We start from the raw sequence: 249,836 nt of genomic DNA, 5'->3' as shown, positions 1-249,836 counted from the left end.
TCCACTGGCTCATGGCAATTAGTATATTATAAGCTTAATTATGTTATTGTTTTTACAATTCTATTAACGTTTTAATTAAATATTTATAATTTGAAAATAGGTTTAATAATGTAAAATATTTTACAAAGTCGTATAATTACATCCATTCTTTTAGATAATTATTTACGCAATTAATATGAAAAATAGTTACTAATGTATCGTTACATAATTGAATATACGTGTAAAACTATTTTACACTAATAATATATTAAAATTAACAAATGAGCTATAGCTCAAATGGTATAATCTCCCCATACTTATCTAAGAAGTCACAGATTCGAATCTCTTTATTTTTGGTAAAAAAAAAATAGTATATTAAAATTAAAATATGTTTTCTTTAATATTATATAGTTGTCCTAAATTGAACTCGATTATATATATGTCTCTTGTAAATCATTTCTATCTATAATGATTTAACAATAGGTGTGCACACTATAGCTTAAAAAAAAAAAACATAAATCATTCTAACCCAAAATAATTTAAGATAACCGATGCTTATATAAATTGTTCTAAGGCACACTCCTGCATAAATAATAAAAACTACAAATAACACAAAAAAAAAAAAATTATTATAAGCACTTTTATAAATTTAAAAGATTTTTACTATGTTTATACAAGTTACATCAAGTACAAGTAAAATAATGAGTACAACTAAAAATTTTATAATCATTATAATTGAGCTTGATAAAATTTCAAAATTTTTATTATATGTATTTGTTTAATTATTATAAACACTTTGCAAAATTTAAAATTTTTTATTATATAAATAAAATAACATGATTTAATTAACATAGTTTTTAACTCTCATCTCTAAATCCTAAACTATTTAATAACAAATATAGGCATATAAATAACATATTATATTTTTATAAAGTTTAAAACATTTATTTTGCATATGGGAACTAAAAAATTTAGATATAAAAATGAGATACGTGATATATTTTAACATTGTAATTTTTAGTATTTTATAAAATTATAAAAGATACACAAATAGGACCCTCCGATTTGTGTTAAAAAAATAAAAAATTTTGAGGTACACAAATTGGAGGGTCTAATTTCTGTTTAACACAAATGAGATGATGTCTCCGTCCGATTTATATACCTCTATAAATCAGATAGTCCGATTTTTATACTCTAATTAAACGATTCCAACAATTTTTAAAAAAATACCATTACCACTCCAATATCAAAAACAAAAAATTGGTAATTTGTTCTCCTATATAAAGATTTAAAGTTGGGTCCTATGAAAATCTTTTCAAGTTTAGCTGCTCATAATTTTACAGTAAATAAGTCAAAAAAAAAAATATTAGAAAAAGAACACAAATGAGGATTATTACGTACTGTTGAGATTGATGATATGAAAGTGTTAGTCGAAAAATATTTTCGACTAGAATAAGCCAATTCGAGATATTGAAGGGATATTAGGGTGAGAACAAAGGTCAGAATAATGCACGTACATGTATTTATTAGAAGTTATTTTACATAGACTCGGCTTAGCCATTTTTGGGAATCGAATAGGAGGTTGAAAGGGAAATCGGACGGTTACACTAAAAGGAGAAGTTGAAGACTTTCACCATGTGAGGAAATTATGGGTAAAATTTATTAGCAAACGAGCGGGAACGGTTATCTGGAAGTGTGCATACAAGACAACATCATGAAATTAATGATCGGTTATAGGAATAGATTATAAATATTAGAAAGTTTTGGGAAATAAGGGTTGGAATTTACTTCAGAAATTACTGACGCACACTCACATCCCAGTGACTTTCTGAGTCTGCTTCGAGTCAATTTTCTATAGAATTCCTTCCACTCGTCTTTAATTTTTCATTTACATTTTCTGTAAAACTTTACTTTTCCTGCAAATCTATCTTTTCAGCACCATTTATTTTCCTTGTCAGATTTATATTCCAACACCTTTAATTCAATCGAAGGCACTTTATTGCTTGGTTTCAATTCAATGTAAAACATTTCGATTTCAATCAATTTATTTTTCGAATCTCTTCTTTTTCACTTTTTTTTTATATTTTTTTGGCATTTTTTTAATTTATTTCTTGTTTTGATACTCATCTAATCCAAGAACCTTTTGATGTACTTATAGAACTGATACTTATAAAAGAGAAGTAGATTTTGCTCCTAGACTATTAGAATCAAACCACCATCGATTTGCTAAAAATTAACAAAACAGAAAAAAAAAAAAAACTAAAATACAAAACCCAACCAACCTAGACTGACCCCATCCGCTCATCCCGATGAACTTTTCCCCATCACATATGAGAATGCTTAGGTGCTCGAAATGCAAATTATAATGTTTGTACTAATTTACTAATTGTATGGTAAATTATTAATTGATATTTATAATAAAAATATTTTAATGTATAATATACAAATTAATTAAAAAGAATGAACTTTTTATTTATTCTGAAAACACTTCAGAATGACTCTTTAATCATTAGTCACAAACTGCCACACCCTTCCTTCTTTTTAATTTAATTCTTATTTTTTAGACTATATTATAAAGTTCATACTTTTTAAAAATATAGACAAAAAAAAATGTATAGGTTCACTTAGTTTTAATATAGTATATTAATATAGTATTATTTGTTAGATCACCCACTCAACCTAATTTTATTCACTTGGGAACAATATCTAAAAAAAATAAAAAATTCATAAATAACACTTAATTGAGAGCATGATAAGTATCTTCAAAGTTAAAAGTAATCACTCCAATTCATGGACTTATCAAGTGATCATGAAAAAAAATTAACTACTAATGTCAATCATGACGAAATAGGTATACTTTTGTAACCAAAAGAAAAAAAAGAAACCATGACTATAAGTTTTAGATAAACAAAATAAATAAGTACATTTAACATGATTCTTTAATTAACGCAATTAGATAAAGGATATGAAGGAAAGAAAAATGTTTAATGCAATTTATATATGCTATAAACAATAAAATATTCTTAACATTTTCAAGAAGACGGTAAAAAAGAAAAAAGAAAGTTAAATTAAAATAAAGCAAATAATTTTTTTTTAAAAAGTGTTATTTGCAGTAATGATAAAAAAATAATCTAAATTTATTTTATTCAATTTAATATTTAATAATTATAAATTAATTATATCTAAAATTTTTTAATTATTTTAACAATAATTAAAAGATATAAAATAATTTTTAATCTTTTCTGGTCGTTATTATTTTATTATTACTTACTATTTTTGTAAAAAGCAAATTGCGTTTGAAGGGGAAGCGCGAATGTGATGTGATCTATCTTTGTCGTATTGCTAATAACTGAATGAATGCCGATTGAGAAGCGAGTAACAAGGGCAGGTATCTGGTCTAGAGCATCTGTTGCAGAAAGAACAGGGCGACTCATCCGATAGAATTCATTACTTTTTCCCAGTTCTACTTTCTTGCTGCCAAATAGGAATACCATAGCTAATACTACTATTCTTCCTTTATGCTATTCATTGCACAAGCACTAGTGTGGAAATGCTCTGCTCTGCTCCACTCAGTATTACTGTTATGATTTCTATTGCTATTAGTTATTAGTTAATGATAATAATAATTGAATTAAAAGAGCGAGCTCATACTTTTTAGCATCTGAGCTCATACTGTTACTATCGTGTTCTTAATCTGTCTACATGGTTACATACATTTATACATCATCCCCTTAGCATTAACCCCATCCCGAATTGGTTTCTGATATTGATCCATCAACCTAGTTATCTATTACTATTATTTTGATCTGCTGTTTCTGTTAGTTCCCTTGAGAAGCTGATCGATTAATTACCAAATAAAGTGAAAAAATGAGTGGAGCTGTTCTTGTTGCCATAGCTGCTGCTATCGGTAACATGCTACAAGGATGGGATAATGCTACCATTGCAGGTGAGCTCAATTCAACTTGTCTTTCCCTTCTTGCAATAATAATAATAATAATAATGAAAAATTGAAACGCGGATTGGATTGATGCATGTAGGATCCCTTTTGTACATAAAGAAGGAGTTCAAATTGGAAAGTGAGCCGACGGTAGAAGGTCTAATCGTGGCCATGTCACTGATTGGAGCGACACTGGTGACCACATGCTCTGGAGCTGTGTCGGATATGTTGGGCCGCCGTCCTATGTTGATAATCTCCTCTCTCTTTTATTTTTTGAGCTCTCTCGTTATGTTGTGGTCTCCAAATGTCTACATTCTCCTCTTTGCAAGGCTCATAGATGGCCTGGGCATTGGTTTGGCTGTCACCCTGGTCCCTCTCTACATATCCGAGACTGCTCCACCAGAGATTCGTGGACTACTCAACACGCTTCCCCAGTTCACTGGCTCCAGCGGAATGTTCCTCTCCTATTGTATGGTCTTTGCCATGTCACTTACCAAGGCGCCAAGCTGGAGACTCATGCTCGGTGTTCTTTGGATTCCCTCTCTCATTTATTTTATGCTCACACTCTTCTTCTTGCCCGAATCTCCAAGATGGCTTGTCACCAAAGGCCGGATGTTTGAGGCCAAGAAGGTTCTGCAGCGGCTTCGTGGCAGGGATGATGTTGCCGGTTGGTTGTTGCTTTTCTTTCTCTCTCTCTCTCTCTCTCTTTTTTTAAAAAAAAAATTCTTTTATGAATTATTTCTGAAATCACCCTTACGTCTCCTTCCTCCTTCTAAGCCAAGTAGGATGTTTTATAGTCACTTAAACTCTACATTCATCCCGGCCGACGCTGGACGTTCAGTTGTTATATTTCCAGAGTAGTATTATTTAGGGTTATTTATATGCACGATTTTGGTGGTAACTTCCTTGTCCTTTTCCATGACCAGGTGAGATGGCTTTATTGGTTGAGGGTCTTGGAGTGGGGGGTGATACGACTATAGAGGAATACGTAATTGGTCCAGTCAATGAATTCAGTGATGTGGAGGATCCTTCAGCCGGAAAAGAGCATATCAAATTGTATGGGCCAGATCGAGCTCCATCCATGATTGCGAAACTCGCATCTGGACAAAGTTCCATTGGCCTTGCATCTCGAAAGGGAAGCATAGTAAATCAGAGTGCTCTAGTAGATCCTCTAGTGAAGCTCTTTGGTAGTGTCCATGAAAACATCCCAGAAACAGGAAACACCCTTTTTTCCAACTTTGGAAGTATGTTTAATGTTGGAGGAAATCAACCTAGGAACGAAGATTGGGATGTAGAAGAAAGCCTTGCCAGAGACGGTGATGATGTGTCCAATGCTGCTGCTGGTGATGCCGACGACTCTTTGCACAGTCCACTCATCTCACGTCAACCAACAAGTGGTATGGATAAGGACGCACCTGCTCCTGCCCATGGTAGCCAATTAAGCATGAGGCAAGGCAGTAATTTGCAGGGGAATGCTGGAGAACCCCTTGGTGGTAGTACAGCCATTGGTGGTGGTTGGCAGCTGGCATGGAAGTATTCTGAAAGAGAAGGGCCAGATGGGTCAAAACAGGGTGGTTTTCAGAGAGTCTATTTACACCAAGACGGGACCCTTGGATCCAAGCGCGAGTCTCACCTTTCACTTGTAGGTGGTGCTGATGGGCTGACAGATGGCGAGGTTGTTCATGCGTCTGCTCTGGTCAGTCAGCAAGCCCTTTACAACAAAGAGCTTATGAATCAGCAGCCAGTAGGACCAGCTATGATTCATCCATCTGAAACAGGTGCAAATGGGCCTAGTTGGAGTGATCTTTGCGAACCTGGAGTGAAGCAGGCGTTGATTGTGGGTGTGGGGCTTCAAATTCTTCAGCAGGTGATGACATCATTTTGGTGCTCACTGCCGTTATTTACTTATTTATATTTTTCAATTGCCTTGATACGACAGCATTACACATTACATTGTTTTGTAGCCAAATCACGCTTACTGATGCTTCAACAGCGCAGTTTGACGCTCCTTGAACATGCATGGCTAACCAGTTATACTGTGTGTTTGTAATGAAAAGTGAAAAGCATCTAACTACTCTTTGAACATTGCAGTTCTCTGGTATAAATGGGGTTCTCTACTACACACCTCAGATTCTTGAGCAGGCAGGAGTTGGTTATCTTCTTGCAAGCTTGGGCCTTAGTTCCACTTCTGCGTCGTTTCTTATTAGCACTGTGATAACCTTGTTGATGCTACCTTGTATAGCTGTTGCCATGAGGCTCATGGATATATCGGGAAGAAGGTATATCGACATGGTATTCTTATGGTTTGTCCATTTTTGTTTTGCTTAAATTAAATGATAAGGTTACTGTTGAATATTGGTTTAGGGCTTTGCTGTTGAGCACAATCCCGGTCTTGATAGCATCTCTTCTGATATTAGTGCTAGCGAGTTTTGTGGATTTGGGGAGTGCCGTGAATGCAGGAATCTCAACAGCAAGCGTGGTTGTGTACTTCTGCAGCTTTGTGATGGGATTTGGACCGATTCCAAATATCCTCTGCGCGGAGATCTTCCCCACGCGAGTTCGGGGTCTCTGCATTGCCATATGCGCTCTTACCTTCTGGATTTGTGATATCATCGTCACCTACTCTCTCCCAGTTATGCTCAACTCCTTAGGCCTTGTAGGTGTTTTTGGTATCTATGCGGTTGTGTGCACTATAGCCTGGGTATTTGTCTTCTTGAAAGTCCCAGAAACCAAGGGCATGCCACTAGAAGTCATCATAGAGTTCTTCTCTGTCGGGGCAAAGCAGGCACAAGCTGCCAATAATATCTGACTTCCCATCACCGCATATTCATATTTTCTTTCTTCCCTTTTTTTGCGGACGCTGGAAAGTGGAAAGAGAAGGACTTCCCCCAATTTTCCATGAGTTGATCAGATTCACAAAGGAGAAAGTATGTTCATCTTCAAAGCGTTCATTTTATTTTTCTGGCCTTGTAGGCATCAACATACTAGCTCAACAAAGAATTTTAACGAGATTTGAATACAACTTTTAGTTCCCGAAATTGTGATTTTGTTTGCCAAAAGAAATTAATTTACCTCCAAAAACAAAAATTTGATAGGTTCCTATCTCATTATCCTATATTAAATTAATGTTTGATTTATTATTTTTTTTAATTTATATTAATTTCTTTATAATAGTAGTAGTACTGTAGTAGTACTAGTTTGATATTTTCTTGGACATGGTAATTTGATCATCTTAAAACTAAATTGTTATAAGAATTCAAACTGACTAGTTTTTAATTTCTCATATCAACCAAAAATAAACGTCACATCTTAAAAAATCCACAACATGTCTAAAACCCAAAAACAAAATGAAAAAGAAATTTCTTGATCGACCAACCAGGGAAAGCGCAATGGGTATCGTAATGTTTCGGAAGCCTTCACATATTTTAGCCAAGAACAAGCGGTGGATGGGAATGAACTATTTGTATCGGAGATAACCTATAATTTCATTGATTGATACAAGGAATAATTTGATCTATAATGCTTGCACAGTTAAACCACCGTAAAAAATTACTCAATAGTCAATAACGTCATGTTTACAAATTACAAATCTTAATGTTTTCGGTAACTAAATCGGTCATTATATAGAATACATATAAAAATAAATTAAAAATACATATTTATATATAAATATATAATAATTAATTTGATGACTAATTAATTGACTTGGAAACAAGTTGAAAAGACAAAAAATTCTATAAAAATTATAGTTAAGAGTAAAGACTCCAAATATATGTATTTTATATATAGACTCTTTGTGTCTCATCAAACAAATGACCACGTTGTGCATGTCACCACTAGACAAACGCTATCCATGTTACCTATACACACCCAAAGTCCTTCCCTAAGTATTAGATCAAGTAAGACCTATGCAAATTTATCAACCACAAAGTTTTAGTTATAGAAAATCTCTCTAGTGGAAACAAATAAAAGCTTTGCTAGATTGACCTAAAATATAAAGGAAGCTAAAGAGAACATTGTTCTACCTTCTAAGAGTAGGTTCTTGGTAAATAAGTACATGGAAGATTGGAAGTTAAGTGAAGGGAAAAGATAAAATAGGAAAAATATGAAGAATAGACATTACTTGGGTGCACTTTAAGATTAAAATTAGTATACAACCCCTGCCAGTCTGCTACCCTGCTGCGATGTCTCACAGTAATATAATTCTACATAAGAAATCGAGAAAAGAGGAGCAAGAAACACACAATGACATCCATTATCTATTCTACTTGATTGCTTGATCGGTGGAACCTGAGTAGCCGGCATTTGGTCCTGACTGTTGAGAAGTGCCTATGTGTATGTGTAATTTCTTGGGCATGGCCATGGTCCTTAAACGGCTGATTCTGGTTCTGGATCTGGAAGATGAGATATCCTCAAGTTTCCTTTTTAACTTGCCGCTGCTGCTGCTGTTGCGTGATGTGTCTTCCTTTTCATCAACGAAGCTTAGAAATGTCTGTATGCGTGCAGAACGTGAGGTGCTGGAATGACCAAAAGGATGATTGCCTCTCTCTCTTTCCGGGGAGTTCTGACTGAATTGGTATGCCACCGAGGGCAAGTAGATAAGGAGCGCCGCCAAACACGCTATCCCGCAGATCAGGAATAGGCCCCGGAAACTGTTGAATTGAAGCTGCTCATCCTGTGCACCGCGAAAACCACAGGCCTTCTTTGAAAGCCACTTATCATGGATCTTGCTAAGTTCACCGTTCTCGGATAGACTCAGAATGGCAGTTGACATGTCAATGGCTAAAGGAGAGTCCCTCCGGAATGCCTGCCACCCAATAGCAGCTCTCATCACAATTTTTAAATCCAAGGGAATAACAAGAGAGATAGAGATAGATACTCACAAATCCCCATCCACTTTTGGTGAACTCTTGGCCCCTAATTGAGAATTGGCAGTGTTCTGACAGGAAGAGTTCAACATATGGGCGTTCATCTACCACAGCGGCAACAGTTCCCTTCTCAAGGGCAGAAGCATATTCTTCTGGCGAGCCAAGGGGAACAAGCCTATGTTTTGGGATGTTGAGTTCCTGAGTGAGATAATTCTCAGCAAATGACCCTACCTGGAATCCTATGGGCTTGTTGCTTGTTATCAAGGTGTCAATGCCCGTTATGGGTGAGGACAGCTGCTGCACAGTTAGAATTGACGTCAAGCTTGCCGTGTAACTTGAATTGATTATTAGAACCACAAAAAGCCATATTATCAGCACAACACGACCAAGTGGGCTAACTGTGTTCTCTCCTGAAACAATATGCAAGCTAGCTGGTTTGTTTCTATAGTTTAATTACAGACTCATGCACTATATATATCTTGGATATGATTCATCAAGTGGACTTACTGTGCGCAAAGAACATAGTTGAGAAACTAAACCTGCAACAACATACAAAGATATGGTGAGGAGGAGTTACATGAGTTATGTTGACAAACTGAACCGACTAGTACAAGGAGGAAGGAATGTATGACTAATAATTTAAAAGCCAAGCGTGCTTGCCAAAGAACAGTGACTATTTGCGTCTTTGGAGGCCCTCGGAACTCATCGTTGGTCCGGTGTTCAAGAATCCAGATCACTGCTCCAACAAGAAGGAAAAAAAGTGCAGTGACACCCCACATGGGTGCAGTAAATGGTCTCAAGAAAGCCCAAGAACTTGACTTCAATCTTTGAACCGGAGCAACCACAACTAGACCTGACTCTATATATGGTTGAGTAAAATCCACGATCTTTGTTCGGTCAGTGACAATTGCAATGTCACCTATAGCAGCATCAAACACCTGATCAAGGACGCAAGCACAATACTATCAATAAAGAGCAGGATATTTAAATTATGACAACTTCTATGCCGGAAAAAAAAAAGCAGCGTTGCTCACATCCGAAGCAATCATGTTGACAAGATCATAGTAGCTTGGATTCTTATGTCCTTCTCCAAACAGAATGAACCTATATTGAATTGGATATGGAAGCAATTTGATGGCAGCGAGGAATATGTCTATGCAGTATCCTTGAACTACATGGGTGCCATTTATTTGTGAGACGATGCCTTGATAACTGGCTCTGTTGGGGACCCCGATTCTGAGTTGCCTCCCACTATGGGGGAAAACCCATCCACGAGGCCTTTCCCTTGTATTTCCAGGCCACGTCACATTGTATAGATGCTGGTTTGAAACAGAGCGGATGGATGTCTTTCTGTGAAGTTTCTCGGGAGTTGTGACAGAGAGGCCAGAGTAATTGGACCAGTATCCAATAGTCCTGTAGCCAGTGGCATGTACATTAAGGATGTCATAGGATGGATGCAGGGGGGATCTGTTTGAGCCAACAAATTGAATCGGCCCTGTCAATCCAGTCGTGTTTATGCGAAGTATGTTATCCAGTAACTGGTTCCCACCATCAAAGATGCTCAAGGAAGCAAGACCAGCCATACCACCAAAATTTGTATTATTGGAGAAAGAGATGGTCCCATTATCAGCAAAGAATAGCTTCAATGCGTGGGCAATGGTCCAAACAGCATCATAAGCGTAGAGTCCGTATGGGTTTAACCCAACAGAGCCATTACTAATGTGCTTCCACCTTGAGATGAATGCCTGTTTTGGTCTTGACAAAGGGGTGTGAGGGCGAAGCGTGAGAACTCCCCGGATATCCAGAGAGTTGGAGGTGTTTGAAGTTGAATCTAAGACAGTTGAAAGCCAAGTAGTAGCTATCCAAACATAGCCTTGCCTCATCATCCCTAGTCTTTGAGCCACATCAAAAACCAAGAGACCTGTTTGGGCAAAGGTGTGCACTACAACCACTCGAGCTTCCATGCTTTGAATCTTGGCCAGCTCAGAGGATACATCGCTTGCGCTGGCTGTTGGATCAGGGGGCAGTGCTGCTTTATAAGACAACTTACAGCGTTTCTCTGCAAGCTTATCCCCCAACACAGTTATGCCATTTCGGCTCTGATCATCGTCGCTGAACACCGCAATGACCTCTCTCCAACCATAATAGCTAATCATGTCTGCCACCGCAGTCATCTGGAACTGATCGCTGGGTGCAGTTTGAACGAAATAAGGGTACTGAAGAGGCGACAGAGTGGGATCAAGAGCCGTAAAGGAGAGTAGAGGGACGTGGAGCTCATTTGCAAGATGCGAAAGCACATGGGCCATCCCCGAATTTTGCGGACCAATTATTGCTACAGTGTCCGTCACCAACAACTTGAGGGCTGTCATATATTTTACACAATTACCCAACTGTGAATGATGCATGAATCATGAATCATGATGATGAGTGCTAGCTAGTAGTAGTGAAGAAAAATAAAGATGCAAGAGATTGGTGGTACGGTACCCCCAATGAAGCTAAGAAAGCCACTGAAGTTGGAGTCATGGACGGTGATAGACAATTTACGTCCACCCAGGATGCGAGGATCTGCATTGACGTCCCTCTCAGCAGCTTGGATCGCAATTTTGGAAACTCTCCCGTTTATGGTTTTCAATGTGAAGATGGCACCGATTTTGACGACTTCACTCTCACTGCTGGATGCTCCGTCTCCATGCAATAATAGAAGCAGTAGTAATGTTGTTAATGCATGGCATTGTGGCAGATGATTATTCATCGATGATATATGAAGGCGGCACTGTTTCCGATGGAAATTAGTGATGATTATATTATAGCTAGAAGGAGGCAGGGGTTCGGTTTGTGATAGCCGGATAGGTCATAGTGAATTTAAGTATTTAACAACACCTGACCTTTCAAAAGGAAAGACAGAAAAGAGAAGATAATAGTCTACACTACTCTACTACTCAATAGTGCTCACTAGAGGACCACCTATCCACCAGGACCTACTCTGCTCGTGCACTCCACCACCACTACAGTAAGTGAGGCACTGGCAAGTCGCACTTGGAGATGGAGTGGACCGCACCACTTGGAACTATGTTTTCTAGTCTCTCACTAGGTAGGAGCAATATATGAATGAATAAAATCCAATACATGCGCGTTGGATAGTGGGTCATGTTTTCATTTCATTTTTCACGATTTCCACGTGGGAGTGCTGTTTGTATCTACAAATTAAATACCTATGTGACTGCCATGGACGATTGGACGTCGGATTCTATGCTTTTCATCCACAATGCTATAGAGACCACCGTTCATATAACAACATTATTGGATAAAATAGATGAAATTCATTTTATTATTTTTTTTATTCTCGTTATCAACAGTAATTTTTTAATTTGACTACTGGTATATCATAGGAGTAGATTTTCTTAATTTTTTTTCTCGGTAAAATATAATCTTTTATCATTAAATATCTTCTTATATATTTTTTCTTAGTCCTATTCAAAGAATGTAAAATAAAAAATCACACTTTCTAAAATAATTGAAAAAAAATTTGAAAAAAATCCATTCTTGTATATCATTTATTGCTAAAATTTTTCAAAAACAAAAAAAAAAAGAAAATTTCTCAATTTTATTCAAAAAAATGCAAAAATGCAAATAGATCGATATGGGCATGATGGCTCGGAAGATATAGCTCCTGAAATTGACAAGAGGAAGGAGCTATATTTCTCGGAGCGATATCCAGACGAATATGAAGCGCATGGAGAGTAAGAAAATATAACCGTGTTTGGAAAAAGTTAGATTCAATTAGATGGATTTGAGTTCAAATTATATTTAGCAGTATGAAATAAAACGCAATCTTTTTTTTTTTTTTTTGGGTAAACAAATAAAACGCAATCTATTACCCCAAAAAAGCCGAAAACAAAGAATCACAATGAAACTTCCCTCACCAGACAACAATCCGATAGTCATCGGGACCACAATCCTCTTCAAGTGGACAAAGGTACCCTACGGAAAAATTACGAACCAACATGGCAAAATTATAAACAGGTTCAGAATAACAAGGAATACACAGGATTAATACAATGAATACAAATGCCAGGTTCCCAACAATGTGACAGACAACCCATTCCATCAGAGGCAACACCGCAAATAGGAAAAGAACCACAAAACTAAAAAGCACTCCACTTATCAGAACCTCTTCTGTGAGCTTCGTTTTCTGATGAAGTCCTAAATGGCCCAGAGCCAAAGGGATCTGAGTCATCAAATGCCGGAAAGCCTTGAAGATGATCAAAGTCCATATCTCTGCGGACTGAATCAAACCGCGTTGGTGTCTCCCGAGTAGATAAAGTGCCACTATCCTCTGAACGGAAAGAATCAAATCTAGAGAAGTTGTCAAAAGAACTGTCCAACCACTCTTTGGGCCTTTGTGGAGAGCTGCTGGAGCTGAAAAGTGGTGTGTTTGGAACAGAATCATCAAAACTGAATCCGCCACTCTTCAGGAAGGGATCACCACCCTGTGGTGAACCTGTTTTAATCGAGCCAAGGCCCAGATCCCCAGAACCAAAGAAATAGTCATCTCCAGCTCCCTTAAGATCTCTCTCCTGTAAACAAAAACACAGTGTAATCAGCACTCAGCAGACTGCTAGAGGAAAAATCTCCATTGCTCAAACATGTGGCAGCAAATGGAAATCTTAAATATAAGAAATAACAAGTAGACATAGAGATGACGGGAATTCAGCAGAATAGAAGGTAATTATCATATCCAAGTTGAAACCACGTGTTGCACGGCTAATGAAAATTTGAAAAGGAAAGAATTTTGCTGTGACAATAAATAAGTTGAGAATTTTCATACCTCGTTTGTGGTGCTACTGGCATTGAATCCCCAAACTGAGTCAATATCATCATTAGCGTCAAAGGTTCCCCAATTTGGTTCGTCAAAAATTTTCTCACCAGAAAAGACAGACTTGACTCCACTATGATCACTGCACATGCAACATTATATAAGCAATTATTCTACAAGATCATAACATTGTATCAACTGAAACAAAGAAAAAATGAAATAACCCATATAAGTATCCGTTTGAAAAATAATATTGTTGGATTTAAAGTCCATAACGCACAAAATGTTAATAAAATTCACAGCAATTAGCAATGTTGTAAGAGGTGGAATGCAAATTGAAATAGCCTGAAAAACTGCAAGGCTAAAAAGTGAAGGTTTTACGCCAAAAGAATACTTTCATGACCTAGTTGTTAATTGGAGTCCATGGAGCTAACAATAATGTACACGATTTTGCTGCTACATAGTGATGATGAGGATGATGATGGTAGTAGTAATTGTCTATATAGCAATTACCAAGAACTTCAAAGGCATAAAACCATCACAATCATCGAAATTAAGGATACATCCACTAATATTACAACCCAATCACCAATCACAAACTGACCAACATACGGAAAACTAGGATGCAAAACCATACCTTTGGGTTCCTTGTATGATATCTTGATCACGGGGTGAACGATCTTCGCCAGCAGCAATCATCCCCATGCCAGAGTCAGCAAAGTCTCTCTGGGGACTTCCAATAGAACTCCTAGAAAATGGACTGTTAGGAACACTTTTTGCAGACCCATCTTCACTTTTATTATGAATATTGCCAACTTCTTGCTCATCTGTGTTCTGGGGATTTTCAGACTTTTTATCACTCTTAGGTGAAGCTGCAATTCTGGAACTATCAATTTCTGAATCTTTCTGTTTCGAAGCCAATGGCAATTTTTGTTTCAGAGGTGCGATGATGTTTTGCACATCAAGTGTGAGTTCTTTGACAAAGGCGAATTCTGCAATGAAGAAATACAGTAATAGCCGTTAAACCATAATTCTATTTGCAGTCACTTGAACTGTATAACTGCTTAAAATTAATCCCACCGAACACCCCTCAGAGAAAATAACAATCAGCAATGACCTTTAATAACGTTATGTAAAGAATTCTCAAAAGTTTAATGGAAGGTGTTATACGTTATAGACAGCAATATATATAGGGTCATTGTGGATACCTTTATCTTCAAGCTTATCCCAATCTTCATCCCAGTCAGCAGCTCCTTCTTGGATACCAGGCTGCCAGCCTTAAGGGATAAAATTGCATGAGGCCAGAGAATATAAGAATGACATAACATGAACGCAATGCAATTGGTTTTTCGATATAAAAAATCTAGTTGAAGAAAGCACACGGAACTCCTGGCAACCACAAAGCGAGGAGAAATAACAGGACGCAAACAAAAGGAGATTAATACTATCTATGTATCAATAGGCCAACAATAATTAAGTAAGACAGCAAAAACTTAGCAACTTTTTTCAACATGGACGGAATCAGTTTTCTACTCTTATTTAATATAGCAAAAGAGAAATGCAACTGCAAAGATTCAGAGAAATACAAAGGATGAGCAGGACACGACTTTACACGTGAAAAAGTAGGAAAACACTGAAAAAAATTGGTACAAGTGAGAAAGTCAGTGCAACAAAGCTTCAAACTCAATCAGCATCTGTTAAATAAACCCTTTATAAAAGGTCATGAGCTTTGCACCAAATAGAGGGTCACTATGCTACTTTTAGTTTGTGTTTTGATGCTTTTTTAAGAGAAATAAATACAAGGTGTGTAGCTTATCTTGCATGTTGTCCCAGCAAAGTTAGTGGGTTACAAGTTGCCCTTCTTTTCATATAATGAATGCATTTATCCAACATTTGACAACAATTACAGCCGCAACTACAACAAAGAACCACAAAAGTGGCAACACATCATATTTCTTGTTTAAAAAACAACCAAAACACAAGAAAACATTTTTGTTTACAACAAATGAGAGTTTAATGAGATTATATTGTAATCTGTCCATGCATATCAATGACAACAATATTGATAAAGGATACACAAGAAGAGCTGAAAAAATATATGCTAAATACCACTTGATTGGGAAACCTATTTAAGTCTCAATGATTTATGTGATACTCATGCTGAACCAAAAACAGTATTCAACAACTAAAACCATTTCTAATATTGATACAACAACAAAAGAACAAAATAAAAGCAGCAATTCCAAATAACAAAGCTATAGGCATCCAAAAGACTAGGGATTCCTGAAACGAAATAATAACATATAAATTAAAAATTACCAAAGGGTAGTTCCACAAGTGTTGTTGGCTTTGCACGTAATCCATACTTCTTACACCGGTTGTTTAGAGATTTTACCAGTTCATCAAGGTCTGATTGGATACAATCAGCATGAGCCTGAAAATTGTGGATGACTTTATTAGATATGATTAGAATTTCTCAGGATGGATATAAATGCTTGATAACGTCAAACCTACCAGTAAAGAATCATCTACATTTCCATCTTGTTCCATCTTGGCAATTGCTTGATACACTTCAATTTTTTTCTCCTGCAAATCAAATAAATATATAATTTGAGAGTACTTAAGAACAGGCTGGAAATAACAACCTTTTAACATATGCACCTGTATGTCACGAAATGTGGCTTCCTCAGTAGTTAACTTGGATGATACATCTCCAACTTGTTTATATTTATCATCGTACTTTTTTGTGAGGATCTCAACCTATGAATGATAAATTGAGAAAATGATAAATATGGTTTGGAGGCAAAAAGAACACAGGTAATTCTAAAGTAAGATACCTCACGCTTGTCAGCTGATGTCCTTTCTATGATCTCATTAAGACGATTGTCACATCTGCTCTTGTACAGAACCTTAGCCAGAAAAAGAACAAGAAATCTTTTCAAAAAGGGAAACAAAAGCAAAAAAGAAAAATTAAGATTTCATTTATCTTAAATTCTAAACCACAAATAGAATGTGAAAGTGGAAGAAGGAGTTTTCACAAATTCTTCTGTTCTTAGTATCCAAATTTTTCAAATAGACACAAAGGAGAGCAACCTGACATTCACACCATTCTTGTCATCTGATATTTTGAGGAAGCAAATGATACGTAATATCCGTCATCTCCACAATCCAAATATAACATATCAATGAAACATTTGGGATTAAATTTCCAGTTTTACCATTCATAATATTCCAAACACACCAACAATCAAGAAATGTAGAGAGATATTAATAGAATGAATTAATAAGCTGAAAACTGAACAAGGATCTTTTAGGAAGAATATTTCATAATCATACATTGGTTTTGGGTTATTGGTCCCTATGCATGTGGCTAAAGTTACAGATGAAAAGGATGGAGGGAGATTTTTTTATTTTTGGCCAGTAGTTATCTAGAGAAGTAACCAAAGGCTGACATAAGGGGGAGTCACACCTATTAATGAGAAACGTAATACTAAAATCATCACAATGAGTAAAATATCCTTCTTAGCAAGATCCCTTCTTTAAGTGATTAAGAAACCATGGTATCAAAAGAATTTCCTACCAAATTAGATTTTAGATAAAATGGTATATAGCTCAGCCTCAAATGGAATGAACAGTCAAATCTAGAAAGGAGACAAGTAAATATTAAAAGGTACAAACTACGGAGTTTTAATAAGAGATAAAGGTAAGCCAAGAAAATACTCACAAGTTCCTGCATTTTTGCATGGCAGAATTCTATTTTCTCTCTGGACTCCACAATTTCTTTCTCAAGTGCTTCCACCTGCAGTTAACAAAGGAATACAGACATAATAATTAACTGTCTTCAATTTGGAACACAATTGAGTATAATCAGGTATACACAGGCAGGAACGGATCCAGAAATACTATTTTGGAGGGGCCAATAACATATATAATATTAAAAAATTATACAAAAAATTATATAATGTAAAATGTATTACAAAAATATATCGATAGAGAATATATTTTAAAGTACAAAAAATATGTATGTATTTTTTATTAACGAAGTGGTCGATTTTTCGTATCATAAAATGTATCGATAATAGAATTTGTGTCAAATTTTTCAGCAATTTTCTTTTCAATATAATTAAAAGACAATTAGTAAGAAATTAACCTTTTATTTTGTTTATGAGTTATTCTTCACAATAATTCATCGCTAAAAAAGATCTCTCAGTTGTAATAGTTAAAACAGAGAGAATTAATAGCAAATGAATCAAGAAGGACGCTCACAAGAAGAAAAAAAAATATACTTTATGGGATTTGAAAAATTTTATTTAATTAAAAAATATTAGTAATAATATCTTTTCAGATTTTTAATATTGTTACTTACTTTTTTAGTTATTAGAAATCATTAATATTTAGGTTAGGCTAGACTTTTATTTATATTAGACTAAATACTAAATAAATTTTTAAAAAATTAAATTATACTTAATAACTTATTACTATTAATCTTTTTTTTAAAAAAGTTGGGGGGGCCGAGGCCTCCACTCGCCCCCCCTTAGGTCCGTCAACAGGCTGACATAATGATATGCATTCAACGAATGACTATTTAGAATATGAACTTTCCATTCTGCCTTCAGAGATACTACTGACACCCAATAATTTTCATATTACAACCAGTATCAGCATAATAGATTAAGGGAATAAGCATTCATTTTGAAATTATAATACAACTCACATTGTCATTTCACCACATCCCAAAATAAGTTGGTTTTATTTATGACCATGGACAATCAGAAAGAGTTACCTTTTACGAAACTAAAATTAATCTTTAAACAATGGTAGTCGGATAATAGACAGGCAAAATACAGCTGGCAATAGGTTACTTGTGCTAACTTTTCCATAAAAGCAACAAAGAATCCGCAGCGGCATTAATGGAATACAAAATTCAAAAGTAGAGCTATCAAAATACAAAAATACCAGTCAAAAAGCTGTAGTTCAACTGCCAATGTCACTGTTCAAGATCATGCACTTCCAAATATGCTCAAACAAATGCAAATTATCGTACAACAATATTAAGCACAGAAACAAAAAGTGAATGGTTACCTTCTTATCAGCTTCTGATGCTTCTTGAAACTTTGAATTAATTGAATTTTGCTCATCTGAACTCAACTGATTAATGACGTGCTTCTCCAACACTGGAACTTGGGACTTTTGCTGTTTTTGAAGTCCTTCATCAGACAGAAAAACAGAAGCTGGCCTTGGTGGCCGGCCTGTAGTTGGGTTCACTCGTTGAGCACCAGGGTCACTCATCCCTTCCTCTTGTTGAAAACCTTCCAAAAATAGAGGGTATAGAGAAAAATACTAGTTTAAATATTTTCCATATATACAAATGATTGTGCGGACGTGTGTGTGTGAGAGTGAGAGGAAAAGGGGGAGGGGGAGAACCAGTAATTCTTGGACACCAACCTGATGGATTTCCCCAAGTTACAGAACTGTACTGAGTGGCAGGTAGGCCAGAAGGTGGTAAAGCAAGGAGAATGTTACTTGGAAGTACTCCTGGAAGAGCACGTCCTTCCCTGTGTTGTTCCATTAGGTACAGTGCAATACAAAACTCCCTGAGAGAAAGCATGCTATCATTATCTTGATCAGATAAGTCCCAAACCTGCTTTAAAACCTCTGGAAAATATAATCATATGTAGAACTCATGATCAGGGAATAAGCTAGCCATTGAAAAATTATAAACATGGAACATGTGAAAAATAGGATGATAGAACAGGCATTGCCTGAAACAAATCCAGAAATAAAAAGGACAAGATACCCCATGCAAATCAATCATTCTTAAGCTGACAGCCCATGAAATGGAGAAGAAGAAAACATAAAGAAAGCATTTAAAGCCTCCTGTCGAAGCAAGAACAGAAGTATAAGAAAAATATACCCCGTGGTAATCTCCAGCTAAGGAACAAGTTCCGGGCTTGTTCCCCAGTGATTTTCCCATCCCTATCTGTATCTACTGCAACAAATACTTTTGTATACTTCTGAATATCAGTTGAAGTCATCCTTGGCCATGGAGATTGAGGCTGACTAGAAGCAGAATCCTGCAACCTCACTGGATGTCCAGGTGGATTTGGCATATTATGTGTTTGGACCAAGGCATGCTGATTCTGTTTCCCCACTGGTTGGACCTGTGGAAGCTGTGCACCAACAGGCTGGGATGCAATTGGGCTCTGCAAAGATTCAGTCAAGCTAGTCCTAATAGACTGCTGGTTCCCTCCAGATACAGGAACAGTAGCTGATGAAAGTGGTGAACTTCCAGAAGAAAATCCTAGTGTAGAAGAATCTTTCTTGGGCTGAAACGAGCTTGCAGAGAACATATCCCCTCCAAAGGCTATATCAGAAGCAACACCATTCCCAGAAGTATCCGCTGACTTAGAATCCTTAGCCGCTTGATCAGATGACTTAGTGCCAGAGGCAGGATATTGTCCCACTGCCAGTCTAACATTTGATCCAGATGTTGCAAGCCCAGACACCTCCTGAGTAGATGTGGGACTACTTCCTCTAGGTGCTATTAGAGAGGATGTTACCGCTGGAACACCAACCATCTGGGGAGTGGACCCATCACTTTGTATGCCATGAGTTTCAGCATGAGGTCCTCCACCAGCCATCACTCCACGGATTCCCTGATTGGCAATACCAGGTGCTAGATTAGAAGCACTATCAGGGATATTTTGTGTTGGCTTCACTAATGGGCTTCCCGGGTAAGGAAGATTTTGCTGGTTTCCACTTAAACTTGGGAGTGGCCCTCTTAGTCCAACATTTTGATGGGGCATAGAATTAATATTACTCTGTGATGCAGATGCAGATGCAGATGTAGATGCAGGTGCAGATGCAGGTGTAGCTGTGGTGGTGGGCATAGGTGAAGGCGTAGGTGCAGAAGAATTCAGTTGGGGTGCAACTGTGGCACTAAAATTGATTTGAGGTGCAGGTATTTTAGATGTAGCTGGACCATATAATGCTGCTTTTACTATTTCAGGAGTAAGCTCCCGTTTACTTTGCGCTACAGTGACAAGCTTAAGGGCATTGTAAAACTCTGCCCGACCAAGGAATCCACTCTGGCTTTGGTTTGCAAAAGCCCAAATCTGCAGAAGAAGGCCAGCAAGTGAGTGTTAAGTCAGTAACTGCACTCACAAGTAGGCATAAGAGGACTAACTCAAGTTCAGAGAAAAGCAAACAGGATACTCTAAACCAATAAGATTAAAGCGCAGCTACCAAAGCACAAATAGAGGCAGACGACGAATTAAGAAATAAATGAATGAAAGAATGAATCATTTAACAATAATATATGGCTGGTGGGGCTGTAGGTTCTCTTACCTGAGCGAGGACCTGCTTGGGCAAACCAGAGCCTTGGAAGAAGGAGACAGCTTCGGTGCCACTGATGCGGCCGTCGTGGTCCAAATCAGCATGCCGAAAATAAGCATCAAAGAGATCGACATTAGAAGCTCTAGATGCCATTGCTCCACAGACCGCAATCAACAATCAACACAAAGCTGCACCAGAATTTTGTGCTCAAATGAATTCACAGATTGTGCCATACACTATTGGGGTGTGCATGGTTTGGATTTCAAAAACTTTTGAAGAAATCCAAAGCCAATCCAAATTGAAACCAATTATATGGTTCTAAATCCAAACCATAACTGGTTTTATAGACTAAACTGGTTTCAATCAGTTTGAAAAAATAAACATGTTTAAAACTGGTTCTGAATTTTCAAACTGGTTTTTGTTGTCAACCAGTTTTAAATCCAGTTTTTGCTGCAAATCTGGTTTTGACTGAAAATCCAATAATAAATCTGGTTTTTAAATCTTTTTTCTAATTGCAAATCCAATTTTTGTTACAGTCTTATATTCTGTTTTTAAAACCAATTAACAACCAATCTATACGGAACTATATGTCTAAATGTTCGTTACAACATCAAAAATTAAATCTAAGAAACAAAGATTAATCTATATAACCTTTAGTCTTCATCAAGATGAATGAAAAAGTAATAATGATAGTATGATACTCACTAATCAAGCTCAGAAGTAAGAACCGAATGTTGTATAAATCTGGTTCACAAATCTCAGTACCTAACACAGTGCAGCAGTGAAAGATTCATGGTCATTCGTGTATTAGTAGGAAATGTCAAAGCATGCACTCAAAATCTTAGTGCTTAGAGGCAGCTCTTGCATCTTCTAAAATACATCATTTTACTCCCAAAAGAGACTACCAGAATGCCAAAAAATTCCACTCCCACAGCTAATACAAAGGAGCTAACAGGCAAAAGAATAACTTGGAAAACATTTTTAAGAACCAATATTCAAGAGCACAACTTTCTCAAAACACAATTCATTTGATGATTTGGTCAATGCAAAGCCTGGACCATAACAATCTTAAAACTGAAGAAAAGCCTATCTATTTTACATATGTAGTGCTAAAAGAAAAAGGTAAAATCCTTTCAGTTAATCAATTCAAGAACCCCAAAACTGTTTAAAATAACGTATAATCCAATTATCAATAACAATACTCCGTTTCATTGAATTATCATGCGGATATCATTATGTGTAAAGAAAATTCTATGAATAAAACACACTAGAATTAAGAAGAGAACTATGCACAATGGTAAGATTTCATGATATTTATAATCAAATTCATTATACCCAAAAGAAAAAAAAAAGAAAGAAAAATTGTGTTTCACTAAAAATTGCTATTCAAGTTCCAGTGTGAATAGAAGAGCTGACAGGACAAGAAACATTAATAAAGTTAAGTTGCACAAAGCTCAAGAAATTTTGCTTAAACCAAATGTAAAAGTTACTCAAATAGACGTATTAATGGTTCTTCAAGTTCTTCCAGAGGGGGTATGATCAAGCTTGTTGTTATTCAAAGATACACTAGGGAAGCTGCAAAATTTGGAAAGGAATCCAGCTACCCTTGCCCATGCGGCTACTGTAAGAGTGGCAGAGAAGAACAGTTCGTACTAGAAAAAGGTTATTAAGGTACAGTTGAAATCAATAAAGAATTTCTATGCAAAAGAATATAACTATTGTACCTCATAGAATCATAACTTGGTAGTTAAAGCTAATAGGTTCATACGGTTTCACACTGGTTCAAGAACATGCCAAATAATCTAACACATTGTTTTGCTCCAAAAAGACACTAGCATTATGCCAGTAAATGAACTCTCCCCCCCCCCCCCCCCGGGCCACCGGCGGCGGGGAGCGCGGAGGGAAACCATAATGTCAATTCTATAAGCTCTATTCACATCTTTGCCTAAGCACACTACACGTATACATATAGGAACACAGAACAACAGCAATTTGGTTCTACTAACATAGATTGGAATCAGTTTGTCTTCTACTACCTTGCTCAATCTATTTTTCAAAAACTTAAAATCAGTTTGTCATTTGATATTTTTGGAGTTCCAACCACCCCCAACAAAAACCCACATCAGAAGTGTCCAAAATCAAAGGAAGAACAGCACAGGATGTTAGATCCACCACCCCAAAACAGAGAGACATCAATCAGCAACACGAATTTGGCGGGTGAAAAAAATAAATAAAGCGAAGCATAAAAACCTTGGATCCCGAAACCAGTCTCATTAGATCAATCCACTTTCCACCTGCGATCTTGATTCCCTCGATTCCAATGGCAAAAACATTCCATTTGAGCTTACGGACAATTTTAATCCTTTTTACGTTTCCATTTTTTCAAAAATACCACTGCCTGTTAATTGTATTTTACTATTTCCACTACTATTTTCATTTTTCCCTTTTTCTTTAACTAAAATAAGACCGGACAATGGATAGTAAATTAACGATAGTATATAATAAATAGTAAAAATAGTTATATTTTATAAAATTAAATTAAATATATATAAATTAAAATTAAATTTAAAAGATATTTTATTTAAAATAATTTGTAATAAAAAAAATTAGATGTTGAAATTGTATAAAATTATATTCTTATTTAGTAGTTTAATTTTTATATTTGTTTTAGTTGATAAATTTAATCTTTTTATGTGACACTCGTTTTTTTTATTTGTTGTTGTTAGAGTTATTGTTTTCTTCTTTCTGTCGTAGGTTCTTGTGAAGACATGTATGTGATCTTCATATGATGATATTAATATTGGCGAAATTAGTTTCTATAATCAATGAATAATTTAAATTATAAATAAAAATGATGTCTTGAATAAGTGATTTTTTTGGAGTATTACATGTTTTTATTTGTTGTAGTGGGTGTTAAGAATCAGTATTTTTGTTGGAACAAATGTCTTAGTAACTGTGTATTGTTGAGAATCTTCTTTAAGATTAAAATTATTTATTTTGACTTTAAATATAAGTGAGGTTGCAGAAATTTTTCAATTGAGGTGATGCTTTAATGTCATTATTTTACTGGAGTGTCATTAGATTTGAATTAGTTGGGCCTAACAATATTTTTGCTTCGCCATTAAATAGTACAAAAATTGTTGTAGCACATTGAACCTAAAATAAGTATTGAGTTAGTAACTAATAATTTGATAAATGAGATTAAGAAAAGCATATAAACAGGGCGGAGCTTAGTTAAGACAAGAGGGCATGGCCCCCAAATTTTTGGTAAAAAAATTAGTAATACTTCTTTAAAAAATAAAAAATTAGTTCAATTGGCTCAAATACTTTGCTATGACTTAAAATACCAAAATTCAATCTTCATCTTTTGTTTTTATTGCACAATAATTTTTAGTTTTAAATATTCAAAACATGTTAGATTTGGACTTAACTAAGTGTATTCGTATTTTGCACTTCTCTATTCAATAAGCAATACTTTCTCTACCTTTGAGTTCAAATATAAAAAATTAGGTATTTTTTATTTATGTAATTTAGTATTATTTTACATTTTACTGTTTATCTAATTTAATTTTTTATATCATAAAAAATATTAGAATATTTAATAAGTATTGATATTATTGTAATTTAAATTGATAAAAAATTCAATAAATATTATAAATTTTAATATTTATCATTCTAACTTCTTTTTTACATATTTTACAGGATATATATTCAAATTTTTATATAAAATAATCATGAAAAATCAAAGAATTGATACATTTTTTAAGAGGAAGGCTAATATTTAAGAAGGAGAACATATAACTTTTACAATATCAATATCTGTAGATAGTTTTTCTACTTTAATGAATCACGAAAAAAGTGAGATACAACCTCCAAAAGTTCAAAGAGTTGCATCTGATGAGTTTGACCTTAATTCTTTGGAACAAGACCCTGGAAAATGGCTTTAAATTTGGCAATATCACCCAAATCAGAGAGATGAGGTTAGACGAGCTTATCTTAAACGGAGTCCATATCAAAAGCATCTTGATAATTATCTTCTATCTGTCCCCCCCCCCCCCAAAATTTTGTTTCAAGTTCCGCCACTGCATATAGAGTTATCTTATTGTTGAATATTGTGGTGTTTGATTATATGTGTTACAAATGTAGTTGTCTCTTTTTTATATGCTTTCTTTTGACTCTTTTCACATTCAACATAGTTCCATCCAAATTTGTCATCAATTTCGTTTATAGTTGCTAAAATTGTGAAGCTATTTTTCTATTCCAATATTCAATTTATGTTATCAAGTATGAATGTATGATGCATGTTGTGAGTTTTTTTTTGTCATATATGATCATCCGATTCAGTGGCGGATCCAGAAATCTTATAAAGAGGGACCAGAAATAAAAAAACTAAAAGTGCCATATTAAAACTAAAATTTTTAATAAAAAAAAAATAATTGTATATTTTAATATTATTTTAAACTAAAATTAATTTTAAAAAAATTATTTATATCAAAGTTTTTTTTTCATAAAATTTTAAATTTTATCCTTTTTATAAAAGATATAACATAAATAATATAAATTTGTTTCTCTAATACTTTTAATATATGTATTTAAAATAAATTACTAAATATAATATATAAGATATATTCATATTAATAAATAATTTATTTAATATATTTTGATTTTAATATTATAAAAAATAAAATTTAATCTAATTTATTTTTATGTATATATTTTTTATTACATTCAATTAGAAATTATTATAAAGACTAAAATATTTTTATATAATAATAGATGGAAAAATTACAAAAAAATTGAATTTTTATTCTTATTATAAAAGATATAACATAAATAATATAAATTTATTTTTTTAAATATTTTTAATATATGTATTTAAAATAAATTAATGAATATAATATATAAGATATATTTATATTAATAAATGATTCACTTAATATATTTTAATTTTAATATTATATAAAATAAAATTTAATCTAATTTATTTTTATGTATATATTTTCTTATTACATTCAATTAAAAATTAATATAAAAACCAAAGTATTTTTAGAACAAAAGAAAATAAATTTTAAATGCATGACATGAGACTTGAACCTATATTTTGAAGTATATAATGCCTTCCTTTAACCACTGAATTAGAAAATATATTTGTCAAACTTTTAAACATCATATGTAATATATTTTACGTTTTGAAAATTTAGGGGGCATGACCCATGCGGTCCTCCCTAAATTCGTCTCTGAAATTCTCATTGTATAGCCATTAGATCTTAGATACTTATTCAATTTCTAATCATTCTACTCTGAAGATTTGTGTTGGCATTATCTTGACTTGGTATCTCCATTACTTCTTCATGTTGATCAGTCCTGTTTAAGATTTTTTTATATTTATTAAATTAAATAATTAAATAAATGAATTAATTTTTGAGAGAGTTATTAGTTATGAAATATCCATAGGTCAACTACACCCTTATTATTACCCTTCAATTCAGACAATAAAGTAGGAAGGTAGCCGACCTTTGTACTCTCACTTATAAAAGGTATGATCTTCTATCCTAAAGACACATTGAATTCTCAATACTAACTTAAGCTTTGGAGTGTCTTTGCAGGTACAATCCCCCTTGTTTCTTGTTCACACTCTGCACGATTGGACATTTCTCCATACGTGAAGTTCGGACTTTCTCTAAGCTCATAGATCGGTACCGAAAGATAACAACTCGGCGCCGACTCTAGAAGCCGAGCTCCCCTCCAGGTATCCATATAGGAACAGGTATATGATAGTGTTTTTTAATATATAATGTATAAGATTTGCTGTTTTTTTCATATGGATATCACAAATATGATCTTTTTATTTGTGAAGTTTATTTTTTTTTACTTTTTAAAACATAAAATCTATCCTCCAATTTGTGGAGTGATACAAAATGTCAAAATCTATTCTCCTATTTGTGAACTCATACAAAATCTACACTCCGATTTGTGAACTACTTTTGATTTGTGAATTTTAATTTTTTTAAATTTTTAAAACGCAAAACCTATCATCTGATTTATATTTCAGTATTAAAAAATTTTTAAATGTGCAAATTAAACCCTTTAATTTATTATTACCTCCATACTAAATTAAAATATACCACTTTTTATAAAAAAAATAATACAACAATAATTTTCATATAAAAAAAACAACCGAATTTTGTATGTAAAATATTTACGTAGTGGTCAAATTAGTAATCACATTAATTTTTTGAACATGATTCATATAGATAATATAAAAAATATTTATTTTATTTCTATTTTTTAAGATATATTTAAAAAAAGTAAAAAAAATATATTTAAAATTAATAAATTATATAATTATTAAATTTTGTATATATTTACATAATATTAATCACTCTTCTTTTTAAAAAAATTTGGTCCAACAAAAAGACCCGTTTTGTCCCATAAAAATTTGGCAAATTTTAAATTTTAGCTCGATTTATTTTTTGGTGGGTTTAAAGGGTCGGTCTGATAAGTTTGCATGGTTGCATTTATGATACGAAATACTTAAATAGTTAATAGTATGAATATTTTATTATGAAATTGGTCTAGTAGTTAATTTATTAGTCTGTTTAAATAAATATTAGAAATTAAAATTTTATTTTATATATGTAGTAATTTATTGACTAACAAGAGGTTGCGCCCTTCTTCTTTACAGAATTCGCTGTCAATTCTGGACTGCCTTGGCAACACCAGCAAGCAGCAAATCAGCAAATTGGAAGGGTTGTCAGTGGAGGGACACAGACAAACCGGACAACAACCGGATAAGGACAAGCAAGTCTCAGGGGGATATGATGGTGGATCTTCATCATCTTGTTAAGGACTTCGGCTGAAGTTAGTCCTTTTTACAGTACAATTTTTTATGGATTATTTAGATTTAATCTTTCTATTTTGAAATATTAGAGGGGTCTCTAATAAATTGGCCCGGGTTCATAGTAAGGAGTTAGTGAATAAATTTTTTCATTCTGTTTGAAACTTGTATTGCTTTCGAGAGGATGAAATCATTTTGGAATAATCTAGGTTACCAGGGTGTTGGTATTGTTGAGGCTAATAGTCATAGTGGGGTATCTGGGTTCTATGTTCTAATTCAAATATTTCTGTGAGAGTATTGGATGTAGTTGATCAATGTATCAGTTTTGAAATCACTATGGACAATATATCTAGTTACTGCAGTGCGGTGTATGCTAATCCGCATATACATCAGCGTAAAGAACTGTGGGGTGAGTTGACAAGGATTGCTAATATGATCCACGGACCTTGGATTGTGTTAAGGGACTTTAATGATGTTCTGTTGCAGAGTGAAGTTAGAGGGGGGCAGTTTAGACTTGCCAGAACAGAACAATTTGCGAAAATATTGGAGGATTGTGGGCTGTTTGATATGGGGGTTATTGGGAGAAGATTCACTTGGTACAGGAAGGTGAAAGGTGGGGTGCAGGTGGCTAAGAAGCTTGATAGAGCAGTCATCAACCAGGACTGGCGACTAATGTTTCCAGAGGCTTATACTGAGGTGCTAGCGCGCCTTCACTCTGATCATCACCCATTGTTCACTAGGTGCAAGATGGCAGAGAGGGCTACCAAGGGCCATCGTCCGTTCAGATTCCAAGCTGCATTGATGACTCATCCTCTTTTTAGGAATGTTGTTCATACAGCTTGGAATAAAGGAGCTCCGTATGTAGTCAAATATTTGTTAGAGGTTCAAAAAGATGCAACTAGCTTCAATAAAAAGGTTTTTGGCAATATTTTTGTTAAGAAAAGGGAGTTGGAGAGGCTTTTGAATGATGTTCAGATTACTCTAGAGAGTCGGGAGGATCAACAACTTAGGATCAAAGAGCAAGTTTTGCATCAGGAACTGAATGCTGTCCTTCTTCAAGAAGAGCTGTTGTGGTATCAAAAATCTAGAGAACAATGGGTGAGATGTGGAGACAGAAATACAAAATTTTTTCATTTGCAGACAGTTATTAGGAGAAAGAGGAACAAAATTCATGGGTTGTTTTTAGAGGATGGGTCTTGGGCCACGGAGACTACGACTCTAGAAATGGCGGAAAATTCTTTCTTTCAAAAACTCTTTTATACAAGGGAGGATATTGACCTAGATGCCATAAGGCCTTTTTCTTGCCCGTCTCTTAATATTGAGGCTTGTCAAAAGCTAGTGGAACCAGTGACGTCTGAAAAGATTAAAAGAGCTGTGATGACCATGAGTTCGTTTAAAGCCACAGGGCCAGATGGATTTCAAGCAATTTTCTACAAAGAGTTATGGGACTCTCTTAGCAATGATGTGTGTGGACTGGTCAAGCGAGCTTTTGAGGGTGAGCCAATGAATGCGGCTATTTTCAATACTCTCGTTGTTCTAATTCCTAAAGTGGAAGTTCCCTCTTCCTTACGGGAGTTTCGGCCTATTAACTTATGTAATGTAATTTATAAAATTGTCACAAAGGTTCTAGTTAACAGGTTCAGACCTTTCCTGTCGGAGATCATTGGTTATTTGCAAGAAGGGATCATTCCAGGAAGAGGAACCACAGAGAATATTACCATTGCTCAGGAGATTATGCACTTTATGAGGAACACCAAGTCTCAAAAAGGGACCATGGCGTTCAAGATTGATTTGGAAAAATCTTATGACAGGGTAGACTGGCGTTTTTTAGAAGCTACTTTGGTCCGGTTTGGATTTCCAAAGGCTACCATTAATCTTATATTGAATTGTGTGACTTCCTCTTCGTTAGCAGTTTTGTGGAATGGGAACAGGCTCCAAAATTTCAATCCAAAGAGAGGGTTGAGGCAAGGAGATCACATGTCTCCTTATCTATTTGTACTCTGTATGGAAATGCTTGCCTGCTTTATCTCTCATAGAGTTTCCCAAGGTTTGTGAAACCCGGTAGCGATTTTTAGGAACGGACCACGACTCTCTCATTTCATGTTTGTAGATGATCTTTTACTTTTCTGGAAGGCATCGAAAGCTCAAGTAATAGAGGTTATGCATTGCCTGGACTTGTTTTCTAGAGCGTCAGGTTTAAAGGTAAATCTTCATAAGTCAAAGGCCCAACATTTCAAGAGGGTGTCGGAGAGAAGAAAAGAGGTTATCTCAGGGGTCTCTAACATCCGGTTCTACAATGATTTGGGTAAATACTTGGGAATTAACATCGGTCATGCCAGAGCTTACAGGAAGACGACTTAAGAGGTTATTAAAAATTTTCGAGGAAGCTCTCCAGTTGAAAAGGATGCCTGCTGAATAAGGCAGGGAGGCTTTGTCTTGTTAAATCGATTATGGCCTCTATCACAGTTTATGAAATGCAAATTTATCTTCTCTCGAAGTATGCATGTAATAAAATTGATTCCTTGATGAGACCGTTCTTGTGGAAATGGCAAGTGACCGGCAAAGGGCTGCCTCTGGTCAGGTGGGGGGTCGCCATAACTCCTAAAAGGGCAGGAGGATTGGGTATTAGGGATACTTCCTGTGCTAACATGGCGCTTCTGAAAAAGTTGGTATGAGATTGTCTATATAATAGTGAGAAGTTGTGGGTGCAGGTTCTGAAGCATAAATATCTCAGGAATCAATCTAGTATGAGTTTTCTTCATCGGCTACCTGGAAGGACATTGTTAGTACCTATGAGTATCTAAAGGAAATGCTTCATTGGAATATTGGAGATGTCCACAAATCAGTTTAGTATGATGAGTGGACTCTTTTTGGTAAGCTTTGAAACCTTGTTCCTTATGTACAGATTTCTGAATCAGATTTCATAATGGCTGACTTGTGGAAAGGGGTGTCTTGGGAGGTTGATAGTCTTATCACGCCTATTCCGCATGAGATTAAGCAGTTTATTTGTGGTCTGAGATATCCTAGTTCGACTGAGTTGGAGCCACAGTGGGAGTGGTGGCCTGCAGCAACAAAAAAGTATAGTGCAAGAGAGGGTTATAGATAATTATTAGAGAAAACATTAAATTGGAATGCCAATAGTAACTGGAACTGGTTGTGGAATACAAATATTCTGGAGAAGTTCAAATTTACTATGTGGCTTGACTTACATGATGCTCTACCAACTGAGACCTTTCGATTCAAGCGGCATTTAGCTTCTTTAGATATGTGTAAGAGATGTAACAAGGCACAGGAGACTATGGAGCATTGCCTTGAGACTGTGAACGATCAAAGGCAATTTGGCATATGTTGGATCCTAGTATCCTGGACTCGACGGCTGGTACTGCTCTTGAAGAGTGGTTTCGAAAGGCCTTGGCTAACAATGAGGCGTCCTTTGGTGCAGGGCTTTGGTGGGTATGGAGACATAGATGTAATGACATATTCAATACTGACACCTCTTGGACAGACCACAAGGTTGTTGCCTTGGCCAGAATTACCGCCAAGGACTTACAGGTTTACAAGAATCGAAACAATGCCTTTAGGTCTCTCCAAAATTGCCTGTTTTGGGAACCACCGGTAGGCAACAGTTTTAAAGTTAATTGTGATACAAGCTTATATATGGATTCAAATTTAGCGGGATTTGGGTGTATTATTAGAGATTCTAAGGGAGATTGGATATCGGGCTGCTCTGAAAATATTTTCCTCTGGTCTATCATTAGATGTGAACTATTTGCTGCTTTGAGGGGTTGGTTTTAGCTTGTGATTGCGGTTTGAGGGATATTATATATGAAACGGATTGTCTTGACATTCTGCCCATCATGCATGACCTTACAAGTGGGTCTGAAGTAACAGATTTAGTTCACAAGATTCAGGAACTTTTATCTCGTCCTTGACTTGTTCACGTTGAGTGGGTGTCCCGAGAAGCAAATAGAACTGCAGATTGGATGGCTAGAAATGGTGTCAAGAGTAACTCTAATAACGTTATTTGGTCTGAGTCTTGTGTTGATCTCTAGTAAATCATCCGTTCGAATATAGAATAGTGTTTGCTTTGTTTTTTTTCATGTTTAAACACATAAAAAAATAAATAAAATTCAATATTACAGTAAATTAATCAATAACTTACCAAATTAAAAAATAGCATAAAAAAAGAAATGTGAATGTTTACCCAAAAAAAAGTGTGTGAGTGATCTTATTTGTGGATGTGTTTTTTCTCGTTTTCCTTTCCGATTTATTTGAATGGGGTTGTTTGTTGATTCTTCTGTTTGACTTGACTAACCAATCCCATCGACACGGAAGTTGACTTTAGAATAATAGCATTAATTATATTATTATTATTATTATTATTATTATTAACCATTGACGGGTAGCAATTAACCGGGAAACTCCCGTAAGGCCGTAACAGTTAGGACCGAGTCCGCTGTCCGCTGTTCGCGTATCGCGTGGCTGATTGTATGGCCAGTCTACCATACTGATATAAAATTATAATAAAATTTATTAAGTAGACAAAAATTTTTGTAAACAATGTAATGAGTTTTAGAGTTGACATAATAAAATAAAAAAATATTTTATCTTCAAATTATCTTATAAATTTTAATATTAGAATAATTATTTGTACATCTAATGAATTAAACATTCAGCCATTGTTAATTATACATGAATAAATTAAATCAAAAGAAATAACTATTTAATTAAAAATAATAAATATAATCATTTGCATACCTATTAAATTGAACATTCGACATATCTATTGTTCACATTATTTAGTATTTTCATTGTCTACTTATAATTTTTTTATTATAATTTATTTTTTTAGTTATTAAATAACTATTAATATTTCAAAATATAAATTAAAATATATTATTAAATTATTAAATTAAAAATTTTATTTAAAAATAATTACTAAAAATAATAAATTTTGATTATTTTTAATTTTTTTTAGTATAGTTTATATAAATTTTGATAAGAGAAAACATTAAAATAGATATAATATTTCAATTCGAAAATAAATAAAATTTTATTAATAAAAAATGCAAAAATATTTTTTATTTTTTAAATATAAAATATTTAAGTTTTTTAAGAGACTTATTCATCTCTATATATTTAGAATAAAAAGTTTAGAAGTTTCATATTTTAAAAAATGAATATTTTTATATTTTTATTTATTAAAAAATTTATTTATTATGAATTAAATAATTAAATATTTATTTGTTTTTTTATTTTAATAATTATAATATATAATAATAGAAACATCAATTAAATTAGAATACATGTTAAAAATAGGACAATTCACATAAAAAATAAAATGAAATAAAAAATTATATAGTTCTAAAATAAAAGGCGTTAGGTAGTTGTTTTAATTTTATGTAAATCGAATGAAGTTATATCAATTTACCTTAAGATAATATAAATCGAAACAACCCAATTTGAGCTACTACCTTTTTAATATAATCGAATGAACCCAAATTGATATGTTTAATAAAGTAAATCCATGCAATTCAAAACATATTGCGTCGATTTAAAAAGAAAGACGTTCATGCATGCAATTTGAACAAAAATGATTCGATTTATAAGGTTAGGGGTACATATATAATTTAAAGCACCGAAATTCAATTTATTATAGATATACTTTATACCACTAGTAAATCAACTCAGCCTCATTTGATTTATTATTGACTTTCATAAATCGTATAATCTAATTCGATGAATTTACATAAAGTTGTGTTTAAGGTTTTTATGTAAATCTTATTGTCATTTCGTTTCTTTAGGTCATTTTAGGGATGACAAAATTTCCCAAAATGCGGAGATTTCTGTGGGAACTGTCCCGAATGGGGATCCGATTGTGGGGAATTTTTTCCGTGGGAATGGGATGGGGGACAAAATTTTTCCGAAGCAGGCGCGGAGGACCCGAGCGGGGATCTCCGCCCCGTCCCCGCTATTCCCCGAAATTTATGAATTCTTTGAATTATCCTTAATAGTTTATTTCTCATATATGTTTTTTAGTCATTTCTCACACACACATATATATACAGAAACCCAAAACTCCTAATCTTTATTTGCATAACCCTTCTTCAATTCAGAAATCCCTAAGGCTGTTCATACTCCATCCAACCTCTCTACAGCCATCCCTTCGTTACTCTTCTCACTGCATCGTTACACATCACCATGCCATCACCCTTACCGCGTCGTAATTTCTATTTGCGGCGTTCCTTTTCATAACTCAGCCGTCGTGTCCATTCTCCTCTCTATTGCCGCATCTCCCACCTCGTCTACTGTTTTTCCTTTTGGCTCGTCGTTGCGTCCTCCCATTGCGTTATTTCGAAAGAATTCACCATCGTGTCATTTAGACTTTTTGTATAAAATCTTGCAGTTTTTGTATAAGATAGATACTTGCAACTCTATTCATATGGAAATTAATAATTAGTTAAAATTATTATGTAGATGGGGAATGGGATCCCCGCGGGGAATATGACCCTATGGAAAATGGGGATGGAGAGCAATATTCCCCTATGACAGAGAATGGGACAAGAATGGAGAGCAAATTTGAGGGCGGAGATGGAGAGCAGGGAGACATCCTCCGCCCCCGCCCTGCCCCATTAACATCCTAGGTCATTTGTCCTTCAAAATAAGTTAAATTAGATATAATAATAAATTATATTAAATATAGATGAAAATCAATACTAAAAAATCAAATACTAAAATAAAATATATATTAAAATAAAAATATAAAATATATATTAAAAATAAATTAAATTATAGATTTTGATATAAATTAATTTTAATAATTAATTTTAACGTGTACAAATAATATTTTTGTATAATAATATATATTAATATAATAGAAAAGAAGAGAGAGAAAAAGATACAAAAGAGAAAACGGGGGTGGGTGGGTGAGTTTGACGACAGTTATCACTGGAGCCTGGAGGTCAGCTGTATTGTGGTGAGAGCTGAAAGAGGGGAGGAATTAATAAGGGAACAGGGAAAGTACCGTCTTGTCATCAGATCAGGCTCAAACTCAAGGGTTCTGGATTATTACAAATGGGAACTTGCTGGGGTTCTCCAAAATTACCACCCCATAACTCCAACCCAACTACCACCACCACCACCACCACCGGTAACCTCAGCGGAGGTACGTAGGATTCATTACTTTTCCTTGGTGTGCTGCTGTTTTGTTTAATCTTCTGTCAGAATAATTAATTTATGCATGCAGGTACGGCATCAACGTCAACGTCAACGTCAACGTCAACGTTAACGTTAACCTCAACGGGGACATCCCGCGTCACGAGCAGCAGCTGCAGCTACACGACTTCGTCGGGAAGTGGGAACATCAGCTCCGTAAGCAAGTTCTCCGATGATCATTATCCCGACGGCCAGATCCTACCTGCCGCAAATCTCAGGATCTTCACCTTCGCAGAGTTGAAGGCTGCCACTAGGAATTTCAGACTTGACACCGTGCTTGGCGAGGGAGGTTTCGGCAAGGTCTACAAGGGGTGGCTCGAAGACAAGCCATCCTCCAAGAATGCAAATGGAACCGTCATTGCCGTCAAAAAATTGAACTCCGAAAGCTTACAGGGGCTTGAGGAGTGGAAGGTAATCCATCCTAAATCCTACAACTACAACACCTTGCAGGACCAACAAACTTAATTGAGAATTTGCTGATACACATATACATTTGATAATTCATTTATGTGGATCGAACGGTGCAGTCAGAAGTAAATTTTCTGGGACGCCTCTCTCATCCTAACCTTGTTAAGTTGTTGGGATACTGCTTGGAGGAAGCAGAACTTCTTCTCATCTATGAATTTATGCAGAAAGGCAGTTTGGAAAACCACCTATTCGGAAGTGAGTGCTCTGTTGAATTAAGCTATTGGAGTACTCTGTCGAGAAGTGTGACTGAAGCTAAATTATTTTAATTTTTTGCACAGGGGGCTCTGCTGTTCAACCACTTCCATGGGATATTAGGCTTAAGATTGCAATCGGAGCAGCTCGTGGCCTGGCCTTCTTGCATACATCCGAGAAAGTAATTTACAGAGACTTCAAGGCCTCCAATATATTGCTCGATGGGGTGAGTAACGTCGTTGAGTTATATATATAATAACATGAAGATGAACTCATACAATACAAATTGTTATTAGCAAAAATGGTGGATAGTTGAGCCATATAATTTGGGGAATTATTGTCACGATGAGTTGTCTATTAGTATTTTTTGTGATGAACATCAAAATACATCTTTTACTTTAGGATGCACTATATATTGGGTGTATAACTTAAATTCTTGTTATGCTGCAGGCCTATAATGCAAAGATATCAGACTTTGGCTTGGCAAAACTGGGTCCTTCAGCTAGTCGCTCCCATGTGACAACTAGGGTGATGGGCACATATGGTTATGCAGCTCCTGAATATGTTGCTACAGGTGAGGTGATCTACTTGGAGGAGGTTTTGGAAACTGAATCAAGTTGATTAATGTAGAGCCTTGACATGTTATTACTATTGTACAGGGCATCTGTATGTGAAGAGTGACGTGTATGCATTTGGAGTAGTTTTGGTGGAGATGCTAACAGGGCTACGAGCACTTGACCCAAACCGCCCAAGTGGGCAACATAATCTAACAGATTGGATCAAACCATACCTGCATGATAGAAGAAAGCTGAAAAGCATTATGGATTTTCGGTTGGAAGGAAAATATCCATCCAAAGTTGCATTTCGTATAGCTCAGCTTGCGCTGAGATGTCTTGAAACTGAGCCCAAACAGCGGCCGTCAATGAAGGAAGTTTTGGAGAGCTTGGAGCGATTTCATGCTGCCAATGAGAAACCTATGGAGCCAAAATCTGGTTCTAATCATACTCATAGCCGTCGAGGTCAGCAAGCTGTGCACCATCGTTCTCCACTCCATCCATAGTGTAGCAGGACGCAGGTTACTAGTTGTTGTTGGTCCTTCCAAAACTCATTCCACTGAATTGCAGGGTCGGTGGTCAGACTGTCAGAGGCCATTGGCCAATCGATGTTAGGCTGTGTCATGGGTCTATTCATTGAAGGATTTGCCACTTGTTTCATTTTTCTATTTCCTGCTCTCTAGTCCGAAACTGAGTAGCAAAGACACTTTGCTGGTAAATCATATATATATATATATATATATAGTTGATGTTGTAAAGTGTAAATGACAGTGTGTTGTAATCGAAGTAACATTTTAAGTTGCTTCGCTGAGTTATGATTTTTGCTGAATAGGTGAATAGGTAGTCCCTCTGGAGTTAAACTTGTTCGCCGCCTGGTTAATGTTGTATAAGGGGCTTGTTCATTACTACATTTCTTTTGTATCGAGTATTTGTGGCAACTAGAACCCACCCATAATAAGGATGCTCCAGAGACCAGTATTATTCAAGCTCTGTCTGTTGTAAGCGCGTCAATGTACAAGAAAATCTCCTCTTCGAGAGAGACTAAGGTTACTAGTTAAGTCATAAGTTCTTTCGTGGACTAGAAAAACATAATCAAAATCTTCTTAACATTTTTTTTCTTTAGGAAAATGTTTGGTAACCAAAAAATATTAGCCAAAAACAGTCATAACTTTCCTTATTTAGCTTTCATTAATTGTCGCAACAATTAATAAAAGCTAAATAAGGAAAGTTCCGGCTATTTTTTTTGTCTACACCCTTTTCTTTAATTTCCTTTTCGTATAAAAATTCAAATCATAACAATCAATCGTCAATGCTCTAAAATCAAAGGAAAATTTTTTATACTAGTGATTGTTGGTGATTTGATTTTACTTACATACTGAAATCGGCTTTTCAATATGCAAATTGTTTGTAGATGAATGCTAGGGGACTAGCAAGTTTTGTAATTTATAGCCATCAATTAGTTTATCATTAATGTTTCTAATAGTATGAAATTACATCTAATGGTGTGAAATTATTCATTTTTTTTACTGGTTAATTGTTGGCCAAATTTTAATAAAAGTATTTATTCCTAAGCTTTCTCTTGTTTGTGTTAAATTTAATGGTAACATAACTTTGAATCCGTTTCAAAATTTTTTTGATTGAAATAGAATATTTGAAAGTTTTTGAAATTAAAATATAACGTTTGAAATCAAATTAGGATTCGGCTCAAACATTTGGAACCAAAATATGAAAATAATACTTTGTTCAAAATATAATTATAAAAATTTAATTGTGATAATAAAAAAAAAAGTTATATTTTTGTTAAGTGTTTTTTTGTTTTTTCTAATAAAAAATATAAAATATACTACTCTAGTATTTTAAGATATAATATATCTATTAATATCTCACATGTTAAATACAATTTTATGTCTTTGTATTTATATTTTAATATTTTTTTTTTGTGAACAAAGACACCCTTTGTATCCTCTAACTCATTGATATACAGACGATACTTTTATAGTTTTACTGTGTGGTGTATTAAGTTCTGATAATTTAAGTTATTCAATGCAATTTAATCATTTAAACTATGTTGGGGTGCATGAAGGTAGTATTATGTATTACTAAAAGTAAGAACTAACAAGTTATAGAAAAATAGATAAATAACTTATAACTAACTTTTGCCAATTAAGGGTATTTCCATATTTTGGAATACTAATTTAGCATTATATAGTGCTTACTTCTTTGCATCATTTTTGTTAGTAGCATGGAATCATCCTCTTTTGTTAAAAACTATATGTATAGATCAATATAAAAGGGATTGAGATCTTTTAAAATAAAAAAGTTGATAAAATGATAAAAGTAAAAAGTATTATGTATTACTAAAAGTAAGAACTAACAAGTTATAGAAAAATAGATAAATAACTTATAACTAACTTTTGCCAATTAAGGGTATTTCCATATTTTGGAATACTAATTTAGCATTATATAGTGCTTACTTCTTTGCATCATTTTTGTTAGTAGCATGGAATCATCCTCTTTTGTTAAAAACTATATGTATAGATCAATATAAAAGGGATTGAGATCTTTTAAAATAAAAAAGTTGATAAAATGATAAAAGTAAAAAATTAATTGCTCTTAAATTAAAATAGTGAATATATATTTCATGGAAATTATAAATTAATAATGATTTATTCTTCATTTTATCATTTTATTATTTTTATTATTTGAGAGAATCTAAATTTAGATAAAAAAAAAAAAAACCAATGAAATAATGTCCAACACTCATAAAAAACGTTTTAAACTTTTGGAAATAACTAAATTAATTTTAAAATTTATAAATTATACATCTGTATTTGTTTTTAATTCAACTATTATTAAAAAGCATTGAAATATAGTATTTAATGCCAGTGTGATATCTCTAATTGGTCTTTTAATATGATCAAACAAATATTATAAATTTGTTAATTAAACTTATTTTGGTTAACTAATTTTGGATGATAATTCACATGCAGTTGTCTTTATGTGAAGATATTAATTAAAAATTGTTAGATAATTTGATATATTTGACCAAATTATTATCTAATGTCTTTAAACGGTGAACTTCACATTAAAACAATAATACATAAGCATTCACTTTAATTTTATATTAAGAGTAAAATATTATTTTTGTTCCTAATGTTTAGGATAAATTCTATTTATATCTCTAACGTTTAAATCGTTTTATTTATATCTATAATGTTTATAAAAGTAATTCAATGTGCCGTCAATTATAATAACAGATCAGATTGTATTTTTCAATTATTTTCACTTGGATGTATTTATTTTCAATTAGGTCTCACTTGGATGTATTCGATTTTAATATTGTATCTACTATTTATGTTAGGTTCAATTATGTCCCTAAAAAAGTTAATTATGTAAATGCTGCAAGAATTAATTCAACTTTTGATGAGCTATTATTTGGAGTAGATCATCGTTCTGTTATAGATATTTGTATTCTAACTTCAAAAAGAGATTTTTCATAACTCTAATTAAAGTTTATAATGTGTAATTGACGGCATCATAACAATGAATTATTTTTACAAATGTTAAAAATACAAATAGAACGATTTAAACGTTAAAGACACAAATAAAACTTACCCAAAATATTAGGAACAAAAACAATATTTTACTCAAAATACAATTAATTAATAAGTCTTAGCCATATCTTTTTAGTACTGTCATATTAGTACTATAAGTCTATAACTTTACGGGGAATGCTCCCATAAAGATGCGTAAAACGTCTTTCTATAAAGATATTTATATGTCGTATTATTATTGAACGTATTAATGAATCGGTTATTTTTGAATTTCTTAACAAATTAGAATAAAATTGATATTTTTTTATAACAATAACAATAAACCCAATTTTTTAGGGATTTAATTGTATTTTTAAATTTTTAGGAATTTAAATGTCCGAAAAACAAAAAGTCAGGGATATAATTGTCTTTTTATCAAAAAATTTAAAGATATTCGTTTTAGATGGTATAATTCGATCAGATCAAATCGAGTCTAATAATTATAATGCAGACAATTGGGTTTATTATTATTGCTATAATAAACCAATTTTGTTCTAGTTTATAATAATAAAAAATAAATTATTAACCAATTTAATAAGGATGTCCAATAATAACATGACATGTGTGAACGTCTTTAAAAAAAGACATTTTTAGTGTCTTTATTAAAGTCGTCTCCTAACTTTATATGTCAACACTTTATTAATAACAGTTAAATCAAATTATGAATGAATAAAGATTTATGATTTATAAATTTAAAAATTAATTTAATTATTTAAAAATCAAGGACTACCTTAAATAAAGATCAATGGATACTCAAATATAGTTTTATTAAAAACAAAGAACCTACATACAAAATAATAAATTTAATTTCTTTTTAGATGGGATTTCAGATTTTCAGTATCGTTAGAAATAAGAGACTAAAATGGAGAAAATATTTGTGTGTTATTGAATGTATTCAAGTTGTTTAAAATGATACAATATATCAGGGTATTTATAGGTGTTAAGAGAATTGTAATAATAAAGACGTAATATCCTATAATAAATATTCAAATATGCTAAATAATGTTAATTGATCCTAATTATATTCTAAAAAGATCACTTATTTTTTAAATTAGTTCTCAACAAAATTTTTTAATCAAATTTTCTTTTCAAAGATTTTAAATTAAACGCATGAATCCTTCTGTCATTTTCTTTATTGATGGTACCAAATTTTGTTAATATGATACTATAACACATATAAGAGTTTTAATTGATTATTAGTATGATAAATTTATGAAATTAGATCAAATCAAAACCTAATTGTGACAAAAATTTGAGGCATTGAAATTCCTTAATTTAAAGTTAATTTGATCTAATTTTATAAATTTACTATGTTGGCCGTCAATTAAAAATACTAAATATTTGTTGTAATGAACGTGTTACATCAATAAATGTTGACACTATTAATAACATAAATGAAAAGACTAAGATGACTTAAAATTAATTAAAAAATTGCAGAAACTAATTTTGAGAACGAGCTACTAATTTAATTATGAGTAAAGTGATAACTACATCCTCAAACTCAAGATGTTGACTTTGGGATTAATTAACTCTCAAAGAAAAAAAAATACCAATTAAATATTTTAAGATAATAAACGTTGGACATGTATATATTTTTGTCAATAAATAGTGCGACACAAAACATAATTATTCATGTATTTTATTATTTATTTATAATGGTGTATATTTCGTTACTATCACATAAATACGAATATGGAATAGTTTTGGACAGTAAAACATTTATTATTTTTTGAGTTTTCATATACTTTTATCAACTACTCTCTATTTATCACAAATTCTATCAAAATAAATAAAATTTAATTCTAAAAATTATTATCTACGTGACTATCTTTTATAAATAAACACGTTAAAATAATTAACAATATATATAAACATTTTTAGTTAATAAATTAATAAAAAAACATCATATATCCCTCATTTACTGTGCTAACAAACTAAATTATATATTTTTTTAAGAATTAACTAGTCTAGGATTTGTTTGTACGCTATTTTAAAAAAAAAAACTTTTTTAAATGATATTTTTTAAAAGATTTTACATTTATAAAAGTGATTTTATATTTTGATATCTCATGTAAACAGATATTTTTATTATTTTTTTTGAAAGAAAGAGCTCAACACTCGAAGTGGAGCATACAAATATTGAAATAAAAATAATAGAATCACCAACTCCTATGTCATCTCCGGCATAGCTATCAACAACATGAGCTAGTTACCACACCATTCCTTAGCACAAAGTAATGATTGAGTCGCACAGTCTACAACGCCTACTGTCTTGTTCCGGAAGATTACATCGTTCCTCCGTAGCCAAACATTCCATATAACTGAGAAGAACCCACCTAAACAGTACTTACGTACCTCCTTTCTCATAGGCATGGATCTCCAACTCTCAAAGTGATCTTTCAAGGTACCCGGAGCTGTCCACACCTGAACAAATTCCGTGATGCCAAGAGAACTCACAAGCAACCAACAGGTGATAAACACTTTCAACTGCTTTTTTACACAGCACACACATATTATCATTTGGTTCCAGAATTCCCAACCTACTGAGCCGGTCCCTTGTGTTGACCCGACCGATCAGAGCAAACCAAGTGAACAACTCGATTCGCGGCGGCACTAAGCCTCTCCAAATTCTTTTTTGTGAATCTGTAACTCATAATCTCCTCGTCCAGAGTTGCTTCCTGCAAAACCTGCATAAATGAGTTAGTATTATAAACACATTTCTTTTCAAATTTTCACACCACTCTATCTTGCACTTCTGCTATCAGTCTAACAGATTGAAAGGCCTGAAGCAACTGATCCAAGATTTCTGTTTCCCATTGGCGGAGCTCCCGTTTCCACTGAAAATGCCAAACCCACTCTAACCCATCCCAAAATCCACTCTAACAGATATTTTTATTTATCAATTATGTTTGGATAAAATAAAATAAAAATACTTTTTTATTAATTTATTATGTAAAAAATATTTTTTTTTAAAAATCTTTAAAAAAATATAAATAATAACTTCTCAAAATAAATATTTTTTTATTTTTTTAATATTTTTATTTTTACTATTTAAAATTTATCAAATACACTAAAAAAATATTTTTTTTTAATCGATCTAATGCCCCCACAAACGAACACAAATCTTCTTAATACTAATTATCGTTTATCGTATAAAAGATCAAATGAGATTTACAATTTGATGCATTTGAAAAATGAGAAAGTGTCCGACGTGAGAATGGTATCGAAGAACTCGTTGGTTTGATGTTTGGTATGTGAAGGACGAAACGAAAGGAGGTTGCGTTTGAGTTGAGCTTGTTTGACCAAAACAGCAATAGCAATGGCAAGAGCAAGGACATAAATCAAAACAAAAGCAACATAAAACTACTCAAAAACTGCGATTCCTAGTTGCAAATTTCAATAAGCAGCATCCAGCACAAAGAGAAGAGGATGGGTATCGACAATATCATCACCGCCTCTTTTGCTTCTGTGTTCCAGGTCAGAGTGAATTCGATCTCCTCGAATTGCTAATTAATTCAAGTTGGCTCTTCCTCCATTTCTGAACACTGAACAACAATCTCATCTGAACTAACTAACTAACTACCAATTAGCTGACTAACATGCGATGCGATGTGATGCAGATAATTTTACTCTCTTCCTCTTTGCTTCTTACCGTAGCCCTACAGTCTACTTATGGTTATGGGTAATCCTACTACCTTTCTTCCCTTTGCTCTCAGATCACTAATTAGTTACTTGATTCTGAGAATTAAATTGTGCTCCTTGTGTTTAGGGCTATGCACTCTGAGGAATACTGCGCAATGTATGATATATGCGGTGAAAGTAGCGATGGCAAAGTTCTGAATTGCCCCTATGGTTCCCCTTCTGTAAAACCTGATGATCTGCTGTCTGCCAAAATTCAAAGCTTGTGTCCCACCATCACCGGAAATGTTTGCTGTACGGAGCAACAGTTTGACACACTAAGAGTTCAGGTTCAACAGGCTGTACCAATTCTAGTGGGCTGTCCAGCGTGCTTGAGGAACTTCCTTAATCTTTTCTGTGAACTTTCGTGCTCCCCTAATCAGAGTCTATTCATCAACGTCACTTCTATTTCTGAGGTCTGCAATTGGCTTTGGTCAACTTGTTTTCAAATTTTTGTTTGGATGAGCTTGTTTAAAAAATAAAATAAAATAAAATAAAAATGAAAAAAAATTTAATATGTATCTGTCTGTAATATATAATGATATGATATGATATGATGTTGATCATTATTGTATGTTCTTTTTAGGTTAATGGTAATAAGACTGTGGATGGCATTGATTTTTATGTAACTGAAACATTTGGAGAAGGTCTATATGATTCATGTAAGGATGTAAAGTTTGGAACAATGAATACAAGGGCCATAGATTTTGTTGGGGCAGGAGCTAACAGCTATAAAGGTAATGAGCACTTACCGTGCAGGATTACCCCCTTTGGCAATTATTTATGCACATTTTCTTGCATATTTTGTGTTTTTTATGTTTATATTTCATTTTTCCTTTATCTGCTCGGATTTGTACATGCTACTCATGTGGTGATCTTTTTTTTCCTTTTTGTTTCCATTTTTTTTACCCAGAGTGGTTTGCATTTCTTGGAGCAAAAGTGCCTCCTGGTTTTCCTGGTTCACCTTATTCTATAAATTTTAAGATAACCATTCCTGACTCATCCCCTATGGAACTTATGAATGCATCTGTCTATTCATGTAATGACACCTCACTCGGCTGCTCTTGTGGTGATTGTCCTTCGTCTCCTGTTTGCTCTCATCCAGAACCTTCTCCTCCCAGAAAGGATCCCTGCTCAATTAGAATTGGGTCTCTGAAGGTTGACCAATAGAAATTGATTCTTTTTGTATGCTAAAAATTTTTATTCTCCATCTGACTAGAATGGCTAGATAAATTTAATGCTGTGTTCTTTCTTTGTTAGTATTAAAAGTAAAAGTTTCGTGATTAGTAGAATATTTAGTGGCCTACTGAAATCTCTGTTAATTGCTTTCTATCTCATATTATCTAACTGGATTTGTTTGATGATACCTGCAGGTCAGATGTGTGGAATTGTCAATGGCTGTCTTGTATGTTGTATTAATTTTCATGTTCTTTGGATGGGTATTGCTGCAAAGGAGAAGAGAAAGGAGGAGACTTGGATATGATGCGGAACCTTTGTTGAATGATATGAGCGACGAAGGAAGTACCTTAATTAGCAACCAAAAGGAAGGAACACATCCTGAAGAGGTATATTCTATTTATTTTGTAAAAATTGTCTGGCAACTTATGCATCTTTGGGATTCAGAAAGAAGAATCCAATATGCTTGTTTCTTTGGGTGGAAAAATTATCTCCTAGCAACTTACCTCAAAAGCAAGGGCATGCCACAAGTCCTAAGATGGGCTCAAAGTGATCCTTTCAGACTCCATTCAATTGGTGGATTGCTGGTTGTGTGAATCAAACCCAAACTGTTTTAGTGAAATGATTTTGAATATTGATCATTTCCTGCTAAAACATCACCTATTGGCAGAATCCAATAAGGCGTAACTTTTTATTGTTGGTGCCATAATTTTTTTTATCAAGGATGTTTTTCTTGTCTTATCCATATTTTTAGCTGCAACTTCAAAATTATTTGGCATTTTCCTTTTGCTTTAAATAGTGCCAAAATGCCATTTCTTTTCCAGCCATTATGCATCTTTTATATTGGGGTTTTTCCACAAGTAATAATGATACTATGGTTGTTGGATGTGAATTATGACTTGAGAGGGGCGGTTTTCATTAACCTAATAATCTAATAGTCAACACCTTTGAGTAAGTCATGAATTTAAGGCTGTTTTCCTTCACACGTGCATTATGGGTCATATCTTTAATTTCCAGTAAACTATCATCTCTTCTTTGTTTGACAATTTTGTTTGCTCCTGTTGAGGAGGACAGAGAACCTTTTATCCTTCCTTCTTGTATTATTCTTCTCTCCAGCTTATTGATGTTCTTTTATAGGTGCAATTTTCTTTTGTTCAAGGATGCTTATCCAGGTTTTACAGGTTTGTAGCTGTGTTCTTGCTAGGTTTTACGGTTACTTAGTCCATTCATTAATAATTTTGTTGTTGCATTCAGGACTTATGGAAGATGGATCGCCAGAAGGCCTACAATTGTGCTTTGTTCGTCAGTAGCAATGGTTCTTTTGCTTTGTTTGGGGCTGCTCCGTTTTGAGGTGGAGACCCGGCCTGAGAAGGTATCATCTTTAGCCTGCCCTCTAACTTCTCTAAAATATGCATTTTGGATGTGCTTATGGAATATTTACAGGTTGAAAGTGAATTTGGTCCGAATAGCTTCCGTCATTTTGGGTTATGGTCCTTATAATACATTTCATTCGGGGTTTTAGTTCTCTCATAAATTGAGTGGGCTTAGCTCAACTACAAAAGCTGACTCACATGGGAAGGGATGCCCAAGTGTTTATAAAGACTAACCCTCCTTGTTTTTTGCATTGTTGAAGGACCTTGTGTAACCAGAGTTGAAATAGTCTTGTAACCCTCGTTATTTTTATATTTTTGTTATCTCCGATTTTTAATTTTGTCCTCTTTAAACTTGCTGGTCTTCTTTGTATTGCAGTTATGGGTAGGTCCTGGGAGTAAGGCAGCCGAAGAGAAAGAATTCTTTGATAGCCACCTTGCCCCATTCTACAGAATTGAACAGGTTTCAGCAAAGCTATTTTTATTTTTTTGGCTTTTCTTTTAGTCCTTTGTTTTTCTACGCATGTAATCTTGTTACGGAATCGAATCCTTCTTGTTTGATGGCTTTGCTGTTTTTCCTTCTCGGTTCCATGCTATAATTATATCTGGAATGAATCTCATTTACACTATTTTTTGCATATGTTTCAGCTCATAATAGCGACAATCCCTGAATCTGAGCATGAGAAGCCCCCGAGTATCATCACAGAGGATAATATTGAATTGCTTTTTGAAATACAGCAAAAGGTACTCTGAGTTCTTCTTTCTGTGCTTTCCACTTGTTACAGTTTAATTAAGTTGTCATTTATTTAGTGGGACCTTCCTTATTACCAAATGTTTTTTCTGTTTCACTGTTTTAACAGGTAGATGGGATTCGTGCAAATTATTCTACTTCATTGGTAACCCTAAGTGACATATGCTTGAAGCCTTTAGGCGAGGACTGTGCCACTCAAAGTATTTTGCAGGTCCAAACCCACCTTTCAAAAGATCAATGAATTACATTCTGGTTTACATTTGTAATTACATGTATTCTATTTTTGTGTCAACCAACTGATTTTTCTTATTCACTTCCATTTTAACTTACTACTCTTTTGGGCGTAAATCAGATTCCTTCGTTTGATATATGTTTTTTATCTTCTAATTTTTGTTCCAACAGTATTTTCAAATGGATCCTGACAATTATGACAACTATGGAGGTGTTGAACATGCTGAGTATTGTTTTCAGGTGAACAAATTCTTATTTACTCCATGAAGGAAATCTTTTTCCTCCTCCGCACTATTCATCTACCTTTTATTCTCATCTCTCTTCTTTTCTCTCTCTCTTACGTTATCAAATTTAATGGATAAGATCACTCCATGTAGTAAGAATTTCTTACTCCATGTAATATAGAAGAATGTCTCCTTCACTAATATAATTAGGGATTATCATACGTTAGTTAGTTCAGATACGGGTTTAATTTAAAGCTGTTTCCTTTATTTAACTGACAAAAGTAATGAACAAAAACATTAAACATCAAATGTGTTGGATACCCTAAATTTGAAGAATATACTAAATATGAGCTAAATACAATTTTATATGCATGTATTGAAGCCCTGCTTTCCAAGCATTTTATTTATTTATTTATTATTTAAAGATGGTGCTTATGCGTATTATTTCCTCTATAAGCATGTGGTGCTTGTGCATGCGAAGTGCTCTTTAGCAATTAATTACTTCTTAACAGTTTACTGAGTTCATCTCATAGATGCTTTCTGGAAGATATCAGTTATTACTTTCAAGTATCTGTTATATGTTGACACTGTTTATTATGATCTATTATTTTCAGCATTACACATCTGCAGAAACATGCTTTAGTGCATTTAAGGCTCCCCTTGAGCCAACTACTGCCTTGGGAGGGTTTTTTGGAGACAATTATTCCGAGGTATGATTTTGGTTTTTGGTTTAGATACATGTTTATTTGATAGACCTGTGGTATTAAGATGTACATGAGGAAGGGTAAAAAGGAAGCCAGTGGATATGCCCAAGTGGCAATGGGTATAAGTAACGGCAGGTTAGGGATTATTCAAGATAATGATCTGTAGGATGACAGACTTGCCAACAGGCAGTGTAATTTGGTTACGGGGAGTGTTATCTGAGCTGTGATGAATGTAAAGAGAACTAAGCAATTACTAAGGAGCAGATTGCTGAAAGAGTCTGCACTGTTCCTATAGTTTTCTTGCTCTTTCTATTTTCCATTACTTTGAGTGTGAGTGAGGGAGGCCCTCTTTCATTATTTAAATGGAATTACTCTCGCATTCTATAATAAAATATTCAGTTCCTAACATTATGTAATATTGCTGTGCTGATTGCCCTATTATAGGCTTCTGCATTTATTATCACATACCCTGTCAATAATGCAATGACAAAAGTTGGAGATGAGAATGGGAAAGCGATCGCATGGGAAAAGGCTTTTATTGAACTGGCTAAGGTTTGACTTTTCAATATATTGATTATATTCATTCTTTGCTTATTAGTTGTTGTCTAGCTTACATGTACAGAATTGACGTCTTATTAGTTACTCTATATGTTCTTAAAGTCTCTATAAATTAGTATGTTCTCACTATCTTCTTAATTAATGGAAGAAAATAGTTTATAAACTTAGCTACCAATATCTCACCTATACTCTGTCATCGTTATCAAATAATGAGGAATATTATATGCACTATTTTTGTGTATACCTTCCATTTTTAATATTTAAAATGAGAGTTAAGAAGAGAGAGAATACAAAAAGTTTGTCTTCTAATATAAAAAAGGAAGGTCTACACTTGAGGTGTACCAAAAAATGGTACAAGCATCATTTTTCACTCTATATATATCAGAATTCTCCAGCAGGAGAAAACACAGTTTTAACTACAGAATTTCAAGGTTCTAACAGATGTGACACCCTCACATGGTGTTTTGTGCTTAGTCTATTTGTTGGTGTTCCTTTAGATAATATACAAATGAACTGGCATTCTTTGTTGCATATTTATCCTTACATGGACTTAGTTAATTTTCTATCTTCGTGAGGATGTATTATCATATTCTTTTCTTCTCTTCTAATATTTTTAATTTTCCCTATCAAAAGATTAATATAGGCAATGTGTAAAGCTTTGATCTTTCAGATACTTGATTATTTGTAGGTTTCAGTTATATATGTAAAAAAATCATGTGTGGAGTGTCATCTTTGATTATTTGTAGGTTTCAGTTATATATGTAAAAAAATCATGTGTGGAGTGCCATCTTTCTTTCTTTCTTTATTATTGTTGTTGTTGTTACTTTCTATTGTGCCACGTCAACTATTTTGAATAGGTGGCAATCACTAAAAAAACTCTCTTGCCATTGGACCATGTCACTCATTTTGAATAGGTGGCATTATAAATTTTATTTTTTTTTACAAAAAATATTCCATTAATCAACATCCTTAATTATTTGAATTTACTACGAATCATTAAGCATTTTAATTATAAAGTAATGGTTGAATGCAATTAATATCTATATAATAATAATAATAATAATAATAATAATAATAATAATAATAATAATAATTTTTGGTTATAAATATTCAAATTGCATATTGTCATGGTCTACTTATATATATAATTAACAACATTCTTATTACTATTACAATATTATTTCATCCATCTCATAATTTCTCACATGAATTGCCAACCTCCTCTTCAACCACTTTTAACTTCGGCACAAGATCAAAATTATAATATAGAGCATCATTCAACAAACAGGCAATTTGTATTTGCTTTAAAAGTTTGTTTAATGCTATATGTATAAGATAATCAAATACAATAATACTAAAAAAATAGCTAAACAAATTACATGAGTCATATGACGAACTTTGTTATTATGTGATTGTGCAAAAAAAAACGTATCTAAAAAATTATGAATAAAAAATTTATAATATTAGTTTTCGCGCGGTCTAAATCTAGTTACAAAAAATGGGAGTAGCATTATCATTTCCCGTATATATATATATATAAACTGTGTGTGTGTGATATAGCAGATTTGCTAGCTCAATGCTGTCATATTTTTTTGTTCATGATAAAGAAGAACATCACTAAGGCGGAGAAAAGAAAAATACAAGGGAAAAAAAGGATAAGCGATCCTCCTTACCAGAGCAAAAAAAAAAAAAAAAAGCAATGGAAAAAATTATCCATCAAGAATTGCATTTTAGTTATCCATATTGTTTTCTCATCCTTGCTCACATGATGTTTTGAACCAATTATATATTTGACAGGAGGAATTGTTGCCAATGGTGCAGTCTCGCAATCTTACTTTGTCATTTTCAACAGAAAGTTCAATAGAGGAAGAATTAAAGAGAGAAAGCACAGCAGATGTCATAACAATACTTGTAAGTAATTTTCATTTCCTTCAACTGAATGTGAAAAACTGATTTGTTTGTGGTATGCTTAAGCTCATGAATTAATCATTGTGGTTGTGGCTTAAATAATATAATGTGCTTCATTGGATTTTCATACACTAAACTTCGTCTCCATTTTCTTGTTAGGTGAGCTATATCGTAATGTTTGGTTATATATCAGTGACATTGGGAGACACTCCATCTCATCAATCTTCTTTCTACCTCTCATCCAAGGTATGATTTTAAATAATTTCCTTTTATGTTGGTTTCATTATCAAACGCATGCTTATAGGAGTGTTGTACTTTTGATGTGCGGTTAATTTTGGTTTTGATGTGAATACTCTTGAACTACTGCTAATAATAAGGGTTCTATGGTTGCTATTATTGAGTGCCACGTGTTATAAATCCATTTATGTGCTTTCTCCTCATAATATCTTATGCTTTTAAGTGAGTTGGTCTTTGACTGCATTAGAGCCAAGATGAAAACAGATAAAACAGGAGGTGAAAATAGAAAACAAAATTTTATTGATTTCACTTTTTCTCTTTTTTCTTCACAAAATCCTGAAAAAGAAAATACTGAAAATAAAAATAAAAACAGGAAATGAAAAACACAAACCAGACACACCCTTAAGTTTTGGACAAAATAACTCTTCAAAGAAATACATATACATCATAGTCCCCTAAAGATTTACTCTCTTATGACAAAATGCATCATTTTTTTAATAAGTGCCAAAATGGCTCGTGCATTTGATCCAATTTTTTGGTGGGAACATTAGGATAATTATTTAGAAGTGCATGCAAAAGCTTGGGGCAAAATTTGATCTTTATCTATTTTGTTTTTGTTTTATTTTTTGAATTTTTCGGCAATTTGCGTATGGAAAGGAAATGTCTAAAAAATAAATATCTCCCTTTTCAAAATATGCTTCCAAAATAAAAAAAAAAAATCATATAAACGAAGTTTTTTCAACTTTTTTGTGGTGTGGTTCATGACAGTGCTATAGTTGAAGTTTAAGTGCCATGTGTAAGTTCTTCAATTAATGCTGTATGATTATTTACCACTACTCATTCTTTAACTTTTATGTTATTCAGGTATTGCTTGGCCTTTCGGGGGTTTTGCTTGTTGTGCTTTCTGTCCTTGGATCCGTTGGATTTTTCAGTTTGATTGGAGTGAAATCTACATTAATCATCATGGAAGTCATACCTTTTCTTGTTTTAGCTGTAAGTCTTTCTGTTCTTATCATTCTCAATTATCTTTTATAAAATGTTATCAGAGGTACTATCTCTGTCTTATCTGAGCACGTTGCAATTGCATTGCCTAAAATTATTATAATTTCGAACTTTTTTGCTGTCCAATCTTTATCTTTCCCCATTTGTTTTTAATAGTTTCATTCTTTGACCAGGTTGGTGTAGATAACATGTGTATAATTGTAGATGCTGTCAAACGGCAACCCTCAGACTTACCTATAGAAGAACAAATAAGTAATGCAATGGGGGCAGTTGGACCATCGATAACATTGGCCAGCTTATCAGAGATTCTAGCATTTGCCGTAGGATCGTTCATTTCTATGCCAGCATGCCGTGTTTTCTCAATGATTGCAGGTTAAACAATCAGTGGGGGAAAAAGTTTTGTTTTTTTGTTTTTTTTTTTTTGAAGGGGGGGGGGGGGGATTTGATGATGGAAAAATCCAACTCCTTTATAAGGTTACTTAACGATTTATTTTCCTTCATATTTCTTAACCCGTGTTTGTTTGTGTTATAGCTTTGGCGGTTCTACTGGATTTCCTTCTACAGATTACTGCTTTTGTAGCTTTGGTTACATTAGACTTTTTGAGAGCCAAGGATAGCAGGATTGATTGCTTCCCATGCATAAAGGTGAATTCATCCTCTGCGGAGGAGAGTGAAGGTACACGAGGAAACTGTTTCCTATACCTATGTTCATTTGCTTATGTTTTTGGTATATTTGGTTTTTCGACATGATATGGGAGTCTCTATGTCCCTGTTCTCTTATATTGAATTACAGTACAATTTACCTTGTCCAATCTTCAAGCTCTAGAGGCGTTTCAAGAAAGGTCCACTTTGAGGCATAAATCATACATGCACCTCTATCTAATAACTTAATCGTTAAACTTATCGGATATGTTGGTGTTAGATGTGATATCAGCGGCTTCCCATTTTTTTCCATCTAATCATTTGAACACAAGTTATGTAAGTGATTTTCTCGGTCCATTGTGGAGTTTCAAATGACTTTCAGGCAAGGAAGAATCAACCGTTGCAGTGATTGTTGATATTGTCAGACAGTTAGACACTATGATATTACAATAAATCTTATGTTGACTGCATAGAAAGTAGGGTAGTATAGATAATAGGATTCGTAGGAAAAGGTTAATCTCATTTATTGTAGTATTTTGCCATTAAGTATATATACTGCATAGATTAGATCTGTTAGTCTATAACGATTAACAACATATTCTATCGACATTACTCGGTTTATTATTCTCTTCGCTGTAATTCTGTATTTCCACGATGAATTCTAATAGATATTATGGGTGTTAGCTCACAAAGGAGAACTGGAAAGGGTAAAGGACATTATAGTGATATATGACATGTTGTTCTTCGATACAAAAATGTAAAATTATTGCTAATCCCTACATAATAATGTTAGACTTCTAATGGTAATTAAACAAGGAAAAAAGACAAAGAAATATTGAAAAATTAGAAAATATTCTTAAGAGATAATCTAAGGTACTATATTCAAAGATATGAGAATTTATAAATGAGATCTTTCATATACATTTAGTCATGGGGTTAGGCTCTGCTCAATAATGATTTATATCTCGTATTTTGCATTCAAGCATAATTGTGAAGTATTCTCAGGTTGATATTTAGCATTTCAAAATTCTCTCCTTGTGTATATTTTTGTTCTAACCATATAATAAATTGAAATGTAGGCATTAGGGAGGAAAGAGGTGGATTGCTTACACGATATATGAAGGTAGGGTGATATTTAATTCATGCATTAATTTTGTGTAAATAAGAAAAAATTATGGTATTTTGCTACCCACCTTTTATGAGTTCAATTCGGGTTGTATTCTTTTTCTAATTTTTGTCGACATGCAAAATTCTTCAAGTTAACAACATAGAGTTTGTTACTTTACTTTTCAAAATTAACTCTCCTGTATCATTGTGAAATTATAGGAGGTTCATGCACCATTTCTTGGACTATGGGGAGTTAAAATCTTGGTCATTGCTGTATTTATTGCGTTCACCTTAGCAAGCATTGTAAGTTGCATGGGAATGAACAAATGTTGACTTCCTTTTTCTATAGTGCGTTTTGGATACTGTAATTTTTTTTTTTTTTGGAATAGGCTCTATGCACAAGGATTGAACCTGGTCTTGAGCAACAGATTGCTCTTCCACGGGATTCCTACCTTCAGGTTTAAGTTTCTAATTCTTTTTTCGGATGTAATATTGAGTCCTTCAATTCCTAACCAGCATCTTACCTTCTTTATTTTGTTGTGTTTCTAGGGGTATTTCAGTAACATTTCCGAGTACCTCAGAGTTGGACCACCACTATATTTTGTTGTTAAGGATTATAACTACAGGTTGATTGATTTTATTATTCTAGTTGAACTTGTCTCTTCGATCGATAATGTCATTTATCTTTTCATGCACATACTTCAATGTTATGTCATTTAAGATTCCTTAGGATACAAATACAATAAAAAAGAAAGCTCAGATATTTTTGTTATTTCCTGAACTGTTTCCCCATTCTCCCTTCTGCAGTTTGGAATCAAAACATACAAATCAGCTATGCTCCATTAGCCAATGTGATTCAAATTCTCTGTTGAATGAGGTAACTCAATGGTCACTTCAATAAGTAATGATTTTATATCAATTGTTTCATTTGATTAATTTTCATGTTTCATGTGAAATTAATCAGATTTAACTGTTATGATTAAGTCTAGCTTGATAATAGCTAGTTAGCTACTCTGCTGTGTCTACAGTTTAGTTTCGATTTTTAGTGATATTGATACCTCCAGTATATCTAACTTGACTACAATCAATGTGATTTTTAATTCACCACACGTACCCATGATTTCCTTTACCGCCTATGGTAAGTAGTTTACATACTTAAGTTCAGTTCAATTAACTTGATTTTAATTTGGTGGATATTGCATTGTACAATTTATATAAATATAAATACTCATATCTTCCTGTTTGTGAAACTTAGAAGACATTATTGAATATTTCACTTTTATTTCTTCTTCCATATTGTTTTTTTAATCTTATTGGAGTAGATGAATGGATAATCCATGTCTTGCTTTATGACACTGCAGATATCTAGGGCATCATTGGTGCCAAAATCAAGCTACATTGCCAAACCAGCTGCCTCATGGCTTGATGATTTCCTTGTATGGATATCACCTGAAGCTTTTAGTTGTTGTCGAAAATTCGTAAATGGCTCTTATTGTCCACCTGATGATCAGGTATATGCTACTTTATATGCCCTTTGATAAAATCTTCTCTTCAGCTTGATGCATTTGTCTCCATAATTTAAACTTACATTCATCACATGGTATTTATGTGCCTTATGATTTCTTTTCCCTTTCCTGTTTAATTTCTCTGTCTACTGCAATTGATTGAATGATTACTCCAACGAGATATTTTTTCCTATACCGTCATGCATTACACTTTTAGACTGCTTATTACACCCTTTGCGTGCAACCCTTCTCCGGATCCTGCATTGAGCAGGATGCTACTGGGTGCCATCATGCATCTTTTTGGGTTACATTACCATCTTGTATCTTTAACTTACAATAGTAAATGTTTGTCTTTCTTCAGCCACCTTGCTGTTTCCCAGATGAAGGACCATGTGGGTTGGGTGGAGTGTGCAAAGACTGTACAACTGTAATATACTTATTACTTATAACTGTCTTGGTTATGATATGGGAGATCTGTCCAAAAGATTTTTTGACTGCTAATATAAATGTTGCTTAGGCAAAAGGACTCACAATTTGGTTGATTGCTAGTGTTTCCGCCACTCGGATTTGGTTAATGATCGTCCAACTACAGCACAGTTTAGAGAGAAGCTTCCCTGGTTTCTTGATGCACTGCCATCAGCTGATTGTGCAAAGGGTGGTCATGGTGCTTACACCAACAGCGTAGATCTGAATGGTAATGCAGATATTCACTACCTCTTGGTTAAAGGACGAAACTGATATTACATTCCTAACAAAATTCTCCGTTTAAGTTTTCACACACTCATATATATATATATATATATTCCAAATCTTTGAAAGCTGCTGATGGTATCTAATGGCCTCTTCATCATATCATTCTTCCTTTCTTTGTTCCTTTTTTATTAATCTTCATCTTTTCCTCCTATTTTCTCTTAGTGGCTGAGTCTCACCTGTGCCTTCTTCCATCTATCCTATCATTATGATGCTTCTTTCACCTTTATTGTTTGTCTGTTTGTTTCCACTGGCGGTTGACATGGTGAGATTATTAGATCTCCTCTTTGAGGCCATAAATGTTGCAGGCTGTCCAAATCTGTACTCTTTGGTCAAAAAGTCTTTACACAATTTTTTTTGGGCACCAAATTGTTCTTGCTACTCTATTTCCTGATTCTAAACAGACCTTTGTCCCAAACATTTTTACAATTTTGGTTCACTTCCATTTCCAGATTAGTCTTATAGGGCCACCATAAGCATTTCTGGACTAAGTTGTAAGCCTTTTCTTTTCAGGTAGAAATGGTGCCAGATAGGAAACTGTTATAAAGAAAATCAGGGTTTGAAACTGAATAGTTGTTCAATAAAAGGGATAACGGGATACATGTTTCCAAAAAAAAAAAAATTGTAGCAAGTTTATTCGAGCTGTGTTAGTTTTCTCCTTTTGAAAAATCTTGTTTATACTTTCCACATGTAAGTATAATTTTCAATCTCAAACTTAAATTATGATAAAATGGTTTTGCTTATGTTGTCAGGCTTCCAGAGTGGTGTCATCCAAGCTTCTGAGTTTCGTACGTATCACACACCTGTTAATAGACAAGTATGTGGCGTGATAAGTGATGATCTTATTTTCTGGGCTTCAGTGTGACTTCATTCATGGATTTCTCCGTTTGATTGATCTAACTGGACTTTTGTTAGGGTGACTATGTGAATGCGCTTCGAGCTGCAAGGGATTTTTGCTCAAGAATTTCTGCTTCTTTGAAGGTGTAGACTCAAATTCCATCTCGCAATTTTACCTGTGTTGACCCAACTTTTGGGATTCAAGAATTTTCCTGAATATAGTCCTCATACTTTGACTACTTGGAGATGGAATACTTTTCTTTTCCGGTCCATAAGCCATTATCTTTCCTTTATATTATAAACTGCATGTAGGTTGAATCAGTTCTTTGAACATTCACGTTATTTTTTTTTTCCTTTTGTTGAGACTCACTATAACAAGAAGGATCACAAAATTCTGTATTGCTTTACATAACCATGTCCTTTTTATTTGTGCGAGTGTTTGTTTTAGAAAAAAAAGGAAGGAGAGGGGGGGTGGGGGGGTGTTCACCAATATAATGTTTTTATTGTGTTGGCCTATTTTTACTTGATCTTTGAGTCCCAAGTTGTGTACCTCTCTCTTGATGCTGACAAAATTATATGTGGCATGATTATGGGTATACTTTCCGCTTTTCCCCCATTCTCATTAAGCACTCTTTTATGGGATGACATGTTGTCTGACTTTCTTAGTGTCTGACTTTGTTATTTATTTTGTAAATCTCAAACTCTTGCTGACCAACTTTCTTTAGTGCAGATGGATATATTTCCATACTCTGTGTTTTATATCTTCTTTGAACAATACCTAGACATATGGAAGATAGCGCTGATCAACCTTGCTGTAGCACTAGGTTCGTACGAAGTCTAATAACTTTTATATGCACAGGGTATGGCATAATCACATATGTCAACCTTATTTGGATTTTCCCCTTGCTCCTTTTTGGACTCCCAATTATTACTTCTTTGGGTGTCTAAATTTCTAATATCAGGTTGTCTTTTTTTAATCCAATTCTTTTGTAATTCAATAACGATGCTGGTTTAACAGGTGCTGTTTTTGTGGTTTGTCTGATCATTACATCCAGGTATAAATAAATTTAAAATTGACCCATCGTATAATTGATAAGTTGTATAATCCTTTTCAGTATTATATGTAATTTTTTCTTTTCTGTTGCATCCCAATGCAGCCTGTGGAGTTCAGCAATCATATTGCTTGTTCTGGTCATGATAGTCTTGGACATCATGGTATAATTTTTCTCTAATATTATGAATTTTGCTGCATCTTCATTTGTTTTTATCTCTCTTGTAAAACTCAATTGCACTTTGATTTTTATTTGCAACTAATATCTCTTGCAAAATCTGAACTTTTGTCTCTAATTTATCAACCCTTGCAAAAGCTAAACATTCTACCTTTTGCTGACATATGCAGGGTGTAATGGCAATTCTTGGTATTCAACTAAATGCGGTTTCTGTTGTTAACCTTGTTATGTCAATAGGGATTGCAGTTGAGTTCTGTGTGCATATAGCACATGCATTCATGGTCAGTCTAATCCTCTGTTGCCTTATGTATTGATGACTTTTCCTGTAGGGTATGACTACAGTATTTGTCAAGGTTGACATTACCTACTTGTTACGTATGCAAATGGTGTTATAGTGCTTAATTAGCAGTAAAACTCAACCTGCATTGTCATCATGGGAATTTTTATGCTTAGATGAATTATGGAAGACCTTTATGCAATCTAACTTCCTGCTCTTGGTGAATAACTGAATATGCAGTATTCAAATATGTTAATGATCTCACATCACTTCTGTTACCACAGGTAAGCACGGGGGATAGGAGCCAAAGAGCAAAGATAGCATTGTGTACCATGGGGGCCTCTGTTTTCAGGTTGACTATATGTATTGTTACGCATTAGACCCTGGTGACCTTTTTCCGCCTTTACACACAGACACACACACAGACACACACACTTATAATGTGAATCATGAAATATTATCAAGTCAGTAATGGGTGCCAAATTTGAAACAATTAGTCAGGAATATGTCACATTAATGTCCTTGTTTTCATTCATTAGATTTGTTCTTACAAAATGCAGTGAAACTTTGATGTCATTCTTGCTCTTCTTATCACAGAATTGATATTTGGGCACCATCTTTTGGCAGAAAATGGTTTTAATGGTGATTAAGCTGTCTGCACGATGAATTTGTTGACACTTGTCTTTATGTTCTATTTAAATTGGTTTTGCAGTGGAATAACACTCACTAAATTAGTTGGAGTTCTTGTCCTTTGCTTTGCAACGTCAGAAATATTTGTGGTATGTGATATCACCTGGTGACACTTGATTCTTTGCTCAAGGAATATTTAAGTAGCTTACTTTCTTTATGTTTAACTATAGCTTTCTGGTTTCTCCAGGTTTACTACTTCCAGATGTATTTAGCCTTGGTTATTATTGGCTTTTTGCATGGTCTCGTGTTTCTACCAGTAAGTAGGTGGATTTTGGATTATATAATTGCGGCCCTTTATTGACTTCATAGTTCATACATTATTATTACTCGTGATGCTTATGGGTCATTTTTGTGTTCTCTTGCCTGTGTCGCTGGATTATGCAATGGGGTCATTTCTGTTTGCTAAATAATCATGACATACCGAAGGATATAAGATGATTAGTTGTGAAAAATTGCTTTTTTCAGGTGCTGTTGAGCTTATTTGGTCCTCCATCCAGATATTCAGTCGTGAAGGGGCAGCCAGAAGACGCCTCATCCTCATCATAAGTCATAACAACCTCCACAAGGATGAAGTTAGATATAACCTTAGTTTACTTCAGGCTCGGCACATATTTTAACCAACAACAAAAAGAAAAAAAACTCGTTTACAAGACGCTATTATCTTTTTCTTTTAGATTGTAGTTGTACTATATATTTGAACGTGGTCTTGGAGCAACTTTACGCCGAAGTCATTTTCTGGAAATTTATGCCCGGTTAGGTTATCACAGTTTGAACGTGGATACAACCCCAATACCCATTTGGTAATATACGCAATGTGAGATGTGTCTTAATTTAAAGGGAACACCGAAGGAGACCCAATTAATGCAAATTCTGGGCAAAACATTCTCGAAAGGAAGTCTTAAAATTTTTTAAAGAGGAATGATGCATGCACTTATTATTTTCTTTACGTCAAGTTGATTCGCTCGTTTTTATTATGAGATGTAAGGTATTTCATCTCATAAAATATTGAGAAAATTCGTTATAACTATTAAGAGATGAGCAATTAGTGCAACCCCATTGAGGGAGTTTCTGAATTCCATGTTATATAAATTTTGTAATTTCAAGGGGAATACAAACATAAAGAAGAATGTCTTTCTTGTCTAGTCACCAAATATACATAAAGAATCACTTTATCCATCGAGCATATAAAACATCTTTTGTTGTGAAAGAGAAAAAATAATTTTTAAAACAAAAAAGCTTGTTATGAAAGAATGCATAAAAAGAATAAAAAAGCGTTATATAGATGGTCTCTTTTGAGAAGATATTGTGCTTTTTTGAGTAATACACAGATCAGTTTTCAAAAAATTTAGTAAAATAATTTAATCTTCAATAAATTTTGATTTCTAAATCAATTTATAACCTTTAATATCCTTAAACAAATTACTCTTTATGTCAAATTACGTGAGGACTTATTTATGTAATGGAATGAAAAATTAGAGACAAATTTAGTAATTAAAGTTTATAGATGACTAAAAATATTTGATTAAATCTTCTTAAGGATTGATTTGAAGTATTATTTTAACTTTTTAAAAATATTGGAAAAAATAAATGGATTTGTCAGTTTTAGATTATATAAAAAATGTGATTTTCCAATTTCAAATATTTTATATACTTAAAAGAAAGATGAGCTTTGTAAACACCGACATCCGAGTTTAATTTAAGGAATTTGGAACTAGGTAAAGGGAGAAAAAAATGTAATTTGAACCTAAACAGTTTGCAATCTTTAGTATGGAAAATGGAAAAATAAAGTGTTTATTTTGGTTTCCCACGGTATCCTCTAACTCGACAGGCCAATGACTAATCCGTACTGAGCTTCATTTAAAGATTTGTCGCTGACCAATGAATTGTTGGGTTTGCTGCATACACAAGACAGGATTCAAACCACCACACTTGCTTAAACGTACTAGTGAGCTAACCACTAGACCGACCCAACTTGATTATGGAAAAATAAAGTTATTAGATAGAATTTATACCATTAAATGTCATTTCACTATGGTGATGTTAAACAGCTAAAATGAATAAATATCATTTTTGTTCTATATATATTATGTAATAGATGCTATAGATTATTTATTTATTTGGGTAAAATGTTAAAGAATTATCAGAATTTATTATTTTTAACTATTATTTTTAATTATTAATTCAATTTTTTTAATTTAATAATTCAACCCATATTTTAGCTCATACTCTTATACAATGATAACTAATTAATGAACAAAAAATAATAAATTATGAGAACTCTCTAATATTTTTCTATTTATTATTATTTGCTATAAATGTGTCATTGAAGTTTGAAGTTGAGCAGTCTTACTAGCCAAAGAGAAGAGTTTTAATTAATTTTTAAACTAATTTCAAAACTACTAAAGACCGGAAGCAATGCAATGGATTAACAAGAATAACGAAACTACTAAAGACCTGTCAAGCTGGCATGTGAAATTGTGGATATAAGTAAAGCAAGAAGAAAGGCTTACTGTTTAGAACTAATATATATATAGGAGTATTTGAATGTAATGCATGTATTAGCTTTGAACCACCATTGAAGGGGGCCTTTGAGTTTAAGGACCACATATGTGGAGGTGTTTCTTAATCATGAGTTAGGGTAAAGTAGAAAGTGCATGAATCCCAACTAATGATTAAGAGATACCTTGGTGTGTGTATCCCTCAAAAGATGAGAATGGAGAAGTCCCAAAAAGTAGAAACTAAAAAACACTAGCTAGGAGGGGCTGGTGGTGCCATTGCCAAAAGTGTTTGTTGCTAGATGATTGAGGGGGGAAGCTTGAAAAAGTGAGAGGCGGATGGTTCGGCTCTGAGATGATCTGTGTATGTCCTTGCATTCCTCAAGATCTGCATCGCATGCCAACAAAACCCACTCCCCATCTTCATCCAAGTATTTGAGATCGATGTTGCTGCTGCTGATGCTAATATCGTTCAAGTTGAAGCGCCTTGCCATCTCAAGCTGTAGATCTCTGAACCCCCAATTGGGCTGCAAGCTGAACCGGATCTTCTCGTCCCCAAAAGTAGCTTTGACCCTGAAAGCACCCCTCTCTTTGTCTCTGTCTTGAGAGTGATGATGATGGCTCTTATTATTGGATCTGCTGCTGATGAAACTATTATGCTTTGTATCCTCTTGTGATTGGAGGGATGCATGCTGCAGCAACTCTGCCGCCTCGCTGTGAGCTCTGTTGAGCAGCAATGCTGCCTCGGAGCTCTCTGTCATGACAACATCTAAGGTCTGGCTGCATGCAGAGGAGGGTGGGGATTTCAAGAATGTATTGTTATTGGGATTCTGATGATGAGGAATATTTGTAGTGTGGGTTTTCTTGGATGGTGATGATTCGGAACGGGAAGAGAGATCCGTGGAGCTCAACTCGGGAAAGCTGGCATAGAAGGAGCCAATCTGTATGGCACCCTCTGCACCCTGCACCGAATCGATCACAAGCTGAAGTTTCTTCAAAGAGTGCCCTACCTTCTTTATTTTCCTGGAAGGCCACCTTGTTATCCCATGCTGCCTGCATATCCTTTTCAGAGTCGTGGGACACACTGCATGCAGAAAGAAAGGTTCAGTAAGTAATTAATTAATGATGTAAAGCGTGTCATGGCACTCTCACTCAATCACTCACCTCCAATGCTCTTGGCAGCGTCTTTGAGGCTTCCGGCGAAGTACTGTCTGAGGACAGGCAGGCTGATAGTTTTCTCAGCCTTGGTTCGCCTCTTGTCGCCTGACTTCCTGCCGCCCGAACCCGAAGAAGAGGAGCGCCGCCCACCCAAGGCGTAAGACTCCTCCCCGCCGTCCACGGCAGTGCTGGCCCTCGACCTACTGTGCTCAAGCACGTCAATGTGGCCGAAATCTGATGAGGAGAAGAGCTGGTGATGGGCTTGGTCGTTGGTGGTGTCCCAGTTGGTTGTCACCTTGAACTCCTCTTTGGGCTCTTCCATTTGGTACTCCAACGACACGCACACCCCTTTCCCCTTCTGCTGCACCTGCGCCTCCATCATGTGCGCTATCCACGACTGATCCTTCGAGCACGCCTCTTCCATTATTTGTGCTTGCGCCTGATGATGTGTGAGCATCGGAGGGGTGAAGTCGTCGTCGGTGGCAACGTGCAAGCTCCGGCAAGCTTGCTGGACGAGCATGGAGAGGGAATTGAGCATGTGCTTCTGCTGCTCGGTGTCATGGCAGTCCTTTGGCAGGAAGAACTCCAAGACGAAGTCAGCGGATCCGGTGTAGAGGCTGCGGAGGGGGATGGCGACGGCGGCATGCAAGCCAAAGATGTTAGCGAGGTGAGAAAGCGGGTATTCTGCTCTGCTGAAGGCTGTTATGTCGATTGCGAAGCAGGGCTTGGCTGATGTGAAGGCGGTGCCAACTATGCCTTGCCCCTTGAAGAGGTGGTACTCTGAGCACGCCTCCTGGAAGCCCAGCATTTCCAGATCCCCCACATAGCACGCTGTATCCACCGTGGACACGCACATTGCCGATGAGTGCCCGCACCCACACTTTCCTTGTTGGATGCACGGCGCCCATGTCAGCCCTAGAGGAAGATTCTGCGTCTTGCACACCGATGTCAACACCTCCACTATCTCATTTAGTGCTGCTTGGTATAGCTCCTCATACACCTGATGATGATGATGAATCACTCATTATTAATTTCATTCCATATTATATATATAAGGATTATTTCTTCCTTCCTGCCCATACTACATACCTTTATGGCCGGAGGGATAAAGTTCGCGTTCAAGTTCTGATGAGAGCTCCTAAAATCGACGGCCTGCAACTCAGATAGACACTATTTTGAATCAATAATTGATATTGTGTTTTAGGAAAATAAAAACCCTTTTAGATAGCTAGACACTACTGGCCACCGTACCAAAATAATATAGAGCAGTAGGCATACTTTTGCTATTTAAGAAGGCAATTATTGAGATCCCTACTAGCTGCAGGTACAACAAGCTAAGGGTAGAAAATAAAAAATGAAATATAGTAGTGGCACAAGTACTTATTTTGTATCATTATTTGCATAGGCTATAGCTAGCTAGCTACCATTATTTTCGTGGTTGTTGGGTTGGCCTGGAAAGAGAGAATTGAAGGAGATGAAGAAAAAGAGTAAAGAGATGAGGAAGACAAACCTCGAGAGCGTTGCAGACATTGTCAAGCTGAGGGCGATAGTTGTTGGTGAGGTTGAGGTGGTTGGTGATGAGAATGTCGAGGACGCCAAGGCACGTGGCAGTGCCTCGTTCAAAGACGGGTAAGGCGATGGATCCACGGAGATCGTAGTGCTGCTGCGCCTGATAATGATGAGAATATTCATGGCTTCTCAAGAAGCGAACACATAGGTTAGGGTTAGGGTTAGGGCTGGGGTTGGGAAAGGCGAGCACATCAAGTGGAAGGGGAAGGGGAAGGGGTAGTGGTGATCTCCGTGGGGGCACCCATATCTGAATGAGCAGATTGTTGTTCTTTGTGTAGTCTTTCAAGTACCCGACCGCGACCACTAATCTCTCCTTTACAGAGGAGGAAGAAGAAGAAGAAGAAGAGGATGAAGGGCCCGGCCTAGTAGGCCCGATCCACCACCTCTTGCCCACAAGGCTCTCCTGATCTGATGACGACGATGATGATTCCTCCTGCAGCTGCAGCTGCAGCATTTCCAAGTACTGTGGTTGCGGCGCCACTACTGCATCTGATGGATTATGCATCCAGTTGTAGCACCCTCCTGCACTAGTTGTCTCCACCCAGCACCCCTCCACCAGTAGCTCGTCCACCAAATCTACTTCTGCCTCTACCGCTGACTCCGACAAGCTCCCAAACCCACCATTTTCATTGTGCACTATGCCACCATATTCCATCTTGTTCTATATTCTCCTGTTATTTATTACGTTGCATTATATGAATTAGCCAAGTATTATTCAATCACACACATGTAGAATGAAATCAAGAAACATACACACCTTTGAGATTGTGTAGCAGGTAAATGATATTAGTTAATTAAATATGGTTGCTCTACTTGAAGGGACGTGGGATCGGAGAAGTGGAAAGAAGAGGAGCCTCGTACGTTGTTATTATTGATTGTTGATATATATCTCTCAAGACTAAAGTGGATGATGATGAGTACTTATTATGAAGATGAGATGGGGGAGTATTTAATTAAATTCAATGGCCATAAACGGAAAATTCCTTCTAATTGTGTAGGACCCACCAGTAAACAAAAGGAATATGGAAGTTGGCATGAGTAGGGCCTCAACTCTACCTCTCGTCTCCTTCGGCGTGGCAACTATATATATAAATTACCGGTGCTGTAAATTATCATTATATCCCTTTCCTTAAAACAAAATATATACATCATATCATTTATAATTTATAAACTTATAATATTGGTTGTTGCTGCTGCTTATTGTGTAACAAACAACACATCACACGTAATACTCATGCTGAGAGCAACATGTAAATATCAAGTTAATTCAATGAGCTGAGCGGATTCAAAGAAAGGCTGAAAGAGACAGAAAGGTATATTATTTCTCCCGTAACAGAATGAATTTGGGGTACAAAGTGCAAGACACTACGGGATGTATATCTAAATTAAGCCTATTGATGTATGCATGTAACACCACTAATCTCTATATATATCAATTATCAAATATATGTGTGTGGGAGCGGCAGCACAATAATAAGAAAAAAAATTATATATATTATTTTTTATGTTATTTTTATTTTTTAATAAGATTTAGCTTATTTATACAATGAAAACACATTTTAAAATTATTAATTAAAAAATTTATATAAAAAAAAAGATACCAATTAGCTACAGCCTTTTAAATCAGACTAAGAGAGAGCATTAATAATTATCATTGCTAAGAAGATTGTACAGTAGAATCTAGGGCGACATATTATGACCGAAGCAAAAAGAATATTATAGGTACAAGTAGGTGGGGACTCACCTCCTGCGGGTTCCCTCTTCGTGAGCCACATGGCGACTCTACAAATATAATGTTGAAAAAATATTGCAGACTAGGATTTTGAGATTACTTAGACATGCACGATATCGGCGAAAACGATGTCTCTACGATCTTTATACACAAAACAATTATTCAATTCAGCAAATAACAAGTGGATGGAAATGTGGATCTTAATTAAGCTTGTTTTCACCATTCGGAATTAAAGAGTTTTTTAAGGCGATAATATATTTTAACATCCCCGGGTTAGGACGTGAAAATTGATCGAAAAAGATTCTTCTTTGTGTTTCATTGGTGAGTTTATTGACCATATATACATTAATTACTGTGGTAATAAAAACCTACCTTGAGATTCAAGCTACCTAGCTAGTTGAACGGGTTGGGCCCCTTTCTGAAAACGAAAGAAAAATACTTTTATTGCCGAGGTTTGTTGATTTAAGATTCTCAGACAACTCATACAAATCACTCTCACTCAACTAGCTAGTGTGCAACTGTGCATTATATATTTATACTTGATCCGTTCATTATTATAAATTTATAATTCCTTCATAATCGATAACTAATTTGGAAGCAATGATTATTTTAGATTTATAATTTAAAATTGATAAATATCTTTTTATTATAATTATTTATTTCCAAAATGACAATTGAAATTGACAAAAATACTGAAATTTTGGGAAGTAAGAATAGATTTTCTTCATAAGATAGTTATATTTTTTTTCTAAATCACACTGTTTTTACAGATATTCGAACTGTTTGTTTTTGCTACCAAAATATATACCTCATCCGTTGAAAAAAAAAATTCAAATTATACGCACAATAAGGAGCTGCCAACACAAGAACAATAATAGATATATTGATATTGATTTGCATTTGTGATAATGAGTTTGTTTTAAAAATTTTCATTATCATTTACCCACATCTATTTAAAACCTAAACATGAAAAATTTATAAAATATTTTCTTCGACTGCAGTTACTTTTAAACTTTTCATAACATCTCAGAAGAACGTATTTTTACTATTTTAATTTAAAATCCTTTCATCACATTGGTTATCATTTCAATGCTTAACTAACTAAATATCATAAATAATACAAATTGATGGAAGGCGCCTTTAATTAAAGGTGCTAGCTAGACTTCTAGTTTATAATAGTCCACAGTTCATGTTTATTTTTTGGTTTAGAGATGTAGAGCATGCATTATATATCCGCATTAAAAAAAAAACAAATTAAAAGAGAAATTTAACTTTACTTTCGTTATTATATATATGTTGTTATGTCATTGTTTATTTTTATTTCTTATTTGAATAATTAGAACCTCTTTTTTCAACTAAATTTCATACGAGAATAATGATATATTACTTCAAAAATTTAATTTTGTAAACACCTTAGATATTAATAATAAGTGCAGTAAAAATATAGACAGTACGTAGTTAAAATTACTAGTTGCTTCTTTCATTCAGAGTAGTGCGTTTTATATTATACAAAAATGTGAAAAATAATTTTATTTAAATTTAATCGGATTTGATATAATGTATGAATTATAATTTTTTTTGCTAACAAGTTTTCTAGTGATATTTGTTAGGAATATAAAGAATTTAATGATTTATAGAAAAATATAAGTCTAGCTTGACATTTCCAATGAGATTGAATCTGAATGTATATAAATTTAATTTTTTTTAAACAATTGCTTTAAGTAACCCCATAATTTTTTTTTTAAAAGTAGAATGTTGAATTGATTTAGAAATCAAAACGTATTGATTTAATTTTATATTTTGAAAAGCATTTATAAATTTGAATTAAAAAGGATAGATCATTTACAATGAGTAATAATCTCATAAAGACACAAAAATAGTCAAAATTTATCTGATTTAATAAAATAATTTTAAATTATTTTCGTTATTTTTTATTTATTATTATCTTCATTAGAGTACACACTTTTAATTTATACATGTAATATCCTTGTAAAATTGTCATAATTATTAATTAATCATAAATAGGGAGAAATATTAGATTGTTGCCATATGTCGAAAGCTTGGTCACCGCACCTAAATGGCCAGCTGCAATGCTGCATTATAATTTATACAGGAAGAGGAGAGAGAACTCATCAGCTTGCATATTAATTCGTCTTAATTGCATGAATGGGATGCTACTGCTAAAATATCTTATGTTCATGTCGCTGTATTCATCTGGTTTACAAGTTAAACTTGGGTATTCTTTATTCGTCGCCATGCTTGGCTTTATTATATTTTGAAAGTACATCTAATTAACAATACAATAATACTATTCAAAATAATTAATTATTATAACAATTAATGGTTGAGTCCAAAATTTTGTAGTTAGATTTGTTGTATTTCAAATAAATGCAAATTAATATAAGTTTAAGTTATTTTTGGTTAATTTATTTTAGTTATTAAATATTTTTGTATTATTTATTTGTACATTATAATTGATTGAAGTCTATTTTTAGATACTAATTTATAATTATAAATTAAATTTTAGTATTTACTTGTAATACTCTGCTTAAATTATTTCTTAGATAGACACTAAATTGAATATATAATATTGATATTAAATAGACGTAAATTTATTACATACAAAACATAGACACATAAAAAATAGGGCAAAACACTATAATAAGCCAACATCAATCCAAATTTACCTATATGAGCCAAAATGAAAATCGATACAGCAATGTGCCAGATCATATTTTTATGTAATTCGAACCAGGGTAGTTCGAACTTCATCCTCAAATAATTCGAACCAGACCAGTTCGAATTTCGAAGAAAAAATTGAATGTAAATCGAACCAGACTGGTTCGAACTACCTATGCAAGTAATTCGAACCACTCCAGTTCGAATTAGGGGGAAATGTGTTCTTCATGTAATTCGAACCACCCTGGTTCGAATTACGCTTAAGGAAGGTTGTTAGTAATTCGAACCACCCTGGTTCGAATTACTAGGGAATGGGCTATATAAGGAGTTCGAATCAGCCTCATTCGAACCATTCTCACCTTCCCCTGCCCCACCAAATCTCAGAGAAAACGACCCAGATTCTCTCCGCGAAAGACCTGAACGCAATATTCTGCTCATGGGAGACGATCCGGCGCGGTTATATCGCTTGGACGGAGTCGCCCATATAGCTGGGGTCATCAACGAAGAGGTTAGTACAGAAATAACTTTGTTTTATCGGTACATGTGAGTTTGTGGTTTGGCATGCGAGTAAGATATTGGTTTAGTTGGTGGTTTATTTTAGTGGTTTATGTCAGTGATTTCTGTAAATGGTTTATGTTAGTGGTTTTTGTAAGTGATTTATGTTGGTGGTTTATCTTAGTGGTTTATCTTAGTGGTTTATGTTAGTGGTTTATCTTAGTGGTTTAGGTATGTGGTTTATGTAAGCAGTTTACGTTATCGGTTTACGTTTGTGGTTTTTGTTAGCGGTTTATGTTGGTGGTTTATGTTAGTGGTTTATGTTAGTGGTTTATGTTAATGGTTTATGTTAGTGGTTTATGTATGTGGTTTATGTATGTGGTTTATGTAAGCGGTTTACGTTAACGGTTTACGTTAGTGGTTTTTGTTAGTGGTTTATGTTGGTGGTTTATCTTAGTGGTTTATGTTAGTGGTTTATGTTAGTGGATTATGTTAGTGGTTTATGTATGTGGTTTATGTAAGCGGTTTACGTTAACGGTTTACGTTAGTGGTTTCTAGTAGTGGCTTATGTAGGCGGTTTAGTTGTGGTTTTATAATGTTAGATCTTTCATGTCAGTAGCCTATGGGGGTTTCTAATTTAAGTTTCTTATGCAAATGGTTCTCGTTCTTGGTATTTTTAAGCGGCTATACATAGTAAGATTTTTTGGTTTATCAATTATCGTGTTGATTATGTTTGTCACCGGTAATTAAGCTGGTTCTAAGAATGCGGTTCATTTCTTCCGCAGCCTCAGCGATGCATCAGGAGCATGCGGCGGCAGCAGGGCATGGTCCTGGATGACAGATACGTTCCGTACCTGCAGATGGCTGGTCTTTACCATCTTGCAAGGTTGAACGATAGATGGTTCCGGTTGGACGAGGCCCTTGTGAGTGCGTTTGTTGAACGATGGCGTCCGGAGACTCACACGTTTCACATGCCGTTCGGAGAGTGCACTATCACACTGCAGGACGTGGCATACCAGCTGGGTTTGCCAGTGGACGGGCGTTACGTCAGCGGCTGCCTATCAGAGTTCCATATATACATCGAGGGTGGCCGTCCAGCCTGGGTTTGGTTCGAGGAGTTGTTTGGAGTGGTACCTCCTCCTAGCCAGGTTCAGAAGTACGCGGTCAACTGCAGCTGGTTTCAGGAGACGTTTGGTGAGTGCCCGGAGGGAGCTGATGAGGATACTGTGCGTCGTTATGCCCGTGCGTACATCATGATGTTGTTGGGCACGCAGCTTTTTGCGGACAAGTCGGGTAACCGCGTTCACATCAGATGGCTTCCGTTTGTAGCTAGGCTGGAGGAGATGGGGACCTACAGCTGGGGTTCTGCAGCACTGGCATGGTTGTACCGGTGCATGTGCCGTGTGGCGAACAGAAATGTTATCAAGCTAGCGGGCCCACTTCAGCTACTTCAGTCATGGATTTTCTGGCGATTTCCTCGGTTTAGGCCTGCAGGATTTGAGACGTTCAGCTGGCCACTGGCCTCGAGGTACTTCCCTAATCTTTGTCTATTTCAATTTACTATTGGATACCCTAAGCACGCATATAAGTAGCGGTAACACATGTGCATGTTGCAGGTGGTCAGGTTACATCCCTTCCAGTAGCGAGAAGGGTCCTAGAGTTCAGACGTGGAGGCTATGGATAGACCGGTTGCAGGATAGAGAGGTCAGTATGTAACTTAATAAGTTTTTTTATTTAACCACAATTTACGAGTTGGCATCACGAGTTGCCCTGACATTGTATCGTTATGCGTGCAGTTTATCTGGATGCCGTACAGTAGCCCTGACGTACTTCAGGTCGTGCATCCCGAGGTTTTGGAGCCTCGGCATATGGTGCTGTGGCGGTCTGTTACATCGCTTATCTACTTTGCCGTCATAGAGTGGCATCAGGTAGACAGAGTTCTTCCGCAGTTTGGAGGGGTGCAGCCCCGTCCACAGGCCGCCCTAAACATCGACTTTCTGATGTCGAAGGACGGCAGAGGCGGCGATCGATGGTTCCCCTCCCATTTGCAGAAGTGGCATCAGTATTGGGAGGACCGTACGGAGAGCGTGCTGAGATTCGATGTTGTTGCTAACCCTGGTCCGTCGCATCTGTTCTTGGATTGGTGGAGTCAGCACGGGAAGAGGTTTTTGTCTCCGGATCCGCAGTTGGGCGATCCGAGAGCCGCTGCTATTCCTGTCGAGGCCTCACAGCGGGGAGCTGGGCAAGTACCTGAGATGGATCGGCCTGACGACGTGCCGGATAGGAGGCGGGTTGATAGGAGAGCTCGCGTGGGCACACGTCGTAGCCAGCGTGACTGGGGTTGGCTTGAGCGTGCTATGGAGGCTGGCGACGAGGCCGGCCCCGCTAGGGGTCGACGACGACATCATCCTGGTAGAGGTAGAGGGCGTGCTGCGGTTCATGCCGCTGCACCTGACCCTCAGGACGATGACGATGATCACCATGGGCCTGAGGGCGGGGATGGTGCAGGGGCGGCCTCAGTTGCTGGTGGTAGTACCCAGGATGGGGTTCACGGAGGTGAGTGGTATGGCTCCGGGATGGTGACGGGGCTGAGCCTAGTGACGCTGGACTTGGGTCCGGTCCTTTTGGACATTACTTTGTTGGAGTACCCACCGACGACCAGCCTCAGCAGGACGGTACTCCATGGGTTATTCCCGGATCACAGTGGCAGGACTTCCTTGGGGCAGATACGCTCGATCCGGACTTCGGCAGTCCACGGTTTCTGGCGGAGATTTCGGCTATCATGCAGGAGGACGAGCCGGGCAGGAGGCGTCCTCAGACCCCTGCCACGCAGGCACCCTTAGATGTTGATCTGAACGAGCCTGCTACGACTCCTGTTGGTGACCAGTTTGCTTTGGGAGGTACCCCACATTTCGCTTACACCGCTGCATCACAGTCTGTCGCCGGGCCGTCTGCCGCGCCACTCCATTTTACGCCACCCGCACAGCCTACCCCGCATGAGGACGCAGATGAGATAGAGGATGAGGAGCCGTTCATCCGCAGAGGTCAGAGGCCACGGGTTCCCCGTCGTTGTGGGACAGGCTCCCACTTGTTTAGATGATTTACATGTCATGTGTTTTGGACGTTAGGGTTCACTCATGTATTTTAGATGATTTACTTTAGAGCTATTTTTCCTTGTTGTATGCTCATTTTATTGTACTTAAAAATCTGTTATTTACCTTGTGGATTAGTGACTATGTATTATCATTGAATCATATGACACTGTAGTTATCAACTTTTGCAGTCATGGGATTTCTAACCAAATTCAAATTCAGATGCAACTTTTTCATTACTAGAAGTTAAAAGGATAAACAAATAACACAAATCATCTTCAATAACAAGTTACAGGAAAAATAAAATCAATGAACACTAACAATAACAAGATCGCTACTACTGGCCCCCCGTGTGAGACGGTCCTCCAAGCTGTGGGCAACTCCTGCGGGTGTGTCCGGGTTGGCGACAAAGGCCACACCTCTTTGGCCGATTCGGATCTGCCTCGTCCATGTTCGTCCGTATCCTAGTGGATCTCGGACGACCCTCTCTTGCCCGCCTCTTGGCAGGGTCCGGGATCACGGTTGGCCCGTCGTAAGGTGGCCAGAATCCCTCCGGTATCGGCGGTGTGAATCCCATCTGGTACACACGGAACACTGAACTAATCTGATACACGCTGTGAACATAAGAGGACCAGGTAACCCGTGAGTAGGCGCAGCATGCAAGTGCGTGCTGGCACGGGAAATGAAGTGCCTGGAAGTACCCGCAGTCACAGGTCCTGGATGCAAGCGATACTCTGTAGGTACCTAATGAGAAAGAGCCCGTCGGGGTGGTCTCGGCTACGGTGAACTCGGAGTTATCCCGGTCATACAAAGTCACCGTGAAGCACCTCGAATTCTTCAAGTTGGCCTCTATACACTTCACCAAGTACTGACTGAATTGCTGTCCGGTTCCCATCTGGGCCTCAGCCTCTCTACCCTTGCGAACAAAGAGTTCCGCAAGCCTTCCATATGTTGCCTTCACCAAAGAGCAAACAGGGAGGTTTCTGACACCCTTTAGGATTGAGTTCACACACTCCGAGATATTCGTCGTCATGTGACCGAATCTCCGTCCCTCGTCACGATGCTGAGTCCATAAGGAATAATCAATCCGGTTCTCCCACTCACACATAGCCGGGTCTTCAGACCGAAGAATATCAAACCAGTAATCAAACTCAACCTCGGTCTTGGCATATGCGGCATTCACTAGAAGCCTACGTGCATCCTTGCCCTTGAAGGTAAGGGCAAAATTAGCCGCTACGTGTCGAATGCAGAATGCACGGTATGCAGATGGAGGTAACCAACCCCCGTCCGGAGCCTCAAGCGCAGCCTTTATGCCGTTATGCCTGTCCGATATAACCAGAAGACCGGGCTGCGGTGTCACGTGCTGTCTAAGGTGGGAGAGAAAGAATGACCAAGACTCTGCATTCTCACCTTCTACTAGTGCGAATGCAACGGGTAGAATGTTGGAGTTCCCGTCCTGTGCATTCACGATGAGCAAAGTACCCCCGTACTTCCCATACAGATGGGTTCCATCAATGCTAACTAAAGGCTTGCAATGGCGAAATGCCTGGATGAGCGGTGGAAACGTCCAGAAAAGTCTGTGAAAAAAAGCTTGAGACTCGTCTACTTGTCCACTAACTCGAACGGGGCTCGTCCGTAGGATTGCAACAGTACCAGGCATCGTCAATTGGACTCCCAAAACCCACCTGGGGAGCTCGTTGTATGACTCATCCCAGTCACCATATACGAGGGCAATTGCCTTCTGCTTCGCCATCCAGACCCTCCTGTAAGTCGGCCTAAACCCGAAGTGTGCTGCCGTGGCATTTAGGAGCACCTTGATGCTGACGGATGCATCGGCCCTAACCATTGGCATAACAAACGCGGAAATCACATGATAATCCAAGCTCCTGTGGTCACTCGAGATGGAGGTCGCAAGACAAGTGTGAGGTCCATTGTACCGCTTGACCTCCCAAATGCCCTTGCGCTTCCGCAGACTCAGTCGAATCAACCATGTGCACCCATTCCCAAACTCAGAACACTTGCCCACATAACGGCGATGATCAGACTCCACAACCTTGTACTGTACCCCTCGCCGGATGCTGTAAGTCTTCACACTTAACAGGGCCTCGTCTTTATCCTGAAATTGCTGACCAACCTGGAACTCTGTCAAACCAGCAGTCCCTTCAGCATCTCTAGCTCCGAATCCAACAGAGTGCCCTGAAACACCCTCTTGCCTCATGGCATCTAGGTCCAAAGAGGAAAAATATGGTGGATACTGCTGTGTGCCAGAACTAGAACCACCGACTACCAAAGCAGGCTCAGTCGCTCCAACCTCGTCGCCGCTGTCATCCTCAATCATATCCGGCTCGACGCCGTCCTCCTCTACATCACCCAACACTCCGTCACCGACGCCAACCAGTGGAACTCCCTGTAAAGCGTTCGGCAGAATATCAACTGATCCTACCACGTCGCCTACTCCATCATTCAGATCAACAGCAAAAGATGGGGAGGCGACTGGTTCGACCGCTGGCTCGTACACAGGGACGGACGAAGAAGCAACGGCAGGCCTTGAACTCGAACCGGCTGCCGCTGCTTCAGTGGTGGCATTCCGGTTCGAACCCCCTGAGCTGGATACCACATCAACCAACTTTGCCAACAACTCTGGTGTCCTAACCTCGGGAAACTGCCTCCGACATAGGAACATGACTTGCAGGTCCTCATCACTACCAATCGTGAAGCAATCATACTTCACTGTATCCTGCAAGACAGTGATTGGAATGCGATAGAAAAACTTCTTCACTCGCTTCGCACCTTCCAGACCGAGTTTCATCAGCACAGATCTAACAAGATCATCATAGCTCGTCGTTGGTTTCACGACGATACAGAGAGGATCCTTATCTGTGAACTTCACACCGGAGCGAGTTTTTCTCTTAATGGATCCTCTATGGTGAACCAAAACCCCAAAACTCTCCTCACTAGCCATATTACACCCTCTATGAGAGCAACTCACGTTTAGAACCATATATATACTGCACTGTCTACCACTAATTCGAACCGGACTGGTTCGAATTCAATTTGTGTAATTCGAACCAGCCTGGTTCGAATTACTTGATGCAGCTTCTCCCTATATAATTCGAACCAGTGTGGTTCGAATTATGTGATACGTTTTCCTCCCAAGTAATTCGAACCACCCTGGTTCGATTTACTTGAATGAATTCCCTCTTCATAATTCGAACCACTCTGGTTCGAATTACTAATGAATTGAGTTCGAACCACACTGGTTCGAATTATATAAATATAGGGTTTGGCTCATTGCAGAAACGAATTTCAGTTTGGCTTATTCAAGTAATTTTCAACTTCCCCTGGTTTAATCTGGTTTTTTGCCCTAAAAAATATCAATAAAGGACTATGCATTATTAAATTAAAGAATATTATTTATTTAATGCATACTTTAAAATAAGTATTGTTTTTGTTTTGTCCAGGAGGTACACTCTGAGGTATAGCTCGTTGTTATTAAAAGATGATTGTCTTCTCTTCTTTTGATCAAATGGCTGTTCTGTGAACTTTTCACAATTCTGGCTCAAATGTAAAATCTATAAAAAAGATTTCGACGCTCAAGTCAATAATTATCTTTAAAAATAAATGAACTAAGAGTATTAGGATAGTAGTCTCTCATTTGTTCTGCCCCCATTCATCTTATTTGTGTCCGTATTTAACTTCGTTTAACCTAACCGACTCTTTGCCTCTTCTTCAAGATTTAGTGTGAGTTCTAGAGAGGTGGAGACAATTATATCAGGTTCAATCTAATTTAAAATGTGTTTTTTAAATTAGTTTTCGAGGTATAATCGTTTTTTACTGAAATATGAGGAGTAAGGATAAATTCTTGTATAAAAAAATTGTCTAAGTATAGTTCATTGCATAAGAGAAGACGTCGTCCTGTCTTCTCTTTAAATAAAAAAATCGCTGAACTCCAAAAAATGTAAGATAAAGTAAATACCTACAAAAAGTATTCTTACACTCAAGTTAGTAATAATTTAAGAAAATAAGTGAGAATAACTTAAGTGAGTATTAAGTTTTCATATACATTTTATGAGAAAGTGTCAAAAATTCTGGTAAATTTGAAAAAAAAAAGGAGCTAAGAGCGAGAGAGAAAGGAAGTAGAGAGCAGAAAAATGAAAAGAAAATGAGAGAATGAATTCATTGATTCAGAAAAATTGTATTATAGAAAAAACTTATTCTTGTATTTATAATCACAGTTGAAGCAGAATTTTCTAACAACTAATTATCATTCTTACAAATTTAACAATTCAGTATAACTAACTCCTAATCACATACCTCATATTTCATCTAATTTCATCTTTTATCTCTATTTATCGAAAACATTTTAAATTATCATCTGATAATACAACCATTGAGTGGTATAATTTAATTTTTGAATTATATATAATAACTTCAGTGACAATCGTTAAATATGCCTATTGATCTTTGACTGATTTTTTGAGATATTAGTACATATATGTGTAAAGTTCACAATGTAATTGTGTTGGAAGTCTTATATATATTTTGACTTTGGACTACTTCAGATTAGAGATTATAATCATTGAATTATAAATATAGTGGCTGAATGATGTGCAATAATATTAATAGTGGTTGATTATAATAAGCCATGAAAATTTTAATAGTTTTTTTTTATCTAATCGCAAAATTATAGTGTTCAGATTAGGTATATAAATAATTAACATATTAGTTTCAATAAATATCCTTGTAAAGTACTTTATTTTACACAATTACAATAACTAACTATAAGTTTACAAATATTATTGATTTATAAAGTTTCATATTTGTAAACTTATAGTTAGTTATTGTGACGTTTAACATAGTATTATTATATATATAATTTTTTAAGTAGTTATTGTAACGTTTAATTGTTTAAAAGTTAAACACTTTTTGATGAAATGTTAATGTTTAATTTCGTGTCTAGCTATATAAACGAATTTTCACTGGTATTGATTAAAACAAAAATTATAAATAGATATTTATTTTACTATTATGTATATATCTCTTCTAAAGGATAAATTATTGAAAAAGATTAAAATCACTTTTTACGATGAATAATATTGTTATAGTCATCTAGCTCCATATATATCAGCTGGCATATTCGAATTGAAGGAGGAACTTTTACATTTGTATAAAAAAAATATAGTTAGATCAATAAATTGTTGAGTAATATCCTGTTCCATTTGATACTCGAGAATATTAGATTTTAATAATTTTGAGAGTAAGGTATACTCCTTCGAATAAAAGAAGACGGTAATATTAATAATTTTTTACATTTAAACTAAAAATTAATGTTTTTTAGGTATTAAAGTTATAATTGATAATGATAGAAAATAATAATTTAAAATTATCTTATTTAATTTAACATCTATAATTTTATATATATAATGTTTATAATTGTACACTTGCTTGTTACTACTTTTAATATTATTCAATTACTTTAATAATAATTAAATATAGAATAAAGTAAATAATAATTAAAAAATACAAAATAAAATAACTTTGGATGATTTTGAGTTGATTTTTTATTAATTCTCAAATATTTTTGTACTTAAAAGTTGTAAAAACAGATGAAAAATATATAAATATTAAAAATATAATTATTTATTTATCTCCTCCAATTAGTTTAACCGAAAAAAGAAAAAGTAGTATCATGACCATTCACCGTTGGAAACATTCATTATTATGATGAAAAAACTAAATTACTAAACCACTGGTCGAACTATTTATTTTGAATTTAATTAAATAAATATATACACTATAATTTAATTGAAGTTAATATTAAATAATACACATAAAAAAACGCAACAACTAACAATTATAGATCCATCCTCCATGGTTGAAAGGTATTATTCTTTTTTTAAAACAAAGAGAACGATATTGTTTTATTCTTTCGTATATTTTAAGTATTTTTTTAGCATTAAAAAATATTTATTTATTTTAATTATCATATAAGAATACTTTAAAGACTAAAAATATTTGACCAATTGAAAATGTTACAAAAATTGCAAAGTTTAAATTTTAAAATATTTGTTATGTATTTTGACAAAATTAAATTTTTTTACTAATAATAATCATAACAAATGATTCCATTTCTCGGTATTTGTTAGAATTTTTCTAATATTAATTAAGAAAATAAAAATAAAGGTTTTATTTACGTAACGGATGAAAAATTTAAAAATTTATATTTTTTAATAGAACATTTTACGTTAATTATCCTAAGACCTATTAATAAATGTTTATAAATATTAAAATAAAATTTCGTTGGTCACTTTCTCGAAATGCGGTAAAAACTAATGTTAAGGTGACTTTTAACTTTAACTTTCTTTCAATGCTCTAAAAAGGCACAAACGATACAATTACATACATCCATTATTTTAAGGGAGTCAATCAGATTTTGTCAAAACAGAATTCTTGTGGTGTGTAGGTCAATATTTAATTTTGTCCATTTTTTATTTTTTTTAATTATTTTTTTTATTTTTGTCTTTTAATTCGCCATGAGAGTTTTTCCGTAAAATTATCGTGGTTTTAAAAGATCCCTAGCAATTTATAATCTTAAAAGAATGTGTCAATCCTATTCTCCCGAGATTGTGTTTCTATGTGAAACAAAAAACCAATCTCGTCTAGTAGAAAGTAAATTGAGATCTTGTCATTTTACGGATTGGAGGATTGTTAGTCCGACGGGTACAACTGGTGGATTGGCTTTAGCCTGGAAGGAGGGCACAACGGTTGAGATTCTTGGTGAAAAAGAGTTTCTCATAGCTGCCAAGGTAACTGATCATGCTTTGAACTGTTCTTGGGGATGGGGTACATTTAAATAGTTCGGATGGAATTCGGTCTATCCAATACATAGAATTTTTCTCTTTTGTACAACTTTAGAAAAGTTGTAATTATGGGTGATTTTAATGCTATAGTGAGCCTCGGTGAGAAGAAAGGAAGGGGGTTAAATCAGCTTCATCTATTTCTGAATTTGTGAATTTTATTGATGATGGTGGACTGAAGGACTTGGGTATGATTGGGAGAAGGTTCACCTGAACTAATAGGCGACAAGGGCAGGACCAAATCAGGGAGCAGCTTGACCGTGCACTTACAAACGGTGAGTGGATGGATTGTTTTCCATCAACTTCGCTGTCTTGGCTCACAGAAAACAGTTCAGATCGTGCGCTTATCCTCCTTGATACAAATTTAGTCATAGAAAAATCTAATCGGAGGTTTAAGTTTTAGGAGAGATGGTGTGGTTTAGAAGAAATTCGAAATTATCATTGAAACTTGGAAGGAATGGGTGGATGGCTCAGTAATGTTTGTTTTGGCTCAAAAATTGAAGCATTGTAGGCACCGTATTGTTCAATGGCAACAACAGAACAAATCTAATTCGAAGAAGGACATTGGTGAACTTACATCTCAACTTGAAATTCTCAGAGAGGAGGGTATTATAGGGGGAGAACAGGTTAAAGCCTTGGAAAATAAACTTGATGCTTACTTTAGGGAGGAAAGCTATTGGAGGGAGAAATCTCGTGTAAAGTGGCTAAAAGAAGGGGACAGAAATACAAGTTTCTTTTACCAATCATTCCAATCCAGAATCCGGAGATCTAAAATTTAGAAACTGAAAAAGAATGATGGTACATATGCTACCACCCGTGAGAAAATTGCACAAGTAGCTGAAACATACTTTAAGGATATCTTCACATTGATTAACCAAGCTAATCCAGCACATGCATTCGAAGATTTTGAAACCAAAGTTTCAGCAACCATGAACAGAAAATTAACTAGACCGGTCAGTTTTGATGAGATAAAACGTGCGGTCTTTAGTGTTCACCCACAGAGCGCCCCTAGTGATGATGGATTTACAGCTAAATTCTTTCAATTCTACTTGAGTTTAGTACGGGAGGATGTTTTTAAGGTTGTCCGCAGTTTCTTTGTCAGTGGTAGACTACTAAAGAATTTCAACCATACACAAATCTATCTCATTCCTAAAATTTCTGATGCAAAGGATATGACACAGGTTAGACCCATCAATCTTTGCTCAGTTGTGTATAAGATTATTTCTAAAGTACTAGTCCATCGGCTACAGAAATTTATGACTTCGTTGATAAGTCCTAATCAAAGTGCCTTCATTAAGGGTAGATTGATTTCAGACAATGTCCTAGTCGCTCATGAATGTATGCACTATCTAAAGACAAAGAAGATGGGTCTATCGAGTGAAATGGCTGTTAAATTGGATATGAGCAAAGCTTATGATCGTGTTGAGTGGCATTTTCTTTGGTTCATTTTGGAGAAGTTGGGATTTGAATTTAGGTGGATTGGTTGGATACAGGAGGTGATGACTACAGTTTCTTACTTTGTCATTGTTGAAGGTCAACCTTTTGGTTTTTTTTAAACCAAATAGAGGTATCAGTCAAGAAGACCTTCTATCTCCCTACCTTTTTCTTTTCTGTGCAGAAGGATTATCCTTTTTGCTAAACAAGGCAGAGCAAAACGGTCTCATTAAAGGTATTCAGATCAACCAAAAATGTCCTACTGTTAATTATTTATTGTTTGCGGATGACTCAATTCTTTTTTGCAAAGCGTCAGAAAAGTTGTGAAAATATCCTCAATCTTCTTCAGTCATACGAGGGGTTCAGTGGCCAAAAAGTTAATTTGCATAAATCAACTCTATTCTTTAGTAATAATACTCCTCCCGATGCTCGATTACTACTAGCTCAGAAATTAAAAATTATTCATATTGGTGCACAAGATAAATATTTGGGCCTTCCATCTACAGTTCAAAAATAAAAAAAGACCACCTTCAGAGAAATCAATGACAAGGTGAGGAAGCGAGTTCAAAAGTGGAAAAGAAGACTTCTCTCATCTGCAGACAGGCATGTTCTAATCAAAGCTATTGGGGAGATTCACAACATACTCTTCCAATTTTGGTGGGGTAAAAAAGGTACAGAGCGAAAAATGGCAAGGATTAGTTGGGATACTATGACAAGACCAAAATTAGAAGGTGGACTAGGTTTTAAAGATCTAGCGGCTCAGAATTTGGCGCTATTAGCAAAACAATGTTGGAAAGTTATCTTTCGGCCACAATCACTCCTATCTAGACTCCTCAAAGATAAATATTTTCGATATAATTCTATAATAAATGCAGAGATCAAAACAGTACCTTCGTGAGTGTGGCATAGCATATTGGAAGGGAGTAAGGTTGTTGAAAAAGGGCTGGTTTGGCGAGTTGGTGATGCGTACAGTATCCGAATCTTCAGTGATCCTTGACTTGCTCCTCCACATTCTTATGTTGTTTCTTCATCTGAAATTTTCAATCTACAAAATCAACCACTATTGATGGTCAAAGACTTAATACTTTCTAATGGTGAGTGGAATCAAACTCTAATTAGAAGTTTTTTTTTAGGGCACTAGTTAGCGTGTGCTAGCAACAACAATGGAGGGTGGAGAAGATAAAATTTATTGGACCCTTAATAAAAGTAGTTTGTATGAAGTGAGTACTGGGTACCGTGTGACTTATGAATTCTCGCATCCTCCCATTAAATTTTGCCCAGAGATTATGAGACAACAAAATTTGTGGCTAGAACTGTGGTAGTTAAGAATTCCAGGAAAGATTAAGATTTTTCTCTAGAGGGGCTTCCATGAAAAGCTTTCAGTGCTGTAAAAGCTTCATCATCGCATCTCATCGATTCAACCTATCTGCTGAAGATGCCTACAATTTCTAGAAATAATCAATCATTGCATCTTTCATTGTGTAAAATCAAAGAAAATTTGGTTAAAAATGGGCTTACCAACTACTAGAAGGAGCATCGAAGACTCTGATTTCTATGTTGAGTGGAACTTGAGAATGGGAGCCTTGCGTACCCAACCCAATAGCTCCTCTCAGAGAATGATGATGGTGATTTTGAGCTGGTCCTTATGGAAGGCTAGGAACAAGTTCATCTTTGATAATGTATCAACTAGTGCAGAAGAGATAATGACGTCGGCTTTGAAGATACAGAAAGAGTTTCAACAAATTTTCACTTTCTAATTGATGAGCACTTTACTTTTTTATCTCTCTTAATAGAGTATTATACTATTATATGATGTTATCTCTATAATAGAGCATTGGGAGTCCCCCATTTCTTTTATTTGTCCCATATATGGACACTTATATGTTTCTTTCATTTCATAAATGGAATTATCTAACTTTGGAAAAAAAAAAGAGTCACTCAGATAAAGTCGTTTAAAACGTCTTTTTTTAAAGATATCTTTTAGTAATTAAAATTTAACATATATAATCGATTAAATCGTATTATTTTTGTCAAAATTAGGTCAAACAAATTAATTTGACCGAAAATTGGCAAATCAAACCTTGAACAGTCTAAATTAATATTATTTTTTTTTTATAAAAAATTACTACAATACCCTTATTATAGAAAATGAATACAATACCCTTATTATATAAAATACTCCTACTAAACTATCCTTTACTTCTCTGCCGTGGTATGGTTAGGATTTAAAATTTTCAATATATATATATATATATATATATATATATATATATATATGTATTTTAGTCATTTTCTATAATAAAAAGAGTATTTAGATCAATTTAAGATTTAATTTACTATTTTTTCGATCAAATTGATTTGTTTGGCATAATTTTGACAAAAATAATACAGTATAATCGATTATATGTATTAAATTTTAATTATTAAAAAATATTTTAAAAAAGACGTTTTAGCGTCTTTATTTGAGTGATTTTTTTAAAGGATGTATGATACTCTGTAATAGAAGTAGTTTTAAAGTGATAAATACATTAAAATATTTTATTATTATACGTTTTACCTAAATCCTAAAGTAGAATATTAATCATTTTTGAGAAATTTTGGTTGAACTTACACAGTAAAAAAATATTAATTTAAAAATAATTTTTTTCTCATTTTCTTTTTTAAATATCTACCCTCGTTTTTAGAGAAAATTTAAATCAATTTTAAAATAAATATTTTAACAAATTGAAGCATGAAAAATTAATATATTTCGATACATTAGATCATATTAACATTGATATATATCAAATTATTTAAATTGATAATCACTTGGAAACAAAAGTAGTATAATGTTTTTTTCATTTTATTAATATTTTTAGGATAAAATATACATTTTATCTTTAATATTTGCAAAATTTTTTTTTAAAATACTCCTAAAGTAGGTTTAGTTTCAATTCAATTTTAATATTTTAATTTTAATTTTAATTTTAGTCACAATTAAAAAAGATTATATTACATATTTTTATTGTTAAATTTATAATTAGTCATTGATAATGATATATAAGAGAGATAAAATAAATAAAAAAATTAAAAAATTAAAAAAACTCTTTAATTTAAAAAAATATTTAAATTTAATTACAATAAAAAAATAATATGTAACATATTTTACTTATAAAATTAATAATATATAATATATTTTATCATAATATTCTCTAATAAATCTAGCTAAAACATGTGCTACCTGTTACAGACTTACAGCATCTAGGAGTTATACTACAAGAAAATATTGGTTGGCGCACGCACTTAATTCTAAATAGATTGGTTGACCTCCAAATTTTATCATTAACTATTTACAAAAAATAAATAAATAAACTTTCATAAAAATATAATTTAATCGATAATTATTAGAATTGAATCCATAACTAAACTAATAAAATTACTAGATCATCGAATTATTAGTTTAAATAGAAAGTTATACAAAAAAAAAAAAAAACTCAAAAAATACAAAATTTAAGTTATTTATCAAAAATAGATGCAGATCACTAGAAATAATTTTTTTAATATCAGTTAAAGAACAATATTAAAAGTAATAAAATAATGAATTGATATTTTATTTTGTATAATTTTAAATCTTTTGAATTACTGCTTAAACTGTTTGATTGACTGCGTTAATTAATAACAATTTTCAAAATATCCTTATTTTATATTTATTTTTCCTAAAACAAATATGACTACGGACAAATTCTATAAGTTTTACTAATTTATCTGACACTTGATATGTATTTGTCTCTTTATTTAAAGAAGAAGTAAGTACAGACAAAATATTTTAAATTGTTCGAAATAAACATAAATATATACTAAGAGTTCTAAAATATTAGAGAGATAGAGATGAAAAGGTATAAATTTTTATTTTATTTCACATATTTTTTCATTTTTGTAATATTCATTTATTACTTATATGATTGTCACAGAAAAAGCACATTAATAAAAGAAAGATATAGAATATAGTTCATAAAAGAAAAGATGTCTCATATATTCATAATGTTTATGTTGTCCACGTAACTATTATTTTAAAATTGTCTACTTCTCCTTTTATATATATTGCTAAATTTAAAATCATCATTATAATAGAAATCTAGTATGTTTGTAGGAAGCGATTGAAAATATTGAAAGTCACGATGAATCCTCCAATAAACTTTCATAAAATAATTCGCTTGTATAAGTAGGATGAGTAGTGGTGTAGGTTTTAGATTATATCCCACCTAATTTTTTGATAATACTGCACAACAATTAGAATTAGAATCTGATTCAAATAGAAGAGTATAAAAAAAATGAAAAGTCTAGGGGCTAGTAACTTTGTTAAATTCTGGCCAACATGTAACCAGCAAAGAAAAGTGAGCCATTAGATGAAATCTCACACCATTAAAACCATCATTGATGGCTAATTGATGACTACAAATCACAAAAGTTACTGGCTCCCTAGTATTTCTCTAAAAAAAATTGTCAAATTAAAGACAGAGATAGTAAAAAAAAAGATTAAGAAAATGATGATGAAAAATATTTTGAGATATCTTATTTAACAATTAAAAAATGATTTGTCACCTGACATTTGACATTGGTGCAGAACTGGATTTTTTGAAGAACACACCAATTTTATTGCTTATAAGACTATTTTCTTTAAGAATCATGACATGAAAAAAAAACTATAAATTTGAATCAAATAAAATAGATACTATAAAAGTTTATTTGATTTTGTCTTTACACAATTTTAATTTGAAATATAGCAACAACTACAACTTGGGCAAAAAGGATTTACAAGCGAAATTCTGTTTTGCAGTGATTATTCTAATAGTATGTAAAAACCGTTGCTAATAGTTTAGCAGCACTTAATATTAGAGTGATTAGCCAACCATTACTATTTGTTTTGTGATGATTAAAAACTGCTACCATCTGACTTAAAAACGGTCATTATTTGCCGCAACTATTTTAGTGTAAACTATTGGAAGGAAAAGAGAAAATCAAAGAAATAACAAGAATCTGAACTTCTTAAAATGTAAGATAGAATACTTTATTATGAAATCAATGAATACAAGTATAGTCCCTGTCCTTATATATCATACTACTGCATATTACACTCATGCTAACTAATTGTCCTAACAGATTTAGTTAGCTGTTTCAGAATTAATAGTTATATAACGGATATTATAACGTCTTCATTATTTAGCGATGCAACAATGATAGGGAATCAACATTATAAAAAAAAAAGTATAAGTAGACAATAAAATACTAAATAATATGAACAATAAATATATTGGATGTTCATTTTACTAGGTGTATGGATGGTTACTTAATATTAAGATTTAGATGGTTAATTTAAAAGTATAGTATATTTTTATTTGATTGGTAGTTGTTCATATTGTTCAAGATGGTCATTGTTTACCTAACACTCCCCTTATAAAAAACATTTTCAGCCAACAACTATTGAGTTGTAAAAAAAGTCCAATAAAACAAACAGAAATTAAAATAAGAGTACTTTTTTAAATTAATTTCTTACTTTTTTTTAATATCTCAATTTCATCCATCTATTTTTAGTCATCAGTGATCACTGTTTGTCGTCGGCCACTATCACCTTCGACCACCTTAAATTTTAAACACTAAATTTAAATTTTAACTCCTAAATTTTAGACTATATATCCTAAATTAGTTTTTTGTTTCATCCTCCAAATTTTTTATTTTGAATATTTTTATTATTTTTAGTTTTAGAGGTTTCTTTTTAATTTTCAATTTTAAGTAATGAATATTGACAAATTAAAAAGTGTTTGACTCTCAAAATTTTTTCTTTCTGGTAAGGTAACATGAAGCAAACATTTTTGGTGACTCCTACTGCGGTCCCAAAACTTTGAGGTGTGGTTTTTCGATGTTCTACCTAACAGATTTTATTCTAATCTCGATATGTGAATAATGAGAAATGCGAATAGCGTAAATCATAGGTTGTATTTTAGGTCACTAATCATTTAAAACAAGAATTATATCTAATTAATTTTAAATTTAATTTTTAAAATTAAAATTAATTTCCATTTTTTAACCTATTATTTAGGTTATTAAAAAAAATGTCCCTCTATACTTTCTCTTTTAACAATGTAGAGATACAGAGTAAGAGAAAAAAAGTAATGTGGGTCTCTCTTTTTCTTTTTTCTTTTTTTCTTCTTTACAATGAAAACACTCTGCATACTATATATATATTTTATCTGTGTATGTGAGTTCCCATCTAATTTATAAGGTGGTGGGTTACAATAATCTACGCGTAAATTATTATAAGGTAAATAAAGCCAAGTTATACTCTTATAATATACCACATATCATAAGCGTTTAAAATTAAAACAAACAAATTATATATTAGAGACATGATTATGTATAAACTAACTCAAATATAACAGATGTGTTGGAGTTGAAACCAACGAAAACCCCCTAAAAAGAAAGATTAAATTCACGAAAATCACATCACAAGATAAAATATTATTTAGTGAGGATTCCCTAATTATTCATTAGTTAATTAAACGTATAATTGACTAAATGAGTATCTTCTAGTATATGCATAAAGTTTAGTTGGTCACATTTAGTATAATAATTATGCTAAATTATACTAAAATAACTGCTAAAATTAATTATTAATATAAAATATACATTAAAAATGAATTAAATTAATACATATATCTATATATAAATATACGATGACTGAATTTGGTAACTGATTTTAATGTATACTTAGCATTTCTATAATACAATATATTTCCGTTAATATGACTTTACACATATCAAAATCTAATTTTGTACCCTTAATATAAGCTAAAAAATGAAAAGAAAAATAATGTTATTTTATGTGTTGTAACCATCCAGTTTTAATGTAAAACAGGTTATAAGTTATAACATATGAGAGAAACTTATTTCCATTTTGTATGAGGAATTGAGGACAACATTTTTTATAAGCAAAATTTAGGTGGCTAGGCACATATCTGGTCCGAAAAGGTTAAGATATAGCTTCAAATTCAATGTGGATTTAAACCGACATCTTTATGGGAGTGGATCCTCTCCAGTGAATAAAAAACTGGATGGTGTGCAGTGTTTAATCTAACCATTCACCACATTCTCTCTCTTATTTATTTCTGGTCCCACTATTAAAATCAAAGGTGAGAGATTGCACTGTATTTTGTCAAGTGTTGAAAAAACTGGAGATGATTAAAAGTTATACTAATAACTAATCCTTTCACCTCTCATACTCTATGAATTAAAAGTTATACTATAGGACGAAGAATTACAACGTACTTTTCATGTCATAGAATGAGTTTTGAATAATCTCCGCCCCTTGATCAAGGGACCAAGTGAGGTTAATTACTCCTAATCCACGCACACGCAAGTAATTACAATAATCTTCATCTGATCTCTTTTTATATTGTTGTTAGTTATTTTTGTCTTCTTTTAATATTTTGATATTTCTTATGTGATTGAATATTGTCATTTTCATTTTGATATTCCTTCTTTTATAAGTTATTTATTAATAATAAATAAACAAATAAAAAATTGAAGTTAAATTATGAAGAAATATAGATAGACCCCAATCAAATGAATAACAAACCGATTCTTGTCAGACAAATTATCTGACATTAGCGTATGATTTTAGATTAACCATTGAAAATGCGATAAATTATTGATTACTACGAATCTAAAAGAAAACAGAGAATAGTTTGATGGTGAACGAGAGAGAACTGTAATATTTGTATTATTTTAGTTGTTGATTGAATTAATATGTCACTTGATGTTGAAATTGTCGCGGCGACTAGCTTATTGATTTACTGTGTCCAAATAAAGAAATTAGAATGTGGATTCGAGGATCAACGAGATCATGCCGCATTCGGGATTGTACTTACGTGTTTCTGCACAAAGATTTTTTTTTTATTAAAATTAAAGCACTAATAGTAGTAGTAGGGTAATTAATAATATATGGTCCACTATTGTATGCTTTCAATGATGATATCCTTTATGAGGTTGACTCCTCCAATTGTATCTTTGCAAGATTTGATACCCAACCAATCGTAGATCTTCACTGACGTTAGAGCCCAGTCAGATGCCGTGGATTTGCAACTCAAACTTAGACGCCTCATCCCCACTTGTTTTTCCGCCTCCCATTATTTTCTATTATTTAATTTCTCCTTCGCTTTTGCACCTAATAAATTTTCCCAACCCTATTTTTCATCCAAATTAAATTATTAAAGATGTAAGAACTGAGAAGGTCTATATATTACAAGATAAGTTGAAAATTCCACCTGACTAGTTCCATATAAATTTGATCCATTATTTCCTCCGTTTTAGAAAAATAAAACACAGAAGAATAAGAATCATTTTATACTGGAGAAATCATATATACACTGCATACTTTTCAACTTTTACTATTAATTAAATGAACGATAAGAAATAAGAAAAATAAAAAATAAGAATGTGTTTGGTTTGTATTTGTATTTTTTAATTTTATTTGTAATATTTTTTGTTTTTATTAGCGTTTTGTGAAAAAGTAAAAACCATAAAAAAAAATTTTTGTATTCACCTTTTATTTTATTTTTTTTACAAAATTATGAAAACAAAAAAATACTGAAAAAAAAATAAAAGATAAAAATATAAATCAAGTCTACCCTAAATAATTTGTCTTTTATGCCATAAAAAATGTAAAAAAATAAATGCATAAAAAATTCTTTATTCACAATGAACAAAAATTAAAGATGTGGTCATATAACATTTTTATTAATAAACAAAAATATCGTAAATATTTTTATTAATTAAATATTAATAAAAAAATGATTAATTTTATTGGTGATATAACATTTAAAAACAAAAAACAAAAAACATAGTACATATAAAATTGTTATGTGTTAAATTTAATTTCAACGGCAAGGTCAATGCTTTTACACTAGCTAGCTACTTGGGTGTGCAAGTGACGGAAGACTAAGATAAAAAAGGAGTTAAAATAATGAATGGCATGGTTTAATTTGTAGAGTAGTGTGGATGGGAAGGTGATTGGAAGGTTCCTTGGGATCTCGTCCGATCCCACCTTAGCTTAATTGACTTGTTTTGTTTCGCCTCGAGTTCCTAATTCCCTCATATGTCATATCCCAATCTAGATTAGGATCTAAAAATCACAGATTTGACATAACACATACTGATGAACGAAAACAAGTTTAGTATTTAAGTAATGATTAAAATTACTTTCCATAGCAATGCAGCATGCCTGATTAACAGGAAACCAGATTAAACTATACTTGACTATTGCCGGCAATCAGGATCTCCTTAATATACCTATGCATGGATAGGATTTAGGCTCCGGTAGCATTTTAGATTTCATAGAGATTCAGTTTTGCAATGTTCTAGATTTCCATATCCTATAGGGATATGACATGGAAGGAAAATATTTACACATATTTTATCTGATCTAAATAAGAGAAAAAGGTTCGATTTCCATGGATAGAATATATATAATAGAAGAAAAGAAAAGAACGTTGCGTCAAAATTCCTGAGTAAGTAGTCAATAAGTATTTTTACTTTTTAATGCAAAAAAGAAAAAATCTAAACCCTAAACTGTAAGCCTGCAACAACCAGTTCTTGTTCCACATATATGAAGTTATGAACAACTTTTCATTTATTTGGAAGAAAACAAGAAAAACTAGAATATAATCTCTTGCGTTTTGCCTGATTTGAATTTATTTTTTGAAATTCTAATCCATTTTGGGGAAACTAAAATTAGGTGCTTAGAACCAATATTAAACTCGACTTATAGGCTTAGGAGCATAGACGATGTAGCTAGGAGCAGGTCAGGTACAACTCTTTCGTGCAAAAGATTGCAATATCGTATAGAAAAATTTTCAAGTGTACTGGTACACCGGTATTTCAGTGATTTTTAACCGTTAATCTTAATTATAAAAAGTATATATAATATATATAATTAAGATCAACGATTAAAAATCACTGAGACACTGGTGTACTGGTATACTTGAAAACTTTCCTATCGTATATATAATTTTCCATTACTATATGAATTCCTTACACCTGACGGAGCCATATATAATCGTTCACCAATAATTAAATAAGTAGCATGCATATAATTATATATATTGGTGACTAGTAGTATGCATAATTTGACTAAATTTTATATATTAAATGCATAATTTGAATCCCAAACTTTTTAATTTGTTAGAATTTATAATTTTTGAAAACATATTCTAAAATAAGAGTTCAATAAAATAATGAAATAAAAAATTAATTACTATTATGATTTTAAAAATATACTAACTACTTCATTTTTAAAAAATTTAATCCAAAATATTTATTATTTTAACTATTTTTATATTTTTATTGTTATATATTTAATAAATAAAAGAGTAAAATTGTGTCTATTAATTCATCACTAGTCCACTACTATATATAAAGGAAATAGAAAATAGTTAGTGTCCATTTTTTTCTCCTAAAATACACTTCTTTTTACATATAAATAAAAATAAATAAATTCCCTATTTCTAAAATTTAAACCTAGTGCTACTCTTTAACAGAAAATGATATTTAACATCTTAAGGCTGAAAAATTTAGATATGAAAATGTTTTTGGAGAAATCTACTCATATGGAGAGTGTGGATGAAATACACTGGTATGGAGAATGGCATTTCGCATGGTAGGAACTTTTTTTTTTTTCTCGCATGGTGTGAGTTATATTTTTTAGGGTAAAAGGGGAAATAGTTTTGGGCAGTTCCCAAACATATTTTTAAGATATGAATGGATGGATGAGGAAGATCAACTTCAATTCTTCGAAGGCCCAAGTATATACTCTGCCTAGTGGGTGCCCATTACCAACTAAACAGCATGGATGTTTGAACTTTGAACCCATGCTGAATCCTAAATGAGGAATATAAAACCTAAGTAGTTGTAGTAGTGTGTGTGAGTGGGTGTGTTTTGTGCCAGAACAAAAAAAAAAGAACTTTGAAGTAGATATCTTCCAGACCTCCACTTCGTCCAAAAACTAAAGGTAGACTAGATATCATTCATGGCCAAAATTTAAAAGAAGAAACACACGTTATATACATATTTTTTATAATAAAAGTGGCTGATAAAAAACAAATCTTTTATACAAAAACAATGTATACAAATAGTTTAATTTAATTATACAGTGGTCTAATCTTTTTTGGGATTTACACTATTAGTTATTTTGATTAATATGGTGTCACATAATATTTTTTTTTTATTATAACGGGCCAAGTCCATGGTGTCATGTAATTAAATGATTAAATACGTATATGAATAGGAAGTAAAACTTCTTTTTTATAAATATCTATAGAGAAGGTAATAGATGTGCTGATTATCTTGCGCAAAAAAATTTAGAGCATTGACTTTTATTTTTTGGATATTCCTCTTATAGAGGTAGTGAGCATATTAGCTAATGATGATCAAGGGATATATGTAATTAGTTTGCTCGTGTCGAGAGTTTGAATTCCGTCTTATATATATACCGGTAATTCATTGGCCAGCAACAAAAATATCGTGAGCAAAGAAAAAAAATGTAAACCAATAAAGAGATCACTCTAAAGCTAAGGATTGTTAGGGTACAAGTCTTACAGGCCATTCTCTCCATGTAACGATGATTAGTGTGAAGCCATAAATGTCACTGCTCATGAAGGTACCAATTCCTCCGGACTACCATATGTATCAGGATTGCGTGCCCACCAACAACTAACCATTATGTTTATTTGTGATGTAATAAATTAAATGTGGTAAACAATCATGTAAAGCTATAATATAAGGCAACATTTCTGAATTATATTAGTGGTAATCGTAGCTCAATTCAATGTTAATGAACATGTGTGTTTTATAAGAAATGAATAATAATAAATGAATAAAGCTTGAGATGAGTATTGAGATAAGTAATAATGAAAGAGAATTAAGCGAAGGAATTGAATGTATATATTGATTTGGCAGGGAACTAGTGTGTGTATAGAGAGTATCGGAGCACGACATCATGAATTGTGTGATAGTGAATTAACAGGATAGGCTAACTAGTGCCTAAGATACACAGAAAATTAGACAAGACAAAGAAAGGGGCAGCAGTAGGGTAGGGTTACACTAATTAAGACCCAACCTCAAATCCAAAGAGCAATGGTGGTGTTGTTGATGGAGGTCAACGGGGGTGGGGGAGGGTGCAGTTATGCTACAGTTATGGCCTCCTCCAAGTGCGTTGTTGAAACTGGAGCACTCGAACCGCTCCTGTTCTTGTTCTTGTTCCTCCTCGTCCACCACGTTGTCCACTACTATGTTGTCGTAGTCATCATTGGCCCTCTCCTTCCCCTTCCCACTCGCCAGCAACAGTAGACACGCCGCAACCTCGTGGTCCTCCGGGGTGAAGGTGACGCCCACGTCTTCTTGCGGTGGTGGTCTGATGAGGGTGCGGGGAGGATTGATCCCTCGCCAGTGGCGCTCTGGGTGGCAGCGCATGTGGCCGAAGAGAGCCTTCCAGGACCAGAATCTCTTGCCGCACTCGGTGCAGGGACGGGTGATCTTTGGGGCCTCAGGATCAGGCTTCTTGCAACCACCCTTCCCCTTGACCTTCACCCCTTCCTCCATTACCCTCATCAATTTTGTGATCTTCTTTCTAGGGTTGCGCCTCCGAATAAGATGATCACACGACGAAGAAGACGAAGCCGCAACATCAACACCATCCGTAACCACGCATGCACGATCTGTGTTGGGAGAACCAGAATGAGCCCAGGAGGAGTTGTCGACGATGTTGTTCATCCCTGGGCAGTTGCAATAATTGCATGTATTGTATATTTCTTTGAGGGTCGCAGGATCAACGATGGAGGCAGATCAGAGGGCATATGTACAAACTCACCCTTGCCTGGCGGTTACTGCAACTCTCTCTCACACTTTAAAATTGGCGGTTTCTTCTTAATATCATTTCTTTTCTTCTTTTCCCCCACTCATGCATTAGTCTGTTCGCGTTTTTTTATGTTTTGGTTAACTCTTGCCATTTATTTCATTTTAAATGTAACTAATATCTTTTTTTTTTTTCTTTCTTATAAAAAAAATACCAGTGTAAGTCTTCGTTTTTTCTTTTTCCTTCTTGTTTTGTTTTAAAAAAGGTGAAACTCACCTGCAGTCCACTGTAGGTGAAGTTGTTTTTAAAAAAAATCGATTTATTTTATACAAATAATTTATTTAAAAAAATTGGTTTATGTAGATCAAATAACTATCTTTAAAATAATTTCAATTTTTTCTGCGTGTTATTCTTAAATTCTTAACAGATGAATTTGGTATGTTCTTCTTCTTCATTTTTATTGACCAATTTTTCTTTAAATTTATCTGAAACTTTTATTTATTTAATTTTCGTCAAATATATGTATACAAATTGTTTGAAAAAGTAACATTTAGTATTATGAAAAAGAAACAAAATTCACATTTTTTTATAAGAATGACATAAATGGTATCATCTGTCTTTTTTTTTATGTCTCTGTTTTTATCTTTTTGATGAACTTTGTTTTGTTTTCCATAACTTACATTTTCAGTTGCTTTTAAATTAAGCTGTAAACAGATTTTAAATTAAGTTTTAAAAATATGTTCAATTACAAATTTACCGTTAAATTAAATTTTATGGTAATCAATCAATTAACTTTTATTTTACTAACAAATTATTTTCATGCAAATTATTGTTAATTTTTCAATATTATTCTATAAATAAATTATTTTTTTAAGATAATAAGACGATAATTTACTTGTCTAAAAATTATGATTTCATTGTCATGCACGTTTTTGTGTTTTTACTTACCAACTAGAATTTATTTTTAATAAAACAAAAATATCGAATCAAAATATTAATTTGGTCTCTTAAATAATTGAACATAATTTTTAATAAATTTTTTTAAAATAAAATCAACCCAAGAATAGAGAAAAAAAAAAGAACAACTAATGAAAATATTTATTTTGGCATTGCCATCAAGAACAGGATAGCCATAGAAAAAATCTAACCAAATAAAAAAGACCTAACTCATAATTAAACTACCATCATATCATTACAATAAACTATAACATCACCAACTAAAGAGACATGCAACAAATATGGAAGAGATCATGCCAAAATTTCAACTATGCTCATGTTATCAAACAGTACACATTATACCATAATTACATTTTTGTCTTCTACCACATGAAATTGCGATGAATTATCTTGGCATTTATGATATCTTCCTTAGACTTGTAAAGAATCTCTATTTTCATTTTTTATTTCTTCATATTAACCAACTATGTTAAATAAGATTCCCACGAAATCATTAACACCAAATTTTAAAGCTAATATTTTCTACATATTCCATTTGCTAGTACAATTATTTCTTTTAAAAAATAAAAAAGATAAATACATTCTACACATATCTTTTAGGCTTTTTATTTAAATAAAATAAAAAAAGATTAATTTTATTTGATTCTTTTAGATTAAATTCAAAAACGTGAATCTTCTAAATCTATTAATACATAAATTGTGTTAGAGTAATGTGTATTAAATATTATATTAAACACCACACTCTAGGGTAATTTATGCATCAAACTGCCAAAGATGTGAACAGTAGAACTCCCAAAATTGTTGTCTAATGTCCAATCAATTTTCTCCTGAATATCAAAATGGTGTGATGACATAAACATGTACGTATTTATTAAATAATTTTCATCATTCACAGAGGAATGAATAAAAACATAAATTAAAAAATACATTTGAAATAATAAATTTGATTAAGAAATATAAATAAGAAGAACATATCTAATTGAAAGTTTGATATTAGTTCTGAAAAAGGGATTGGAAGAGAACGAACGTGTGAAAACGAAGAAGAAGAAAATAAAAGTAACCGTTTAGTCTAATTCAAACCGTTTTTTTTAAATAAATCATTTGTATAAAATAAATCGATTTTTTTTAAACCATATAATAACACGTGTCAGCCATCCAAAAACAACTTCACCTGCAGTCGACTGCAGGTGAGTTTCTGCGTTATTTCATTTTAAATGTAACTAATATCTTTTTTTTTTCTTTCTTATAAAAAAAAATACCACTGTAAGTCTTCGTTTTTTCTTTTTCCTTTTTGTTTTGTTTTAAAAAAATATAGTTAACTAGGGATGATAATCAAACCATCAGATGTGTAAGACATTTTTGCGCTACTATTTTTACTTTTATGTGCCTTTTAAAAATTATAAGAGTTATTGGTTTGTTTAAATACTTTACATAATTAGTTAATTACTATAGCAATATATAATTGAATAGTAACAATGCATATAATTAATACAATCAATCATATTGTATGCACACAAAACATCATATACTAAATTAATTATTTATATAAAATATATATTAAAAATAAATTAAATAATATATATATTTACATATAAAAATATAATAACTAATTTGATGATTGATTTTTTTTTTTGTATATATATAATATTTTTGTAATATAATATATTGAAAACAAACACATAGGAGATTCCATTATATATATTGTCACACCTATAAATAAAATTCAAAAATCCATGTCTTTTTCGATAAGGGTTTTGGTTTTTTTTTTTTTTTTTGTTATTATTTTGCTTTTATTCCGACAAAAATTTTGTGAAAAAAAAGTCTATATTTGTATTTAAGATAAGAGTAAATTATCATTTTATTCAAAATTAAAAATATTGACATATTTATTTATAGAAGACAAAAATTATTATTTGTATTCATAAAAAATATATTTTTATCGGTAAAATTATCCAAACCTTAAAAAAGTGGTGAAAACTTAGGTGAAGTCGACTTCACATGAAGTTATACCTCAGAAAAATTTAGTCAAATCAGTCAAATCATCTAACGGCTCTCAGATATCAACTTCGCATGAAGTTGACTGCACCTGAGTTTTCACCTAAAAACTTAAATTAAATTCTCAAACTACCCTTTAATTTACTCCACCACTATTACTATCATCTCTCCCCTCCCTTCCCCCCTCTCTCTCTCTCCTCAACCATCACTCTAACCTCTTCGCCACACTCCCTGTCAGACGTGACTCAACAACACCAGTACCACCATGCATCACCAACATAATCATCTAACACAAACTCAGCCTTTGTTTATGCCAAAAAGAAACACTAGATCTAAAGATGCTGCGAGAAGTGTGAGTGATTCGTTGGGATCTAATTAAGGATGCCACGGAACATCACAACGGTCAATACCGGTAGATTGCTCCTCAAGGACCTCGAGAACAATGACGAGGACGACTTCCCCGCCGCCAAGAAGTCCAAATCGGAGAAGTTCTCTCTCATCTTCTCTGAATTTTCCGCCGCCGTCGCCGTATTCTTCGTCTTCGCCACTGGCCTCACCATGCTCGCTTCGGAGTTCGGCCGCATCAAGCTCACGCACCGTCTCCGATCTTCGCCTCCTTAAGTAAATAAAGATCCCTCTTTTCATTACTATGTTATCATCTTCATAGATTTATTTGAATCAAATTAAAATTAGATGAACATAACATCAGATTAGTTGGAACATTAGTGATTTAGGCAGGTGGGAAAAAATATTTTTTTTTTGTGAAAAAAAGGAGAAAATTTTAAAATTTATTATGTTGTTTTGAGTGTAAGGATGTGTTTGAATCTTTTTGTGTAGTTTATTATGTTGGTGAATTTGATGAATGAAACAATAGAGGAGGAAGCGATGGAGTTGAAGTTTCAGAAGGTAAGGGGAAAGCAGAGCTTGCAGTTGAGATCGGGATCGAAGAGGTGGAGGGAAGAGATCAGAAAGGAAGGCGATGGTGGTGGTGGTGATGGTAATGAAGACAGTGATGGTGGTAGTTGGGGAGGAGAGTGGTGGTAGAGTTTGGAATTGGAGTCGCTAAGAATATTTAGAAAGAAAAAGGGGAAGGGGAAGGGGAAAGGGAAGGGAGGGGGGAGGAATAGATGATGGTAGTAGTGGTGGAGAGAAAGGTAATTTGAAAATTTTATTTAATTTTTTATAATTTAAATAATTTTACCAACAAAATTCTATTTTTTACGAGTACAAATAATAATTTCTATTTTTTATAGATAGATATATCAATATTTTCAACTTTTATAAATATAAATAATAGTTTATTTTTAAGATAATGTTTTCTTCTTATTTGTTTGATATATATGGTTTCATTAGTCAGATTAATCTATGGATCATTAAATCATTAATAATTTATTACATTGTACAATTAATACCTATTATTACACTTTTTGTTTCGTATCTTGCACATCCTTCTCTTTTGTTACAAGATTTTCAAATATTTTTTTCATACAGCAATGAAATATTTCAAAATTAATTATCATGTGTAATTGTGTAGTTAAGATTCATTTATGTATTTTATTACGAATGTTACCTAAAATCGAAAATAAAAATGTTGGACTTACTAAATATCAGGTTCAAACGATTTGGGAGGTTTTTGTCGTTTTCGCCTGAAAGGTGGTAAAAAAAATATTTACAAGCGACTATAATATTTAAGTTAGTAAAAAAATTTTAGTAGATAATATAAAAATTAAATAAAAAAATACTTGAATGTTAGGATATTTATAAAATAAGAGGTTGAGTGAGTCCTGCCTTAGAGATGACTTCAGATTAGAACGAGTGATTACTCCCCTTTCAGTGTGAAAAATTACATTCCTGAGGTGATTATCAACTATTTTTTTTGTTGGTCTTGGAGGTGATTATCACCTTAAAACCTACTTAAGCGTAGTCGAGGATCAGGCCTATGGTGATTGGGTCTAGTCGTACATAGGGAACTCAATCTACTAAACAGGCCCTGGTATTTTTTTTGGACGTTAACAGGTCCTGGTTTAAATCAGTTGGATTGGACTGCCCCGTATTAAGGTACGAACATGTTTTATTTTATCAGATTTGTCTATATCTAGTAAATCTTTATTGACTTCTTGACAAAAATTATACCATAATTTGTTTTTTTTTTTCATACCACATACACATCGAAGAGGTGGCAAAAAATTTGTTGTCTAAACTTTCTCGATGCTTTAGCAGTCAATTTTTGGTTGGATATTATTTTTTAATTTATCAAATATATTTATTAATAGTTATTTTTTTACTTTTTATCCTTTATCAATTTATAACTTTATATTGATAAATTATATGATCTTATATAATAAATATTTTTTTAATTTTATAAAAAAAATTATATTTTAGCTAGCATTAAAAGTGATTTGTACTAGAATAGTCATTCATGACTTACGCACAAAATTAAGGCGAATAATAATATAGGAAAGTTATCCAGTATTCAATACTACTTTAATGGAATACGGTATGTCATGTACGAATAAGTTGTGCTTGTTATTTTTGGTGTTTAGGGAGGAGTTAAATTCCTAAAAATTCAATTAAAAGAAAATATTTTAGTAATCTAATTATAAATTTGATAAAACTATAAGGACTAATAAAATAATTAAATCTTAAGAATATAGTTGAATTAAATTTCAACTATTTTTTATATATAATTAGACTCTTAAATATGAACGCTATCAAAGGTTAATTTTTTTTTTTTGTAAATTGAAAGTTTTTTCTTATTTTTCTGTAAAAAAGAAGTAGTAGTGAATTTTTTTACTTTCAAATATTTTTATTGTGTGCTCTTTAAGACTAGTTATTTTAATTTCGATTTTTTTTTGTTGTCTTTTTATATTATAGTCACAACATATTGTAACACTTACATTTAGTTTAGTTTTATAATAATATCTCTGATGTTTTAAATATATTTTAGTTTTATCTTTGACAGTTATTTTAATTATACCTCTAAAAGTATTAACACCATATAACATGACAAATTGAATTATTAGTAATACCTGAGTTTATTAATACCATATAACATGACAAATTGAACTATGTAAAAATCAACAATTAATTTTTTATAAAATTAGTCGTGTGATTCTTATTATGAGTAATACAAAACAAAAAAATACAAAGTTAAAAGAAGAAAAATGTGCTTTCAATTATATTAAGTATAAAATAGACATAGATTTCATATTTAATTAGTATGGAATTAAAAAAATACAAATATGTGATCTTTTTATTTTAATTAGCAATTGAGCTATATATATATATATATATATATATATATATATATATATATATATTTATATTATTGTTATTGCATAATCCATGACTAGTTCTATTCATTTTTTTTCATGATAGTTATATTCTATCCTATCTATGTAACTATGAATAATTTATATAATAATTTTGGTAAATAAAAAGTCAGTAATTTTGTGATAATAAATACTACATACATCATTGACTAAACTAACTGTATTTAATTAAATTTGATTTTTTTTAAATCATAAATTAATTAGAAAAATACAATTCATAAACTTAAAAATTTAAAAATATGATTGATTATGCAATTATATTGATGATATCAAATTAAACTTTTAGGTATATTCATTAATCATCAAAAGAAGAACTCCCTTTGTACTTAATTTAAAGTATTTTATTTCTTATAAAGTCTATCCACTTTACTCTATTTTTGATTAATATTCAAAATTCCTACTAAAATAACTTTTTAGGTTTTACAAAATATAACATACATAATTTTGATTACAAACAAAATTAAGAACTTACTATTATTTTCTATCAATTTTTAAATAAATTTTTAAGCTCATTACAAATTAAACATATTTGTAAGTTAAAAAATATTATGTATATACAAAAAATTAAATATTAAAATAATTACTATGTATTAAGATAACTAGTAGAGTAGTCCGTGCATTCGCACGGCGTATATGTTATTATTTATATCTTGAAAAGATAAGACTTATTTTAAAAATATTATAGTTGTATTAAATAATATTAAATAATATATATCACTTAAAATATGATATTTAGCATGTGAATATAATTATGAAAAGGTAAAAAAAATGCAAACATAATATTAAAAAAGAACATATAAATATAGTAACAAACACACTCAAGTATGTAACGTTCACTATGTATCAACTAAAATTTATACATAATGTGTATAATTCAAATTTAAGACACTAACCAACTATGAATGAAATAAAATATTTGTTTTATAAATAACCAACATAAGAAAATTTCAAAATAAGAAATTCTCCAAAAATCATAAAAAAAAATAGTTAAAAACTTGAATTTTTTGAGATAACATAAAATTTAACTCCTAAAAACTAAATATATATCCTAACATATGATAACCTTTAACTTGAACCTACCTATAAAACTATAACTACATATAAAACAAAGAAATCTTTTATCGTCAATTTAATAAAAAAATAGACTCAAAATTCTAAGAAAACTCCATATAACATTCAATTTATTGATTTCTAGTTTAGTAGATACCAATTTGTCCAAGTAAACAATTATTTTGGATGAGATAATACACTGTAGTGTAACTTTGACTACATATCAACATAATCAAAGTTAATTGATCTATTATTATTACAGTTTGATTGATGAAGTCCGCACCTAGTCAATCTGCTCGTCATTGTAAGACCTACAAAAATGAAAAGAGAATGCAATTACATCATTGAACAAAACATCACTAATTAAACACCGTAAGAATACTGAATAATAAAAATGACACTATAAAAGAAGTTAAAATAGAACGAATTTGATAATAATCAAAGTAAGTTACACATGTTTCTCCAAAAGAAACTAACATGATGTAACTAATGTCATATTATAATTAACAAATTATAATTTTATCTCAATGAGTAAAAGTCAAAATAAAATTAAGCTATTGAAGAATTCAGTTAGTGATTTCATGTCAGTTAGTAAAAAAAAAAAGGTAAAAAAATAATAGTTTCAAGTTATAGAAAATTGAATAAACACCTTAATAAATTGGTCATTTTCACAATAAATCAATATAATTGACAAAAACGATGCTCAAACTTTGCACAGACAAAAAATAATAAAAATTTAAAAGAAACACAGGTAAGGTGGGCAGAAATTTGAGAGTACATATTTTGCTCTGTAAACAAAGTTTATATAAGTTATAACTAAAATTGTCCAAAAAATTCTAAACTGAAAAAAAAAAAAGCTTTGTTCTTGTTATGTAATTTTTCAATGTTAGAAAATAAAAAAAATTAAAAGATAATAAAAAAATTCAAGACATAAGAAGAGATTAAAATTTTATCTCAATTTCAAATATCTTAAGAAACAAATCCACACTTAAATGCCAAATAAATAAATAAATAAATAAATAAATTCAAGAAAACAAAAAGAAGAAAAAGGGAGTTGAAACAGTGTAGTGGCCTCAGGTTCCTCTATAATGAATGAAGTAGTGAGTTGAGAGCTCATTATTGAAGGCAGTTTATTCTAAGTTGTAAAAGAGAAAGAGAAAGAAGACTGAGGCACAAGTTAGAGAAGTACATCATTACCTACTCTCCTTAACTAATAACCTACTCTCTCTGATTGAAATTTCTCATTACATATGTGCATTTACAGTTTTTTACACAATGAAGCACCTAAACTAATTAATGAAAAACAAAAAGATAATATAATCTTTTTAATGGCAAAAGATTTCTTGTTACGACATGTGGGCCTCATTAAAAGGGTGAAGAGTTGAAGACTAAAGATCACATATTCCTATAAAAATTTAAGTCAAGTATATTAGAAATACAATCACATTAGAGTTCACAGGTTAATATCCTTGACAACTTGGAGAGTAAAAATCATAAAAATCAACATTTTTGCCATTTCACTTGAGCCATTCATAGAATTATAAATCTTGGTAACTGATATTGTAGATTTTATTTGCTCAAAATTGAATATATTCTCAGTCTTATATTTTATTAAAGAGTCATATTAACAAAAATAACAAATACTTTAAATAATGGATATCTGAGAGTTAGCTCTAAGATAAATTTATTATTGAATAACAAACTAACAAACTAATTGAGCAGTCCAAATTTTCTATCACTTTCGACATTTTGTATCAAGAATTATAATCTCACTTCTTTAATGACATAATGACAATTACAGTTCATAATTATCAAATCAAAGAAGCATTGAACATTTAATGTAATAAAATACAAAAATAAATGATTTTTTGCACTTAATGCATGCACATCAAATCAAGCTTAGTGCTTAAAGTGAGAAAAGAAAGACTCCAACCACTCAAAATTAATATTGCATGTATTTAGCATTGGACACTAAAAATTACCAGTGTGCTTAATGTCCACTAGAAATCAGCAATGCTATTACTCCTTTGATGCTTTCCTTGGTAATGAATACACTACAACAAATAAATGCAGAAAATAAATCATATAGAAAAAAGAAACCAAAGAAGATCATCGAGAAAAATGAATAAGCAAAACTTACCTCTCTTAAATGGAGATTCAGAGTCTTTTTGGTTTCAAAACCGTTACCGCAGCAGCACCGAAAGTCACTAATTAATTTGAATATGGAAACAAAGAAGGTGTTAGACTCGAGTATGGGGAGGAGGGGTACTTCACCTCGTTATGGGATTAGAGGAAGCAGAACTCGGACCCTGTGAGTTGTAAATTATCCAGAACAAGAAAAACAGAGGGTCCGAATTCCACGTTTCATATTTCAAATTCCATCAGCTGCAAATCGGACCATGCGATTTGTGAAGCAAAATTTTATGACCAAAGAACTCGCATGGTTCGAGTTGTGTACTCTGAGTTTTTTTAATTTTTTTAACACAAATCGGACCATTCGATTTGTGTACTCTGAATTTTTTTCAACTTTTAAACACAAATCGGAGGATCCGATTTGTGTACTCCCACAATTTTAAAAAACACCAACAATTACCATGTTAAAGTATATCACTTATTTTGCTTCCATATCAACATTTTTTAGCCACCGAAAGTTATAGCCCTTGTGCTTATGAGCATGCTCCTCCAGTTCTTTAGGATCATTAAAAATGGCCCCTCTTTTGCAATGAAGCGTTCTTGCACTGTCTTTGAGCTCGCTTCTCTCACGAAAACGCACTAACACAGAAGATCAAAGAAGAGTAAGTGAAATTTTCATAGAGGTCACCATTTAAGAACGCATTGTTGAAGTCGAACGGGCAAATTTTCCACCCTTTTGCAAGTGAAATGCTCAACATGACCCTGACCATTGAAGGCCTACCTATTCAATGGGCTGAATATTTGGTCATAATCGACCCTTTGCTTTTGGTGAAACCCCTTTGCCACAAGCTTGGCAAGCTTGGCCTTGTATTTCTGGATGCTACCGTCATGATTTCTTTTCACTCTGAACACCCATTACAACCTATGGGAGCTGAGTGAGTCGGCGGATCCACCAAACGCCAGGTGGGTTGAGTATTCTTCTTCCATTGCTACTCTCTAGTGTAGGGTGGCAAGAGCTTCTTCAATAGATGCTGGTAGGGGCTCTTTTGCACATTGCTTGCTATATAATTAGTATTTGTCACATATAATGATAAGAAGCATGATGATTGAGTCACAATTAGAAGGTGTTGTATTCAAAGACTCTTGATTTGAAATTTAGCTTAGGCATTTTAGAACCGACTTAGGGTTCGGTTCACCGATTTTTTTATCGAACTAGCAGGTTCGGTTCAGTTTTTATAACTACGAATAAAATTATAATGATGAAATATTATTTTAGGTATAAAAAGTCATTTTACAGATCGTGCTATTATTTCACTTCTAAAGTTCTAATTGAAAAAAATCCCACATTTTGCTCAAAAGATGGTAATTTTTTTATTTTTTTAACCATTACTTAAAAGAAAAAGTTTTACAGTGCATGTTAATTGAATTTTGCCAATTGTTTAAGAAACCTAGGTAAAAAGAGATAGAGTTGTTAATAACCCTTAATGCTGGCCCTTTTAGTATTGAAGAATTTATTTTCTACTTTTGTTTATCAAATTTGAAATATTTGTCAATTTATGTTTTTTTAATAAATGCATATCTAATAATCTGTTTTTATATGAGTATGATTCGTATATAATCTAAAAGGCCTAGTTTGATAAAACGATCTCGAATACATAACTAATTAAAATGATTTGAAAAAGAAATGATATTTTGACTCTCTAAAAATAATTTTAGTTCGATAAAATGACTCTAAATATTATTAGAGTACACTTTAAATAGATTAAATTTGTTTCAATAAAATATAAATTGCTATATCCATATGAATTATTCAATTTAAAATATTCTAAAACAAAAAGTAAAACAAACACAAAGTTGCCAATGAGTAATAGTTTAAATGACATAGTCTCCTCATATTCAATTAGGAGACCACTTACATAAAGACACAAAAAGTGTCTTTATTTAAAGACGTTTATAGGTGTCATAGTATGATTGGACATCTCTATTAAACCGGTTAATAAGCTATTTTTTAATAGTTCAGAATAAAATCGGTTTATTAAAGAAAAATAATAAACCTAATTATTCGTATTATAATTATTAGATTCGATTTATTCCGATCAATTTACACAATATAAACCGAGTTATATTTAAATTTTTTATAAAAAAATAAATATATCCTTAATTTTTAACTTTACAAACATTTAAATTCCTAATAATTTAAAAATACAATTAAACCCCTGTAAAAAAATAATTCTAACCCTAATCCATTATCATGTCCAAGCCCAAATTCAAGTCTATCCGTGAAATGGTGAAAATAATTTGCAGCCTTCTGAAGTGCTAATAGAGTTATGTTGAGAAGGCATTCCTCAAGCCAAGTTCTTTCTTCTGGAAGTAAGAGACTCTGGTGAAAGATGTTACTCTGGAGCCATAGGAACATACATAGACATATTTCAAGCAAATAAACACAGGTGAATCCTGGTGTGGCTGTAACGCACAATCCATACGGGTACTCTTCCGACACCATTGAACCGAAGCACAAGCAGTCACCAAGAAACGTGGAATGATAAGTATTGTATTCCATTCACTACGATTAATCACATGAAACCTTACCAGTTACCGATTATGAACGCGAGTGTGATTCAGAAGAGAGACGAGAGGATGTTTCGGTTGAGTAAGAACAAGGCTTATTCGAAATCTGCAGCTGATACAAGATTTGAGTTCTGATTCTCTCATTTTAAGGCTCTTCAGGTAATTTAATTTAATTTTTATTTTTCCCTTATTCTTCCATTTACGTTGATAAATGCTAATGCAATAGTGTGTGAAGTAGAGTTCTGTTTTTTTTTTTTTTTTTCACGTTAGCTTAATACGCTTCGTATGTTCGCAATTGTTGATCCGCGGTGATGAACTGATTATGCGTTTGGTGCGCAATTTGTAATGCAAGCATCAGAATCTTAGATCCTACTATTGTAATTTAGAAACAGCGAAAACTAGTGCTTTATTTGTTGAATTTTATCAAAGATGATGAAATTTATTATGTGAAGAAGTTTAGTATTTTGGAAATGGATGATAATTAATTAAGGTGAACTAAAGTGAAGTTGTTCTGTTGAGCTATAATATAGAATCCTTGAGACTTGAATGTTTTATCAAATGCAAGTAGCGGATCGGGTTGTTGGTTTGATATGAATAACAAGTGTTCATACATATTTTTGTTCACATTATTAATAAAATAATACTAAGCAGTGGGACAAATCATAATATTGAATGACTACAGTGACATGTTAAAAGTAAGCAAAGATGACTTATCTTTAAGTTCTAAAGTAGTTGTAATCAAGGGGGGAAATGTTTAAATCACCAAAATTATACTCTTTATATCCAAATTTTGCTGCTAAAAAAGTTGTATGTTGATTTTAGAATTGTTTTAAATAGTAATTCAGTGTGCGGGGAAATAAAGGAAATAGATGGTTCTGTTAATAATAACAAATGCTGATTCTCTTGTTTGTAGGTACCCAAGGGATGGGAAGCTCTTTGTTTCTGTTGTTTCGGTAGAAAGTGGTAAAGCTATTGCAAAGTCAAGCAAGGTGCTGGTGCAATATGGGAGTGGTCAGATTCTTTTTCAGAATTTGTATTGTTTCCAGGAGATAATTCTTCCAAGGAGATTGATGAATGTCTCCTCAAGCTTATTGTTGCCATGGTGCTGATACTATTGCTGTTTGCTTTTCCTATTGTGTATCTACTTTGTAGTTAAGATGTTTCTTTATCAGTTAGAAGTTTGTTTGAATTATGATGTGGCTTAACAGGGACCATCAAGGTCTAGTATCCTTGGAGAGGTCACTGTTAATATGGCAAGTTATGTGAGTTCAAATGCTGAATCTCCACTTTCACTCAAGCTGGGTAAGTGGCAACCATGGGACAGTTTTACATGTCAGATATACAAATAAAGTTATCTTACTTTTATTGAGTGCAGAATGGTTGTGTTACTGTGGTTGGTTACGCTGGGATTTAATTGTAGTCAACTTTGGGGGAAAAGTAACATTGGAAATCTGGAATATATTGCTGAGTATTGAATGTATCTTATTAATTCCAATTACTCTTGTTAATCGACAAGTTGTTTTCTTTGGGTAATCTCTGTTCATTCAAGCGGTATTCACTGTGATTTTACTCTCTGATATACAATGTTGCATAGGATCATATGGAATTATATTTCTGCCCAAAGTTTTATGACTTGTATTCAATTGAAGTCTTAGCCACCAGATTGCTAACAGTTATTGCTGGTTCATACAGTTACATAATACCAGTCATTTCAATAGTTCAAGCTAAAAGATATGATTTATATACAGATCCTTATGAGGTTAATGTCATTTTTCTTTCTTTAGATGCTACCCATTGTGCTGATTTTGGCTTAAATGGTTGAGTTCTATTTTTTTTCTGTTAAAAAAAACTAAAATATTTTCTATAACTCAGAGATTCACTCAGACAAAGAGGGACTCAAAGTGCCTTGATCGTAAGTGCATCTTTCCAGATGGTACTTGGATTTTTCCAAATCTGACTCGCATTAAGTGTTATTATTATAGGGACAACAATACTAACTGGATTACATTTAAACAAGCTAAGCAGGACAAGTGCATATTATTTTTATTTCCACTATTACAAAAAAAGAAATGAAAAGAAAACATTACAAACTCATCACATGTACACAAAGGAAAAACCAAGCACCAGAAAAACATCATAAAGTCACATACATGATTGAAGTTTGTACCACACATCATCGTCAAGGAAACGGTAATAGGCATACACCTCCATGATTTGAATATGAACAGTGGACCCACAAATCCCCAAAATCCCACTATAAATCCAAAAGCCACACTCACAAACAGCCACTTCACTCCATGATTCTTACTTCACTCCATGATTCTTTCTCTCTTTTTCATTGTCATTAGCATCATCATCAGGAACTTTCCCGTCCATGGTACAGTTGAGCAGCAATGGTGGACCACATAGCTTGTTGCCGACGAAATCGGATGCTTCAAAGCTTTGCAACTGAGTGCCCATTGGGATTTTGCCCTCCAAGTGATTGTAGGACAAGTCTAGCTTGTTCAGGAAGTTCAAGTTTGTGATGCTTTGAGGGATCTCCCCTGTGAGTTGGTTGCTAGAGAAATCAATGGATTCCAATGACTCCATATTGCCAATACTTTGTGACCACTTAACTCATTCTTGGACAAGTTCAAATAAATCAGAGCAAATAGGTTTGTGATTTCCATTGGTATTTCCCCCAACAATTTATTAGATGAAAGATCAATGTTTTTTACTAAGCCGAGAATGTTGTTGTACTCAGCATCTTTTCCTTTCACCCATAGGATCATGCTTATAATATCACTTCCATACATCATGTCTTTCTGGATGGATGAACTTGCACTAGTTTTATCTATCATGGCACTCAAATGGTTCAAACAATTTGGTATAATAGACACATACAATAGGAATAATAGACACATCACTAACATCGAAACTTAGTTGGGTAATACTCTTTCTTCCATTTTTGTACTTCAACACTTTATTTTTTACCCAATCTCAAATTTCCATATTGCACCTAAACGGATCCTATATGCATCATCAACACACAAAATGTTATTTATACAATTCAATTAAACAGAGGATTTGACTCAAGAGTTACCTTCATCTTTTTCCAAAAGTTATAGCCGTCTGTAGATCTACCAAGCTTAGTCGAGCTTCATTAATAAAACAAAATTTTATCAAGTGTTACTAGCAATATATATTGGATAATTTTATACGCGATAAATAAAAAAGGGATATAACTATGGCCTCATTAGTAAAATAAGACCAATACATGAGTAATTCCTAATGATTCAACTCACCAAGTCAAAAATAAACATATGAATGAAATAAACAACATAGTTTAACAAAACAAAAAAAGTTAAATAAACCTATCTCTTACTTTTATAAAATTCAATAATTTTGATGTAATTAAATATTTTTGAAACAAAATCATTCTAAACCAAATTTATTAAGAACTTATTTAATTATATACTTTATCTATTAGAACATGTTATTCATTGGAACCTATATAAATTGTGAAATACCATCCTTCTTTTCCAGAACAAAAAATAAAGCATACTCAAAGTTGTTAGCTATTTTCATTTTTTTAGTAGATAACATTCTCTCGGTGAAGGTTCTTTACTTGTAGAAAACAACAAATTAAATGCACACAAATTGAGGATTCACCCAAAATTCAAGGAATATGAACATAGAAATCCTATAGGTGTTGACAAAACAAAACAAAATCAATGTGCTAATGAATTGTAAGTTGAACAAGCATCAAAATATAGCCAAAAGTGCCTCATCCAAGAACAGTGTGCCTAACATTTTCGCAATTTAATCTTTATAGTAGATACAACACATAAATAAAATGCAAAACATTACATAGGCATTCAATCAAGCATGTGGTGTGCAATGCAGAAATTCAGCATACTAAAGCAATTTTCAGCGGAATTCAATCCATAATGGCCATAATCCAACACTTGCAACTTAACAAAGACCTACTAAACTAATCCTAACCTATCTTAACCGCTTAAATCCACTAACAACATGCAAATTCTAACTAACTAACTAATTAAAGAAAATAGACTAGAAAGCAGAGCAAAGAGAGAACCTGAGGTGATGACTAGAGTTCTTGAAGCAGAGAAACGGGAAAAGAATGCAGTGGTACTATGTTATTGCCACTGCTGGAGGTGCGGTGACAATGACGCCAAAGAGGAGGAGCTGGGCTGAGCTCCGAGTTGGAAAGGGAGAAGACGAATGTCGCTGAATGAGGGTGAGAAAAGAGAGAGGAAAAAAAGAAGCAGAATGAAGTTGCCGTGGGAGAAGGAGATCAAGAAGTGACCCTGCGACCAGAAGAATGGGTTATTTTTAAAATATCGACCCAAGGAGCTTTGGCGACCGGGCCTCTTCAGAAGGCTAACCAGAAGAAGAAGAAGGAGCGTGACCCTTTGACCGAGCCCCTGTCTCGACAGGGCAAGCGCCGGCGCCTCCTGGAAGAGAGTGTCCTCACTGCCACTGAGGAAGGCGTGTATCAGCCCAAGACCAAAGAGACTAGGGCTGCCTATGAGGCCATGCTGAGTGTCATTCAACAGCATCTTGGCCGGCAGCCTCTCAGCATTGTTAGCGGCGCGGCTGATGAGATTCTTGCAGTGCTCAAGATTGAGAAGCTTTTGAATCCTATTCCTAATCAAGTGTTTGAGAGGCTGTATCCGAAATAGTGTTAAATAAAATATAAGTCAACTATTTAGGTTCTGAAAAAAGATTGGGTTTTTGGCGTGGTAACCTAGCTAGCTAGATGTGATACGAGGGAGAAGACACTCCAAAACTGAAATTTTCGGAAATTAAAAGGCGATTTTGAATAAAATTTTAATTTTTGGTGCAAAGTAAATGAGCAGCTTTGAAATAACTATATATAACAATTTGTAAAAATAAAATTTTATCTAAAAGATAGATATTTAAAAAATTATATTTAATATTAATTTTATAATATTTAAATTAAATTATATTTTTAAATTTTCGTTATATAATAATCTTAAAAGATAAATATTTAATAAAATCAACTTTTGAAATTAAATATTTCTTTTATATTAATAGATAAGATGGATAAAATAAAATAATTGTTTCGAATTATATAAAGAAGAGTCACGTACTTCTAAATTACGTTTAATATTTGTTTTTTTTTTAATATTTAATATACCTTAATTTTATGAAAAAGAATATGATGTTTTTATTTTACGTAATTTTTTACTAATTTTTTACCATAAAGATGATTAAATCTAACCCAAAAAAAATGAAAGGATAAATTCGAAACAAAAAATACCGTTCTTCAAAATAACAAAAAATAACGTTCTTCAGCCAGTTCTGTTTGGTGTATGAGAGGTAAATAGATTGGAGGACTAAATTGTTCTCCGTTTGTTAAAATTAGTGACTTTTTTGTATTTAAATTTTGTCAGGGATGTATTTGTCAAAGATTTAATAAGTCAGGGACCTATCTGTCTTACCCCCTTTAATTCTTTAGGCTAAAAACAAATAATTAGGTATAATTGTAGTATAACTAGTATAATTTATGTATAGTATAACTAGTATTAAATTAGAACAGTTTTCTAGAGATTAAACTAATATAATCCTAACATTAGAATTCAGTTATTTAAATAATATCCATGGTATTGAATTCTAGACCTTAGATATTTATACATTAGTATTGTGTTTGCAACTATAAACAATAAAAATATTCTGACCAGACTGAATGTACAAAAACCACTCAAATTCAGACTATCTTCTTGACTACGATAGAAAACGAACAATTGTAATATGTTTATAGAAAAAAATAAATAAAAAAAAAGCTAAGGATATATTTGTGTACTTATAAAAAAATATTACTAGTTATAAAAAGATAAGGATAAGAAATTCAAGATATTATAAAAGGTTATAATAATATATTATTTTACTTAATATTAATAGTATATTATAAAGATACTTTCATTTAAGTAAGAAGGTTTTTGGAAGAAAAAAAAATATTAATAATATATTAATACTTACAAAAAAATTAGTTACACCGACTATTAATCTAAGTAGCAGAAGAAAATTAATATTTTTAATTTATTATTTTTTTATTTAATGTTATTAGTTAGCCTACTTATCATATAATAATATAGTGTTAAATAAATTTAGATAATATTTTTTATCAATAACAAGTCTAAAATAAAATACTAATGATTTAATGCAATTTTAATACAATATTAATATAGTAGTGACAACTTGAATTTGATTCGTTTATAGATTTGTAACTGAGTCAAGACAAATCGTTATTGTAACTTGGTTCATTAATAGTTTAATAAGTTAAGGTTATGATTTTTGGGATGGATTTTGAATTGTAATTTGAACTCATTTATTAATGTGAACTTAATATGGTACTAAAAGAAAATAAAAATCTTTTTTATGACATAAAATAAAGTCAAAGTAATAAAAGAATAAATTATAAAATAATATGAGGTAACTATTTGATATAAAAATTAAGAGAAAAGGACAAATAGGTCCCTGACCTTTTGCCCCGTGGACATTTTCGTCCCTGACCATTGAAAAATACTTTTAAGTCCCTGACCTTCATGAAATTTGGACGGATCAGTCCCTCCGTCCAAATGCCTCCGTCAGGGACTGATCCGTCCAAATGCCTCCGTCAGGGACTGATCTGTCCAAGTTTTGTGAATGTCAGGGATTTAAAAGTATTTTTCAATGGTCAGGGACGAAAATGTCCGCGGAGCAAAAAATTAGGGACCTATTTGTTCTTTTCTCAAAAATTAAATATAACATGGTATATAACAACTTGTATTAAAAATTAAATATTGAATATAATAAAAATAAAAGAATAAAAAAATGCCCATAAATATGATTAAATCTAAAAAAAAATGAAAGGATAAAGTGAAAACAAAAAACAACATTCTTTAAAATAACAAAAAATATGAGTGTTATCTAGCGTATAGGTATAATAGTAGGCTCCAATAATTTTATAATGCAAAAATTTGCAAAGTTGCTAACTTTTCTATAGAGATATTTTTGGTAAAAAAATTTTGTCTAACTTTCATAAAATAATTGCGTAATATTTATATTAATAGGAAAAAAATATTCATTAATAATACAATTATTTGAATTTATAATTTAAAAATAAATAATTTGTAAAATTATAGTATAATTTAAAAAGGTATAATAGTAATAAATGAGAATATTTACTTTCTCCTAATAATATAATCATCTACTCCAAGACAAATGCTAATAACAACTTTTTATTCTTTAATCATTTACTAAGAAAATAACAAGAGTGAATTTTCATACATTTTTTATTCCAATGATAAACAATTTACAAAAATAAAATTGATGTGAAATAGGCCTTCAATACTTTTTATTCCATACGTATTTATTCCAATAATAAATAATTTGAAAAAATACTAGTTTGAATTTATAATTTAAATTTGAATATCAAATGAAAAAATTAAATATCTTAGTTATCTTGTTACAATATCCTGACAAAAAATTGGATTTAATTTGAAAATTAGTGAGAAATTATAAATATCTTTTTACATTTATTAGGATATCTTTATTTAAAAAAATAGATTTTTCGTTATCTTTGTTAGTTATCTCTATAAATAACAGTGTTTATCATGAAGTTTTAAACCTAACACTTTTTTTTCAATAACTGCATATCAGAGGAGCAGAGAATATGAGTAAGGTAATCACACTTGTTTTTGTTAAATGATCGATTATTAGTCTTTTATAAATTCTGTTTAGTAGTTTTTTTAGTCTAATAACAATATTGAATTTATTTGGCTTGAGCAGTTTTCACTGGATGCCTCTGTAACCTCTAAAGAAGAATCAAACATGGACTTTTCCGCCTTGGATGAGAAGGTAATCCATTTTTTTGGGCTACAATATCCGAATATGCATTACTTTCTTGGCATACTCTATTTAACATGTCTTTAATTATCTTTTATGATGTTTATAGTTGCTGTGTTGTAACCTTAGTATACAAGTAACGCATCTTATTGTATGTCATGTTGTAGCTTGGAAAGGGTGTTGCCGAGGCACTGTCGACAATGATTCGCGAAGCTGTTGTGCAAGGGATAACAACAGTTCTCCCAGAAATTGTGAAAACGGTTGGTTCTTCACCAAAAAGTGGGAGTGACGGTGTCAAGCTTTGGAATGCTACTCCAGTTGTTACACCGCCGTCGGACACTTCAAAACGCAGAAAGCTTTCGAATAATGCATCAGTTGTTACTCCGCTGTAGACCCTTTGAAAGAAATACTTGATGCCAATCCCTCAATGTGTTTGGGTGACGAACCAGTCACAAGGAAGAATACTTGGAGGTGCAAGGGAAAAAAGCGTGGATTACCGGTCAACGCAGTTAAAGTTTTATCTTTTTATTTTTAAATAATAACTATTAAATACCATCTAGATAGCATTTGATCAAAATAGTACATAATAGATGGTGTTATAGTACACAATGTACAACATTATTCTAGCATTGGATTTGTCACTGTTCCCATTCAGGGGTGAAGAACTTTTTAGTATTCTCACATATTGCTATATTAATGTTAATTCATGAAATACGATCTCTTCCTCGACTTCTCTCTTTTTCACTAGACATGATGTCTAACTTCATTGTTGAGTATTTTAGGTTCGTGAGTACCGATTTTTTCTTTAGTCATCAAATTGTGCCTGTTAGTGACCTTAGAAGGTTGATTAGAACCTGGTTAAGATTAGGGAGCTAAATTTTATTTGTTGATATTTATAATGATTTTGTTGATGTCGTGAAAACGGATCATTTGAGATGACATTACTTACAAATAAGTAACAGTGTCTAAAATAATTATCATATTTTTTGGAGTTGCAGAAAGAATTGCAATTTGCAAAAAAATTTCCTTCGGGATCTCCATGGCTTTACTACAACAACTACGATCCAAATATGGACGGGATGACATGCCACGTGTGAGTACTTAACTATTTGGAGACCGTTAGTAGATGAACATACTTTTTATTTTTCATACGCAATAAAAAAAATTTATAAATTATTTATATTATTTTATAATTGCATTTTAATTAACTTTGAACTTTTTTTTTTGTTGCTATTTTTTTAATAGTGTTTAGACCTTGTATTTCGGCCAACTAAAGAGATGAAATTTTTTAATAAAAAATTGGCCATTGCTGCCTATATATTTGGAAAAAATATAGATCCAGAATAAGTAAAATTAACTTTTTATTTTTAGTTAATATTTAATTTTTTATATAATTTTTATATAACCTACTATACCACTATAGTATAATATTCTAATTTTATGAATTTAGAGAAGTGCTTGTTCCAAACGATCATTGTAGTGGCACACGCAAGACTCTTCTGACTATAATGCCCGGCAATCCAATAATTGGTGATGTAAGAATTAATTTTGCATTATTTATTTATTTATTATCCTTGTAAAAGTATCAAATTTGGATTGGTGCAGAATAACTCTGATTTTTTGTACTCCATAGGTTCTTACCTTAGTTTGTTCGATGCTCACCAAAGGACATTTTGGGCCAAAAGGAAACATACATGCCAACCAATGGTTTCTGTCACCAACATTTTCTGTTAAGTTCCTTGGCATATCGAAATTTAGTCTTCAAATTTAATATATTTTCCCAGGTAGACAAAAAACATAATAAGATTCCTAACTTAGTTTAATATTCATGGCAGCAAATTGTGGTAAGCCCGAAACAGAACTTCATGGGGGACCTTGCCAGTTTACATCAGGTTGGTTAATTTTATTGAACTTTCAATTAATTCATATAATAATATTTCATGACTGTTTATAGTTAAGGTTATTTTCTGAATGTTGTTGTAGATTTTTGTGCCAATTCACCTCAATAGCCATTGCTTTCTCATAGTGGTTGATTTACTGAACGAGGTCGTGAAATATCTGGACTCTTTCAAAAAGAGCAGATTGGTGACAGAGCGTAAGATTGTCATTAACACTTTGTTAAATTACCTAGAGGAATTTTTGTCCGAGAAGAATTTTGGTGAAACACCTTCCTTTAGAAACATTCAATTTTCAAAGTATAAATTCAGAGAACCAGATGTCCCGCAACAATCTGCCAAATCGTACGTTTAAATTTACCATTTTTTAAAGTAAAAATTCAATTTTCTGGCAGTTTGTTATTTTGTGATATTCCTTCGTTAATATGTGCATTGAATTGTGGCAAAGAAATAACTGTGGTATTTGGGTCACTCAATGGATGCAGCTCACTCGCTATTGGAACCTTGGTAATAAGACATGGGTAATAAAAATAACATTGTCAATGAAATTATATTTGTTCCATTTTGTAATATCGTTGTTACTGTCTGTTAGGTTATTTCTGATTACACAAGAATGCGTCTGGCTGTGAATTTGGTGAATAACGAAAATAACTCAAAGTGGGATATCACAGAGAAACTCGCTGTCATTGACTGAAATAAAAAGATGCAGCAGTCTGTCATGCAAATTTAGGACGTTATTACCTTTTTTATTAGAAGTTATGGATTGAATTAGACTATTTTATTTTTCATTAAAATACAAGTTAACTTTATATCTTGCACTTATTTTTTTGACTTTTTAAATATATGGATCTTTTTATTATTTATAATGATTTATATCTTCCACTTAGAATATTTTTTTTTATTTTTGTTATTATCTTGAAACATTTGGTGCGTGAGAGGATATTTATAGTGTATAATTTAGGATTCATGGAACAGTACACTTTGGTATGTTAGGCTGCGTTTATTTTCAAAAACAGGACAGAGGATGACACTGAGACAGAGATAATAAGACGGAAACACTAAAAATTATTGTATGTGTATTATATGAAATGACTAAAATAATAATTGATTCTAAATTTTCTACGTTAAGTACAAACTAATTTAATAGAGAATGAGAGTACGTAGGAGTACGGACAAAACTTAAAAAAATGTTTGAAGGGACCAACAATTTTAATAAAAAAAATATAATAATATTTATATTAAAATAAAATTATAATTATATTTATTTTATTTTTAAATTTATTATTAATATGTAGGAATACATATGGTTAAGATTAATAAAAAATAGATATGAATTTGATTAATAAAAAAATTTGTTTAGGTTAATAAGCCAAATTAATTTTAAATAAAAAATCAGTTTTAAAAATAAAATCCATTTTTACATGAAAAAAAAATAGTTTTTGCACATAAAAATCTATTTTTATTTAAAAAATTAATTTTTTTGTCTAAAAACTGATTTTTCTTCAAATTATATAAAATCAATTACAACTTATAAATTATTTTTTAGCATTTTAAAAGATTAATTTTACCTTTAATAATATTTATTTTTCAAAAGTTTCAAGACTAATTATAGAAAAAAAAAGAAGGGATAATAGTGAAATAATAAAAATTATCTATGAAAAAAAAAACAAAATTTATAAAAAAGTCCGTATCCACTCTTTCAAATCCCGTGTCCATTATTGTCCTATCGTAAAAGAATTTACACAAAAATATAAAAAACTGTCTTAGAGATAATGTGTTTTGTGTCCATGTCTCTGCTTCCAAACACATTTTAAACATGTACTATTCATGTCTCTGTCTCCTATCTCCAATAACAAACGCTACCTTAGTGACATTACCTGTTGACTAGTGAGCTAACCACTAGACCAACCCAACTTGGTTAAAAAGAAATTTATATTAAGAAAATAAAATTGGACACAAACAAAGAGGAAGTAGATTTATAGGAACAAATAATCTCATGGTGATTTAATTTATTTATTTATTTTTTGACAGAACTTTTTTTGTTGGTATTTGATTTTGTTTATGGTAAACTGAGCCCAAAACACAAGTCCCAAAAAACAATGAGCCAATTAAAGAGGAGCCCATAATGTATTGGGCCATCATGTTTAAATTAAAGCCCATTAATCATACAATTCGTTTCATGACGCCGTCTTCTTCTTCTTCTTCCCCATTCCTTTGTTTCAGTTTCACCACCGCGCGCTGCAAGAGAAAAAGGAAATACCTAAAATGCCCTCTGCATTGTCTTCTTTCCCAGCGCGTGTGACGCTACTCGCTCTCTTCTCCGCCACAACCTTCTACTTCCTCTACAAGTCTCGCCGCTTGCGCCACCTCAAAACCCTCACTCTCTCTTCAAAACACACTACACGTGGCAAAATCCTATTCGTTTCACAAACCGGAACTTCCGAAAACCTAGCACAGCGCCTCCACAATCTCTTAGCCTCAAACGGCGTCGTTTTCGACCTCGTAGATGCTCAGAGCTACGAGCCCGAAGACTTACCGAAAGAAACCCTAGTTCTCATCGTTGCTTCGACTTGGGAAGATGGGAATCCACCTTCTGGAGCACGTTTTTTTGCCACGTGGCTCGCGGAGAGCGTGAAGGATTTTAGGGTTGGGGCGTTGCTTCTGAAGGGTTGTAGGTTCGGGGTGTTTGGTGTGGGGAGTAGAGCTTATGGAGAGAGGTTCAATGCGGTGGCTAAGGGTTTTGTGAAGCAGATTAGGGATTTGGGTGGGAGTGAGGTTGTGCCTTTAGGGGAAGGTGATGTTGATGGTGGTGAATTGGATTTGGATTTTGAGAAGTGGTGTGAGAAGGTTGTTGGTTTTTTGAAAGGCAAGGTTTTGGAAAATGGGGTTAATGGTAATTTGGAGTGTGGGGTTTATGATTCTGAGGAGGAATCTGAAGGAGAGAGTGATTTGGAGGAAGAGGAAATTGTTGATCTTGAGGACATTGCTGGGAAGGTGCCACCAAGGAAGAAGACGGCAGCGGCAGCTGAGAGTAATGGTAATGGAAATGGAAAAGTGAATGGCCAAAGGGAAATGGTGACTCCAGTTATTAGAGCTAATTTAGAGAAGCAGGTATAATATCATCATTGTAATAGTATTGGTTTCAAATTGCAGATACAGTTGGTGTTGCTATGGTATTGTAACTACTACAATTGCTAAAAATTGCGGAATGTGATCTAAAAACCATTAGGTTGTACTTTATATAATGACATCTATGGATATAATGCCGTGCAGAAATTTGCTATTTGCAAATTATTGGTTTAGAGAAGCAAGCATATTAGACTTTAGAGTTTCATATATTGGTTTATTGATGTTCACTGTCAATTTGCAGGGGTATAAAATTATTGGTTCGCATAGCGGTGTTAAGATTTGTAGATGGACCAAGTCACAGCTTCGAGGACGGGGTGGTTGCTACAAGCATTCATTCTATGGTATTGAGAGCCATAGGTAAAGTAACTTGCCTTACTGTGCTCTTTTATTTGTTTTAGGTGCTGTTAGTTTCATTATGCTTGAGGTGCTACAACTTTTAGATTTCTTTTAGATGGCAACTATAGATATTTATTCACTACGTTAGTTTCATTATGCCTGAGCTTCATAGTTTTTATAATACTGCGCTCTGTAATGTAAGAGTAAATCTCATCACATTGTAGTGTATCAATAATTTAAAAAAAAATTAACAGAAAAGGAAGATAAGGTAATAAATAAATATATAGAAGAAAAACATGTGGTATATTATTGTTACTTTGGCATACTGTAGTAGCCTTACTTTTATTATCCAGTCATTGGTATTTTGGAATCATTTTCACTAAACATTTGCTTTTGGTTTTCCCTTTTTTTTTTTTTGAATGAATAGGTGCATGGAGGCAACCCCTAGCCTGGCCTGTGCAAATAAATGTGTTTTTTGTTGGAGACATCACACAAATCCGGTGGGAAAAAGTTGGCAATGGAAGATGGATGATCCAATAGAGATTGTAAATTCTGCAATAGAGATGCATTCAAATATGATTAAACAAATGAAAGGAGTTCCTGGTAAATTTATGTTTTTATGCTTGATAATTTCATAGTATGAAGCTATGTTGCTGATTGATGAACCCACACAGTTAGACAATAGAGCTGACAAAAAAGTTTCCTATTTCAATATTTTGCTAGAGGTTGCACTTTTATGCATGTAATGACTTCAGTTTTAGGACTCACCTCCAAATATATGCATGTGTGCTGTTGTGGTGGGAGAATCAATATCTTTGTCATCACTTAAATTGATCCACTCTACTTACTTTTTCGTAGGAGTTACCCTGGAGCGACTAAACGAAGGTCTTACACCACGACATTGTGCATTATCTCTTGTTGGGGAACCTATTATGTATCCAGAGATAAATACACTTGTGGATGAACTGCACAAAAGGAGAATTTCCACTTTTCTGGTGACAAATGCACAGTTTCCAGATAAAATAAAGTCAATGAAGCCTCTCACCCAGGTTTTGTGTAGCTTCCAGAGTTTCACATCTTAAAACATGCTTGTTATACGAGCCAAACTTAATTTTCTTGTTTGTGTCTTGCAGTTATATGTCAGTGTAGATGCTGCAACAAAAGACTCCTTGAAGGCAATTGATAGGCCACTCTTTGGAGATTTCTGGGAACGATTCATTGTGAGTCCATTTTAATTGTCAGTGAAAAACTGTGTGAAATTATATTCTGATAACAAATCATCACAGTAATCAATAACAATAAGCATAGGATGTAAAATGTGTAATTTCACTTACAGTTTTATAGAGATGTAGTTTTTCCACCTGATGTTGCCAAGCTCTGGTTTGGATTCAAATTGAGGATCCTTAGTATATGGTCCCTTTATCCTATATCATTTTATTTTATGTTGCCATTTGATATATTCTATGTTCTCTTGATCAACTGGTCTATTATGTGCCAGGATTCCTTGACAGCCCTCAAGGAAAAACATCAAAGAACTGTATACCGCTTGACATTGGTGAAAGGTTGGAACACTGAAGATGTTGATGCTTATTACAAGCTCTTTAGTATTGGAGAGCCTTGACTTTGTTGAAATCAAGGGAGTTACATATTTGGCTCGTATGCTTCTTCCTTCTCTTCTGTGCACCCTCTTTGCTCAAGATATCTTCTTGTGTGTCAAAAGCACCATTCAGTGACAATTATCTCTTGATTTTCTTTTGCAGCTCTGCCACATCAAAATTGACGATGGAAAATGTGCCTTGGCATGCTGATGTGAAAGCTTTTTCAGAGGCCCTTGCTCTGAAAAGCCAAGGGGAGTATGAAGTTGCTTGTGAACATGCTCATTCATGTTGTGTTCTCTTAGCAAAGACTAAGAAGTTCAAGATTGATGGCAAGTGGTATACATGGATAGACTACGATAAATTTCATGACCTGGTAGGTGTCTGTTTTCCTGGCTTTCCTGCTATGCTGAACCGACTTTGAGTTGTTATTTTATTTATGAAGCTTCATTTAAAATCAGGTGGCATCTGGAAGAACTTTTGACAGCACAGATTACATGACTGCTACACCTTCATGGGCTGTCTATGGAGCAGAGGAAGGTGGTTTCGATCCTGAACAATCAAGATATAGGAAAGAGAGACGACATCATAAATCAAGTCGCAATCAATCAGGTTAGAAAATTCGGGGAGCCCGTATACATAGGTTAACCAACCTTGGCAGTGTATTTAGCCTTAATACCTTAAATGTCACAATATAGAGTCCTGCACTAGTGATGTTTTTGAAATTGAGATTGGAATGATATGTTGAGCTTTCCCATTTTTGCCCGTTTTGATTTTCTCCACTCACTCATTTTCTTAGATTTCAATTTCATAAGTGATGTTTTTAGTTTTGATATATTACTATTATCACATATTAGTGGTAACCTATATCACTTGCAGTTAATGACTGTGTTTATGTCTTGTATCCAAATTTTACCACTTTGTATTCTTTGAAACCACATTGGTATAGAATGCTTTTTCAATAGTTTGCAAGTGCCATATGTTAGAAGTCAGATTTACCTTTTTCTCGCTAAAACATGCTTTCACACTGCACCATCTTTTCTGGGAATTTTCCTTAGTAGTCCCTATCAATAATTTAATTAATCTGCCATCTTAACCTTTAGCTCAAGACAAGTGTTAGTACCACTTTGTCTGATTTGTGTGCTAACCTACATAAATCAAGATTATTTTTGTAATTAGCTACAAATATAAATTATTTTGTCTTTTTTTTAGTATGCATAACAAAAACTACCCTCCCCAATTTAGGGCAGTAAATTCACGAGCACAAGCTCTCTTCCCATGTTTGAGTTGTTTGAATTTTTGAATTGTTTATAAGACTAATTTGTGTTGCCATTTATTTCTTCCTTTAATATTTTGGAAAAGGATTTGATTTTCATATTACATTAGTAAAAATAACTATTTTTCACATAAATAGTTATTAAAAAACAAATTTAAATCCTTTAAAGTGAGAAAATTGATAAAGTAGTAAAGTTAGGGGTTAATCACCGTTGATTTTGTAACTTAATGAAATGTGTATCCTACTATCTTAATTTAAGAGTGATTAACTCTTCATTTTTCCACTTTACTAATTTTTTACTTTGGAGGATCTTGATCCTTGAAAAATAGATAAAATTAGATGATTGTGATTTGTGAAAAATAGTTCATACTATTAGACAATCAAAATTAAATTCTTTGAAAACTGTAAAATGATTCAATTGGTAATCATACTGCTTTTAATTTTCACAGGATTGAGATTTTTTTTTTCTGTTTTTTGACTGAAACACACAAAATCTAAGAAGCATGTCTTTGTAAATGGTGGTCTATACTTAAACTCATTTATTAGTCATTCTCAATATAACGAGAGTGATAAAACAAGAAAAACAATATAGAAATGGAATGGACAGAATAAACCCTTGATGGAGGAAAAGTTTTAGTGCAATATTTATGGCCCTCGATGTACAAATTGCACGGTGGGCCATTTCTATCTAAAATTTATAGAAAAGTGGTCACTACTCTTTCACACGCTATGTTATATGCTTGTCTTTATTAACACAATCTATTGTGTCTATTTCTGATTTATTTGTTTAAGTAGTGCATGGAAATTGCAAACCTTACTAAACCTAGCGAAAGATACCATAAACTAGGACCAAATACATGACCTTGTGTAGCAAGCAATCATATTGACACTAGGTTTAAGCATTTGTGTAACATGAAACTATACAAGTAAACCAAGCTTTAGAAGATTTGCTCTTTTTCTCCAACCCGGGGTTTTACCGACCAGGGTGGGTTGCCGGCTACATTGGGCAATACAGCCAAAATGTCAGATGGATGTTACTTGGCTATGTCGGACAGTCTGATACGGGGCTGTCCGAATCTCCAGAAACTCGAAATGAGAGGCTGTTCCTTTTTCAGTGAGCGTGCACTAGCCATTGCTGCAAATCGCCTTCTCTTAGGTACTTGTGGGTGCAAGGCTATGGTGCCTCTTCTTCTGGACGCGATCTTTTGGCTATGGCTCGCCCCTTTTGGAATATCGAGTTGATTCCTTCTAGACACTTGGCGGTAAATAATAATCTGGAAATGCCAGTAATCATTGAGCATCCGGCTCACATTCTTGTAGAACTTCTTGCTCTATTTGCAGTATTAGGGTTTTCATTTTTCACTGCAGTTCCTAGACAATAGTCTTTTAGTAAGGTCGTCTTACCTTTTTTTTTTTGTGGTCAGATAGATTGGACAACCCCCAATGCTAGGTATCACAACACACTAACGCTACACACACCCACACAACACTAAAAGGCTCATATTCAACACTTGGCACATTCACCAAGATTTGAATCCGGGTGCAGCTACACACACCCACACAACACTAAAAGGCTCATATTCAACACTTGGCACATTCACCAAGATTTGAATCCGGGTGCAGCATATTAAAAGGCATATGGTTTTATTAATTGAGCTAGGGTTGTCTTCTTGTAATTTTAAAACTCTTTTACGGATCTACCAACTCAGTAATTCAGTTCTCTCTTAGCTGACGATGCTCAATTTTGTAAATAAGATGATGCAAGAGTTAATTTTTCCATTTGAACTCTTAATCAGACCTTTAATCTAATTTAATAAATAGAATACAAGATGTTATTATGTTACCTATGTATGATTTGGTTGACTATCTTGGATTTTGATTGGGTAAATAGAATATTCCGGCCAATAAGAATAAGACAAAAAGCTAGAATTTTGTTGGGAAATTTTGGAATTGAAACACTTATAATATATGACGACAAAGTTTTTACATCAGGTCTATAATAAGTTCAGATAATTGAAAATTTTGACACAAAAACAAAATAATTGAAATTTTGAATACGTTAATATTTTCTAATGAAAAGACTCCACTCATAAGACACTTATTTTTTACAAGATATATCATAAAATATTTAATCGTGTTTTATTTATTTATTTTTTTTTCATTTTTGGGTCAGAGAATATGTTCTAATTTAAATAGGTAAGTTTTTAATTTAAACTAAGAGAAGGTTTTTTTTTTTTGTTTTTGTTTTTTTGTTTTTTTTTTTTTAAAAGAGAGCTCGACACATTAAACGTAAATCTTATTACAGTAGAAAACTAAGAAAATAAACAAATAAAACAGAGACTAAAGTACTCAACAAAAGGTTACCATATTCTTTGAATACTTTTGACTTATAAAACACACAAAAAAAAAAATTATGAAAGCTCATGAGCTTTTGGTTTTTCAAATGTATCTTTTTATAGATGCTGTGGGATGTGACACTTCCAAAAATTTATTTGGTAAAGAATAGAATTGAGTGAAGAATGAAGATATTTATTAGATTTTCACTAACTTGATGATTCGGGACAACATCCTTGCAAGCTTCATGGCATTGATACTTGCTCAACTGCTTATCCACTTCAGAAGATGACTTATTCTCTGTAGAAAACTAGAAATCATTGCATTTGAACAATGAATGCCACACGAATCCAAGCCTTGCGTTTCTAAATCAGTACCTGCTTTACTGCAATTTGTGGAAGTTACACTTGATGTCAATAATTTTAAAGCTTAGTGCATGCACTCCGTTTGGTGCAGAAGGATTATGGAATGAAAACAGGGGAAATGCAGAGGAATTGATTATCGACCGGTTGGATCATTCAGGTAGTGAAAAGCCTATCATTTATCCTTAATACTTTGCTTTAAATTCCAAACTTGATTTGTCAACACTCATCAGATTTGAGGTAGGTTACATCTCCTTAACAACTTATTAGAAGAGATAAATACGCTAAACACAAGGCACTTTTTTATGCGGCAAAGTTAAAAGAGAGAGGGATTAAAAGCGGGACGGGAGGGGTGCGGAATTTGCATATCCATATCCAATTCCATTTCAATGATTCCTAATGGTATCATAATTCGACGGCGCCATGAACAACAATGATCGGGAGTTGTTGAACCAGGACGCCATCATTTTAGCCAGGAATCTACATTTCAAAAAAGTACTGATAGAATCATATAATTTACAGATCATTCAAGCATTAAAATCAAAGAGTATAGAAGGAGAAGCTGAACCAATACCGAGGGACGTTCTCGATTGGATGGAAGAGATGCAGAATTGTAGACTTACTTGGGTCTCCAGGGAGGCAAACAACCTGGCGCATACTGCGGCAACATTGGAGTCGGACGGAAAATTGAGGAGAAATTGGAGTAGATACCTTCCAAGTGAGCTGCGTGAGATACTACGGGATGAGACTCCTCAAACAAACAGATTGGGCTTTTATCCCTCTGCAGAATCGGCGAGATATAATTCAGGGCTAGAGCAGCAAAGAAGCAGGAACGACCACAATCATCCCCATGAACAACTTACATCGGAAATTGAAGTGGCTGACATGAACATTCCAAAGCAAATTATCCCTGTCTCAACTTTAGCAAGTAGCTCCATGACACAAGGTAGCACACCCAGAAGAACCAAACCCGATAAGGAAGAGGGAGAAACGCGTGCGAATCCTTCCTCTTATTCTAGGGTCAATGGCGCGGGACCACAGCAACCGTAAGAGTCACCGATGGTGGCTTCAGATTACAACTAAAGGAGGATATCATAGACTTTCATTTGGAGCCGTGGATAGCACCAAGTCAAGCCATGTCTCGTCGATAAAGGAAAGTGAACTTCCCTTTCTTGGATCCAAGAAAATTCTCTCAGGTCAGTGTAGTTGATCTCTTCTCAAATTGGGTTTCATAGTACCAATATCCAAGGACTAGGAGTAAAAACAACAATTTTGGTTGAAGTTCCGATTGACAGTATCAGCGACGAAGGTTCCGATATAGTTAAATTAGTTCTAAGTTTAGCATTTTTGGTGGGAGCCTATTCTGTCGACAAGGCATCAGGCGCTAACAATATGGCCATTAAGATAAAAAAGATTGTGATAGGCAGTTGCAGCATGTGAGAAAGTATAGGGAGCCAATGACCTAAGCGTACAATGTGTACAATGAAGGTTTAGAAAGTATTAGAGATATTATTATTAGTGTTACATTATCCTGTCAAGTTACGCTTTTGGGATGAGTGGTTTCAGGACATGGTATAAGAATTCCAGATCCGGAAGGTCAAGGGTTCAAACCTTAGTGAATCCAAAATTAGCTTTTTATAACATAAGATGTTTATTATCCCTGGTATTCGGATGGTTACTCGCAGCATGTATAGGGTTTTAGTTTTTTTTGGATAAATCCAAGTATTGGGAGGGAGAGAGAATACGCTGTACTATTTTAAATTTTATTGGGCGGGTTGTTTTGAGTAGGGCCTATTTCAGGCCTTGTCCATGACAAAAAAAAAAAAAAAGAAGAGAAAGAGTAAGTCGTCGAAAGAGACGCTCAACACAAGGCACTTTTTTATGCGGCAAAGTTAAAAGAGAGAATAAATTGGAGGTTTTTTTTATCTTATTCAAATTTTAATTTTTATAATTTAAAAAATAAAAAATAAAAAATCCCCGAATAGGTTAAAAGGGGAGAGGAGGAGTGGGGAATTTGCAAATCCAAACCCAATTCCAATTCAGGGATTCCTAATCGTATCACAATTCGACGCCGCCATGAACAACGATGATCGGGTGCTGTCAATCCCACTGAAGAAGACTGATCCGGTGGAGCTATACCAGCCGTTACGTAAGTTGGTAGCCTCAAAATACTCGGAGGGCGATGCACAAAAGGTTGAAAGCGTTCTCGAAACCCTAAACAAATGCCGCCGGGACATGGTGGAGCCTAGAGCGGACCTTTCCCTTCCCATGCAACTTGACTGCCTCCTCCACTACTTTAAATGCCTTTCCATGGTTGCGAGACTCTTCACCTCTCTCTCCTCCGACGCCGACCCCATTCTCTTTGTCTGGTACGACGCCTTCAACCCTGATCATCAGGATGGGGTCTCCTCGCAGCGCAGCGCCATCCAATTGGAGAAGGCCGCTGTTGTCTTCAACCTCGGAGCCATCTACAGCCAGATTGCTGCCTCTTGCGACCGTACCACCGCCCTTGGCCGTCACCTTGCAATGGAAGCCTTCAAAGTTGCCGCCAATTTCTTCCGCCAACTCTGGCAGGTTTTTGCCAAGGACGTGGTCGCCACCCTCGATTTGACTCTCGTCTTCGCGGAGTTTCTGCACCTCCTCTTCTCCGCTCAGGCTTCCGAGCTGGAATTACGGGAAGAACTCAACAACAACGACGCCAGTTACGCTCTCCAACAACACCGATGTGCCCTATTGTTTAGATCGGTGAGTCTTCACTCTTGATTGATTTTACATTTATTCTTCATTCTAATGATGATGAATTGATGATGATGATGTTTAGGTTTCTGAGCTTTATCGTAGAGCATATGAACTGATACCTACTGATTCGGCTGCACGGAAACATGTCGACTCTTTTGACCAAACCTGGGTAACTCATCTTTACCAGAAGGCGACCTTCTTTGAGGCGGAGGCTAGTCAGAGGCAATCATCCATCCTACCCAAATCCGAGCGACCTCGTAAATTCAGATCGGTCACATCTTGTGCTCTTGATCATGATGCAGAATGTGTCCCTGAGATATTAGTTAGAGGGATTTGCTGCAGGGTACGCAAGGTGCTATACGAAGATCGAAAACAAACGTACATTGACCTCAACCTCTCGGAGTACAATCCTTTCAAGATGATGAAGTATGGAAAGCTGGTGGCTTACCCATGGGACATGCCTCCTCCTTATCCAACAGATTCGGCAATCCTCTCATCTTCCTTGTCTTCTTCGTCATCAGATATTCTTGCATTCATTCCTTTGAAGAAGAGTGAGCCCTTGAATCTCTATGAGTCCCTGCGCAGTTACTTTGTCCTCAAATACTCTGAGAGTGTGGCAGAGAGAGTAGATGGCCTTCTGGAAATGCTACACAAATTGCGCAATGAGATGCTGCGTGATGACCTTTCGCTACCCCTTCGCCGTGACTGCCTCATGCGTTATTACAAATGCCTTTGCATGATTGAGCCTTTCTTCCCTATGAATGCCTCACCCAACCCACCTATCTTTGTTTGGTACAATGCCATCAACCCTCAACAGCACTCTTCTCAGCATAACATCCATTTGGAGAAGGCCTCTGTTCTCTTCAACCTGGCAGCCATCTGCACCCACATTGCTCTCTCCTGCGATCTCACCACCGTCCAAGGCCGTCGCCTTGCCATGGACGCCAAAAAGGATGCTACGTATTGGTTCTATCTAATGTCCATGTTTGAGTCTCGCAAGGCATCTGGCACGATTGACGTGTCACGACACTACTTCCATGTCCTAGATTTTCAGTTTCACCACTTGGAATTGATGTTTCGTGTTCCCCAACCTCATGAACCATCATTATCTGGATATCCTGTATGTATGATCATCTACCGTTTCAGTTGATCTTTTCTTAGTACAATTGATTGATGTCAATCTTGATTTGTTAAATTGTTTGATTGAGATGATGCAGGTTTCAGCTTATTATCCGTCGACATCTGGGCCTCCTTTAGCTTATGATCCATCGAGTGATGTCACTCAACAATTTGTTTTAGGGTATTCTACTGCTCACTCCCTGCTTCAACGGGTATGTCGAGCAGCACCATGCTTGGACCTTCTCTCTGAGGTTAGCCCCGTCAAGATTAAGGATGGAAATCTTGTGGCCAATGCCGCAACCTGAGGCACCAAATTTGGCATTGGAGAACTTGAGCTTTTAGAACATTACCGTAGAGGAAAATTCTAGGAATTAACTAATTTACTTTTTTAAATTGGATGTTGGAACTTTGTTGGTTGATACTAGAACTCTTCTTGTGAAATATTATCCTCGTGATTTTGTTTGTTGATGCATGAATATATATTCCTTCCTATTCATCACCAATTTGTAGTGATTTGTATGCCTCTGATCTGATCTCGTAGCTATTGCTAGTTATTGTTGCTTATTGGGAAATTGAACTTATTATTCAGTGTTTCCGATTTCCATCAAGGCCTAATAATTTTAAACAAGCGAATAATATTGTTTTATCTAGAATATTCTTATTGTTTGGTGAATAAATTGTTAGAATGTAAATCGATCGCTAGAATGAAAATGGAGAAATACTAACCTATACAACTAAACTAACTGATCAGTTACATTCAATTATATATAAACATAACTATCGATAAAAGAAAATTTACCTACATAATAAATCATGTATTAACTTAGTGTTTTTTTTTTTTTTTTTTTTTTTTTTACCAAAGATAGGAGACTCGAATTCGTAACCTCTTAATTGAGTATGGGGAGACTATGTCATTTAAGTTATTACTCATTGGCAACTTTGTGTTTGTTTTACTTTTTGTTTTAGAATATTTTAAATTGAATAATTCATATGGATATAGCAATTTATATTTTATTGAAACAAATTTATTCTATTTAAAGTGTACTCTAATAATATTTAGAGTCATTTTATCGAACTAAAATTATTTTTAGAGAGTCAAAATATCATTTCTTTTTCAAATCATTTTAATTAGTTATGTATTCGAGATCGTTTTATCAAACTAGGCTTTTTAGATTATATACGAATCATACTCATATAAAAACAGATTATTAGATATGCATTTATTTAAAAAACATAAATTGACAAATATTTCAAATTTGATAAACAAAAGTAGAAAATAAATTCTTCAATACTAAAAGGGCCAGCATTAAGGGTTATTAACAACTCTATCTCTTTTTACCCAGGTTTCTTAAACAACTGGCAAAATTCAATTAACATGCACCGTAAAACTTTTTTTTTTAAGTAATGGTTAAAAAAACAAAAAATTACCATCTTTTGAGCAAAATGTGGGACTTTTTTTCAATTAGAACTTTAGAAGTGAAATAATAGCACGATCTGCAAAATGACTTTTTGTACCTAAAATAATATTTCACCATTATAATTTTATTCGTAGTTATAAAAACTGAACCGAACCTGCTAGTTTGACAAAAAAATCGGTGAACCGAACCCTAAGTCGGTTCTAAAATGCCTAAGCTAAGTTTCAAATCAAGAGTCTTTGAATACAACACCTCCTAATTGTGACTCAATCATCATGCTTCTTATCATTATATGTGACAAATACTAATTATATAATGAACAATGTGCAAAAGAGCCCCTACCAGCATCTATCGAAGAAGCTCTTGCCACCCTACACTAGAGAGTAGCAATGGAAGAAGAATACTCAACCCACCTGGCGTTTGGTGGATCCGCCGACTCACTCAGCTCCCATAGGTTGTAATGGGTGTTCAGAGTGAAAAGAAATCATGACGGTAGCATCCAGAAATACAAGGCCAAGCTTGTGGCAAAGGGGTTTCACCAAAAGCAAAGGGTCGATTATGACCAAATATTCAGCCCATTGAATGGTTAGGCCTTCAATGGTCAGGGTCATGTTGAGCATTTCACTTGCAAAAGGGTGAAAAATTTGTCCGTTCGACTTCAACAATGCGTTCTTAAATGGTGACCTCTATGAAAAAGTTTTTATGAAACAACTAGAGGGCTTTGTATCCCCTAACAGTCTGCAAGTTTGCAAGCTCCAAAGATCTCTCTATGGACTCAAACAAGCTCCAAGGGCGTGGTTTACAAAACTAAGTGTTGCCCTTTATCAATCTGGCTTCACAAGCACAAAATCTTATGTGTCCCTGTTCACAAAGCTCACAGCAACCTCTGCCACCTACATCCTTGTCTATGTGGATGACATTTTAGTAACTGGTACCTCTGAAAGTAAAATTGCAGCAATTATGGCACAACTACACAACACATTCTCCTTAAAAGATCTTGGTGAAGTACACTATTTCCTTGGAATTGAAATTTGCAAAAGCTCCACAGGGACTGTCACACTGAAGCAGACCAAATACATTAAGGAACTTCTAAAGAAAGCTGATATGAACAATGCAAAATCAATACCAACCCCTATGACCTCATCCCTAAAACTCTCTGCCTTTGGCGACACTGCCTTCAACAACCCCACACTATACAGATCCATTGTTGGTGGCCTTCAGTATGCCACAATCACCAGACTAAAAATCTCTTTCTCTGTGAACAAAGTAGCTCAATTTCTTCACAACTCTCTTGAATCCCACTAGAAAGCTGTAAAGCGATTCTCAAGTATCTAGCAGGCACCTTACAACATGGGCTAAGGTTCAACAAGTTCACCAACTTCATAATATATGGGTTTTGTGACTCTGATTGGGCCAGTGATGTTGATGACCGGAAGTCGACAAATGGTTATGCAATTTACCTGGGTTCAAACTTAGTGTCCTGGGCAAGTAGAAAACAAATTGCAGTCTCAAAAAGCAGCACTGAAGCAGAATTCAGAGGCATCTTAGATGCAGTAACTGAGATTATCTGGCTACAAAATTTGCTGGGTGAAATCGAAGTCCCTTGTTCTACCAAACCCATAGTCTATTGTGACAATCAAAGTACTGTTTTATTGTCACCCAACCCAATCCTACACAATAAATCCAAATATTTTGCACTAAGTCAGTCCTTTGTTAGAGATTATGTCACAAAAAAAAAAATTTTGTGCAACATATCCTAGCTCGGGATCAATTGGCAGATACACTGACAAAGCCTCTTTCAGCAGCAGCTTTCCTCAAGTTCAGGGACTTGTTAAGAGTGTTTGAAGCAGAACTTTAATGCAACTACTTAGAGCAACAACAGCTGAGCAACCCTTGGTTTCAGGAGGCAGTAAATGTGCACAAGTAAACCACTCTAGAGAACAAAAGCAGTTAGAAAAGTGTTAAGCTGCCAATGATAGCTCAGCAGTTAGTTAAAAATTCAGTTAGTTACACCAGAAAAATTCTCTGGTATGGATCATATGAAACATCCATACATATGGATTTGTTGTGGCAGTTAGCATGTTGCGATGCATAGCTTCCTTCCTCTGTGGTACATAGAGAATTGCGCACCTAAAAGACTGGCAGCGCGGGTTGTAGCAGGTCGTAGTAGATGGTTAGCAGAGCATGTCGACGGTATACATTAGGAAGATTAATGTGTGTGTGTGATTATGATTTTTTGGAAAGTGGGCTAAAATTATTTGGACTTGTAATTGTTTGAGCTTCTTTAGGGTTCATGGGATTTTTGGTTTCTTATAATAGTCTGAGGAAAAGGAAATGTGATGAAAGAAAAAAAAGCGTTATGAGATTGGTTTCTCCCGTCTTTGCGTTTGACTCCGATTGATGTTCCTCGTGTTGGTCAGTATTCGCTTTCTTATTGGCCTTTTGCTCGTCGTTATCCTGTATGGCCTCCAGAAGCTCAGCCATTCGTTGGTTTTCCGCTAACAAGGCGGCATTTGCCGCCAACAGGTCGGCATTGTTTGGATTGGTCGAGGGTGTTGCCGAGCGATCCGTCATGGTTCCTGAAAAAAGAAAAAAGGGAAGAGGAAATATGGGGCCAATGTAGTGCTGTTAGCTCGAAAAAATAATCAGAAAACAAAGTGAGGCGCTTGGCCCCATGGTGGGCGCCAATGTTCCGGCAAGGACACACGTCTCCGCGTTATAGGTCGGATTCTGCCTGCTGTTGGGAGGAGAGACCTGGTCGGCAGCGGGAAATGCCTTGCTTGAACACAAACCGAGAGGGGTACCTGCAAAAAGGACTCCGACGCTCAAGTTAGAGGAGAGTAAAAAATATCAATATTCAAATATGAGCGTGAGATGTAAGTATTGAGGTGTTGCTACTTGAGCTGAGGTTCATTGGTTTAGAGGTTTCCGCTTTATAGGTCTATGGGCGGTTTCCATTAGATGATTTGCTGGAGTGAATCTCGGCTTATACCGAGATTCTTGGTGATTATTATTGTAACGTGATTATCTGTTAGTTACTTGTTTGACGTAGCTAGTGTTATCTGAAATATAGGTTGGTAGTTCCGATTTATAGGATACGGTACAAGACCTGTATAATTTTTTACATTTTTTTAGTTTACATAAAATGTTTTTAAACTTTATAATGTTTTCTGTAAATATTATTATTATTATTATTATTATTATTATTATTATTATTATTATTATGTTTTAATGAGCAGTAATTATTTATTTATCAATTGTATGATAATCACATGCTCGTCTATATATATATATATATATATATATATATATATGTTTTTTCACGTGATTTTCAGCTTTCGTAACTAATCTGATATCATTATAATATAGATTTTGCTATTAAAAATCATTAATCTCGTACCAATTATTAGTTTTATTACAATAATACTGTTAATAATTCATGTCAAATTTAATCATAATTTTTACATAATTAAGACTTACCATTTATCATTTTCTATTTAAAGAATAAATAGATAATAAAAATAGATCTTCTCAATTATTTTATGAAGTGTGATATTTTATTTTATATTCTTTAAGTGAAATAAAAAAATTAAAAATATTAAATAATATAAAATTATACTTTACAAAAAAATAAAAATATCTATTTTTCTATAATTAACAACCTAACTAATACTTAACTAATCTTTACCTAATTCTTTTAGGAATAAAATGTGCTTTATTTTCTACCCTTTTGATCATTTTCATGTCGCTAATGCTCGCCATAAGAGTGGCATATTCCATAATGAGTTAATAGTCAATTTCGTTCCCGAAAGTGTCCTCGATCTCCATTTTCATTCCCGAAAGTCAAAATTAATCAAAAAGTCCTCGAAAGATACCCGTGTTGATCACGTTCGTCCTTCCGTCTTCTCGGTTGATGAGATGGCAAACGGCCGCTTACGTGGCACGTTAACTGCCAAGCTGGCCAACGCCAGGGTGTAGGATGTTGTTGCTGACAAGATAAGTTTCGTTTAAGCCATCAAATTAGTCCTTCGAGTTTATAAACCTTAATTTCTTTCCCTTTTTGCCCCTCCATGAGTTCCCTCACAAGCCCCTCAACCTGCTCTCTCTTAACATCACACTCAATTATGGGTGGCAACACTACCCGAACCTGCGGGTACCCACCCCGCCCCTACCCGCTCGGGGCGGGTAATTACCTGCCCCCGCACCGGGGCGGGTTTTAACGGGGCGGGTTCTAGTGCGGGTAGGGGCGGGTTCGGTTAAACCCGCCCCTACCCGCCCCGGTATATATAATATATATATAAATATATATATTTTTAATATATAATATATGTAACATATATAAAATAATTAGTAAAATGATTAATAATATTATATCATATATAAATTTTTACTTTAATTTATGTTATGTATGTAAATGGTGGTTATATAATTTTTAAAATTTTATTTTATTTGTTAGATTTAAAAATTATAGGGGCGGGGCGGGTTAGGGTTTAACATTTTACTACCCGCGGGTAGGGCGGGACGGGTTTTATGCGGGTTTTTTGTCAGGCGGGACGGGGTCGGGTAGAGCAAAAACCCGCCCCTACCCGCTCCGTTGCCACCCCTACACTCAATCTCCATCCCAATCCCCCATTTCTTGCATGCATAGAAGCTGTTTGTTTGTTGTTCTGCAAAGAAAGGCCAACATGCCATTGGAACTCCCTCACATATGCTCTCCAATGTTGAGTTCCACCCACAATGTGTTAGAAATCCGCCAATTGATGCATGACACAGAACTTTCTCTTGTTGGCACCACCCCAATACCAATCCCCTCTCACATCTTTCAATCACATTCACATATTCATCACTTAATTTCCTATCACCATTATTATTATTATCATGCACAAGATTAGGCCTTATGACCCACAAGAAATGGTACTTGTTATTAATCAAACCCCAAGCAAATTCACTTAGTTGCTTTGGTGTCATAATCACTAAGCTACCATAGTTCACATACACAACAGAACCTCTGTCTCTTTTATCCAACCATTCCAAGCATTTGTTGTCTTCCTTCCACAGATTCAGATCAATCGACTCCAATTGAGTATTTGAGTTTGAGAGCTGTTTGAATAGCATTGATAATGGACCAATGGAGTAGACATTGGAGTATTTGGCTCTGATGGCATCCAAAACCTCTGATTCTAAGTCTTCAAAGGTGTTAAGGATAACCCCTTTGGCATGCATAGCAGTGTTCACTTTTACTATGTTGTAATTGAACATTACATCAGAAGGATTAGTAGTCCTAAGAAATGTGGGAAAGTCTTTTAGTCTTGCTCCTTTCATTGCTGGAATCCAATCAACTTCAGTATCAAGATATCCATCAAGCAGATTCTTCTCATCTGAAAAGAATAAATTTTTATTTTATTCTATTAAAAAATTGTATGATACAAATAAAAACTTGTCAAAATATAATACAAGAGAGTACCTTTCAATGGGAAATAACCTCTTTTCCGAATCTCTTCAAAGTTAATGTATCCCAGCATGCCACAGGCACTGGGAGTGAAAAACACAAAGTGAGGGATGTGGAACTCTTGAGCAACTTTCAAAGTGAACCACATAGCACCATCAGAAACTATGCAAGTAACAGGAGGCACATCATCATGGTTTGGAGAAACAAGGCTTGCAATGAGTTTTCTGAAAGAACACAAGCCTTCAACAGAGAATAAGAACATGAAAAACTCTAACTTCAGCTTCCACAGTGCCCAACTTTCATGCCACCTTCACCCTCCATTCATCATACTCACCTTCAACCTCCATATCAGCTCCTGCATCTTTCTTTGTACCACACACACCCACTGCTTCAAATTCATCATCATCAACCCACTTAAAATAATTGCAGTGACTACCCTTATGTAATTTCATATGGGAGTAAACAAAAAAAATCAGAGAACACCCAACAGAGGATAAGAACATGAAAAAGCTTTAACTTCCTTTACCATCACTCACCCGGTACCTTGGACATGCATGGAACAATCTATTCGGATTCTCCGCTGTCCCAGATTTCTTAATCACAGTTTTCAGCCCACAGAAACATGATCCATCATGAGCATTCACCCTCCTCCTTCGCATCGAAACACTGGATCCATGACTGTCGTGCGATGCATGTGACAAACCGCCACCACAACCACCATCTCCTCTCTCCATCCACGCAGCCAGCCAGGGATTACGCCTCCTAGTTACCTCTACTACCACCGAAAGTGATCACCTCGAAGTATTTATCGTTCGTTTTGGAATTAGGGTTTATAAACTCGAAGGACTAATTTGATGGCTTAAACGAAACTTATCTTGTCAGCAACAACATCCTACACCCTGGCGTTGGCCAGCTTGGCAGTTAACGTGCCACGTAAGCAGCCGTTTGCCATCTCATCAACCGAGAAGACGGAAGGACGAACGTGATCAACACCGGTATCTTTCGAGGACGTTTTTGATTAATTTTAACTTTCGGGGATGAAAATGGAGATCGAGGACACTTTCGGGGACGAAATTGACTATTAACTCATTCCATAATATTGGTTCCATGAATCATATCACATTATTTCCGTGGACAAGAAAAAAAGGGGTCCACCCTACACCCTCATCAAAGGAGATAGTGATGAGATCCTCTATGCGGAGGCTAAATCAAAAACCAAAGCCTATTATATAATCGTGTTTATTTGGATGTTATTAAATTAATAATTTTTTTTAGAGTAAAGTATCGTTTTTGTCTCAACGTTTGGGGTAAATTCTATTTGTGTCTCTAACGTTTAAATCGTCCTATTTGTATCCTTAACGTTTGTAAAAGTGATTCAATGTTATCATGCCGTCAATTACACATCATGAGCGCTTTAGTTTGAGTTTTAAAAATCTCTTCTTGAAGTTAGAATACAAATGTCTGGGATAGAATCGATGATCTACTCCAAAAAATAGCTCATCAAATGTTGAAACTAATTCCTACAACATTTACATAATTCACTTTTCTAGGGACATAATTGAATCTAAACACAAATAGTGGGTATAATATTAAAATCTACCACATTCAAGTGAAACCTAATTGAGAATGAATACATTCAAGTGAGAATAATTGAAAAATATAATCCGATTTGTTAGTATAATTGATAGTAGGATAACATTGAATCACTTTTATAAACGTTAAAGATACAAATAGAACGATTTAAATGTTAGGGATACAAATATGACTTACCCCAAATATTGAGGACAAAAACAATACTTAACTCTTTTTTTTAATAAATTTTTTTTAGTACATTTGAAAAATTTTAAAAAGTATTTGAAAAGTTATAATTTATATTTTTAAAAAAATATTTTTTATATTATTATATTTAAATATAAGTAATAAAAATATTCTTTTATATAAAATATTTAAATATAAAATTATTTTTATTCTTTTAAAATATATTTTTTAAAATAATTAAAAAATATATATTTTAAAGTTTACTCAAACAAATCTATTGTGCCATGACACCATATCGACACGTGGTGCCGATCTACCATAGGTTGTCTCCACTGCATACGAAAACGTTTTGTGTTCGCATGGGACCAAACCAAAGTTGGTTTCTTCGACCATGAAATGATCAAAGAGATGTTCTTGAAATCATGTAGTGGAGGATTTGATGTTGTTGAGTTGAATCCATCCATATGTTGTGTGGTATAGGAGGTTAAATATAGAGTGATCAAACCCGGTATGTGGTAATTCTTTTGAAGGATTATTAGGTTTCAAACAAAAAAATTACTCCTTTTTATTTTTAATATTTAAATTTGTGAGACTGATTAGTTTTTTTGTCAATAATTTTTTTTTAAAACATATTTATATGACACGTTAATCACTAATATGTTCTCTATTTAATTTTTATAAATAAAAATAGTTTAAAAATCATTAATATTTTTTAGTTTTACACAATAAATTTAGCTAATGTATTTGAAAAAGGATAATAAAAAATAAAAATAAAAACTAAACGACCAAGATAATTATTCTTAAAAGACAACAAAGACTCCCAATAAAAAAGAATTTATTAATCGTAGTTGATTCTCAATAGATAAATCAATCATTTAATATGCTATATAGGCTTACTCCGTTAATACAACTAGAAAATATTGACAAAGGAGCTAACTAGTCTCATCAAAATAAAGATCATAAATTGAAAAATGTATTTTTTTTAATTGATGACCTCGTTGTCTTTTGAAATAATTGTCAAGAGCCATTTAATTTTTTTTTTCTCTTAAACATGTCAAGGGATGAAAAATAGGCTTTTAACACCATTCTTAGATAGATATCCCTAATTAATTACTTTTGGTTTTCTGGGATTGCTTATTAATTACGTTTATCATATATAACCAAATATGTCATCATAAGGGATCAAGGTCTTATTATATAAATAACAATAGTATTAGAGACACAGTCATATGATGCTGATCTAAATATCCAGCAGACATCATAGAATAGGTTATATAATGTTTACATATCCATTGACATAACAAAAAAAATGCAAAATTTTTCAGCTTCTTAACCTGTGTTTTGCATGCCAGCAGCAATACCCTTCATTGTCAAGATAAGTGTGTCCTCCAAACCAGGAGCATACTCACTTTTTGAGTTGAGTTTCACAAGTTCTGCAGCTGGCTTGCTTGATTCCATGAATTCCTTTGACAAATGTGGCCTTAACTTGACATGGTAGTCGGGGTCGCGGATTCTCTTCAACGTGTAGGCTTGTAACACATTCAGGGTTGTGATGAGTCGCGAAGACGAAGCCTTTGCTTCAAGTAGGGGTCACCTTCAAAAAGATCCCTGTGCCCATCAACCTACAATATACCTTCATTGTGCCTTAAATTTGAGGTGACTTCAAGTGAACACACAATTTCGTCGACATCTTCAGCACTCGCCACGTCTTCTGATGTGATATCAGGGGATTGGTTCTGTCCCATGGGAAATTCATCATGCTACAGAGAAAGCTTAGCTACAGAGCACAATTTGAGTTATTGATTCTTGCTCAACATTATTATGTAGCACCATCTATATAGCAAGAGTCCATAGTTCTTGTACAAAAAGCTCCAACTTAAAAATGATACAATAAGAAAAAGCATAGCAGACACAATGAAAAGTTTACTTGTGAGATTTGCAAGTCCAACATCAGTAATCTGTCGGGCGTCCAGATTAAGTGATTTAAGATTTGTCAGTCCTGATAGTCTTTTCAGGCTTCAAATCTTCCAGTTTGTGTAAACCCGTATAAAAGTCGGAACCATATATAATCAACAAATGCATCAAATGGAAATGTACAAGGATAAGAGAAGAGTAAACAAACAAAACTCAAATGACAATATGTTTTTTCAAATAAAAAAAAGGAAAAAAGAAAAACAAATTAATGACTGTATGATAAAGTACATATTGTCAAATATTTTTTACTAACAGTTGGCAACTGAAAAATAGCAAACTTAGTTACAGAACTTCTTGCAGTCAAATCAATAGCACCCTGAAATTAATCAGCAAGAAACCAAAACTAAAAACCTGAACAATAGAACACCTTGATCGAGGATTTTTTTTTAAAAAGCATAAAGAAAAAGAGAAAAGGTGACAATGCAATAACGACTTATGTACCACCTTGTGGTCATAGAGCATTTGCTCGTGAAGAATACAACCAACAAGTTTATAAACAACACAATAATTTGACCGGGTTTGAATTTTTATTTAATAAGATTTTTTCCATGTACCTGATATATGACGCAGCCCGCTGGAACCAATTTCAGTGTCTGACAACACTAGACTTCTCAAGAGAGTGAGGCCTGAATGAACAAATAACTGTTAATATAAAGTTAATCCAAAGCTACATTTGGTAAACACCACAAATTTAATAGTAAACCTGTCAAATTGGCAAGCCCTTTATTGCCTATTTTGCAGGAATCCAAATTTAAATACTCCAAATTTACTAAACCTGGACCCAGAAAATAAATAAATGAGGATATAAAGGATAACTGGAAAATTCAAAATAAACTAGCAGCGCATGCATGGTGTAAATTAAGGACATGGTCTTTTCTTCACATTCTGAATTTTTGTAACAGTAATTCTGAAATAGCATAAATTCAGAAAATGTATTGGTGAGAAAAATATACTGAGAAGCAGCATGTGGAAAAGACAGTCACCATAACAAAAGGCAGAGAAATTAGAAGCACCTTTCAGATGTACTAAACAGGCATCTGTGATCCTGTTAAATGCCAGACTTAGCCTCTTCAAGGTTTTAAGACCTACAGGAAATTGTAAGCAGACTGTTAAACCATGAATTCATATTTTCATCATTAGAGCTACAAGTACAAACTTGGCAGAGGAAGTCCTCAAGTTTGGTCATTAGAAAACAGAATCAGTCTTACTAGAGAGGTTCTCAAATTCTTCATCAGAAAGACAGCACCTGTTGAGATTTAAAGATTCCAGGGCTGCTAAGGCTGTAGCAGAAACAAAAATATAATTGAATGTCAAGTAAAATTCAGAATTGTCTTTGCAGCTTTAGTACCACTTGTGAGTGCATGCTAATAGATTTCTCTTCATTAGTCCTTTACAAGCAGGTTTTATTCCGGGTTGTAACAACCGCCCCTTCTAGAAACAAAATTAAATTTGAAGTTTGAAAATCAGTTAGGAGATAAGTTTAGAATTTTGAAATTTTGGGATAGGAACCTGGTAACCACCCTCAGTTTGAAATTTAAAATATCCCAACCACCCCATCCTCAAATGTATATAAATAGGGGAGCACCCATAGGTAGAAAATCACTTCTCTCAAACACTTATCCTCTCCCTTCTCTCTCTACAAAGAAATAACATTCTGTGGGCAAACACAAGAGGCAAGCTCAAAGAAGCGTTAGAAAAGAAGGTAGGGAATTATGTTTTTAAACGCTTGGCATGTGTTATGTTTCATTTTTTTAATTTCTTCCATTCACGACTATTATCATGGCATTAATTATCGTTCCCTCATCCTTTATTCATGTTGATCATGTCTGCCTATCATGTCCTTCATGCCTTTTTGAATCCTTAGTATATGTATTCTTATGATGTTCATTCAAATACTCATGTTGTGCCCTTTCATATGATTATATTGTCATAATGTTATTATCACTCCTTTAAAATTAAGAGTACATGCTTGCTTAAATATTTTATTCTATTCTATTAAATGCATCTATGTGGCTCGTCATAATGTCATTATTACTCCTTTTAAATCAAGAGTACATGCTTTCTTAAATATGTTATTCAAATATTTAATATACATCCTATTCCATTGAGTGCATCTATGTGACTTGTTATAACGTTACCATTACTCCTTTAAAATCAAGAGTACATGCTTCCTTATATATGTTATTCAAATATTTAATATACATCCTATTCTATTAAGTGCATCTATGTGACTTGTCATAATATTATTATTACTCCTTTAAAATTAAGAGTACATGCTTTCTTAAATATGTTATTCAGATATTTAATATACTCTATTTTATTATGTGCATGTCATTATGTTATTATTCCTTTAAAAATCGAGAGTACATGCTTTCTTAAATATTTTATGCAATCATTTAGAATGCCCTATTATCTGCACCTTGATATGACCTCTTTCCACCCATGCTATTATATTTACCAAAATCTTTTAATTGGAAAATCCATACATATGCTAGGATCCCATAATTTTTCATAAATCCCTTTATCATCATAATTGTCCCTTTTCTTGCATGATCTCTTCTTATATGATTTTTCTCTCGTGTATGTTTGAACAACCAAATTGTAAATTGAACTGAGGGAATGATCCTTCGGTTAGGGAAGGTGACCCCCAAAGACAAGATAATAGAGATGATCCTTCGGTAAGGGAAGGTGATCGAAAAACGTTTGGGATAAGAACCTTCGGTAAGGGAAGGGGACTATCCCATCAATTTTATATAATAAGATATCTTTTTATATGACTCCATTCTTGTGTATGTCTAAATAACCTTGATTGTAAATTAAACTGAGGGAATGATCCTTCGGTAAGGGAAGGTGACCCCCAAAGACAAGATATCAATATGATCCTTCGGTAAGGGAAGGTGATCGCCAAAACGTTTGGGATAAGAAGCTTCGGTAAGGGAAGGGGACTCCCACTTATACCGGTTTGAGCTCAATACCCTCCATATAAGTTATAAATTAAGAAAGAAAGAAGGCACGAATGAAAGCTTGAGTTCTATGTTTTCCTTAGATTTGATTATGATTATGTTGAGGTTATCCTTCTATTTTCCTATATGTTTTCCCTTTCTTTTACACACATGTTTTTCAAAAAGAAGATGCATATTACATGCCATGTTATACGCTTGTTTTTAAAATCCCGCACGTGGGCTGGAGATGGATATGGAGGTGTTACATAGCACTCCTACTGAGACGTTAGGTTCTCACTCCCTTTCTTTTCCCATACTATCTCCAGAGGAACATGGCACAGCGGATAGAGAGGACGCAGTGCCCCTCGAGGGAAACTTCTGAGTATGATCCCTCGAAGCACGCGTGGGTAGTTGCGACCACTACTACCGTGCTCCAAACTATCTACTTAGGTCGAGAACCCGTGGAAGAGGAACCCCAGCTGCCCATCATAACCTTCCTAGATAGGAATGCTTCAACATCTAGAAAGCGGTCACCTAAGGTGGAACACCTCGAGTCCGACTCCGAGGCCGAGGAAGAGGAATCTGACGACCCTGGCCAGAAGGAAGACACCATGGAGGAGGATCCAGAGGAGGAGTTGAACCCTTGCGGAAGTCCAAAGGTGGAATACGTACCCTATTCCCCCACTTCGGCACCCCGTCGAGTTTTGGTTCATCCCACGCAACGGAACCGGGTCTTCACTGCGCGAAAGGGTGTTGGAGGGAGACCCCTGGTACCTCGATTCATAAATAACTGAAGAGTCCTGATCAAGGATGGGATAGGATGCAAGTATGGGAGCCTCTTCGACGAGATTAGTTTAGGACGTATTAGTTTCCTTTTCTTGTTTTAGTTTACTATAAGTATTTCATACTCACGGTTAAGATGCTATTTCATTTTTATTAAAATTCCAACATTTTAGTGCTACCCATTTTCCGCTCTACGCGCATTTACTCCTTCCTTGCGTAACGATTTAGTCATTTCTTTGCTTAACCAAGTGTGGCACCTTATTTTAAAGACCCCCACGATAGTATAAAACTTAGGGTGTTACATTATTGGTATCAAAGCAAAGTCGATCCTAGGAGATATGACTAATGAAGCCTCTTCCTATGGTTATCCATAAACAGGGAATGTTCAATAGTTCCCCCACCCTCCGCCGATGCACCCCAACGTCAAGGACGAGTCTTTGCCCTCAGCAGGTCTGCCAGAGGGTTTGCATTCTCATTTCAGGTAGATCATACCTTGCTAACCTAGTGTGCCTCCCTTTAGTAGGATTAGACATCATCCTAGGAATGGACTGGCTCAACGAAAACCGAGTCTTGTTAGATTGTTTTGAGAGAAAAGTCATCTTCCCTTCTCAATCCATACGAGACACACGTGACCTTCCCAGATCCTCCGAAGACACCAGTACGAGGCAAGAATATGCCTTGCTAAATTCGGTAAAAGCAGACTCCCATCAGGAGTTCTGTGAGATACCAGTAGTACACGACTTTTCAGATGCCTTTCCCGAAGATATACCCTCGTTTCCCCCAACACGAGAGGTTGAGTTCTCCATAGAATTGATGCCTGGGACAGGGCCAATCTCCATAGCCCCTTACCGAATGGCTCCAGTAGAGCTCACTGAACTGAAGAACCAACTAGAGGAGCTGCTGCAAAAAGGATTCATCAGACCAAGCATCTCTCCCTGGGGAGCTCCAGTATTGTTTGTGAAGAAAGAAGACGGTAGCATGCGTCTCTGCGTGGACTATAGGCAACTCAACAAAATCACGGTGAAGAACAAGTATCCCCTCCCAAGAATAGATGACTTAATGGACCAACTACAAGGTGCAACAGTGTTCTCAAAGATCGACCTGAGATCAGGGTATCATCAGATAAGGGTAAGAGAGGAAGACATTCCAAAGACAGCATTTCGAACGAGATACGGACACTACGAGTTCACAGTAATGTCTTTTGGGTTGACCAATGCCCCCGCCGTCTTTATAGACTACATGAATAGAATTTTTTGACCTTACCTCGACAATTTTGTGGTGGTATTCATAGATGATATTTTGATTTTCTCCAAGACAGAAGAAGAACACAGGGAGCACTTGCGTGTAATACTGGGAACCCTTCGAGAGAAAAAGTTGTACGCAAAACTATCCAAGTGTGAGTTTTGGATGAAGGAGGTACAATTTCTTGGACACATGGTTTCCGGCAACGGAATATCAGTGGATCCCAGTAAGATAGACTCAGTACTAAACTGGGAAAGGCCGACGTCAGTCACAGAAATAAGGAGTTTTTTAGGATTGGCGGGCTACTATAGAAGGTTCATAAGGGGGTTTTCTCAACTAGCCCTGCCGTTAACCCGTTTAACCAGGAAGGATACCCCGTTTACTTGGACGCCAGACTGCGAAAGAAGCTTCCAAGAGTTAAAGTGTCGCTTGACATCCGCCCCAGTACTAGCCTTACCTAACCCCGACATGGCCTTCGAAGTTTACTGTGACGCCTCAGGACAAGGATTGGGTTGTGTACTAATGCAACGCGAAAAGGTAGTGGCGTATGCGTCAAGACAACTGAAGACCCACGAAGCCAACTATCCAACTCACGACCTTGAACTAGCCGCGATAGTATTTGCGCTGAAGACATGGAGGAATCATTTGTACGGAGTTGGGTTTCAAGTATTCTCCGATCATAAGAGCTTAAAGTACCTGTTCGACCAGAAGGAACTCAACATGCGACAAAGGAGGTGGATGGAGTTTCTTAAAGATTATGACTTTGTTCTAAATTACCACCCAGGAAAGGCTAACTTGGTGGCTGACGCTCTGAGTCGGAAGGTACTCAAGGCATCATGGCTAATGATAAAAGAGGCAGAGTTGATAAAGAAATGAACCTACAAGTCACCCTCGCTCCAAAAAGCATACGTCTGAACCACCTAACAGTGGCAAGTCAATTCAAAGAACAAATAACTAAGGCGCAGAGTTCCGATCCCGATTTTCAAGAAATCCTGAGCCTTGTCAAAGAAGGAAAATTAAAAGGCTTCACCGAAGGAGAGGACAAAGTGTGGAGATACCAAGGTCGAATCTGTATCCCAAAGGAAGGCGATCTTCAATGCAAGATTGCGGAAGAAGCCCACAAAGGAGATTTTACCATTCATCCTGGCATGACAAAGATGTACCATGATTTGAAAAAGATGTTCTGGTGGCCAGGGATGAAAAAGGATTTAGCTACGGTCGTGAATAAATGTCTGGTTTGTCAGAAGGTAAAAATTGAACATCAAAAACCATCAGGGGTATTGCAACCCCTTGGCATCCCAGAGTAGAAATGGGAGGACATATCGATGGATTTCGTCATGGGACTACCTCGTACTCAAACAGGGCGTGACGCTATATGGGTCATCGTGGACCAACTTACAAAGACTGCCCACTTTCTACCAGTTAAGGCGACCGACTCATTGGAAAGACTAGCCACGCTATATATCAAAGAGATCGTGAGGTTACATGGGGTACCAACAACCATAGTCTCGGACAGAGACCCAAGATTTACCTCGAGGTTTTGGAACGCACTGCAGAAGGCATTCGGGACAAAATTGTGCCTGAGCACATCGTACCACCCGCAAACAGATGGACAAACAGAGAGGACCATCCAGACGTTGGAAGACATGTTACGAGCTTGTGTCCTGGACAGACCAGGAAAGTAGGAGAGTCACCTACCACTGATCGAGTTTGCTTATAACAACAGTTACCATGGTAGCATCGGGATGGCACCATATGAGGCACTGTACGGGCGAAGATGCCAATCTCCTTTATGTTGGTACGGACCAGAAGATAAAGGCTACTTAGGACCGGAGTTAGTAAGACAGACCACAGAAGATATCAAGAGGATAAGAGAAAGAATACGCGCCGCCCAAAGTCGACAAAAGAGTTATGCAGATCAACGAAGAAAACCCCTCGAATTTCAGGAAGGCGATCACGTATTCCTAAAAATTACCCCCACCACCGGGGTAGGGAGGGCTCTCAAGGTACGAAAACTAAGCCCCCGGTACCTGGGTCCATTCCAAATCCTCCGGCGTATAGGAAAGTCGGCATACCAGCTTGCCCTACCATCAAATCTATCAAGACTACACAACGTGTTTCATGTGTCCCAACTCCGAAAATACCAGCACGATCCAAGCCATGTGTTGCAGCAAGAGGATGTAACACTCAAAGACGACCTGACTTTTGAACTACCAGCCATGGAGATTGTAGACAGAAGCATGAAGCAACTAAGGAGCAAGACGATACAACTGGTAAAAGTGGCATGGGGTAGCGGCAATTCCAGAGACTACACATGGGAAAAAGAGGCAGACATGAGACAGAAGTTCCCGAATTTGTTTACAGGTAACAATCGTGGTGAGGATTTCCTTTTCTCCCCAACAATAGAAAATTTCAGTAAGGCCCCTAAGTTAATTAAGATGACCCTTATCGACCAAGTTCAGACATGGAATTTGGGGACAAATTCTTTTCTTACGGGGGTGATAATGTAACAACCGCCCCTTCTAGAAACAAAATTAAATTTGAAGTTTGAAAATCAGTTAGGAGATAAGTTTAGAATTTTGAAATTTTGGGATAGGAACCTGGTAACCACCCTCAGTTTGAAATTTAAAATATCCCAACCACCCCATCCCCAAATGTATATAAATAGGAGAGCACCCATAGGTAAAAAATCAATTCTCTCAAACACTTATCCTCTCCCTTCTCTCTACAAAGAAATAACATTCTGTGGGCAAACACAAGAGGCAAGCTCAAAGAAGCGTTAGAAAAGAAGGTAGGGAATTATGTTTTTAAACGCTTGGCATGTGTTATGTTTCATTTTTTTAATTTCTTCCATTCACGACTATTATCATGGCATTAATTATCGTTCCCTCATCCTTTATTCATGTTGATCATGTCTGCCTATCATGTCCTTCATGCCTTCTTGAATCCTTAGTATATGTATTCTTATGATGTTCATTCAAATACTCATTTTGTGCCCTTTCATATGATTATATTGTCATAATGTTATTATCACTCCTTTAAAATCAAGAGTACATGCTTGCTTAAATATTTTATTCTATTCTATTAAATGCATCTATGTGGCTCGTCATAATGTCATTATTACTCCTTTTAAATCAAGAGTACATGCTTTCTTAAATATGTTATTCAAATATTTAATATACATCCTATTCCATTGAGTGCATCTATGTGACTTGTTATAACGTTACCATTACTCCTTTAAAATCAAGAGTACATGCTTCCTTATATATGTTATTCAAATATTTAATATACATCCTATTCTATTAAGTGCATCTATGTGACTTGTCATAATATTATTATTACTCCTTTAAAATTAAGAGTACATGCTTTCTTAAATGTTATTCAGATATTTAATATACTCTATTTTATTATGTGCATGTCATTATGTTATTATTCCTTTAAAAATCGAGAGTACATGCTTTCTTAAATATTTTATGCAATCATTTAGAATGCCCTATTATCTGCACCTTGATATGACCTCTTTCCACCCATGCTATTATATTTACCAAAATCTTTTAATTGGAAAATCCATACATATGCTAGGATCCCATGATTTTTCATAAATCCCTTTATCATCATAATTGTCCCTTTTCTTGCATGATCTCTTCTTATATGATTTTTCTCTCGTGTATGTTTGAACAACCAAATTGTAAATTGAACTGAGGGAATGATCCTTCGGTAAGGGAAGGTGACCCCCAAAGACAAGATAATCGAGATGATCCTTCGGTAAGGGAAGGTGATCGAAAAACGTTTGGGATAAGAACCTTCGGTAAGGGAAGGGGACTATCCCATCAATTTTATATAATAAGATATCTTTTTATATGACTCCATTCTTGTGTATGTCTAAATAACCTTGATTGTAAATTAAACTGAGGGAATGATCTTTCGGTAAGGGAAGGTGACCCCCAAAGACAAGATATCAATATGATCCTTCGGTAAGGGAAGGTGATCGATCGAGATGATCCTTCGGTAAAAGAAGGTGATCGCCAAAACGTTTGGGATAAGAACCTTCGGTAAGGGAAGGGGACTCCCACTTATACCGGTTTGAGCTCAATACCCTCCATATAAGTTATAAATTAAGAAAGAAAGAAGGCACGAATGAAAGCTTGAGTTCTATGTTTTCCTTAGATTTGATTATGATTATGTTGAGGTTATCCTTCTATTTTCCTATATGTTTTCCCTTTCTTTTACACACATGTTTTTCAAAAAGAAGATGCATATTACATGCCATGTTATACGCTTGTTTTTAAAATCCCGCACGTGGGCTGGAGATGGATATGGAGGTGTTACATAGCACTCCTACTGAGACGTTAGGTTCTCACTCCCTTTCTTTTCCCATACTATCTCCAGAGGAACATGGCACAGCGGATAGAGAGGACGCAGTGCCCCTCGAGGGAAACTTCTGAGTATGATCCCTCGAAGCACGCGTGGGTAATTGCGACCACTACTACCGTGCTCCAAACTATCTACTTAGGTCGAGAACCCGTGGAAGAGGAACCCCAGCTGCCCGTCATAACCTTCCTAGATAGGAATGCTTCAACATCTAGAAAGCGGTCACCTAAGGTGGTACACATCGAGTCCGACTCCGAGGCTGAGGAAGAGGAATCCGACGACCCTGGCCAGAAGGAAGACACCATGGAGGAGGATCCAGAGGAGGAGTTGAACCCTTGCGGAAGTCCAAAGGTGGAATACGTACCCTATTCCCCCACTTCGGCACCCCGTCGAGTTTTGGTTCATCCCACGCAACGGAACCGGGTCTTCACTGCGCGAAAGGGTGTTGGAGGGAGACCCCTGGTACCTCGATTCATAAATAACTGAAGAGTCCTGATCAAGGATGGGATAGGATGCAAGTATGGGAGCCTCTTCGACGAGATTAGTTTAGGACGTATTAGTTTCCTTTTCTTGTTTTAGTTTACTATAAGTATTTCATACTCACGGTTAAGATGCTATTTCATTTTTATTAAAATTCCAACGTTTTAGTGCTACCCATTTTCCGCTCTACGCGCATTTACTCCTTCCTTGCGTAACGATTTAGTCATTTCTTTGCTTAACCAAGTGTGGCACCTTATTTTAAAGACCCCCACGATAGTATAAAACTTAGGGTGTTACACGGGTCGTGGTGCTCCTGATAATATTATTGTGGCCCAAAAAATTTTGAATTTCATGAAGCATACAAAATTCAAGAAAGGTACTCTTGTTTTTAAAATTGATCTTGAAAAAGCTTATGATAGGGTGGATTAGAGGTTTTTGGAGAGTACTCTCATTACTTTTGGTTTTTCTATCATCACTGTTAATTTGATTATGAATTGTGTCCGTGCATCATCTCTTTTTATTTTGTGAAATAGGAATAGATTGGATAGTTTTGCTCCTAGAATGGCACTTGGAATCCTTACTTATTTGTGCTTTGTATGGAAAGACTTGCTTGCTATATATCTCATAAGGTGGTCAAGGGTGTGTAAAAACCAGTTTCTGTCACTAGGGTTGTGTTTGCTTACAGAGACAGGACACTGAGACACAAAATCGTGTTTGACAAATGACACATGGACAGAGACAATGTGCCCAGAGACACTGAATTAGTGTATTTTGTGTCCATCCTGACAGGAAAGACACAAAGACACTAACAAAGAACACAACTTATTTTTCATTTTTTCTTTCATTATTCTTGTTAATTTTTTATAATTATATTTTTTATTATTATATTTTTCATCTCAAATTTTTTGAATGAAAAAAAATGAGAATAAATTGGATTTTCATAATTTATTCTAGTTTATCACCAAACAGAATACAAGAACACAAAGTTTTGTATATTTGTCTGTTAATGTCTTTTCCTGTCCTGTTCTCAGAAACAAACACAGCCTAGGGGTGGCCCAAAATTTTCTCATTTGATGTTTGCAGATGATCTCTTACTTTTCTGTCAGGCTACAAAGTGTCAGGTCCAAATGGTCATGCATTCTCTTAACATTTTTTTCAAAACATCTGGCATGAAAGTAAATCTTGAAAAGTCTAAAACTTTTTGTTCTAAAAATGTGACTGCTCGTAGAAGAGATATTTTTACTAGTGTTTCTTCAATACGTTTTGCTTTGGACTTAGGAAGATATCTTGGAGTTAACCTTAATCATTCCCGTACTAGTAGGGATTCTTTTCATTCGCTGATTAAAAAGGTGAGGGGAAGATTAGCTAATTGAAAAGGAAGACTTCTAAATAAAATAGGAAGACTTTGGTTGATCAATTCTGTTGCAGCATCCATTCCTGTCTATCATATGCAAGTATTTTTTTTTCCAAATTGGGTATGCGATAAATTGTCTTCTAAGATGAGACAGTTCCTTTGGAAGGGTCAAGTTGATGGTAGAGGTCTTTCTCTTGTTAATTAGAGGACCGTGGTCACACCAAAGAAATTTGGTGGCCTGGGTGTTAGAGATCCTGCGTGTGTTAATATATCTTTACTTGGTAAATTGGTTTGACAACTTTTTCATTGTCAGGACAAGCCTTGGGTTGCTCTTTTGAGGGCAAAGTATCTGAGAAATGAGGGAGTTTTAGATGGCCCTGTCCCTTGCAACGCTTCTCATGTTTGGAAAAGTATCTCAAAGGCCTTTGGTGCTCTTAAGGATGCCTTCTCTTGGTGTGTTGGGTCACTTAATCAATCTTTTTGGTTTGACAATTGGAGTATTGAGGGCCCACTTGCTTAAGATATCTCTTTTGTACATATATCTGACTCTGATTTAACTATTAGAGACGTTTGGAAAGATGGTAAATGAAATTTCCACAATGTTTTCTCTAACATTCCAGAAGCTGTCAAACAGCGTTTGAATGCTTATATTCCGGATTTAAATGCTGGAGAGAGTTCGGGTTGATCGTGGGGTGTGGCATCTTCTAGACTCTATTCAACTAGGAGTGGATATAGTTGGCTAGCCAAAAGAAAGTTTGACTGAAATGAGCGTGATAATTGGTTGTGGGTATGGCGACTGCATATTCCTGAGAAGTACAAGGTCTTGATTTGGCTCAGTCTTCATAACTCTATTCCTACGGCAGAGTTTCGTTTGGGTGGTGGCTTAGCTTTATCTAACACTTGCCATCAGTGTCAGAATGGTTTTGAATCCATTCTTCATTGTCTTCAGAAGTGTCCTAGTGCCAAGGAGGTCTGGAACCTTTTAGGTCTATATTCAGATAACTCGGATTTACGTGATTGGCTCTATAGAGGTACAAGGAATGAAGATGTTTTTCTTTTCTTTTCGACCATCTGGTGGATTTGGAGAAGCAGGAATCATTCTGTGCATAGATAGATTATTATTTTTAGGATAAACCAACAAAAATGTATTCGAATAATTTTGTTGTTAATAAAAATGTACTCGAATTTTGTTATCAACGAAAATATTCTGAAATAATTTAAAAATGTGACAAAAATACTCAACATTAAATATGTATTCTTAAAAAATACTTTAGAGATTAAATTTTGATGCATGATTTTGCAAACATGATTAGAAAAATAAGATACTTTTATTCTTAAAATTTAGTGATTTTTTGCTAAGTGTGTATATATATATATATTGTGATTTTTGTCAACAATCAATAATATTTTTAAAAAATCACAAAAATATATATACTTAGCGAAAAATCACTAAATTTTAAGAATAATAATATCTCATTTTTTTTTATTTATGCTTACAAAAAATTGCATCAAAATTTAATCTCTAAATTATTTTTTAAGAAATACATATTTAATGTTAGATATTTTTATTGCATTTTAAAATTATTTAAAGACATTTATGTGGATAGTAAAATTTGAGTGCATTTTTGTGAAAGAAAAAATTATTTGAATGATATTTGGTAGTTTACCTTTAATTGTAATCCTCTTCATTATTATTGTTAAATATTATATTAATATTATCTTAGCTTGTATGGAATGAATTTCTATGAGGAGAAAAGCTTTTTATCCAATGTAGCCTTTTTTCCGCAAGAAAAGCTACTTGGTCGTGTGTGTAATCAATCTATTGCATGTTTTGGAATGTATGAAGGTTATTGATCATAGCACTAATACAAATACTTAGTCCATTGTTTTCTTCTCTCTCTGCCCAATAGGAAGAAATTAAAGTGAAATTGTTGGTCAGACATACGAAAACAAAGACCAAGACTTCAAAGTTATGTTACAATAGACATAAAGCATCTGAGTAGATAACATGGCGAATTTTTTTGAGGTCATTAATTTTTTTTTTTGGTTAAGTATGATTTTGGTTTTTGAGGTAGGGCTGAAATTTTATTTTATTCTTTGTTTTTTTTTTTTGTTACAAAATAATCCAAAAAATTTAACTTAATTTTAAAATCGTCCTGGACAAAAATACCCTTCTTCCTTTTCTAAAATTAACCAAAATCAACCCGAAACAGAACAAAAGCTGAACTGAACCAGAACCCACCACCATTATCATCATAGTCATCATCATCATCTAAAGAAGAACAATAGATAATGAAATCATAAATATATATATATAAGAAGAAAAAAAATAACAACAATGATAATGAAATCATAAGAAGAACAAAAAAACTCAGAACCTACCACCACCACCCCCACTTAGAACTCAGAAAATCAGAGACCATGTTTTTTAAATTTGTTAATGTTTTTTAAATCCCAACAGTATCATTCACATTGTTATTATTATAGCGACAACAATACTAACTGGATTACATTTTAACAAGCTAAGCAGGACAAGTGCATATTCATTTTTATTTCCACTATTACAAGAAAAGGGCAAAAAAAAAAAAAAGAAAACATTACAAACTCATCACTTACACACAAATGAAAAACCAACCACACCAGAAAAGAAAAGTCTAGGGGACCAACAATTTTATTAAATTTTGGCCAGCATGTAACCAGTAGAGAAAGGTGAGCCATTGGATGAAATCTCACACCATTAAATCATCATTGATGGCTATTTGATGGCTATCAATCCCAAAAGTTGCTGGCCCCTAGCATTGCTCCACCAGAAAATTAAAACATCAGAAACATAAAGTCGCATACATGATTGAAGTTTGTACCACACATCGTCAAGGAAACGGTAATAGGCATACCTCCATGATTTGAATATGAACAGTGGACCGACAAATCCCCAAAATCCCACTATAAATCCAAAAGCCACACTCACAAATAGCCACTTCACTCCATGATTCTTTCTCTCTTTTTCATTGTCATTAGCATCATCATCAGGAACTTCCCCCTCCATGGTACAGTTGAGCAGCAATGGTGGACCACATAGCTTGTTGCCAACAAAACTGGATGCATCAAAGCTTTGCAACTGAGTGCCCGTTGGGATTTTGCCTTCCAGGTGATTGTAGGACAAGTCTAGCTTGTTCAGGAAGTTCAAGTTTGTGATGCTTTGAGGGATCTCCCCTGTGAGTTGGTTGCCAGAGAAATCAATGGATTCCAATGACTCCATATTGCCAATACTTTGAGGGATGTGACCAGTTAACTCATTCTTGGACAAGTACAAATAAATCAGACCAATTAGGTATTGGGAATAATACACCATTTCCCCTTGAGAGAACACCTTTGACAGAGAAATAAAATAGATACAATCACAACACAAGAATTTAACGTGAAAACTCCAATTACCGGAGAAAAAAACCACGGCCGTTGTCAAATGACAACCAGAGAATATCACTATGTGAAAATTGTTACAACACATAGACTTCTTTCTCTCACCGGCACCCCAGTACACCCACACTCTCTCAAAGTAAATATCTAACTACACCTCACAACACTCTCTAATAAAGAGTATAGAGGAAAAAAAATCAGATACAAGCTTAAAGTGTTTCTGACTGGTGCAAAAACAAATGGAGAACTTAGCCTCATATTTATAGCCTAGGCCACCCACTTCATTTGCTATCCTAAGCAATGTGGGACTAATTCAACTAAATCCTAACAATCTCCACCTTGATTGAAATAGTCACACATCTTCAGCTTCCATTGTCAACACCGACAATTCTTTGCTGCCATTGTCTATACCGACAATCATAGTTCAGAGAACTATCATACTCCACCATGAAAGTATACTCACTTGGAATTAGACCACTCCAAGCATTTCACCTTGGTATAGATCGAAACCTTGCTGAAAATTCATGGTGCAACTTCCAAATTGGCTTTTCCTGGAAGTTCTTCAGCCATCGACCTAACTCCGCCACACACCTTGCATCTCAACGCCAACCAATGCCCGTGTGCAATTGTGGACCCGATTGCCACAACTCATCCTTATCCATGGCAGTGCGGTAATACCATGATGATACTTCTTGTCTTCTAGAGAATATCATCTTCTCTCATAGAGAGAGCAATATTGCAAGTATCAGATTGAGAGTCTTTTTCTGAAACCGCATTACCTGGACAATTTCTCTTTACATGCCCAGACTTTCCACATTTCCAGCATGTTACACTCCTTCCATGATTTCCTTTTCCATAATTGTCACTTCTAGCTACAAGCGCCAAATCTGATGAAGTGCTACCCTCATTTTTCATTCTTCTTTCTTCAGTAATGAGCTTACTGGCAACTTCTTCAAAATTCAGAGTTTCCTTCCCATACATTAAAACAGGTTTGATATACTCATAGGAAGAGGGAAGAGACAATATGAGCCTCAGTGCCTTATCTTCATTATCAATTTTCACTCCAATTGCCTCTAATTCAGAGACAATACCATTGATAGCACTAAGATGGTCGGAGATTTTCACATTGTGATCAATGCGTAGATTATGGAACTGCTCCTTCAATAACAACCGATTTGAGATGCCCTTTGACTGATACAACCCTTCGAGTTTATCCCAAAGTTCCTTGGCTGTTTTCATTCCTTGCACATTTGCAAGAACATTCTTAGCCAAACACAGGCGAATAGCACTTGCAGCTCTCAAATCTAGTTCCTCCCATTCTTCATCCTTCATACCAGAGATCTTCTCTTTCAACGCCTTGTGCAAACCTGATTGTATCAACACATCCTTGACTTGTATTTGCCACAAGCCAAAATTGATTCTTCCATCAAATTTCTCTATTTCAAGCTTCACAGCACTTGAATATCCTGACATTGTTGCAACCGTATACTGGAATAGTATAACTCAACCGTGCACTAGGAAGGGTCCCCAAGAAAGAGAGGTGGGTCACAATGGACACACTTAAATACCAAGTCTTTCCTTAGCCAGAACCTTTCCAAACAGCACTCTCACAGTGTCACACTGCCTTCTAGCAACAACAACAGCAACCAAAGATCAACCTCAAGCCACAGGATAAAATTCTTTTCTGATGTGGAAGGTCAGACTAAGCTGCAACCACAGAGCATACTAAGAATAAATCCCACCGAACCGAAGCTCTGATACCACTTGTTGGGAATAATACACCATTTCCCCTTGAGAAAACACCTTTGATAGAGAAATAAAATAGACACAATCACAACACAAGAATTTAACGTGGAAACTCCAATTACCGGAGAAAAAAACCACGGTCGTTGTCAAATGACAACCAGAGAATATCACTATGTGAAAATTGTTACAACACAGACTTATTTCTCTCACCGGCACCCCAGTACACCCACACTCTCTCAAAGCAAATATCTAACTACACCTCACAACACTCTCTAATAAAAAGTACAGAGGAAAAGAAAAATCAGATACAAGCTTAAAGTGTTTCTGAATGGTGCAAAAACAAATGGAGAACTTAGCCTCATATTTATAGCCTAGGCCACCCACTCCATTTGCTATCCTAAGCAATGTGGGACTAATTCAACCAAATCCTAACATTAGGTTTGTGATTTCCATTGGTATTCCCCCCGACAATTTATTAGATGAAAGATCAATGTTCTTCATTAAGCCGAGAATACTGCTGTACTCAGCATCTATTCCTTTCACAGATAGGGACATGCTTACAGTATCCCTTGCATATGCCATGTCTTCCTGGAAGGGTGAACTTGCACTATTTATCATGGCACTCAAATAGTTCAAACAATTTAGTATATTGCCTGACAAATGATTTAGTGCAAGGTCCAAAACTTGGAGAAACTTCATTTCACAAAATCCGTTGGGAATGTTACCTGAAAGATTATTGGATCGAAGCCGAAGAAATTTTAAATTTACCAAGCTTTCTCCAACTCATCTAGGAATATTCCCTGTGAGGTTATTTTCCCCAAGATCCAACAAAATCAACTCCTTGTTTTCCTTTAAACTGACAGGAAATTTTCCAGAGAGTGTGTTGTTTGGTATACGCAAATATTGTAGGCTTGATAAAGAGCCCATGGAAGGGGGCAAGCTTCCAATAAAATAGTTGCTTTCTAAGTTGACCTCCACTAGGTATGGCCACATCCTCCAACAGTTGGGAATTTTTCCAGATAAGTTGTTTGATGCAAGATTGAGGATTCCTAAGCTTTTTGGTTTGTCAGATTTTTGACAAAGAAAATCCATTAATAACCCATAAAATGAATTATGTGAGAGATCTAGCCAAACCACATCCTCACTCAAAGGGTAAATTTCCATGAAGATGGTTTGAGCTAAGATCAACTGCTCCATAAGATTTGAAAATCTCCTTTGATTCTTTTGGGAGCTTGCCATGGATATGATTGTGAGAGAAGTTTAAATAATCATAATGATGACTTGTTTCCCAAAACCAAATGGGAATGGAATCAGAAATCCCTGCCTTAGATAGATCCAAATATACAAGATCATTTTGTGACCGAATCCATGATGGAAAGCTTGGACCTAACTTCCACGAGCTCATTTTCAAGTGAGAAAGTAAAAATTTTGGTTTCCAACTGGGATGCACTTTCGAAGTGAAATTGTTACTTGATGCTAAAGCCTAAAAGCACACGTAAAGTAGTGAAATTCGCAAGGTCATCTTCATGTACAATCCCTTGAAATGATTGTCATCTATGGCAAGATATAACAATTTAGTAAATGATGCAAGAATTTTAAATGGATTTCCAACAAGTTGATTTTTGGAGAAATCGACAAATCTCAATGAGGAAAGCTTTGCGAATGATTGAGGAAGTTCTCCAATAATCTTGTTGTTGGAGAGATCAAGCATTTCAAGATTTTGAAACATTCCAAGTTGATTGGTGAGGTGACCTGAGATTTGAGAAGTAGAAGCCACAAGAGTCTTGAGTTCATGAGAAACACATGGGATGAGAATTTGTAAGATTTCAGAAAGTTGTTGATTGCATTTGAGATTTGAGAAAGAGATGTGTCTCAAATTGCATAGCTTTCTAAAAGAGGATGGTATTGCTCCTTCAAACTGATTGTCTGACAAATCAAGGGTAACAAGGGAACCCAAATTCCCCAAAAGAGTTGGAATTGCTCCTTCAAATTGATTGTATGCCAAATCAAGGGTAACAAGAGAAGTCAAATTCCCCAAAGTATTAGAAATAGTCCCAGGCAGATGGTTTTATCGTAAGTTCAAAGATTTGAGACGATGAAGACGGAATAACCAATCTGGTATATGGGATGAGAATGAATTGCCTGACAAATCAAGATTTTCAAGCAAAGTGAAGTTTTGAATCCCAGCAGGAATTGGACTATCAATATCATTAGAGTAACAGGTTGGATAACATGCAAGAGAAACAAGTTTGTTCAACTGAAATATCCACTTGGGAGCAACAGAAATGCTGAGAGAAAGCAGGGAGAGCTTGCATAGTGTGTAGCCAATTAAATGATTTGGATTGGTCAACACCACTCAAATCAAGATATTCAAGGGAGGTAAGACCCAAAAGCCAATCAGCATTTTCAACAATCAATGATTCATTAGAATAACTTTGGAGGCCAAGATGGACTAAATTAGTGAGATTGCCAATTTGATGTGGAATTATTCCATTAATATGATATGAGAGGTCAAGATAGAGAAAATTAGAGAGATTTCCAATCTGATGAGGAATGTTGCCATAAAATCCGGAATCAGAGAGGTCAAGGTGAGTTAAGGAGGTGATTCGAAAAAGGAAAGTAGGAAATTGCATACCTCCAAAACTATTGCCGCTCAAGTCCAAGTAATTCAGATGTTTCAATTCAACAAGAGAATCATTTATCGCTCCACTGAACCTGGACCTCTGGAAAGCGAAGTAGTCAATGGGAAAGGGATATTCATCATATTCTGATGGTATAGTAGTGTTGAGGTGAAGCTGAAGGATGTGGAAAGTTAGATGACTACAAACAACATAATCCCAGTGGCAGCAGTTGGAATTGGAAGCATTCCAAGAACAGAGCCTGTTTGTAGGGTCAGTGAGATGATGCTTGAATCTTAGAAGTGCTTCGCGCTCACTTGGAATGCACTCAATTAACTCAGACTCAGAGGACGTTAGTAATGTCAGGCAATAAAGGTGAACAAATATAAGCACAACCATGCCAGTGTAAGTGTTTGTGTTTGGAGACATGTTTGCATTTGTATATTTTTTTTTTTGGTGACGTTTGCATTTGTATATGTTTCCACCTTCAGCTCCTTTCTCTTATTTATAATGGCAAAATAGAATAATAAATAATTTTTAAAAATTTATTAAAAATTATCCTTTAATTTATTAATATTTAAAAAATTATTATTGATACTTTTAATGTTAAAAAAATTAATATAAACTATAAGATATATAAATTATTAATATATAACCTTTTAAAGTTGCATATAAATTAAAATTTTATTAATTTTTTAAAATTATTTTTAGTTTATATTTTTTGTTTTTATATATATTTTATATAAATAATTAATTTGATAATTGATTTTTAGTATATTATATTCGTATTGTGATCAATTATATTAATGCTGGTCACTATTCAAATTGGAATGTGATAAAAATTTGATTTAGTGGTGTCATTGTTGTTGATATTTTTATTTTAAAATATTTTAAATAAAAAAAATGGTTAAGTATGATTTTGGTTTTAAAATAGAAGTTGAAAATTTATTTTATTTTCGACTTTTTTTTTTGCTACAAAATGATTCTAAAAGTTTAACTTAATTTTAAAATCGTCTTTTTTACTAAATTTTTAATTTTTATTTCAAAAATACCCTTAACTAAAAAGAAAAAAAAAAAAACCACGGGTTAAAGCCTAAAAGGGGAAGGGGGAGGGTATCAGCTGGAGGCGAGGGGGTGGGGTTTTGGTTCAGGGAGAAGAGGGAGAAGGGAAGGGAAGGAAAGGGAAGGGAAGGGAAGGGGAAGCGAAAAGGACACTGCCGCTACTCCTTGCCGGCACTGTTCTTTGCTGCCGCTGTTACTGCTTTTCGTCATTCGGTCCTCGCTGCTGGATTTCACCGTGAGGGAGAACGTCGCGCGCCGCGAGCCGTTTCTGCTTCTGCTCCTTATTTTCGCCGACGTCGTCACCTCGCCTTCATCCTCCTCTCGCCGCACCTCCTCCTCGCTATCGCACCTCGTCTCGTCGTTTGTTTTGGTAATTATATTTATGGATTTTTGGTTCTTGTAATTGAAGATGAATTTGGGAATTTTGGATTATTATAATTGCCTCTGAGTTTTGTTAACGAAAGAGGAAGAATTTTAGTTTTAAGTTTTGTTAATGGTTCTGAGTTTTGACGATAATGATGATGATGATTTTTTTTTGTTTGTCTGAGTTCTGGGTTCTTGTTTTTTTGAGTTCTGGGTTCTGAGTTTTGATGATGATGACGATGATGATGATGATGATTTTTTGAGTTCTAAGTTTTGTTCTAATTTTCTGAGTTCTGATTTTCTGAGTTCTAAGTGGGGGTGATGGTGGTAGGTTCCGAGTTTTTTTGTTCTTCTTATGATTTCATTATCATTGTTGTTGTTTTTTTTCTTCTTATATATATATATATATATATATATATATATATATATATATATATATATATATATATATATATATATATATGATTTTATTATCCATTGTTCTTCTTTAGATGATGATGATGACTATGATGATAATGGTGGTGGGTTCTGGTTCAGTTCAACTTTTGTTCTGTTTCGGGTTGATTTTGGTTAATTTTAGAAAAAGGAAGAAGGGTATTTTTGTCCAGGACGATTTTAAAATTAAGTTAAATTTTTTGGATTATTTTGTAACAAAAAAAAAACAAAGAATAAAATAAAATTTCAGCCCTACCTCAAAAACCAAAATCGTACTTAACCAAAAAAAAAATTAATGACCTCAAAAATTCGCCATGTTATCTACTCAGATGCTTTATGTCTATTGTAACATAACTTTGAAGTCTTGGTCTTTGTTTTCATATGTCTGACCAACAATTTCACTTTAATTTCTTCCTATTGGGCAGAGAGAGAGAAGAAAACAATGGACTAAGTATTTGTATTAGTGCTATGATCAATAACCTTCATACATTCCAAAACATGCAATAGATTGATTACACACACGACCAAGTAGCTTTTCTTGTGGAAAAAAGGCTACATTGGATAAAAAGCTTTTCTCCTCATAGAAATTCATTCCATACAAGCTAAGATAATATTAATATAATATTTAACAATAATAATGAAGAGGATTACAATTAAAGGTAAACTACCAAATATCATTCAAATAATTTTTTCTTTCACAAAAATGCACTCAAATTTTACTATCCACATAAATGTCTTCAAATAATTTTAAAATGCAATAAAAATATCTAACATTAAATATGTATTTCTTAAAAAATAATTTAGAAATTAAATTTTGATGCAATTTTTTGTAAGCATAAATAAAAAAAATGAGATATTATTATTCTTAAAATTTAGTGATTTTTCGCTAAGTATATATATTTTTGTGATTTTTTAAAAATATTATTGATTGTTGACAAAAATATATATATATATATATATATATATATATATATATATATATATATATATATATATATATATATATATATATATATATATATACACTTAGCAAAAAATCACTAAATTTTAAGAATAAAAGTATCTTATTTTTCTAATCATGTTTGCAAAATCATGCATCAAAATTTAATCTCTAAAGTATTTTTTAAGAATACATATTTAATGTTGAGTATTTTTGTCACATTTTTAAATTATTTCAGAATATTTTCGTTGATTACAAAATTCGAGTACATTTTTATTAACAACAAAATTATTCGAATACATTTTTGTTGGTTTATCCTAAAAATAATAATCTATCTATGCACAGAATGATTCCTGCTTCTCCAAATCCACCAGATGGTCGAAAAGAAAAGAAAAACATCTTCATTCCTTGTACCTCTATAGAGCCAATCACGTAAATCCGAGTTATCTGAATATAGACCTAAAAGGTTCCAGACCTCCTTGGCACTAGGACACTTCCGAAGACAATGAAGAATGGATTCAAAACCATTCTGACACTGATGGCAAGTGTTAGATAAAGCTAAGCCACCACCCAAACGAAACTCTACCGTAAGAATAGAGTTATGAAGACTGAGCCAAATCAAGACCTTGTACTTCTCAAGAATATGCAGTCGCCATACTCACAACCAATTATCACGCTCATTTCAGTCAAACTTTCTTTTGGCTAGCCAACTATATCCACTCCAAGTTGAGTAGAGTCTAGAAGATGCCACACCCCACGATCAACCCGAACTCTCTCCAGCATTTAAATCCGGATTATAAGCATTCAAACGCTGTTTGACAGCTTCTGGAATGTTAGAGAAAACATTGTGGAAATTTCATTTACCATCTTTCCAAACGTCTCTAATAGTTAAATCAGAGTCAGATATATGTACAAAAGAGATATCTTAAGCAAGTGGGCCCTCAATACTCCAATTGTCAAACCAAAAAGATTGATTAAGTGACCCAACACACCAAGAGAAGGCATCCTTAAGAGCACCAAAGGCCTTTGAGATACTTTTCCAAACATGAGAAGCGTTGCAAGGGACAGGGCCATCTAAAACTCCCTCATTTCTCAGATACTTTGCCCTCAAAAGAGCAACCCAAGGCTTGTCCTGACAATGAAAAAGTTGTCAAACCAATTTACCAAGTAAAGATATATTAATACACGCAGGATCTCTAACACCCAGGCCACCAAATTTCTTTGGTGTGACCACGGTCCTCTAATTAACAAGAGAAAGACCTCTACCATCAACTTGACCCTTCCAAAGGAACTGTCTCATCTTAGAAGACAATTTATCGCATACCCAATTTGGAAAAAAAAAATACTTGCATATGATAGATAGGAATGGATGCTGCAACAGAATTGATCAACCAAAGTCTTCCTATTTTATTTAGAAGCCTTCCTTTTCAATTAGCTAATCTTCCCCTCACCTTTTCAATCAGCGAATGAAAAGAAGCCCTACTAGTACGGGAATGATTAAGGTTAACTCCAAGATATCTTCCTAAGTCCAAAGCAAAACGTATTGAAGAAACACTAGTAAAAATATCTCTTCTACGAGCAGTCACATTTTTAGAACAAAAAGTTTTATACTTTTCAAGATTTACTTTCATGCCAGATGTTTTGAAAAAAATGTTAAGAGAATGCATGACCATTTGGACCTGACTCTTTGTAGCCTGACAGAAAAGTAAGAGATCATCTGCAAACATCAAATGAGAACATTTTGGGCCACCCCTAGGCTGTGTTTGTTTCTGAGAACAGGACAAGACAAGACACTAACAGACAAATAATGAAAATCTAATTTATTCTCATTTTTTTTTCATTCAAAGAATTTGAGATGAAAAATATAATAATAAAAAATATAATTATAAAAAATTAACAAGAATAATGAAAGAAAAAATGAAAAATAAGTTGTGTTCTTTGTTAGTATCTTTGTGTCTTTCCTGTCAGGATGGACACAAAATACACTAATTCAGTGTCTCTGGACACATTGTCTCTGTCCATGTGTCATTTGTCAAACACGATTTTGTGTCTCAGTGTCCTGTCTCTGTAAACAAACACAGCCCTAGTGACAGAAACTGGTTTTCACACACCCTTGACCACCTTATGAGATATATAGCAAGCAAGTCTTTCCATACAAAGCACAAATAAGTAAGGATTCCAAGTGCCATTCTAGGAGCAAAACTATCCAATCTATTTCTATTCCACATAATAAAAAGAGATGATGAAAATATTTTTGAAAAAGAGATGATGCAAAGACAATTCTGAATTTTACTTGACATTCAATTATATTTTTGTTTCTGCTACAGCCTTAGCAGCCCTGGAATCTTTAAATCTCAACAGGTGCTGTCTTTCTGATGAAGAATTTGAGAACCTCTCTAGTAAGACTGATTCTGTTTTCTAATGACCAAACTTGAGGACTTCCTCTGCCAAGTTTGTACTTGTAGCTCTAATGATGAAAATATGAATTCATGGTTTAACAGTCTGCTTACAATTTTCTGTAGGTCTTAAAACCTTGAAGAGGCTAAGTCTGGCATTTAACAGGATCACAGATGCCTGTTTAGTACATCTGAAAGGTGCTTCTAATTTCTCTGCCTTTTGTTATGGTGACTGTCTTTTCCACATGCTGCTTCTGAGTATATTTTTCTCAACAATACATTTTCTGAATTTATGCTATTTCAGAATTACTGTTACAAAAATTCAGAATGTGAAGAAAAGACCATGTCCTTAATTTACACCATGCATGCGCTGCTAGTTTATTTTGAATTTTCCAGTTATCCTTCATATCCTCATTTATTTATTTTCTGGGTCCAAGTTTAGTAAATTTGGAGTATTTAAATTTGGATTCCTGCAAAATAGGCGATGAAGGGCTTGCCAATTTGACAGGTTTACTATTAAATTTGTGGTGTTTACCAAATGTAGCTTTGGATTAACTTTATATTAACAGTTATTTGTTCATTCAGGCCTCACTCTCTTGAGAAGTCTAGTGTTGTCAGACACTGAAATTGGTTCCAGCGGGCTGCATCATATATCAGGTACATGGAAAAAATCTTATTAAATAAAAATTCAAACCCGGTCAAATTATTGTGTTGTTTATAAACTTGTTGGTTGTATTCTTCACGAGCAAATGCTCTATGACCACAAGGTGGTACATAAGTCGTTATTGCATTGTCACCTTTTTTCTTTTTCTTTATGCTTTTTAAAAAAAAAATCCTCGATCAAGGTGTTCTATTGTTCAGGTTTTTAGTTTTGGTTTCTTGCTGATTAATTTCAGGGTGCTATTGATTTGACTGCAAGAAGTTCTGTAACTAAGTTTGCTATTTTTCAGTTGCCAGCTGTTAGTAAAAAATATTTGACAATATGTACTTTATCATACAGTCATTAATTTGTTTTTCTTTTTTCTTTTTTTTTATTTGAAAAAACATGTTGTCATTTGAGTTTTGTTTGTTTACTCTTCTCTTATCCTTGTACATTTCCATTTGATGCATTTGTTGATTATATATGGTTCCGACTTTTATACAGGTTTACACAAACTGGAAGATTTGAAGCCTGAAAAGACTATCAGGACTGACAAATCTTAAATCACTTAATCTGGACGCCCGACAGATTACTGATGTTGGACTTGCAAATCTCACAAGTAAACTTTTCATTGTGTCTGCTATGCTTTTTCTTATTGTATCATTTTTAAGTTGGAGCTTTTTGTACAAGAACTATGGACTCTTGCTATATAGAGGGTGCTACATAATAATGTTGAGCAAGAATCAATAACTCAAATTGTGCTCTGTAGCTAAGCTTTCTCTGTAGCATGATGAATTTCCCATGGGACAGAACCAATCCCCTGATATCACATCAGAAGACGTGGCGAGTGCTGAAGATGTCGACGAAATTGTGCGTTCACTTGAAGTCACCTCAAATTTAAGGCACAATGAAGGTATATTGTCGGTTGATGGGCACAGGGATCTTTTTGAAGGTGACCCCTACTTGAAGCAAAGGCTTCGTCTTCGCGACTCATCACAACCCTGAATGTGTTACAAGCCTACACGTTGAAGAGAATCCGCGACCCCGACTACCATGTCAAGTTAAGGCCACATTTGTCAAAGGAATTCATGGAATCAAGCAAGCCAGCTGCAGAACTTGTGAAACTCAACCCAAAAAGTGAGTATGCTCCTGGTTTGGAGGACACACTTATCTTGACAATGAAGGGTATTGCTGTTGGCATGCAAAACACAGGTTAAGAAGCTGAAAAAAATTTGCATTTTTTTTGTTATGTCAATGGATATGTAAACATTGTATAACCTATTCTATGATGTCTGCTGGATATTTAGATCAGCATCATATGACTGTGTCTCTAATACTATTGTTATTTATATAATAAGACCTTGATCCCTTATGATGACATATTTGGTTATATATGATAAACGTAATTAATAAGCAATCCCAGAAAACCAAAAGTAATTAATTAGGGATATCTATCTAAGAATGGTGTTAAAAGCCTATTTTTCATCCCTTGACATGTTTAAGAGAAAAAAAAAATTAAATGGCTCTTGACAATTATTTCAAAAGACAACGAGGTCATCAATTAAAAAAAATACATTTTTCAATTTATGATCTTTATTTTGATGAGACTAGTTAGCTCATTTGTCAATATTTTCTAGTTGTATTAACGGAGTAAGCCTATATAGCATATTAAATGGTTGATTTATCCATTGAGAATCAACTACGATTAATAAATTCTTTTTTATTGGGAGTCTTTGTTGTCTTTTAAGAATAATTATCTTGGTCGTTTAGTTTTTATTTTTATTTTTTATTATTCTTTTTCAAATACATTAGCTAAATTTATTGTGTAAAACTAAAAAATATTAATAATTTTTAAACTATTTTTATTTATAAAAATTAAATAGAGAACATATTAGTGATTAACGTGTCATATAAATATGTTTTAAAAAAAATTTATTGACAAAAAAACTAATCAGTCTCACAAATTTAAATATTAAAAATAAAAAGGAGTAATTTTTTTGTTTGAAACCTAATAATCCTTCAAAAGAATTACCACATACCGGGTTTGATCACTCTATATTTAACCTCCTATACCACACAACACATGGATGGATTCAACTCAACAACATCAAATCCTCCACTACATGATTTCAAGAACATCTCTTTGATCATTTCATGGTCGAAGAAACCAACTTTGGTTTGGTCCCATGCGAACACAACGTTTTCGTATGCAGTGGAGACAACCTATGGTAGATCGGCACCACGTGTCGATATGGTGTCATGGCACAATAGATTTGTTTGAGTAAACTTTAAAATATATATTTTTTAATTATTTTAAAAAATATATTTTAAAAGAATAAAAATAATTTTATATTTAAATATTTTATATAAAAGAATATTTTTTATTACTTATATTTAAATATAATAATATAAAAAATATTTTTAAAAAAAATATAAATTATAACTTTTCAAATACTTTTTAAAATTTTTCAAATGTACTAAAAAAATTTATTAAAAAAAAGAGTTAAGTATTGTTTTTGTCCTCAACGTTTGGGGTAAGTCCTATTTGTGTCCCTAACGTTTAAATCGTCCTATTTGTATCCTTAACGTTTATAAAAGTGATTCAATGTTATCCTACTATCAATTATACTAACAAATCGGATTATATTTTTCAATTATTCTCACTTGAATGTATTCATTCTCAATTAGGTTTCACTTGAATGTGGTAGATTTTAATATTATACCCACTATTTGTGTTTAGATTCAATTATGTCCCTAGAAAAGTGAATTATGTAAATGTTGTAGGAATTAGTTTCAACATTTGATGAGCTATTTTTTGGAGTAGATCATCGATTCTATCCCAGACATTTGTATTCTAACTTCAATAAGAGATTTTTAAAACTCAAACTAAAGCGCTCATGATGTGTAATTGACGGCAGGATAACATTGAATCACTTTTACAAACGTTAGGGATACAAATATGACGATTTAAACGTTAGAGACACAAATAGAATTTACCCCAAACGTTGGGACAAAAACAATACTTTACTCTAAAAAAAATTATTAATTTAATAACATCCAAATAAACACGATTATATAATAGGCTTTGGTTTTTGATTTAGCCTCCGCATAGAGGATCTCATCACTATCTCCTTTGATGAGGATGTAGGGTGGACCCCTTTTTTTCTTGTCCACGGAAATAATGTGATAGGATTCATGGAACCAATATTATGGAATATGCCACTCTTATGGCGAGCATTAGCGACATGAAAATGATCAAAAGGGTAGAAAATAAAGCACATTTTATTCCTAAAAGAATTAGGTAAAGATTAGTTAAGTATTAGTTAGGTTGTTAATTATAGAAAAATAGATATTTTTATTTTTTTGTAAAGTATAATTTTATATTATTTAATATTTTTAATTTTTTTATCTCACTTAAAAAATATAAAATAAAATATCACACTTCATAAAATAATTGAGAAGATCTATTTTTATTATCTATTTATTCTTTAAATAGAAAATGATAAATGGTAAGTTTTAATTATGTAAAAATTATGATTAAATTTGACATGAATTATTAACAGTATTATTGTAATAAAACTAATAATTGGTACGAGATTAATGATTTTTAATAGCAAAATCTATATTATAATAATATCAGATTAGTTACAAAAGCTGAAAATCACGCGAAAAAACAGATATATATATATATATATATATATATATATATATATATATATATATATATATATGAGTAACTCTTAGACGAGCATGTGATTATCATACAATTGATAAATAAATAATTACTGCTCATTAAATAATAATAATAATAATAATAATAATAATAATAATAATAATATTTACAGAAAACATTATAAAGTTTAAAAACATTTTATGTAAACTAAAAAAATGTAAAAAATTATACAGGTCTTGTACCGTACCCTATAAATCGGAACTACCAACCTATATCTCAGATAACACTAGCCACGTCAAACAAGTAACTAACAGATAATCACGTCATAATAATAATCACCAAGAATCTCGGTATAAGCCGAGATTCACTCCAGCAAATCATCTAATGGAAACCGCCCATAGACCTATAAAGCGGAAACCTCTAAACCAATGAACCTCAGCTCAAGTAGCAACACTTCAATACTTACATCTCACGCTCATATTTGAATATTGATATTTTTTATTCTCCTCTAACTTGAGCGTCGGAGTCCTTTTTACAGGTACCCCTCTCGGTTCGTGTTCAAGCAAGGCATTTTCCGCTGCCGACCAGGTCTCTCCTCCCAACAGCAGGCGGAATCCGACCTATAACGCGGAGACGTGTGTCCTTACCGGAACATTGGCGCCCACCATGGGGCCAAGCGCCTCACTTTGTTTTCTGATTATTTTTTCGAGCTAACAGCACTACATTGGCCCCATATTTCCTCTTCCCTTTTTTCTTTTTTCAGGAACCATGACGGATCGCTCGGCAACACCCTCGACCAATCCAAACAATGCCGACCTGTTGGCGGCAAATGCCGCCTTGTTAGCGGAAAACCAACGAATGGCTGAGCTTCTGGAGGCCATACAGGATAACGACGAGCAAAAGGCCAATAAGAAAGCAAATACTGACCAACACGAAGAACATCAATCAGAGTCAAACGCGAAGATGGGAGAAACCAATCCCAAAACGACGAGACGACGAACAAACCCCTTTTCAGCAGAGATAATGGGTTTCAAAATGCCCACGGGCTTTACACTCCCAATGACTTTAACGCCATACAAGGGGATCGGAGATCCTAAAATCCAAGTTACAAAATTTGAATCAATGATGTTTCTCAATAGCGACTCCGATCCCATATTGTGTCGGTCATTCCCTACCTTTTTAGATGGAGCCGCTTTATTATAATTTTCTAACTTACCTGAAGGATCAATAACGAGCTTTGACGAGTTCGCTAAACTATTCATAAACCATTTCGCAGCATCTAAAATTTACGTACGAGACTCGGACTATCTTAGCACGATCAAACAAGGACAACACGAAAGCCTAAAGGAGTACATGATGCGGTTCACAGAGGCGGCCATGCAAATCCCCGACCTTAACCCCGAAGTACAGCTGCACGCCATCAAAAGTGGTATCCGCCCTGGAAAGTTCCAAGAGGCCATAGCAGTAGCAAAACCGAAAACGCTGGAAGAATTCCGAGAAAAAGCTCAGGATCAGATTGAAATTGAAGAACTCAGGGAAGCACGAAAGAGCGAGAAGCCAACCAAAAAAGAAGAAGAAAGGCCTCAATGGCCCTCAAGCAAAGACATCAGAAAACCATTCAAATTAGCACCAAAATTTGACACATATACAAAATTCAACACAAGGAGGGAAGACATAATCAAAGAAATTCTGCACAATAAATTCATCAAACCACCAGTCCGGGCAGGATCGTACCAAGATCAGAAATATGTCGATAAAAGCAAGCACTGCGCCTTTCACCAAAAGTTCGGTCATACAACAGATGAGTGCATCGTGGCAAAAGATCTGCTGGAGAGGCTGGCCAGACAAGGACTCCTAGACAAATACGTCTCAACAAGAAAGCAACGAGAAGAAAGAGAAAGCAGGCATAAACAAGTCGAAACACCCCCATCCAAAGGAATTATTAACTACATCTCAAGAGGCTTTGCTGGCGGGGGGAGTACTACCTCGGCAAGAAAAAGAAGTTACCGAGCAATGATGGCAATGGAAGAATCTCAGCCAGAACGACAAACATCAACTCCGATCTCTCGCATCAACTTCAGCACGGCCGACTTCAAATCAACCTGTCTGAACTTAGATGACCCAGTTGTTATCTCAATTCACATGGGAGAATTAACAGTAAAGAAGGTCCTACTCGACCCAGGAAGCAGTGCCGACGTCCTTTTCTATTCAACCTTCAAAAAGATGCACTTTAGTGACAACGCACTACAGCCATCACCCGGAGAATTGGTAGGGTTCTCCGGGGAAAAGGTTTCGGTATCCGGGTATATCTGGATAAGAACAACAATTGGAGAACCTCCATACAACAAAACACTTGACATCCAATTCCTAGTAGTCGACTGTCCCAGCCCTTATAATATCATTCTAGGGCGTCCATCACTTAACGCTTTTGGAGCCATTGTTTCAACTGTTCATTTTTGTGTGAAATTTCCTTTGCAGAACAATGTCGTAGGGACAGTATATGCTGACCACAAGGAAGCAAGACAATGCTACAACGCAAGCCTCAAAGCAGTAAAAAAGGAAGAAATGCCTCGGATTCACACTGTATACAATTCCGAGGACATACCAACTCTGGCGGAATTGGACCCTCGAAATGACAACAGTCGTCCCACACCCATGGACGACCTTGAAAAGGTAAAATTAGGTGATGAGAATCAACGATTTACTAACATAGGTTCCGCTTTCATTGCAGATCATAAGGCCGACCTTGTCACAATACTAAAGACAAATGCCGATCTTTTCGCATGGACACCGGCAGACATGCCCGGTATTGATCCTAACTTCATCTGCCATAAGCTGCCCGTCAACCCTAGCGCCCGACCTATACGACAAAAGAAGAGGAATCTGGGAGATGAAAGAAGAAAGGCAGCCGAGGTGGAAACCAAAAAACTATTGGAAGCAGGCTTTATCCGAGAACTCCGATTCTCAGCATGGTTGGCAAACATCGTAATGGTGAGGAAAAGCTCGGGAAAGTGGCGCATGTGCGTGGACTTTACCGACTTAAACAAAGCGTGCCCTAAGGATGGCTACCCACTCCCCAACATAGACAGATTGGTGGATAACACCTCGGGTTTTCCAGTACTTAGCTTTATGGATGCCTATTCAGGCTACAATCAAATTCTCATGCACCTAGAAGACGAAGAAAAAATGGCATTCGTCACGGATCAAGGAAATTTCTGCTACAAGGTCATGCCCTTCGGGTTAAAGAACGCGGGGGCAACATATCAACGGCTAATGGACAAAGTCTTCAAAAATCAAATTGGGAGAAATATCGAAATATATGTAGATGACATGGTCGTAAAGTCGACCTCTGAAGAACAGCACAAGCACGACCTGAACGAGATATTCGGACAACTCAGAAAGCATAATATGCGGCTGAATCCAGACAAGTGCGCTTTTGGAGTCAAAGGAGGCAAGTTCCTTGGCTTCTTACTAACAAACAAAGGGATAGAGGCAAACCCCGACAAATGTCTTGCAGTAATCAACATGCAGTCTCCTCGGAACAAGAAGGAAGTCCAGCAACTCACAGGACGGTTAGCAGCTCTTTCTCGTTTCTTACCAGCAGCAGCAGAAAAGTCACATCACTTCTTTAATACCTTAAAGAAGTCGGATCAATTTACTTGGACGAAGGAATGTGAAGAAGCCTTCACAAAATTCAAAAACACCTTAGGATCGCCGCCAATATTGAAAAAACCAGAGCAAGGTAAACCTCTACACCTATTTCTTTCAATTTCAACTAACACAATCAGTTCAGTACTTGTAACAGATGACAAAGAACAACACCCAGTATACTTCATAAGTAAGGTCCTACATGGTGCAGAAACAAGATACCCGATGATTGAAAAACTAGCATTTAGGTTAATTATCACAGCTAGGAGGCTGCGCCACTACTTTCAGGAATACCGAATTATAGTTCGGACTAATCAACCACTCCGGCAAGTTTTAGCCAAACCCGACTTAGGCGGAAGGCTGACAAAGTGGTCAGTCGAACTCTCAGAATTCGACATCACTTATCAATCCAGAGGATCCCCACAGGCCCAAGCCTTGGCCGACTTTATCTCAGAATTTACAAATGAAGAAGAACCAAAATCATGGAAATTGTACGTAGATGGAGCGTCCAATGACAACGGATGTGGTGCAGGAATACTACTAAAAGATAAACAAGGAGTACATGCAGAACAGTCAATCAAATTTCAGTTCCAAGCAACAAATAACCAAGCAGAATACGAGGCATTACTAGCAGGACTTAAGCTCGCAAAGGAAATCCAAGTGCCGAGCTTATAGGTATATTGCGATTCTTTGCTCGTAGTCCAACAGGTGACAGGTAATTTCCAAACTAAAGATCCCCTCCTAGAAAAATATCTACATATTGTTAAAAACATAATAAAAAACTTCCAAAAGTTCGAAATCACACATATACCACGAGAACAAAACTGCAGAGCTGACATATTATCAAAACTAGCAACATACAGAGAAGATCAACAACCAGAGAATTTGACACACCTCACACTAACAAAACCAAGTCTAGATATGCAGTATGTTCTGAATTTGTCAGAGGAAGAAGATTGGCGAACTCCAATAATACACTACTTGAAGACAGGGGTCATACCAGAAGGAGATCCGAGATCTTTTAGAAGGAAAGCAACCCAGTTTACCTTAATTGGGAACGACCTATACAAGCGTGGTTTCTCCCGACCACTACTCAAATGCCTAGCAGGAGATGATACCAGAATAACAATGGATGAGGTTCACGAAGGCATCTGTGGACACCACATCGGAAGCAGAAGCTTAACAGCAAAAATCTTACGTGCAGGGTATTATTGGCCGACTTTAAGGTCGGACTGCATAAACAAGGTCAGGAAATGTGAATCATGCCAGAAGTGCTCGCCATTAATGCACAGTCTGGCAGAAACATTACACGTGACCAACGTCAGCTGGCCATTCCACAAATGGGGCATGGACATCCTCGGACCATTCCCCATATCACCAGGGCAGGTAAAATTTCTTCTAGTAGCTGTCGATTATTTCACAAAGTGGATAGAAGCACAGCCACTCGCAAAAATAACCTCAGACAAGGTACAAAAGTTTATTTGGAAATTTATCATTTGTAGATATGGTTTACCAAGAGAAATTGTTTCTGATAACGGTAGGCAATTTACTGATAAAAAAGTCGCTACTTTCTTAACTAGTATGAACATCAGACACCATTTTTCCTCTGTCGAGCACCCACAAACTAACGGGCTCGCAGAGGCAGCTAATAAAGTAATTTTGCAGGCTCTTAAGAAGAAATTGACCGAGGCCAAAGGCTACTGGGCCGAGCTCATACCAGAAATATTGTGGAGCTATAACACAACTCCACAATCAACAACAAAGGAGAGCCCCTTCCGCTTAGTGTACGGAGCTGAATGCATGATCCCCCTAGAACTCGGCCAAGGATCAACGCGAACCGAACATTTCAGTGAAGACACTAACAAACAAGCTCGGCGCACCGAGCTTGATGTCATTGACGAAGAACGTCATCTAATAGAGCTAAGGCAAAGATCGATGCAATTAGCCATGAAACGTCAATACAATAAGAAAGTCAGACGAAGAACACTTGAAGAAGGAGACTTAGTTCTCAGACAACTAGAAGAAGTCCGAAGACCACCAGGCCACGGAAAACTAGCACAAACATGGGAAGGACCTTTCCGAATCGCTAAAGTAATCAGCAAAGGAGCCTATCGCTTAGAAACTTTGAACGGGACAACCATGCCAAACACATGGAACATCTCGTCATTAAAATACTATTATAGTTGATAACACCACTGTAAACAAGTAGGGTGGCCAGGTACTCTTTTTCCTAACCACGAGGTTTTTTACCTAAGGAGGGTTTACTCGGGTAGGTTTTAACGAGGCCGACCATCCTACAACCCTCAAATATGAGGAACAATTTCAAATATCATACAATCATTATGCTATCTATTTTCTACAAAAAAAAATCCAACAAATCAAGAAACATCAAAGCTGAATTACTAAAACATGTACCAAAACAAACCCGAGACATAAGCTCGGAATGATAATATCAAAGGTCGGATGTCAAAACCGACATCAGTACTTACAAAATACAAAACATAAGTTCCATTTACTCTACAAGATGGATATTCAAAGAGGGGGAACATTTTCATCATGATCCTCATTAACCTCGTCCTGAACAAGCTTTCCATTAATTACAATTTTCGTCACATCAAGTTGACGAACGTCGAACTCAGGGGCAAATATTGATAACTGAGAAACAGCTCGGTCGAAACCCAAGGTAAACATCTCAATGCCTTGATCCTCAAGCTCATGAATACGAGCAGTCATCTCTCCTTTGGTCTTATCGTTCTCCCTTATCTCAGCTTGAAGGAATCTGATCTGATCCTGAAGACGAGTAACTTCTCGTTCTTTCTCATTCAACTTCAAAGCAACATCAGCGGCAACATCCTCTTTCTCCTTCATCTTAGCAGCCAAGTCAATGATAACCCCCTCCTTCTCCTTAACTAAGCGCTCCAAGGTAGCAAACTTCTCAGCATCAACCTGCCCAGCTCCTAGCAACTCGGTCGTACGACCAACACACAATAAACGAGCAGCAACAACCTACCAATAACAAGCATAAAAAACAAAACAAAAAGAGGAGAAGAAAGAAGAGGAGAAGAAGGAAGGAAAGCTTACTTGGACATATTTCCCTAAAGCTTCTAAGCCAGCGCGACGAGTGAGCATCATATCCCCAGGGTACTGCGACACCCTATCAGAAAGCTCAGCCAGGGGAAATTGACCAGTCCACAGGGAATGAGCATTCGCCCCAGGGATGAAACCATGAAGTTTTCGCTGACGATCAAAAACAGATGATAAAACCTCGGCAACAGCCTTACACTCCGCAGAAACCACTTCCAACGAATCATTAGGCACATCCCTTTTTCTCTTTGAAGACACTGGCTGCGCAGTTGAAAAGGCAGCGCCATCCTCACCGGCCTTGAAAAGCACAGAAGCACCCACACTCTTCTCCTTTTTCTTATCAAGGAAGGATTGAAGGCGAGACGAAGTCAGATGCGGAAGACGTCCTCCTGTAAACAAAACACAAAACAAGACAAGATAAATCCTCAAAATCAGACTAACATTGAAAATACAGACATTTATTACCTATATAATTCTGCAACCCCTCCCCATCATTATCTTTCTCAAAACCCAATATCTCAGGGATTGAAAGACATTCACCAGCAGCAAAATTCTTCAATAAAAAGTCAATAACCAAGTCCTCCTCATCCGTCCTATAAGCCTCAAGAATTTGCATGGGCTCGGAACACCAGTAAAGAGGATATCAACTCGTCATCAAGATAGAACGGATATTATGTTTCTACAGAACGGACTTTCACGAATAAAGATTTAAAGTTCTTGAAAGAAGATTTGTAAAGAAGAAACAAAGATCGCCCAGGAAAACTACTCAAACAAACCCATAAACCCTTCCGAACCCCCTTACATTGAAACAAAGAAAAGAAAACCCCAAGAGAGGGAGGATATTCAAGAAAAGACATCAAGCACTGATACGCATTTAGAAATGCCCAAGAATTAGGGTGAAGTTGGGAAGGGGCACAGTTGAGTTGAGTCAACACGTCACATTCAAAAGAGGTAAAAGGAAACCTAACATGCAGTTCAGAGAAACAGGGGGTATACATATAAAAATACCCCCAATCCCCTCTTCGCTCACAAACCCTATCTTCACTCGAGCAGGGGAGAAGCTCGACAGCGACATTGGAACCATCCTTAGTCAACTTCATAGAACGAAACTCTTGAAGAGAATCAGAATTACAGTACGAAGAGGCGCGGGTGTTAACATCGTCATGGACCCAGTGATAAGGGTCATCTTCTTTAACCTCAACAACCTTATGCTTCTCTTTCAACTTTTCCTTTTCCATTTCAGACAAACAACAAAAAATATGACAAGATGCAAAGAAAGAGTAGAAGATGGAAAAAGTAAAAGATCTAACCTTTAGAAGTCATTTTGTAAACCAAAGTAGAGAGGAATGACTTCTCGAAGCAACCCAAAGAAACAAAAACAACCTATTACAACCCACTAACTAAGTGGGAAAGCCAAAAGCGAAACACTAGAGGTCAAAACCGTTTCAGCTTCAGTCAAACGTTTCAGTTTCAGTCATTAAACGAAATAATGGCAGCACGTTTCCCCAAAGACATGGGAAAACCCCACTCTTAAAAATCATTTAACAATTCTTCTTTTCTTCTTCTCAAAAACACGCGCAAAGTTGAGCTTGGGGGCTTGACAAGACTGCAAATAAATCCGAGATATAGGCCGTCTTAAAAGCTCAACTTGCTAAAAAAAAAAAAAAAAACCCAAGCAAGCGGAGCTTGGGGGCTGTGTACCGTACCCTATAAATCGGAACTACCAACCTATATCTCGGATAACACTAGCCACGTCAAACAAGTAACTAACAGATAATCATGTCACAATAATAATCACCAAGAATCTCGGTATAAGCCGAGATTCACTCCAGCAAATCATCTAATGGAAACCGCCCATAGACCTATAAAGCGGAAACCTCTAAACCAATGAACCTCAGCTCAAGTAGCAACACCTGAACACCTCAATACTTACATCTCACGCTCATATTTGAATATTGATATTTTTTACTCTCCTCTAACTTGAGCGTCGGAGTCCTTTTTGCAGGTACCCCGCTCGGTTCGTGTTCAAGCAAGGCATTTCCCGCTGCCGACCAGGTCTCTCCTCCCAACAGCAGGTGGAATCCAACCTATAACGCGGAGACGTGTGTCCAGGCACGGACCCATACTTATGAATGAGGGGGCACTTGCCCCCAGTGTCATTTGATTTTTTTTAACCATATATATATATGCCCCCGTTTTAAATTTTAAATGACCCCACTACAAATAAATTAAGCCCAATTATTAAAAGTCTAAGCCCATTTTTATCTTTTTATGATTTTGATTATTAGTTAACCTAATTAAATTTAGTCTTCTTCTGTTTTTAAATCCCAGCCGTCACTCATTTATTCTCTTAAACCCTTTTCTTAGTTTCATATTTTCAACCTTTTTTTTCTTTTCTTTGTCTAGTGGTCATCTTCTCTTCATCAAAAGGTAAATTTTAAATTCTCTATTTTGTTTTATATAACTCTCTATGACTCTATGTATCTTTCAATTTCATTGTTTCTCTTTTTGATATTTTCAATTGCAAATTTTAATTCAAACAATTATATTTTAGGTATTAATCTATTTTTTTATTCTCTTCATGAATTTATATATTTTATTTTATTCTCAATTTATTCATCCTAATTACTTGTTTTATATCTTTTGTTCTATTATATGTACCTATGTTGCATATAAAATTTTAAAATGAATTGATTAATTTACTAATTTAGAATATATTTTTTATTTTTAAATATAATAATAAAAAAATATTTAAATTACAATACATAATTAAATAGATACATAAAATTTTTTATCTAACATTATATTAAAATTAAATTAAAAAATATATAATAAATTTAATTATTTTAAAAAGAAAGAAAGAAAAAAATTGTAAATTATGTTTTTATTATTTTATATAAACATACTTTTTATATACAAATTTAATTTTTCTAGTATTTATATATAATTCTAGTTTCAAATTATAAATACTAGTGTACCATTAGTCGTTAACGTGCTAATTAATTCAGTTTTTTATTATTAAATGTGTATAAAAAATAAGTTAGGATGACAAATTTTCTATAATTTAATTAAAATATTTTAAGTTCAAGTTTTAGAAATAAAAAAATATTTTTTATAAATTATATATAATGAATAGTATTTTAAGAATAAAAGTGTTCACTAACTTTTTTAAATTTTTATATTTCCATATATAATTATTAATGTTTAACAAATTTTATTTTAGTGTATATATTTTTGTCCCCACTCCTAAAATTTTCTGGGTCCGTCACTGCGTGTGTCCTTGCCGAAACAGGTCTAAAACAAAAAAAAATTTAAGAAAATTAGAATGCATCAGCACTTACACACCTTATCATTAAATCATTAAAGATTTCTTAAAAGTTAAAACTCAATTATAGCATTAAATGTTCTTTAACATCCTGAAAAATACCACTCACACTCAAAGATCGGAATAAAAAAACCATTCAACTTTATATGATTAATATAATATACATTTATTTAGAATAAAAATAAAGATTCTCATAACGCTTTTTTTTCCTTCATCACATTTCCTTTTCCTCAAACTATTATAAGAAACCAAAAATCCCATGAACCCTAAAGAAGCTCAAACAATTACAAGCCTAAATAATTTTAGCCCACTTTCCAAAAAATCATAATCACACACACACATTAATCTTCCTAATGTATACCGTCGACATGCTCTGCTAACCATCTACTACGACCTGCTACAACCCGCGCTGCCAGTCTTTTAGGTGCGCAATTCTCTATATACCACAGAAAAAGGAAGCTATGCATCGCAACATGCTAACTGCCACAACAAATCCATATGTATGGATGTTTCATATGATCCATACCAGAGAATTTTCCTGATGTAACTAACTGAATTGTTAACTAACTGCTGAGCTATCATTGGCAGCTTAACACTTTTCTAACTGCTTTTGTTCTCTAGAGTGGTTTACTTGTGCACATTTACTGCCTCCTGAAACCAAGGGTTGCTCAGCTGTTGTTGCTCTAAGTAGTTGCATTAAAGTGCTGCTTCAAACACTCTTAACAAGTCCCTGAACTTGAGGAAAGCTGCTGCTGAAAGAGGCTTTGTCAGTGTATCTGCCAGTTGATCCCGAGCTAGGATATGTTGCACAAAATTTTTTTGGTGACATAATCTCTGACAAAGGACTGACTTAGTGCAAAATATTTGGATTTATTGTGTAGGATTGGGTTGAGTGACAATAAAACAGTACTTTGATTGTCACAATAGACTATGGGTTTGGTAGAACAAGGGACTTCGATTTCACCCAGCAAATTTTGTAGCCAGATAATCTCAGTTACTGCATCTAAGATGCCTTTGAATTCTGCTTCAGTGCTGCTTTTTGAGACTGCAATTTGTTTTCTACTTGCCCAGAACACTAAGTTTGAACCCAGGTAAATTGCATAACCATTTGTCGACTTCCGGTCATCAACATCACTGGCCCAATCAGAGTCAGAAAACCCATATATTATGAAGTTGGTGAACTTGTTGAACCTTAGCCCATGTTGTAAGGTGCCTGCTAGATACTTGAGAATCGCTTTACAGCTTTCTAGTGGGATTCAAGAGAGTTGTGAAGAAATTGAGCTACTTTGTTCACAGAGAAAGAGATTTTTAGTCTGGTGATTGTGGCATACTGAAGGCCACCAACAATGGATCTGTATAGTGTGGGGTTGTTGAAGGCAGTGTCACCAAAGGCAGAGAGTTTTAGGGATGAGGTCATAGGGGTTGGTATTGATTTTGCATTGTTCATATCAGCTTTCTTTAGAAGTTCCTTAATGTATTTGGTCTGCTTCAGTGTGACAGTCCCTGTGGAGCTTTTGCAAATTTCAATTCCAAGAAAATAGTGTACTTCACCAAGATCTTTTAAGGAGAATGTGTTGTGTAGTTGTGCCATAATTGCTGCAATTTTACTTTCAGAGGTACCAGTTACTAAAATGTCATTCACATAGACAAGGATGTAGGTGGCAGAGGTTGCTGTGAGCTTTGTGAACAGGGACACATAAGATTTTGTGCTTGTGAAGCCAGATTGATGAAGGGCAACACTTAGTTTTGTAAACCACGCCCTTGGAGCTTGTTTGAGTCCATAGAGAGATCTTTGGAGCTTGCAAACTTGCAGACTGTTAGGGGATACAAAGCCCTCTGGTTGTTTCATAAAAACTTTTTCATAGAGATCACCATTTAAGAACGCATTGTTGAAGTCGAACGAGCGAATTTTTCACCCTTTTGCAAGTGAAATGCTCAACATGACCCTGACCATTGAAGGCCTAACCATTCAATGGGCTAAATATTTGGTCATAATCAACCCTTTGCTTTTGGTGAAACCCCTTCGCCACAAGCTTGGCCTTGTATTTCTGGATGCTACTGTCATGATTTCTTTTCACTCTGAACACCCATTACAACCTATGGGAGCTGAGTGAGTCGGCGGATCCACCAAACGCCAGGTGGGTTGAGTATTCTTCTTCCATTGCTACTCTCTAGTGTAGGGTGGCAAGAGCTTCTTCGATAGATGCTGGTAGGGGCTCTTTTGCACATTGTTCACTATATAATTAGTATTTGTCACATATAATGATAAGAAGCATGATGATTGAGTCACAATTAGGAGGTGTTGTATTCAAAGACTCTTGATTTGAAACTTAGCTTAGGCATTTTAGAACCGACTTAGGGTTCGGTTCACCGATTTTTTTGTCGAACTAGCAGGTTCGGTTCAGTTTTTATAACTACGAATGAAATTATAATGGTGAAATATTATTTTAGGTACAAAAAGTCATTTTGCAAATCGTGCTATTATTTCACTTCTAAAGTTCTAATTGAAAAAAAGTCCCACATTTTGCTCAAAAGATGGTAATTTTTTTATTTTTTTAACCATTACTTAAAAGAAAAAGTTTTACGGTACATGTTAATTGAATTTTGCCAGTTGTTTAAGAAACCTGGGTAAAAAGAGATAGAGTTGTTAATAACCCTTAATGCTGGCCCTTTTAGTATTGAAGAATTTTTTTTCTACTTTTGTTTATCAAATTTGAAATATTTGTCAATTTATGTTTTTTAAATAAATGCATATCTAATAATCTGTTTTTATATGAGTATGATTCGTATATAATTTAAAAAGCCTAGTTTGATAAAATGATCTCGAATACATAACTAATTAAAATGATTTGAAAAAGAAATGATATTTTGACTCTCAAAATAATTTTAGTTCGATAAAATGACTCTAAATATTATTAGAGTACACTTTAAATAGAATAAATTTGTTTCAATAAAATATAAATTGCTATATCCATATGAATTATTCAATTTAAAATATTCTAAAACAAAAAGTAAAACAAACACAAAGTTGCCAATGAGTAATAGCTTAAATGACATAGTCTCCCCATACTTAATTAAGAAGTTACGGATTCGAATCTCCTATCTTTGGTATAAAAAAAAAAAAAAACACGAAGTTAATACATGATTTATTATGTAGGTAAATTTTCTTTTATCGATAGTTATGTTTATATATAATTGAATGTAACTGATCAGTTAGTTTAGTTGTATAGGTTAGTATTTCTCCATTTTCATTCTAGCGATCGATTTACATTCTAACAATTTATTCACCAAACAATAAGAATATTCTAGATAAAACAATATTATTCGCTTGTTTAAAATTATTAGGCCTTGATGGAAATCGGAAACACTGAATAATAAGTTCAATTTCCCAATATGCAACAATAACTAGCAATAGCTACGAGATCAGATCAGAGGCATACAAATCACTACAAATTGGTGATGAATAAGAAGGAATATATATTCATGCATCAACAAACAAAATCACGAGGATAATATTTCACAAGAAGAGTTCTAGTATCAACCAACAAAGTTCCAACATCCAATTTAAAAAAGTAAATTAGTTAATTCCTAGAGTTTTCCTCTACGGTAATGTTCTAAAAGCTCAAGTTCTCCAATGCCAAATTTGGTGCCTCAGGTTGCGGCATTGGCCACAAGATTTCCATCCTTAATCTTGACGGGGCTAACCTCAGAGAGAAGGTCCAAGCATGGTGCTGCTCGACATATCCCTTGAAGCATGAAGTGAGCAGTAAAATACCCTAAAAGAAATTGTTCAGTGACATCACTCGACGGATCATAAGCTGAAGCCTGCATCATCTCAATCAAACAATTTAACAAATCAAGATTGACATCAATCAATTGTACTAAGAAAAGATCAACTGAAACGGTAGAAGATCATACATACAGGATATCCTGGTTCATCAGGTTGGGGAACATGAAACTTCAATTCCAACTCTTGAAACTGTAACTTTATCATATGGATGTAGTGTTCTGACAAGTCAATCGTGCCAGATGCCTTGCGAGACTCAAACTTGGACAGTAGATAGAACCAACGTGAAGCATTCATTAAGGCGTCCTTGGCAAAGCGACGGCCTTGGATGGTGGTGAGATCGAAGGAGACAGCAATGTGGGTGCCGATGGCTCCCAGGTTGAAGAGAACAGAGGCCTTCTCCAAATGGATGTTATGCTGAGAAGAGTGCTGTTGAGGGTTGATGGCATTGTACCAAACAAAGATAGGTGGGTTGGGTGAGGCATTCATAGGGAAGAAAGGCTCAATCATGCAAAGGCATTTGTAATAACGCATGAGGCAGTCACGGCGAAGGGGTAGCGAAAGGTCATCACGCAGCATCTCATTGCGCAATTTGTGTAGCATTTCCAGAAGGCCATCTACTCTCTCTGCCACACTCTCAGAGTATTTGAGGACAAAGTAACTGCGCAGGGACTCATAGAGATTCAAGGGCTCACTCTTCTTCAAAGGAATGAATGCAAGAATATCTGATGACGAAGAAGACAAGGAAGATGAGAGGATTGCCGAATCTGTTGGATAAGGAGGAGGCATGTCCCATGGGTAAGCCACCAGCTTTCCATACTTCATCATCTTGAAAGGATTGTACTCCGAGTGGATGAGGTCAATGGGCATTCGTATTGGTACTTGGTATGGCAGCTTGGCTACCGTCGAGTGCAGCTTGGCTTTCGTCGAGGACCCGCAGCAAATCCCTCTAACTAATATCTCAGGGACACATTCTGCATCATGATCAAGAGCACAGGATTCGACCGATGAGAATTCATGAGGTCGCTCGGATTCGGGTAGGATGGATGATTGCCTCTGACGAGCCTCCGCCTCAAAGAATGTCGCCTTCTGGTAAAGATGAGTTACCCAGGTTTGGTCAAAAGAGTCCACATGTTTTCGTGCAGCCGAATCAGTAGGTATCAGTGCATATGCTCTACCATAAAGCTCAGAAACCTAAACATCATCATCATCAATTCATCATCATTAGAATGAAGAATAAATGTAAAATCAATCAAGAGTGAAGACTGACCGATATAAACGATAGGGCACATCGGTGTTGTTGGAGAGCGTAACTGGCGTCGTTGTTGTTGAGTTCTTCCCGTAATTCCAGCTCGGAAGCCTGAGCGGAGAAGAGGAGGTGCAGAAACTCCGCGAAGACGAGAGTCAAATCGAGGGTGGCGACCACGTCCTTGGCAAAAACCTGCCAGAGTTGGCGGAAGAAATTGGCGGCAACTTTGAAGGCTTCCATTGCAAGGTGACGGCCAAGGGCGGTGGTACGGTCGCAAGAGGCAGCAATCTGGCTGTAGATGGCTCCGAGGTTGAAGACAACAGCGGCCTTCTCCAATTGGATGGCGCTGCGCTGCGAGGAGACCCCATCCTGATGATCAGGGTTGAAGGCGTCGTACCAGACAAAGAGAATGGGGTCGGCGTCGGAGGAGAGAGAGGTGAAGAGTCTCGCAACCATGGAAAGGCATTTAAAGTAGTGGAGGAGGCAGTCAAGTTGCATGGGAAGGGAAAGGTCCGCTCTAGGCTCCACCATGTCCCGGCGGCATTTGTTTAGGGTTTCGAGAACGCTTTCAACCTTTTGTGCATCGCCCTCCGAGTATTTTGAGGCTACCAACTTACGTAACGGCTGGTATAGCTCCACCGGATCAGTCTTCTTCAGTGGGATTGACAGCACCCGATCATCGTTGTTCATGGCGGCGTCGAATTGTGATACGATTAGGAATCCCTGAATTGGAATTGGGTTTGGATTTGCAAATTCCCCACTCCTCCCCTCCCCTTTTAACCTATTCGGGGATTTTTTATTTTTTATTTTTATAAAAAGATAAAAAAAATCTTCCAATTTATTTTATCTTTTAACTTTGGGGGTAATAGACACCAAAAAAAAAAAAAAAAACTTTGGGGGTAATTCGTGTTAATAAATAGTTTGAAATTAGTCACCAAAAAAAGTAGAAGTCACCAAAAAAAAATAGTTTGAAATTTAAAATTATGCAAATACCCTGAACACAATTTAATTCGGTTTATTATTAGTACACTAAATAAATGTAAATCGAAACTTATTGTTTTGATGACGTTATGCTCTAAAAAATTTAATTTAAATTAAAAATAATGTCATCAAAGCAATAATTTTTATCTTTAATTTCATAAATTAAATAATAATTTATTAATATAATATTTTAATTATTTTTTAAATTATATATTATATAAATATAATTGGTCACATTATATTGTATAACTATTTGTTATTTTTAATTTTAAACAAAATTAAATTTTAATTTATATGCTACTTTAGAGAGCTATATTTTATATTAATCTTTTTAACATCATAAGTTTCGGTAATAATTTTTTCAATGCTAAATTGCTGATGAGACAGGATATTTTTAATAAATTTTTAAAATTATTTATTATTCCGTTTTAAGTTCATTGTTCCGTTTTAAATTTATAAAATATAAATTTTTTGGAATTTGAACTAAAATATAAAAATTAAATTTCTATTTTTATTAATTTTTTTTATATTTTATTTAATCCAAAAAGAAAGATAGCTTGTGCTCGTGAATTTAGTGTTACTACCCTAAATTGAGGAGGGTTGTTAACTGGTTATTGTTGTGTACAAAAGAAGAATACAAAACAATTTATATTCGTAGCTAATTACATAAGTCATAACCTTGATTTATGTAGGTTAGCACACGAATCAGACAAATATAAAGTGGTCCTAACACTTGTTTTGAGCTAAAGGTTAAGATGGCAGATTAATTAAATTATTGATAGTGACTACTAAGGAAAATTTACAGATGCAGTGTGAAAGCATGTTTTAGCGAGAAAAGGTAAATCTGACTTCTAACATATGGCACTTGCAAACAATTGAAAAAGCATTCCATACCAATGTGGTTTCAAATATGATAAAGTGGCAAAATTTGGATACAAGCATAAATATAGTCATTAACTGCAACTGGTATAGGTGAACACTAATATGTGATAATAGTAATATATCAAAACTAAAAACATCACTTATGAAATTGGAATCTAAGAAAATGAGTGAGTGGAGAAAATCAAAAGGGGCAAAAATGGGAAAGCTCAACGTATCGTTCCAATCTCCATTTCAAAAACATCCCTAGTTCAGGACTCTATATTGTGACATTTAAGTTATAAAGGCTTTACACTGGCATGGCTGCTTAACCTATGCATACGGGATCTCTGAATTTTCTAACCTGATTGATTGCGACTTGATTTATGATGTTGTCTCTCTTTCCTATATCTTGATTGCTTTACTCTATATTGTGACATTTAAGTTTCCTGAATGAATGCTTGTAGCAACCACCCCATCCTCGAAGCTGTGACTTGGTCCATCTACAAATCTTAACACCGCTATGCGAACCAATAATTTTATACCCGTGCAAATTGACAGTGAACATCAATAAACCAATATATGAACTTTGAAGTCTAATATGCTTGTTTCTCTAAACCAATAATTTGCAAATAGCAAATTTCTGCACGGCATTATATCCATAGATGTCATTATATAAAGTACAATCGAATGGTTTTTAGATCACATTCCGCAATTTTTAGCAATTGTAGTAGTTGCAATACCATAGCAACACCAACTGTAACTGCAATTTGAAACCAATACTATTACCATGATGATATTATACCTGCTTCTCTAAATTAGCTCTAATAACTGGAGTCACCATTTCTCTTTGGCCATTCACTTTTCCACTTCCATTACCATTACTCTCAGCTGCGCTGCCGTCTTCTTCCTTGGTGGCACCTTCCCAGCAATGTCCTCAAGATCAACAATTTCCTCTTCCTCCAAATCACTCTCTCCTTCAGATTCCTCCTCAGAATCATAAACCCCACACTCCAAATTACCATTAGCCCCATTTTCCAAAACCTTGCCTTTCAAAAAACCAACAACCTTCTCACACCACTTCTCAAAATCCAAATCCAATTCACCACCATCAACATCACCTTCCCCTAATGGCACAACCTCACTCCCACCCAAATCCCTAATCTGCTTCACAAAACCCTTAGCCACAGCATTGAACCTCTCTCCATAAGCCCTGCTCCCCACACCAAACACCCCGAACCTACAACCCTTCAGAAGCAACGCCCCAACCCTAAAATCCTTCACGCTCTCCGCGAGCCACGTGGCAAAAAACCGTGCTCCGGAAGGTGGATTCCCATCTTCCCAAGTAGAAGCAACGATGAGAACTATGGTTTCTTTCGGTAAGTCTTCGGGCTCGTAGCTCTGAGCATCTACGAGGTCGAAAACGACGCCGTTTGAGGCTAAGAGATTGTGGAGGCGCTGTGCTAGGTTTTTGGAAGTTCCGGTTTGTGAAACGAATAGGATTTTGCCACGTGTAGTGTGTTTTGAAGAGAGAGTGAGGGTTTTGAGGTGGCGCAAGCGGCGAGACTTGTAGAGGAAGTAGAAGGTTGTGGCGGAGAAGAGAGCGAGTAGCGTCACACGCGCTGGGAAAGAAGACAATGCAGAGGGCATTTTAGGTATTTCCTTTTTCTCTTGCAGCGCGCGGTGGTGAAACTGAAACAAAGGAATGGGGAAGAAGAAGAAGAAGACGGCGTCATGAAACGAATTGTATGATTAATGGGCTTTAATTTAAACATGATGGCCCAATACATTATGGGCTCCTCTTTAATTGGCTCATTGTTTTTTGGGACTTGTGTTTTGGGCTCAGTTTACCATAAACAAAATCAAATACCAACAAAAAAAGTTCTGTCAAAAAATAAATAAATAAATTAAATCACCATAAGATTATTTGTTCCTATAAATCTACTTCCTCTTTGTTTGTGTCCAATTTTATTTTCTTAATATAAATTTCTTTATATATTAATTATTTTCCTTTAAGAAAATATCATAAAATAATCTTATGGTTTATAAGATTTAAACTGGCTTACAAATTGGTATACACTCCAACGCTTGGCGATAACATTAAGCCAATAATAACTAAACTTTTCAATACACCTATTACAAAATCTAATATACAAATGGAGGTTGGAAAATGTAAAAATAAAAAAAAAAAGGTATAGAATCATTTGAATTTGTTAGATGGAGAATTTTTTTTTTTTTTTTTTTTGGTGACTTGTTAGATGGAGAATGACTATGAAAAAATTTCCTCATCAATTTTGGTGATTATTCACATGCAGTTGTCTTTATATGAAGATAATAGTATCATCTAATAATTTTTAACTTATCATCTTCACACAAAAATAAATGCACGTGAGTTTTCACCGTCAAATTTTCACTCTTTAATTTGAATGAATGAAGGTCTTGATGTTTTAAGCCGAATTGGCTATTTTTGTGATTTCTATGGTGTGGTAGAAGGAAGAAACTTTGATGTATGATGCATATAAGGAAGAAGATTAATAATTTAAGGCCTCCATATAGTTTTCTGTGCACATAAGATACCCTCTTTGTCTTGAGCAAAGGTCATTCTTATCTCCCATTTCATGCTTCTAAGTATTTCTTCCAATGGATTAAGAATTTCAACTTTGTCACGTATGATACTCCATCCTCCAGGCCTTAACATTCGGTCCATCTCAACAACAATAGATACAGGTTGCTTGCACCTGCAAAACTCAAAACTCAATCCTTAATTTATTATTATTTTTATTTAAATATGAATGCTGCAAACAAAAATACTCGTATTATATCAATTATAATATGGTATCAAAGTCTATCCTATAATAGTTATTGAGTGGTATGCAGATGTTGGGTCGATTCTAATAATGTCATGAACCATCACTATCTCAAAACTTAATCTAACTTTGGATTCTAAAAGCTCTAATATCATACCATAAGTGAGTATTTTGTGACATATCACTATGAACAACAAGTGAAACTAAAGTTGATGTCATGGAACAACACTTGGAAACTGAAACTTTAGGAAAATTGCATATTGATACCTGTTTTTGAGCCGTGAGAATAAATGATCAGCATGCAAAAGATCATATGTTCTTGGGTAAGTACCGAATGACTCACACCAATCATGGTAGACACCAATTAGGCCGCGTTCAAAAATGATGGGAAGTGTGTCCGGCGCGTGAACAGGTACTACATTCATCACCCAGACATTCGGTTGAGACCGAGAGAGAGCAGCAGCGAATCTGTGTTTTCGCAGCAGAACAAATTATCATCAACCATGTTTCTAGCATATTTTTCATGTGCATTCAAATATGTATCAAAAGAAAAAAAAAATATGCAGCTCCTTAAGTATATTTAATGCATGAATGAATGAGAATTTAAATGTGCTCTAGGAGCATAGATAGCATACAAGTATTTTTTCTGTACTACAAGCTCTAAGACTTTCACATCAAGTAAAAAATCGAGTTGTTTCGCAGGCGTACCCTCCATAGATGGTTTTCATGTCCATTACATTTCGGATGCTCGGCCAGTTAATGCCCAATCCATTGAGATAGGACCTGTTAACAACAGCATTCCAGTGGTTCATGTCAGCAACCAATTTTCTCTTTGTTGCTTATCCAGTCAGGATATGATTCAAGCCTCTTCGGCCATTGCTCGGGCCACTCTGCCCCATGTTCTTCAATTCCAATTGGAATGCTGTGCAAACAACTCTTCATTCGAACGTACCTATTTAGATAATATGGTAAGTCATATGATGGAGAAAGCCAAGTTGGATAAATCATGAAGCAGTTTTGGCAAAATAATGTAACAGAAGCATACCATGCTGCATCAGGATTTTCACTCTCTTTGCAAAGTGGTGGAATTTTCTTCCTCCTCAACTCATATATCTCATTTCCTTCAGGCTTTTGATATATTTTAACTCCAACTTCACCAACGTCGTCACTTTTATGCGCCAGAACATTCCAACAAATAGATGCTGTCAATGAAGTCATGGCTGGAAAAGAAAAAGATGCATCAGTGTTACTTGTATAGCAATGCAAGAATGCACCACAAAAAAAGAGAACATGGGGTGTGAAGAAAATAATGAATTGCAAGAAACAGATTGATTTAAAGTGAGACTGACCAACCTTCTTCTTCTTCAATGCTGTCATGTTTAGTCGACATAATAAAGTATCCACTGGGTCTTAGAATCCGATTCATCTCGAACAGAAGCTTACCACCTAAAACAGGGAGAAAATTGAGTTATTGTTGTAATATGATAAGTAGAATTTGGAGAACAGAACCATTACTTCAAAAAGGTGCAAAGACATGGACACAAACCATTCGAATGCCAAGGGATGCTGCAACCCCCACAATGAATAGCATCAAAAGCTTGACTTGGAAAAGGAAGCCTTCTTCTACCAAAAGGGCTAACTACTGCCGGAAAGCCACGCTCGAGTGCCACCTGAGCTAAGTCCACTAGATCATGCTTCAAGCCTAGGGTCAATGTTAAAACATCTTTATCAAGAAGTGCAACCACGAAGCTCGAATCTGAACACCCAATTTCAAGGACAACACGAATAGTTTTTCCCCACTCGATGTCTGGTACCATCTGTAATATTCAGAACAATATTCAAAATGTTTTCAAAATAATCGTGTTGTTAAAGTCACAGATGCATTTCTATCATATTGTTCCTAAAGAGAGCACACTTTGTGAATGTGAAAACATCATTGATCAATCAGTGTGCTTGTGTAAACAATAAGTGGATATTTAAGATGCAACATAAACATCAAGCTTGAAACTAGATGCTTCCAAGGAAAATGCAAAACTCATGTCCTCAAATTACTAACAATATCTCATGTTTGTGAAATAAAACTCTAGCTGTTGCTACACCCTAATAGAAAACTTACCTCTTCAATTGACTCAAGATAGTGCTGAATCCCACCTTTGAACTCAGACTGGTTTTGTGGAAAAGTAAGATACTCGCCGGACTCCACCAACCAACTATGCTTCTTCATGTAAGCAGCAAGTCTCGGGTGTGCAACATTCTTAAACAATATCTGCACTGACACAAGATGTTTATACCATTAAGGAACATACACTTCAATTCACCAACACTTAATCTAACTTTTTCAGTTCATGTACCTTTGATTTGCTCTCAGGCCATGGTTGCGAATACCCGTATCCACCATGAGGAAGAGGAACCAAACACATTACTGGCGCCCTTGGACAACTCCTCTCAGTATGACGGTAACTCTGAACCTTCCCACCACCAACTTCAATATCAATACAAGGAATATAGTTATGCTTGCTCCGAGTACTACACAATTTCCACTTATAGCTAGCATTTGGATCAAACAATGGCCCTTTAAATTGTCCCTTGCTTGTTCCCACACCTCCATCTTCAAACAGTTTAGAATCCTGATCCAAAGATTCAGCTAAACCACTGTCACCACCATCATCCATTTCAAAATCCACACCCACTTCACTGTCACGATCAGACCCTTCTTTTTCACCTTCCAACTCTCCTTCACTCTCCTCTTTCTCTTCCTTATCCTCTGATTCATCATTACCATCAGATTCAGACACTTCATTTGCTCTCACTTTATATTTATCTTTATCGTTCTTATGCACCCTTTTATGTGGTGCCACCCCTTTGTCATGTTCCTGATGTACGGTGGCAGAACTATTACCATTCTTCTCATCCTCCCCCAACACATCCTTCTCCTTATTCGACACGCCACCAAAATTTTGCTTTTCCTCTGCCTTAGTCTCCTCCTTCTTGTGTGGTAGTTGTGTTTGTGTTTGAACCCCTTTAGAAGAAGTAGAAGAGGAGGAAGAAGGTTCTATAATGTCTTCAAAGCTTTCCCTTTGTGTGGTAATAGACGAAGACGAATTCAAGAACACCCCCCACACAAAGATGAAGCACAAACCCAACATTGTCACAGCTGTCATCTTCACCCATAACCCATATGGTTTCACTTTCCTAACCAACTTTGCAATGGCCATAAATCACTCACTCTAAATTCACCACTATCCCAAAATCAACTAATCTTGCACGAATCGAATCGAATCAGATCGAGTCAAGCCACTATGTCTAAACTCACAAATCCACATCCACTACACTCTAGCTAATCTGATTGGGGAAAAATCAGCTAACAATGAAGTAAATTTCTCAGTTCTCACACACCCTTAATCTAAAAATCTGAAATTCAGCACAAGCTAGCTTTATTCATCTACATCTAAGTAAAAGATTAAGGAAATGTTGAGAACAAACATAGCATTATTCACTCACAACCTAATAGGCACCAAGCTAGATTTATCATATATGAATCTAATAGGCACTTTATAGTGAAATTTTTAATGAAATTCTCAAATCTGAGAAGGCACCGTACCTGATGAAAGTGAGGATAGTTAAGGTGTTACTGTTGATAGGAGAAGTGTCAGTTTCAAAGTGACTCGAAGAAAAGAATAGAAATAAATGAGATTTTGGCAAAAATAGAAAATGGGTGTTTAAGTTATTGGAGGTGGAAATCAAGAAGAGATTAAGTGCATGTTTGGGCGCCATTATTTTGTTAAAAAAAGATCTTTTTTCAATGAAAAAAGATCTTTTTTATTTTTTAACGTGTTTGACAAATTTCTAGTAGTAAAAGTAAAAGCACTAGTAAAATCAAAAAAAGATCTTTTTTGAGAAGCTGTAATTTACATCTTTTTTTAAAAGATCTTTTTTTCTTAAAAAAAAGATGTTTTTCATGTAATAAATAAACAAAAAAGTACTTTTATATTGTTATACCCAAACATAATTGATTGATAAAAAGACCTTTTTATATGAGATATCCAAACATAAAATTACTTTTACTTCTCTATAAGATCTTTTAAAAAAAGATAACTCGAAAAAAGATCTTTTCTTAGAAGCTCACCCAAACAAGCTCTAAAAAGATTTTTTTTTTTTTTTCCTTCCTTTTTTCGTGCTAATATCAGTTTGAGATTCGATTGAGGAATGAAGAGAAGTACAGAGACAACTACTGTTTAGTCAGCGCTTTCAACTGTAAGAAAGCAAAAACAACAACTTTGGTTTTCTTTTTTTGTCAATGGAAGTCTTTTACTCCAAGTATTAGATTTTTTTTTGGGGGTGTTTACATCTGTTGTAAATTTTCTTCTTTTTTCAATAAATGAATAAAAATAAAACAAAAAATATTGTTGGATTTGTGTGAATGTTTTACTCTTTTTACAAAAATTAATGATATTTTTAATGAAAATTAATGTAATTTTATATAAGATTAAAAATACTATCTTTTATTGTTATATCTATTTACTGTGAGATAAATAATATTAATGTTTTAAAGACGAAGAATGTATCTTTATTGTGATATAAATTCACAGGGAAAATTAGGGCATATGCCACAATGCTCAAGAGGACTTAATTTACAATAATACACTTAGCTAAAGAAAGTTTGAGCAAATATTCTTCACACTTTTAAGTTCTAATTCCTCACAAAATTGTAACACCCTGTTTATCATTTTACAATGCCTCACACATTCATTGACCTACAAGGAGGGGTGTGGTACAAATAAGCAATTGCTAGTGCACATAATTTAGCACCACCATGTTGTTTGATTGCTTCAGCATGGGGGTGATGACAATGTGTCAAACATACCAAAAGTCCAAAAGGATCCAACTTTGTTCTGTACAAATAACATTACTCTTGGTAATGTAGCACAAGCAATTGCTATGGTACAAACAATTATCAATCTTATACAATTAAAGAATAGGCAAATTCATCACTTCCTTTTTGCCTCATCTTCCCCCACCAATCTCCACATCTTGTGTTTCCAATGGTTCAGGGAAAACTTCATTGGATTTGGATGATCTTTTATTGGAAGATGAGTGATCCATTATTACACCACTTCCTTGGGAACTTACTTTCCCTGATTGTTTAGTCCCACTTGAACTATCTTTGTTTGTTGCAGTAGCACTATCTGATGAGCTCTGTCTCCAGCTACCAAACAATCCAGTGCTCCAAGACTTCCTAGACGAAGTTGTTCGCAACTTCACCGAGCTTGCGCTTTCTTCTCTTACAACCTTCAACGGATTTTCCAGCGCCCTGAGGACGTGTCTCATAGGGGGACGTTTCGAAGGCCTAGGATTCAGGCATGATCTTGCTACGATTGCTATAGCCCATACTTCTTCAAGTAGATCCTCATTTTCTAACAAAGAAGGGTCGACAATCTTATTTATCCTTTCTTTATCATCTATGCTAATGTAAGGCAAGGTCTGCTCCAACCACTCTCTTGAGGTGGCATCCTCCGATTTACTGACCTCGGTATCTCCGGTAATAAGCTCGAGCAAAATCTTACCAAAACCATATACATCACCTGCCCAAGTTACTGATGATGTGCCTGATCATTGCCAAAGCAATAAGAAATGCATATTAGTTCTCTTGAAAAAATTTCATGCCAATGTATGTAGTAGCAGGATCACTAAAAGTTGTTCAATGGGACTAATGTGCTGCATTTAAATCTCTTCCATCAACACTTGGATGAAAACTAACTAGAAAGGGTAAACAAGTTTACTTACCAAAATTTGGTTGATTAGAAGATCTGCAAAATTACAAAGATGAAAATACTGGTTACAACTTTGAGTGAACATAAAAATGTAACAGTAAACTTAAATATCAGCATCCATTCAAACTAAATGCTAAGATTCAATATATTTATAAATCATGACGGTACCTCTTCAGGTTTAATATTCAATTATTGTAATAGATTCAGCTGTTTTTATGTCTTTGTCTGTTAAAGAATTCGAAACTTACGATGGCTTGCTGAACAGCCTGTTCATGACACCAGGATGGACATCTCCTTGGGTGGTAACCTCACTCAAACTTCCAAGTCGCACCTCAAATTTATCATCAAGAAGTATGCTGCTAGCTTGAACATCTCTTCACAAAATCAAAAGTAAATTTCAGTAATTTGCAAGGCACCATGATGTAACAAAAAATTGAAAATGCAGCATAAAATGACACTTTGACAGCATATCATAAACTCAATCACATTTTGCCAATAGATTCATTTCCTTCATGATGAAATAACAATAAAGAGTCTAGATTATATTTGGTGTTAACTACCTGTGAGCGAGGGGAGGGCTGCAATCATGTAGATAAGCAAGGCCTTCGGCAGCTCCTGTAGCGATTTTCAATCTCGTGATCCAATCAAGGGACTTCGATTTACCATCTGCATCGGTGACTCTCTGCAAAGAACTTGCCAAATCTCCATTTGGCATATACTTGTAAACTATACATTTCTCATTGTCATTCTCCAAGCAATGTCCCAAGATTGGGATCAATCTTGCATGTGAAACCTTGCTTAATAATTCCAACTCCACAACATATGATTCTCTCTTGAACAAACTCAAATCTACCTTTTTGATGACAACAGTAGCTCCATTTTCCATTACTCCCCAGAAGAGGTCTCCAGAATGACCATGCTTGATGACATTTTCTTCAGCAAAATTACCAGTCAACTTGAGAATTTGCTCATAAGTAAATGATTCCCCAACAGCAATGTCGAATGCAAGGTCTTTAGGCGGCATAGGACTCTCCCCTACTGGAACAGGCCCTCCACTTTCGGTTCCCCTTTGAACTTCCAAGCTTTTATGATTGCCACATAGTTTTAAGAACAGTATGAGGACCAATGCCAGAAGCAAAATAAAGCCAAGTCCACCAAATACACCTACCAGTATGAATATCAGTTTCTTTCTGGAAGATTTTTCCATTGTCGAATTTGATGGAAAGGGTAAATTTCTCTTCTCATAAAACACTCTACAAACACTAACATCCCTCTGATTTGGAACATCCTCCAGGCAATTCCTAGCTAAACTAACATTACTAAGACTAACACCTTGCACCTCGCCTTCCAAATAATTACCAGACAGATCAATCATTCTAAACTTCTTAGCCGAAATATTTAGAGTTCCAAAGAATAAGTTGTTTGAGAGATTGAAGGTGGCATCAGTAGAACTAGTATTTGAACCGAAAAACTTCGGTAGAGGACCGGTAAGGTTGTTGTTGGACACATCAACGAAACGCAAGCTCGGTAATGACCACAAAGTATCAGGAAGATCACCATCAATAAAGTTACCACTCAAATTGAGAACTCGAAGTTTCGAAAGGCGAGAAAACAAGACACTAGGCACATTACCAGTTAGTGCATTGTTGGAAAGGTCCAAAGTTTCAAGCCCTGAAAGGTTACTAAGTTGATTCGGAACATTCCCAGATAAGTAATTGGAAGAAAGATTAAGACTTGTGAGGTTACCAAGTGAAAACAATGAATCAGGAATAGACCCAGAAAGTTCATTTCCTGAGAGATCAAGCACAGATAAATTAGACAACATTCCCAAACCTGAAGGCATTCTACCAGTTAAGCTATTCCCAGAAAGTAACACAGACTTCAACAAAATCAAACCACCAATTGACTCAGGAATAGAGCCAGTTATTGAGCAAGAACTTAAATCAAGCACCTGGAGTGCACCAAGGTAGTTGTTATTGCTTTTGTCACCAAACCACTCAGGAATAGAACCATTAAGCACAAAACCTGAAGCATTGAAGGAAGCTAAACGGGTAAAATTGGCAAGTGCATCAACTGAGAAACTTGGGTGAAGACTAGCTTTATGTGTTCTTCTGAAACCGGAAATGTTGATTCCGATAACTGAACCCGTTTTGCAATGAATCCCGGTCCAGTTCCGGCACGGTTCGGTTTTTCTTGGCCAGTTTTTTGCTCTTATACCCAATGAAGATCGAAGTTGATTCTGCACCTGAACCAATACACAAAAAGAATCCATTAATGTTAGTAATTTACATGAATGCTTCATTATTTATTATTTTTTTTTTTTTTGGATTTTCTATTTGCGAAGTTTCATGATGATGCTGAATATGTCACATGAAGAAAATTAAAGTTTTTGAGACCAATTTTTAATGTTGTTGAATTTTGTGTTACCTCCAATTACAAGCTCTGGTGATTCTGCTCTGTTCTGTCTTGTAATCTCTGAACCAATCCACAAACAGAATCCATTCATGCAATCATAAAAAAAATAAAAAACAGCATTCAACAAATTGCAACTCTTCCAAGCTCACTTTGTTGAATGTTCCACATAAAAAAACAAAAATAGCCAACCTTTATTTATTTATTTATTTTTGTGACAATAAAGTTTCTCACTTTTGCTTATTGATACAATAGTATATCCAAAAGTTTGAACTCAAAATCTTTGGTTAAGAAAACTGCATACCCAAGATTTGAAGATTGATGTATAGTCTAGTAGTGTTGAATACTTGAAAGAAAGAAAAGATTTTGGAAAGTGGGGTTGTGAGGAAAGGAAACAGTAAATGGAGGTATCTGCCAGTTTAGGAGTGGAAGTGAATAGTGAATAGTGAAGAGAGAGTAATGGATAGGATTTGAAGCATTGCATTAATTGTGGAACCGCTGGGAAGAATACCTGTTTGAGGAAAGTGTCTTAGTCACTATCACCGGAGTTATTTAATGAGTTTCTGGGAATTGGGAGGTGCTGATGAACAACAAGTTGTTATGGTGGTTATGGTGGTTATGGTGCCATTCTAATGCCTATATCTATATCTATGTGTCTTTGTGTATGGGGTTTCCAATAATTGATGTTAGGTTTGTCTACAGTTTGTAATAGGCAATCAAACTCAAAAACAAATATCATAGCAAATCAACAATAGTGTTTTACTTTTCTCCATATATATTCATTTTGATCTTATAAATCAATTCCACTAATTGAATAAACAACGTGAATAATAGAATGCATTTCAAGTTTACTAACCGTTCAAAATAAAGATTATATCTAATTAAATTAAATGTTATTCTCCTGTATAAATAACACGAGAAATAGTAGAAAACTATAATAGTCATATCAATCAATTTCAGTTAATATAATAATAAATTATAGATGTTTGTTACGGTACAACCATAAATTCATACGTACCGATATGTTTAAAATATGGACAAATAACAATAAGTTATGTAGAATTTATTTTCCACATCAACATCTAATTTTTTTAAAAAATATATATATTATATCACTAATTTTACTAAAACACCCTTATAATTTAATAAAAATAAAAAAAATTTATTTAATTTTTTAAAAGACTTAAATATTTTTTTTATGTTAGACAACAAATTACACTTTTAAATTAATCAAATAATTTAATCTTACCGTGTCAAAATTTAAATAATTTAAAAAACAAAAACAAAAACACATTTAATTATTTATCTATACTAAAAAAATTATTTCAATTTTATTGAAATTTTTCATAAACCCTCGTTGATATTCATACCAAAAAAAAAAATATTTAAACCATACTAAAAAAATATCAAAATGTTCCTTGGCCCCTTTGTAAACCGAAAAAAAAAAAAAACACCCTTCAAATCTCAGACTTACTGCCATAGTCTTCTTTGTCTCTTCTCCTTCACACTCGGCTCCTGATTTTCTTCGACAGCTCCCTTCTCCATCCTCTTCCTTCTTTTCCTCCACGGCGCCCTGCTAAGGTCACCGCAGCATTCCTCACGTGCCTCACCCAGCCGAGGAGAACGTCGTCGCGTCAGAGAGCGTCGCCGTCTTCCTCGTTCCAGAGAGCATCGCCGTCTTTCTCGTTCTTTGTCACCGTCGTCAGCTTCTCCCTTCCGGTAACTCCCCCTCTGTGATTTCTTTTAATTATTATAGCACTGTAGTGATTTCTGTAATTAATGTGATTTACTTTAATTTCTGTGATTTTATATTCGTTGTTGTTAATTTTGTCAATTCTTGCTTTAATCCAAAGTCTGCAATCAAGAAGACTAACATTCAATTTCTTTATGATTCATCAAGAATGGAACAAAGTGTAATAATCCTGGTTGGTTAATTACCTTGTGGTTGGTCTTGAACCAATCACCAATGAGCAAAGTGAAATCACCAGCAGGGTTTGGATAAAGGATTAGGATGACAGATCTGTGATAGAATTGAATCCTCCAAATCCTCCAACGGCTTTGTGAAATGCAGTTGATGGAAAGTAGGAAAAGGTGCCAATATGATCCTTGGTTTAAAACTTGTATGTGTAGTTTGAGTTTGGAGGAATGGCACGGTTTGTTCCCAACACTCCATCTTGCCATGAGTTCTTCTTTTGCTTAATGCCATTCCTATATATGTTTTTTGCTTCTTTTTTTTATTTGTGTTCAGAAAAATATTCCTGGCATTGTTGCTGCCATGAATTATCTTCCCACCTATTTATGCCTTGTATAAATTTTATTAATCATGACCTAATAATGTGGTTTGACTATCATCATCTTATACTTAATAAATTTACCTCTCTTGCACCAGCTATGCTTCAAGTCATCTCAAATTAATGTTGGAACTTGCAGTTTAAAGCATTATTTTGGGTTATCATCTTGTGGTTTGACTATTATCATCTTGTTTGTTATCTGCCTTAAGCATGATCTGTTATTTTCTATACACACTTGTCTATTTAATTGCAGGCATTGGTGAAGATGATGCCTGTTTGATGTACCTATCATCGAATTACTGCAGGTGCCTATAATCTTTTAGATGTGGTTCTTTACCAAGCAAGTTATGGTAATCATGTGAAGATTCTGTTATATTTGCTTCTCATGTAGTGTAGAAAGTAGAGTCTATCCATCATTATTGTTGCTAATGAACTTGTTCGAGTTTTGCTTATTTAGGCCACAATCTATCAGCAAAAGGCGGTTGATATAAATGAGAGGGAGAGCTTGGGCTTGATCATCCTGACACAATAAAAAGCTATGGGGACCTTTCTGTCTTTTACTATCGTATGCACCAATACGAGCTCGCTTTGAAGTAGGTTACAATGACTCTCCTCTTCAAAATGGTTTAGATGCCTATGCCATGAAGAATTTCTGTTGATTGTTGTATTCAGGGCACCAAAAAACTGTGACTCTTTTAATGCAGTGTGTCAGATCTTCTGGATTTTATAAGTCCCGAGCTTGATTCTAATGGAAATGAACAAGCTCAGAGAAAACAGCAGGTGTCAAATTTTTACATGGTGTTACCTTATATATTTGACATTAATTGCTTTATTGTTATAAACTGCTGCTACCTTTGTTTTGTAAAATTTTCTATTGTGTTGCCTCATTATGCAAGTTGTCGATGGGTCCGATTGAGAAACTCCAAAAGCTACTTTTTTTTAGCTTTTGACTTATAAAAAGTTACATTAATAGTGTTTGGTACAATTTTTTAGATAAACTTTTAATTTTTCAAAAAGTTATTTAAGAGTTTTTGAAGAAGTTAAAAAATGTGACTTCTTTTATTTTCAAAAGCTATTTTATCACTCCTTGCACAACTTTAAAACAACGACTTCTATAATAATTTTCCAAACACAAAATAACTTATTTAAAAGTTGTTATTAATAAAAGTCTTTATATTTTAAGCTCATTTTTTAAAATAACTTATTTAAGAAGTTTAGCCAAACTGACCCATAATATCTCTAATCTTTTAGATACTTCTACCAATAAGTGAACAAAACCTTCAACGTGAAGATGCACCAAGCAATGTGGGTGTTGTCTATAATGGCTTGGAATATGCTACTGGTATGGCAGAAAACAAAACAAAAGAAAGATCTGGCATGGTGGATTATGAAGTTATGAACGAAAATGGCAATAATGTCCCTATGTATAGTCCACCAGTGTCAAGTGAATCTATTCACCAGGAGGAGACATCATCAGATGAGGGCTGGCAAGAAGCCAATTCAAAAGGACGATCTAGGAACACAGCGAATCACAAGCTTGGCCGCAGAGGATCTCATCTCTCAAAGCTGAGGACTACTGTTATCAGAGAAAGTCCACAGAAATCAAGTTCAAGAGTCCTCTCAAAAGTATTATCTCCATCTAGGCAATCAGAGCCTGAAAACTTGGCTTTCATAGAAGATTCTGCCGGTCAACTAAGTCCAACAAAACCTACTAGAGTGTCCAAAAGTTCTGCTAGCCTAATACCATATGACACGTTCATGTCTTCTGAAACCAATTTTTCTTTTCTATTTAATAAAATAACAAAGGAATTGAACTATAGCCACATAATTAACAAGGTCTTTTTTTTACTTTACACTCTGCATAAAGAAAAACACAGAAAATACAATAAAAAGCCAGCATCTTAATTATATAATGATATATATTTTTTATAATTAAAATTAATAGTTAAAAATCATTGAAACATCAGTATATCATATCGATACATTTTAAAAAATTTTTATTTGATTTATCCGTGAATTTTTTTTAATATAATTGACTGTTTGTGCTTTCATCATTGCTTTCTCATTTGAATTAATTAATTATGTAAAATACATTCATATTAACATCTTAATATTTGTTCATAAACGTTTATCAAAACACACACATACTAACAAATATTTTTGTCCTTGAGTTACTCAAATTTGGGTTCAGCCACCTAACACATACATTAATGTTGCTTCCGTAGGCGAGAACGTGTTGCCCAGTGTCTCCATTCAATAATTTATATTTTCTAGGCGTCGTGAATAAAATAAACAAACGATAGCTTTACATGTCAAAGACCCTCTGCTCAAGTATAGTATACACTTATCCCCCGGTCAATTTTAAACATTTATTTTTTCTTTTTTAATTAAATAAAATAAATTTAGAGATGAGATAATTTTGTAAAAGAGAGGCGAGAGAAAGTTGAAAGAAAACAAAAAGAAATCTTCATATGCAAATCCATACATTTGATTTAGAAAGCAATTAACGATAGAAAAAGACTGTTGCTTTTATTACTGTCTATTACTTTAATTAGAAGTACACTTATGAAGATAAGCAAGGCCAAGGTTTTGTAACTCTAGCTCTAAGAGTGTTACGGCCTGGCCCAAAACTCGCGCGGGTCGACCCGACCCGAGTTCTCGCCGGCCCGATGGTTCGCCCTCCACCCGACCCGAACACGTGTCCCGTACGGCTTGTGCACAGCCGTGTGACAACACCCTCGAGAGTGTGGGCCTGCCCACTGGAAGGGCCCACTACTGACATGTATATAAGGGGAGACTGGCTCTCCCCCCAAGGTGCGTCACATTCACACATCATTCCCTCTCCGCCTGCACATATTCTGACAAGGGCGTCGGAGTGTCTTTGCAGGTGGCACCCCCCTCCTCCATCAGAAGTGCTCGGAACCTCGCTCACCCGGAACCAAGAATCCACGACCAGACGAGCTCCTCCACCATCCGAGGCGTTGACCTCAGGATCCTGACCCGAACCGTCCGGTACCCGACCTACCGAACATTGGCGCCGTCTGTGGGGACCTGACGTTCATGGATTTCGTACTGGTCCAGACTGGGACCGGTTCCGAGGTAGCGCCTCCCATACTCGGGGGAGGCGCCGTCGCGATGGAATCCCGGCAGCAGCAACGATCGCCCACGAGGGATGCGACGCAGACTCACGAGAGACGCCCCTTCGGGGGGACGGGTGACAACCACGCCAGGATAATGCAAGAACTACGCCACAGAATGCAAGACTTAGAGCGCAGACTAGCAGAAAGGGAGCGCGACCAACGCTCCCCAGAGCGGAGCCCCACCCGTTCCCGTTCGAGAAGCCGCTCGAGGCGCACGCCGAGCCCCCATTGCGAGTCGGAGAGCACTGAGGAACGGATACGCCCCAGAAGAAGAAGTCGCGACCCCATTATCTACGCCCGACACGAAAGGCGGCGCGCGTCGAACAGAGGCGACGAGGAACGTCACCGCGAGAACAATGAGTCGAGAAGAACTGCCCGAGGACCTGTCATAATAGGAGCGACCCCTTTCCACCGCTCTGTACTCGAGGTCCGATTACCAAAACATTTTGACAAACCGACAGACATGAAGTATGACGGAACACAAGACCCTCTAGAACACTTGACGGCCTTCGAGGCCAGGATGAACCTAGAAGGGGTGGGAGACGAGGTCAGATGTCGCGCTTTCCCGGTCACCTTAGCGGGCCCGGCAATACGGTGGTTTAACAACCTCCCGCAAGGCTCGGTGACCCAATTTACCGACATCAGCCGCGCCTTCTTGGCTCAGTTCACAACTAGGATTGTCAAAGCCAAACACCCAATCAATTTGCTGGGGGTGACACAGAGACCCGGAGAACCGACCAGGAAATACCTGGACCGTTTTAATGACGAGTGCTTGGAGATTGACGGTCTGACGGACTCAGTGGCAAGTTTGTGCTTAACGAACGGGCTGTCAAATGAGGACTTCAGGAAACACCTCACCACGAAGCCCGTCTGGACGATGCAAGAGATCCAGTGCGTGGCCAAAGAATACATTAATGACGAGGAAGTCAGCCGGGTCGTGGCTGCCAATAAGCGGCAGCCCGCCTACAACCAATCCCGGCACTTCGAAGCCAGAGAAAGACCAAAGGAACACGCCAAGGACGGCGGTCCGAGCAAACCATCCAAACCGTTCCCCCGAGTTGGGAGGTTCACCAACTACACCCCCCTTACGGCATCGATCACTGAAGTTTACCAACAGATAGCAGAAAAGGGGATACTGTCGAAGCCCCGACCACTGAAGGACAGGACGGGAGGAAACAAGAACCTCTACTGCGAGTACCACAAGGGTTACGGGCACAAGACCCAAGACTGCTTTGACCTAAAGGACGCCCTCGAGCAAGCTATCAGGGACGGCAAACTCGCCGACTTCTCCCACCTTATAAGAGAACCAAGGAGACGCAACCGGGACAACGACAACGAGGACAGATCCCGACCAACAAGACGGCGCCAGGAGCCAGAGGGTGACGACCACGGCCTCACAGTGGTAAACGTGGTGACGGCCAGGAATACCGCCCCGAGGTCGAAATCGGTGCAGAAGAAAGATGCCAAGGTCTTAGCGATCTCCGCCCCACCTGGTAGAGGTCTTAAGGGTCTCCCACCTATCTCTTTCGGCCCGGAGGACCAATGGTTCGACGAAGCGCCGGAAAGTCCGCCCATGGTCATCACGGCTAGGGTCGGAACTGGCCTCGTCAAACGAATCCTGGTAGACACGGGGGCAGACTCAAACATCATGTTCCGAAACGTTTTCGATGCCCTGGGATTGAGAGACTCCGACCTGACGACCCACCAACACGGTGTGGTAGGGTTAGGAGACCACTTCATAAAGCCAGATGGAATCATCACACTCCCGACCTCTGTGGGACAAGGGCAAAGACGAAGGACAATCATGGCAGACTTTGTAATATTACGAGATTCAACGGCCTATAACATCATCCTGGGGAGAAAGACCATTAACGACCTGGGGGCAGCTATCAGTACGAAACTACTGGTGATGAAGTTCATCACCGATGACGGATCCGTGGGATCCCTCCGGGGCGACTTGGAAACGGCAGTCGCTTGCGACCATGCCAGCCTTTCTCTCAGAAAAAAATCAAAGGAGGCGTCAGGAGTTTTCCTGGCCGACCTGGACGCCAGGGTAGACGATAAACCCAGACCAGAGCCAGAAGGAGACTTGGAGAAGTTCAGAGTCGGCGAGGAGCACGATAAGTTTACATTCATAAACAGGAACCTCCCGCACGAAATAAAGGAGCCTTTGATGGAGATGATCAGGGCTAACGCCGACCTCTTTGCCTGGACGCCTGCCGACATGCCAGGAATAGACCCCCAGCTCATGTCACACCACCTGGCCGTAAAAACAGGAGCCAAACCAGTGGCCCAGAGAAGGAGGAAAATGTCGCAGGAAAGGGCGGACGAGGTAGCCAAGCAAACGGCCAGCCTCTTAGAAGCGGGATTCATCCGGGAATTGGATTACTCGACTTGGTTGTCGAATGTGGTTCTGGTTAAAAAACACAACGGGAGGTGGAGAATGTGCGTAGACTACTCTGACCTCAACAAGGCTTGTCCCAAGGACTGCTACCCCCTACCTAATATTGATACGCTCGTTGACGCAGCGGCAGGGTACAGATATCTGAGTTTCATGGACGCCTATTCAGGGTATAATCAGATACCGATGCACCGACCTGACGAGGAAAAAACGGCATTCGCAACGCCAGGAGGCATCTATTGTTACAAGGTCATGCCATTTGGCCTAAAAAACGCAGGAGCCACATACCAAAGGTTGATGAATAAGATATTCAGCGAACTCCTGGGCAAAACAGTGGAAGTTTACGTAGATGACATACTCGCAAAAACCGCCCGACCTGACGATCTCCTGAGGGACCTTAACGATGTTTTCTCATCCCTACGACAACACGGCATGAGGCTTAATCCACTCAAATGCGCGTTCGCCATGGAGGCCGGAAAGTTCCTGGGCTTCATGATCACTCAAAGAGGAGTGGAAGCCAATCCCGAAAAATGCCAGGCTATCCTTCAAATGAAGAGTCCGGGTTGCATCAAAGACGTCCAAAGACTCGCTGGGAAATTGACAGCTTTGTCCCGTTTCCTCGGCGCATCGGCGGCAAAGGCCATACCTTTCTTCAACTTAATGAGAAAGGGAGTGACGTTCGAATGGACACCAGCATGCGAAAAAGCATTCAACCACTTCAAGCAAATCTTGGCGGCACCACCAGTCCTCGGGAAACCCAGAGCCGGAGAACCACTCTACCTCTATCTATCAGTAACCGAGGAAGCGCTTGCCGCGGTCCTCGTCACAGAAGAAGCGAGGACACAACAGCCCGTCTACTTCGTGAGCAGGGCACTCCAGGGACCAGAGCTGAGGTACAGCAAACTGGAGAGACTGGCGCTGGCACTCCTGGTATCCTCCCGAAGGTTAAGACAATACTTCCAAAGTCACCGTATAGTTGTAAGGACAGATCAGGCGATCCGGCAAATATTGCAAAAACCTGATTTGGCTGGAAGGATGATGACCTGGGCCATCGAGCTCTCACAATACGACCTGCAGTATGAGCCTCGACATGCAATCAAGGCACAGGCAATGGCTGACTTCTTAGTGGAGGTAACGGGCGATCCTTCCGAGGAAACGGGCACACGGTGGAGGCTTCATGTGGACGGAGCCTCCAACCAAACGTTCGGAGGAGCAGGGGTCATCTTGGAAAGCCCAGCAGGGGTCATCTATGAGCAATCGACCAAGTTCGAGTTCCCAGTGTCAAACAACCAAGCTGAATATGAGGCTCTCCTAGGCGGATTAGTACTGGCTCGGGAAGTCGGGGCGACAAGGGTCGAAGTATGCAGCGACTCCCAAGTCGTCACCTCGCAGGTAAACGGAAGCTACCAAGCCCGGGACCCCCTCCTCCAAAAATACTTGGAAAAGGTTAAGCAAATGATGAGCCAGTTCCAGGAGGTCATCATCCAGCACGTTCCAAGAGAAAAGAACACACGAGCAGACCTTTTGTCGAAGCTAGCGAGCACAAAGCCAGGATCGGGTAACCGGTCGCTCATCCAGGGCATGGTAAAGGAACCAACGGTCGCCCTCCACCTGACGGGGGCGAGCCCCTCATGGCTGGACCCCATTACCACCTTCCTGGAACTCGGCAAGTTACCCGAAGATGAGAAGGAGGCCAAAGCCTTAAGAAGGGAGGCGGCCAGATACGCAATCATACAAGGACAACTATTCAAAAAGGGACTCAGCCAACCCTTATTGAAGTGTTTGCACCCCGACCAAACGGACTACGTGCTTAGAGAAGTCCACGAAGGGTGTTGCGGACATCACATCGGGGGCAAAGCCCTAGCAAGGAAGCTCGTCCGAGCAGGATACTACTGGCCAACAATGATGAAGGACGCGAAGGAATTTGTCACAAAATGCACAAAGTGTCAACAAAACGCCAACTTTCACAAAGCACCAGCCTCCGAGCTAAGCTCGCTAACGACTACGCGTCCTTTTTCACAATGGGGAGTTGACCTCCTGGGACCCTTCCCGGTCGGCCCAGGACAAGTCAAATACCTCATTGTAGCCATTGACTACTACACCAAATGGGTAGAGGCCGAACCACTAGCCACCATATCGTCCTCCAACTGCCGGAAGTTCATGTGGAGGCAGGTGATAACCCGTTTCGACATCCCAGAGGTCGTTATCTCGGACAATGGAACCCAGTTCACCGACAAGAAGTTCATGGAATTCCTCTCTGGCCTGGGGATAAGGCAAAAGTTCTCCTCAGTAGAACATCCCCAAACAAACGGGCAGGTAGAGGCCGCAAACAAAGTCATCCTTCTTGGTCTAAAGAAGCGCCTAGACAGCAAGAAGGGAAACTGGGCCGACGAACTCCCCTCCGTCTTATGGTCCTACCGGACAACCGAGCAAAGCGCCACGGGGGAAACCCCCTTCCGCCTAACCTATGGGGTCGACGCGGTAATACCAGTTGAAATCGGCGAACCAAGCCCCCGACTACTACTCGCGGGCATGAGCGAAGCGGTTGAGAAAGACTTAATCGAAGAAACAAGGGAGATGGCTCACCTAACAGAAACGGCGCTGAAACAAAGAATGGCCCTGCGTTACAACGCAAAAGTCCTCAAACGAGACTTCGAAGAAGGGGACCTCGTCCTACGACGCAACGACATCGGCGTCCCGACCCCAGGAGAAGGCAAGCTAGCGGCAAATTGGGAAGGCCCCTACAGGGTAAGGGAGGTACTCGGCAGGGGCGCTTACAAACTCGAAAAACTGGACGGCAAGGAAATACCCAGAACGTGGAACGCAAGCAACCTAAAGAGGTTCTACTCCTGACCCACCGGCTCAACGACCAGAGAGCCTAGCCAGAGAGTTAGTATTCGCCCCATCCACATGTTAATTCAACTTGTTTACTTACCTTGTCAAATACTTACCCAACTGTCGAGTAATTTTTACTTGTTCAAATTTTTTATCTTTTGTTAAAACTCTCTTACTTGATATCTGTTCCTCGTGACCAAAATCTAAAACGGCACCCCGGGACTGATCACCCCGGGAGCCAGACGGCTCATGGGCCTCAACCAACTCAACGACTACGCGACCGAACCGGTCCAAACTGCTACCAAATACGAAAACGGCAAGACGGGCACAAGACATAAGCCCGCCCAGATTAAACGGTAACACGAAAACGACAACACGACAAAATAATGAAACGATGATAACTAACAAAGCATCAAAACGTGCAACGAACACGTAAAATTGTTCAAGGCAAACAAAACGACAAAGCATCAACAGGTTGTTCGACAAATACATTACAAAATATCCTAAGTTATAAGACCTCACTTCCTCGGCATATCGACAATTTTCCCGTCCTGGATAGTCTTAAAAACACCAATTGACGAGATCTCGAAATCGGGAGCAGCAATCTTCAGCTGGGCCTTCAGGGCATCTTCGGTCATCAAGATGGCACTCTTCCCTTGCTCCTTGGCCACCTTAAGCTTCTTCTTAAGATCAACGGCCTCTGCCTTAGCGGCCTTCGCTTCCGAAATGGCCTGCTCCCGTTCCTTTTCCAAAGCGACAACTCGACCCTGAGCGGCGTTCAGTTGATTTTCTAATGCCATCTCACGCTCAAGAAGCCGAGCCACGGTCTCATCAGACGCCTTCAGCCTCTCCGCAATAAACGACGACTTCTCCTCGGCGGCATTAAGCTTTCCCCCCATCTCGGACAGCTGACCCTGGAGGAGCTCAACTTGAGCCTTAAAGTCATTATTCGCCTTAACAGAAGACTCAAGCTTCCTCCGAAGCACCTCCATACCAGATAGCTCAAACTCAGCCTTCCGAGCTATCACGGCCCCACGAAGCAAGGTGCGATACATCCACCTCGCCTGTCCGGACAGCTCGGTCGCATGAAAATGCTCTTCCGTCCCGGGTATCAACTGGGAGTCAATGAACTTGGAGGCATCAAAATTCCTCTCCATCACGGTAAGGACCCCTTCCGGGCTGGAAGACATCTTTCGCTTCCTAGGAGTATGGATAAGCTCCACATCGCTATCCGGTTGAGGGGTGCGAGTCACCTGCTCGTCAGCAGGTCCCTCCTCATGAAGAGGGGAAGCCTGATCCCCCAAGCCCTGCTTTCCCGACTCTTCGGCATCCTGAGCAGGGGAAGCTTGGCCCGTTTTTTCCCCCGATGGACCCTCCGACTTGCCGGCGTCTTTCCCTTCGGCATTCTCATCATCACTAGCATCAAAAAAGGTCTTCATCAGGTTCTCAAGACCAGTCACGGTAGCAGACATTTCCACTGCGATAAACAACGAGAACGTTAGCCGTCAAGCCGACAAACGAATAAAGCAAGAAGCATACGTAAACAAGAAAAGGAACTCACGAATATAGCTCCGGCCGGCCTCCCGTTCACCCATGAGAAGGTGGGGGTTCACGGGATTCTTTTCAAAGATAGCAAGAAGAACGTCCGCTATCTGCCTATCTACAGCCGACAACCTCTTGTACGACACTTTCACAAAAGGATTCGACCCCGCGCCAAAGCTCCAGTAAGTCTGGATAAGGCGCTCCCCCTCTAACGACAACCAGAAGGGATGGCGACCCTTAACGGGACGAACCTTGAAATACTTATCTTTGAAGCCATGGTAGGAATCCTCAAAGAGGCTAAAAATCTTCCTACCCTGAGCAGCACGGAAAGAAAGAAACCCCTTTCTTGCTTTCCCCTGCTTGGAGGGATTGGTAAGGTTGAAATAATAGAGAAAAACGTCCACTGAAGCCGGTAGCTCCAAGTACTCGCAAACCATCTCGAAGCAGCGGATCGAAGCCCAGCTGTTCGGATGAAGTTGAGACGGACAGACGGATATCCGGTTCAGCAGCGCCATTTGGAAATCGGAGAACGGTATCCGAACACCGACTTGTGTGAACATGGACTTGTAAAACCAAATCCAATCGGGAACGCGAGGAGAATGGAAATTGAGCTCATAAATACGCTCACGAGGAAGCGGGACAATGGCCTCGTAGTTGGCCTCCTCGTCAGTCCCCCCACATAGGTAACCGGCTTGCCGGAACTCCGTCAATTCCTCTAAGTCCATCTGGTTGGGTGAACTCCTTATATCATCAGTTACCCAAGCATACGGGTCGTAAGCCGCAGCAGATCCGGAAGACCGGGAAACAACATGAGGCATACCTACAGCGGGGTACCACTCCGTTAGTCTATGAGGTCGGAAGCTCGAAAAAACTCAGAAACTACGTCTTTCCATCTCAATCACAACCAGATACGGCTAAAGACTGCATCTACTTCACAAACCACCCAGAAAGCCTACCCTGGAATGGTACCCCCTCTCCTAACCCACCTATCCCAACACTGAAAAAACCTCTTAACAAAAATAAAACCAGCCATGCAGTAGATGCAAACAAAAATCACACAATAACAGAACATAACACAGACAACAGAAGAGAGAAATTAGAAGATTACCTGGAACGATGAAAGAAATCTGGGCTGGAAGTTGAAGCAGGAAGGAGTTCGCGCAAGAAACTTTGGATGTTAGGGAGAAAAGAAGTTGGAAATGATAAGAGTGGGAGGTGGATAGGGCGAAAACCACTTAAAAACCACCCCCAAAGAAGCGCGAAAGGAAGCAGGGGTAAGATGGTCTTTACGCACGGGTTTTTTTTTCAAATCATTATGAGCATTAAATGCCCAGCGCGGAAAACGAAACGGCAAACAAATGCCACGGCAAATCAAGGGACACGCGCACAAGAGACGCGTCCCTCCCACGACCAGACGACCCAGCGACAACACACGAAGGTAAACGTCACACGCCACCCATGGCCCTCACGACCATCGCTGACGCGTCGGGGGCACTGTTACGGCCTGGCCCAAAACTCGCGCGGGTCGACCCGACCCGAGTTCTCGCCGGCCCGATGGTTCGCCCTCCACCCGACCCGAACACGTGTCCCGTACGGCTTGTGCACAGCCGTGTGACAACACCCTCGAGAGTGTGGGCCTGCCCACTGGAAGGGCCCACTACTGACATGTATATAAGGGGAGACTGGCTCTCCCCCCAAGGTGCGTCACATTCACACATCATTCCCTCTCCGCCTGCACATATTCTGACAAGGGCGTCGGAGTGTCTTTGCAGGTGGCACCCCCCTCCTCCATCAGAAGTGCTCGGAACCTCGCTCACCCGGAACCAAGAATCCACGACCAGACGAGCTCCTCCACCATCCGAGGCGTTGACCTCAGGATCCTGACCCGAACCGTCCGGTACCCGACCTACCGAACAAAGAGCATCACTAATTGGCAAGTTTGTCAATATATGCTTCAATTTCTTGTCACCCTTTTCCTCTTTTCCAACAGCATATTTTCTTTCTAATGATAAACTTATCATCTCTGACAGCAACTTTGCTTTTATTTGATCCAAATACCCGAATGGGGTATATGCTCAGTTTACATTTTTTTATTTTAATTCATTCAGGAGAAATAAGCTATCAGTTGAAGTATATCATGCAAAAATAAACTGAAATTATGAAGCAATGTACAATATGAAAACTGTAGAAATAAATATAATAAGGAGTGTTTGAGCAAGACAGCAACAAATTGTAAGCCCGGTCATATGAAAACTGTAACATACTTACATACACAAGTAGTGCATAAAAAACATAATAGGGGCCTAGGGGGTGTTTGAGCAAGCCAACAACAAATTAAGGTTCGATGATAATCAGTAACAAATTCAACTCTGATGATTTTTAGCAAAGAAAAAAATTAAACTCGGTGATTATTCATCAAGACGACAACAAATTCAAGACTCAATCACTAATAAAATAATTGATTACCAATTCAACATCATCTCAAAATACAGGGAGAAGGGAATCTGGAAAAGGGAGAACAGGGGAAGTGATGATGCATGGACTTACCAAGGGCGACTGGGTGACGAAGAGGACGAGACGAGTCCTTCTGTCGCCGGCGAGGAGGAGCCCAGGGAAGGCCGCGAGAAGTTGAAACGCCGGCGATGACCTCGATTGCGAGACAAGAGATGAGAGAGGGAGAGATCTTGTGTGCGACGCACAGTAAGAAAGATGATAGAGATCGAGCAGAGAGAGGAGAGAAGAAGATGAAGAACAATTTTGGTTTTTTATTTTTTTAATATGTTTAACCCATATGAAAACAATTTAAAATTTTTTGTTTTTTAATAAGTTTTTGTTTTGTTGTTTCAATTATTTGAAACTATAAAATTAGGATTAATTGAATTCTAAAATTTGATTAATTTAAAAGAATATTTTTGTCTAATCAAATAAAGGAAAGATGTTTAAGATTTTTTATAAAATTAAATAAAAAAATATATTTTATTTTAATTTAATTAAAGGGGTGTATTAATAAAAGTGGTGATATAATATATATTTAAAAAAAATTAAATGCTAATGTGGAAAATAAATTCCACATGACTTATTATTACTTGTCCGTATTTTAAATAGGTGTTTACTACGGTACGATGATAAATTCATTTGTACCGATACGTTTAAAATGTGGACAAATAATAATAAAACAAGTGGAATTTATTTTCCATGTCATCATTTAATTTTTTTTTTAAATATATAATATATCACCACTTTTACTAAAATACCCTTTTAATTAAATAAAAATAAAAAATAAATTTTATTTAATTTTAATAAAAAGACTTAAACATCCTTCCTTTATTTGATTAGACAAAAATACCCTTTTAAATTAATTAAATTTTAGAATTCAATTAATCTTAATTTTATAATTTTAAATAATTGAAACAACAAAATAAAACATATTAAAAAAACAAAAAATTAAAATTATTCTTTATATAGGTTAGAAATCTTCATTGTTCATGCCTCTAAAAGTTTCGATCTTCTTCTCTCCTCTTTCTATCCTCTCTCTCTCCTCCTGGATCTCTCTCATCTGTCTCTGCGTCACGCCATTGTTTTGCTGGGATACCCTAGCCAATTACCCAACCCAGCAACCTTAGCTCCACACACCGGCTAAACGCGAACCAATCCCTCCCATCACCCTCGAGCTCCTCCTTCCTCTCTCCGTCATCGATCTCACTCCCTCACCTCCGTCCGTCTTCCGCCGCCGTCGCCGAAACGAGCTTCGAAGCCACCGTCGGTATCGCGCAGCTCTGTTCCACCATCGTGCAGCTACTGTTTCAGCTTTGAAAGCACCGTCGCGTAGCTCATTTCCATTCACCGTCTCCTGCACTCCCACCGGCACCGAACAACAATAGCTCGACTTCCAAGATCCCCCTCCTTCTTCTGCCGTAGATTGCGTCGGCACCGGCCAAGACATCGAGTGCGTTGCACCCTTTGCCAATGAAGAACAGGGACAAAACGGCGCCGTATCGTTATCTTCGGAGAACAAAAGAAATCTGTTTAACTAAAGTTATCTTGTGTGTGGATTGAAGAAGGTGAATCATTGAAGTGCCTTGCGGAAGGGCTTTGGGAATTGACAGTGCTGGTATCACCGTTCTTCTTCTGGGGAACTGCAATGGTGGCTATGAAGGAGGTGATTCCAAGGACAGGCCCGTTCTTTGTGTCGGCCTTCCGGCTAATACCTGCCGGGTTCCTCCTCATCGGGTTCGCTGCTTCAAGGGGAAGACCGTTCCCTTCGGGACTCAATGCCTGGCTCTCAATCTCTCTCTTTGCATTAGTTAATGCAGCTTGCTTTCAGGTCTGTTCATATCTTATGCTCTCAAAAGTTATGAAATTTTCCATGGCAGTATATTTGTTACTTCGTTAGTTTGTTTGTTTAGAATGAAGGGGAATTGAAAGCAATGCTAATTGATTGGAATGCTTTAAGAATTGGCATATTGCATGCTTTGATTCCAAACTCATTCAGTATTGAAATTCAACTCATGATCATCCTTTTGTCTCTGTTCTAAGTCTTCTTCTCACCTTTGTGCCTATCTATATAAATACTGAAAACCTCGTTAACTCATTCCAACTTGCCCAAAGCATTTAAAGCAATACACATTTTCTTCTTCTCTTTTTTGTTTCCTTTCATCCCACCCAATTTTGTTTCCTCATTCTTGGGTTCATAGTTAACCATGAAGTTCATAGGGTCAGTGTTAGCGATGACTTTTGCTCTGGTTTTAGCCTCAACCTCAGCATCAGATCCTGATGCTCTTCAAGACCTCTGTGTTGCAGACACTGCATCTGGTATATCTTATATTTCTCTATCTATCTCTTCTCCTTTGATGTTTCTATTCTCTTGTGATATGTGTGTCTGGAACAACAACAACATAATAATCATTATATTTGATCCTTTGGTTTTCTTTCAATTAACTCCAACTAACTCACTATTAGGCCTACCAACTACTTTAATATTGCTTCCTTTTTCATAATATGGTGCACCCACTTGCATATGACTACTAATTAAGGTTTCTTTGTTAACACAACATAAAAACTTCATTTTTTTTAAGTAGATTAAACATATCCCAGATCTCAAAAATCATTGGCTGGTTGACATGAGTAGTGTGTGATTGAAAAAACAGGTGTTAAGGTGAATGGATTCACGTGTAAAGACGCTGCAAAAGTGAATGCATCTGATTTCTCATCAAACATATTAGCAAAACCAGGTGTGGCAGCAAACACAACCTTCGGTTCCATTGTAACAGGAGCCAACGTTGAAAAGATCCCAGGATTGAACACACTTGGTGTGTCTCTGTCACGCATTGACTATGCCCCAGGTGGACTCAACCCACCCCACACACACCCACGTGCCACTGAGATTGTGTTTGTTTTTGAAGGTCAACTTGATGTTGGGTTCATAACAACATCCAATGTTCTCATATCAAAGACCATCTACAAGGGTGAGATCTTTGTCTTCCCAAAAGGGTTGGTTCATTTCCAGAAGAACAATGCCAATGAACCTGCTGCAGTTATTTCAGCCTTCAACAGCCAATTGCCTGGAACACAGTCTATTCCTCTGACTTTGTTTGCTGCCACCCCACCGGTCCCGGATAATGTGTTGACCAAGGCATTCCAGGTTGGTACCAAGGAGATTGAGAAAATCAAGTCTAGGCTTGCTTCCAAGAAGTAATTGTTATAGTAGGAATGATATATACTTGATTGGTATATGTATGCTTTAATAATGTCTCTGTTGTTTTTGTGTATTTGTCTCTCTCATTCAATCTCTCTTTGTTGCCTCACAATTCATCATGTATGTTTGGAAAACTCATAAAAGCAAATAATGGGACATATTCATTTCTTTTATAATTGGAATTTGAAAGGTGCTATCAGCATGCTTTGTTCTTTTTGTTAATCACAATGTGTGTGTGTGTGTGGTGTATTATTCAGTGTTGACTTTCTAGTTCTCAACAGTGCTACTCCTTGTTGCTTATCTATCAGTGCCTTATAATAACAAGAATATTAAAGTTATTGCCTCCTATGCCTCATCTTACTCTCTTTCCCTTTCTTCTATAACCTTTCAATTAATCTCATTGAATTTGAAACATGGTGGTATTAAAATAATGTATAATAATATTAATAATTACACTTCCTATCATATTGGTGTGGATAGATGGAAACAAATAACCCAACCCCATCTTCCATGTCTTATCTCCCAGTATTTAGCAGCACAAAGAAATGTAGCTAGTATGGTCAAAATAGTAGAAAAAACCTGCCTTGATTATTAGAAATTATCATCGTGGCACCATGTAACCCGCTAAAGTCATAGATACTACAATACAAATAACTATTTTTTATTTATTCACACTAATCAAAACTAGTTATACAGATTGATTAATTATCATATCCTAATATATAATATAGTTTTATAAAGTTGCTGCAAATAAAAAGCCATACAGCCAAAGCGGAAGGTGGAATTTCTTTGTCAGTGTCCTAAAGATTGATTCGTAATAGCTTAGCTTTGTTCCTCCAATTATATTTAAAAGCAAGGCAGTTGGTAACTAAAGTATGGGCCAATGTTAATTATATGCTACTCAATAGAGGCATAAACTGGCCGTACACATATTCTTCCGGCTATATGAAATGGTGAATTCACAAAATAAACTAACTAATGGTTAGTGATGTTGGGCCACTAACCCAAATTCATCTGTGTATATTCCCCTGGGGCAAAACATCTTAATTTGAGTAGATTTTCGTCTAAGGTAATTCCAATTGAACAATATGCTTCTGTCACATAAGAAAAAGAAACCACACCTCATCATATTATAGCTAAGCATGTGAAGACGGGATAACAGCAATCTCAGAGACTTGTTTAATGTTTGATTACTAAAAATGCTTCTTAAATAATCTAAAATTGCAGGAAGAGTAAGTAATATAAATATATAATAGTTTATGTGAATAGCTGAATAACGTGAAGATTCATACATATATACACCGTACCGTACAAGGAGTTACAGAAGCGTTAAGACTTGAGACTATGTTACTCTTACTCTTAAGGTATGTTGTACAAGAAAAGTGATTTCTTGCTCACTTGCTTTTCTGATGCACAAAAACTGATAGTATTTCTTTATTTCCTATAACTTTAAGCAATCAATTTCTGGGAAGCAGCCAGTTCAACTGTTAAGATGAAAGATGATTAGCCAGCTTCTCTCAGATACCGCACGTCTCCATTCATGAGCTTCAGCAACTTTCTGCTGATGAGCAGACTAATACCCTCCTCGGATTCTTGTCCGTCTCGTCCGAACATTTGGTTCAGCAATGTTTCCGGAACACCAACACCATCATGTGTTATGCTGCAAAGATAGCAAAAACAATCAGTGAACCACTTAAGTAGTAGTTAGATGATCACATGTGGGAATGTCACAAGTTTCTTGTTCCCATAAAGTTGAGGTACAACAAAGGAATATATAGTATGCATGGAACAATTACCTTATCTCCAAGTAAGCCAAATGAACTGATTTGCCTAATTGATCTTTCGTTAAAGAGGCTGCAACAACAACTTGACCTCTGGTTGGCGTAAAATTGATGCAAATCAATAAGAAGTCAGCCAAGACTTGCTGCAGCCTACGACTATCACCATATCAGCTAGTTTGGAGTTTAATATATGTAAATCTGTGTTGAATGTAATATACACAATTGTAACAATTCAATCATATGTCCTCCTTAATCATCACCTAGTCCTATTCTGAGTACTATGTATGCTAACTTGTAATAAGGTTCAATGGTGTTCTGCAAAATTTATGTGCTGCAAAATTTGCTAGAAATCCAAAAGCTTCAAAATTATGTTAGTTTAAGTAATCATAGTTGCCATCTTTACACGAAGATTATAAGTGAAAATCGATAGATTGATTTGATATATTTGACTAAATTGTTACGAAAAATAGTCACCCAAAATTTAATCACACAAGAAAGTAGTGAATTGCAAGTTGTACACGCAAAAAGTACTAACATTATAGAACCAAGAGAGATTCAGAAGAATTGAGAGGCAACACATTTCCAAAACTCATTGGCAAGCCACTTCATTGTAGAATTAACTAACAAGTAACAAGAATTATTCAACAATTATAGTTTAAAAAAATTAATACCTAGAACTAAATGCCAGAACAGAGCAGAGCAGATCAGTAGCAAGAAAGGAACAGGGCACGATTGAAGGGCTGACGCGCTGGAACAGAACTGGCACCGTCGAGACAGTGGCTGCGCGACGGAGGCAGAAGGCGAGGCCGGCGACGGTGGCTGGACGTTGAGGAACGGCGACGAGAGATGGCTGCTTCGGTGCTTCCTCCAAGCTGCGTTCGAGTTCTCTTCTGTCTTCTCTGCGTTCTTCAGTGTGTTCGTTCAGAGAACAGAAAAAGCAATAATCAGAAAAGCATATAGTTCCCTTATGTTCGCGAGAGAACAGAAAAGCAATAATCAGAACTACTTTGGTCTAACATTTCAATTATCACATTATGCCAAGTTAGAACCAAAGTAGATGGCATTGGAAAACATGCTAATAAGAAAGAATAGAAGAACTTTATATATAATAGCAAATCGTGTTCTTTACTTGCAATAGGCTATCGAGTGGTCCTGGGTGAGTGGGTGGTCATGGCCTGCTGGGTGCGATTTGCGAGTTGCGAGGGACTGAGGGTGGTGGTGGGTGCGACTTGCAAGCGTGGTGCCGACCTGCTGGGCGCTGGGCGCTGTCTGTGTGCTGCAGTGCTGGGCTGCTCTGTCCGCGAGGAGGTCCTGGGTGGGACCAGTGGAAGGGCTGCGCTGGGAGGAAGGTGGCGGTGGCTGCGAGGTGGTGGGAGGAGGTCTCTCACAGGCGATGGGAGTTGCAGAGAGCGAGGCTGTGAGACCTAGGGAGTAGGGAGAGAGGGGCTAGGGTTCGTTTGGGAGTGGGGCTTGGGGGAATGGCCGAATGGGGGTTACTGGGTTAGGTTTAGGTTTCGTTCATTTTGGGGGAGGGGGGGTTTGTTTTTTTTTTGGTTTTTTACTTGACCGGTTCGGTTCGGTTCGGTTGGGGTTTTCATTATCAGAACCGATTTTTGATTTTTGGTTTTTTCGGTTCAGTTGATCGATTTAGTTAGGTCTGAGTCGGTTTTGAACACTCCTACTGGTTAGTGTTCCTCTAACCAACGACACCGTTTTGAGCAAATTTTAGAAAACCGGTCGGGTCTCGGTTCGGTTCGACCGACCGATTCTCGACCGGTTCGACAGTCCAACAACGGTTTCTGAATCTTTCGGTTTTGATATATGACCAATTCGTTTTTGTACCGGTTCACGGTTCGACCGACCAGTTCGAACGGATTTTCAGAATCTTGGTCCGAACCGCTTTTCCCCTCGATTCACGAATTGACCGGTTTGACCAGTCAATTCGAACCGTTTTCAGAACTTTGCGTTTTCCCTTATTCCAATCCGGCCAGGTGACGGTTCAGTTTGACCGACTAGTTCTTGGCCGGTTCAACGGTTCAATTGTGGTTTTTGAAATTGGGGGTTTTAACCTTTGTCCGAGTTGTTTTTTGTAGTGGTTCATGGTTCAACCGGCCGGTCCGAACCGATTTTCAAAAGATAGATTATAACCATTCTCTCATGTTGTTTTTATTTAAAATGCTTAATATATTTTAGTATCAAATTTTCAATTAAGCTTACAACACAGAAGTGGTTCAAGGAATCAAAATGCTAGAGTAAAAATTAAGCTTCACGTAAATTCAACTAAAATCGAACGAAAGACAGAAACATTAATTTTCAACAAGAGTCCATAAAAAATATAGTGCATAATAATTTTTTAAGTAAAAGAGATGAAACTAACAAGTCTTAGTAGTTAATATAATCTTAACATGACTACATGACAACAATAAGTATAAACAAGTCAATGAAATTTATTTTTCACATCAGCATTTAATTTATTTTGTTTAAAATATATATTATATCACTATTTTTACTAAAATACTCTTTTATTTTATATTATATCACTATATTATATCAATTACTTACTCATGTAAACCTTAGTAGCTAGTTTATTATAAATAGGACATTTTACTAGTGTATTTGACATCCTGGATTATATTTTGATCCTGTGATCACGTTTAGGGGGCTGGCCATCTCGGCCATGCCTGGACCTCACTTATGTATTTTCAAACGGTAGAGTTTCTACACTCCATAGATTAAGGTGTGGAGCTCTGCTGTTCCTCAAAGATTAATGCAAAGTACTACTATTTTCTATTCAATTAATCCTATTTCGCTTCTAAGATATCCATTCGCACCCAAGAACGTGATGAAGGTGATGATTATGTGTGACGCTCATCACCATTCTCCCCTATGAACACGTGCCTGACAAACACCTCCGTTCTACATGAAATAAGCTAGAATGAATATCTCTTAGATCTCTTAACCAGAATCTTCGTGGCGTAAGCTGGAATGATGGCGGTATTCAAGAGAATCCGGAAAGTCTAAACCTTGTCTATGGTATTCCGAGTAGGATTCAATGATTGAATGACTGTGACGAGCTTCAAACTCGCGATTGTTGGGCGTTAGTGACAGACGCAAAAGGATAGTAAATCCTATTCCAGCATGATCGAGAACCGACAGATGAATAGCCGTGCCGTGACAAGGTGCGTTGACCATGTTCACTGAGAGGATAAGATGAAGCCATTGACAAGGGTGATGCCTCCAGACGATTAGCCGTGCCGTGACAGGGCACTGGACCATTTTCCCGAGAGATAACCGAAAGTAGCCGTTGACAATGGTGATGTATCACATAAAGCCAGCCATGGACAGGAGTAAGACTGACTGGATGAAGACAGCAGGAAAGCAGAGATTCAGAGGAACGAAAGCATCTCTATACGCTTATCTGAAATTCTCACCAATGATTTACATAAGTATTTCTATCCCTATTTTATTAATTAATTTCGAAAACCATACCATTACTTTATATCTGCCTGATTGAGATTTATAAGGTGACCATAGCTTGCTTCATACCAACAATCTCCGTGGGATTCGACCCTTACTCACGTAAGGTATTACTTGGACGACCCAGTGCACTTGCTGGTTAGTTATGCGAAGTTGTGAAGATATGTTTAGACCATGGTTCTGTGCATCTGTTTTTTATGCCATTGCCAGGGAATCAATTTCGAACAACAATTCACAACCTGAGTAGCAATTTCGCATACTAGAGGAACACTGGTTTTAACAGTGTGTAGCTTTGGTTTCGATGATTCCAATGAAAAGGGAAGAAAACATCAGCGTCACGGTTTCAAGTTTCAACTGACTTGGAACAATAAAATCCTACCTTCGTTAGAACTCACAAAATCATGAAGCACCTCTGATTGTGCGAAGGAGGCTGACGGCGAGACTCAAAGCAAGAAGACGACGAGCCCCAAGACCTGCTGCTTCTGCCACCAGCGACGAAGAGCGCAACGAAGGCGCCCGACTATGTGCAAGACGATGACGACACAGAGAGCAACGGTGACGCCACGGTGAAAGAGATGAGAGAGACCGAGCTCCAGGGGGAGAGAGAGACACGAAGAGGAGTGAAGAACTTGAGAAGATGAAAAGGTTTCTGAATTTTTTTCTTTTTTTGTTTTTTAGATATATTTTTGTTTTGTTGTTTAAATTATTTAAAAATATAAAATTAGGATGAGATGAATTCTAAAATTTGATTGATTTAGAAAGTATTTTTATCTAATTAAATAGAGTAAGGATGTTTAAGACTTTTTTATAAAATTAAATAAAAAATAATTTTTATTTTTATTTAATTAAAAGAGTATTTTAGTAAAAATAGTGATAAAATATATATTTTAAACAAAATAAATTAAATGCTGATGTGAAAAATAAATTTCATTGACTTGTTTATACTTATTGTTGTCATGTAGCATGTTAAGATTATATTAACTACTAAGACTTGTTAGTTTCATCTCTTTTACTTAAAAAATTATTATGCACTATATTTTTTATGGACTCTTGTTGAAAATTAATGTTTCTGTCTTTCGTTCGATTTTAGTTGAATTTACGTGAAGCTTAATTTTTACTCTAGCATTTTGATTCCTTGAACCACTTCTGTGTTGTAAGCTTAATTGAAAAATTGATACTAAAATATATTAAGCATTTTAAATAAAAACAACATGAGAGAATGGTTATAATCTATCTTTTGAAAATCGGTTCGGACCAGCCGATTGAACCATGAACCGCTACAAAAAACAACTCGGACAAAGGTTAAAACCCCCAATTTCAAAAACCACAATTGAACCGTTGAACCGGCCAAGAACTAGTCGGTCAAACCGAACCGTCACCTGGCCGGATTTTTGGAATAAGGGAAAACGCAAAGTTCTGAAAACGGTTCGAATTGACTGGTCAAACCGGTCAATTCGTGAATCGAGGGGAAAAGCGGTTCGGACCAAGATTCTGAAAACCCGTTCGAACCGGTCGGTTGAACAGTGAACCGGTACAAAAACGAATCGGTCATAGATCAAAACCTAAAGATTCAGAAACCGTTGTTGGACCGTCGAACCGGTCGAGAACCGGTCGGTCAAACCGAACCGAGATCTGACCGGTTTTCTAAAATTTGCTCAAAATGGTGCCGTTGGTTAGAGGAACCCTAACCAGTAGGGGTGTTCAAAACCGACTCGGACCGAACTAAATCGATCAACTGAACCGAAGAAAACCGAAAATCAAAAACCGGTTCTGATAATGAAAACCCAACCGAACCGAACCGAACCGGTCAGGTAAAAAACAAAAAAAAAACCAAACCCCTCCTCCCCCAAAATGAATGAAACCTAAACCTAACCCAGTAACCCCCATTCGGCCATTCCCCCAAGCCCCACTCCCAAACGAACCCTAGCCCCTCTCTCCCTACTCCCTAGGTCTCACAGCCTCGCTCTCTGCAACTCCCATCGCCGGTGAGAGACCTCCTCCCACCACCTCGCAGCCACCGCCACCTTCCTCCCAGCGCAGCCCTTCCACTGCTCCCACCCAGGACCTCCTCGCGGACAGAGCAGCCCAGCACTGCAGCACACAGCCAGCGCCCAGCGCCCAGCAGGTCGGCACCACGCTTGCAAGTCGCACCCACCACCACCCTCAGTCCCTCGCAACTCGCAAATCGCACCCAGCAGGCCATGACCACCCACTCACCCAGGACCACTCGATAGCCTATTGCAAGTAAAGAACACGATTTGCTATTATATATAAAGTTCTTCTATTCTTTCTTATTAGCATGTTTTCCAATGCCATCTACTTTGGTTCTAACTTGGCATAATGTGATAATTGAAATGTTAGACCAAAGTAGTTCTGATTATTGCTTTTCTGTTCTCTCGCGAACATAAGGGAACTATATGCTTTTCTGATTATTGCTTTTTCTGTTCTCTGAACGAACACACTGAAGAACGCAGAGAAGACAGAAGAGAACTCGAACGCAGCTTGGAGGAAGCACCGAAGCAGCCATCTCTCGTCGCCGTTCCTCAACGTCCAGCCACCGTCGCCGGCCTCGCCTTCTGCCTCCGTCGCGCAGCCACTGTCTTGACGGTGCCAGTTCTGTTCCATCGCGTCAGCCCTTCGGTCGTGCCCTGTTCCTTTCTTGCTACTGATCTGCTCTGCTCTGTTCTGGCATTTAGTTCTAGGTATTAATTTTTTTAAACTATAATTGTTGAATAATTCTTGTTACTTGTTAGTTAATCTGTGAACCTTGCTGTTGTTACTGGTTGAATAATTGCTGAATAATTGTTGTTAGTTAATCTGTGGACTTGTTACTGAATTGAATAATTGTTGAATAATTTTGACTGTTGGAGACTTGAGATTACTGGGTTGGAGTGAGTTGCTGTGGTTTACTGTGATTTTGTAATTGGATTGTATTGTTGTGATATTGTATTGTTGTTGGATTTTTTTTCAACTAAGAAACACCTAAGGCTATTGGATTGTTAAAATTGTGCTTAAATTTTGCTAAAATAGTGATTAGCTGAAAATCTTATTAATCTTTATTGAAATTATGCTGAAAATTTTGCTAAAAGTTTGTTAGAACTTCTATTTGTTCATTATGAGTAGAAGGAGGGGTTTAGAATAGTTCTTCTGCAAGGAGAAAGGGATCATTATCTTTTTCTATTGATAACTTCAAATACACATTCCAGTAATTGACTTATTGGGAGAGAAGAGAGCCATGAGAATGGATCTTACACAACAAGGATTAAAGGTAGAGAATGCAACGGTTGGGCCTTTAGGGTCTGCACTTTTTGACTCTGCTGTTTCCATTTTTTCTGCTCACAATAAGTATGCTTTGTTCAAATAGTAGGATACTGGAATTCATTGATTTGGGAGGTGAAATGTGGAGAGATGTTTGGCATGCTTTAATAAGTGAAATTATAGCGTTACACAAGTTCTCACAAGAATATGGACCTTGATTATGACCAATCTTTTGTTTTAGAAAAAATAATTTTTTCATCTTTGTTTTTAACAAAAAAAAAATAGATGAATTGAATTAACTAGATAAGTAGATGATTGAATATTTATTATTTGTATGCTTGATAAATTGTGCCAATTATGCGTTTCTTCTTCTTAGGGTGATTTTTTTCCTTCTTCTTGTTCTTTCTTGTATTAATTATTTGATGCCACTGTCGCAACGTCGTTCTCCTCCATCGTGCAGCCACGCTTGAGCTTCGAATATTTAAATGATTCTTTAAATGATTAAGGCTCAAATATTTATTTATCATCACATGACTTGTACTGGTTTAGGCTTATAAACAATGCTTGCCTGTTTCCTTGCATAAGAAGGTGGTTGTGAATTTTCTGTCTGTATGCTGTTTATGTATCTTAATATGTTTTGGATTGGTTTTGACTTTAGAAAAGTCAAATAATGCGATTAATGTGACTGTGATGCTATTGATATGTTTCTTTTCATGGAGTTTTGCTTTGATGCATTACTTTAGTGTTTGTGAAATTCAGGGCATGGATTGGATCTATGTGTAGTTCGAACTAGCCCTACTTGAGCATTTCCTTTGGATGTTAAATGACTGGTTTTGTTTATCAGTTTATAAGAGTTTATCAATTAAAAATATTATCAGTTGGCATCACTTTTGGCGGTCTGGCAATACTCCGCTATAAGGATCGATTTAAAGAAGCTGTCTTCTTGGCTTTTGACTCACCATCCTGGAAGGTTTTATTCTCTCTCAAGCTTGTTGATAATGGTCTACTAGTACATATCTGACCTTGGTTATTCTTATTATCAATGACAGGTTAATGGGGCTGCTGATCATCTTCTACAATCCCTTCTTAGAAGTTAGGTTCATTATTATCCAATAGATCAGTACAGGTATGTAGATAGCTGGTTGTGTGAGTTTTATTGTGTTTTATTAGGGTGTGTCTGTGAATTCTAGGGGAAAGAAAGTGCATGTTTGGTTGGCATTTCTGTTTCTATTTTCAGTTTTTATTTTCAATCTTCTTTATTTTTAAGATTTGTGAAGGAAAAAGTGAAATCAGAAAACAGGATTTTAGGGCCTGTTTGGTTGCAATTTCAATTCTATTTTCATTTTCTGATAAATTTGGACTACGGTGATGATCAAGCATTTTCCTTAAATTGTCTTTCTGGGTGGTTATTAGTTTCATGTCTCTTATATGCTTTATTTGATTCCAGGATCTGAAGTCATTCTCTTCATTTAACATGGCTATTCTCTCAAGGTATTTCCATTTTCATTGTTTCCCATTGTAGTTAGAAATTGTTGTGCTATGGGTAATTTGAGAGACTAATACGTTGCTGGTTTCTCCTTGAAGTTCTCATCATGAATCCTTGAAAGCTCAGCAAGCAATTAATGCGGTAGACTTATCTACTTGTAGTGTAGTTTTATTGTCTTGATATAATTTAACAGTTCCTGATTTTCAACAGCTTTTTGAGCCTTTTATATATATAATTTAATGCGGTAGACTTATCAACTTGATTGTTTCTGTATTCTGTTGTACTTGATGTCAAATTTATTTGTTTTGGAGCTTGATTTATGGTTTCTGATTTTCTTTCTTCTAGCTTTTGGAGACAATGTTGAAGAATTATGGTGATCAGGTCCACTTTCAAATTGCTGAGAGGAACATATTGGATGAGATGATCAAAATTGTAAGGAAGAAGGTAAGGTGGTGTCAGATAGAAACTTGAGAATCATTCTTATTTAAGTTGCATATGTGATTTCACTTGTGCATTATTGACCCTTGGTGAGTGTGTATTTATTGCTATGAACTAGTGGTCTATTAGTAAAATTGATCCATCAATATGATGTAGTTTGATTCAGTTGCCAAATAATTTGACATCAACTTAATTCACTTCTCTTTCTTGTCTTATTGGCTCAAATATTAATATTTCTGGTCGTATTTCATAGCAAAGTAAAAAGCTCCTATTGTTCAGGTTTTGCTCTTTGGATTAATTGATCGACCAAAACATAGATGATGTACACCTATCCAAACAATCTTAGTATTGATGCTATTTGGATGTAGGATGATATATCCAATCAATCAACATCTTGGAGGCAACTTGAATTAATGCTGTTTAACTGTGGTTAATCTTGTCTAATTTGAAATTCATTTGATGATAATTTAGGCACATATGCAAGTGAGGGATAAAATTTTAGTATTGCTGGACTCATGGCAAGAGGCATTTGGCGGGCCTGGTGGAAAGTATCCTCAGTACTATTGGGCATATGAGGAATTGAAGGTAACTATATCAACAGAGTTTCTTGAAAAAGTCTTATCATGCCTCGTTATAGTTGTACATGCAGAGCTGAATGCTAGACTGAAAATTGATATTAACTTGACATTTTGGGGGTATTTCCTCTCTTCTATTTCATGGTTGGGTTATATAACTTTTACAAAGCTTAGCATGAATTGTTCCCCTTGCTAAACCTATTATTATTCCCTTCGATGCAATCAATTTACATTTCAAATGTAGATGGCATTGATATATGTAAGGCCAACTGCCAAAGGTACATTTAATTAATAATTGAATGACCTTTATTTCATATCCATCACACTCTCTTGGACTTTATAAATGGCAGCGAACGGGAGTAGTGTTTCCAAAGCGTTCTTTAGATGCGTCTCCAATATTTACTCCACCTCCTACCCATCAATCTTCAGGAAGTATGCATGCTGGATATGGGATGCCAAGCGGTTCTTCAAAAACACTTGACGAAACAATGGCAACAGAGATAGAAACTTTGAGGTGAAATTTCAATTTTTTCACTATGTTGCCAACCGCTGGTGCTGACCTCTGTCACCAGACTTGTGTAAACTAAAATATCTCTCCTTTTTCCTTGTCTTCTTTTATTTTTTTTATAATTCATAGTTTGTCAAGCTTGGAATCCATGCGCCATGTTATGGACCTGTTGAGTAACATGCTTCAAGCTGTGAATCCTAGTCGGCGGCGTCAATGAGTGTGACATCACATGTGGCAGATTCCTCAACTACTGTCCCATCCAATGCATTAGCTCTTCCCGATCCACCTGCACCAGTTAGTACTGGAAAGGATCAGGACATTATTGACTTGCTGAGCCTCACTTTGTCCCTCACACCATCGACTCCACAGGAAAATTATACGTCATCAGCAACCTCTGTCGAAGGAATGCATCAAGCAGCCAATCCATCCACAACAGAGGGGTATTCTAATGCTCCCCAAACATATCCTGGGAATAAGCAATACAACAGTTATGTCGCGCCATGGGCTAGGCCTCAATCGCTGTCGGAACCTCAAGTCCAGTCACAGCAACAGATGTATCAACCCCAGTCTCAGTCCCGCTCCCAGGCTGCGACCCCACCCTCGTATGAATCCGAACAATCACTGCATAATCAACCACCTCAGTTTCAGCAATCACAACCGTTCCAACAACAAAATCAGCCACCTTTGCAGACCCCACCCTCGTATGAATCCGAACAATCACTTAATCGACAAACTGAGTTCCAGCAATCACAACCATTCCAACAACAAACTCAGCCACCGTTGCAGTCCCAGCATCCTCAATATAGCGCTTCACCACAGTATCAACCCTCACACGCACATTTGCAACCCCAACCCCAACATTTCCAGGCCCAACCTCAACCCCAACATTTCCAGGGTCAGGTCCGATCCCCACCCCAACCACAGTTACAATCTCCACCACAGCACTTTCAAGCTCCACCACAGCAGCAACGATTTCAAAATCAGCACATTCAGTACCCGGGAAGTTACCCTCCACCACCATGGGCCTCAACACCGGGTTATCCCAACTATCAAAACCATTTATCTCCTACCAATTCGTTCTCCAATCCTCAAGCCAACACAACAGGGCCTTTTACATTTCCTTCCAATGGTGCTGGATCTGCTGTGGGGGCAAATTTCGGCCAAAGGAGCCCAGGCAGTACCGGCAGCGGACAACGGCCCTTTATTCCATCTTACAGACTATTTGAAGATTTGAATGTTTTTGGAAACACAGATGGAAGGGTGAAGATGACTGATAGTGGAACGTCATCCGGCATGTCAGGTACAATGGGACCTGACATGGTTGGAGGGCGCAAGTGAAGTTCTATTGTTGTAAAAAGCATGCAATGTTGATATGGTTTGTACCTTTTTTTTTCTATTTATTTTAAGGTTATGTAAGTTATTTAGATTGATTCAGCTGCAGTTTCCTACTTATGAGTAGATCATAAAGTCATTAGTTTTGAGTGTTCCCTCAGACGATAGACTCCGGAGCATTCTAAGAAGAGGGGGGCAGAATCGTGACGGAGACAGAGGCCAGGCGACGAACACAACTCAGAAGACGGTGGTGGGTTGGAAGAATCTGCGACGACCAGACGAAGACGATGGTGACTGAGCGCCCGACGGACGGCGGCAAGAGCGCGATGGAGCAGATGAATACCAGGAACTGACACGCCGAGGTCGAGGAAGAAGAAGCTGCGATTCTTGAAGGAGGAAGAAGCACGGACGACCAGACGACGATGGTAGTGCCTGAGAGCGACGGACGGCTGCAGTCCTTGCGGCGGTGGTGGAGAAGCTAGGGTTTAGGGGAGAAGCTGTTAAGATAGGAGTATTTAAAGGGTATTTTTGTCTAATCAAATAAAGGAAGGATGTTTAAGTCTTTTTATTAAAATTAAATAAAATTTATTTTTTATTTTTATTTAATTAAAAGGGTGTTTTAGTAAAAGTGGTGATATATTATATATTTAAAAAAAAAATTAAATGCTGACGTGGAAAATAAATTCCACTTGTTTAATTGTTATTTGTCCACATTTTAAACGTATCGGTACGTATTAATTTATCATCGTACCATAGCAAACACCTATATATATATATGTATACTCTAGTAGAAAATCTGGAATTAATTAAATTTTTGCATCGTTACTGGGTTTTGTTACGTGAATTAGATCTAATTAAATTATTGAGATATTATAAGATCAAACTTTTAATCTTTTAATAATGGAAACTCTAATGTCATATTGTGAATTATATCTTTCATAAACTATGATGCTAGAATATTGATACACACACAACATAATATGATAAAGAATATATAAATACATAAATTTTAAAATTTTATAAGACACAATGACATATATATAATATTTTTAAATAAATTATAATAATATTTTTATTTTTTTAATATTAAAATATAAAATAATATTTTAATAGTTTTAATGTTATTTTTTAATTATATAAAATATTTAAAATATTTTTTATTTTAATAAATAATAATATATATTATTTTTAAATTTATTTTAATAATATATATTAACAATAAAATTAAATACGTGTTGATATTTAAGTGTATCAAGTGTTTTTTAATAGAAAATTTTTTATTTTTTTATTAAGATACAGTTGAATATAACAAACACGCGGATCGAATGAGTATTATGTTAAAAATACATGGCAATACAATAAAGTGTTTATGTTTCATGGTTCATGAGAAATTAAATTATGAGTAAAGTATTGTTTTTGTCCCCAACGTTTGGAGTAAATTTTATTTATATCCTAACGGTTAAATCGTCCTATTTGTATCCCTAACGTTTGTAAACATGATTCAATGTTATTCTGCCGTCAATTACACATCATGAATGCTTTAGTTTGAGTTTTAAAAATCTCTTCTTGAAGTTAGAATACAAATATTTGGGATAGAATTAATGATCTACTCTGTAAAATAGCTCATAAATATTAAAATTAATTCCTACAACACTTACATAATTCACTTTTTTAGGAATATAATTGAATCTAAACACAAATAGTGGGTATAATATTAAAATCGAACACATCCAAGTGAAACCTAATTGAGAATGAATACATCCAAGTGAGAATAATTGAAAAATATAATCTGATTTGTTAGTATAATTGATAGTAGAATAACATTGAATCACTTTTATAAACGTTAAGGATACAAATAGGACAATTTAAACGTTAGGGACACAAATAGAATTTATCCCAAACATTGGGGATAAAAACAATACTTTACACTTAATATTTAAGTGAAAACACAAATAGTTTTATTCTCCAATGACAATATTCAATGATGGGACGTGTTATAATAATGTATTTTTGCAATTAGTGAACACGAGAGTTGAACCAAAATTGATGAATGAAATGATAAAAGGGAATTTAATTTGTCTAGGTAACACAACACATGACCCTCGTGGATTCTAAAAACAATGGAGTAATGCCACACAAGTACTTTTGCTACGACCTGTCTCTTATGTTATATATATAAATGCTCTATTATTTTAAGGTGAATTTAATTATATCAAATGTTCTTTTCTAATCATTTTTCAATCACAATTTTGTTTACTTATATGAAAAAAAAGGAGCCTATGATAGGCCTCTAAATATATATATATTTTTAAAAAAAAGGCAAATACGTTTTGTCTTTTTCTATACTTAGTTTTTGCCTATATAGAAAAAAATATTTATGTACTTATTTAATTTTACCCAAATAATTACTTTTCTATTATTTTTTTTTAATAGTTTTTAGAAATTGTATCATACTTTTTTCTAAAATACGGATAAAAGGGGGAGAGATTCAGAGACAAAAAGGGATTTAGATAGAGCACATTTAAAGTTATCAATTAAAAAAAGTTTTTTTATAGAAAAAATATAAAATTTAGTTTTTAATATATTTATTAAAAAAATTAAATTCTTTTACTAATAAGAACACACATTAGTTTAAAAAAAAAAAAAAAAACACTTGATTGAATCCAACATTTAATGTTTGGAAAATAAAAAAGAAAAGGTTAAACATAATAACCTAGTGATCAGTAGTAAGTGATAGTATACAAAGACTAAAGTAAACATTAACCTTAAAAACATTATTACATCATTAAAAAACAGTAGCTTAATTTGAAATCGAAATATGCAGTTCATTATAATTAAGAATTAATTAACTCAGTGCTAGTGTTCCCTTCTCGGTTTGTGTGCATAGTTGCTGTGTCTGCACGAAACTTATTTTGAAATTAAAATAATATTTTTCAAGATTTAATTAACATGTACTTTAAAAATACAAGCTAAAATTATTATTAATAAATTTTAAAATTTTTATTTTAATAAATATAAAATAATTACATTAAAAATTAAATTTTACATTTTTTTATAATAACTTTCTTATTACACACAAGTACAAACACAGTGGAAGTTGCGCTGTGCAGCTGTTTTCACTTTTCACATTCTAATTCTAATATTATATTTGTGGACCTTTTTATTTCAACAAATAAATGAGTTGTATTGTTATTAGTATTCAATTTTTATTTTTATTGTTAACATTAATTTTTGTTATTAATCATTATCGTAACATTTTTCCATTTGAATAATGATTTTGCACCTTATTTCTGTAAACAAATTTGACAATGGAAAATTATATAAATATTTTAACATTAAGGGTAAAGTACTAAATTGGTCCCTAGGTTTGGACGTAATTCTATTTTGGCCCTTAAGATTTAAAGTGTTCTATTTGAATCCAAAAAAGTTTTATTTAGCATCAATTTAGTCCGTGAGGTAAAAATTAAATAATTAACAAAATGTCATACATAACAACAGTACAAGAACAAAATTGATAATATAGAGAACAAGTACAAGCTTCAGAGGCATAAAATCAACCATTGATGCATCAATATATTTATTTATTATTTTTTTATAATATAAATAAAATATTTTCTATAAAACAAAAGAAAATAATAAATAAATGTATTGATGCATCAATAGTTAATTTTGTGCCTCTAGAGCTTGTACTTATTCTCCAGATTATCGATTTTGTTCTTAAACTATTGTTATGTAGAACATTTTGTTAATTATTTAATTTTGACCTCACTGTGGGACTAAATTGATGTTAAATGAAACTTTTTTGGATTCAAATAGAACACTTTAAACCTTAAGGACCAAAACAGAATTACGCCCAAACTTAGGGGACCAATTTAGTACTTTACCCTAACATTAAAACTATATTATTGTTAGTGAAACTCATTTTTCACTTTTCATTATGATAAAAAAAAATACCATAATTAAAGTATTTATCCAAACAATAGTTTCACAAACCCATAATAATAACAATATGATAACACTCTAGAATTTATGAAAGTAGTTGGATCTAAGGTAATAATGATCACTAATCATGTCACATACCCCTTTAATTTCTTAGTAAACTTGAGTGCAATATCATTACTTGTGCTTTCACATGTAAGATAGCAACACTATACTATATACCTATGTATTTCCGAAACGTGTTATATGTACTTGTTTTTATTCTACATACTAAATTAACATATTCTTATAATCACTTTAATATTTAATAATTTGTTATGTCATTAACTCATTATCATTTAATAATTCTTTTATGGTTAAAAAAAAATACTTTTTTAAATTTAGTGTTATTTATATCGATAATATTAGTGAAACAAAAACAATCAGCTCAAAATAATTGAAACTTGTTTTATTTAATATTTATTTATTATAGAATATATTAAATAAAATTAAAAATAATATTTTTTGATAATTTTTTACTGATATCTTTTGGTTACTAAAAATAAAAAATATATTTAAAAAAAAAACTAAAAGTTTATTTAATAATTAGCACACAAAATAATAATTCTATATTTTTTTTTTCTTCCAAATAGATTGGTATTTGTTGAAAGGTGAATGCTATAGTGTTTAAAAGGTGGTGTCTATTTACTAAAAAAAGTTAAAAAATAATATTTAATTTAAAAGATATAACAATAAATAGTTTTTAAAAAATCAAAATTTACTGCAAAAAATAAGTTAGGCAAAATTTAGATACCAATGTTAGGAAATTATTTAATTTCCTAATTTATTTGTGGGCAATACATATATTAATTATAATCACAAATTATGCTATTTCAAATTAAATGACTAATATAATGATGATCTCATTTATTATTTTAAATGCTAATTGAATAAGTCATTATTACTTTTAATTTGGAATTAAATGAGAATAAAACCGGATATTATCTTTTGTTCCTTAGATAATTATCTTTTGGATTTTAGATATATTATCTTTTGGGCTTTAGATACTATTTTATTTGGGTTTAAGAGTTTAATGGGTGCCATGCTCAAATATAAATAGGCCTACAGGTTTCGGTCCCCAAGATACCAAAGCCGCCTTTGTTGCTCTTTCCCCATCAAAAGAGTTGCAGTTCAACCTCCTAGGAATACAGAAGGCTTTGGTTGAGGAAGATCGAAAGAACCACAAGATCTAAATTTTTCCGATCGTATGATTTATGTTTATGAATTCAGGTACGCTTCCGCATTATGTTATGTTATATTTTTGATGATTCGATATGGATGATCTGGGATATTGAAATTAATTTATTCTAACAAGTGGTATCAGAGCCATCCATAATTTAATCATCGAAAATATTCAGTTTTATTTTTTTAATTACTGAATTGATATATGGATCGATGTATATATGTTTCTCATTACGTTACGATGTTACATATATAAGAATATATGTATATATATTATATTTGTGCGACTGTGTGGGTTAGTGTATATGTATTTAGTATTGTTCCACATATACAACGTAACATATCGCCGTTTTGGTTGCTTTTGAATATATATGTGTATATATACTATCCATCATTTATATATATATCATTATTTGGTTATACTTTGAGGATATATATGGTTACGTATATATATTTTATGAGAAGGTCTGCCTTTTATTTAGTTTGGCAGATTTTTTTTTTATATAATAAACAGTAAATTGATTTTTTTTTTAAATAGAAAATAAAATATTGTTAAACTTTTATATTTTTGATTAATTATACCCACCAATTTTATAAAGATTAATTTTAATCTTAATGGATCGAGAATTTTTGGCATATGAGTTATAATCATTTTTTTTAAAGGTCTAAAAAGATACCATTAAGATTTAAATCATTTTGCGATTTAAATATTTTTTAAATTGTTACATAAGGAAATTAGTAACAATTTGGATTATTATACCTACATATTTTATAAAGATTTAGTTTTGAAATAAATTGATTGAACATTATGCTGCCAAAGTAGCCTCTTTTTTGAAAATTGATTTATTCAAAACATAAGGAATATGGTGATATGTAATTTATGCGAATATTGGTCGGCCCAAAGGAAGGCCTATATTTGGCCGAATTACATACACATATTAATGGTAAATAAATATTTGGGTAACTAAGAATAAAGTAATACTTATTATTTATGCAAACAATAATCGGCCCAAAGGAAGTTTATTGTTTGGCCAAATAATAAGCATTGTACACTTTTGTTTATTTTCTATTAATTATGCGATCAATAATCGACCCAAAGGAAAGTTATTGTTTGGCCAATTAATAGAAAATATATGCGGTAATAAATAGGTTGCGAAGTTTAAGTTTCCATGTGCGTATTAAGTCGGTCCAAAGAAAGGCTTAATGTGTGACAGGAATTTTGACAATATTTGATTACTGCAATGATTGAAAATTAATGTTGTACTAGATATCTCAATATGGATTTTTTACCCATTAATTAACTAATATTTACTGCATGTTCTTTTTGTTCTAATCCGGAAACTATGGCTTTAGCCACTAATGTTTCTGCGCAAATTAGCAGTATTCCTATGCTGAATGGTTCAAACTTTAAAGTTTGGAAGGATACCGTGGAGATTGTCCTCGATTGTATGGATCTGGATATAGCTCTTCGAGAGGAGAAACCCACTTCCACTCCGGAAAATCTCAATGAGGTTAAAATAGAGAAGTGAGAGAGATCCAATCGAATGAGCATTATGATCATGAAACGCTCAATTCCTGAGGCGTTTCGGGCTCAATTACTGAGGATAAAGATGCCAAACAGTTCCTAAAGGATGTTGAGAAATTCTTTACTAAGAAATTCAGTGCTCACATGGCTTTATCTTCTCAGTATAAAAGAAAGCGTGATACTAATGCGGATGCGCCTTCTCAGCAGAAAAAGGCTAAGAAACAGGATCAAATTTCAACATGTTTCTTCTGTAAGAAGGTGGGACACATGAAGAAGGATTGTACCAAATATGCCACTTGGCGTGTAAAGAAGGGTATAATTCTTACTTTCGTTTGTTCTTAGGCTAGTTTAAGTTATGCACCTGTTGATACTTGGTGGGTAGATTCTGCTGCTATTACTCATGTTAGTGTCACTATGCAGGGTTGCCTGTGGAGCCGACTGCCAAGTGATGCTGAAAGATACATCTACGTGGCAGACGGCAATATAGTTGCAGTCGAAGCTATAGGAACCTTTAGATTATGTTCCACGAGTGGATTTTACTTGGATTTATTAGAGACATTTTATGTACCGTCATTTAGACGAAATTTGGTTTCTGTTTCTCGTTTGGACAAATCAGGTTATTTTTGTTCATTCGGAGAGAATAAAGTCAGTCTCTTTTACAATTCAAATAATATTTTCTCTAGTCATTTGGTGGATAATCTATGTAGGCTTAACTTAAATTCCTATAATAATACTGCAAACGGGTACAAAACAAAAAAACTGAATGAGAATTCGGCATCATTATGGCACAAACGCCTAGGCCACATCTCTAAACAGAGAATTCAGAGGCTCGTGTCGGATGGAATTCTCGGATCCCTAAATTTGGCGGACTTTGAAGTCTGCATTGAGTGCATAAAGGGGAAAAGGACAAACAAAAGGAAATTAGGTGCCGAGAGAGCTAAAGATGTCTTAGAACTAATACATACCGATATATGTGGCCCATTCCCTACTGTCTCTTGGAAAGGACAACGGTACTTTATTACGTTCATAGATGATTACTCTCGTTACGGGTATCTATATTTAATTCATGAAAAGTCCCAAGCCTTGGATGTTTTCAAGTCTTTCAAAGCTGTCAAATCTGATCGTGGTGGTGAATACTACGGAAGATATGACGGTTCAGGTGAGCAACGTCCTGGGCCTTTTGCTCTTTTCCTAGAGGAGTGTGGTATTGTTCCGCAGTACACTATGCCAGGCAAACCTAGCATGAATGGTGTTGCAGAGCGAAGGAACCGAACTCTTAAGGACATGGTGAGAAGTATGATTAGTCATTCTTCCTTGCCTGAATCACTCTGGAGAGAAGTCTTAAAGACCGCAGTGTACATCCTTAATAGGGTGCCAAGCAAAGCAGTTAACAAAACCCCATATAAAATTTGGACTGGAAAAAGGCCCAGTATAAAGCATCTGCATATTTGGGGATGTCCAGCTGAGGCGCGACCTTATAGGCCGCATGAAAGAAAATTGGACTCAAAGACAATTAGTTGCTACTTTGTTGGTTACGCTGAGCGCTTACGGGGGTACAAGTTTTACAATCCTGCATCAAGGTCTATTTTTGAAATGGAAAATGCGAGATTTCTTGAGGATGTTGAGTTTGGGGGGAAGGAAATATTAGGAATGTTGCTTTTGATGAGGATTCTGTAACTGACAATGATTAGGTCTTTGTGCCTATTATTGTTCAAGATACAGTTATAGTACAAGAGCATAATGAGAATCCTACTACAGATTCAGTTACAGTACAAGAGAACAATGAGAATATTGTTGTTGCTCAAGATACTGCTACAGTAAAGAAAAATAATGAGAATCCTCCTCAATCCCAATCCATACAGCAAGCTCAACAACCTCAAGAAGTGTCATTAAGGAGATTCAATAGAGAAAGGAGAAAATCCATCTATGGTCTCAAACAAGCTTCCCGTCAATGGTATCACAAGTTTCATCAAGTCATTACCTCATACGGCTCTGAGGTGAATATCATAGATGAGTGTGTATACCGCAAGTTCAGTGGGAGTAAATATATCTTTTTGGTCTTATATGTTGATGACATTCTACTTGCCAGCAACGATATAGGCTTGTTGCATGAAACTAAGAAATTTCTATCGAACAAATTCGAAATGAAAGATCTTGGTGATGCCTCTTTTTGTATTAGGAATTGAGATACTAAGAGATTACTCTCAAGGTATTCTTAGATTGTCACAAAAGAACTATATCGAAAAGATTTTAAGTAGATATGTCATAGAAAGTTATAGATCAATGGACACACCCGTAGTTAAAGGAGACAAGTTTAGTCTCAAGCAATGCCCCAAAATGATCTTAAGAAGACAACAATGCATGATAAACCTTATGCATCAGCACTAGGGAATTTAATGTATGCTCAAGTCTACATACATCTCGATATATCATTTATAGTGGGAGTGTTGGGTAGATACTTGAGCAATCCAGACATGGATCATTGGATAGCTGTTAAATGCGTAATGCGTTGTTTAAAGAGAACAAAGGATTACATGCTTATTTATCGGAGATCAGAAAATTTGGAGATTATTAGGTACTCTGATTCCGATTTCATGGCATATGGTTGCGAAACTTTGTCACTAAGCTTCATATAGTAGATGACATTGAAAGGCCGTTAAAGATATTTTGTGACAATAAGTCAGTAGTACTATACTCCAATAACAATAAGAGCTTGACAAAATCGAAGCATACAGACATCAAGTTCTTAGTTGTCAAGGAGAAAGTTTAAGAAAAACAGATTTCCATAGGACATATAGGAACAAAGTATATGCTAGCAGATCCATTACCAAGGGATTGACCCCTAAAGTTTTTCAAGAGCACACTGCTCGGATGGGTGTCAATAGTTGTGATGTCTTGGTTTAGTGGGAGTTTATGCTATATGTCCTATGACAGATATTGAGTTATTTTTCTGCAGAATTAAGTTGATGGTTTATTTCATGTTATGTGAAATGTTTATTTTGCAATATTTGTATTGTGTTTGATCTCAATAAAGTTGGACCAGCTGGAAATAGACATGCATGAGATCACTTAGCATGTAATTTCCATATTACTCATCCAAATTTGATCTATGTCGTTGAGTATATTAGGATGGTGATGGGCGTGGTTTAGTCACGGCATTTAATGTGATGAAAGCTGCGGTAGTTCCATATCTAATGTGTGAGACGGACCAGATTGTTAAAGTAATGAGAGAAATAGCATTCAGATGCGCGCATAAAGTTTATAAAGATGTGATTATGTCAAGAAATAATATATGTATAGCCCAAGTGGGAGATTGTTAGGAAATTATTTAATTTCCTAACTTATTTGTGGGCAATACATATATTAATTATAATCACAAATTATGCTATTTCAAATTAAATGACTTATATAATGATGATCTCATTTATTGTTTTAAATGCTAATTGAATAAGTCATTATTACTTTTGATTTGGAATTAAATGAGAATAAAACCGGATATTATCTTTTGTTCCTTAGATAATTATCTTTTGGATTTTAGATATATTATCTTTTGGGCTTTAGATACTATTTTATTTGGGCTTAAGGGTTTAATGGGTGCCATGCTCAAATATAAATAGGCCTACAGGGTTTCGGTCCCCAAGATACCAAAGCCGCCTTTGTTGCTCTTTCCCCATCAAAAGAGTTGCAGTTCAGCCTCCTAGGAATACAGAAGGCTTTGGTTGAGGAAGATCGAAAGAACCACAAGATCTAAATTTTTTTCGATCGTATGATTCATGTTTATGAATTCAGGTACGCTTCCGCATTATGTTATGTTATATTTTTGATGATTCGATATGGATGATCTGGGATATTGAAATTAATTTATTCTAACAACCAACTCATAGACACCGTAAAATTGCCCTTGTTGAAAATGGCAGAAAGTTGAAAGTTGAAAGTTGAATCTTAAGAGACTTGTTAACACTTAAACACTTTTAAATTATCACTTGAAACTAAAACTAAACACTTTTTATTTGTTGTTGTTGTGATCTAATTCTTACGCCACCTTTCAACAGTTCACAGTTCACACACTTATGTCCACATCTCAAAACACTTGACACTATTCTCACATTTTCTCCATTTTCTTTCTCTTTCTCATTCTCAATGGCATCCTTCTTTTTATCTCTTCCTGTAAGTTCCTTTCACTTTCCTCTTTCACCTTTCTTCCTCTATCTTCTTCATTCTATCTTATTTTTTTAATGTTAATTAATTTCTCACTTGGTTGCTTTGTTTTTTTTTTTGTTGTAATTAGTAACAGTTTTTCTGCTTTTAATTTTGTTTCTTGATTATTGGATAACTGTGGTTATTGTTATGCATTATTAGCATTGTTATTACCTAAGGTTTTGTGATCTTTTTTTCACTTTTTGTTTTTGTGTTGAATGTTTCAGTGACATGATTGTTTCTTTGTACTTTCAACTGTTGTGTTAGATCTGAAACTCAGCTTAGAGTATCTTTTATTCCAATTTTTCTGAGTTGCTGCCCTTTGTTTTCTGATGTTCAAAATTGGAACTTTTGACCTACCCAATTTGGTTTCTGTCTTGCAACTGTTCTGAGAAATATATACACTTTAGGTTCTTTTCTGTTTTTGTTTTTGAATTAATAAAAGAAAAAAAAAAAGAGCTCATTTTTGCATCATAGTGTTGGCTAAGTTAGTTGCCATTTGTGTTTTGTATTTTGTAATGAGAATCATGAATATTTTAGAGCTTATTCTATCTGAATTATTAGGAAAGGATGAAAATTTGTTGGTATTTTCCTTTTGATAATAATCTTTTAACCAAATAGAGTGAATTTGTTTCATTCTGTGGAATTTTCCAGGTAAAGAAGCTATACAGGAAGAACACAAGATAAGAGGGGAAATTTTTCTTCAGAGGTTCCTGGGAATTGAGAGGTGAAGTTCAATTGAATATTACTTTTGTTTAGAATGCTTTTTTCTCAAGAAAATGTGTATCCTTCGAAATTCGAAGGCGCCTTTACTTGTATTTCTTGTGCTAGATGGATGCTGATAAGTTTGTCACATTAAAACACAATGTTAAAAAATTAAAATGAGCAAATAAGTTTATGATCTGAAGTAAAAGAAGGAATGTCTAAATCTCAGATCTTGTTACTATTCGAATGCAGGTATTATGCTAGTGTTCGCATAACAGAAAGATGAAATTGAAGTCTAAGAAAGGATGGAAATCTATTGTGCCTCTTCATTTGAAAGGGAAATCGGCGATGCGCTTTTCTCTTTTTCGCAAGGTCAATTCGGCTAGCTGTGGACCGGCGAAAACGCCGGTCTATCTCAATGTTTATGACTTGACACCCATGAATGGTTACATGTATTGGGCTGGTCTTGGTATCTACCACTCTGGTGTCGAAGGTGAAGCTTATAAACTTTGATCTTTTAAATTTTCTCATGAATGTTATGAATGATATATAATTGAATGGTGACCACTCTCGAAGTTAGTTGAGAAATGTTAGATGACAATTTAGTCAAACTATCTAACAGTTCTCATCTATTGTCTTCCTGAAGACAACTGTATGTAAATGATCACTTGACTAGCTTATCATTCTTGAATCAATGTATATGATCATTCAACTTTGACCCATCTCTGGTACTCGAAAGCGTTTATCACTTCACATGTTTTCTCCCAACTTTTCTATCCTGATAAGTAAGTGAGGAAACTAGAGAGTGCAGCAGAGCACTCAAATTTGTTCCTATAACTTCAAAATAGATGGATTTGTCCCTCACAATTTTCTGGCTAGCATTTTCAAAACAAATTTTCTGCCTTACATATATGTCTTGGTTTTCGAGTCGTCCCCAAAAGCTTAATTTAATACACTTGATATTCTTGTGTTATCTGATGAAGCTTAAGTGTATCTTACAGTTCATGGAGTGGAATATGCATTTGGAGCTCATGACTACCCATCAAGTGGTGTTTTTGAGGTTGAACCAAGGCAGTGCCCCGGCTTCAAGTTTCGGAAGTCAATATTCATAGGAACCACTTCTTTGGATCCTGTTCAAGTTAGGGAGTTCATGGAACGCCAAGCCGCAAGCTACAACGGCGACACATATCATTTAATTCTTAAGAACTGCAACCACTTCTGCAAGGACATGTGCTACAAGCTTACTGGCAAATCAATCCCAAAATGGGTAAATAGACTTGCAAAGTTAGGTATGTGAAACACAATATTGAAGTTAACGGAGAACTTCATGTCAAGTTGATAACTGAGAGGTGTTAGTCGATAATTTAGTCAAATATGTCAAATCATTTAACGAACCTCAGCTATCAACTTCACCTGAACTGCATCTGAGTTTCTACCATAAGTTAAATAGATCATCAAAAACACTATTAATACACCAGTCACTCTTGATACCCGGAAAAAGATACTGTTGACATATTAATATGATCTTTGTTGAACTTGTGGCAGGTTCAATATGCAATTGTGTTCTACCACAAGCACTAAGAACTTCATCTGTGAGGCATGATCCTAGCTATCAACCCTTACCCCATGATAGTGAAAAGAGAAGGCTTAGAGGCTCCTTCAATTGCTTGTCCTCAATCTCAATGCGCCAAAAGCACTTGTCGACGTCTTCGCTATTTCTACAGTCACCCATTAGAGGGTGCTTGTCATCTTCATGGCCCTCCTGGGAACTCAGGAAGTCCATTAATCGTTCCTTGAAAGAAAGGTAACTATTTGAAAAGCTAGAAAAATGTGTTAATTGTATGAACCCAACTGAACCAGACCGGACCGGACCGGATCGAACCGTTGATTTTTTTGTGGATGCTACCTCTTTAGAGGAGCCAAACCCATGTATGTGGGAATCTTTGTAAGTAGTTTCTTCTTTGAAATTCATTTCCCTTTTGTTTCTTTTTTCTACCCTTAATTTCAAGTATTCTTGTAACTTTGGTAATGCTTGTGCTGAATTGTGTCATTAATATAGTTATTTGGAGTTATAGGAGAAACTAACAAATCAAAACTTCATTAGTGTTTGGCTTCTTATCTTCAACTTGCACGTGTGATACAAGTATATAAATTACTTAGGAAAAAGACAAAACAGATGATTGGTTAAAGATAATAGTACTTGCATGAGAAATGATTTATCTACCTTATCACAATAAAGGAATGATAAAGTAATTATATAACATGATTTTTCTCAACTATAGATCTACTTTTTACTACACAATCTGTTGTTGTATCAACGGATTAACATATCAATATATATCACTAAGAATTGCTATGTTATTATTACTATTTTTTTTTCTGTCATCTAATTATCAATATCTTTATATTTTTACAAGAATATGTATAACAAATTTTAAATGTTTTTATAAACTCTCTCTTCTTTTCTTTTCCTTTACTGAATTAAACTTTTAAGTGGTATTTGATTCATTAAATATTATTTATTAAAGCTTAAATATCTATTATAATAAAATATAATTTTTAATAATTGTAATATATATTAATCAATATGATGTCAACATTAGAAATGCTATTTGTACACTAAAATTAACTACCAATGTATTTGTGTATAAATACATGTGTAGTTTAATTTATTTTCAATGTGTATTTGTATTTCACCATATATTTTACACTGATGATTGACTTTGATGGCTGATTTTGGTATACACGTAGTATAACCCTAACCATTATGTATATAATTATATATTTGGATGACCATATATATACATATATATTTGGTATTTTAAAATATTAGAGTGACCAATGTAATTTGAGAAGTGCATGACAAAAATATTTTAGTAAGGAATGTTTTAGTAAGAAATGCACAAAGAAAGATCACATGGTTGCTAACTATTACTCTGATAAACAAAAGGATGATGATTGACTTTGATGGCTGATTTTGGTATATACGTAGTATAACTCTAACCATTATGTATATAATTATATATTTGGATGACCATATATATACATATATATTTGGTATTTTAAAATATTAGAGTGACCAATGTAATTTGAGAAGTGCATGACAAAAATATTTTAGTAAGGAATGTTTTAGTAAGAAATGAACAAAGAAAGATCACATGGTTGCTAACTATTACTCTGATAAACAAAAGGACCGTGCCAACAAAAATAAAGAAGGGGATGTATGCGCAAAGAATATTAATGCTATAATGACAGCTTTTTAGTACAAAGATATCTAAAATTTAAAGTTGTAAGAGAGTAATGTGTGCTAAATCTCGTACGAAAAGAATATTAATATTATACTATGAATTGGATAATTAACTTTTGTTTTCTCTAATTGTTAATATTCCTCAAGATGTTTGAGGATATTAGCTTTAATTTTATGTTAACTGCTCTTTACTTCTTATGTTTGATGTTATGTTTGATTTTATAAAATAAGTCTCTTAAGAGTAAAACACTTTCTTGTGAAGTGGCACGAAATTATAATTTCAAAGAATATAAACCAGATTTCAGTTGCAATTGATGTGAACCATTATCCAGTTTTTATTGCTGTCTTTGGTTAACTTCTTGTCCGAATTAATTGGTAACTAATTAATCAAATAAAGTTATATAATTTATCTTCCAATCTTATCATCTTTGCAAGAACTAAATATGGATATTTAAAAAAAAATACAGAAAAATAATTTTTTGTAGTCAATATTACTGCATATTATAAAATATGTATTTGATATTTTATAATTTTTTATTATATTGCTGTTTAATTTTAGTCAATTATAATTTTGATTATTCTAATACATATTATATACACAAATATATTATAATTAGTTTAGTAGCTGATTTTTAGTATATATAAATAGAATGTTTTATAAAAAAATTTATAAGATCCCAAATATGTATTTCTATAAGTAATAATTAATTTGTGATTGATTTTTTTTATACACACAAGACAACTATTTGATTATGCCACTAGAGTTCATTAAACAACTAAAAATTTCTGTGGAAAAATAAAAAAAATTATCCTTTATACATCTAGAACTAATTATCTCGTGAAAACATTTTCTACTTCTTCACAATATGACAATATTGTTGAAATCACTTTTGCGAAATTTTACATCCCATTTAGTCCTAAAGTTAAACATTAATTCTCCTTCACAAAGGAGTGACATAACAATGGATAAAATTATTCACTAGTATAATAATATGGTGTCATCAATTTACGCACAATAACTTTGCGATTATTTCAATTTTCATCTAAAGAAAATACTTGGAGGATGATCTAAAGTATTAAGAAATTGTTGTTAATCCAGTTTGTTAGTGATGCAAAGGACTAATTTAACTCCCATTATTTCTAAAGAGTAAATTATAAAAGTTTACTCTTTTAATATTAATTGTCACGTTGGCATATTGCATTAGGTGTTTGATAATGTTAATACCTAATAGCAATAAGGTAAAATAAGTGTACGATATTTGAATGTTCAAAGAACAATTTTCTTAACAGAAAAGCATTCCAAAATTGAGTTTATATCAGCACTATCTAGCATTTATAATAAATCGCAAGAATTAAACTGCTACATAAACATGCTTCTATCTATATGATTCAATGATTTTCCAAAAAATTTAAAAAATAAAAAGGAGAAGATAAAGGTGGCACAGTGCACTAGAGTCCTATCAGGATAGGATAAAGATGCAGCATGGGCTATGGAGTCTCACATTCTTAAACAAAAACGAATAAATAATTCATGGCTGGTAATATATTATACTAGACATCTTGACACATACTAGAAAATAAATTTACTCCTCAAATATAAACTGCCATAACTGATCCAATCTAATCTAAATATGATGCTCTGTATGTTCTCTTTTCCCTTTATCTATTATTGCCACTTTTCTGCTCATCATTGGATCAATGTATTTAGATACAAATTGTGCAAACGATGAAACATTAATATCATTTTACAACCATAAACAATAAGTTATAGTGTTGAAACTTCAGAAGTGTTATTTGAATTACATAAAAATGCACAAGATATACATCAATATGAAAGAAATATATAGCAGGAAGCAATGTTTCTGTTAGTGTATTTATCCTACTATATGCAACCTAGCAAACCAGTTTTCTTTTCTTGAATCATGCAGATAATGGGTAAAAGAAAGAACTTGAAAAGAAAGTAAACTTACTAGGCAAAAACATAGCACATAACTATTCAAGAGAAGTGCCTTACCAAGTCTGAAACATTTCACAATACATCTCCAACAGCAGACAAAAGATTACTATATAATTATAGCTATACCCTGTGTCTCTGACTCTAACCATACAAGATTTGACACTAACCCAACCTCTCTGAAAATCTAAACCATTAATGCCAGTTGATGAAGGCTGAGAAAATTGTAGTTTGATCAATATTGACACACACACAAAAAACCCTGCAAAAATAAACCACTACAGAGAATTGGAACAATGTTAGTTATTAGAGATATAACTATTCATGTACCTCCTCTTAACAGCTTAAGTCTTGGGAAGAAATGATTTCATAGCATAGTATCATAGCTTCTATGACCTAAAAGTCTAAAGTTCGATCCACGTTAACCAAAAAATCAAAGTATTTCAGAATAAGGCAAATGTGTCTTCTTCTATTTGCTTAAACTTTTGGGAAAATTAATTTCATGACATTAGTAACTACATAACAAGTACAAGAAGATAAAAAAATGGACAAATAAACAAAGTGCACCTAAACCAATTTATACTACCAAATTTTGGAGCACTTATCAATTATTCAAAGACTATAGTCTATAGGTATGGACATTTTATTCCTTTTCGGTGATACCAAACTCCCAAGTTCGGCTCAAATGAGCTGCCAATCAAACTAATTGGCATCTTTGTCCACAATACCAAACCCACCCGCCAAAAAAATGTGGAAGCTTTTGATTATAAGCTAATCACTACCCTCCTAAATTTAATTCTACAGAGAAGCACAAAGGCAATTTTACATCCTGTCTAAATGAATGCAGAGAAGCCAATCATCCTCATCTGCAATACTCCATCAGTTTCGCAGTAATTGTAGCTTCGAAAAAATTTGGTACATCATTGAATTTAGTGTATTCAAAGCGACAATTATTACGGAATTGATGTAGAATTTTCACATGCTACATGCTACAAGCGTGTTTGAATCTGCATTCACAAGTTCCTCAACAGTTCTAGACAAGTAAACTGAAATTCAGATTATGCAGTAACTAACTAACTAACTAACTAACTAACTTGATGTAACCGGCGAAGTTTAACAAGATTTCCAATTCTTGTGAGTGCTGATGAGAGCAGACAACAACCCGGCGGAAGCCATGAAAACCGGCCCCGAAAACGGTCCCTTGCCGTCGATCATATCATCCAAAGCCATAACCAAATCAGCCAAATCCTGAAGAATCGAAAGCTTCTTCATCGTCTTCTTCTCCCTCACCTTCCTCAACCTCTCTTCTTCCACCTCACAACATTCCCCTCTCAAACTCGCAATTTCAACGGTCGATTTCAAGCACTCTTCGTCCTCTCCGATCACCTTCAAATCCCTGAATTTCAAAGCCACGCTACCGAAGTACCCTACGAACTCGCACCACGCGCTGATTTTCTGAAACGAACGCGACCGTTTCGGATCGATGAGTCCCGATTTGGATAGCCAGACGAGCTGCTCGACGAAGTAGTAGATTCCCTCGCCGCCGTAGGCGACGATGGAGAGGAAGAAGTCGAGATCGGAGGAGCTGGTGGTGGATTTCACGCGCGGTTTTTGTAGGGCACGGAGCGCGTTGAGGTCTTGGACGAATTTGCCGAGGCGGAGGGACTTGCGGCTGATGCCGACGCTGGACTCGAAGGCCTTGAGGCGGTTGTAGAGAGATGGGCCGTTATGGGCTTGGGGTTGGGCCTTGGCCCAGGAAGTGAAGAGGATGAGTTTTGAGGTGTAGCGTGAGATCTTGAGTAGCTTGTCGACGCCGTCGCGTTTGGCGAGATAGGTTTCGAGGTGAGTCAGGAAGTCTCTCTTCTTTTCTCCTTCAGGTTTGGTTTTTTGTTGGTTCGGGTTTTGGGTCGGGTGGAGCGGTGATGGTGGTGGTGGAGATTGGAAAGACATGTTTTTTTTTGAAGTTCGGGGAAGAGTGTGTGTTCCGAAATTTGGGAAGAGTGGCAAATGATGCAACGATTTCTTCTTACACCCTTACACGGCACCAGTATATTAACAAAATAAACAACACTTGCGTTACCCACTTCTTTATTTATTAATCAATAAAATGAAACGAACTCTAATAAAGAATTTTCAACATAAATAAAAAAATTAAGGGCTGGGCTACACATACAAGCTTACAAGCTTACAAGTTGGCCCAGCCCAAATAGAAGCCACGCGCATAAAGAGAGACAACATGGCGCGTCAAAATCACGCGCTCAACACTACAACCGTTACGTATGGGAAACTCTTCCACTTCTTCCACTTCTTCCACTTCTCAAAACGCTTCGAAAACAAGGAAACCCTTCCATTTTCGAGCGAAAATCAAAGTTCAAAACATACAAATCGTTCTTCGAAACCTCCATCAAAACACCATCAAACTCTCCGTGAAGAATCTGAAGCAAAGCAACAATACTCAACGTAAGTTCGTTAAGATTCCTGTATATTTTACTTTTCTTCTACGTCGTTCTTCTAGGGTTTACTTCTTGCTTCTTTGTTACACTGTTCTAAGTTCTACGTCGTTCTACGTTCTTGTTCTAAGTTCTCCTGCTATTGTTGTTGATTTTTGGGGGTTTATTCCGTAGATTGGGGGTGTATACTGCTTGAACTTGTAATATGGCTTGATATTGAAGCATGTTTGACTGATATCTGACTGATATATATGGATACTGTATCTGAATAATATCTATGGGAGTATCTCACTGTTATCAACGGGTGTATCTGATTCTTACATATGGGTGTATCTTACTGTTATCAATGGGTGTATCTGACTCATATATGCGTGTATCTTACTGAGATCTCAATTAATTTGATATTGAAGCATGTTTGAGTGATACCTGACTGATATAAATGGATTTATCTTAATCATATTTATGGGTGTATCTCACTGTTATCAATGAGTGTATCTGAATCATATCTATGAGTGTATCTTACTGTTATCAATGGGTGTATCTGACTCATATATATGAGTGTATCGTACTGATGTCTTTGGGTGTATTTTTCGTTTCAGAGAAAATGGCAGCAAGAAACAAAACAAAAGACCTTAAGTGTGCCACACATCTCTTGAGTGATAAGTTCAGAAACATGACTGAGGAGAAGAAGGCAATTGTGAGGGATCTCGGATTCGGTGGGTTGATGCACATCCCACCACTCAGGGTGGATCACCAACTCTTAAGGGAACTGACAAACAACTTCAAACTTGGGGAGAACAAACTGAAGACAGGATATGGTTCTTTCCAAATAACACCAAAAATAATAGGTGATGCGCTTGGCATCAATGCAACAGGTAACTAGCTCAAAATTATAGGTGTATATTAAGTTGATGCTTGGGTGTATTTAAGTTTGATGCTTGGGTGTATTTGAACCGACTTTGATACTTTGTTGTTTTCCTTTTTGTAGGAAATCTGTTTCCTGAGAAAGTTGAGTATAAGCAACTTTCTTATTAGGGGTGCACATGACCCGGCCCGGCCCGGTCCCGAACACTTTAGGGACTAATTTGGTGTGATTTCATCGGGTTTAGGGTCGGGTACGGGTCTCAAAAATAGACCCGGTCATTATTTCGGGTCGGGTCCGGGCCATAGCTCGGGTCACCCGAAGTCGGCCCGGTGGCCCGGTCATCATACACAATTAATATTTTGTGTTATTAGTGATGGATCATGACTATTTTTATGTGGAATTTAAGTATTGTAAACCTTAATATTGTGTTATTAGTCATTATAAGACTATAAGTTAATGTTTTATGTTTAGAATGCATAAGACTTTAGACTAATACATAAGATTGTGTTATTTGTATTGATTTAAATATTTGGTATTATTAGACAATATTAGTATTGATTGTGGTTATGCTTTAGTATTGATTGTGGTTATGCTTTAATTTTGAAGAAGGGTTGGTTCTTGTTATATTTTTCTAAGTGAATTTTACCATGTTAACTAATGGTTGGAGTCTTGAAAATTTAGATATTTTTACATGCTAGCTTACAAGAAGGTATCAACGTAATATAATGTTAACGGCCCGGTTTTCACCCGGTTTTTACCCGGTATAATTGTGGCCCGAAAGTGTATTGGTTTCATCGGGTCTAGGATCGGGTTCGGGTCTAATAAATAGACCCGGTGTATATTTCGGACGGGGTCTGGGTCGCATCAAACCCGGCTTCACCCGACCCATGTGCACCCCTATTTCTGATGATGACAAAATAATTTATAGAAGATTCCAGGGTAAGACCCTCAAAAGTCTTACCGATGAAATGATGGAAATCGGCGTTGGCAACGAAGAGGAACGCCTGATGTTCAAGAGGATATTCATCCTCTACATACATATGGCGTTCCTTTTGCCAACGACGATAAACAAAATATCCCCCGTGCACCTGGCCCCAATTTTTAAGATGGACGGCATATCGGAGAGAAACTGGGGGGGGGGCATGTTTTGACCTTCTTGATCAAGGGCATCACAGACTACCAGGAGAAGAAGAAGAAGGCAATTGATGGCTGCCTCTTTGCCCTGATGATAATATACTTTCATCTTTCTGAAAACAAAGGCAAGAAGAGGGCTGAAAGATCACCAAAGCCTTGGATTGCCAACTGGACTAAGGAGCAATTGGTGGAAAGAATGACTGCAGAAAGAGAGGAAATTTTGGTAAGTAAACATAATATGTTGCTTGTATTTTATTTACCTGAATGCTGCTAGCTAAAATATCTAATGTTTCAGGGGATTGTGAAGATGGCGGAGACAAGAGCAAGAGAAAAAATGAAAAAAAAAAGAAAAAAAAGAAAAAAAAAACAAGAAATAAAAAAAACAAAAAAAGGAAGGCGAGTCCAACATCGTCTTCGGAGACAGAAACAGTTACTGACATTGACACTTCTACCTCCGAGTCTGAGACTCAAGAAGACTCAGAGGATTCAGGAAGAAAACACCCCAGCAAAAAGGGGAAAAAGTAAGTACCATACTTGGGTGTAATTTCTTTTTCGAGTTGGGTGTATTTTGTTGATCACGTTGGGTGTGTGTGGTTTATTAAGCTGGGTGTGTTCGTTTGCTGCGTTGGATGTATATTGTATATTTAGTTGGGTGTATATTGTGAATTCATTTGGGTGTATTTTTAGTATGTTCTAAATAATGATTGTTTGCCTTCCAGAATGGACTCCAGAAAAAGAAAGCAGAGGCAAGAGGAGTCAGATTCTGATTCAGAATCTGAATCTGAACCAAGTGATGAGTAATGTCCTGAAATTATTACTCCTTTCTTTTGGCTTCATTATAAAGATTTTGTGTATTAACTGAAGTGTCTATTATTAACTTATAGGAGCGAAGAATCATCACCTGCAGAGAAGGAGAAGGAGAAGAAAAAAACAAAAACAACACCAAAAAAGTAAGCACTTCTTTGCATATAATTAGATTAGACGACTATTCTGTGATAAAATTAATTTCTTATTTCTGATTGGTACTCTTTTTTTTCCACCCAAAACACAACCAAAAAAGAAAAAAGTTGTTGTGGAGGATTCACCTCCTAAAGAAGATCAATACTTTGACGGGTACAGTACCTCGTAAGCTATATTACCGTCTATCATCGTAATTATTTTTGTTAACGTCTTCTTTTATGAATGTAGTGAGACATATGAAATATCAAGTGACGAACTAGATGAATGGCTAGGGCAAAATATTGATAAATCTGCTGCAGAGGGGTATGTCTTGCTAGGCTGTCTATTTCATATTTTGGTGTGTTTTGTATGCTAATAATTGTTTCTTGTTTTGCAGGGAGAACCAAGCTGACCTGCGATCGACAGAAGGTCGCTATGTGTCGTCTGAAACGTAAGAAGCTTTATTATTTAATAAAATCTTGTTATCATGATTTGGGTGTATTTTGTGGAACCATTTCGGTGTATTGTGTTGATCAAGTTGGGTGTATGTTGTTTATTAAGGGATATTTCGTTTGTTGTGTTGGGTGTATATTGTCCATTCGGTTGGTTATATCTTGTGCATTCATTTGAGTGTATTTTATACATGTATCTTATTTTGTCTGAATAACATCAAATCTGTTTTAGAATACCGGCTGTGAACTTGGGAAGTGATGCTCCTTCCTCTCAAGGACGCACAGAACAGAGTAGTGTAAACCAGCCGTCACAGAGCATGTAATTTCTCTTTCAAATAACCGTTACTTTTGTTCTTCTATTACCCTTCTACTTCTAATTCTGTATATATTTTTTTTAGAAAAAAAGCCATTTATTATTTTATTCAAGAAAAAAAAGGCAGGAAAAAAAAAGCAAAAACTGCAAGTATGTAAGTTCTCAAAAAAACAAAGCGTGTCTTCTTTTTGAATTGTTCGGGTGTATTTCTTGAATTTCTTTGGGTGTATTTTAGGTTGAGTCCGTCTGATTCGAATATGATGGTTGTGAGGGAACAGACACCGTCGGAAGCGCTTGCAATGTGAGTTTTCTAATAATATTTCAACCTTATAACCTTATTATTTTCAAAGGCGTTGTTAACCTTTCACTTTTCTTCTTGTTTAGAGTCCCGATTCAGGTTTTTGTGCCAGCATCCCAAACAACCACTGAGACAGATTTTGAACCAACCCCTATGCTACAGATTGAAGGGACTACAGAAACGTAAGAAATAGTATTGAGTGTATATTTGTTTAGAGTTTGGGTGTATATTAGCTAACAATTTGGGTGTATATTGTTCCTGATTAGTTTTTTTTACGCCGTGATTAATTTTTTGTAACTGTGCAGCACTCCTGAAACCCCCAAACAACTTCAAGAGACCACACCCACGGTTCCCCCAGCTCCAACTAAAATGTAAGTTCATCAGACTAAAATCAATCTTTGCTTATCATCCGTATATTCTTATTCTTATTCTTATTCTTATACATGATGACGCAGTCATCCAGACGCAGAAGACGCTGCTGCCCTGTTGATGATGGCACGGACAGCATCCTATGTTCCTAAAACAGATCCAGGGGTGCCATCATTCAGCCTTGGATTGACTGATTCAAGCCAGGAGGGGGCGTCAACGTAGGAGACAGAAAGGGCAAAATCTCCTGAATCTGCAAATTTGATAGAAGAATTGGACAATTTGGTCCAAAAAATAGCAAGCAGTGCGGCGAAGGGGAAGAACAAAAGTCCACAAATTCAGAGGGAGACTGGGGGAGAAAGTTCTGCAAAGTTTCGAACTCCTGGGGGGTTATATCAGATTACGGATGATATGAAACAAAAGTGCTACATCTGGGGGACGAGACTGAAGGAAGATGCAGATGGCAATACTAACGAGTATGAGGAAATGTGCACTCTGATTGGCCAAGGAGAATACATTTTGATGAGAATGCACCTTGTATCCCTCCAGGCAAAAAGTGATATAGAATCTCAGATAATATTAGAATAACATTAATGTTTTTACACCAAAGTCAATTGCAATGCTTATTAATGTAAAATTGATTTCGGCATATATTTCTAGATTGTATCTGCCATCTGCCTCATCCTCAACCAGAAAAATGAAAAGAGGTTTCAAGAACAAATATACTGTCTCCCCCCCCGATATTGTGGTAAG

The 249,836-nt window shown here is 35.3% G+C and overlaps 21 protein-coding genes, 3 long non-coding RNA genes and 2 pseudogenes across 40 annotated transcripts; 9 read left to right on the top strand and 17 right to left on the bottom strand.

Moving 5' to 3' along the window:
* Positions 1-3,820: 3,820 nt before the first annotated feature.
* Positions 3,821-6,978, top strand: LOC107631947 (monosaccharide-sensing protein 2-like). Its single transcript, XM_016335549.3, has 5 exons — positions 3,821-3,925; positions 4,017-4,583; positions 4,843-5,783; positions 6,008-6,195; positions 6,281-6,978. The coding sequence occupies exons 1-5, from the start codon at positions 3,847-3,849 to the stop codon at positions 6,723-6,725; spliced, it is 2,220 nt and encodes a 739-aa protein (XP_016191035.1). The 5' UTR covers positions 3,821-3,846; the 3' UTR covers positions 6,726-6,978.
* A 1,035-nt stretch (positions 6,979-8,013) lies between these two features.
* On the bottom strand, positions 8,014-11,677 carry LOC107631946 (glutamate receptor 3.2). 2 transcript variants are annotated; one of them, XR_015907634.1, is made up of 7 exons: positions 11,269-11,677; positions 9,819-11,146; positions 9,445-9,722; positions 9,292-9,323; positions 8,800-9,194; positions 8,126-8,723; positions 8,014-8,092 (listed from the first exon to the last, which is right to left on the bottom strand). XR_015907634.1 is itself a non-coding variant. In XM_016335547.3 (6 exons), the coding sequence occupies exons 1-6, from the start codon at positions 11,534-11,536 to the stop codon at positions 8,181-8,183; spliced, it is 2,844 nt and encodes a 947-aa protein (XP_016191033.1). In that variant the 5' UTR covers positions 11,537-11,677; the 3' UTR covers positions 8,014-8,180. The 2 variants fall into 2 exon arrangements, 1 of the variants encoding a protein (XP_016191033.1); XM_016335547.3 differs by having other exon boundaries at positions 8,014-8,723.
* Positions 11,678-12,543: 866 nt separating this feature from the next.
* On the bottom strand, positions 12,544-23,348 carry LOC107631948 (uncharacterized). 6 transcript variants are annotated; one of them, XM_088508267.1, is made up of 16 exons: positions 23,186-23,305; positions 22,426-22,556; positions 21,641-21,700; positions 20,948-21,123; positions 19,515-20,715; positions 19,046-19,255; positions 18,683-18,909; positions 17,325-17,399; positions 16,438-16,509; positions 16,262-16,360; positions 16,115-16,186; positions 15,920-16,034; positions 14,809-14,877; positions 14,238-14,592; positions 13,613-13,742; positions 12,544-13,361 (listed from the first exon to the last, which is right to left on the bottom strand). In XM_088508267.1, the coding sequence occupies exons 4-16, from the start codon at positions 21,086-21,088 to the stop codon at positions 12,930-12,932; spliced, it is 3,198 nt and encodes a 1,065-aa protein (XP_088364393.1). In that variant the 5' UTR covers positions 21,089-21,123; positions 21,641-21,700; positions 22,426-22,556; positions 23,186-23,305; the 3' UTR covers positions 12,544-12,929. The 6 variants fall into 6 exon arrangements, with proteins under 6 accessions (XP_088364393.1, XP_088364390.1, XP_088364392.1 ...); XM_088508264.1 differs by having other exon boundaries at positions 22,426-22,587; positions 23,186-23,278; XM_088508266.1 differs by having other exon boundaries at positions 22,660-23,266.
* Positions 23,349-34,636: 11,288 nt separating this feature from the next.
* LOC107631949 (putative serine/threonine-protein kinase PIX13) lies at positions 34,637-37,188 on the top strand. The gene is made up of 6 exons (XM_021120047.2): positions 34,637-34,938; positions 35,020-35,399; positions 35,516-35,651; positions 35,735-35,874; positions 36,099-36,222; positions 36,308-37,188. The coding sequence occupies exons 1-6, from the start codon at positions 34,848-34,850 to the stop codon at positions 36,706-36,708; spliced, it is 1,272 nt and encodes a 423-aa protein (XP_020975706.1). The 5' UTR covers positions 34,637-34,847; the 3' UTR covers positions 36,709-37,188.
* Positions 37,189-42,903: 5,715 nt separating this feature from the next.
* Positions 42,904-59,744, top strand: LOC107631950 (Patched family protein). 3 transcript variants are annotated; one of them, XM_016335558.3, is made up of 37 exons: positions 42,904-43,272; positions 43,416-43,477; positions 43,565-43,889; positions 44,060-44,210; positions 44,387-44,631; positions 44,847-45,038; positions 45,787-45,830; positions 45,904-46,021; positions 46,399-46,482; positions 46,668-46,763; positions 46,880-46,981; positions 47,173-47,241; positions 47,840-47,935; positions 48,374-48,481; positions 50,285-50,398; positions 50,555-50,641; positions 51,497-51,625; positions 51,808-52,006; positions 52,167-52,310; positions 53,356-53,399; positions 53,603-53,686; positions 53,773-53,841; positions 53,933-54,009; positions 54,191-54,260; positions 54,745-54,894; positions 55,250-55,315; positions 55,438-55,582; positions 56,391-56,455; positions 56,554-56,619; positions 57,206-57,299; positions 57,494-57,530; positions 57,633-57,690; positions 57,875-57,985; positions 58,266-58,333; positions 58,694-58,760; positions 58,859-58,927; positions 59,137-59,744. In XM_016335558.3, exons 1-37 carry the CDS (start codon positions 43,225-43,227, stop codon positions 59,215-59,217), a joined length of 3,834 nt encoding a protein of 1,277 aa, XP_016191044.1. In that variant the 5' UTR covers positions 42,904-43,224; the 3' UTR covers positions 59,218-59,744. The 3 variants fall into 3 exon arrangements, 2 of the variants coding, with proteins under 2 accessions (XP_016191044.1, XP_088364389.1); XR_002360090.2 differs by having other exon boundaries at positions 42,943-43,272; positions 55,406-55,582; XM_088508263.1 differs by lacking the exon at positions 57,494-57,530 and having other exon boundaries at positions 42,939-43,272; positions 57,206-57,303; positions 57,591-57,690.
* A 1,550-nt stretch (positions 59,745-61,294) lies between these two features.
* LOC107633985 (protein NLP2-like) lies at positions 61,295-64,779 on the bottom strand. Its single transcript, XM_016337572.3, has 5 exons — positions 64,651-64,779; positions 63,835-64,564; positions 63,414-63,476; positions 62,331-63,324; positions 61,295-62,250 (listed from the first exon to the last, which is right to left on the bottom strand). The coding sequence occupies exons 2-5, from the start codon at positions 64,546-64,548 to the stop codon at positions 61,424-61,426; spliced, it is 2,598 nt and encodes an 865-aa protein (XP_016193058.1). The 5' UTR covers positions 64,549-64,564; positions 64,651-64,779; the 3' UTR covers positions 61,295-61,423.
* Positions 64,780-66,865: 2,086 nt separating this feature from the next.
* On the bottom strand, positions 66,866-182,697 carry LOC107631953 (uncharacterized). Of its 2 annotated transcripts, XM_088508261.1 has the most exons (4): positions 181,912-182,658; positions 180,777-181,835; positions 180,412-180,679; positions 66,866-66,901 (listed from the first exon to the last, which is right to left on the bottom strand). In XM_088508261.1, the coding sequence occupies exons 1-3, from the start codon at positions 182,578-182,580 to the stop codon at positions 180,506-180,508; spliced, it is 1,902 nt and encodes a 633-aa protein (XP_088364387.1). In that variant the 5' UTR covers positions 182,581-182,658; the 3' UTR covers positions 66,866-66,901; positions 180,412-180,505. The 2 variants fall into 2 exon arrangements, with proteins under 2 accessions (XP_088364387.1, XP_016191047.2); XM_016335561.3 differs by lacking the exon at positions 66,866-66,901 and having other exon boundaries at positions 180,308-180,679; positions 181,912-182,697.
* Positions 72,199-74,912, bottom strand: LOC148572747 (uncharacterized). The gene has a single exon (XM_088509719.1). The coding sequence runs from the start codon at positions 74,890-74,892 to the stop codon at positions 72,229-72,231; it is 2,664 nt and encodes an 887-aa protein (XP_088365845.1). The 5' UTR covers positions 74,893-74,912; the 3' UTR covers positions 72,199-72,228.
* On the bottom strand, positions 92,315-92,983 carry LOC107633986 (zinc finger protein ZAT2-like). The gene has a single exon (XM_016337573.3). The coding sequence runs from the start codon at positions 92,981-92,983 to the stop codon at positions 92,315-92,317; it is 669 nt and encodes a 222-aa protein (XP_016193059.1).
* LOC148572746 (uncharacterized) lies at positions 96,160-106,738 on the top strand. The gene is made up of 3 exons (XR_015906923.1): positions 96,160-96,638; positions 96,855-97,171; positions 106,014-106,738. It is a non-coding gene; the product is annotated as an uncharacterized LOC148572746 (long non-coding RNA).
* LOC148572745 (receptor-like protein EIX2) lies at positions 107,043-109,898 on the bottom strand (annotated as a pseudogene). Its single transcript, XR_015906922.1, has 3 exons — positions 109,179-109,898; positions 107,450-108,237; positions 107,043-107,412 (listed from the first exon to the last, which is right to left on the bottom strand). The product of XR_015906922.1 is annotated as a receptor-like protein EIX2 (transcript).
* On the top strand, positions 116,902-120,792 carry LOC107631952 (S-adenosyl-L-methionine-dependent tRNA 4-demethylwyosine synthase). Its single transcript, XM_088508361.1, is given in 9 exon segments — positions 116,902-117,960; positions 118,220-118,335; positions 118,742-118,917; positions 119,173-119,363; positions 119,448-119,534; positions 119,813-119,932; positions 119,934-119,967; positions 120,071-120,285; positions 120,371-120,792. Coding segments are annotated over 9 exon segments (1,941 nt in total). The 5' UTR covers positions 116,902-117,114; the 3' UTR covers positions 120,527-120,792.
* Positions 120,925-125,179, bottom strand: LOC110270481 (uncharacterized). Of its 2 annotated transcripts, XR_015907261.1 has the most exons (4): positions 124,745-125,179; positions 124,505-124,662; positions 123,734-124,361; positions 120,925-121,057 (listed from the first exon to the last, which is right to left on the bottom strand). XR_015907261.1 is itself a non-coding variant. In XM_021120044.2 (3 exons), exons 1-3 carry the CDS (start codon positions 124,817-124,819, stop codon positions 124,268-124,270), a joined length of 327 nt encoding a protein of 108 aa, XP_020975703.1. In that variant the 5' UTR covers positions 124,820-125,179; the 3' UTR covers positions 123,586-124,267. The 2 variants fall into 2 exon arrangements, 1 of the variants encoding a protein (XP_020975703.1); XM_021120044.2 differs by lacking the exon at positions 120,925-121,057 and having other exon boundaries at positions 123,586-124,361.
* LOC107633993 (uncharacterized) lies at positions 125,181-128,242 on the top strand. Its single transcript, XM_088508360.1, has 3 exons — positions 125,181-126,626; positions 126,703-127,740; positions 127,838-128,242. The coding sequence occupies exons 1-3, from the start codon at positions 125,958-125,960 to the stop codon at positions 128,042-128,044; spliced, it is 1,914 nt and encodes a 637-aa protein (XP_088364486.1). The 5' UTR covers positions 125,181-125,957; the 3' UTR covers positions 128,045-128,242.
* Positions 131,465-134,865, bottom strand: LOC148572744 (7-deoxyloganetin glucosyltransferase-like). Its single transcript, XM_088507730.1, has 5 exons — positions 134,619-134,865; positions 133,762-134,532; positions 133,197-133,291; positions 132,635-132,647; positions 131,465-131,733 (listed from the first exon to the last, which is right to left on the bottom strand). Exons 1-5 carry the CDS (start codon positions 134,863-134,865, stop codon positions 131,465-131,467), a joined length of 1,395 nt encoding a protein of 464 aa, XP_088363856.1.
* On the bottom strand, positions 139,064-139,632 carry LOC107633987 (uncharacterized). Its single transcript, XR_002358614.2, has 3 exons — positions 139,544-139,632; positions 139,349-139,420; positions 139,064-139,110 (listed from the first exon to the last, which is right to left on the bottom strand). It is a non-coding gene; the product is annotated as an uncharacterized LOC107633987 (long non-coding RNA).
* Positions 151,697-155,384, bottom strand: LOC107633992 (receptor-like protein EIX2). The gene is made up of 3 exons (XM_088507729.1): positions 155,113-155,384; positions 152,352-152,842; positions 151,697-151,779 (listed from the first exon to the last, which is right to left on the bottom strand). The coding sequence occupies exons 1-3, from the start codon at positions 155,367-155,369 to the stop codon at positions 151,697-151,699; spliced, it is 831 nt and encodes a 276-aa protein (XP_088363855.1). The 5' UTR covers positions 155,370-155,384.
* On the bottom strand, positions 156,154-157,717 carry LOC148572743 (uncharacterized). The gene is made up of 2 exons (XM_088507726.1): positions 157,119-157,717; positions 156,154-156,682 (listed from the first exon to the last, which is right to left on the bottom strand). Exons 1-2 carry the CDS (start codon positions 157,715-157,717, stop codon positions 156,154-156,156), a joined length of 1,128 nt encoding a protein of 375 aa, XP_088363852.1.
* A 1,256-nt stretch (positions 182,698-183,953) lies between the features above and the next one.
* On the bottom strand, positions 183,954-185,490 carry LOC107633994 (S-adenosyl-L-methionine-dependent tRNA 4-demethylwyosine synthase). The gene is given in 2 exon segments (XM_016337577.2): positions 183,954-184,626; positions 184,629-185,490. Coding segments are annotated over 2 exon segments (849 nt in total). The 5' UTR covers positions 185,380-185,490; the 3' UTR covers positions 183,954-184,528.
* A 632-nt stretch (positions 185,491-186,122) lies between these two features.
* LOC107631954 (putative methyltransferase PMT28) lies at positions 186,123-190,245 on the bottom strand. Its single transcript, XM_088508260.1, is given in 9 exon segments — positions 186,123-186,467; positions 186,804-187,004; positions 187,245-187,363; positions 187,365-187,488; positions 187,582-187,756; positions 187,890-187,982; positions 188,083-188,353; positions 188,653-188,802; positions 188,888-190,245. Coding segments are annotated over 9 exon segments (2,196 nt in total). The 5' UTR covers positions 189,752-190,245; the 3' UTR covers positions 186,123-186,268.
* Positions 190,246-191,072: 827 nt separating this feature from the next.
* On the bottom strand, positions 191,073-195,397 carry LOC148572742 (putative LRR receptor-like serine/threonine-protein kinase At2g16250). 2 transcript variants are annotated; one of them, XM_088506545.1, is made up of 6 exons: positions 195,024-195,397; positions 194,735-194,782; positions 192,868-194,552; positions 192,556-192,681; positions 192,321-192,343; positions 191,073-192,142 (listed from the first exon to the last, which is right to left on the bottom strand). In XM_088506545.1, the coding sequence occupies exons 3-6, from the start codon at positions 194,148-194,150 to the stop codon at positions 191,541-191,543; spliced, it is 2,034 nt and encodes a 677-aa protein (XP_088362671.1). In that variant the 5' UTR covers positions 194,151-194,552; positions 194,735-194,782; positions 195,024-195,397; the 3' UTR covers positions 191,073-191,540. The 2 variants fall into 2 exon arrangements, with proteins under 2 accessions (XP_088362671.1, XP_088362672.1); XM_088506546.1 differs by having other exon boundaries at positions 195,231-195,397.
* Positions 195,398-210,424: 15,027 nt separating this feature from the next.
* On the top strand, positions 210,425-212,819 carry LOC107631955 (rhicadhesin receptor). The gene is made up of 2 exons (XM_016335563.3): positions 210,425-211,740; positions 212,076-212,819. The coding sequence occupies exons 1-2, from the start codon at positions 211,629-211,631 to the stop codon at positions 212,621-212,623; spliced, it is 660 nt and encodes a 219-aa protein (XP_016191049.2). The 5' UTR covers positions 210,425-211,628; the 3' UTR covers positions 212,624-212,819.
* Positions 212,820-213,844: 1,025 nt separating this feature from the next.
* LOC148572741 (uncharacterized) lies at positions 213,845-215,898 on the bottom strand. Of its 3 annotated transcripts, none has more exons than XR_015907617.1 (4): positions 215,534-215,898; positions 215,076-215,310; positions 214,420-214,602; positions 213,845-214,283 (listed from the first exon to the last, which is right to left on the bottom strand). It is a non-coding gene; the product is annotated as an uncharacterized LOC148572741 (long non-coding RNA). The 3 variants fall into 3 exon arrangements; XR_015907615.1 differs by having other exon boundaries at positions 214,420-214,560; XR_015907616.1 differs by having other exon boundaries at positions 214,420-214,554.
* Positions 215,899-219,759: 3,861 nt separating this feature from the next.
* On the top strand, positions 219,760-226,084 carry LOC107633996 (uncharacterized; annotated as a pseudogene). Its single transcript, XR_015907671.1, has 11 exons — positions 219,760-220,125; positions 220,349-220,583; positions 222,018-222,109; positions 222,189-222,265; positions 222,587-222,630; positions 222,724-222,766; positions 222,971-223,069; positions 223,535-223,648; positions 223,989-224,152; positions 224,276-225,521; positions 225,640-226,084. The product of XR_015907671.1 is annotated as an uncharacterized LOC107633996 (transcript).
* A 10,057-nt stretch (positions 226,085-236,141) lies between these two features.
* Positions 236,142-239,154, top strand: LOC107631958 (PPPDE putative thiol peptidase family protein). 2 transcript variants are annotated; one of them, XM_016335564.3, is made up of 5 exons: positions 236,142-236,330; positions 237,015-237,087; positions 237,318-237,558; positions 238,067-238,354; positions 238,611-239,154. In XM_016335564.3, the coding sequence occupies exons 3-5, from the start codon at positions 237,348-237,350 to the stop codon at positions 238,871-238,873; spliced, it is 762 nt and encodes a 253-aa protein (XP_016191050.1). In that variant the 5' UTR covers positions 236,142-236,330; positions 237,015-237,087; positions 237,318-237,347; the 3' UTR covers positions 238,874-239,154. The 2 variants fall into 2 exon arrangements, with proteins under 2 accessions (XP_016191050.1, XP_088365480.1); XM_088509354.1 differs by lacking the exon at positions 236,142-236,330 and having other exon boundaries at positions 236,954-237,087.
* A 3,553-nt stretch (positions 239,155-242,707) lies between these two features.
* Positions 242,708-244,329, bottom strand: PEX11A (peroxin 11A). Its single transcript, XM_016335565.3, has one exon. It carries the CDS (start codon positions 244,214-244,216, stop codon positions 243,380-243,382), a length of 837 nt encoding a protein of 278 aa, XP_016191051.1. The 5' UTR covers positions 244,217-244,329; the 3' UTR covers positions 242,708-243,379.
* Between the last annotated feature and the right edge of the window lie 5,507 nt (positions 244,330-249,836).

This window comes from Arachis ipaensis, chromosome B3 (assembly GCF_059453495.1).
Source record: "Arachis ipaensis isolate K30076 ecotype BB chromosome B3, ASM5945349v1, whole genome shotgun sequence".
NCBI classification, from domain to species: Eukaryota; Viridiplantae; Streptophyta; class Magnoliopsida; order Fabales; family Fabaceae; genus Arachis; species Arachis ipaensis.
The sequence above is the reverse complement of the archived record's forward strand: the minus strand, read 5'-3'. Positions and strand labels throughout refer to the sequence as shown.

Coding starts and splice junctions, on each gene's coding strand:
- LOC107631947 (XM_016335549.3), top strand. CDS start 3,847: ATGAGTGGAGCTGTTCTTGTTGCCATAGCTGCTGCTATCGGTAACATG. Junction 4,584..4,842: donor TGGCAGGGATGATGTTGCCG/GTTGGTTGTTGC, acceptor TTCCATGACCAG/GTGAGATGGCTTTATTGGTT. Junction 6,196..6,280: donor ATGGATATATCGGGAAGAAG/GTATATCGACAT, acceptor ATATTGGTTTAG/GGCTTTGCTGTTGAGCACAA.
- LOC107631946 (XM_016335547.3), bottom strand. CDS start 11,536: ATGAATAATCATCTGCCACAATGCCATGCATTAACAACATTACTACTG. Junction 9,324..9,444: donor CAAATAGTCACTGTTCTTTG/GCAAGCACGCTT, acceptor ATGTTGTTGCAG/GTTTAGTTTCTCAACTATGT. Junction 8,724..8,799: donor CCAAAAGTGGATGGGGATTT/GTGAGTATCTAT, acceptor ATTGGGTGGCAG/GCATTCCGGAGGGACTCTCC.
- LOC107631948 (XM_016335551.3), bottom strand. CDS start 21,088: ATGGCATCTAGAGCTTCTAATGTCGATCTCTTTGATGCTTATTTTCGG. Junction 17,400..18,682: donor CATCAGAAGCTGATAAGAAG/GTAACCATTCAC, acceptor TGTTAACTGCAG/GTGGAAGCACTTGAGAAAGA. Junction 16,361..16,437: donor CATCAGCTGACAAGCGTGAG/GTATCTTACTTT, acceptor TATCATTCATAG/GTTGAGATCCTCACAAAAAA.
- LOC107631949 (XM_021120047.2), top strand. CDS start 34,848: ATGGGAACTTGCTGGGGTTCTCCAAAATTACCACCCCATAACTCCAAC. Junction 34,939..35,019: donor CACCGGTAACCTCAGCGGAG/GTACGTAGGATT, acceptor TTATGCATGCAG/GTACGGCATCAACGTCAACG. Junction 35,875..36,098: donor CCAATATATTGCTCGATGGG/GTGAGTAACGTC, acceptor GTTATGCTGCAG/GCCTATAATGCAAAGATATC.
- LOC107631950 (XM_088508263.1), top strand. CDS start 43,225: ATGGGTATCGACAATATCATCACCGCCTCTTTTGCTTCTGTGTTCCAG. Junction 50,642..51,496: donor CTTTCTACCTCTCATCCAAG/GTATGATTTTAA, acceptor TATGTTATTCAG/GTATTGCTTGGCCTTTCGGG. Junction 51,626..51,807: donor TACCTTTTCTTGTTTTAGCT/GTAAGTCTTTCT, acceptor TTCTTTGACCAG/GTTGGTGTAGATAACATGTG.
- LOC107633985 (XM_016337572.3), bottom strand. CDS start 64,548: ATGGAATATGGTGGCATAGTGCACAATGAAAATGGTGGGTTTGGGAGC. Junction 63,325..63,413: donor TTATCCCTCCGGCCATAAAG/GTATGTAGTATG, acceptor CATCATCATCAG/GTGTATGAGGAGCTATACCA. Junction 62,251..62,330: donor CGCTGCCAAGAGCATTGGAG/GTGAGTGATTGA, acceptor TTCTGCATGCAG/TGTGTCCCACGACTCTGAAA.
- LOC148572747 (XM_088509719.1), bottom strand. CDS start 74,892: ATGGTTCTAAACGTGAGTTGCTCTCATAGAGGGTGTAATATGGCTAGT.
- LOC107633986 (XM_016337573.3), bottom strand. CDS start 92,983: ATGAACAACATCGTCGACAACTCCTCCTGGGCTCATTCTGGTTCTCCC.
- LOC110270481 (XM_021120044.2), bottom strand. CDS start 124,819: ATGGAGCTACTTGCTAAAGTTGAGACAGGGATAATTTGCTTTGGAATG. Junction 124,663..124,744: donor CAGCCACTTCAATTTCCGAT/GTAAGTTGTTCA, acceptor CCGATTCTGCAG/AGGGATAAAAGCCCAATCTG. Junction 124,362..124,504: donor TTGCCTCCCTGGAGACCCAA/GTAAGTCTACAA, acceptor TTTGAAATGTAG/ATTCCTGGCTAAAATGATGG.
- LOC107633993 (XM_088508360.1), top strand. CDS start 125,958: ATGAACAACGATGATCGGGTGCTGTCAATCCCACTGAAGAAGACTGAT. Junction 126,627..126,702: donor GTGCCCTATTGTTTAGATCG/GTGAGTCTTCAC, acceptor GATGATGTTTAG/GTTTCTGAGCTTTATCGTAG. Junction 127,741..127,837: donor CATCATTATCTGGATATCCT/GTATGTATGATC, acceptor GAGATGATGCAG/GTTTCAGCTTATTATCCGTC.
- LOC148572744 (XM_088507730.1), bottom strand. CDS start 134,865: ATGTTCTTATTCTCTGTTGAAGGCTTGTGTTCTTTCAGAAAACTCATT. Junction 134,533..134,618: donor AGGTTATTTCCCATTGAAAG/GTACTCTCTTGT, acceptor TATTCTTTTCAG/ATGAGAAGAATCTGCTTGAT. Junction 133,292..133,761: donor GATTGGGATGGAGATTGAGT/GTAGGGGTGGCA, acceptor AGGTTCGGGTAG/TGTTGCCACCCATAATTGAG.
- LOC107633992 (XM_088507729.1), bottom strand. CDS start 155,369: ATGAAGTTTCTCCAAGTTTTGGACCTTGCACTAAATCATTTGTCAGGC. Junction 152,843..155,112: donor GGAATACCAATGGAAATCAC/AAACCTAATGTT, acceptor GTATTATTCCCA/ATACCTAATTGGTCTGATTT. Junction 151,780..152,351: donor GTGGTACAAACTTCAATCAT/GTATGCGACTTT, acceptor GTTCTTCTTTAG/ATGATGATGATGACTATGAT.
- LOC148572743 (XM_088507726.1), bottom strand. CDS start 157,717: ATGTCTCCAAACACAAACACTTACACTGGCATGGTTGTGCTTATATTT. Junction 156,683..157,118: donor AATCTCACTAATTTAGTCCA/TCTTGGCCTCCA, acceptor TTCTCTTGTTAC/CCTTGATTTGGCATACAATC.
- LOC107631953 (XM_016335561.3), bottom strand. CDS start 182,580: ATGAACAACGATGATCGGGTGCTGTCAATCCCACTGAAGAAGACTGAT. Junction 181,836..181,911: donor GTGCCCTATCGTTTATATCG/GTCAGTCTTCAC, acceptor GATGATGTTTAG/GTTTCTGAGCTTTATGGTAG. Junction 180,680..180,776: donor CTGATGAACCAGGATATCCT/GTATGTATGATC, acceptor GAGATGATGCAG/GCTTCAGCTTATGATCCGTC.
- LOC148572742 (XM_088506545.1), bottom strand. CDS start 194,150: ATGCCTTCAGGTTTGGGAATGTTGTCTAATTTATCTGTGCTTGATCTC. Junction 192,682..192,867: donor AGCCCTCCCCTCGCTCACAG/GTAGTTAACACC, acceptor GATTTTGTGAAG/AGATGTTCAAGCTAGCAGCA. Junction 192,143..192,320: donor TTCTAATCAACCAAATTTTG/GTAAGTAAACTT, acceptor GGCAATGATCAG/GCACATCATCAGTAACTTGG.
- LOC107631955 (XM_016335563.3), top strand. CDS start 211,629: ATGAAGTTCATAGGGTCAGTGTTAGCGATGACTTTTGCTCTGGTTTTA. Junction 211,741..212,075: donor TGTTGCAGACACTGCATCTG/GTATATCTTATA, acceptor TTGAAAAAACAG/GTGTTAAGGTGAATGGATTC.
- LOC107631958 (XM_016335564.3), top strand. CDS start 237,348: ATGAAATTGAAGTCTAAGAAAGGATGGAAATCTATTGTGCCTCTTCAT. Junction 237,559..238,066: donor CTACCACTCTGGTGTCGAAG/GTGAAGCTTATA, acceptor TGTATCTTACAG/TTCATGGAGTGGAATATGCA. Junction 238,355..238,610: donor AAATAGACTTGCAAAGTTAG/GTATGTGAAACA, acceptor AACTTGTGGCAG/GTTCAATATGCAATTGTGTT.
- PEX11A (XM_016335565.3), bottom strand. CDS start 244,216: ATGTCTTTCCAATCTCCACCACCACCATCACCGCTCCACCCGACCCAA.